This window comes from Ovis canadensis, chromosome 17 (assembly GCF_042477335.2).
Source record: "Ovis canadensis isolate MfBH-ARS-UI-01 breed Bighorn chromosome 17, ARS-UI_OviCan_v2, whole genome shotgun sequence".
NCBI classification, from domain to species: Eukaryota; Metazoa; Chordata; class Mammalia; order Artiodactyla; family Bovidae; genus Ovis; species Ovis canadensis.
In genome coordinates, this window is record NC_091261.1 from 56,375,791 (window position 1) to 56,664,148 (window position 288,358).

Sequence of the window (288,358 nt, forward strand, 5' to 3'; positions counted from 1 at the left end):
AGAATATTTGGTACAGTGTGACCCAACTTCTTTCAAAATATATGAATGACATTAATATATGAAACTTTGGGGGTGTGTGTTTTAATTTAAATTTATTTATTTTAATTGGAGGCTAATTACTTTACAATATTGTATTGGTTTTGCCATACATCAACATGAATTTGCCACATGGAAAAATATCAACAGTGTGCTTACTGTGTGGGAGCTAAAGGGATGCTTTGACTTCCTCCTCCATGTGCTTCCTATTTCATTCAACGTACTTTTCCATTGTTTCATTTATTTTTTTTTCCTCAACAAATCTCTTTGACAAGCAGCAAAGTGATGCATCAGTTCCAAGTGGGGAAGGAGCCCCACCCCCCGTCCCCCCCCCAACTCCTTCTGGACCACAGGCCCTTCTCTTAGCTGAGAACAAGGCTGCTGGAGCCGCCTGGGGACAAGAACGTGCCTGGGAGGTACCCACCAGCTCACCATCCCCCAGCCGGGGGACACATGGCCCCTGCGGAGCCAGGAGAAGCCCGTGCTTTTGCCGGCATGAATGAGAGCCACAAGTGGCAGCTGGCCGGCCCATGGGTTGGGAAAGACATCCCACCAAATGGCTGCTTCTTCCCAGCTCCGAGGTTCACAGCCAGGCTTGGAGCTCCCCATTCACGGAACAGGCTGCCCCTGCTGGAGCCTCCATCCTTTGGAGAACAGACGTCCTTTCTCGACACGGATTCTCTGCTGACCCGCTGATCTCTCTACACTGTTTCGAGGACCCACCTGTCCCAGGAATTCCTGCCCCAGACTCCCCAGCCCTCCCCTCTGCACCTCTCCTGCCTTCAGCCTGCCCACCGCCAGCCAGCCTGCAGGAAGGGCCGGGCTTGAGGGCCGTGTTGTGGCTGCAGTGGATTGAGAGGTGGGCAGTGTCTGATCTTGTGCTCTGGTCCCAAACGTTAATCCAAGGGCAAAGTCAGACACAGACATGGAGATTGTTTGCTTGTTCTAATTAAGGGGAGGTTGATGTTTTGTCAAATGAGGGAGGGGATCAAACACTTGTATTTTCTTGTTGTTTATTAATAATTCAAGGCTCTGTCAGCCTGAGTCCTGGCAGGAAGAGAATTCCTCTCAAGCGTGGATGAGGAAATACAAAAGCAGGGACTCTGTACAGAGAAACAAACTGAGAAGCTGGGACACTCAGAAGAACAACAGTGGGAGGTTGTGTCCACCCCCTCCCGAAGGGCAGGAGGGGACGATGTGGGGGGGAGATGGTCACAGGGAGAGGGGCTGCGGGCTGAGGATCACAGGTCCTGCCAGCAGCGCAGCCCCAAGCAGAGAGGCTTGCCAAACGCCCCACCCTCTCTCTCCACACACCCTCGGATCTCCCGGGAGCCTCCCGCTGCGGGGGCCAGAACAGAAGGCAGGAGGCAAGGCAGCCTGGGTGACCCGGCCCCCAGGTCATCTCCTGGGGGTGCAGTGGGTGAAAGAGGGTGGAGTGTGGCTCTGGAGGACAGAGGGGGTCACAACGGGTGCACGCACTCCAGTTCCCGGAGCCCCCACCAGGGGCCCTCATGGTTGTCCCCTGAAAGCCCTCCACCAACCGAGTCTGGACTTGGAACCAGACTCTGCTATGAGCACAGTGTTGATGAGCCGCATGGCAGAGCTGGAAAGTCAGACTCTCTCTCCCCTCAAGAAAACCAAACATAAACCTGCCAGCAGAAAACTAATAAAGAAATGAGATTTGGTGCCTTTGGCAAAAAGAGCTCAGAAATGCAATATTTTCTTTTAACATCATAGACTCTTGTGAAGGAAATACCTGATCAGATCCCAAAATGAGCAATTATGAGACTGCTATTTGAGTGAGACACCTCTGGCAGAGGAAGCTAATTTTGGAAAGTGCTCTATCTCCTGACTTGGGACATGGTTGCTTTCCAGGGGTGGGAGGCTGGTCCACCAGGGAGAGACAGCCTCATGGGAGGGGGCCCTGCTGCGGCATTGACCCCCTGGTGCAGACGTGAGGTCCAGAGAGCACCGCAGGCTTGCCCCATCAAGGTTCAGGGGCATTTGGTGATGGGGTGTCCCTAGAGGCTGGAGTGATGTTGGGGGAGACGTTGGGGGTTTTGCCATTGGCTCTTATGAATTGTCTTGCCTTGAACATTGAGTTTATATCCAATTCCTAGGAACAGAGTTACTGAATCATATGGTAATTCTTTTTTGTTTTTTTTTTTAATTTTTAATTGGAGGATAATTGTTTTACAGAATTTTGTGGTTTTCTGTCACACATCAACAAGAATTAGCCATAGGTACACCCATGTCCCCTCCCTCCCAGACCTCCCTCCCATATCCCTTCCCATCCCACCCTTCAGCCTGTCACAGAACCCCTGTTTGAGTTCCCTGAGTCATACGGAAAATTCCCATTGCCTATCTATTTTACATGCGGTATTGTAAATTTCTGTTATTCTCTCCATACATCTCCCCTTCTCCCTCCTCTCCTCCCCCAATGTCCATAGGTCTGTTCATATCTGTTTCTCCAGTACTGCCCTGAAAATTCTTTAATTCTTTCAGTAACTTCCATACTGCTTCAGCAGTGGATACACCATTGTACAATCCATCAGCAATGCACACGGGTTCCAGTTTCTCTATCTCCTTGCCAACAATTGATATTTTTCATTTTTTTTATAGTAGCAGACCTAATGTCTGTGAACTGTTTGGTATATTGTAATATTCATATACATTTACCTGATGATTTGTGATGTCAAATATCTTTTTATGTGCTTGTTGGCCATTTGTGTATCTTCTTTGAAGACATGTCTACTCAAGCCCTTTGTCCATTTATTTGAAAGTAGGAAGAAAATTCCTTCTATTGTCCTTGGGCATCTCAAGCAAGAGGTTATTTTACAGGGCCTTGATACATGTATTAGTCAGGGTTTCCAGAGAAGCAGAACAAACAGGGGATGTGGGGAGGGGTGTATATTTGTATGCATGTATATGTTTATTTTTATTTTTCATTGAGGTGCACTTGTTTGCAATGTTGTATTGGTTTCTGCTATACAACAAAGTGAATCCGCCATATATATACATACATATGGTCTTCCCTGGTGGCTCAGATGGTAAAGCATCTGCCTGCAATGTGGGAGACCTGGGTTCGATCCCTGGGTTGGGAAGATCCCCTGGAGAAGGAAAAGGCAACCCACTCCAGTACTCTTGCCTGGAAAATTCCATGGACAGAGGAGCCTGGTAGGCTACAGTTCATGGGGTTACAAAGAGTTGGACACGACTGAGCAACTTCACTTCTTTATACATATATATGCTCCATCTTGGACCCCCCTCCCATCCTGCTATCCCACCCATCTGGGTCATCACAGAACACTGAACTGAGCTCCCTGTTCTATACAGTATGTTCCCACTAGCTATCTATTTTATACATGGTAAAATAGATAGTATATTTACGTCAATCACATTCTCCCAATCTATCTCACAGCCACCGTCTCCCCCCATGCCCAAACATCTGCTTTCTACATCTGAGTCTGTAACTGGGTTCTTTTTTGTTGTTGTTGAATTGTAAGAATTCTTTATATACTCTGGATATCATTTTCTCATCAGATATAGGACACAAAGATATCTCTCCCAGTCTGTGGGTTGTTTTTTACTTCCTTAAGAGAATCCTTTGATGCCCAAAGGTTTTTGATTTGTTGAAGTCCAACTTTCTTTTTCCAGCTCCCTCTGCTTTAGCTGTTGCATCCAATAAATCACTGATAAATGCAATATCATGAACCTTCTCCTAAGTTTTCTTCTAAGAGTTATACCGTCTTACTTGTTACATTTAGATACTTGATCCAGTTTTGGTTAGTTTTTGAATATTGTGAAATATAAGGGTTCAACTTCGTTCTTTTGCATATGTATATCCAGTTTTCCCAACACCATTTGTTGAAAAGACTGTCTTTCCCCCATTGAATGGTCTTGCCACTCTCGTCAAAAATCATTTGACCATGTATGTGTGGGTGTATTAATGAGTCTCTTCTATGCTATTGGTCTGTACTTCTGTCTTTATGCCAGAACCATGCAATTTTGATTATTGTGTCTTTTCAGTAAGTTTCAAAATAAAGAAGTGTGAGTCCTCCAAATTTGTTTCTTTTCAACATTGTTTTGGCTATTCTGGAAGCCTTTTAAGTGTGCATGAAATATAGGACTTTTTTTTTTCTACAAAAAACATCTTTGGGATTTGATAGTGATTGTATTGAATTTGCAGGTAACTTTGAATAATATTGACATCTAAGCAACAATGCTATCCAGACCATGAACACAGACATCTTTCCATTTATTAATGCTTTATTTTCTTTCAGCAACATTTTGTAGTTTTCAGTGTACAGGTCTTTTGACTCCTTGGTTAAGTTTATTCCTAAATATTTTATTCTTTTGATGCCATTTTAAATGTAACTGTTTTCTTAATTTCCTTGTTGGATTGCTTACTGTTAGTGTATTGAAACACAAGTGATTTTTGCATTTTGATTTTATATTCTGCAACTTTCCTGAGTTTGTTTATTTGTTGTAATAGTTGTTTTTGGTTTTGGAGACTTTAGAGTTTTCTATATGTTAGATCATGTTGCCTGTGAATAGAGGCAACATTACTTCCTCCTTTCCAACTACAATGCCTGTTATTTCTTCTCTAATTTCTCTGGCTATACCCTGAAATATTATATTTAATAGAAATAGCTAAAGCAAGTGATTTATCTTGTTCCTGATCTTAGAGGAAAGCTTTCACTCTTTCACCATTGAGTTTGATGTTAGCTGTGGATTTTCATGTATAGTCTATATTACCTTGAGGAAGTTTTCTTTTGTTCCAAGTTCCTTAAGTGTTTTTGTTATGAAAGTGTGTCATATTTTGTCAAATGCTTTTTCTGCACCAGTTGAGATTATCATGTATTACTTCACCCTTTTGTTATGTTAATGTGATATGTTACACTGATTTTTGTATATTGAATTCTCCTTGCATCCTGGGATAAATCCCACTTAATCATGGTGTGTGATCCTTTTAATGTGTTCCTGAATTTCATTTGCTGATTTTAAGGTTTTTGTGTCTATGTTTATCAAGGATATTGGCTTGTGATTTTCCTTTTTTGTGGTATCTTTGTCTGGCTTTGATATCAGGGTGATGCTGGCTTCACAGAAAGTTTGAAAGTATTCCTTCCTCTTCACTTTGTTAGTTTGGGGTAGGTCATTTTGTAGTTCCTTTTTGTTCTTTTCTGATTTTTATCCCCTCTGTTTCCCTGGGAATTCATGACTACCTTAGTTTTATGTTTGGACTCCTTTTTTTATGTGTATCTATTATTGATTTTTGGTTTGTGGTTACCACAAGGTTTACTTATAACAACCTATGTATGTTTGTGATTATTTTAAGTTGATGATCTCTTCAGTTCAAATGCATTCTAACAAACCTGCATTTTTACTGCCCCCTTCATGGTTAACATTTTTTACTTTATATTTTACATATTTTTCTTTTGTGTATTATTAAGTGGATATGGGTGATTTTACTACTTCTGTCTTTTAATCTTTATGATAGCTTAATAATTTGTTGATCTACTATTTTTGCTACATATCTGCCTTTACCAATGAGAGTTTTCCTTTTACCATTTTCATATTTCTTATTGTGGACCTTTACAGTTAAAGAAGCCCCTTTAACATTTCTTGTAAAGCTGAGTCCATAATACTGAACTCTTAGTTTGCTTATCTGTAAAACTCTTTCTCTCTCCTTCAAATTTGATGATAGCCTTGCTGGTAGAATATTCTTACTAGCAGGGTTTTTTCCTTCTTTTCATCACTTTATATATATCATGCGACTCTCTTCCGGTCTGCAACATTTCTGCAGCCTTATGGAAGTTTCCTTGCATAGTTACTTTCTCTTGCTGCTTCTAAGATTCTCCCTTTATCCTTAATTTTTACCATTTTAGTTATAGTGTGTCTTGGTATGGATCTTGTTGGGTTGATCTTGTTTGAGACTCTCTCTACTTCCTGAATTGGAAGTAATTTTCCTTTCCTATGTTAGGAAAGTTTTCAGCTATTATTTCTTCAAACTAGATCTCTGTCCCTTCCTCTTTTTCTTCACCTTTTGGGACCCCTATAATGAAAATGTCACAGAGGTGTCTTAAGCTATCCTTCTTTTTAAATATTCTTTTTTCTGTTCAGCTTAGGTAGTTTTCATTACTCTCCCTTCCAGTTTACTGATCTTGTCCTTCATATTATTTAATCTACTGTTGATTGCCTCTGGTGTACTTTTAATTTCAGTTATTATATTCTTTGGTTCTGGTTTGTTCTTCTTTATGTTTTTTAACTCTTTGTTAAACTTTTCACAGTGTCCATGCTTTCTTCTCCTGAGTTGATTGAGCATCTTTATGATTATTACCTTGAGCTCTTTATCAGGTAAATTGCTTATCTACACTTTACTTAGTTCTTCTCTTAGAGTCTTATGTTCCTTCCTTTGAAACACATTCTTCTCTCACCTCATCTTGTCGAATTCTCTGTTTTCATTTCTGTGTATTAGGTAGGTTGGGTGCACTTCCCAATCCTGGAGAAATGGCCTTATGTGGGAGGTATCCTACGAGAACCAACAGCATACTCCTCTCTAGAACTAGAACTGTGCGCTCTAGGAGAGCCCTTTATGTGGGCTGTGTGAGCCCTTCTGTTTGGCAGAGCTGACTACTGTGGGCACACTGATAGGTGGGACTGGTCCTGACTCAGTTGACTGCCAGGCTCTGCCTTGGTGGAATCTGACAGCCCATTGGTGGGCAGGGTCATGTCCTTGCATGGCTGTCTGTCTAGCACTGGGAGTCCTTGGGATGACTCAGTGACCCACTGATGGTCAGGGCTGAATCCCAGAGTGTCTGGCTGTGGTATGCAGTGATTTCTGAGTCTGGGGCTGGCTCACCAGTGTCCGAGGATGGTGCCTGGGCTGGCAGGCTGCATGGGCTGAGGGGAAGTCCCAGGACTGGCCTACTGAAGACAGGGCTGTGTCTAGGGAGGCTTGGAAGATCCCTGAGCTGGTGCTACTCCACTAGGAAGTGGGGCTGGGTCCCCACAGGTTCAGAGTCCCCTATTAATTGTGCCAACTGACTGGTGGGCTAGCAGACTAGAGAGAGGACCCCAAAATGTCTCTTGCCGGCACCAGTGTCCTTCTGGTGAAACAAACTCCCCCAAATAGCTGACACCAGCAACTGTGTCTCCAGTGGGAGTTCCAGTTGCTTCTTGCCTCTCCGGGAGGTTCTTCAAGATCAGCAGGTGGGTCTGATCCAGGCTCCTTTCAAATTACTGCCTCTGTTCTGAAATTCAGGACATGTAAGCCTTTGTGTGAGCTCTTTAAGAGTGGAGTTTCTGTTTCCTATAGCCCTGATGGCCTTCAAAAGCGAGATGTTGTGGTGTCTCATGGTCCCAGTGCAGGACCTCTGGGCTGGAAAGCACCCAGGTCAGACTCCTCACTTCACAAAGAGAATGTTTGCAGTTGTGACTATCTTCCTACTTGTTGGTTGCCCACCTGGGGGTATGGGTCTTTACTATGCTGTGGTTCGCCCTCCTACCCGTATTGTGGTGGTCCCTTCTTTATGCCTTCATTTGAAAATACTTTCTTCTAGTCCTCAGGTTGTTCTCATCAATAATTACTCTGCAAAGAGTTGTAATTTTGGTGCTTATGGGAAGAGGTGACCTCAGGGTCTCCCTGCTCTATTGTCTTGACCACCTGGCAATCATTTTTAATGCAGAAGGGTTTGGGTTGGAATCTACACCATCTAACCCCAAGCTCACAGCTCCGTCCCTTTAAAGGAGCTCTCACATGTGTAAAATCATGTCTCCGTGTCTCCACTTCCTTACCTGAGACTCTTTGAATACAGGCCCTATGCCTGGTACCAGTGCCCTCACTAGCTGAGCTGGGGTCACCTTCCCAGTTGCCACTAACATAAAGGTCAATATAATGAAAATACAAAAAAGCCTCACAGAAGTCATTTTATCACAGATAAAATGAGCGTGGGAGGTACCTGAGTCATCTCTGTTCTTATAATGTGCCCAGATGGTTCCTCTGGGGCTGGTTTCAGCACGTCTTCCTTCCAGAACCCAACGATGAAAACTCAAGTTGGAGGCTGGACTGGATGATCTTTCCTATGACCCACCTTGGCCACAGTGTGGGAATAGATTCAATCACAGGTCAAATGTTAACATAAAAGGTAGTTTTAAGAAACTTTTACATAGATGCCTGGGGATCAGCTCCTGAGAATGTCCATACAGAGACACGGTAGATGAGAGGGTGGGCAGGGATCCCCAGGATGAGACAGGAGAGAGACCATTGGGAACTATCCTGGGTTCAGACGCCTTCTTAGCTGTGAGCAGTGGGAGAACTGGGGATGCAGAGCTGAGGCAGATGTGGGCACAGGGTCCAGGATGCCTCTGGGAGGGTGTGACTCATCTAACAGGAACAGAGCTGTGAGCATGGGGCACACACCTCCAGGGGCAGCTGAGTGGGCCAACCCAGGGTCCCAGAGGTAGATGCAGGAAGAGGGATCCTGTCTAAGGGAGCTGCTTCCTAGAAAATGACCTCCACTGAGACTTAGAATCCAATAACCTTTCACTCTTAATCCTCTGGGGAGAAGTCTCTATTTTGACAGGCTAAGGTGACCAGCTGGTTTGATCACATTTAAATCAATAACCTGGAATTCTGCTCCTATTAGCAGATGCGTAGTGGTCAAGTCACAGATTCTGGAGACAGAGGCTGGGTTCTACACTCGCTCTGTCATCTGTAAGCTAGGAGGCAGCAAGGAAGTTGCTTAATCTCTCTGTATGCCTGTGTCCTTATCTGCAGAGCAGGCTTCTGTGTGGATTTAATTTGAACAGTGCTGGCCCATAGTAAATGCTCTGTGTTAGTTAGTTGCCATTTCATCCTCAAACATGGAGCTAACAGAAGTCTCCTTTACAAATGTGTCAACCATTTCTGCCGAGATGTTCTTCCTGTTCCTAATCACTTGGCCTGAGGCTCCAGTTCTGACCCTAGAATTATAGAGGGTTCCCTCAGGCAGCTGGTCCCTTTAGAAAAACTTCACATTTTTTTAATGGAATAGCTGAGTCATATCTTTTTCAGAAGTTAAGTTCTAAAGTCAGTACATGGAATATAATCATGAATAATCAAAGTTGCCCTTGACATTATACCTTAGGGAGCCACTGCACTGCAATATGAGGACCGAGCACCTCTCATGCACCTACCATGGACAGTCTTCCTGCAGTGATGGACCAGAGCCATGTTTCTCCAGCTGGGCAACAAGTAAGGGAGACAGCTTGTGTTTAAGAGCCATGTTGTATGAAAGACATGGGCCTCTATATGCTATAAGCATACTCAGAAGAGCCACATAACCACACTGAGTGACTCATAGAACTGGACACTGATGACCAAGGCAGAGCAGCTTCATGTCTGTATCTCACACAATTTGCTACCAGTCACCCAGAGCTTCCCAGTGACAGACCCATGGTCTGAATCTCTCATAATCACAGATGTCACTGTAACCAGCTCCTTCCCTGGGGTGAACTGTACTGCCACCAAGACCCCACAGCTAGCTAGCCCCCTGTTTTCAGAGATTCTACTGAGTACTGCCTCACTCCTGATAGTTTCTACTTTTTGAGGCAACAGGGGTATTATCTAATTATCTAATTGTATCACTTGGCTGAAAAGTGGAGTTGATGGTTTGGATTTTTCTTTCCAATCTCTGATCATAAGCTGTCTGAGCTCAACACTGTCCATTGGAATTCAGGTCTGTTCTTGCTGGTTGAATGAGGACTGAGACAGATGCTGAATTCCCCTGGAGGCAGGCCATTGAAAAGTCTGTTTCTATTTACTGTAAAGATACAAAACCATACATCAGAAGGAACCTTGGGACACATTGTTCTGTTCCCCAAAGATACAGCGCAGATGCCCCTAAAGCAAAACTTCTGTTTCCCTACCACAGAACTTGCTTAAAATGATGCTGCATTAGACACTGCATGCCATACATCAGAGACAAACCTTACTGAAGCAGTACTCAGATGTTAGTGGAAGTATCCAGAGCTGGGCATAAAAGTACGTAAACCATGAACAGTGCTGCTTTTAGCGTAAATGTTGCATGTTTCCATAGAAACAACACAAAATATGACCAAGGAAATGAACACTGAATGTAAAGTATTTGTTTAATTTTAATGTGAGTAGGTTTTAAGCTGCTTGTTCCCAATGCTATAGAAATGTTCACATGGTAACAGTAAATGCCTTTAATCTCTTTTAGTTTTTAATTGGTTTTTCTGGTGGATTGATTCCTTATGAATAAAGGGGGGACATGAAGCAATGAAAACAGAGCCAGAACCATAGATATTGAAAGGCCAAATGAAAACAGAGTCCAGTGGGATTTGTAATTAGAACCAACACATCTCAGGCACAGATCAAGAAGACCCTTCTATTCCAGAGCCACAGTTCTATCAACACAGGCCCTTCCATATTTCTAATTTGTTGCTTTTAATTATATTTTCCAGACACACTGAACAGTGGTTTCTCTGATTAGAGTTGCCATCTGCTGGATTCCACTGCCACTACCACTAAGTCACTTCAGTCATGCCCGACTGTGCGCGACCCCATAGACAGCAGCCCACCAGGCCCTTCTGTCCATGAGATTCCCCAGGCAAGAATACTGGAGTGGGTTGCCATTTCCTTCTTCAATGCATGTGTGCATGCTAAGTCGCTTCAGTCGTGTCCGACTCTGTGCGACCCTATGGACAGCAGCCCACCAGGCCCTTCTGTCCATGGGATTCTCTAGGCAAGAATACTGGAGTGGGTTGCCAGATTCCAGAGCAAAGCAAATCCTGAGTAGGAGGGGACAGGAGGGGTCTCCCACTCAAGATTGTTTTCTGAGCTGAGTGCAGGTCACCCAGGTGTGCTCACCCAGGTGGAAATCTACTGGGCTGTGCACTTGTGATTTGTAATTGAATTTCAATAAAAATTCAAAAACTAAGCCATTCCCTGAGGTAATCAAGGACACTCTATTTTAAGAAACAGACACCACTGTTTTTATTAGCTTCTCATACCTGGGAAAGGATCACGCATTCCCTGCTTAACTCAGAAGTGCTCAAGCATCACCTTGCTTCAGCCAAATAAATGTGAAGGGAATGTAGTGTCACTTCCGTCCAAAGGCTTTGAGTCCCTCTCTCCCCCTGCATTTCTATCCCTTCTCCCCTCCCTTCGTCTCTATCACCCTTCCTTCTCTCTCTCCCCCATCCCCACTTGCCAGTCCTTTGGTTCATGGTGCCTTTGACTTGTTGCCAATAAATATCATCCTATGGGAAAGGCAAAGGGGGAAAACCTTTGTGGGGAAAGACAGTAGCAATGGGACCTGTTAAAGAGAGTCTGGGGTAGCAGGGAAAAGGAGAAAGGAGAAGGGAGGAGAGAAGAAAGGAGGAGAATGAGGAGGAGGAGGGCACCAGGGAGACGGAGGAAGGGAGGGGGTAGGGAGCCAGAGCCCACACAGTGGAGTTGTGGCTTCTGCTGGGAGGAAGAGTCTGGGAGTGAGATAGTCAAGAGGAAGGGCAGGTTTGTGTGGTGATGAAATAATTAGGGGTGTTGACCATGTGGATGTGTCTAGCACATTTGACAATTGGCTGGGGTCTGGGCTCTTGAGAAATCTGTATGCAGGCCAGGAAGCAACAGTTAGAAATGGACATGGAACAACAGACTGGTTCCAAATAGGAAAAGGAGTACATCAAGGCTGTATTTTGTCACCCTGCTTATTTAACTTCTATGCAGAGTACATCATGAGAAACGCTGGACTGGAAGAAACACAAGCTGGAATCAAGATTGCCAGGAGAAATATCAATAACCTCAGATATGCAGATGACACCACTGTTATGGCAGAAAGTGAAGAGGAACTAAAAAGCCTCTTGATGAAAGAGAAAGTGCATTTTTTGATTGGGTCATTTATTTTTCTGGAATTGAGCTGCATAAGTTGCTTGTATATTTTTGAGATTCGTTGTTTGTCAGTTGTTTCATTTGCTATTATTTTCTCCCATTCAGAAGGCTGTCTTTTCACCTTGCTTATATTTTCTTTTGTTGTGCAGAAGCTTTTAATTTTAATTAGATCCCATTTGTTTATTTTTGCTTTTATTTCCAGAATTCTGGGAGGTGAATGCAAACTAGTACAGCCACTATGGAGAACAGTGTGGAGATTCCTTAAAAAATTGCAAACAGAACTGCATTATGACCCAGCAATCCCACTGCTGGGCATACACACCAAGGAAACCAGATTTGAAAGAGACACATGTACCCCAATGTTCATCGCAGCACTGTTTATAATAGCCAGGACATGGAAACAACCTAGATGTCCATCAGCAGATGAATGGATAAGAAAGCAGTGGTACATATACACAATGGAGTATTACTCAGCCGTTAAAAAGAATACATTTGAATCAGTTCTGATGAGATGGATGAAACTGGAGCTGATTATACAGAGTGAAGTAAGCCAGAAAGAAAAACACCAATACAGTATACTAACACATATATATGGAATTTAGAAAGACGGCAATGACGACCCTGTATGCAAGACAGCAAAAAAGACACAGATGTGTATAACGGACTTTTGGACTCAGAGGGAGAGGGAGAGGGTGGGATGATTTGGGAGAATGGCATTGAAACATATATACTATCATGTAAGAATCAAATCGCCAGTCTATGTCCAATGCAGGATACAGCATGCTTGGGGCTGGTGCACGGTGATGACCCAGAGAGATGTTATGGGGAGGGAGGTGGGAGGGGGGTTCATGTTTGGGAACACATGTACACCCATGGTGGATTCATGTCAATGTATGGCAAAACCAATACAGTATTGTAAAGTAAAATAAAGTAAAAATAAAAATTTAAAAAAAAAGAAAGAGAAAGTGGAGAGTGAAAAAGTTAGCTTAAAGCTCAACATTTAGAAAATGAAGATCATGGCATCCGGTCCCATCACTTCATGGGAAATAGATGGGGAAACAGTGGAAACAGTGTCAGACTTTATTTTGGGGGGCTCCAAAATCACTGCAGATGGTGACTGCAGCCATGAAACTAAAAGACGCTTACTCCTTGGAAGGAAAGTTATGACCAACCTAGATAGCATATTCAAAAGCAGAGACATTACTTTGCTGACTAAGGTCCATCTAGTCAAGGCTTATGGTTTTTCCAGTAGTCATGTATGGATGTGAGAGTTGGACTGTGAAGAAGGCTGAGCGTTGAAGAATTGATGCTTTTGACCTGTGGTGTTGGAGAAGACTCTTGAGAGTCCCTTGGACTGCAAGGAGATCCAACCAATCCATTCTGAAGGAGATCAGCCCTGGGATTTCTTTGGAAGGAATGATGCTAACGCTGTAACTCCAGTACTTTGGCCACCTCATGCGAAGGGTTGACTCATTGGAAAAGACTCTGATGCTGGGAGGGATTGGGGGCAGGAGAAGAAGGGGGCAACGGAGGATGAGATGGCTGGATGGCATCACAGACTCAATGGACGTGAGTCTGAGTGAACTCCAGGAGTTGGTGATGGACAGGGAGGCCTGGTGTGCAGCGATTCATGGGGTCACAAAGAGTTGGACACAACTGAGTGACCGAAATGAACTGAACTGAACTGAACTGGGATAAGAAGATCACATTTCCATCTTCCTCAAAGTTAGACCAAACCTCACTTTCTGCATACCATATCTATATGATTGCCTTTGCTAATACTTTTTTACTTTTCATAAAATGACCCACTTTTAACAAGTGGAATTTGATACACAATACCATTTACTTTGCTGCTGCTGCTGCTAAGTCACTTCAGTCGTGTCCGACTCTGTGCAACCCCATAGACGGCAGCCCACCAGGCTCCCCCGTCCCTGGGATTCTCAAGGCAAGAAGCATGCCCCAAATTGAGCACTTAGGTATAAATCTAACAAAACATAACAAGATATACATGAGCAAAGCTAAAAATCTCTGATGAATATCAGAGAACTAAATAAATGGAAAGATATTCATTCCATCTTCATAAAGAGGGAGTTTCAATATTTTCCAGATGTTAGTTCTTTTTTACAAATTGATCTGTAGATTAAATTCAATCTCATGGAAAATTCAAGCAAATTATTTTATCATTATTGACAAACTGATTCTAAGATTTATATGGAGAAGCAAAAGAACCCACATGATATTGAAGAACAGAGTTACAGGATTGATGTTACCCAATTTCAAGACTTAATATAAACTAGAGTAAGTCCCATACATATGAACAAATTCCATTTCAATAGCACATTCATAAGTCCAATGTGTTCATGAGTTCAACAAAGATAGCCTAGGTACCCAGCTAACACAATCGGCTATATAGTACTTTACTGTAATAGGTTTACACTCAATAATACCTAAAAAGATAAAAAGCACAAAAAAAAAGAAAGCATTTTTAATATTACAGGAAAGTACCTTGAAAAATACAGTAGTACAGTACAGCAAGCAGCTGGCATACAAGCGCTGGCATTGAGTGAATAACAAGAAAAGTTACTGATTGGAGGAGGGGGAGGGGGTGGGAGAAGGTAGAGCTGAAGGATCATCAGCAATAGGAGGTGGAGGGCAACTGCAATTTCACTCACACCTGACATTGATGCCACAGGTTCTGGTTCTTTGCCAGATTCAATTCTATTTACCCTCTTGAAGAATCAATCCAGTGATGTCTGGGTAGTAGCTCTTTTTTCTCATCATAGATGATATGGTAACAGGGTCGCACAGAGTCGGACATGACTGAAGCGACTTAGCATGCATGCATGCGTTGGAGAAGAAAATGGCAACCCACTCCAGTATTCTTGCCTGGAGAATCCCAGGGACAGAGGAGCCTGATGGGCTGCCGTCTATGGGGTTGTACAGAGTTGGACACGACTGAAGCGACTTAGCAGCTGCAACCCTTGTGTGTTGTTCTACATTTGAGTCTTTTGCCTTAGAAATTAATCATATCTCCTCAAATAAAGAAAATCCCCTTGCAGTTTCCTTCATCATGAAGCTCTTTGGTGTGAAAGCACAACAAAAGTTCACAGCTTAAAGGTTTGTATGTAGGGGACTTATTGTACTGTATTAGGACAGTGTGATTTTGGTAAAAGAACAGACAAATGGATCAGTGGAACAAAATAGCCCAGAAACAGATTCACACACAGAGAGTCAACCTACCTTTGACAAGGAGCAAAGCCACTACAATGGAGCAAAGAAAGTCTTCAACAAATGGTACTAGAACAATTGGACATCTATATGAAAGACGAACTGAATTTAGACATAGATCTCACAGATTTCACAAAAGTTTACTCAAAATGGAGCACAAGCCAAAATATAAACTGTAAAGCTACAAAACTCCCAGAAGATAACTTAGGGAAAAACCTAAATAACCTTAAGTATTATGATGACATTTTAGATGTGATATTAAAGACATGATTCACAGATGAAATAACTGACAAAATTTAAAACATCTGCTCTGTAAAAGATGCTATCAAACGACTTTAAAGATAAGCCATATCTGATAGAGGACCGTTATCCAAAATATACAAAGAACTATTAAAACTCAATAAGAAGAAGATAAGAAAATCAATTAAAAATGGTCTAGGGACCCAGACTTGTATGTCCCACCAAAGAAGATATACAGGTGGCAAATCAGCATATAAAAATGCTCCATGTCTTATGTCAGCAGATAAATGGAAACTAAAACAATGAGGTACCACTACATGCCTATTTGGAATTGCCAGAGTGCAGAACAGTGACAATACCAGAGAGGATGTGGAGCAACAGGAATTCTTATACATTGCTGGTGGGAATGCAAAGTAGTACAGCCACTTCGGAAGATAGTTTGGTGTTTTTTTAACAAAACTAAACATATTCTTGTCATATGATCAATCAATGAAACTCCTTAGTATTTACCCAAAGGAGATGAAAACTTATGTCCCCACAAATACCTGCACAAAGATATTTATAGCAGCTTTATTAATAATTGCCAAAACTAGGAAGCAACAAAAATGCTCTTCAGTAGGTGAGCTGATAAGTAAACTGTGGTAAATACATAAAATGGAATGTTATTCAGTGGTAAAGAGAAATGAGCTAAAGGTTGATGTCCACATTGCAATGGCATAAGATGTCCATTTATTTTGTCCTTTTCCAGCAATAAAAATTAACAGAGATAAATAAAATTGACAAAACTAATTGGATTAAGAAAAAGAGAGCGATCTCAAAGAAATAAAATAAGCAGTGAAAGAGGAGACATTACCAAAGATACTAAAGAAATACAAAATATTGTATGAATTATCAAAGACCAATAAATTGGATAACCTAAGAAAAAATAAACAAATTCCTAGAAATACACAACCTACTGAGATTGAATCAGAAAGAATAAGAAAATCTGAATAGACCAATAATGGGTAAGAAGATTCAATCAGTAATCAAGAACCTCCCCAAACACAATAAGTTAGAACCAGATGGATTCACTGGTGAATTCTACAAGCATTTAGATAATAATTAGTGACAATCTTTCTCAAATCCATCCAAAAAATAGAAGAAAGAGAAGCATTCCCGAACTCTTTTTATAAGACGAAGATTACCCTGATATTAAAGCCAAATAAAGACACCACAAGAAAACTCTAGACCAGTATCCCTGATGGATTTAGATGTAAAACTGTCGTAAAAATATTAGTAAATTTAATTCAATAGCACAATTAAAAGGATTGTACATCATGATCAACTGCGATTCATCCCTGGAATGCAAGGATGGTTCAACATAAAAAAATCAGTAAATGTGATACATTGCATTAACAGAATGGAAGATGAAATTCATATGATCATCTCAATATATGCAGAACACACATTCGGCAAAATATAGTATCCTTTACTGATTTTAAAAAAACCTTCAATGAATTGGACATAGATGTGCCTCAACTAATAAAGTTTATATACGGCAAGCCCACAGCTAATATACTTAGTGGTGAAAGGTCAAAAGCTTTTCCTCTAAGATCAGGAACAAGACAAGGGTGCATATTCTCACCACTCTTATTCAATCTATTACTGGAAATCCTAACCAAAGCAATTAGGTAATAAAAAGAAATAAAGACATCCAAATCACAGAAGAAGAAGTAAAATTTCTGTTTGTAAATGATATGATTTTATGTGTAGAAAGTCTGAAAGACTCCAACAAAAACTATTTAGAACTAATCAAAGAATTCACTAAGGTTGCAGTATACAAAATCAACACACAGAAATCATTTGTGTTTCTATACACTAAATATAAAATATCTTAAAAGAAATAAATTATTCCATTCACAATACCATCAAAAATAGTGAAATACTTGGGAATAACTTTAAGCAAGAAGGTGAAAGCACAATAAAAACTACAAGAATTTGGTGAAAGAAATTTAAGAAGACACAAACAGATGGAAAAAATACCTTGTGTTCATGGATTAGAAGATTAATATTGTTAAAATGTCTGTTCTATAGCTAAAATGATCATATATTATCTATAGGTTCAATTCAACCCCTATCAAAATTCCAATGGCATTTTTCATGGAAATAAAAACCCTAAAATTTGTACAGAGCTGCAAAAAACCTCAAATGGCCAAAGTAATACCAAGAAAAGAACAAAGCTGGAGGCAACAGACTTCCTATTTCAAGCTGTAATACAAAGCTACAGTAATCAAAGCTTCATGATGCTGGCATAAAATTAAATACATCATCCAATGAAACAAAATTGAGAGCCCAGAAATAAACCCTTCCATATACAGGTCAACTGATCTTTGACATGGGAGCCAGGATTACTCAACGGGGAGAGGATTGTTATTTAATAAACAGCATTGTGAAAACTGGGTAACTACCTGCAAAAGAGTGAAATTAGAACCCTAGCCTACACTACTCACAAATGTAGCTTGAAACTGATTAGGTGGGATGATTTGAGAGAATAGCATTGGAACATGTATATTGTCATATGCAAAACAGATCGCCAGTCCAGGTTCAATGCATGAGACAGGGTGGTCAGGGCTGGTGCACTGGGATGACCCTGAGAGGTGGGATGGGGAGGCAGGTGGGAGGGGGGTTCAGGATGGGGGACACATGTACACCTGCAGCTGATTCATGTGAATGTATGGCAAAAACCACCACAATATTGTAAAGTAATTAGCCTCTAATTGAAATAAATTTTAAAATAAATAAATAAATTTTTTAAAAAGAAAAAATAAAGACTTAAGCATCAGTTCAGTTCAGTCGCTCAGTCATGTCTGACTCTTTGCAACCCCATGAATCGCAGCACGCCAGGCCTCCCTGTCCATCACCAACTCCTGGAGTTCACTCAGACTCACGTCCATAGAGTCTGTGATGCCATCCAGCCATCTCAACCTCTGTCGTCCCTTTCTCCTCCTGCCCCCAATCCCTCCCAGCATCAGAGTCTTTTCCAATGAGTCAACCCTTCGCATGAGGTGGTCAAAGTACTGGCGTTTCAGCTTTAGCATCATTCCTTCCAAAGAAATCCCAGGGCTGATCTCCTTCAGAATGGACTGGTTGGATCTCCTTGCAGTCCAAGGGACTCTCAAGAGTCTTCTCCAACACCACATGTCAAAAGCATCAATTCTTCAGCGCTCAGCCTTCTTCACAGTCCAACTCTCACATCCATACATGACCACAGGAAAAACCATAGCCTTGACTAGACGGACCTTAGTCAGCAAAGTAATGTCTCTGCTTTTGAATATGCTATCTAGGTTGGTCATAACTTTTCTTCCAAGGAGGAAGCGTCTTTTAATTTCATGGCTGCAATCACCATCTGCAGTGATTTTGGAGCCCCAGAAAATAAAGTCTGACACTGTTTCCACTGTTTCCCCATCTATTTCCCATGAAGTGATGGGACTGGATGCCATGATCTTCGTTTTCTGAATGTTGAGTTTTAAGCCAACTTTTTCACTCTCCTCTTTCACTTTCATCAAGAGGCTTTTTAGTTCCTCTTCACTTTCTGCCAGAAGGGTGGTGTCATCTGCATATCTGAGGTTATTGATATTTCTCCCTGTAATCTTGATTGCAGCTTGTGTTTCTTCCAGTCCAGTGTTTCTCATGATGTACTCTGCATAGAAGTTAAATAAGCAGGGTGACAGTATACAGCCTTGACATACTCCTTTTCCTATTTGGAACCAGTCTGTTGTTCCATGTCCAGTTCTAATTGTTGCTTCCTGACCTGCATACAGGTTTCTCAAGAGGCAGGTCAGGTGGTTTGGTATTCCCTTCTCTCTCAGAATTTTCCACAGTTTCTTGTGATCCACACAGTCAAGGCTTTGGCATAGTCAATAAAGCAGAAATAGATGTTTTTCTGGAACTCTCTTGCTTTTTCCATGATCCAGCAGATGTTGGCAATTTGATCTCTGGTTCCTCTGTCTTTTCTAAAACCAGCTTGAACATCAGGAAGTTCTCAGTTCATGTATTGTTGAAGCCTGGCTTGGAGAATTTTGAGCATTACTTTACTAGCGTGTGAGATGAGTGTAATTGTGCGGTAGTTTGAGCATTCTTTGGCATTGCCTTTCTTTGGGATTGGAATGAAAACTGACCTCTTCCAGTCCTGTGGCCACTGCTGAGTTTTCCAAATTTGCTGGCATAGTGAGTGCAGCAGTTTCACAGCATCATCTTTCAGGATTTGAAATAGCTTAACTGGAATTCCATCGCCTCCACTAGCTTTGTTCATAGTGATGCTTTCTAAGGCCCACTTGACTTCACATTCCAGGATGTCTGGCTCTAGATAAGTGATCACACCATCGTGATTATCATGGTCGTGAAGATCTTTTTTGTACAGTTCTTCCGTGTATTCTTGCCACCTCTTCTTAATATCTTCTGCTTCTGTTAGAGCCATACCATTTCTGTCCTTTATCGAGCCCATCTTTGCATGAAATGTTCCCTTGGTATCTCTAATTTTTTTGAAGAGATCTCTAGTCTTTCCCATTCTGTTGTTTTCCTCTATTTCTTTGCATTGATTGCTGAAGAAGGCTTTCTTATCTAATCATCAGGGAACTGCAAATAAAACTACAATGAGATATCACCTCACAGCAGTTTGGATAGCCATTATCAAAAAGACTAGAGATATCAAGTGTCAGTGAGGACTTGGTGAAAAGGGAGCCATGGTGGCCTATTGGTAGCAATGTAAATTGGTATAGCCATTATGGAAAACAGCTCGGAGTTTCCACAAAAAATTCAAAATAGAAATTTCATGTGATCCAGTAATTCTACTTCTGGGAATAAGTCCAAAGGAAATGAAAACAGGATTTCAGAGTGATATCTGCACTCCTATGTGCTTTGCAGCAGCTTTCACAGTAACCAAGACATGGAAACAATCTTAGGGTCCTTCAGTGAATGAATGGATAAAGAAAATTAGATATATAGATAGGCGTGTGCCAAGTCACTTTAGTTGTGTCTGACTCTTCACGACGCTATGAACCGTAGCCCACCAGGCTCCTCTGTCCATGGGATTCTCCAGGCAAGAACACTGGAGTGGGTTGCCATGCCCTCCTTCAAGGGATCTTCCTGACCCAGGGATCGAACCCGAGTCTCTTATATCTCCTGCACTGGCAGACAGATTTTATTTTTTACCACTAGCACCACCTGGGAAGCCCAAATATTATAGATAGATAAATAGAGATAGACATTATATATATATAATATAATGTATTATGTAGATAGATAGGTATTATATATATAATGTCTATCTATCTATTTATATCTATATATATATACGAATATTCCAAGAAGGAAGTGGCACCCCACTCCAGTACTCTTGCCTGGAATATCCCATGGACGCAGGAGCCTGGTGGGCTGCAGTCCATGGGGTCGCTAAGAGTCGGACACAACTGAGTGACTTCCTTTTCACTTTTCGCTTTCGTGCATTGGAGAAGGAAACGGCAACCTACTCCAGTGTTCTTGCCTGGAGAATCCCAGGGATGGGGGAGCCTGGTGGGCTGCGGTCCATGGGGTCGCACAGAGTCAGACACAACTGAAGCGACTTAGCAGCAGCATATATTATTCAGGCATGAGAAAAGAGGAAATCCTGTCATTTGCAACAACATGAATGGACCTTGAAGGAATTACTCAAAATGAAAAAATTCAGGTAGAGAAAGACGAATATTGTATGATATCACTTATACATGAACTTGAAAAAAACAAAAATCATAAAAGCAGACAGTAGAATGGTGACTACTAGGGGTTCAGGGATGGGGAGATATTGGTGAGAGGATACAAACTGCCCATTATAAGACCAATAATTTCTGGTCTTATGTAAACTAAGCATGTCTTATAGTTAACAACACTGTATTATATACTTGAAATTTGCTAAGAAAGTAAATCTTAAATGTTCTCACCTCAAAAAAGAAATGCTAATTATGTGATGTGATAGAAGTTTTAGCTTTTGCAATATATAGGTGTTTTAAATAAACACGTTGTAAGTACACCTTAGAAAACTTAAAACCCACAACGTTCATGCACACATGCATGCTAAGTCGCTTCAGTCGTGTCTGACTCTTTGCAACCCCATGGACTATATGGACTATAGCCTGTCAGGCTCTTCTGTTCTTGGATTCTCCAGGCAAGATTACTGGAGTGGGTTGCCATTTCCTTCTGCAGGGGATCTTCCCGACCTAGGGATGGAACCTGCGTCTCTTAAGTCTCCTGCACTGGCAGGCAGGTTCTTTACCACTAGCGCCATCTCGGAAGCCCAAGTATATACCATGTGCTGTGTTGTGCTTAGTCACTGAGTTGTGTCCAACTCTTTGCAATCCCATGAACTGTAGCCCACCAAGCTCCTCTGCCATGGGGACTCTCCAGGCAAGAATACCAAGTACACCTTAAACCTGCACAAATTAATATGTTAATTATATCTCATTAAAGCTGGAAAAAATAAATGAGTTATCAAGCCCAGAAGATAGATGGAAGAACCTTAATTGCACTTTCCTAAGTGAAAGAAGCCATCTGCAAATGTTGTCTACTGTATGAGTCCAACTATATGACATTCTGGAAGAGGCAAAACTGTGGCAAGACTAAAAATATCAGTCATTGCCAGGGGTTGAGGTGGGAGGAAGGGATAAACAAGCAAAGTGCAGAGGGTTCCTAGGGTAGAGCTCTGTAAGATGCTCTAATGATGTACACATTTCATTACACTTGCCCAAACCCACAGAATGTACAGTAGCAAGAATGAAATGTAATATAAACTATGGACTCTGGTGGGGGTTTTGCTACTAGGGGCGGCTGTGTATGAGAGGTGGGCAGGGGGTATATGGGAAATCTCTGTACCTTCCCCTCAATTTTACTGTGGACCTAAAACTACACTTAAAAAAATAAAGTACTTTAAAATAATGACTCGTATTTTTCTTAGATAATGCATGGACTTGCTCACAGATAGCCCTTGCGATTAAATAATGCAAGATACAGCAGCTGACCAAGGGCTCTGAGACTCACTATTCCTTGCTTAAAATTTGTTTGAATTGCAAATCAGACCCCCCCTCCACCCGCCCCACCACCAAGGCAGAGGCTGCCATGGGCAACCCCAGGCAGGAAGCAGGTTGGAAACACTCTGCACCCCTGGAGAGGGAATTCCCAGAGCTTCGAGCCCAATATGTCAATACACACTGCATGAGAATCTGCCTGGAGCCAGAGCTGTTCCAAGCACCAGGATGGAGAGCCTGCCTTCCTGGAAAGCTGTCTGCATGAGGCAGGGTCCAAGGCCAGGTCCAGGCCTGGGCTCTCACACCCAAAGAATCAAGACTGTCAGACCTGAGAGGATCTGCAGAGGCAAGGGGGTCCTCAGGCCCCATCCTAAACCCTGAGTCAGACTCTGCAAGGAGGAGCCAAACAGTAAAATACTAAAGCTTCCTAAACTTTCCAAGATTGATCATCAGTGAACCTGATGGAATGCAACCTTGTTAGTCCAACTTCCCCCCAAGGACTGAGCTGCAGATCAGTCCCTCCATCTCTGCTTGTATGCTCCCAATGATGGGGAGCTCACCATCCATGAAACAGTCCCTTCAGGGGATGGTGAGAAACAACTTCCCTGTGGGCCCCGGTCAGCCATTCTCAGCTCTCATCCTAGCCCAGCTCTGCAGGTGGCTCTGCTCCATCCTCTACCCCCAGGTCCTGCCTGTCCTGAATCTTGGCCCCCAGCAGAGCACCTGCACATCACCTCCCAGCTGTCCCCATTGAACAGGGAGGTATTCCAGGACCCCTGCTTCAGCTGCTGCCTCTCCCTGCAGACCTCTCCTACTTCCCTCCTGCACCCTCAGGGGCAAAGTAAACACCCCACCACCCCCTCAAGTCAGGTGTCAGGGTCCCTTTGACAGCTCAGATGGGGATTAGAGGGGAAAGAACATTCTGTGAGATGCTATGTTTGCATTTTGCATGCTCCCAGCCTCCAACTGCTACATCGATATTTACGTTGCAGGAGAGGACTGAATCTTCACCTGCAGTCTGGGCTCTACTGATCCTTGACATGGAGCCCACAAGCACTGGGGTTTAGGGACCCAGTTACCTTGTAGTTCCAACCTCAGGTTGGGCGGAGGCAGGAGGTCTGCTCTGCATTCTGGAAATCTCTGAGCCCCTCTCTACAAAGGAGCTCCATTATTCCTCCCTGGAGTTCAAACTCCCCCTTCTGTAGCTCAAATCTGCAGTGACAGCCACAGAGCAGGAAACTCACCTGCCCTTCATCCCTGGGTGCAGCTCACATGGCACATGGAGTAGGGTTTGAAGGGCCCCTGGGAAGCTCAGACCCACTCTCTGGGCTGCATTTCCTGCAAAGCCACTCACCTGGTGACTCACACAGATGTGAACAGTGGATGAAACCTGCTTCCTGCCCCACAACCGGCCCTGAGTGTACCTGGAGGAACAGAGGACAGGGAGCTGCGGGGACCCAGGGTCTTCTGACTGTGGGTGCAGGAGCAGGTCCAACTTCATTCTCTAGAGACACATCAGTTCCATCCCACAGGCAGAGAAATGCTCTGAGGGAGAGGGATGGGGCCCCGTCCACCTGTCAGCTGGCCCATGGCTCACAGCTGCTGCGCCTGTCAAGCCCTTGGGCTCAAACCCCAAGGACTGCTCTTCTGGGTCTTCACCTGCAGAGTCCTCCACTAGGGGTTCCTTACATGAGAGTCGTCACCTGAGATGGGTGCCCTCGGAAGCCTTGACTGTCAGAAGTTGTCTGAAGCCAAAGGGTGTGTCTTAGACTTGGGCAGGACTTTCACTGTGACCACTGACCCCCACTCACTCCTCTTCAATTAGAGTTTGTTATCTGGAATTCTCATCTGGTTGTGGGCACTGAAGTTTCTACCCAGAGAAAAGGGACTCATTCTTTATATTCTAGGAAGAGGAGCTATGTCTTCTCCCACAGCAACAGAGCCTCCAACATGTAAAAGAAGGTGAAAATGGAGTTGGTGTTGCTGAGAGCTGGGAGGCCATTAAGGAAGTGTGACTTACGTGCATCTCAGCCTGGGTAGGATCTGCTGTTTTGACCACTCCTGTCTTAACGTGCTTGTGCGCTCAGTTGCTCATGTCCAACCATTTGTGACCCCATAGATTGTAGCCCGCCAGGCTCCTCTGTCCATGGAATCTTCCATGGCAAGAATACTGGAGCCGGTTGCCACTTCCTATTCCAGGGTACCTTACCCATCCAGCGATCGAATCCACATCTCTTGTCTTAATGCAGGCATCCAAAACCAATCTTCCAGAAACTCAGGATACTCTCAGACCCTTACTTTAAAATAACTACCTACTTAATTGGATTCTTTCCCTAAAGTAACTTGTGACAACATATTCTTTAAAGACAGTATTTCCTTTATTGCACCAGCTGCTGCTACTGCTGCTGCTGCTAAGTTGCTTCAGCCGTGTCCGACTCTGTGCGACCCCATAGACGGCAGCCCACTAGGCTCCTCTGTCCCTGGGATTCTCCAGGCAAGAACACTGGAGTGGGTTGCCATTTCCTTCTCCAATGCATGAAAGTGAAAAGTGAAAGGGAAGTTGCTCAGTTGTGCCCGACTCTCAATCATAATTCCTGAATAACATTGTGGCTTTTGCCTTTATAAGCCTCTGACTCTTTCTTGTCTCTGGAACACTCTTTCTGTTTATCCAGATTTGTGTCTCCCAAACTGCAAGTCTTATTATTCTTTATAGCTTTGATACCAATTAACTTTCAGCATTACATGGTGTCGCAAGGGGGATCCAGACCTCTACCTCCAACACCACCATGAACAAGAGTAAGGCACCTATGAAAGGTCCTCCTCATCATTCAGTCATCTCCTCAGCAGCCCTGGGTCTTGGGAGTAAGTCCTCTCAGATTTCTAACTTCCCATTTTGGTCAAGATTCTGAGTTACTGGGGTTTATCTGCTGTTGAGTTTATCTGGTGTTGGCTTTATCTGGGAAGGAAATCCTTCCCTTTGTGAGTACTGTTATGAGTTCAGTTTCTAAGGGCTGACGGATAGTCATCGTCCAGAACTCCAGCTCATTTGAAAACTTCCTCTTGTATATTTCTCAGATGTTGTACTAAAATTACCCACAACAACTTGAAACTCTTTTGGTTTACTTGGGGCTCATTTGAGATTTCTAAATTAGTCTATTTGCATGCTCAATTGGGAGAAAAAAAACTTATAGGATAAGACTAGCATGGGAAGCATATTGCAATTGATATTTTGAGGCCCCCAAATGAATTGATTATTGCTTCCCTTAAAGAAACTAACTTACTATTATCTCAAAGGATTTCCCAGTTGGAAAAATCCTGTAAGGTTTCTGAGAATTCTCTCTCTGGCTCCCTCTGCTCCTTCCTGTTCCTCTAACAAAGCTCTCCTTCTTGCAATTCATCTTTCTCTCTGAACTTTCTTGTTTTAACACTGAGGCTGAGCCCTTGCAGAAGACCAGCCATACTGTGCGCCACCCCCCACCCCCCACTGTAAAGATTGTCCCTTTTAAATCAGGTATAATGCAGTCGGATGGGTGGATCAACATATTTATCATTTAGGTTATGCCTTGTAAATCTTTGCAAAACTGGACATGCAGTCCAAGGCAGTTAAAATCCACAGATTCTTTTTCAACAACCCCAAAATCTCCCCTATTTGACTCAAAAGGCTTGTAACCTCTCTGGGAACTCTTATTTAGACCACCTCCAACTCCCAAGGTTGGAAGAAAAAAGAAAAGGAGAAAGGTGTTTTTATATACAAACTGTTAAAAGGACTCTCTTGCTCAAATAGCCTTCTTAAAATTCTTTGTCAAGGACAAATACGGATCTTAAAGTCTTCTCCACACATAATGAAAGACTTCCATCTGGGCAAGTGGACTTACTTATTTCAACTGTTATTTATAAACTAATGAGTTTTGTATTGTACCTGATTCATAACTAAGCTTTTAAAATGAAAACTGTGAGATTTCTGTGTATACCTACCTGTATGTATGTATGTCTATGCATGTATGTTATAAAAATGGTTTTTATACCTCCAAAATAGTATTGCCAAAATTAATTTTTAAAAGAGCTCTATTTAATTAGGTTAAACCAACAAGCACTTATATAAACTTCTCAGAAATATATAAAAAAAAAACCCAAATGAGTTTGTGTTCATGTGATCTGGGAAAATATTCAATATTATAGCTAGTTTAAGTCTGTTGGTTTAATTAATATAAACATTTCTTCAGAGTTAGCAACATTAAGTATAACTCTTTTATTGTATCTAGGTTTACTAAAAGTCAAGTAATATTATATTATCTCCGTTATGAAATTTGTACAGAAAAATACTTTAATAAGTTGTTGTTGTCCAGCTCCTCAGTCATGTCCGACTCTCTGTGACCCCATGGACTGCAGCACACCAGGCTTCCCTGTTGACATCTCACCGTTTCCCAGAATTTGCCCACATTCGTGTCTGTTGAATTAGTGGTGCCATCCAACCATCTCATCCTCTGTTGCCCTCTTCTTCTTCTGCCTCCAATCTTTCCCAGCATCAGGGTCTTCTCCAGTGAGTCAGTTCTTTGCATCACATGGCCAGAGTATTGGAGCTTCAGCCTCAGTCCTTCCAATGAGTATTCATGGTTGATTTCCTTGATTCATGGATTGACTAGTTTGATCTTGTTGCTGTCCAGGGGACTCTCAAGAATCTTCTTCTGCAGCACCACTGTTTGAAAGCATTAATTCTTCAGCACTCTGCCTTCTTCATAGTCCAACTCTCACATCTGTACATGGCTACTGGAAAGACCATAGCCTTGACTACACAGACCTTTATTGGCAACGTGATGTCTTTGTTTTTTAATACACTGTCTAGGTTTGTCATAGCTTTCCTTCCAAGAAGCAATCATCTTGTCATTTTATAGCTGCAGTGGCCACAGGACTATAAAAGGTCGATCTTCATTCTAATTCCCAAGAAGGGCAGTACGAAGGAATGTTCAGACTACCGGACAATTGCACTCACTTCCATGCTAGTAAGGTTATGCTCAAAATCCTTCAAGACAGGCTTCAGCAGTACTTGAGTTGAGAACTTCCAGATGTACAAGCTGGGTTTAGAAAAGGCAGAGGAACCGGAGATCAAATTGCCAACATTCGCTGGATCATAGAGAACGCAAGGGAATTCCAGAAAAACATCTACTTCTGTTTCATAAGAATATAAATTAACATAAATTGAATAAGCATTTTAGGTGAACACTTTACGAATAATTATGTTTGGTGATATATCAACTTAAAATAGCCTCCCAAATCTCTTTGATAACTTCACCCTTAGCATTTTGCTAAATTAAGTTAAATAATGAGTTAAGTTAAAGTCACTCAATATGTAGCTCATTCCTAAATAATATGTGATACCAAAACATTAATTACTGAACACAGGCAGATAAACATAGGCAGTTTTGCAGAGAAACAAAAGGTATTTGGGGCAATTACTATGTTTAGTGCCACAGTGAAATTTTTCTATGAGAAAACATATTTCTAGAAATCATCAAACATATAAACACTTGCCAACCTATAGAATACTAACATAAAAGAAAATTGCTTCCCTTTTAGTTCTCACTGGAAATCAAAATTTTCTTGGGGTTTAAAATGTCTAATGTATGTGATTAAAGTTATATATATAGAGAGAGAGGCAAGGAGAGAAGGAGGGAGGAAAGAAACATGTACATATGCAAGGAAAGTAGAATGTGTGTTTTAGGTAAAAGAAGGTTTATTAAAAAGAAATCTTTGGAAGAGAATTTCATGTGCGGTCAGAACTGGTTGAGACTGGAATGAACTTAATTGAGTAAATGACTCAATATCAAAAGCTAGTATAAAAATACATTTTTTTCCTCTCTGTTAAAAGAACAAAGTGTTTCAGATTATTGGTCTAGTCTTAATGAGAAATTGTGGGCAAAGGTTTTACTTTTGATATAATCTGTATAGAAAAACAAAGATTCTATAACTTTGTAAAGAGACTCTTTGTAAGAGTCTTTACAAAGACTCTTTGTAAAGAGTCTTACTTGTAGGTAAGACTCTTTACAACTATTTAATTTTCTGTATTTGCCTGTGACATCTTTGTCACTTTGAGTAAATGGGATAACTAAATATTGTTTTTCAGGGACCTAAGATCCTATTTGATCAAATGTTTTTAAAACTTTTGATGTTTTTTATAAGCTCTCCACAAATCACATTCTAACTGAAGTCTTATTAACTTGGAAATAACTGAGATTTTCCAGAAGAGTCCCTGGAATACTTCAAAAGATTTATTTTCTCTGTTTATAAAAGAGACATTAAACTAATCAAGCTTATTTGGTAGGCTTAAATTACAAGGAAAGCATTGTCAAATAAAGGATGATAAATCTTCTTAGGTTGTACTGTATGGATAACTGTTATTAACATAAATGTTCTAGAAATTACAGGAAATTCCAAAAATTTGGGTATGTCCTAGTATGTTATCAGTCATAATTCTTTTTATTACATTAAAACTATGTGTGTTACAAAATAATCCATTTTCATTGTCAGTTCCGTTCTAATGAATCAGATCTTTAATGTTAAAATAAATTTTGAATCGCATATATGAATTAACTCAGAAATAGTGACAAAATGGGGAAAGCAATGCTATTGGAGGCCCAAAGAAAGCCTCCTGAGTTTATCAGAGATGTCAAAATCATCCTAACTATAACCTAGGAAAACCTATTTATGCATCTGTCGGACATTTTCCTCTCCTCCCAGGAGACGCAGCAAACAGGCTTGGTCCCTGCAAGGCGGATAGGATGTTGTACCACAGGACTTCCTGGACTGAAGTGCACATTCGCACAACTCTCAACACAACCTCTGAAAATTATTCCTTTTAAAAAGCAGGATGGGCTGGGTTTGCCATTTGGTATCTCTTTTTCTCCCTCACTGGAACTTGAAGATGTCATTACTCACATACAAGCTTTAACCGCATTTTCCCAACGAGCTACAGATCTTTAACATTCTTAAATATCTTTAATAATAAAGACAGTCTTAAAAAACAGAATGGTTCTTGACATTATTACAGCATCTCAAGATGGTTGTCATTTTATTCACTAAATCAGCTCTGACTCTTTGCAATCCCATGGACTTAGCTCACCTCTCTCCGTGAGATTTCCCGGGCAAGGATACTAGAGTGAGTTACCATTTCCTCCTCCAGGGAAGCTTCCTGACTCAGCGACCAAAGCTGCGCCTCATACATCTCCTGCATTGGCAGGTGGGTTCTTCACCACTGGTGCCACCTGGGAAGCCCAGTGAAGATCAATGAACTTCTAGTTTGAATGCCATTTACAGCTCACTTCCTAGATGGATCCCTGTTGCTCATATGTAGCCATAAACTCTCCAAAAGCATAACTCTCACATGACCACCTGTTTCCCTATACCATGGCACGTGACTTTCTAAGAGAGCTCCCTGAAATGGAGCTGGGAGGTCATTAAGGAAGTATGACTTATGTATGTTTCAGCCCAGATGGAATCTGATCTTTTGACCACTTACTGCATTTTTAATCTTTATTCTTTATTTTGTAAGTTATGAAAAATGATCACACGTTTACAGGAGACTTGGAAAATATAGAACAAAGTTACATATAGTTCCACTATATATTACAACTGTTTAAGTAGATAAATTAAGATTTTTTAGTTGACATTTCAATATTGAATTCTCAGAAATTAATAGGATGAATGTACAGAGGAGTAGAAGAATGTAGTAGACTTGAAAAGTATTATGAACCAGTTTGACATAATTAAGGTTTATTTGATCACTTACTGTCTTAATGCAGGCATCCATAATATGTGCCAGAAACTCAAGATATTTATCAGGCCATCACCCTAAAATAACTCATGACAGCCCATCCCTTAGGACACAAATATTTCCTTTCTTGAATCACAGTGAATCACAATTCTTGAGCAACCTCCTGGCTTTGGCTTTTATAAGCTCATGACTCTTTGTCTTCCCTGGAACTCTGTTTGGTTTTACCTGAATCTGTGACTCCCAAATAAAGCTCTTTGCAGCCTCAATACTAATTACTGTTGCACAACCATCAGCAAAGGGAGCCTTGCCCTTAATCAACAAGCTTAATTGAAAACAGAAGAGTCAGCATCAGCCAGGAGAGCTCCATGTAAGAAAGGGCTAGCTTGTTAAGCTTGCTGATGTAAAGAGGACAAATATTTTCCCTCTACCCTCCTGTGTCCTCCTTGACTGAGAATCCTATAATGAAAGACAGGTTAACAAGAGAAAATCAAACAGAACTTTATTAACATATGCACCTCAACATGCACGGTAGACACCCAGGAAAATGAGTAATTTTCCCAAGCTAACTTAGAATAAAGACTAAAAATGATCTTAGTAAGGAAAGGGGAAGGAGATGTAGGCCTCTCAGGGGAGAGTGAAGGGTGCTTTAGGAAAGATGGTGGGGACCTTGGGAGAACAGATGGGAGGTAGGATAGCTTGTGACGAGCTTTGTCTGGATGCAGTGTCTCCTCTCCTGTGACCAACCATCCCCGTTGGTGAACCTTCCAGGAGGGGATCTGTGACAGCTGAGATCCTAGAAGGATCTGACTTTAGGCAGATAAGGGGGTTCAGCAAAAGCCTTGCCTGCATTTGCTGTCTCTTCCATGCAAACAGCTGTAAATAATCAATGCACCAGTGGACACATCCCAGGTGGTATGTGTTACTGTCCTTCAGTGATGTAAGAGATTTTGCCTGATATGGGCTCACAGTTGCAGGAAAGGGTCCTGGACTGACCTGGGAGAACTGCCTTTGACTCTGTCTCTGAAATCTGGGTCTGGGAAGGGGAATACAGGCCCAATGCTTCAGTCACCCAGCGTGGGTTGCCTTTGTCATTTTCACCTGGTGAGTGGATGCTTATCCTGGGACCATCACCTGGAGCAGATGACACCTGTCGACCAGGTTCCTAAGCACGGGCTCAGACAGCAAGACCCAGGCTCCGGCTGAACAGCCATCCCAGCAACTTGGCTTGAATGGGCATCCTGCAGGGATCCTTGCTTCAGGAATAAGAGCCTCAAGTCCCCTGGGGACTGCACCCTATACCCCACAGTCAGCCTGGGGAGCCAGCTTCCCGTTCCACGATGCCCCTTCCCTCACCAGCCCTCTCCTCCTCCTCCAGCATCCACCCACATGAATTTCTATGCCAGGCTTCTGGGGTGACCTCTGTGTCCCCCGAGTTTACAGGAACTAGACTGGAGCCCAAGGTCTCCCACCAGCACGTCTGAGTTTGGTAGTCAGAGCAAGCGCGGCCATGCTGCCAGGCCAGGCGATTCACAACAGAGCATCAGGAGGTCTGGTTCTGCCCTGACTCTGAAGCCTTCTGGTAGGGATTACACTGTCCTCCCTAACGAGAGCTCTGAGTGTGACAAGGCCATGAACACTCCAGCTAATAGGACGCCGTGAGGAAAATGACTGTGATGTCTGCAGTCCCGCCACCTAGAAGTTCCCACCATGAGGTGCTGGTGTGAAAACAGTGGCACATTTGAGACGCAACTTTGCAAAATTCTGTGGAAAACATTTAAGATGGGGTGCTGATGCGACATCCCTTTTAGCAAAAGACGAAAATAACGTAGTAATGAGCTTGTCCTTTATTCAAGGAAACAACTTACGGTTTGGGGGTTAATTGCCTTACAAGCAGCGTAGCACTGTTTCTGAGGGATACGGGGTGAGATGTAGGCCAGGTTAAGCATCTGGGAGTCTCCCAGCCTGTGGTCCTGCACTTGACAATCACTGCCCTGGGAAATTTCCTATTTAACAAACTCGCCAGCACCTCCCTCCCAGGCCTCCAGAGGGACATCTCTAAGATCAGATCTGATGTGGCCCATTCATATCGCACACCTCAGAGGATCCAGTCCTGGGGCGGATAGCTCTCTCCACCTCCTCTCAGTCTGACCTGCTGCCCCATCCCTCTTTTGACTTTCCAGGACCCACAACAGTCTTCACTCAGCCCCTACTATGTCCACACTCCGAGCCCCTGTGTTTCCCAGCAGTAGAATGTCCCCTCCCTGGTCCCTGTGGTGTGCATGTTAGGAGAGAAAAGGTTCACGTTTCCGAGGGAATGCCTTCAGCAGTTGCCGGGAGTGTACAAAGGTCTCGTTGTGAAAAACTGCCTGTGGTTAGATGCACACAACCTGCAACCTCACGAAGCACTGCAGCAAAGCTAACTAAGCTCTGCAATGGAGTCACCGTCAGGCGGAGAGGAGACAGGACATTTTGGAGAGAACTTGATACAGTCACGTGAGGCTGCAAATGAGGCCACTAATGAAATAATTTCTGGGGAGTGTCTGGACCTATTACACAGAAATGAAGAGTGCCCATTGGAAGCTATGTGAATAATCCATCTCTGGTAGATGATAAAAAGAATTCTCTGAAGCTCTCAGGCACACTTGAAAAGACCCACTGGGGATCTGGATCTTGGGGCTATTGAAATTCTAGAAATATTCACAGCCCTTTATCCTGGGGCTGCTGAGGAAGCATCCGACCATGTGGCCATCAGGATTTCGCTGGGATATACCCCTTCCTGGGATGTTTTCTTTCATATGATCCCCATCTCGACAGCAAAGCTGCCTTCGTGTTCAGGGCAGAGGTTTGGGCTTCATCCATGGTTTCCCCATTAGCATCACATCCCACACCCAGAATCTTATAAGTCCTGGAGAGTTGATCCCTAGTATGTGTCTTCGTTGATGTCCCCCCAGTTCCATATGTGACCTTGCCCCGCCCACGTTGTCTCCTGCATTTTGTCCTCTGAGACTTCACCTGCTCCCGCTCAGCTCCTCTCAACTTGCGGTTCCTTCTTCCATCATTTTCCCAAAAACTTCACCTTAACTGTCAATCCTCAGAAAGGCTTTCACTGATCCCTGCTCTACCTTAGAATTAGTGTGTGTAGACATATGCTGTGTGCTAAGTCGCTTCAGTCGTGTCCAGCTCTTTGTGACCCTATGGACTGTAGCCTGCCAGGCTCCTCTGTCCATGGGATTTTCCAGGCAAGAATACTGGAGACGGTTACCATGCCCTCCTCCAAAGGATCTTCTCAACCCAGGAATGGAACCTGGGTCTCTTAATTCTCCTGCATTCCCAGGCATGTTCTTTACCACCAGCACCTCCCGGGAAGCCCAAAACATACTCACACATATAAACACACCTGTATTGTGTTTATACACTTGCCCATATGTGTACACCTTCATACATAGATATATATGCACCCCTGCACACTCATACATACTCACTCATATCCACACATACCCCACTCACTTACAAATCCACACAAACTCTTTACATTTACACACACACACACTCCTACACATCACACACACACAATCCATCGCATTGCCCTGCATCTCGGTCCTCAGAACACACATCACCACCTGGCGTCACCATGTCCATGGTTCAATCGCTTGATCACCATTGGCCTTGTCCACTAGGACCTCATCTCTAACAGGATAGGAGCTTGGTTTGACCTGTTCAGTGTCTCCTCCTCAACTTCTAGGACTTTTCCTACCATGTGGCAGGTACACAATGAACATGTATTGGATGATGAGAGAGGCTTCATCTTCAATAAGGTCCAGAGGCTGTTGCAATGACCCCAGACGCCTGGGCAGGGGCTGCGCCATACCTGCTGATCACTATCCTTCCCCCACCCCCAATTCTGCACCCACCACACTGATCACAGTGCCCTTAGAGGTGTTATCACAGACTGTCCCATCCTCCCTGGGTCTTGGGCTCTGTTTCCTCACAGAGATAAGGGGTGGAGTCCCACCTGCCTCATGCACCAGGGTGAGGATCTGGTGCTCCTGACGCCCAGCCAGCTCTCACCTGGGCTGGGCCTTCCCACACGCCAACCTCCAGCCAGGTCCCATAGGCTGCAGGATGGTTTGTGTGGGTTCTCTCCAGCCAGGGAGTGTGTGTCATCCCTGTGGAAACCAATGGAAACCACTTGTGTGAACTTATAAACCTGGAGACTGACCCATCAGTGGCAGACGTGGAGTGGTTCTGTGTAAAGTTCGAATGTGATTCTGAACTTTTTTTTTTTTTAATTCAGTCTTTCCTAAATGTATCACTGCCGTGTATGTCTTTAAACATGCAAGTCCTCTCTTAGGTTTATATAGTGCCAACAAATGGTTTATTTTTTGAGTATTTAACTTAATCAAATAATGGTGTACTCCTCCTTCCAGTCTTATTGACCTGATTTTAAGTATAACAGTGGTTTGTGGCACCTCTTTGAGCTTCAAGCCTCTGTTTATAAATGGTGAATGCTCCACTCAGAAGTGAGAACACTGAGTAAAAACACTCTTGAACCATGTGTATTGGCTTTGAAAACCATTTGAGAACCCAGAGGTGAAATTAATGGACAAAAAACTACAATAATATTCTAATTCTATGACTTGAGGAGAGAGCATTGAAGCAAAAATAAGATACAAATAAAGCTTTAAATATGATTAAGCACATTAGAACTAATAAAACAGATGTATCAGAGTCAAATAAATAAATCCTAATCCATGCAGAAAGAGTATGCTATATAGGAAACATGGGTTCCAGCTCCGAGCCCTGGAATGCAAGATAACCAGACAACTAAGCCCTCGGAACAGATAAGCTAAATGTAGTTGTGAAGCAACCTTTGCCTGCTGTCTGCGACTCCCAGTCAATTGTAAGAGATGCTTTTGAGGGTTGCACACAAAGGTTTGCAGCTGCCACACGCAACCCCCACCTCTCAGTAACTAAAAATAACAGTCATGCCTCAAGTCAACCAGGGACTGACATGAGTGCTCCACTCACCACAGTCACCCCAAAACCCAGGCAGCCGCTGCCGCCACCAGTCATTGTTCTAAGAAAGGAGCTCGACAAGGGGGTCATGGAAGGCTGAGCCTCAGACGTTTCTGGAGGTGGGTAGAAGTCTGAGCGCTGTGTGGGCTCAGCCATTGTCTTTTGGGCTTCCTGCTCTGTAATTGGTGATGTGGACTCTCCCAGGCAGCACAGAGGGTGGATGCAGGCCGTCAGTCTGGGCACTTTCTCCACCTGAGGACAGACCCGTCACCACAGGAGTACCTAGCCCACCTCATTTGGACGCAATGCCATGGGGGTGTCTGTATCCCCATCTTAGATCTTACTTCTAGGAGTTGTTCCCACCAGGGTCTCTCATCTTTCCCAGGCTGGCTAAGCTGTGGGCAGATGGCTCAGCCCTTCCTGCCACACAGGGTCCCTGGGTCTCTTCTCTCCAAAGCGTGAATGACAAGTTGGTATATGATAGAGGGTGAAAACTTTTGACCCAGGGATCCAGCTTCCAGAATTTATCCACGATAACTGATGTATGCAAAGGTACAGCTACAGAAATTTCACAGCTGCAATTATATCTCATATAGACTTATAATGGCAAAAATATCCTAAGACTCCAACAGCATGTAATTGATTAAATATAAGAACCTGGTTATCCATAAGATAAGACAGCAGGCACCACCACCATCAGAGCCGTCAGGGAGAACCCAGGGGTCCAGTTACTTTTAAAGACTCCTCGGGGGACTCTGTGAGCCAGAGAACAATTCCTGCTGCAGAAGAATGATTTGATGTCATTAAAAAACTACACTCTATTGACACATTTAATTGTTATGGAAAAGAAGGTATGAAAAAGTGTGTGCAATCAGAATCCATTGTCATTGAGATAGATGCACACACAGGTATGTGCTTACACACTCAAGCTCATACACACAATCTGAAAAACCACAGAACATTTATCACTGTTGTCTCACTGGCAGAATCATATTAATAGGTGATTATTTTCCTTCCTTTTGTTCATCAATAATTAACACATTTTTACAATGATTATGCATTTTTATAATAAAATAATAAATGCTTCTTATCATCCAAACAGAGTTGTTAGCTCTTGGGTGATTGGGGATGGATATAAAAGACGACAATTATGATGATATATCAGAACCCCCAAAAAACTCTTTTAGCACTGATTACAGCTATGGAAATTGATGAGAGTTGGAAATTAATTTAAATATATTAGTATACCTGGAGTCTAATATTCACTGGCTAATTTTTTCCCATAATCCCTGATCTTGAAACTTCTGACTCAAGAAAATACTCTTTAAAAATTCATAAATGCAAACAAATAAATAGATGAGGTCCCTAAAGCTTGATTCATTGCTCAAAAAACAACAACAACAAAAAACGTGATATGGAGATTTCACACACAAAGCAGCAGAAATCTTTCAGCTGGCCAGGAACACTGCACAAGTATGAGTGGGAGGTCTGAGGATCCACCACAGGAGCTGGTGAAGCCCAGACCTATTCCCTGTGGAGCAGTGTGGTAATGAGAGAAGGCGCTGAGGACCGTGGGCCCCCAGCGAGAGGTTGTGGTGATAGTCTCTGCAGCCCCGCTCCCTTGTCCAGGCGCTGCACTTTCCCCAGCAGTGTTTACAGTGAGGGTGTGTGCAGAGGCCACAGGGAGGGTGGGAGGGGCTGGAGGAAGAGTGACCTTCTGAGTCCAGGCTGACCAGCAGTTGGGAGGGGACGAGCATCTTTGGATGCGAATGGATGGAATGATAATCAGGGATCCTAGGCTGCAGCCTTCAATTTCTAACCAACCTTTGGAAGGTAGAAAGGAAACCACTCTGAAAACCCAGAAAAGGCTCAGAAAACCTGCTTCAAATGTTAACTCATCCTCTGGACCCATTCTGGGCCTCTCATATCACAATGGCCCAGTTTCTTGCTGTGGAATGAAGCTCGCAGAAGCAGCCAGGTGAGGGGAGGTGATGGGTTTCCTCCAGGACCCACATCACTGCAGATCCCCTGTTCCCCACTGACCCATCACAGGAAATCCTCTCTGTTGATTGCTCTTCTCTAGCAGCTGCTGTTGTGGGCAGAGCCGGGCAGGAGCTATCCTGCGTGGGACGGTGAGAACACCTGGGTTGAGACTTGAGACAGAGGAGTTCTAGGCCCCAGGTGTGGTGAGGGAGTTGCATATACCTGGCATCCCCTGGGAGGTCAGAAATGCAGAATCCCAGGCCCCGGCATCAGTATCTGCAGTGTCAACAACCCCAGGGGACTCGTGAGCATGTTGTTCTCTGAGGAGCTGGACAGCAGCTGCCCTGTCCAGTCAGCACAGCACAGAAGGAAGAAATGCACCCACTGTGGCTGCATCGGGTGGGGCAAGACAGTTGTGAGTAACTACAAACCACAGTCCACAGGAGCTCACACAAGACAGAAGCTACTCTCCCTCACAAAACCCAAGCCTGAGAAGTGTGGCCAGGGCTGGCAATATTATTCATGGTCGTAGGGAAGGAAGCTCCTCCGTCTTGTGTCTAGGAATTCCCCAATAGCTGATTCTTCCTCATGTTCCAAGATGGCTGCTTGAGCTCCAGCCCCCATATCTACATTTTGGCTAAAGCCACTGTCCTTATCTGACTCTACTCTCCCAACCTTCTCAGCCACCTCCAAATTTGGGGACCAGCTTCACACAAAGCCATGGCACCCACAGCCTGGGTCCTGGGATGAGTGCTGGGCAAGTCAGAGTAACTCTTCCAGCAGGGCCAGGTGTGAACATTCATTCCATCCCATGTGGAAAGAACCTGCCCAGTATCCATCTATAGGGCTTCCCTGGTGGGGTAAAGAATCCACCTGCAATGTGGGAGACCTGGGCTTGATCCCTGGGTTGGGAAGATCCCCTGGAGGAGGGCATGGCAACCCACTCCAGTATTCTTGCCTGGAGAACCCTCATGGACAGAGGAGGTTGGTAGGCTACAGTCCATGGGGTCACAAAGAGTCGGACATGACTGAGCGACTAAACACAGCACAGCATCCATCTATAGGACCCAGCAGGGAGAGCAGGGAGAAAGTCAATACACTTAGGAAAGCTCTCTCACCCCAGAGAATCTGTAAAACCAGGAATAGAACGTGGGGCCAGGGGTGCTTGCTCTTTAATCGACAAACACAGCTTGAAGCAGAGGAAGCTCCAGAATATCCAATCAAGTGAACAAGCTACACAGATGCAGCTGTGAGGCCATTAACTCGTTTATCTGGACAGACTCCATTTGGTCCATTACTCTTTGTGATGAAGTCTCCCCCAAGAATGGTTGCCAGGCTGGAGGAATGGGCTTGGGGAGATGACAGGGCAGCCTCTGAGTGGTGTCCCCGCCCCATGGGCAGCAACTCCCCTCAGCCCTCCCTCCCTCAGCCCCAAGCAAGAGGCACACAGGGCCCTTCCTGCTGCTTGGGGACATGGAGGGGAGCCCAGCTGTGAGCAACAGGGAACTCTGCTGGTGTCTTTCCCGGCTGCACCTCCAGGACCATCCACAAAGCCAGTCTGCCTGCAGACAGGACCCCAGTCCTCTCCATCTTCTCCACAGCTATCCTTGGGGGTCAGCTGTGGCCTGGCCACCTGCCCTCTGTCACACCATGGCTCCAGGTTTCCTGGGCAGACACCAGTGTCCCCTCACACATCATCCCATGCCTTTGAGCAAACCGACCCCTGGGAAGGAGAATGGGACCACAAAGGCCATTTTTAAAATATCTTTTTTATTATTTATTTATTGGCAGTACTGCACACATGCAGGATTTTAGTTCCCCTACCAGGGATCGAACCCACAACCCCTGCATTGGAAGCGGGGAGTCTTAACCACTGGACCACCTGGCTATGTGAACCAACGACCCACCAAGGCCATTTAGACCCATCAGGATGATGCCCCTGCATTGGGGCTGGGTTACCCTTCCCTGAGTCACCCAGGAGATTCAGAACTCTCTCAACAAGGAACAAGGGGTTTTGGATGGAGACCCCGTGTCTGCTGCACCTGCTCCAGCTATTCGGAGGATGGGGTTCGAGCTGCTGCAGCTTGAACTCAAAAGTCACACTGACTTGAAGAAACTGACCTGTTTCAGATTCCACTCTGCCTGGGTGGGAACTTAACCGTGGGTGATTTGAGGATTCTGTACCCCCTTTCTGCCTTGTTTCCAGCATTGAGTCCACATCCCAGGGGGATTTATGCAACACCAAAGAATCCAGGAGGGAGGACCAGAGCCCTGGGAACTGCAGTTGAGACCCTGCATGCTGGCTTCTTTGTTCTAAGGTCTCTGAGTCTCCAGGGAGGCGATGAAGAGGTCAGGGAGGAGAGAAAGCATCTTCCCCGCAGCCAATGTGCACTTGGCTAAGTGACAGAAAAAAAAAAATGGCAACCAGAAAACAAGGAGTCATAGCTCACTCCCATCATATTATCAACCACTACCCTACTTTTCGCAGGAAGTGCTTTATCAAAGCCTTTTTCCGTCTGGGGGGAAGGGCATTCCTGACTTCCTAGCCCCCTCTGGGCTTCCTGTCTCCACGGAGAGGGAAGAAACGCTCTTATCACTAGAGAAACAGTTCTGAGGGTCACCTCCCTAGACACAGACCCTCTAAAAGATGGAGATTTATTATAATATTATGGGACATTTCTCCTACCTCACGTATTAACATCACAGCAGAAAAGAGCCCGTATATCAATTAATACATTAGGTCGAAAGTGCTATAAGATGCAGGCTCCGTGACGAGTACAGTCCGTAGCGAGAGTTCAAAGCCAAGAGTAAAGAAGGAATTGAAGCTCAGGCACCTACAGCTATAGTGAACATTCAACACAGCTCGGCTTCTAGTCAGATTAACATAAATCCTTGCACTAAAGACCTATTTACCTCAGTTTCTAATACCCAGTACCAATATGTTTAGCTTCCAATAACAAAAATTGTAAGGCAAGTAAAACAACAAAACAAGGGTCAGAACTAGACCACATATTATTACACAGTCGTTGACAGGAAATGTAAAATAACCATTGTTAATAAGTTAAGAGGGCTTCCCTGGTGGCTCAGATGGTAAAGAATCTACCCACTATGCAGGACACCTGGGTTTGATCCCAGGGTTGGGAATAGCCCCTGGAAAAGGAAATGGCTACTCACTCCAGTATCCTTGTCTGGTGAATTCTATGGACAGAGGAGCCTGGTGGGCTACAGCCTGTGGGGTTGCAAGGAGTCGGACACGACTGAGTGACTGAGCACAGCACACAGAGTAACGATGTATTAGATGATTATCCCGTAAGGAAATGAATGACAACAAAGTCGAGGAATGAAAGGGAGGAATAAGGTTGCAGTGTTAAAGGCGGCTGAAGCATCAGTGGTACACTCTTATTTGAAGATGGATTTAGAGTACTTGAAATCTCTTTTGCAAACTTTAGAGCAATCACTTTTTAAAAAATAGTATAAAAATATTTTGGAACCCAAGAGTCAGTCAGTCTGAATTCTACCAAGCATTTAAAGATGTTATGCCAATTCTAAAGCTCTAAATAAATAAAAAGATACTCCATATTCATGGATTGAAAGATTCAATAATGTTAAGAAATCAACTGTTCAAGACTGATTTATAGACTCATTGCAATCCCCATCAATACCTCAGCAACCTGCTTTAGAGATATTGATAAATTGATTCTAAAAATTATATGAATATAATCCTAGGCAAAATACCAATAGCCAACACAATACTGAAGGAGAAGAACAAAGTTTGGGGACTCACACCACTTCCTGATTTCAAGACTTCCTATAAAGCTGTAAAAAGCTGTAGTAATCAAGACAGTGTGGTATTGGTAGGAAAAAAACAGACACAACGGACAATGGAACAGACAAGAGATCCCAGAATGAAAACCACCCACATACAGTCAACTGATCTTTGACAAAGGAGCAAAGACAATTCAATGGCGAAAGGACAGAGCCTCAAATGAAGGAGACTGGCCCAACTGGATGTCCACAAGCATACTGATGGGCAAAAGAATGAGTTTGACTCAAACTTCAAACCTGATACAAAATTTAATCTTAAAAGAATTGTACACTTAAATTTTAATCTAAAACTATAACATGTCTATTTTCTCCAAAGGAGACATACAAATGGCCAATAGGCACATGAAAAATGCTCAACATCACCAATTTCTAGAGAAATGTAAATCAGTGAGGTATCCATCACCTCATACCAGTCAGAACGACCATCATCAAAAAGTCTACAAATAACAAATGCTGAAGAGGGCATGCAGAAAAGGGAGCTCTCCTACACTGTTGGTGGGAATGTAAATTGGTGCAGCCACTATGGAGAACAGTATGGAGGTTCTTTAAAACACTAAAAACAGAGCTACCATATGATCCACCAATCCCACTTCTGGGTAACTATCCAGATAAAACTGAGTTTCTGAAAAGACTCATAAACCCCTATGTTCATGGCAGCACTATTCACAATAGCCAACACATGGAAGTAACCCAGATGTCCACTGAGAGATGAGTGGATAAAGACTATGTGGTACATATATACAATGGAGTATTACTCAGCCATAAGAAAGAAAAACAATTAAAATGAATAGACTATATTTAATACCCTGTGACAAATCATAATGGAAAAGAATATGTTTATGTATATGTACACATACATATAACTGAGTCACTTTGCTGTACAGAAGAAATCAATACAATACTGTAAATCAAATATATTTCAATAAAATTTAAAAATCTATAGCATGCCTAGAAGAAAATAAAGGAGGAAATCTTTTCAAGCTAAGATTTGTTAAATATTTCTTAGACATAACACCAAAAGTATAATTGACAAAAGATAATACATTTCACTTTATCAAATAAAGCATTTGCTCTGGAATGACATCATCATGGCAGACAAAGAGTTTTCTACCATCTTCCCTCCAAAGATCATCCGTTTAGACAACCATCGACGAAGGAGAAAGCCTTGTGGAAATCCAGAAGTCCAGTGGAGAAGTTCCAAGTACTGTCAGAACAAAACAATCTGAAATTGGACACTCTGAAAATGCAGAAGAGCAGTTTCCCTGCACAACTTGGGGCCGAGAGCTTCCTGGACTCTGATTTCTCCCACAGGGTAAAACGAGAGAGTACGAGTGAGCATCTGGCTTCCCCAACTGTTCACGCTGCCAAAGCCTCACATCTCTTTCGTCCCATGCAAAATGCTAGGATGTGTTGCCTTGCCAGGGGCAGGAAGCAGGCTGGGAGAAGAGCAGCAACGGCTCTTGCATGAAAAAGACACAGACCCCAACACATTATAGTCTCCATCAAGAGGCTGGACCTTAATCCCCAAGCTGGCCCACAGGAACCCTCAGTGCTCCATGAGTCTCTCTCTCACACACACACACAAACACACACACAGACACACACACACACACCATGTGGCAGATCCCTGTGCATACTGCCAACTGCCCCAAGAGTAGGTTTTTGAAAGATGACTGTGAGCATATGCAGAAATTCAGCCTGACTATGTGAGCCTGGGAGAAACCCCACAAATCTGAGCAATCAGCGGCACCCTTGGAACAGCAAAAGGAAGCTCAGTACTCAGCCCGAAGCTTTGCAGGATGGAGAGAAGGCGTGTGAGCTTAAGAATTCTATCACAAGAGGGAATAAGATGTATGGAGTAGGTGTGTCCACAGAACAGGTCTGAGAAAGCCTCAGAACACTTAGAGCTGAGAGACAATTGTCACACACACACACACAAAAAAGATAGAGGATTCAAACAAAACTGGAAATTAAAGAGGGCACATTACAACTAATACCACATAAATACTAGAATTGTAAGAGTATACTGTGAACAATTATATGCCAACAAATTGGAAAACCTAGAAGAATGAATAAATTCCTAGAAAGATACAACCTACCAACACTGAATCATGAAAGTACAAAAAAATCCAACTAATATTAAGTAATGAGGTTGAATCAATAATCAAAAACCTTCCAAAAAAGAGAAAGCCCAAGACCAGATGGTTCACCAGTGAATTCTACCAAGAATGTAAAGAAAAACTAACACCATCCTTCTCAAACTCTTCTAACAAATTGAAAAGGAGGGAACACTTTCAAATTCATTGTACAAGGCCAGTATTGCCAAGATATCGAAGCCAGACAAGGATACTACAAGAAAAGAAAATCACAGGCCAATATCTCTGATAAATACAGATGGAAAAATTTTCAACAAAGTACTAGCAAACTGAATTCAATAGAATCTTAAAAAAATAATAATGATACACCATGATTTGTCCCTGGGATACAAGGATGGTTCAACATATTCAATCAATAATGGGATAAACCATATTAATAGAATAAAAGATAAAATCATATTACCATCTCAATAGATGCAGAAAACTCTTTGGCAAAATACAATATTCATTCATGGTTAAAAACTCAACATAGTAAAGGCCATACTTGACAAGCCCACAAATAACATACTCAATAATGAAAGGTTGAAAGCCTTCCCTCTAAGATGAGAAACAAGACAAGGATGCCCACTCTTATTCAACACAGGAGTTGAATAACACTGGAAATACTAGCCAGAAAATTAAGACAAGAAAAGGAAATAAAAATCATCCAAATCATAACGCAAAAAATGAAATTAGGATTTTTAGAAAACCCTAAATATTCCACCAAAAACTGTTGGAACTAACAGATGAATTCCATAAAGTTGCAGGATACAGAATCAATGTCAAGGAATGAATGGATAAATAAATGTGGCACATATATATAGATACATGTGAATATATATTACACACAATGAATATCACTCAGCTGCCTAAAGGAGGAAATCAGGCAGTGAGACAACATGAATGTCCCCAAAGGACATTTTTCCATGTGAATTAAGTCAGGCAGAGAAAGATAAGAGCTGTATGATCTCACTTACCGGAAGAATCTGAAAAAGCCAAACTGATTGAAACAGGGACTATATTGATAGTGCCAGAGATAGGGATTGGGGCAGTAGGGTAGGGTGTTGAGGGTAGGTGAGATGGATGAAGGGGATTAAAAAGGTACAAAGTTCCAGTTATAAAATAAGTAAGTCCTGGGGACATAACATATAACATGGTAACTGTAGTCAATAATGTTCTATTTGCATATTTGAAAGTTTTTGAGAATAGATCTCAAAAGTTCTCATCACAAGAAAAGAAATTCTGTAGCAACATATAGGGGTAGATGTTAATCAGACTTGTGATGATCTTGTGATGTATACAAATATCAAGTCATTATGTTGTGCTCCTAACAATATCATAATGCTGTATGTCAACTGCACCTCAGTTAAAAATAATAATAAAGTTAGAAAAAAAGACAGGAAACAGGAAACTAGCCAATAATGAGAATAGAGCACCGCCTCTACCCACCGTGCCCCCGACCCATGCCATACAGGACTCACACCCAAACTCCCCAAACATGGTGCAAAAAGAGTTTGGAGGCCAACTGCAGCCCAGAAAAACAGTCCTCTGTGTCTGGACTCCAGGTTCTGAGGAATCTGCAGGAAAGACGGCCTGAGAACACTGCTGTGAAAGGCAGGTCTGTGGGCTCTGGCGGAAGGGACGCAGGGACCCGGAGGGCATCAGAACCCCTCTAGGACTACGATGGGGCTCTACCTTGAGACATCCTTCCTGGGGGCGCCCTGCCCCATCCACTACACCCAGGCCTCGCGGCTGACGGAGGAGGAAACCTGCGGCAGAAGAGGCAGCCACGGCACCCCACCCGGCCTGCACCCGCCTCCTCCATCACCCCAAGAGAGAGCCGGAATGGCGCCCCGAGCGCTGACCCGTCTCCAAGATGGACCTAAACCGCGAGCAGGAGGCTCCCGCCCATGCTCGCGCAGTACAGCTGGTTTGGGGGCATCATCTGACTCCGACCCTCAACAAGCCCCCTTCACCTCAGCTGTTGGAGCACCTGACTGAGATGCTCTCAGAGCACAGCGAGGAAGTGCCACAAAGAAGGGAAACGTTTCCCCTGTAGAGTCAGAGCGTTCATGCCCCGCTTCCACCGAGAAAGAGGAAAAAGCAAGCCCACATGTGCAAGATAGCTCAGCCCCAGGAGTGAGCAGAGAAATGCAAATCATGACATTTCACATATACTAAGTTGGTGATAAAAACACTGATAATGCTCTTTGCTGGTAAAACAGTTGGAAAATGAGAATATTAATAACATCATTGGCAGTGAGAAATGACTTTCAATATTTTGGCAAAATGTTTCAAGAGTGATGGAATTATTTACTCTTTCTGATGCAAAAATTCAGTTTTGAAATTTTAACCTGGATAGTAATCAATATAAGACAAAAAGTCATAAACAGAAAGACCTCAAAGATACCAATACCCATCAATCTATGTAAAACAGATATAAAATACATTAAATGCATATATAATATGAATATAACTAAATTCTTATTATATATGTTGTATATAATATAGAGGGCTTCCTTGGTGGCTCAGCTGGTAAAGAATCCATCTGCAATGCAGGAGACCTGGGTTTGAGCCCTTGATTGGGAAGATCCCCTGGAGAAGAGAACGGCTACCCACTCCAGTATTTTTGCCTGGAGAATTCCATGGTAGAGGAGCCTGGAAGGCTATGGAAGCATAGCAATCATTGCATTGTAAAATAGTGCAAAGTTTTGGTAAAATATAATATGTAATTAAATGTTTATGTATATACATTCTAATTATGAATAATACCTAGTAATATGGAAAACACTTTAAGAGAGTACATCAGCTTAATTTTTGTTACATTATTTATTTATTTATTTGGCTATGTTTGGTCTTAGCTGCAGCACATGGGATCCTCCGTTGTGGCACATGGACTCTCTAGCTCTGGCACACAGGCTCCAGAGTGCACAGGCTCGGTAGTTGCATCATGAGGGCTTGGCTGTTCCACAGCATGTGATATCTTAGCTCCCCGACCAGGAATCAAACCCACTTCCCCTGCATCGCAAAGTGAATTCCTAAGCACTGGACCACCAGGAAAGTGCCTACAGTACGTCAGTACATCAAGTTTAAAAGCAGATGTCTGCAAAGCATACAGGATGTAGGACCGAGTAGATCACGTGTAAAAAGAACCAAAAGCAACACGACAAAGCAAATGAATAACTATAACTGGGAGGGTCTCTGAACCTCCCATGAAGAAGCACCAGTGTGTGTGTGTGTGTGTGTGTGTGTGTGTGTGTGTGTGTGTGTGTGTGTGTAATCTACAAAAATACAACAAACTGCTGTATGTGCATGCTCAGTTGTGTCCAGTTCTTTGCAATCCCAGGGACTGTGGCCCGCCAGCCTCCTCTGTCCATGGTATTTTCCAGGCAAGAATACTGGAGTGGGTTGCCATGCCCTTCTCCAGGGGATCTTCCCAACCCAGGGACTGAACCCAGTTCTCCTGCATTGCAGGCAGATTTTTTACCGTCTGAGCCACTCAGGGTTCACAACAAACTAGTGACTATAACAAAAAAGAAGCACACTCACAGATGCAGAGAACAAACTAGTGGTCAGCAGTGGCGGTGGGGCAGTATAGGGGTGGGGTGGTGGGAGGTACAAACTATTGGGTGTAAGATAAACTACAAAGCTGTATTGAACAACACGGGGAATATAGCCGATATTTTGTAATAACTGTAAATGGACTATTAACTTTAAAAACTGTACAAAAAAATTTAATAAAAAATAATAAACCATATTTAAAGACTTGGTATATAAAAAGAATATAAAATAGCTTGATAATTCTTTAATATTGTATTGAAATATTTTTGACATATTAGCTAAAATAATGGAGAAGGCAATGGCAACCCATTCCAGTACTCTTGCCTGGAAAATCCCATGGCGGAGGAGCCTGGCAGGCTGCAGTCCATGGGGTCACCAAGAGTCGGACACGACTGAGCTACTTCACTTTCACTTTTCACTTTCATGCATTGGAGAAGGAAATGGCAACCCACTCCAGTGTTCTGGCCTGGAGAATCCCAGGGACAGGGGAGCCTGGTGGGCTGCCGTCTATGGGGTCACACAGAGTCAGACACGACTGAAGTGACTTAGCAGCAGCAGCAGCAGCTAAAATAAAATATGTTGGTAAGTTTAAAAAAGAAAAGAAGCACCGATATTCTGTGCAATACATTAGCCTGAGGAACACAGGGCTGCAAAAATTCTACTGTCATTCTTCCCTACCCAGGGAGGCTTCTGGATAGGGTGGGGCATCGTCCATGGCAGAGTCCCCAGAGCCAGAATGTGCTGAGGACACAGAAAGCACTGAACAGAAGTCTGTCGAGTGAATCCCAGGATAGGATTTTACCCACGTGTCTTTCCCGATAGATTTTTGTCAAGAGACACACAGTCTTGCTTGCCTTCCACCAGCAAAAGACACTAAGGACCACATTTTACTTAAAGGACATTAAGAGTTTATTTCATAAAAGTCACAACATATATTCACTACATAGTGGCATTCGTCACCTTTTCTGTGCTATAAACTACTTTAAACACACAATTCTTTCCAATTGCTTATCTTTGGCCAAATTATGTGTAGATAATAGAGTACCGCAGAAGCCAAAATATATAGCCTATAAATAAAGTGCACTACTCTCCTTCTTTAGAAATAAAAAGTTGTTCATTACTTCTCCTGATATATTAGCTGTGTAGGGTGAATATGCAGAGTTTAAAAAAAAAAAAAAAAAACAAAGAATTCTATTTAAAATAAAGACAGTTTCTTATTTGATTTGCTTCACCAGAAACTGAGTAAGAAAAAGAAAAAATCCAAGTGTAAGTCTTAGGAATACAGTGTTCTCACTTCTAGGTGCTCTAGGGCACAAGGATATAATGCCAAGTTACAGGTGACCTGGCTTCTGGAATCACAAGACACTCAGAGCAGGGGCCAGCCATACTTTTCACCAAACACTGGGGTCTTTGCCTGCATCAGGCAGGGTCACCCCCCCAAGGCACATCTGTGGGACCACACAGGGCACTGTCACAGGTGCCGAGGCTGGTGCATCTGGGGACCCCTCCTCCCTGTGGAGGAACAGAGGTTAACCCCTCCATCAACATGCCACTGTGTCCCACGCTCAACACAGCAGACGATGCTTGAAGATGACTGTTAACACTCATCGTCATCAGGGCAGTTCCTTTATGAAGGTGCAGAGGAAGATGGGAAAAGGTCTACAAAACCACATAGAAACTCACCAGGGGACAAAGCAGAGGTGAGGGGATGGGGCGGGACGGTCGTGGGGGTAAGGGGCTTTAATGCTATTGCCATCACAGTTTTCAAGGAAGATTTTCCAGTATCAAAAACAGGTTGGAATTTCTTACCCACACATTTCACAAGCACTCTTGGTGCTGTCATCACAGTGCAACCTTTCGTAGTCTTGTTTCCCAACAATTCCATGGCGTTTTGGTTCACATCTAGGATCGCAAACCCTAGTGTTCCACGGGATCTCGCCCAAACATGGGGTCGTAAGGATCGTTCCGTTTCCTAGGGGGCTGAGTCCAGATCTAAGTCTATAAATAAACATCAACTCAGAAGACACAGCCAATGCTACCCCCACCTCCCTAGGTCGGTCAGGTCAGGGGTTCTTGATTCTCCCCTGCACTCAAGAGCAGCCTGCCACATGGCTCTATTTATCAAGGCGTCTTTGCAGCAATGTGCAGTCACGTACTGTACTGTGCTACTCCCCACTGTGATCCACTCTTTGGAAAACCGGAAAAGCATTTGCAAGTGATGAGGAAGAAATCCTAGGGATATTATGCCTTGGAAAACGGTGGCTCTTCTGGCCCATCGTGAACACAGAGAAGGCTCAGGTGCCAGGAAAGGAGGAGGGGGTGGATTTTAAGGCTGACTTTGAACCTGAAGAGCTAACACTCACGAGGAAGGGGCTGAGATGCTTTTGGAGCAGAAGACCCCACCCTCTGTGGAGCTCTCTGCCTTGGCGAGATCCCCATGCACAGACAGGGGCTGGGTGGCCAGCGTCTCCACCCCACAGCCCTGGGCATCAGGAGAGGCCCAGCGCAGCCATGCAAGCAGACATGGGGCTGGCCCAGGCTGGCGCCACCCTGCAGAAAGTCACTCTTTGGCAGGTGCCTGGCGCTGGGGACCCCGCTGTTGGGTGGAGTCGGCAGGTGGAAAACATGCTCATGGGCAGCTGCCTCAGCCTGACCCTCCCCTGCAGACACCAGGACTTTGGTCCAAAGTCCCCATCACAAGGCAGAGGTTAAACTTCTCATCCGGCGCTATGGCCCCTGTGCGCCCAGTGTGGAGGGTCCTGTGCTCCGTGTGCACTGGCAGGGATGAAGGGGAAGCGTGTGCCCCAGGGTCCCACCCGCCTCCTCTGTGTATCAGGCTGCAGACAGACTGGCAGACCCCGTCACATGGGCAGGTCACAGGTGATAACAGCTCTCTCAGGGCTGTGACCCCAGGGTCCAGACGGTAACGAGGAGAGGGTCCCAGTGGCAATGGTAGAGCGTTGCTTGTGTTCTGTTTGCAGCAGGTAGAGGGGCTCTGAGCAGCAGGCCGGCCGGGTGTTCAGCCTCTCTGCTCACAAGGCAGACAGGTCCACGCGATGTCCAGAGTGGCTGCTCTTGTCCCAAGGGCTGAGCCTGGTGGAGCCTGTAGCAGGCCGGGTCCCGTTCATCTGCAAACCACAAAGCAGTGAGGAGTGAAGACTCTGCTCCCAGACAAGAAACCCATGGCGCCCAGGGAGTGTGGAGAGCAAAGCCTTGGGCCAGAAAGCTGCCTGAGAATCCTCCCTAGTGGGAGGAAGGGGCACTGCTCCCCAGAAAAATGAGCACTTTTCTCCACCTGGTCAGCAAGCATTTGTCTGCCTCATAGCTCCCAGCTTCTGGGGTGCACTCAACCCTGCAGTCATTCACTCCTCACTCTCTCCTTCCTTCCTTCCTTCATTCATTCGCACATGTATTCATTCATTCGCAAATCTATTCGTCCATCTGCTTATTCAGTCATTCCCTCTGTTATTTATGGAACAGGCCACGCACCAGGGACTGAGCTAGGCTCTGAGGTCGCTCCAGTGAGCCAAGCTGATCAGACTTTTGTTCTCATGGAGCTTACATTCTGATGGGAGAGGTGGACAATGGCCATCAAGCAAATGAATAAACTGAACAATTCCCTGGAGTGGCAGGCAGGTGTATTATGCTGGAATAGGGAGGGAGCACCTTTGTTCAGTGCTGTCCAGGAAAGACTTCCTGAGACGGGATCCCTGAGCAAGGACCTGACTGGTAGGGAGCTGCACTGCGGTGAGAATGCAGGACACCGCTTGCTCCAGGCTGCCTCGGGACCCTGCCCAGGGGTCTGCAGGGCAGAGGACAAGGAACCACACATCCAAGCCCAGCACTGAAAAGTGCATGGCTTGTTCAGACCCCTGATCATTCACGCTCAGTTTTTCAGGCATCTGTAGGGGGAGGAACCCTGATGTAAAGGCCGGGCTGTGCCAGGGGCCTTCTGTGCCTCTGTGGGACACCAGCGTGTCCAGTGTCTGCTTCTTGGTCAACTGACCTTCCGTCCCCCTGAGTCAAAATAAGAAAGTGCAAGAGAGAGGTTCAGGTGATTTCATGAGGATGGGACCTTGTTGGTGTATGACATCAGCTTGTGCCACCTGCCGGCCTATGTCAGGTGTGAAACGGTCAACCAACAAGCACCAGCACCTGAGCCAAGCCTCCATCACCTCGACCTGGGCAGCCACTTGCCCCGACACAGACGGTGCAGATAATGGAGCTTAGGGGAGGAGGAAGCAGAGGGGCCAGGGCTCAGGACTCGAAAGACACAGGCTCAGGACCCCTTGGTCCTCAGCAAGGTGGGAGCTGTGTGCAGCTCAGTGAAGCTGGAGCTAGTCCCCGGCCGGCATGGACTGGCTTTGCAGGCAATGAGGACAAGGCACAAGAGCCCGGGTTCAAGGTGGGTCAAGGATGGAATGCACTCAGAGAAGGATGGGCGGGCGCAGGAGGGGTGTAGACAAGATACCACACGCACTCACAATGTCCGAGCTGAAGGGCTTCACGTTGGCCTGACGGCTGGAGCTGCTCATGAGGGACCAGACCTTGGTTTTATGCTTGAAAGCGGCTCTCACCTTCAAAGGCAGAATGGAAGGCTCAATGGAAGCAATTTCAGAAGTGGAAAAAGCAACAATAAGAGGTCATTCTAAAAGGTCCTGAGGAATTTGTGCTGATGCCAGGCCCAGAACACTGCACACAGGGTGAGACAGGATTCGGAGGTATTAGACCCAAATAGTCAGTGGTTCCAGAGCTGCGTTGTGTTTCACTGATTCGTCTGGCAGATACAGACTGTGCCCCCCACCAACCCCCACCATACCCAGCCCTGTACGGGGAGAAAGCTGGATCTCCTGGTCTTTGCTGACCTCATGGCTCTGAGTGAAGAGACAGGACGTGCTCAACAATGAACAGCATCGGGGCAGGGCGTGTGACGGACACAGACATCACCCAGAGCAGTAAATGAACAAATGCATGCATGGGGCGGGCTGTGTGTGGTTCTGAGGCTGCTCCCCTTCCTGCCTCCTCTGCCACGTGGATCAGTCTCAGCCTGATTATGCAATCATGTGACCTTTGAAATCATGTGACCTCCCTCTTCCATTGGCTGCCATCGTCCTGGGCAACTCACCCTGCATGCCCCACCCCCACATCTCCTTCTTCTCTGCCTGACCTCTCCTGTGCACATGGACAAAATCTCCTGAAAGAGCACAGATGTGGGTGTTCCCACCCTCTTCTCAATCATCATTCTAGAGGCATTTCCCCATAATCCCAGCCTGGGGTGTGTGTGTGTGTGTGTGTGTGTGTGTGTGTGTGTGTGTGCTGAGTCACTTCAATCATGACCAACTCCTTGCAACCCTATGGACTGTAGCCCGCCAGGCTCCTCTGTCCATGGGATTCTCTAAGCAAGAATGCTGGACTGGGTTCCCATACCCTCCTCCAGGGGATCTTCCCGACCCTGGGATCGAACCCACGTCTCATGTCTCCTGCAGTGGCAGGTGGGCTCTTTACCACTCATGCCACCTGGCTCAAATGCTGAGGAACATGGCACCAAACCCACAATGTAAGGGTAAAACTTTTCCTATGGATTACTGGTCCTGAGAGATGGGATCCAGAGCAGCCTGCACCATCTCCACGGCCAAGTACATGGAAGGTGCAATGGCCCAGACTGCACCAGGAGGAATGAGCCCACTCCAGGTGCCCCAGTGCCCTTGGAAGCCACATCACAAAAGCCCCCTCTCCAATCCCTGTAGTCAAGAGTCTTCCTTACACCCCAGGCCAGCTTCCTGTATGCCTTGGGGGAGGGTTTGCTGGGAGCCCATCTGCATCTCACTCTCCCTAATACACCAGATGCCAAGCAAGGTCCTGAGTCTCCAGCTTAGTTATTCCACACTGTCTCCATCTCCCTTGGTCCTCCATGCAACCAGCAGCCCCTGGGTGACATCAGTGAGGGAGGATTTGTGTCTGTTGCTTAGCAACCGGGATGAGGGAGGAGGGACTGATGCAAAGCAGCCGCCTGCACACCACCTGTTACAGACACCAAAGCTCATTCAGGGTTACAGTCCCAGAAACCAGCCAGATGAGGCCACACCTTTCCTGCTCTCTGTGCCCTTGCAGAAATGAAAAACCAGCTTCATGTTGGCAGGAAGTGGAGCAGACATACCTCTGAATTCAGGAGACAGTGAAAGAGGAAGATGAAAAATCCCTGGGAAGGAAAGGGAAGAAAACACAGAATTAGAGCCACTAGCATTTTTGTTACAAACACTTTCTGAGGGTTCTTTCCAATGTCACCCATGGACTCTGAGAGTGGCATCAGCACGGCTTGGTGTTGGAGAGGATGGGAGCAAGCTGTGATGCTTCACCATGAAACCATGAGGATGGAAGAGTGTCCTGTAATCTAACCTAGATTTAGGCAGACACCATGACCAAGGTACAGAGACAGGTACATGCCCAGATCAGCTTAACCTGGAAGAGGAGCAAACTTGCTGGGGAGGACAGGTGGGAGGGCACAAGCCTAGCAGCTAAACAGCCCTTGTGTCCTCACCGGCAGACCAAGGATGATGATGATAATGAAAACAGATGCAAGACGAGGATGTCCTCAAACATCTAGAGACTGCTCCTGTGTCAGCACTAGGCAAACACTTCATCTCACTGAGTGCTAAAAGCAGCCCCATGTCCTATTACTGTTCCATTTTATGGAAGTGGAGACCAGGACACAGAGGATAAATGAGGAACCCAGGACCTGCGGTATGTAAGGGCTGCTGCCACGACAACCCATCCCCTGTCACCATGATAACCAGAAGGAAGCTGTGTATAGCAGCTTATTACAGATTAAAAGTGCAACACAGCTGCTGGTTATGAAGACCCAGAGGCAGTAAGGACATCACGGTGAGGACTGGGCTGGGCCACAGTGACGTTTGCCAGGATTCAGCCTGCAGCTCGGCTGTGTAGGCTATGGATGGCAATGAGCATCCACCTCCATCCTTCCATCAGGGGCTTGTGGGTCTAGGGACTCAGACTCTGAGCATCTCAGATCTCCAGTTTCCAGGCTGTTACCTTTTCTGTCCTTCCATGTAGAGAGCAGATGAGAACTCAGAACCTGAGGTACCTCCCTTTCACCAACCCTCCATGCCCAGCTCCCTTTCGGGAGCCACCCACATGCTGACCATCTTTCATTCAGGCTGGATGTATCTCCCACGGGTACTGCCCTGAAAGATGAGGCAACCCTGTTGTAAATGGGGTCCTCCAGGCCCTGTTTGCTCAGAGACCCAGTGTGTGCCCCGTCCATGCCTCTGTCCTCTGGGATGCTCCCAGCCTATGGGCTCACAAGGTGAACGCGTGTGGAGGGAACAGATCAGAGTGTCTCCCTCCTGCTGCCATGGCAACCTGCACCCACTCATCTATTCACAAAGCTGACAGCTCCCGGGCTGACAATCCCATTGGGCCCTCACCTGTAAGGAGTTGAGTATGGCAAACATGTACTGGAAGACCATGGCCTGGTTGTTGACAGCAAGCACGCCAAAGACCCACGAGGTTCCCAGGATGGGCAGCAGCACGGCCACAGCTTTTGCGGTCAACCTGCCAAAGAAACAGGGATGGGCACTCCGGTGATGGGCAGGCAGGGAGGGTCCAGATGCAAGGCTTCCGGATGGGAGCAGACAAAGCCGCTGCTAGGAGTGAGACCTGGCTCCTCCCTTCAGGAGACCCTAGGTGAGGAGCCGACCTCCCCAGATGTATAAGACAACGTCGCCGCCAGACCAGCCCTGGGCCAAGCTGACCCAGAGCTTGTTCTGTTCCAGTTGGACTGCAGCCCGTTCTGGGCATCTGGGAGCCAGCACGTCCACTGGGCAAATTCGGGATGGCCACCCTGACTCAGCCGGTGGTGATGCTGACAGAAATGCTGATTCCAGGTGTCACAGAGGGAAGCAGAGCTGTGGGGCTGGGTAGGGTGGGAGACACACCCAGTGCTGGGGCACCTGCAGCATCAGCCCAGAGGCTCCCCCTCGGAATATGAGTTCCTCGAGAAGGATCTCGGTCTCCCAGTGTCTGGAAAGCCCAGACAGAGCTGGTGTTCAGGCAGTGCCCATGAGGTTGTCCGAATCCTGGTTGTTTCTGATATGCCCTGCAAATCACATGCTAACTGAAGCCCAGGCTACCTGACTCCTGAAACAGCTCAGCTTTCCATGGGGATGGGGGTGGAGGGAGGCTCTGCATGCGAGTTTTAGAGAAAAGTGTGGAGGCTGATGGGAGCCGTGCTGCCCAGCTCAGCACGTGGCACAACCCTTGTCCTTCAGCGCAGTGGCTGACACAGTCTCGCTCACTGGAGGGTGAGTTGTCTCGAGGCTGGACTTTGTCTGCATCTCCGCAGCACCAAAGCGCAGCAAGACGCCAGGACCTGTGGAAGTGGTCACTGAACGGATGAAGGAAGAGCACATGGATGAGCCCGCGGATGTGGCGCGCATGGATCCAACCCTTTCCGGACGGTGGTATAACAGCCCCAAGGCACTTCCGGGTCAGAAAGCCAAGCTCCCGGCACTGACAGCACCTGGCGGCAAACTCCTGAGAAAGCAAGGACTGTTCCCGCATGTCAGCTCTCAGGGAAGCTGCCGCCATGTGTTGTCATGTTAACACCGTTAAAACACCTGAGTCTGGGAAATAAAATATCATGAATGATTTAGGTTCAATCTTTAGATCCTGGAAAAACCTGTAATTGAAAGGAGCAGCCGCCGACAAATCGTATCAAATGTGCTACTTTAAAGGGATGGTTCATTTTTACTTTGAAAAATAGAGCAATAAATGATAAGAATCTTGGGAGAAACTCCTCTAGTTGAGGCTCTCTGAGGGCTTGTTAACCAAGCTGCCAGGTCTTGTCAAAGGTGGAGGGAGCAGGGTCCCTGCAGAGTCGAAAGCCTGGGCAAGGGGACACTGTGCATACGCACACATGCACGACACACGTACGCACCACGCACGCATGCAAGCAAGCACACGACGATGCCCCACCCCAACCCGCTCCCCCAACCAGGGGCAGGGCCTGCGTGGGGCTCCACCTCCTGCATCCCCTAACCACCCAAGGCTCCACGTGGTTCACACCTCCCCCCCATCCCCAGTCCCTGATCTCACTGGGAAACCTGAATGTTCTCTGTTGCTTTCTGGGGAATCTGAAATCATGACCAATCAATAAGAGATGAGAACGCAGGTGGAAGGCAGCCCATTAAGGCTCCCGAGGAAGCATCTGATCCCATTAGTCACTGAGCATTGAGCTGATGGGCAGGAAGGAGAGGCCTAAATTGAATCCAAGAGACGAGGAGCCGGAAGTGTCCCAAGGAGGCTGCGTTGCATCTTCCAGCCCAGCTTCCGGGGCTCCTGCTTCACCAGCCCAGGGAGGGGATGGTCACTCTAATGACACTAAGAAGGGAGTTAGAGAGCTACTCAGGGTCCAGCTGCACCACGTGAAGAGGAGGAGTCAGTGCTGGGTGACATCATAGTCAGGGGTCTGTCCAGAGAGACCAGCTGGACTCTCTCCAGGTGGTCGGCCCAGGGCCATTGTGTCACCTGAAGGACATAGGACACGGGAGGGCACAGAGGCATTGCCCCAGTCATGGTTCCTCAGAGAGGTAGAAATACCCTCCAGATCACAGCCCCATCTCCCATGTGTCAGCCTCTACTCGAGACCAGGTCCCCATGGAGAGCAGGCAGGTCATGGGCTCAGCCGCCTCCTGGGCCATGATGCATAAAGAGGGGCCAGGGGCCAGAGAGGAGGGGTGGGTGTGAGCTGAGATCTAGGCTGCTCTGGGCACAGCCAGGCCAGTGGTTCCCTGGCTGCCAGGTCAGAGGGAGAGCAAGAGCCTGTGCTGGAGACAGATCGGGGCCCTGTCCATGGAGGGGCGGGTCTAGGGACTGAGGCTGGGGTGAGGGAGGGTCGGGCTCCTCCTTGGCCAGGCCCCTTGGCTGGGGACAGGCCGCCTCATGGAGCAGCGCTGCCTGGTCTCGCTGATGAAAGAAGAAAGCAAGTGACCCTGACCCAGGAGCATCTCCCAAGGTTTCCAGGGGCTGAAAAGGTCCGAGAAGCCAAAGCCACCTGTCAGGTTAATTTACAGTGTTTGGAATTCATTACAGAATAATTGTCTTATCGATTTGCTGCAGATATATTTACTCTTTACCCTCTCAGATCAGAAGAGATGGAGTGTAGCTAAAGTAACTTAGAGAATGCCAGCTGCTTAGTAACTGTGCCGTGTTTATAAGTCACTTCAGTCATGTCTGACTCTTTATGACCCCATGGACTGTAGCCTGCCAGGCTCTTTTGTCCATGGGATACTTAGGCAAGAACACTGGAGTGAGTTGCCTTTTCCTTCTCCAGAGGATCTTCCTGACCAAGGGATCAAAGTTGCATCTGTTACTTCTCCTGCATTGACAGACCAGTTCTTTACCACTAGCACCACCTGGGAATCCCGCCCTATTTGTGTAACAGCCCCTAAATTCCCTGCAAGGAGCCACCTCTCCCACTTCCTGGCCCTGTGATTTAGAGGTGCTGCCTGCACCCCAGAGCCAGGATGGACCGTGTGACTCAGGCCTGGCTTAACTGCCGACGTCCCTCCACTGTAACTGATTCATGGGTGGGCATATGGCCTGGTCTGAGTCTGCTTGCAGGCTCAGGACCTCTGTCTGATTTTGAGGGAAAGAGACACACTTTCACATGGACTTGAACCTTCTTTGGCAGCCATTTTGTCAGCAGGAGGCACAGTTCATCTCAGGGTGAAGCCGGCAGATGATGTGGGGCAGAGAAATGCAGGCGAGCTGGGTCCTGGACTAAGCCATCCTAGACTCGCTCCTGGACTCATGGATGCCTGTGCTGATAGGTATGCCTTTTACTTGAGTCAGCTTGCGTTGGGTTTTCTGACACTTGCAAGCAGCAGATCCCCAATAATGGGGTGAGGAAACCCCAGAAGGCAGCAAATGTGAGTGTGGAGACACCTGCTCCTTCTGTGGATGGATCAGCCCCAGCACAGGTCAGAACAACCTTTAAGATGGCCGCTATCACCCCCACCACACAGATCAGCAAAGCAGGGTGCTATGGGGTTGAACCACCCACGAAGCCTCAGCAGATGGTAAGGGCTGAGCCACGACCGCCGCGGCAGGACAGTCAGGTTTGAGAACCTTCCTCTGTACCCCACCACAAGCTCCTCTAACTCTAGGGGTGAAGCTGTCTCTGGAGGATCATCTAATAAACCCCCTCTTTCACAGATCGGGCAGCGAGCTGGGAAAGGGGGCTGCTCCTGGTTGAGACAAATGAGGGTGTGAACTCTGTGCTCCTTGTGATGTCAAGTGGACACAGAGCGAGTCCAAGAGTGTGGCCCACCCTCCTGCCACCCTGGAGCATCAGTGGGGGTGGGGGGCATGGCTGACAGCCCTGGGTCCAGCTTACTTGAAGGCACTGGGATCTCCATGTATCTTGTAGTTCTCGGCACTGATCTGTGAAATGACCCTGGTCACCGCGATGAGGATGCCAACGTTGACCTGCACAAGGAGCACAGGAGACAAGGTAAGCGCTGGAGCGCACCTGCAGGACATCTGAGTCCACCTGGCGGCACCCACTCCCCAGCCAGGCTTCTCAAGCAAACAGGTGGCATCTCTGGGAGAAATCTAACAGTGTCCTTGAACTTTCACCTACACAGATCCCCTGCAAGACTGCTTCCAGGAGCACACATCTATGCTTGAGAAAAGACAGCCCAACATCCCAGGGCTAGTCCCCAGAAGTACATCAAAGAAAGCACCTCTCAGGCGTCCCTGGTGATCCAGTAGTTGGGAATCCACCTTGCAATGCAGGGGACACGAGTTTGATCCCTGGTCCAGGAGGATCCCACATACCACGGGGCAATGAAGCCCGTGGACCGCAACTAATGAGACTATGCTCTGGAGCCTGCGAGCCACACTACTGAGCCCACGCACCAGTAAAGCCTGCACACCCTGGAGCCTATGCTCCACAACAGGAGAGGCCACTGCAGTGAGAAGACCACACATCTCAACAAAGAGTAGCCACCTGCTTGCTGCAACCGGAGAAAGCCTGTGTGCAGTGATGAAGACCCAGTGCAGCCAAAAATTAATAAATAAATATTAAAAGAAAGAAAGAAAGCTCCACTTCACTCAGCACTGAAGTAAGGAGGTTGTGAACTTCAGAATCAGAAGAACTGGTTCCAATTTCCTTTCACCATGTACTCCCTGAGTGTGACACTGAAGTCCTCTGAACCTCAGTTTTTCCACATAATAACACCCACAGTGCAGTCTGAGTGTTGGAAAGATAGGAAATCACATCTCCAAAGCCCCAGTACAGCCTGACTCTCACCTCCTGCCCCCACTCCAGGCTCCCAGCTGTGGGATCCACAGAGGCCATGGTAAAGGATTCTTCATCTTCTGCCCAGTGCTCCCTCCTTGCTAGGGAAGGTCCCCTTGGGATCTGAGGGCTAGGGGCGGGGGTCTGCAAGGGTCGGTGGCAGTGGCTCCAACACAACCTGTCCTCTCCCATGGGCAGCTCTCCAGGGTTCTGAACAGGAGTCTGACCAGGCAGGTGACAGCAGAAATGTCCCCTCCCTCTAGATTTCTTTCCGCTACAGGATCCACGCCAGCTAGAATCCAGGGTCATGCTGTAGCCAGGGACTTCTTTGTATTTGAAAAGTTCAGAGGTCATTTACAGAATCACTGAGGAGTCTGGCTGCTGGCCATGTGTGAACTCCAAGCCTGACCACAGGTAAGAACAAAGACTTTCCCTGGCAAGCCTCCTAGGGAAAGTGGCCCTCCCCATCCCAGACCTGGGGCACAGCAGAGCATCCTAAGGTCTTAAGGAAGTTGCAGGCAGGGACTCAGGCCCCTCCCACCCTGACGGGTCATGCCACACATATACCTGCATTCAGTGTCTTCTTAGGGGGTCCTAGGGCCTTTCCAAAGCACCTCTGCTGATACCCCTTATCTCAGAAGTCTTACAGACATGTCTCCCCACTCTGCCTCAGTGACCCACACCTTCTCCACTCCCAGCCCTCCTCCTACCTCCTCCTCCCTGGCTCCCTGGTCCAAGACTCAGCAGCAGCCTCTCCATCAGTGAGCATCCCTGCCTGCACTGTTCTTTGGGATGGAGCACCAGGAAGCTGGCCCTTCTGCCCATTCAGCCCCTTGCTCACATGATCACAGTAAGTGAATAAGGATTTATTGGCCTTTATACATGTGTGTGTGTCTATCGTACATTTGTGTCTGACTCTTTGCGACCCCAGGGACTGTAGCCTGCCAGGCTCCTCCGTCCATGGGAGTCTCCAGGCAAGAATACTGGAGTGGATTGTCATTTCCTCCTCCAGGGGATCTTCCCCACCCAGGGATCAAACCCACATCTCCTGTGTCTCCTGCATTGGCAGGTGGATTCTTTACCACTGAACCACCTGAGAAGCCCCATTAGCCTTTATAGCAAATACAAACAGATGCTGTCAGTGGGACCCCTGTCTTCAGTGACCACCTCCACACTTGGCAGCTTGGCTCCAGATAGTCAGGCCCCCTCATTCACTGCCATTCTCTCACCTATAAAGTGAGGTTAAAGGTGGACATCTCCCAAGGTCAGGGAAGATGGAAGAAGCTGGCAAACATGAATATCCAGTAACGCCAGTGCCCTCCGCACTCCACACTGGGCAACACCCACAGGAAAGCCACACTCAGCAGATGAGAGAGAGGTGGGCCAGCACGGATGTGAAAAACGTGGGGGCAGCCCATTCAAGTGGGACAGTGACCAGAGAGTGAGGGAACTAACTGGTAGCCACTTTAAGAATGGGAATTTTAGGGACTTCCCTGGTGGGCCAGTGCTTAAGAATCTACTTTCCAAGGCAGGGGGCATGAATTTGATCCCTGGTTGGGAACTAAGGTCCCATATCACAGGCAACGGAGCAACTAACCTGCGCACCTCAACTAGAGAGAAGCCCACGTGCAGCAACAAAGACCCGATGCAGCCAAAAATAACCATTAAAAACAGAAGAGAATGTGAATTTTAATTCCAGACACTGAGGTTCAGGGAGGTCTGCAAAAAGCCTCTTCTGAGGGCAGGTGGACACTGCACAGTCGTCTCCGGAGGCAACAAGCTGTGTCATGGAGTTGAGACTATCAGCCGGAGTGGTGAATCGAAAGCACAGACCCTGCTTCTCTCACCAAGACTCATGATTTTCGTGATTACACGCTTTTCAGTTTCTATGCCCTTGGTTGATTTCTAGAGTTCTGATACATCTGGGTTTCTCCCCCGTATACTTCCTCCAGTAAATTCCTTGCATTCCGGGGGAAGAATGCTTAGCATGGTCCTCCATCTGCTATCCAGCAAGTCCTGCCTTTCTCACTTTGGGAATTTACATCCTGGGTTCCTCACACACTGGCCAAAGCTGAAGCCTTGTTTGTAACAAGAAAAGACTGGAAGCAACCTGAATTGTTTCTGACAAGGAGCAGGTAGGGGGACTACCATGGGCAGCCTGCTCCCTGGATGCATTATGGATCAAGGCAGCACTTTCCATGCAGAAAATGCAGACAACAAGGTGAATGTATATTTATATTCAGCTATATCTGCACAGCACTCCTAGGATACACAAGAAGTTAACACCAGGGGCATCTGTTTGGGGAGGTGGGTGGAAACCAGAGTGCTGAGAGAGAGACATGGGCAGAGACTATTCATATATATTATTAAGCTTTGCTTTCAAAATTTTTAGCCGTGTGTGTTAATGTTCAAAAGTCAAATTACTTAAATTATGAAAGGGGACTAACATAAATCCCTTTTCCTGTGACTGTCTCAGTGATGTCCTTGGTCTCAGGAGGAAAACAGGCTTAACCGTGAAGTGTCCCAATAATTTGGGGGAGAGGATGGAGAAGCCACAAAGCCCAGAACCTGGGAGAGGGACGCCAGGGTTGGAGCCTGAACACCCCATGTGGCCCCAGAGGTCATAACACAACCGCCCCCTCCCTCTGTTGGCTTGGAGGCTGAACTGGGACCCTGCCCCAGACTTCTCAGGTGTGAAGCTAGACGATTCAGGCTACAGTTCACAGATTCCGTGATGTGGTGGCTAAATGGATGATCAGATTACTGCAAATCATTTCACAGACATAGAAATGCTACAAGTGACTGATCTAATTTCAGATCTTGTGTTATTTCCTGGTCTCTGTATTTAAGACCCAGAAGGAAGCGTTTCAATAATGGTTAAGCTGCCACATGATTGGCTGTTATAATTCATCATCATGCCCATCTCTCCAAAGCTTCTGCTGGGGTTTATTTATTTCCCCCCTCTCTCTTTCAGCATGGGCCTGTCTGATTTCATCTGGCGTGCATGCTTCCTCTGAGTTGGTAAGACAGTCACGTCCGCCACGGCAATACGAGAGAAGGCGCGGAGAACCTGTGATCCCGCATCAATGCACAGTTAAGTGGGAGACGGTAGCTGTGGGCGAAACAAATCTTTGTATTTTCATGAAAATACAAAGCAGAAGTGGACCCGGTTCCCCACTGCACTTCACTCGCCCTGGCTTGTGCCTGGCTGCAAACTGGGAAAGGCCCTGCAGGAAGGCGTCTATAATGTAAATATCATGTATCTCATCAACTGAGTGTCTCTGCATTAGAACAGCCAACAAGCTACTGATGACAGAACGTCAAACCAATAATTCACAAGCTGCATTTCAGCAGAAAAAAAAGGCGGGGGGAGGATATACACTCAAGACCATGGGGACCTCTGCTGGGCGGAGGGAACGATGTGGCAGGGCTTCTGGGGTTCAGACCATGCTGTTTCTTGACCTGACTCCAGGCTACTAAGGTATTCATGAAAAATCAGTGGGATGTGGCCACGATTTCCCAATGAAAGTATAGAGACACATATAGACATGGTAAATGCTGCAGTTTGTATCTGTACTTGTTTCTATGTCCCTATAGGCATGTATGACTCTGTATTTATATGCCTGTAACTGTAATTGTACCCATTTCTGTATCTGTATTAGGAATTGGTAACTGTATCCATGGGGCTTCCCTGGTGGCTCAGTGGTATAGAATCCGCCTGCCAGTGCAGGAGATGAGGGTTCAATCCCTGGGTTGGGAAGATCCCTTGGAGAAGGAAATGGCAACTCACTCCAGTATTCTTGCCTGGAAATCCAATGGACAGAGAACCCTGGCGGGCTAGAGTCCACAGGGTCACAAAGAGTTGGATATGACTTAGTGACTAAGCAACAACTATATCTGTATCTATGTATCTTCACGCACTTGTATTTGTAGAGTCACACAACCGCTCTGGCTTCTTCCGAGGTGAGAAGTGGTTGTTGTTCAGTTGCTCAGTTGTGTCCAACTCTTTTCAACCCCATGGGCTGCAGCACACCAGGCTTCCCTGTCCTTTTCCCAGAGTTTCCTCAAACTCATGTCCATTGAGTCAGTGATGCCATCCAAGCATCTCATTCTCTATCACCCTCTTCTCCTGCCCTCAATCTTTCCCAGCATCAGGGTCTTTTCCAATGAGTCAGTTCTTCACATCAGGTGCCCAAAGTACTGGAACTTCAGCATCAGCATCAGTCCTTCTAATGAATATTCAGTGTTGATTTCTTTTAGGATTGACTGGTTTGATCTGCAGTCCAGGGGACTCTCAAGAGTCCTCTTCAGCACCACAGTTTGAAGGCATTTATTCTTTGGCACTCAGCCTTCTTTATGGTCCAACTCTCACATCCATACATGACTACTGGCAAAACCACAGCTTTGACTATACAAAACTTTGTCAGCAAAGTGATGTCTGCTTTTTAATACATGGTCTAGGTTTGTCATAGCTTTTCTTCCAAGGAGCAAGCGTCTTTTAATTTCATGGCTGCAGTCACCGTCCACAGTGATTTTTGGAGCCCAAGAAGTTATTATCTGCCACCGTTTCCATTTTTTCCCCATCTATTTGCCATGAAGTGATGGGACCAGATGCCATGACCTTAGTTTTTTGAATGTTGAGTTTTAAGCTAGCTTTTTCACTCTCTTCTTTCACTTTCATCAAGAGGCTTTTTAGTTCTTCTTCACTTTCTGCCATAAGGATGGTATCATCTGTATATATGAGGTTATTGATTCCAGCTTGTGCCTCATGCAGCCTGACATTTCACCTAATGTCCTCTGCATATAAGTTAAATAAGCAGGGTTAGCCTTTCCCAGTTTTGAACCAGTCCATTGTTTCATGTGAGAGGACTTTAAAGCTCCAGACTTTTCTTTTCCCTGGCTTGGAGGCTCTCTCCCCAGGGGGGCTGGCATGGAACAAGCCCTTTAGGGGGCTCAGGTTGTGTCCCTGCTTCTGTAAGACCTGCTGGCCCCATAGGTACATCTGCACTCAGGCTCACTGAAGTCACCCAGGGAATGGCATCCATGTTCCTTCATAATCAGGTAGGATGGTTTGTGAAGGGACAGTTGGGAGTGGGATCAGTATCTGACAGAGGAGTGAAGGGTGAGCTGTTCCCAGAAGGGGCTTGAATCTGCCCTTCCCAGCCCTTGCCATGGGCCCAGCAGGCATCACTGTGACAATCTCTGTCCCTCCTGCCCCTCTAAGACCAACCTCACCAGGACACACAGAAACCACATGCCCCAACATGAACCTGCACCTTGCCAAAGTGTTTTAGTTTAAAATTGCTGGGTGTTTTTTATATACATGGGATATGCCAACAGGTAGCCCCCAGACACGAATCCCTCTGGAGGGAACCCTATCTCATTGCATCCGTCATGTGAACCTGCACCCAGACAGCTGTGCACACTGTACACAATGGGGCCAGGCCCTACCTGTGATCCTGAAAACTGCTGTCTTCAGGGGGCCCCTGGGAACAATGGGGAACAACTCAACACGCACAACCCAGGGTCCTCAGAGGAGACAAGGAACATGAAACACACCCAACCCCAGCCAGCATGAGCCCTAAGGGTGAGAGAGGCTGGGTCTCTGGACCCCTCCACTGCGTCCCCCAGCCCAGGGTCTGCATGATTTTTCTCTCAAGGCCCAAGTAGCAAGTACTTTTGGCTTTCTAGGCCTCACAGTCTCTACTGAAACAACTTAATTCAATGGCTGCAGCGTGACAGCTGCTGCAGACGGCTTGTAAGCAATCACCTGAGCTGCGGCATAGGATTTACCACGTGGGCCACAGCCCACTGACCCTGCACTCGATTGTGAAGTCGCTGAGCAGTTCTAGGCCTACACCTCCCCCCTCATCACCCAGGGCTCCCTGACTTCCCCTGGCCCTCTTCAGACCTCAAGCTGGCTCCACGGTGGAATCCCCTGGAGCTCTGAAAGGTCCTGGAGCCCACATCCAGTAAATCCAGAACCTCTAAGGTGGGAACGGCTCCCAAGCTCCCCAGTAATTCCCTTACTAACAAGTTTGAGAACTGCAGTCCTCAGGTGTTGATGGCTGATGTCGAGGAGTGGGGCTGGGGTGGGGCTGGAGGTAATGCCCCCCAGGAAGGACAGTGGGGCTCCAGTGATCCTGGAGGACTCAAGGTGAGGGGACACTGCTGCAGCCGGACCCCACGCTGCATGGGTGGGGAGTAAGGATCCAGGCAGGGCAGCCTTGGATCCCCCGCTGTCACTGACTGAAGTCAGATGAAACACTCAGATCACCCAGGGAGTCCGGGAGGGGCAACTGCTGAGCCCTCCAGACCTAGTGGGTTAGGTCAGCACACAGACAGAACAGGGATAGGGGACTTACACATTCAACTACTTCCCTTCCAGCCCCGCCCACCATCCATGCTCTGACCAGGAGGGTTTAATTGTCGGGGGGAATGGAGTCAGTCTGAGCCTGTGTCTCCATTTGGGTGACACAGTGAAGGGTGTTCCCTGACCCCAGGAGCAGGAGGCGAGAGTGCCCACCGGGTCGCTCACGGGGGCTTCTGTCATCCTGTGAAAGCCCTGGTGTAACATGACTGTAGGCAGTCTTCACACAGCCCTGGGACAGGGGACAGCCTGGACTGAAAGCTCAGGGACACGTCACCACAGTAACGTGCCACCTCCCCCAGCTGAAAGCAATTAACTGAAGAACCAGGGTCTGTGCTCGGAGCTCGGAGTTCATGCAGAGGATGGATACCTGAGCTGACCGTCCCACCCCTTCCTCAACCTGGCAGCCCTTCCTAGAAGGAGCCCTCCTTCACAGAGCAGGTGTGCGTCGCCCTGGCCTTGCAGAGACAGCTGTGCCCCCTTCCCTCATGGTGGTGACCCAGCTACATGATTCTGACCACCCGTGACAGACAAAGAAAACACCCAAGCACCACAAGGGAGCCAGCAATCAGAGATGGGGGGCCTTGGACATTGGCTCCTGTGAGATAGAGGAGCTGAAAGCAGAGGGACAGTGTTGGGTCCCAGGGAGTCTGTGGCCAAGGCTGCACTGGCGCTGCAGACAGGAGTGTGGCCTATAGGGGACGGAGCAGCCCCTGCCACCCACTGTCCTGCTTGAGGGAGTTGGGGATGCACTCCTGGGCCCCCCTCTTCTGAGTCTCATCCACATCCATACAGGTCACCCCTCCACCCCGGGCAGAAGAGGCACAGTGTCAGGAGGGGCACTTGGTTGATGCCCACCCCTCCCACCAGGGCTCCACGTGGATCCTACAGAGAGCCCAGGGGCCCTGAAGCCCCACAGAGCTGGGAGTGCAGCCCCGTCTCACCTCTGGCACAGACGCTTGAGCGCTGGGACCACTGGGGATCCAGGAGGCTTGCAGCACCCCGCCCCCACTCCCCATCTCCTGCTTGTACCTGTGGACACCCCAGAGCCCACATCACCTGGAAGGAGATGGGCATGGAGGGCAGCGAGTCAGTGCAGCCAGAACAAGGGGATCATGTTCCGGGCTGGCACCACCCACCCTCCCTCGGGTCCCAAACAGACAAGGACACCACAATGAGGTCCCTCTCTGCCCTTCAGGAAATCCTTTACCAAGAAGATGCTGCTGCACCTTGTGTGGCATGAGGATGCCTGAGTGGAATTTTAATTAAGAAGCAGGAAGCCACGTCTTCAGGCATCTTCCCTTGGACACATTTCTAATTAACCACCAGGGCCTACGGCTTCAGTCAGTGCCAGTGAATGTGCAACAAAGTCAAAAAGAAGATTTCAAATCAGCAGCTGGGAAAGAGAGCAGGGGGTGAGAGAGAGGAGGGCTGGCTTCACAATATTTAGGAAATATCCCTGTGGGGGAGGGGAGCAGGGTGGTGGCTTCAGTGCCATCTACAGACCCTCTCTAAGTCCATCCTCTCACCGCCATCACTGGTGACATGGGAAGTTGGGTTCGTCATTAGGATTGGGAGGTGATGAATGAGGACACCAAAGGCACAAGTGTCTCCAGCTGGAGTCCCTTCCCATGCCTTCAGTATCAGGGTCACCCAAGCATGCTTCAAAGACAGCACCCTTTGGAGAGGTAATAAACACAGCCTGGATCCCACCCTGGGGGTGTGTGGAGAGCATCCTCTGGAGCCCCAGCCCTCCAGAGTGTGAAGACTGTGTTCTGTGGATGCTCAGGGTGGGCAGGAGGGATGTGGGGGAGGTTCCCTGGTGTCAGACCCCAACACCTGAGAGGAGAGATGTTCAGACTGGGACAGCATGGGGATGCCTCACCCCTGACCAGATCCCAGCTACTGAGCAGGGTGCAAGGACGTTGTTCCCCTCTCCCCAAACACCCCTCTCCACAGGGCTTCCTGAGAACCCCCACCTCCAGACCCTGGAGTTCAGGGGGGGTGACCCCTGGGCAGTCATGTGGTTCAGGCCCAAACAATCATCTGTCTCCATCTCAGCCTCCGTTATTGGCTCTGGGACAGGCACCTGACCCACAGGAGCCAATCAGAATCTGCCCTGGGACTTCTGCTGGGACAGCTGGAAGCAGTGCCTCCCTCCCCACCCTGAGCTGCAGAGCTGGAGGATATTTCAGGGTGCCAGTTCCATCACGTCCTCGCCAGGAAAGCCTGCCTGATCCAGATGGAGCCAGCAAGGAGGCAGCAGGGCCATGAGGTGAGTAGGAGATACCAGCTGACAGCACTGAGTGCCCAGAACCAGCCAAATCTGATTCCCCTGTGCTTCCCAGGACTGAGCCTTTTCTGCTCAAAAGAGCTCAAGCTGGTTTATTAGCACCTGGGGAGAAGGAAGAGGAGAGATACCAAGAGGAAGACGGCAAAGAGAAGGGGAGGAGGGGAGAGGAGCACGCCTAAAGCAATACAGCTGCAATCACCGGCCAGGAGTTTATCATTCAATCTGCTCCTCTATAAAATAGAAATCACCATCTCTTCAAGCAACTATTTTAAGGGCAAGGAAAAGAGACATTTAATGTAAAAACATCCTTTTAAAAAGATCTCTATAAATTTGAGCCTTTATCATTAACGTTAAACTACTTCACCGGAAACCCAAGAATAAGGACCCTGGGTTAGAACCTATGCCTAGTCAATCAGAGCATTTCAGAACTTTGGCCAATCAGAGCATGTCATTCCTCTGGGAGGGCTGACCAATCAGGACAGTCTGTTCCTCTGGCCAATCAGAACATTCTGCTTCCACTGGCCTCAGTGAAGGCTGGCCAATCAGAGCATTTTGCTCCTCTGACCTCAGTGAGGGGGTCCATGGCAGGCAGAGCTCCAAGTCAAGCCCATTAGAAATGATGAGAATCGATCCTAGGATTTTGTGGGACATGCCAGCAGAACAATAACAAGAGCAAAGGAGGTTTTTTCTCCCCCACCAAGACATAATGGAATTTTGTATGGTCTGCATCTGGGGCAGCCTAAAAATGGAGCCAACTTATAGGAAAACAGAGCTGAGATGTGAGAAGCCAGAAACCCGTGGAGATGGCCATGTCTGAACCTTGAACCCAGCAGCCACAGCAAGCATTCCTGACTATGAGTTTATAAATCCCGATTTCTGTCAACCTTTCTGAGTAGGTCCTTCATAATCACAGGAGTTCTGTTACCTGTGGTTCCCAGGGAGCCTTGACTAAAGCTTCCTAACGCAGCCTTGGACCCTGCATCTCCTTGACCATGGAGATGTGCATGTGAGGAAATTAAGACAGAACAGTGAGAAGGAAAAGAGCCAGCTGGGTCTGCACTGCCCCTCCTGGGTGCACACCCATACCAGTTGCTTTAGCGGGAAAAGCACCAAGGGCCTTAATCCAGTCTGCATTAAATCTGAAAACATGGCCTTGCCAAGTATTTCTTGGGGTAATGAGGCTCTGGGTCACAGGCCACAAGAAGCGGCTGTAACAGGACTGATGCTGCCACAGCCTCGGACATTACTCCCAGGGACCCCAGCCCCATCTCCACACAGCCCAGTGCTCCCTCTACTCCACTACCCCCAGCCCCGCCCAGCTCCGTGCCCACAGGACAGAACATACCACGATGATGAACAGGGCAGGGGCCACGAAGGCCCAGATGGCGCCAGTCCCGAGTGATAGCCAGCAACTGCGGAGGGAGACAGAAGGTTACTTCAGTGCCTCACCCCACCCACTCTAGCGCAGGGGCCCTGCATCCAGAACAGGACAGGGACAATGTGGGCATGGTGACAATAATGCCGTTAATCCCTACAGACATTCCTGTAACCTGCTCACAATTTCAAGAGCATTCCATTCTTGGGAAGAATGTTCTGGGTCTGCAGACTGGTTCAGGGTAAAAAAGGCTTTTACAGGTCACCTAGTTAGTGAAAAACTTCACCATCTCTGAAGAGTCTAGCCAAAATCCAACAGAGGCTTTAATTTTATTATAATAAATAAATAGGCTTTTGTCTATTGGAGGAGTGAGGAGGCATCACGTGACACAGGACTAACCATCTTCATCGGCTCATCAGGTATCTGTCAGCTCCCCTCCTGGCAGTGCCCACTCAGCTGAGAGGAATGGTTCCCCAGTGGATCCCAGCCACAGCTCTGACTTCCAGAGCAGCTTTGTCTGGGATGTAGGGTCCAGTTATAAGGTTGTGAAATTCCTCCTGGATTCCAAGATGTGATTCCAGGGACTCAGACAGGACCACCAGCCATTCTACTACCTCATTTCTCTCCAAAGCCTCAGAATTGCCAAGAGCCTGGGTGTCCCTTAGACACATCCCTCCCTGGATCTGGGTGCAGCCCCAGGGGCCTGGCACACCCGCTGGGATCTGGTCAGGCCCACGACACATCCTCACTGACTCAGGACGTGAATGTCACCTGGTCACTCACTCACACCTACTCAAGGAGCCTGGCCTCTGCCCCCAGCTCTGCAAACCCAGAGACATATCATCCCCTGTAACTCCATAGAGGCCCCCGAGGCAGGCGCTGTGATGATGCTCGCCCTGCGGAGGAGCAGCCTGAGGCCCAGGGAGGTTAGGGGACCCAAGTCTATGCTCCTGCACCTGCCTTTCTGGTCCCAGTCCTCCCCTCCGAGACCTCCTGGATCAGGAGACATGAAGTGCCCCAGACACGTGACAGTGCCTGTAAGAGGCTTGTTCCTGTCTGGAACCCAGACCCTGGAAAGAAGAGCCTCCTGTCTGAGGATGTGGCATCTCCCGTGGAAACACACGGCGAGTACAGTGGTCCCTCTGCAGAGGGGCAGCTCCAACCCAGGCTCCCTGAGAGGGTGATGACTCTGCAGGAGGAAGCCCGGGCTTTCCACCATTGTCATGCAGAGTGTTAAGTGGATGAGCATCCTCAGATCCCCTGTCCCCACCAGACACTCAGTGACCCTCTGGACATTTGCCAAGGCTGCCTCGCTCTCAGGCACGTGAGTGGGTGAGAGGCTTATATCAGACTCAGACCCTGGAGCTGAGCCACACGCTGTGGGCGGCCAGCATCTGCACTCCCAGATGGAAAGAAACTGAACAAATGCCAACGAGATGTGTTTGAGACGAAGTTTCTTCTTTTAATTTGCGCCTTGACTTCGGATACCATGCAGGCTTGCAAGGAATGGGCCAGAACAGTGGTTGTTTAATCATTCTTCTTTCAGTATGCATTCAGACAGCACTTTCTTTAAAAGCCTCATCTCCAGGAAATTGTTGCCCTAAAGTGGAATAAGCCAGATTCCTCCCAGTTTAGTGACTCAGTTGAGAAATTATCTCAGGCTGAAGCTATGACCAAGTTTTACTTCCTCTCTCTTCTTAAACTCTCTCCATGGTGTTTTCTCTCAGTGGCTTGAGGGGGCAGCCTCCTAAAGATGGTTGAGCTAAAGCCTTTTTCTCTTTGGGAGGAAAGGAAATCAACTTTCTAGAACCTGAACAGCTGGCCTGGCTGCACAGCACCAACCCAGCCTCTTCTTGATTCAACTCTGGACCCACCAGCTGCAGTTTCAAAATGGCGGCATGAGGTCTAGAACACACAGGGTCCCATCTGCTGCCACCCCCCACGAGGAGAACCTTGGGGCCCACTGCTGGCGCACACTGGTCTACACACGCACAGTCTTATGTTCACTCGGCTGTAACTGAATGAGACTTCTTATGAACTAGGCACTTGTCTGGTCCACAGGTGACCAGACAGCATGTCTAGGAAAACTGCATGGATGGAAAGTTCCCATTAGAAACCTGTACCAGCCACCCAGTCCTGGAGGCACTAAGAATCCCTCGTTGCTAGTTTCAAGGTGGGAGAAAGCCCCAAACACTTTTTTTTTAAACTGTCAGGGCTGGAAGATGCCAGCCTTGGACAGACCCTTCCCCCAGAAGAACACAGGAGGACAATGAGCCGGGGCCATGGGAACCCTCCCCACGGAAGTCCTGCCAACACAGGAATCACCGTTTTACTTACTTCTTACTTGTTCCATAACTGTCCATGGCAAAGACTATTGAAATGATACAGATCAGAAGAGGAAAACCTGCAGAAAATGAGAGCAGAGAACCATATTAGCGCCAGTCTCTTTTGATGCATTTATTCATTTCATACCTGATGGATACAAAAATCTGTGCTGAGTGCTGAGGGCACAGAACAGCCTCTAGGCTCCAAGGACTTCGAGTCTAAACAAAGAGATAACACACGGGTGCATTTTAGGGCAGATCCGTTATGAATCTATTTTATATCTGAAAACAATCGCTTCTGGCTGCTCAGAAAGCAGCCGTGCATCCTCCAGGCCTCTTAACTGATCAGTGCTCTGAACACAGGGTCTCCCTCTGCTCCCTTGCAAGGAAGGGACGGTGAGGGGGTGCGGAGACAGCAAGGGGTCCCTTCCACCCACTGACCCTCCCCTCCAGAAGAATGCATTCCTGACCAGGAAACTGCACTTGGCAGATTCTGACGGGAAAAGGGTCGGGGGAATACAAGTGGCTCTCTGTCTCCTGCCCCTGAGCTGAGTCTGTCCCGCCCATGGGAGACCTGCTCCAGGACCCAGAGGGAAGCCTGCTCCTCTCCCTCGCCCACCCCCACTCACTCCAGGCCTGGGCACCTCAAGGGCACCACAGCCCTCCTGGGATGTCTGGTGGCTCGGTCAGCAGAGAGCACGCCTGCCCTTCTGAGGATCAATTTTAAATTATCTTGAAAAGGAGTTTCTGGAAAATCATCCCATCTCTGAAACACTTTGTCTTGATGTCAAAATAGTCTGCATCACAGGATGTCTGCCCAAGACAATCACCAGGCTCTCACAGAAGAGCAGCCTCTGCGGAGAGGTGCTGGGGCCAGGAGGAGGTGTGCCTCTTACCGCTGACCCGCTACCACACTGGGTTCCCTACCCGCATGCACGGCCTCATAGGAGCCAGAGCCTTTCCAGGTGTTGGATCCGCTGGCTGCAGGCCTCCTGCCTCGATGGACCCAGAGTCACAGGAGACAAGCAGGGCCCACCCTGCTGCCCACTCACTGAGGGCCTCAGTTTCCTCAGATGTCACAGGGGGCCCCCACTGCCTGTCTCACTTGGGGAAGCCCAAGCCTCGGGCTGCCGGAGAAGTGGGTGCTGCCGGAGCCCTGGGCCCCCAGGACAGCCCGGCAGGTGCACACGGGGCCCTGCAGGGTCCCCAGGGCCCCGTTCGGGTGGGTTCTGAAAGGTGCACGAAGAACTGGAGGTGCCAGAGAGGATGGATTTTCAAACGCAGTGGCTGAGGCTTCACTTGGAGCCGCTGCACCTCTCTCCGCTGATCCTGGCTGTGGCGGGGGCCCAAGTCAGAGGCTGTCATCTCTTTACTGCCCAGAGTTAAATGGAAGAGTCGAAGCTTCTTTTTCTGCCTTCACCACTGCAGTGTGATGTGTTTCTCCCACGATCCCCAAAGCTACACTGACAGGCCTTGGTCACAGCTTCCCCTGCACCATCCTCTGTGTCCTGCAGAGGACAGGCCACGGAAAGGTGACCAGAAGGGTCTGAGAAGAGGGCAAACTCCACTCTCTGCTTTCTCTGAAACATGCCGCAGGAGCCACGGGGATCGGGTGAGCGTGTTAAGAAGGAAAATTCACAGGCAGCAGGAGGAGGAGCGTGGGAGCAGGATGCAGACATCAGCCAGTAGGAAGAGCCTGGGCTTTGGAGCCAAATGACACGTGGCTCTAGCCCCAGGGCCACCCTGGACCAGCTGCAGAGCCTCAAGGGCTCAGCTGAACCTCTCTGGGTCGCCAGGTTCTCACTCTGTAAATGGAGGTGACATCAGGCTACTGTGAGGACCACACGAGCTGAGGTGTGGATGTGATCCAGGAGGCACTGATGTACAAAGCCTATATCTGTACAGTAACCTCCACTATTACTAACAAACTCAGATGTCTTTTCCACTGTTGCTGTCATCTGAAATTCACACCTCAACAACCCATGCAGACACGTGACCTGCTTCCGCAAACAACTTGAAGTCCCTCTGGCCCTGTCCAAGGATGCTGACCATATGGAGCTCAAGAAGTGCTCTCTGTAGGCTTCCCTGGTGGCTCAGTGGTAGAGAACCCACATGCCAATGCAGGAGACATGGGTTCAATCCCTGGTCCGGGAAGAGCCCACATGCCGTGGCACAACTAAGCCCGTCCACCACAACTACTGAGCCTGTGCTCTGGAGCTTGGGAGGCACGACTGCTGAGCCTATATGCCCTGGAGCCCGTGCTCTGAAACAGGAGACGCTGCAGCAATGAGAAGCCCATGCATCGGAACTAGAGAGTAGTCCCCACTCTCTGCAACTAGAGAAAAGCCCACACAGCAGAAAAGACCCAGAACAGCCAAAACTAAGTAAATAAATAAATATTTTAAAGAAAGCAGTGTTCTTTTTGGAATGTGGTGACCTTTCAGAGGAACCACACTGGCTGTTGCCTCCTAAGACCCAGGGAAGTGGGGAGGGGTGATGTAAGGAGTGACCATAAGGAGCATTGCTATGAAATATTAACCTGGACACATGGAGCAACACATGGAGAGGATGGATAATATGAAATCCAACAGAGGGGCAGGGATGTCTCAGCAGAAAGGGGCAGAGAGATAACAACGCCAGGAGACAAGTGGTCTACGGCTGGATGCCTTGCTCTGGACACGTAGGAGGTCTGCACTTTCATATCCAAGGCTTTTGGATGATCAACTCCTAGGCAGTGAGTTGCGAACAGAAGGGACACATGCCTCTATCAATTAAGTGTTTAATTTCCAGGGTGATATCCACCCGGACCATCTTCTCTCTTACAGCACCCAGCTATGGCTCAAGGCAGCAACTTCCCCATCACCCTGAGCTGCTGAGGGACTGCCCTGAGCAGAGCCCCTCTGTGCCCACCAGCCCACTGAGGACACACAGTGTACACAGGAGACAAACATTGCTGTTTTCCACCAATGTTATGGCAGCATGACCCAGCCTGTCCTGACTGATACACCTCCCAAGAGCTTGGTACTATGTCACTTCCCTGGGACACCAGCACAATTTCAGAGAAAGGCAGGGTCCAAAATGAACTACGATGAAGTTTCCAACCCTAGGTGAGTGAGAGTGAAAGTGTTAGTCGCTCAGCCATGTCCGACTCTTTGCCACCCTATGGCCTATAGCCCACCAGGCTCCTCTGTCCATGGGATTCTCCAGGCAAGAATACTGGAGTGGGTTGCCATGCCCTCCTCCAGGTGGTCTTCCCAACCCAGGGATCGAACCTGGGATCTCTTGCATTGCAGGCAGATTCTTTACCATCTGAATCACCAGGGAAGCCTAGATGAGTGGACGCTCACAAAAGAAATGAAGTCATAACAGAGAAAAATGAAGCAAGCTGCATTTCTTTCGCTTCTGAGTTTACGATCATTTCTCTGACCACTTCGGAATTTGTGGTCAGAGATTCACATCTGCTGCACCGACACGTAAACAACACTCAACTGTTTATCACTCACCTCATCTCCCAGTTCCCAGGTGGACTCCTTGAGGACAGAGATTACATTTCACCCACCTTACAAGTTCAAGCATAGCGCCTGACATATAGAAAAACCTTGCGTAGGTTGTTCATGGGACACCCCCAATTCCAAGTCAGCTAAAACCACAATCCTTGAGTTTCAAAAAATGATACCGTTTGAAGGTCGCTGAAAGAGCAGGCTGAAAATCTCTAGGGAAGTGTCCTCTCTCTGGGGGATCCTTCCTATAGTGTGACCTCCCAGGGCCTTGGCTCAGCCTGCAGCTTCCTCCTAGTTAATAACTGCAGGTCGAGAGAGTCCAGCCACCTGCAGACTGTCTGTACTCAGGCCCAGAGCTAAGTCTAACCAATGTGAAGGAAGGATGCAGTTCTGAGCCCTGATGAAATCAGTTAAGGGGACGCAGACTGGAGACAGAGGTGGCAGGCCTGCTGGAACCCATCCCAGCCCTCTGTTTGCAGGGAGTCTCTGATGGAGGGTGTGCAGGCCTAAGAACACCCACAGGGAAGATACTGGGATCAGAAACCACACAGTCACAGCCATTGCTTCAAGCAGGAATGGAAACTCAGGGTTTCCAGATCTCCTCATTTTTCAAAAGAACCCCATAATTTTATGTAAACCTTCTCCATTGTTATATATTGGCAAATATTTCATTGTTTTTCCTCTAATACATTGCAGGCTAAAGAAGCCATCCTTCATGGCTGGATTGGATTGTGACCCCACCTCTACCCTGAACCAGCGTAGATGGCTCCTGTCACTGCAGAGACAAAGTCCACACTTAATTCATTTCAACCGTCCTTGCTGTGGCTAAGGGGTGTGTGTGTGCACGTGCACGTGTGTGCATGCACACGTACACACAAATCTAAACTGTATGGCCATTTCCATAAAGAAACTAGTCATCACAGGTGGTTGATCACACATCATCCTGTAAATGCTTACTAAATGCAGCATTTAGTAAGCTTACTAAATGCTTACTAAATGAAGAAGTCAGGCAGGAGCAACCCGCCTCTTTCAGGGAGTCACTGCAGGATGGAAGGAGACAGTTATGCTTGAGTGGGGCCCGCGAGTCTCCTCTCTCCCCATTCCATTAGCCAGCTCAAAGCACAAAATAAAATGTTTGCTCCCTGCACCACGAGGACTGTGAAAATTAAACCTATTGCAAGAAAACTAGAAAGAAGTAGCAGGTCCCTGATGATGGACTAATGCTTTATAGCAAATGCAAGAATACCAGGTGTCCATTACTCTGGCAGGAAGCAGGGTCTCCTGTGCTCTGCTGCTCCAGCTCAAGATGGGCAAGGAGGAAGTTCACAAAGGAGTCACGTCGATGGGGAGGTAACTCCTCGGATAAAGGACCATCATAACTGATGAAAGTTAGCTTTTAAAAAAAACATAAGCATATAAAGTCTCTGTAAATTTTCCTAAGGGCTTGCTGCAAATTAAGAATTTATTCAAGAAAACCTACTAAAAACAGAGAGGAAAACAGAGAGACTAGGACACCTGGGCTACAATCTGCTCCACTCCAGGCAGGCATGGCTAACAAGACAGACGCCCTCCCCCGGGGCCCAATCCAAAGCCACAATATCTCCCTGGGGCAGACTGCCTGCATATCTCATTCTCCCTAGCGCAACGGTGCAGAAACTATTCCAAGCAAGAGCAACCAAGAGATCGGAATTCCTTTCCGCCGCCAACCACAACCCACAGTCTACAGAGTCCACCCGCCGTGTGACCGGCTGGGAACACAGGGACCCGACTGCCCTCCCCCCAGGGCACCCATATACTGTGGTATTAGAGGCTACCTCCCCCACCCAGCACCCCACACTAAAGCTGGGTGTCGATCCAAGAGAAGCAGGCCACTGTTCCCGCACTGGCTCAGGAGCATGCCTCTGAGATCTTTTGTAGACAGAAGGGAAGCCAACCATTAGAATAGAACACTCCAAAGCACTCCCCATGGGAACTGACTTTTTTGAAAAAGAGTTGTGGGGAAGTTCAAGACTAAGAGTACCTGGCCTCTTCAAGTTGTTTCACATGAAGATGAAATCACAACCCACCTCTGCCCCCGGCCCCATCCCATCCCCACCTCCCAACCCCATCCCCACCTACCCCATCCTATCCCATAGTAGTAGCGGTGCTTGCTATCTTCTGATCCGAAGACCTTGATCACCATGCTGTACAGATGCAACCCTTCTACCAGCATCCACGCAAAGGCGCTCAGGAAGAAGTAGTGCAGGAGCATGGCCAGCACCTGGCACGGGGCCTAGGATCAAAGAAAATAAGCTCTCTCAGGGTGTGAGCAGTGCATGTTTGCCGTTGTCTCAACCTCCCTCCACAGATTTTCTGGGGGTGCCTTATGGTCATGTGGCTTCGTTTCTTTCTGGAGAGTCATGTTTTGCTTTTCCCGGGGGGAGTGATTTGAGTGGAGCACATGACTCAAGCAGTAGCCAATCAGAACCCTGCCTAGGCACAGTGATTGGTTCATGAGAGGGCAGGGAATTGGCCCGGCCAATCAGCAAAAATATCCCCATCCCTGCCACAGGATTGGTTCAGGGGCAGGCATGTGACTGGCCAGGTAGATGGCCTGAGCTCCGGAGTGGGCGGAGCCATCAGCAAGCGGGTTTCCCTCATAGCTCCAGACTTAAGGACCCTAGCCTGGAGCTTATGAAGTAACCTTGGCTCTGCAGCCGGGAGGTGCTGCAGAGCAGAGTGTATGAGGGGAATGGAATTGAGGGGAAGAGAGAAATCAGCATGTGACGTATCTGTTTTACTTCTCTACTTCAAGGTGTTGGTTACCTATCTGGAGCTGAACAGCCTGAGCGACACAGCTGCTTCTCTGGAGTTTACCCTCAATGGTGTGTAATAAACAGAGATGCTCAAACTATCTGTAATGTCTGCTTTTCTCGGTGTTCGGGGCACTGATATCCAGGAGGCCCACCTGCCTTCTCTCCGACTGGGAGCTGTGCTCCTCTCCTCTGTTCAGAGCATCACGGGGCATCTGGTCCCTCTTGCTCCTAGTGTCACGGGCCACAGCTTCAGGCTCAGCCACGTGGCCTCAGATTCTCCCTGGGACCTCGATCAGAAATTTCACACACCGCTCCCCTGCCCTGCCACCCCGCCCCAGCCCCTATGCTCTCTGTAAGTCCACAGCCACCCAACCCTAAGCTCAGATCAAAGCGCCAGGGAACCAGGAGTCAGGGAGGAAAACAAAGATGAAAACCAAGAACAACCATCTCTGTGGGGGCTCTATGTCCTGTCCTCCCAAGGCCCCCTGGACAGTTAATTCTTAGGGGAAGAAAAAGGAACAAGCCGCTAAAAGGCTGTGTTTTTGTCACCAGGCTCTGTCAAAGTTAGACATAAATATGGGACATATCTATTATTTTTGTGGTCCCAGTATTCACGGCTCTGTGTCTTTTAGGACCAGCTTCCCCTTTCATCTGGGGAGCACCTTCATCCCTTATACACACACATAGAGGCTCTGATGAGACCAGCCACCACAGTCACCTTTCCTATCTGTCACAGAAGTCATCCAATGGGTGGATCACTCAAGCAGATCCACCCACTGGAGCCCTGCCTGGGATTTCAGACACATAGGCTCTGAGAAGGAGAATACTCCCGGGTCCCTGGGATCATCATCTGGACAGTGGATGCCTGGGCCACTCCCCCTCCTGCTCCCATCACACCGTGGGAGCTCACTCCTCTCAGTGTGGCTTGGGCCAGCAGCATCAGCATCACCCAGATGCTGGATGGAAACAGGGATGCCAGATCCTGCTGAACCTGAATCTACATTTTAAGAAAATCCCATGTGATGATCCACAGTGGAGTTTGAAAAGCATCCTGTAGGAGAGAATGAGGCTGGTGCAGGTTCATCTGTCCACAGCACAGCCAAGAACTTCTTAGATGCTTGGTTGAACCCCTAAACTTGCGAGCAGAGGAGAGTGGATCTCTCCTTAGGCAGCAGCCCCAGGACAGGCAGGTGGGCTGAGGACCCTCCTGGGCATAAGGATAAGAGGCTCTGCTGACCCTCACTTAGGGGGATAAAGAGTTCATCTTCCTTTAGCCAAATGTGATTGTATCCCAGGACCACTGATTCATACCGCTCAGGTCTCCTTCTGTCCTAGCGTAGAGCAAGCCCATCTCTGCTTCTCCTTCTCATGAACCAGGCTTATAACCCACATCACCCATGCCTGGGTCATTCTGGCCTCAGCATTTGACTTACTGTGAGATCTAAGACTTCCTAGCTCCCCAGAGAATTCCCTGCCTGATTCAAAGGGTACAGAAATGTAGGTCTAGGTCTTCACAGTCCATTTGTGGAGAGCACCTGCCCTGGGTAGGCAGAGGAGGGGTGTGGCTGTGTGCGGTCAGAGCAGAAATGGAGAGCAGTGTCTGCAGCAAGACTGCACGAGGTCAGACTTTGGTCAGCACTTACTTGGGCGAGTCACTGTAACCCTCTGTGCCTCAGTCCTGCCTCTGTGGCATCACTTCCTGGGCTTGATACGAGGATTACCTGAGTGAATCTACGTAAGCCCTCAGCACAGCGCCCAGCATGCAGTCAGGGCCATTCCTGTCTTCACTACCAAGACAGATGTGAGCAGGGCGGCCAGTTCATGCCGGTCATCTTCCCTGTCTCTCCCAGAGGAACCACAGCCTGGCTGTCTAGTGGTCTGAATTCAGAGTTGAAACCAGCAGGTGCCACCCCTGCTGATGCCCCCCTGGTGGTGGGAGGAGGGGATGGGAGGGAGGCCCACTGTGGACACATTAGGACCCAGGGGACCCACTCACTGTGCCTGGCTCGAAGCGGAAGCTGATGAGCAGCAGAACCTGGGCCACCAGGACAGCGCAGGACAGGTTGGCGTGGATGTGGTAACGCTGGTTCCGGATGGTGCTGACTGAGCTGGGGGCAGAGAGGCACTGGATCAGCTGTGGCTGCCCCCTACTGCTCCTCCAAGGACCACCAAAGAGGCCTTGATAAGCCTGCCTGGGTGCCGCCACTTCCAGTTATGAACCCTCAGTGCCTCGCTATTACTCCTGGAAATGACCCAGCTCATTCCACAGGCCCTGCAGGACCTGGCCCTTGCCCATCACTCCAACTCAGCTCTTTCCTTCCTCTGGTCATAGACCCCTTTTTCTGGTTCTCCAAGATCCCCAGCCCACTCTATCCTTGGGGTCTTTGCAACAGCTATTACTCTGCAGTAAGGTCCCTCCCTGGGTCTCCCCTAAGAGAGAACTTCCTGAACCTGAGGGAGCCCCGCTTCCTCTCTGAACTGCCCTCAGGGCTCAGACAGCTGTGGAGATGTGTGTTCAGGCCTTCGCATCCTCACTTGTCATCTGCCTCCCCACCCCCGCCCCCAATCAGGCATGCTTTTACTGTCTTGGGTGCAACTGCATCTTCAGAGGTGACTATAGGCCTGGGTGGGTTGGAGTAGGGGGCGGGAGTGATGGGTTTGGACTTGCTGAGTAAATAGCTGAGAAACAAGGGAATCAAAGCAGGAACATTCTGAGCGTAACACTGAGGCCCCTCCAAACCCGCCTCCATCTCCTCTCACCTGGCTCAGATCCTGCCAGAAGCTCCTGTGTATAGTGGGTACCCCCGCTCCGCCCCTCAGAGTGCCCAGGTCCCTGGTGGGCTGCAGCAGGGGCCCAGGGAAGCTAATAGCCTCCCCTGCCATTGTGGCTGCAGCCCCCGGACCAACCAAACCAGGGACTCCCCTAGACAGAGAGTCACCCAGGTGACTAGTGTCCTCAGGGAACAGGGCAGGTGAGGAGAGGTGCCAACTTCCAGGAGGAACCCCATGAGCACCTGAGCACCCCTTGAGACTGAGGCCCATCCAGGTGTGAGTAACACGCTCTCCTTAGAGGTCCAACAGCTCTGAGGGGAGTGTGCAAACCCATCTTCCCAGCTGACTGCCCAGACTCTCAGCTCTGATCTTGTTTTTCTGTCCCAGTCCTGAAAGAGCCATGGGCAGACTTAGCTGCCAGTATCCACTCCGTGGCAGGGGGTTGGGGGTATCCTCAAGCTCTGACCAGACTGATGTGAAGGGGCCCTCCAGGGATCTTACCCCTGGGGCTTCCAGCAGCCCAGCCCCACAAGGATCTGGCTGCTATAATAACATTTTGGGTGGCGAGGGGGCGGGGTTCTCTGTTCTGGCACTCACCTGGTCAAAGGCCAGAAAGTCCTGTGGGCTGGGGACCTTTTCAGAACTTTCCGGCTTAGCTCAAGCCAGGTGCCCTCCAATTCGACAGCCCCTCCTCTCTCCTCCGTCTTTTCCAGCACCCCACAGGCCCCCCACACCCCAGATCTCAAAACAAAATGTATTTGAGGAACAACCATCCACCTGTCACACACCGTGTGCAGAATCTAAAGGGAGGCCAGCATTTGCTGCCCCACCCCCACCCCCAGCCCAGTACAAGTGCCAGAAGGGAAATCGAGGTGGGCAGGGGTGGCACTGACATTCGCACGAAGCTGCCCAACCTCCTGGGCCCCGGGGGAGAGCAGAAGATGACTCACGAGAGCACGGCGAAGGTGACCAGCGTGACTGCCAGGCAGAGCACGGACAGTGAGCAGCCGATGTAGCTGATGGACGAGAGCGCCACCTGGTGTCCGCGTGTGAGCTGTGCGGGAAGCAGAGCGGAGGTGGTCAGCCATCTGGTCCAGGTCCTACAGGGGAACTGGCCCAGTGGTTAGTGCCGCCCGAGCCGGACTGAGGAGAGGGGGTAGAGTTCAGGTTGGAAAGGGTTCCGGGCTAATGCACAGCTGGCACCAGGTAGTCATCGGGCCGTTTTGAATTGGTGGTGACTGACAGTCCCTGCCTCTGCCAGATATCCTGCTGTTGCCATCAAGAGGGCGAGGCCTTTGATGTTGGCTCTTGGTTCTGTACATTTCAGACGCTCCAAAAGGCTCCACCAGTCACTCAGATTCCTCCACCTACCAGTCTCTGTGAGCCTACTGCCTACCCCTCCCCCACCCATCCCCATGCAGCCTGCCTGCTTTGTGCCTCCCTGTCGAGAATGTGACATCCACAGCTGCCCAGGAGATGCAGTGTTTGCTTAAGAGCCTGACCCATAGGCCCTGGTTCAAGTCGCAACATGCCCTTGTCCTCAGTCAATGACCTAGGAATGAATTTAAACATGTAAGATGCTCAGAGCAACGTAAGAGTTTGCTATTATCCCTGATGTCAAATACAGCATAAACAAACTCAGTGGGTTAAGTGGATGCAAAGTCACAAAGGATGGTGACAGAAACCACGGCTCACTTAAGAGACCAATCCAAGACTCCAGGAGCTAGGATCTCAAGGACACACACATTTGAACCTGGGATCCAAGAAACTCCGTGCTCCCTGAGCCACACAACCGGAAGACCAGCTTCCGGCAGAGGTCGCTGCAGTACACTTCCTGCTGGGGCTCATGGCTCCTCCACCAGCGTCAAAGACCCAGCCTGGAGTTCGTTCTGCATCTGTGTCCAGCCCTGGACATCAAGGACCCTCCAGACTTGTCCAGGACACCCAGAACCTTGACCTCCAGCTAAACTACCTTCTTCCCTGTTCATTGGGACCTGAGCATGCATGCTAAGTCACTTCAGTCACATCTGACTCTTTGTGACCCCATGGACTGTAGCCCGCCAGGCTCCTCTGTCCATGGGGATTCTCCAGGCAAGAATACTGGGCTGGGTTGCCATACCCGCCTCCAGGGGATCTTCCCAACCCAGGGAATGAACCTGCATCTCCTGCATTGGCAGGCAGGTTCTTTACCACTGAGCCACCTGGGACCTAACCAGGAACAGAAGGAGGAAACACTGAGATCTGTAAAATGGCTGTTGGCCAGGATGCGGGAAATGCTACAGGCACAGGAGGCCCCACCAGGAAACGTAAGTGGGTCGCAAGGAACAATTTGGGAGCCAGCAGGTCTGTGCCTGAGGACTCATCACTCAATGGGGTCTACTTCCTTCAGATTTGAGTCACTCAGCTCATCCCCAGGGGTCAGGAAACATTTCCGATCTCTGGCTGAAGGGAGGCGGGGGAGGCTGAAGCCTGGACCCAGCAGCCCTAGACGTCAAGGCAGGGCCCTTGTGAGCAACTCCTATCTTTGCAGCACGGCAAGCTTCCTAGGCGGGTGGGGCCACTCCAGCAGCCTTCCTTCTCAGTAACATCACAAGATCTTGAATCCTAAACTTCCCCATCTGCAGATGGAACACACGGTGCTCCAAGTCATCAGATCCCCTAGGAAGGCGAACGGAAATATATTCCTGGAGCCACGCTCCCACACGGTATCACTCAACACTCTAATTCCTGTGAGATGTTGTCACTGGTCTTCTGTGAAATGACGTTTCTGGTTTTAGATAAGTTTCAGAAAAGTTGCACTCTCTATCTGCTTTTAAAGATGTTTTGGTGAATATAAGCAATCTAAGGCTTCTGAGAAATCCTACAGGTGAATACACACACACACACACACACACACACACACATATATCTATATATATATAGCAAGAGAGAACTGTGTTAAACTTGGCATTTCTCAAACTCTTTGGGGGAGGGGAAGAGAGTACGTCTTTAGAAGCTCACTTCAAGTGAGCTTTTGAGAAAGGGAAATGAAAACCCAAAGAGGAAACACTAACATTATACTGAATATGTCATCTTTCCTTGCTGTCTCATAAGATAATAGAAGTGTCTTGCCATCGTTACAATGATCCTTGCCTAGAGAAAGTGTGAAGTGTTGGTTACCAGAGTTTATAGACATCAGCAGGCCATCAACTGTTCTTGGAAACTGAGGTCAACCTCAGCAGCGCTCACTAAATTGAAATTAACTTAAATGACCAGTGGAAATGCCAGCAAATGAAATATACCAGCATGTCTGTATCAACAAGGTACGCTGGCTTTGGTGACACGCTCACCCCACTGCCACTCGGAAGTCCCCTCCCTAGTCTGGCCCCGGAGCACAAGTTCTGTGCATGGAGTCCTCTGCACCCTGAGGTCTCAGGTCGTCCCCCTCCCTGTTCATTGCTCTACTGCCCAAACATCTCACATCCCCATAGTGCAAGCATCCCACTCTCTGACACCAGTCACATTTCACAGGGGGAAGTCTTCTCTCTCCCCAGAGAGATGGGAGGCTCTTTGAGGACAGAGATCACGTTCCTGAAACTTCCGCTGCCTGATCACCCACAGCTCTGAGAACAGCAGGTACTACTGAGAATGAGGGTTCATTTGCTGAAGGTTTCAGAGCAGAAAGAGCCCTCGAGTCTATTCCCGACTCCCCCACTGATCCACCATAAAATATGTATTTAATGTACATCATTGTGTGTACACCTCTTAGAAAAATAATGAAACTTTACCTCCTCCATTCACAGAGCCCTGGTGAGCTTCCTGTGGGCTCATGTGAGGTTCACTGCACAGCATAAAAGCTTCCAGATGTGAGGGCTCTACCTGGCCAGCCACACTCACTGAAATCTTTACCTGCTTTCTGCACACAGGCTCTGCCTAGTGCTTCTGATAAATGAGAGTCCAGCCCTAGCCTCATACCCACAGCTGCCCCGTACTCTACCATATGCCCTGCAGCTCCACTGTCAACCAACCTGTGGAAAAACAGGAAGTGTTAGTTGCTCAGTCTGATTATTTGCAACCCGATGCAAAGAATTCTTTGTAACCAGGCTCTTCTGTCCATGGAATTCTCCAGGCAATAATCATGGAGTGGGTAGCCATTCCCTTCTCCAGGGGATCTTCCTGACCCAGGGATCGAACCTGGGTCTCCTGCATTGCAGTAATTTATTTTTACCATCTGAGTTACAACAGAAGCCCTCAACCAACCCTATTATCAACCAAGTCAACCATCAACCCACCCCACCATCAGCCAACTTCACCATCAATCAACCTCACCATCAACAACTTTATTATCAACCAATTCTACACCATCAACCAACCCCACATCATCTGTCAGTCTCACCAGCAACCAACCCCATCATCAACTAATCTCACCATCAACCAACCCCACTGTCAATCTACCCCACCATCAGCCAACTCTATTATCAACCAACTCAACCCATCAACCAACCTTACCATTAATCAAAACTCACCATCAACCAACTCTTCATCACAGCTTTTACCAACCCCACCAAAGCCAGCCTTAAGCCAACCACAATAGGGAACACTTTAAAAATGAGATAAGGCTCCTCCATTGAGCAGAGCTATCATCCTGGTTGCTGCTGCTGCTGCTAAGTCACTTCAAGTTGTGTCCGACTCTGTGCGACCCCATAGACAGCAGCCCATCAGGTTCCCCCATCCCTGGGGTTCTCTAGGCAAGAATACTGGAGCGGGTTGCCATTTCCTTCTCCAATGCATGAAAGTGAAAAGTCAAAGTGAAGTTGCTCAGTTGTGTCTGACTCTTAGCGACCCCATGGACTGCAGCCCACCAGGCTCCTCAGTCCATGGGATTTTCCAGGCAAGAGTACTGGAGTAGGGTGCCATTGCCTTCTTAGCCAGTCTCAAAATGCTCATACAGAGCATAAGGCAAGCTATTAATATATTGGAAGGTCATACTTGAAACGGCACTTGCATGATAAAGCAAGCCTATGAGGGGAAAATGAGAGGTGATTAGAAGGACCTTTGAAAACCTCTCAGGTCCCCTACAAGCCATGGTCTGTGCAGGTAACCTCATACATCATTCTTCAGCACAGTGGTCTGAGTAACACTGAGGCAGACCACAGGAGGAACCTGCCTGCAGAAGTCGGGGTCTTCAGATTTTTCTTGTTTAAAACAGCTGTCAGATCCACAGAGCAGAATGTGTGTGTTGGTGTTGGGATAATCTGAGAGACTCTGCTTGCCTGAAGGGCTTACTCCCCCTCTCTTTTTATATAAGAGCTTGATAACTTTAACGCATGTTCAGCCCACTGGTTTGCCAGTGTGTTAAGTGAACCTGTGTTAAACATGGCTCCACCATAAGCTGCCAACAGCCTGTGCCTTGTGAAGTTGGATAGGAGGGAAATTCACACTGGCCCCAACATGCAACCGGAAGCAGACAGAGAGGACAGGCAAGGACCTCCTGAACCGGAAGCAGGGTGCACTCTAGTGGTGAGGTCCATGGAGACAAGGGTTGTCTGTCTTGCTCCTGTTCAGATCCCCAGCCTCTGACAAGGACTGGCAAACTCTAGATGTTCAAGAGATGAACCAAAGATCAGATTCACCTGGGGTCATGAAGCATTCACAGCAGACTGGATGGTTAAGATGGGGAGAACAGAAGTGCCTTTATTGGGCATCTACTGTATACAGGCACCAAACCAGCAGAGGAGGCTGTGAGTGGCATCCCGGTTCTCATGTTGAAGAAATGTGACTGCCCATCACTGCACAGCTGGCGAGGCAGTACTGGACTCACCCTAGATGGCCTGGACCCCCATCGGCAGCAAGCATGTATTAAGCACCCACTGAGTGCCAAGCCTTGGGCTTAACCTGCAGTAGGGAAAGCAGATAATGAACAAAGGCACAAACAGATACTGATAAATACATGAGTGAATAAATAAGGTCACTAGTTCTGCGCTTGATCAGGCTTAGATGGAAATAATCAGAGGCCTTACTGGAGGTGATTGTCGGGGACGGGAGGGGGTACCTAGACGTGAGAGTCATTCCAGGTCCTCTCTCTCCCCTCAAAGCTCATCCCCACCCAGTCCTGTTGGCTCCTCTGCTAACACTAGGCATACATCTCTCCTTATCCTCAGTTTCCAGAGCCTCTGTCTTAACCTCCTCTACTTCTTGGACTGCCTCGCAGCTCCCCAACTGCACACCATCTTCAGCCAAGTCTCCACTCAGCAGATGTGGGTCTGAGCTCACCCACCTCCTGGGTACCCTTGCGCCCAGAATGAAATCCTCGTTCCTGCCTGGGTCTGCAAGCCCCCCAGTGCTTTGTCCCGCCAGCATCTGCCTCACCGCCTTACTCACTTACTCTTTCAGGAGGGTCCACACAGGAAAGGAAGGCCTTCCCAGGAATTCAGCAGAGGGGACTGAACATAGGAAGTGGGGGACAAAGTATGGGAACCCTCAGAAAAGGAGATGATGGGGACAGTCCCCAGAGAACAGCCACAGCAAGAACATCTGCCCTTGTAGGGTGGGAAGGACAACAGGAGGGGGGTGATGTGAGCAGAGCTAGGACCACTGAAGAGCTGGAAACACAACAGGCCTGTCCCCTGAGCTGGGGTCACGGAGGGAGGGCGGTACTGCAGGAGCAGGGACCACGGAGGGGCCATGGGCGGCATAGGAGCATCTGAGCAGAGAGCAGACGGGTATCACTTCATGCCTGCCTCTCATTGGCTGGGCTCGGCAGGAAGCCAGTTGTCAAGGGAACCTGTGGCCAAGCAGAGTGAAGGACAAGTGGGGACAATCTGAGAGCATGCAGCCCACTCGCTGGGTCAGCCCGGCTGCAGATGCTCTCAGCCCCTCACTGCTCCTGGACCCTGCATTCCGTCAGTTTCCCCTGCCTCCATCACCCCACCTCTGGCTCTTTGCAAGGCCTGCTCTGTCTTGCCTTCTGGTCTACCTTCTGCTGGGACCCAGGCTCTGCTGGAGCCTGCCCCTCTGCTGGTCCCCTCTGACCCTGGCTAAACCATGTGCCTTCCTTCAGCCCTGGACAGGAGGAGCATGTGGCTTGCTGGGCAGCCGAGGTTTGACAACAGTCCCTGGGCTTAATCATCTGTGGGTTTCACTAGCAACACCTTCTGCATGCAGTCCAGCCTGCAGGTGACTTTCACTATGTTCTAGTGATGGAAATGAGACCAGAGCTCCAAGCTTCTTGGCTGCCTGAAGGGTACTATTGTGGGCTACAGGGGTGCACTGGTAGGGGAGAAACCCTACCAGATGCACGAAGACTTGGGTCCATGTCTTTAAAAAGGTGTCATCGACCTGCCTTCCTCAGGCGAGTCACCTCATCAGAAGAGTCAGCCAGGGACTAGGACTAAGCCATTTCACTCCCTTGTTACCCAGACCAGGCCCCTGGGGCTGTCTTAACCATCTCCACTCAGTCATACAGCTGTGTACCAGTCTGAGGGTGACTGGGAAGACAGTAACTACTTTAGCTTTTCCAAAAAAATGAGTAATTTAATTTAGGGCAATGTTTGCAAAGGAGAACAGAGATGCCACAGGATGATGGTGTTACCCAGGTATTAATTAAATCACAGCCAGAAGCCACCTGCCCTGGTCAAAGGTCACCTGGGGAAGCCAAGGCCACGGGCTGGAGGAGCTGCCAGCAGAGGCTGCAGAGACAAGGCTGTTGCCAGGAAAGCTGCCTGAGGCTCAAGGAGAGAGAGGACGGCACTTGGCCTCACCCCTCCCATCTCCTGCCAGGGCCCCAAGGAGTAGTCGGCACTGGTCAGCCCTAGGATGCTGAGTCCAGCAGGGAGAGGGGTGGGTCTGAGAGCAAAGGCCCAGGATCCAGACATGCCTAGGGTCCTGGGGATTGGATCCCTCCTGCATATAGCCCTGGGCAGCTGGGCCGTGGGAGTCAGGGAGTCTGTGCCTCTGCCCCTGAGCCTGCCAGCAGGGCTGGGAGGCTGCCAGCTCCCAAGATGCTAACTGGAAGCTGTGTGATCTCCGGCTTTACATGTGGGGGTGGGGATGGGGTGGGAACTCAAGACTGAGATTGCAAAATACACAGAGCAACTGTTGCGGGAGGCACGTGGACGATGGGATGACACGGAGCCAACACACCAGCCACCCCGATGCTCGCTGCACAGAGGCGAGGCCGGAGCAGACCTCCCCATAAATGGTGGCTTCAGGCACCTACGAGAAGTTCAAACCTTGGGCTGCTCTACCCAGCAAGTCTACTGCGGTGATTTGTCCTACTGACGCACTTGCAGTGCCGGAAAGGGTGTCTGCTCACAGATATTTATTGTTTGCAGCAGCCAAAGACTGTTGTCACCTGACATGGATCCACAGAGGCTTAGAGAAATCCCAGGGTTGAGGGTGGGGGAAGAGGGGGACCCAGTGGTGAAAATGAATGAGGCAGGTCCACATAGACAGAGATGAAGCAGTCGTCAGGATGTGCTGATACGTCTCTCAAAAGCACAGACTGGTTTCTACAGCACACAGCTCTGTGTTTAAGGAACAGAGGGTGACACGGAGACTGTCTCTGAGGTGACAGAGTCGGCCCTGCTCTGGGCAGGGGGCTGGGAGACATGAGAGGGGATGGGGCCCCCGAGCTCACGTCCGTCTTCTGTGCTATTTAGTGCATTTTCCCAAGTAGCATGGCATCTTTACAGCAAACATAGCCTGAGAAATTGGCCCTGGCTTTGTCTCAGTCCTGCAAGGAGTCCTCGGGCTCCTGTAGGGCCCCTCACCCCTGACATGGGTGGAGGGAACTTCTCCAAGAGGATCCCCTTTCCCACCACCACGTGGTGATCCATCATGTTTATGACAAAAAATGCAGAGTGCACCCGATCTGGGTCAGAACGCACTTCAGTCCCCAGCTCAGTCCTCCAGCCCAGAGCTGACCACCTTGAATGGCTATAGAACCCTTGGGCTCTCTGCCCTGCCTTCTGTCTCTCCCTCCTGTTGCCCTCGCTCTGGCAGGTGGGCCGCAAAGCAGTCTTTTTACCTCGAGATGGAGATGCCCCCGGCTCCACCCTGACTCCACCCCTGCATCCTCACTCCTGGCTGCTACCCTCACCACCCCTTCCCCCAAGGGAGTGAGCTCTCCCTCCTGAGGGGGGTTCGGAGACAGGAGCCCTCGGGATCCCACTGTCAGCTCCCCCTGCAGCTCCAGATCAGAGGTTTCTCAGAAGAGTCTAGGATAAATAAAGCAATGGCTGCTTTTCCTCTAAGGTAGTAGCCTGGGTCTGGTTGAAGGACAGGAGAATAATTAAATTTTCCAGGAGGGGCTGCTGAGCCCACAGCGAGGCACTGTCCCCAGGACAGCAGGGTCAGGTTCATGGACAAGCTGAGCTCCCCGAACATCTGATCCCTCCTCCTGCAACTCTTTCCCAGGTTGGCCCAGTGCCTGCATGCCTGGGGTTCTAGGGGGAGAGATGGGTGACAGGCAGTGGCCCAGCCCCAGAGCTCAGCCAATATGCCCACCCCAGAGAGGCAGCGAGGCGAGGACTCAAGGAAAGGGCCCTGGGAGCCCTGGAGGGAGGCAGGAGGGAGAGAAATGGGAGGGGTAGAGAAGAGGGGAGGGAGAGAGATGGGGGGACAGGGGAGGGGGGAGGGAGGAGGGGAAGAGATGGGAGTGAGTAGGGGTGGGGAGGAGGGAGGAGGGAGGCACTCTTCGCAGTCCCCAGTGCCCAGCTCAGCACCATCCCAGGCTCTCAGGCTCCATGGAGGGTGCAGGGTCAGAAGAGGAAGTTCCTAGTCCACACACAGCCTGGAAGGGCTTGGCTGGTGAATCTGCAAAAGGGAGAGAGCAGGCGGGCTTCCCTGGTGGTCCAGATGGTCAAGAATCTGCCTGCAATGCAGGAGACCTGGGCTCGACCCCCGGTTTGGAAGATGCCCTGGAGAAGGGAATGGCGACCCACTCCAGTATTTTTGCCCGGAGAATCCCAAGAACCCAGGAGCCATGGGGTTGCAAAGAGTCGGACACAACTGAGCAAATGACACACAGGCACAGAGGGCAGGTGTGTCAGAGCCCAGAGGATGAGCCAGGACCCAGTGGGGGCCTGTCAGCTCCCCCTTTGGCTACATAACAGACCAGGGACCTGAGGCGTGATGTAGGGAGACTTTCTGGATCCATAAGAGAAAGGCATTTAGGACAGCCCCCTTCTGTGGAAACCCACAGGGTGAGGCCTTACACCCTGGGAGAGAAAAGGGCAAAACAAGAGACTTTTCGGCTCCCTCCTCCTACAGGACTCCCATTAACAGGGAAATAGTAGTCTGGACTCTGTGCTCAGAGCACAGGACCCTGCTGTCCTTTCAAAGAATGAAAGGAGAAGGACGACGCTGGGACATGTGCTCTGACACTGCCATGTAGGGAGGTCTAGGGTCCCCAGGCTCAGGGCACCCCAGTTCCCTGCCTACTCCTCTCTGACATGGCTCCACTGGCCACATCCCAGGCGGGTGCCACTGCTGACATCACTGCAGTCTCAGTCAGCCTGAGTGCCTGGGGGGGGTGCTCAGAGCTCAGTACTCATGACTCAGTGCTTGGAGCTCAGTACTTGGGCTGGGTGCTCAGAACTCAGTACTCACAACTGGGTGCTTAGAGTTCAGTTCTCAGGGCTGAGATGCATCTGACTTCTACTACAACTCCACAAGGAGAGGGTCCCCACTCATGTCACAGGCAGGTAAGCTGAGGTTCAGAGAAGGCACTTGCCCAGAGCCATGCAGAGTGTCGGGGGATGAACCAAGCATTCAACTGACCAAGAGACAGAATGGGGCCGCTGCTTAGGGATAGAGCTGTATACAGTAGGTGCTCATCAGAGTAAGTGATGTGCACACTTGGAGACATCACTTCCTGATGGTGAACTGAGCCCTCTGCTAGCACCAACTAAATCCTGGCCCAGTCTGTCTCTGATACACCCACCAGGACCACAAATACAGCTCAGAGAGGGGGCAGTTCACTAGCCCCAGGCTGCCTTATAATTAGGTTCCACCCCACACCCACCCTGTGCCCTCCCTGGCAGCCAGAGCTGGGGGCACGGCCTCAGGTGGCTGCAGCCCAGGCGATCCTCTAACCATTGGCCAGGGCGGACATGGGCCCTCAGAGATGGGGGAGGAGCTCTGGTGAAAGCAGGTGCCCCCACCCACCACCACTGCAGCTCCAGTGTCAGGAAGGCGTGGTGTGCCCTAGCCATGCCCTTCCTTTCCCACCAGTGGCTAGATTTAGAAATGCCCAGAAAAACCTGGAGTTTGCTTCAGGACATGGACTCCTCTGAGTCAGAGACCGCAAACACCATTGCCCTCAGAGAGGCAGCTTATATAAATTCATGAGGCCATCTGCGAGCTTGCATACATAATAAACAAGCAAGACTATTCTTCCAAAAAGAAACGTCTTTATCTTCATTTCTTTTCCTAAAGTTCCTCTTAGTAGATGTCATTTCTCTTCCCTAGAAAAGAATAAGCAGCGTTTTGCTGCCTCCCTGAAAGCACAATGCGAACATGACGATGAATGGCCCCTAGTGTGAGGCAGGCGATAGGGAGTGCTGGGGGCTCTGGAGAACTGCAGTGCAGACCCCTGCCTGCAGGGGCCATGACTGCTTGCTCAGGAGTGGAAGCTCTCTGTGGTCAGATCTTTTTTCCTTTTTTTTTTTTTTTAAAAAAAAGAAAACTAGAAATCCAAAATTTTAGATAATAACTGAATTTTGAAGTATCGACAAATGACAAAAAGGGCATCATTAAAAAGTCTACAAATAAATGCTGGAGAGGATGTGGAGAAAAAGGAACCCTCCTATAGTGTTGCTGGGAATGTAAATTGGTAGAGCCATTATGGAGAACAGTACGAAGATTCCTCAAAACACTAAAACTAGAGCTACCATACAATCCAGCGATCCCACTCTTGGGCAAGTATCTGGAGAAAACTATAATTCACAAAGGTACATGCACCCCTAAGTTCACCACAGTGCTATTTCCAATAGCCAAGACAAATCAGTTCAGCTCAGTTCAGTTGCTCAGTCCTGTCCGACTCTTTGCGACCCCATGAATCACAGCACGCCAGGCCTGCCTGTCCATCACCAACTCCCAGAGTTCACCCAAACTCATGTCCATTGAGCCATCCAGCCATCTCATCCTCTGCCGTCCCCTCCTCCTCCTGCCCTCAATCTTCCCCAGCATCAGGGTCTTTCAGACAAAGACAAATATCATGAGATATCACTTATATGAGGAACCAAAAATATGATACAAAAGAATTTATCTATGAAACAGAAACAGACTCATAGACATAGAGAATAGATTTGTGGTTGCCAAGGGAGAAGGCAGCTGGAGGAGGGAAGGACTGCGAGTTTGGGGTTAGCAGATAAAACAGTTATATATAGGATGGATAAACAACAAGGTCCACTGTATCACACAGGGAAATAAATTCAATATTCTCTGATTAAACCATAATGAAAACAAATAGGTATATATGCATAACTGAGTCACTTTGCTGTATAGTAGAAATAAATACAATATTGTAAATCAACTATACTTCAATAAAATATTTTTTTAAAGAAATATTGACAAATGGGGGACTTCTCTGATGGCTCAGACAGTAAAGACTCTGCCTGCAATTCAAGAGACCTGGGTTCAATCCCTGAGTTGGGAAGATCCCCTGGAGAAGGGAATGGCAACCCACTCTAGTATTCTTGCTTGGATAACCCCATTGACAGAGGAGCCTGGCGGGCTACATTCCATGGGATCGCAAGAGTTGGCCATGACTGAGCGACTAACACTTTCATTTTCATGGACAAAAGGGCTAACCAGATCAGGTCTACCGGCCAAAGTCAGCCTGCAGACCACGGGCTGTGACCCCGTCTTAGGAAACTGCTCCTTCCCCAGGCTCCCTGGCTGATGGGAAGGTGAGGGGGCCCCTGGGGTCCAGTTCTCCCAGGGGCACCTGTCCAGGCACAGAGCTCCTGCCCCCACCCAGGATAGATGCCCACACTCAGGCTGCTCTGAAAGAGCCCACAAGGGAGCCAGGGGCCAGCGCCCTGGAGAAAGTCTGAGCTGTGCTTCGTGGGCCTCCAGCACTCCCGCCAGTTCTGGGCTGTGCCCACCACCACCTCACCTTGGGCATCACCAGGTTCATCCATTACCATGACTGTTTGTCATAGCACAGCTTTCCCACATTAGACAGCAAGCCTGTGCTCCGAAATGCAAGCCTCGGGTGTGGATCCCAGACACAGGAAGGACTGAATTCCCCCTAAGGCAAGATACCTTCAGCCTTTGTTCCAGTTTCCCTGTTCTCACCTCCTCCAAATCCTGCCTGTTCTGATTTCCCTGCCTATAAATTCCATTCATAAGTCTGACACTGCGGTTACCGTGGTTTCAACAAGAAACCCACCTGCCCCTATCCCCAGACCCTGCCTGGACCAGCCCACCTGAGCAGCCCGACAGTGGGAGCCTCTGTTCCTTGGTCCCCGGCGACCCCTGCTGGTCAATCATTGGAGATGAGGGAGGTTCTAGCATCTGTGTTTGCGCACCTGCAGTCCCTATGCCTGGGAATCGGGGTTACAGGCTAAACCCACATGCACTCAGCATTCCAGCATCCAGGGAGAACACTCTGTGTTTCCCTAAGCTCCTCTCCCGTGTGGAACTGACTCCCTCATCCACGCACTTGTTCAGCCACATGGCACTGGGAGTCAGGAAGGAGCCCTCAATGATATGCTCTCAGTCTTTAGCAACTGCTTCTCCAAGCTGTGAATTGTTACTCACTCATTTGGGATCATTCCACACAAGTGCATCAATGGGAGTGTATCACACAGGCCAGGGTTCAGCCCAGTTTCTCTTGACTCTTATTTGACTCACTCGGGGAGGAAAGGTCTTCCAAGAGCCAACCACCAAGGAGGAAGCTGGGTGGGAGAGGAGCCAGGAGAGACAGACAGAGAGAAGGGCTCACAGGTGGATGTAAGCTTGGAGGAGAGAACCTGTCCAAGAGCCTGAGACCAGGGCTGGGAGGCAGAGCTTAGGAAGATTCAGCCTCAACATCAGGAAAATAAAACCATCTGTGCTGCTTTTACTAATTCTCCAAAAGCACCACGGATCTGGCATCTACTTGTGATAACTGCCTTGTTTTTTTTTTAAATGTTCATGAAAATGTTCATTTTTAGCATGGATAATTTTAAACCATTTTCAAATCGACCTTTCCTGGCAATGAGTAGACATGATTTGCTTCCACGAAGACACCCACAGGCTGTCTAAATCTGGCATCGCTGCTGAGTAGGGATGGATCTGTAATCACAGATGCTGTGTGACCCTGGTTTCTTAGTTTCCTGGACCGAGCTCCTCCCTTCCATCCTCTCCCACCCACAGGCACAAACACAACTTCCTGCTGAGTGTTGGGAGCCCCTGCCCACTCCCACTGCTCTGCAGACCTACCCACATCATACAGGAAATTAGATTTAGTCCTTGGTATTTTAAGGATCGGTGTTTCCCAGGTGGCGCTAGTGGTAAAGAATCTGCCTCCCAATGCAAGAGACACAAGAGATGCGGGTTTGATCCCTGGCTGGGGAAGATCCCATGGAGGAGGGCATGGCAACCCACTCCAGTGTTCTTGCCGGGAGAATCCCATGGACAGAGGAGACTGGTGGGCCACAGTCCATGGGATTGCATGATCTGACATGATTGAAGTGACTTAGCACGCACACACACATGTAACGGATGAGGAGGAAGAAGCTCTGCTTGTGGGCCATCCCTGGGCATGGCCACCAGCCTAAGCTCTGGGGTCGGAGAGCAGAGCTCAGTTTCAGACTCTGTCCCCAGGTGACCTCAGGCAAGTCCCCAAGCCCTCATCTGTGATGGTGATGGTGACAGGCCCCACCCCCCACGGCAAGGTCCGAAGGAGGCAACAGACCCCGAAGCGGTGCCTGTCATCAGCAGGCACCCAGCTCTGTGACCCACCCTTGGACCATAGCTGCCTCCAATGACTCCAGAACTGCCCTTGTCAGGGGAGCACCCTGAAGACCCCCCTGCAGGGCAGAACACTAGCCCTGCTGACTCTGGGTCTGCTCAGCCCGCAGCTCACTGTCTTGTTTGTTTCCTGTGTCCCTGGAACTCCTCTCCCCAAAGGCAGTCTCACTAGCTTCCTCTGCATCTAACTTCGCAGCGGGGATCTGTCCGACCCCCTCCCTTCAGACCCCAATCAAGATCACCCAAGATCACCCATCTCCACCCTCTAGTGAGCACACACTTGGAATCAGACTAACCCCAACCCACCCTTCATATCTGTAATGATCGGCCTGGCCATTTTCACAGGACGTGAACACAAGCTTGACCTGACTTTTACAGAGGAGATGGCTGCACCCAGGGTCTATTCAGAGAGCAGTCTGGAGCCAGTAAAGCCTGAGCTCTACTCAGGTCCCACCTGGACCTGTGGAGCCTAGGTCAGCATCTTCACAAGAGCCAGTGGTCCCTGAGCACGTGCAGTTCAGGCTGCTGGTCTGTGGGCATCGGACTGGGCCAGGCCCACCTCTGACACGTGGCCTGGAAAGGATAATTAACGACACATCTAAACAATCAAGAGTTTTGCACAAAACTAATCTCCAGTTTTTCTCAATCAAAAAAGGGGCAGCAGCATCTGCATCCACAGAGGCTGCCTGGTCAGCTGGGTGAGGGGTCTCAATTCACCTCGCCCCCACCCTCCATGACGCCCCCCACTCACACCACTCTCAGCCCCCTGGACATTCAGGTCTGAAGCCCCTGGCACCTTTCCTGGGAGCTGCACCAGCCCTGGCTACTCCTGCTCCGGCCTTTGCATCTGCTGCTCCTCCACCCGGAGTCCCTTCCTCCCTCAGGGTCTCTGCCCATCACCCCCAGCTCAGGAGGCCACATGGGGCCACCTCTGTCTTCCCACCTTACCCTACCATGACTGCCTTCACATGCTGTGTCTCCATCCCCACTCAAGATCTTGAGCACTGAATTTTCTAGAAAAAGGCAAAGCCTAGGGGTCACCTGGAACTCAGCAATTCACTGATGAATGGATGGATGACAGGCTGGGCCACCCCGGCCTCTGGGCCTCACTTTCTCCACCTGTCAAGGAAGGGGGCTTGACCACCGGACCACATAGGTTCTGCCTGGAGGCAGCACAGTGCCTCTTCCAGGAGCTAAAGAGAGTGGCTGGGTTTTCCCCATGACACCAGAGGGACGCTGAGTGAGCCATGAGGTTCAAGGCGCTGGCAGGAGGGAGAACAAAGGGGCGGTGTGGAGGACAGAAGGAGGGGAGTGAGCCTCTTGGAGGCCGTGCTTCTCACTTTCTGGGGCCTGATATGCTAAGAGACATGAGTGGTAGCAGAACCTGTGGACCAGGACAAGCAAGGGAGGCAGAGAAAGGAACCAAGTGGATGGACCACTAGAATGGGTCCACCTCTTGCAGTCAAAGTAGCTGATGCTTGGGTCCCGCAAATAGGGACTTACCCTCTCCACTTCAAGGCACTCTTGTTGTCTTATTTCATTTTTCTTTAAATCACTAGCAGTTGCCCCCGGCTGGTCTCCCCAGCTACCATTGGTTCCCGACCCAGCATGCTCCCTGATTTAGGATCAAAGAACTGAGGTCAACAAGAGAAAGGGTTTTGACTGAGCAAGTGGGAAGGATGGAAACAGAAAGGGAGGAGCACCAATCAACTCATCCCTAAATGTCACACCTTTAAAAAAACATTCCCACTGGGAGTGTTTGGGGCTCATACCTGATGGACAAAGATTCACCATGATGGGTGCTGGGCGGAGAGGTGGGCTCATGCCCCTCAGGCCTATGATAGAACCACCTGCTCTGAACCTCTAAAAACTCACCACCCAGAGGACCCAGACCCGTCAGACCTGGGCTTCATTTCATCAGGATTCCCAGGCAAAACCCAGAGGCTCTTGGTGACTCTGTCTGATGGGGTTGCTCAAAAGTCTGCTAACCCAACTCTCACCTGATGCTGCATCACAAGAGCAAAGGGGGTCGTCTGTCCAGATAGACAGCATTGGGCATGTACACGCGTGGACTGTGCAGGGGGTGTCAGGCCCCCCCCACGTTCTCCGAGGGATCGCCCGGAAGTCCTCTCCGGAGTCTCCATAAGTAATTCACAGTCTGCTTGGAAAACCCATGATGCGCTTTGCAAACAGAAAACTCCCCATGCTCACTGCCCTCCCTCCATGATACACCAACCTCATCTATTCCTGCCTCCTGTCCTCTGCACTTGCTGGTTCTTAACCTGGAAGATTCCTCTCCCAGGCCTTCTAGAGACGAGCCTCTTCTGGCCATTCAATTGTCACTTCCTCTGAGACACCTGCCTCCTCCCCACAACCTCCCTCCTCCCCATCTGCCATCTCTTCCATCCTTCTCCCCAAAGGTCTTCCTAAACTTACTGCTCTTTGAAATTACCTATTTAGTTGCTAATTTGTTTATGATCTGTCTTTCCCACTAGAATATAAACTACTCCAAAGCAGAAACGCATGGCTTTTCTTGTTTACAAATGAAACTCCAAGCCTGACACCTTAGGTCCCTGATGGGTATTTGTCGAATGATGGTGGATGAGATTTCGATCCTTAGGTAAACACCGCTTGCAGCCTGGATGTTGCTATAGAAATCTCTCCTTCCCTAACAAAACTGGTATAATCGTGGGCTTATCAAATATTTGCTGCCACCCAATATATGCAGCACCTGGACTACAAAACCTCAGGAGAATAGAGTCTGTTCATAAACAGACAGACCCAAGAATGGATGTGCCCCGAGAGAGTGGGTCCCTGTTACTGGAGGTGGATTTACCAGAGCGCCTAGCAGGGCAGGTCATATGGCCAAAGAGACTCACCCTGCGCTGGCATCTCACTTCCCAGCAGCATTCAGCTCTGTTGACGAAGGAGGAAGAAGAGGTCCCTACCCAGCTCTTGCCTCACTATTCTGAGAACTCTGTCCCAGCATCACCCAAAATCTTCAAAAGGAGCCAGGAATTCAGAGTCATAAATAGAATTTTTCAATTTCCAAAACACAGTATGGGATGAAACCAAACTTGTCTCTCGGTGCCTGGCCTGCTCTGCTTCTTAGGAGATCCCAGGAGGCATCCCATCACCTCGCTGCTCTCCCGCCCCCGCCAGGAAAACTCAATTTCCTTTGGGGCCCTAAGAAGCCAAGGAAGCCATCACGCGCAGGGACCCACTGTGGTTCAGAGAACCCCATCCCAGGGCATTTGCAATTTTGTTTTGCCTTTTCAACAGCAGAAATTTATTTCTCACAGTTCTGGAGGCTGGAAGTCTGAGATCAGAGTGCCAACACAGTCAGGTTCTGGTGAGGGCCCACAGACTGTGGACTGCCAAACTCTCTCTGTGTTCTCACATGGTGGAAGGGGGCAAAAGAGCTTTCTTGGGTTTCTTTCATAAGGCTACTAATCCTGTTCATGACCATCACATTAAGTATTAGGATTCCAATGTGTGAATTTTAGGGGGACATAAAGTTCATGCCATGTCATTATCCTTGTTGTAATTATTCCATCTATGACTGTATAAGATTTTATCTGGTATAGAGTTGGTGGACATTTGGATGATTTCCAGATCTGAGTTATAAGTAAAGATGCTGCGAACACTTCTGCACATAACTCTTGTCATTTCTTCATTCCTGTCTGTAGAATTGCTCTGTCACTGGGCAAGATATACTTTTAGTAAGTCTAAGGTCTGGCCCACCTAACATCTGTCTTGTTCTTATATAAACACAAGTGTGGGGGAGAGAAATGGGGGGAGGGGAGGTAGGGAGAGGCAGTTTGAGACAATATTCTTTTTTATTAGTTAATTAACTGTATTACTTTTGGTTGCAGTGGGGCTTTGTCGCTGCCCAAGTGCTTTCTCTAGCTGCGGCAACTGTGTGTCTCATTGTGATGGCTTCCCTTGTTATGGACCATGGGATCCGGAGCACGCCTGCTTTAGTAGTTGCAGCATCCCGGCTCAGTATCTGTGGCTCAGCATCTGTGGCTCCCTGGTGCTAGAGCGCAGGCTCAGTATCTGTGGCTCAGTAGCTGTGGCTCCCTGGCGCTAGAGCGCAGGCTCAGTAGCTGTGGCCCATGGGCTTAGATGCTCTGCAGCGTGCGGCATCTTCCCAGGGATCAGACGTATGGACCAGGGATCAGACGTATGGACCAGGGATCAAACCTGTGCCTCCTGCATCGGCAAGCAGATTCTTATCCACTGTACCACCAGGGAAGTCCTGAGATAACATTTTTTAGTAGATTTTAAGCTCTGACATACTTTAAGGTATCTGGAAGGCCAGGTTGAAGATTCCTGTTTTTGCATAACTATCCATGATTATCAAGGCCTTTTGTTTTTACTTCAAAATCTCTGTATCTTCTTAACAGAGTCTTTCAAAAAGGAGATGTTTTTAATTATGCTGAAGTCTAATTCATCAATTCTTCCTTTTTTTTTTTTTGGTATTAAATCTAAGAACTCTCCACCCAGGTCTAGGTCCTAAAGATTTCTCCAATTTTTTTTTCCTAAAAGTTCTATAGTTTCACATTTTATATTTGTCTGTGATCTCTTTCAAATTAATGTTTGTATAAATTGCGAGGTTTTGGTCGAGGTTCATTCTTTTACGTAGGAACATACAGCCTTTTGTCGATGGATGCTCCCACAACATTTGTTGAAAAGACTATTCTTTCTCAGAGAAGTTGAATTGCTTTTGCCACTTTGTCAATGTAACGTATACAGAAGTAGAAAAATAATGTTGCACATGAAACATATAATGTTATAAACCGTTACCTCAAGAAAAAAAGGGCAAGCAGCAAAAAGGATAGCAACAATAACAAAAAATTAGTTGGGGAGAAAGTATTTGTAAATCACTTATTCAACAAAGGAAGAACCATAAATATTGTGAGAGAAAAAAAACTGTCCACATTAACAGAATTAAGGGGTGAAAAGCCACATGTTTTCAGTCGATGCTGAAAAAGTATTTGACAAAATTTAGTACCCTTTCATGATAAAAAGCAGTCAACAAACTAGGTGAATGGTTAAACAAACTGTGGTACATTTATACCATGGAATACTACTCAGCAATTTTGAAAAATTAACTACTGATACGATTGGAATGGATTCCGAGGATATTATGCAGAGTAAAGAAGTCAATCCGTAGAGGCTATATATTGTCTTATTCCATTTATATAGCATTCTTGAAGTAACAAAATTAGAGACAGAGAATAGATTAGTGGTTGCCCGGGGTTTGGGACAGAAGATGGGGAAATTAGAGGGGTTGCCCAAGGGAGCCTGTATTGATGGGACAATTCTATATTTTGGCTGGACATGTACATGAATCTACACATGATAAAACCGCCATACAGAGAACTAGAGAAGTCTGAATAAACCCTATGGGTTGTACCAATGTCAATCGCCAGTTTTGTTATTGGGCTATACTTAGGGCATCTGCATTTTTAAAGGCCATTTATCTCTCCTCTTAAAAGCTATGCTTGCCTTGAACCAAAGAAATTAATCTCCGGTCCTTAGTGCTGACCAAGCCAAATAGGTAATAAAGATGAAATATTCTGAAGCAGAGAAACCCAGCCAGGAGGGGCCTCTCCCATCCTTAACGCGAGGGTAGACATCTTGGCCCGCTTTGGAGAGAAGGACCCAGGAGTCAGCTGGGAATCCCCTCCCCCACCTCAGGACTCACTCCTGCTGGAGCTGGAAGTCAGGTCCCTTAGACACAGGTCCGAAGCCCAAGGTTTCCTATGTCATGGCAGAAATGCTCAGAGACCATGGTGTGGCCACCCTGGACATACATGCTTCTGCATATCACCACTGGCAACACCTCCTCTGGACATCCAGGCACACTGCTTATAGTCGAGGACCACGCTCTGCTGGATCCCATGGCACAGGAAGCGTTTCAAAGCCCAGTGACCCAAAGGCAGAAAATGCTGCAATGACCACCCCCCAGGCTGCACACGAACCCTCAAGAGGGACCCAGGGTCTGCACAGATGCTGCCCAAGTAAACCTAGAGCAAAGGGGGTTTCACCAAAGCAGTGGAGCTTCGCAGACGTCCACAGCCACTGGGCGTCCCTTCCCATCTGCCCTGCTGCAACCGAAGCCCCTAGGCACTGGCGACGAAGACCTGTACCCGGCCTCCACTGTGGGCTGATGGAGAAAGGGCGCCTCCTCGCAGCCCAGGAGCCCCTCCCTGCCTGGCGCTTACCTCCAGCGGGACCACCTGCATCAGGATAGCAAAGTTGGTGAGGTGTGTGCAGCGGCAGACAGAGTAGCTGAGGTTCCCTTCTGTGAGTGCACAGCCCTGGTTCGACCAGATGCCTTCTCCGGAGCTGAGGACACAGAAGGAAAGGTCAGCGGGAAGCAACCGCCCAGCCTTGCCCCAGGGGCTGAGAAACTGTTCTCTCTCATCAGGCGGATGAGTCTTGCTGATCGGGCCACAAGGGAACAAGCACCTGTTTCCTTCTGGGAGGGGGAAGCTGTGTAGCCATGTTGGCACGATCACTTTGCAAAACACCTGGTCTGATGTCCAATGAACATGAAGTGTCTCTCAGCCGCCTGAAGGTCTTCTTTGGAGAAATGTCTATGCGGATCTGGTACCATTTTTCGATCGAGTGTCTTTGTTTCTGTTACTGAGTTGTATGAACGGTCTGTATATTTTGGAAATTAACCCCTTGTCGGTCACATCATTTGCAAATACTTTCTCCCATTCTGTGGTTGTCTTTTCTTTTTGCTTATGGTTTCCTTTGCTGAGCATGTACTCAAACAAAACTCTAATTTGAAAAGACACATGCACCCCAATATTCACGGCAGCACTATTTACAATAACTATTTCCAATAAGATAGGGAAGCAACCTAAATGTCCACTGACAAATGAATGGATAAAGAAGATACGGTACATGTATACAGTGGAATATTATTCAGCCATTAAAAAGAATGAAATAATGCCATTTGCACCAACACAGATGAGCCTAGAGATGATCACACTAAAAAAGTCAGAAAGAGAAAGACAAATACCATATATCACTATGTGTGGAATCTAAAATATGATACAAATTAACACATCTAAGAGACAAAAAGGACTCACAGACACAAAGCACAGACTTGTGGTTGCCAAGGGGGAGGGGAAGAGGAGAGAAGGGTTGGGAGTTTGGGATTAGCAGATGCAAACTACTATATATGAAATGGATAAACCAGGTCCTACCATGTAGCACAGGGAACTATATTCAATATCCTGTGATGAACCATAATGGAAGAGAATATGAAAAAGAATGTATATGTATATATAACTGAGTCATTTTGCTGTACAGAATAAATTAACACAACATTGTAAATCAATTATATTTCAGTAAAAATTTCATAAAAATGGAGTGTATAGGTCCTGCAACCCAGCAACCCCAACTAGAGAATTCTGAGCTATGTGCACAGGGACACATCTGGGGTATTTACTGAATGACAGGTGATGTTAGAGAACACTTTAAAGTTCTAATGTCCACCTCCCTGGTGGCTCAGACAGAGAATCTGTCTGCGATGCAAGAGACTCGGGTTTGATCCCTGGGTCAGTAAGATCCCCTGGAGAAGGGAATGGCTACCCAATCCAGTAATCTTGCTTGGAGAATCCCATGGACAGAGGAGCCTGGCAGGCTATAGTCCATGGGGTTGCAAAGAGTTGGACACAATTGAGCGACTAACACTTTCACACTAATGTCTACCTCAGGGACCTGGATAAGGCATAAACACTAGCAAAAAGCGACATGTATTCATATGGATAAAACACACAAACATAACATCCAATGTTGAATGCATAATAATGAAGCAAGGGCATGATTCAAAAGAAGATCAGATATTTTCTATGAATATAACTACACACTATACATAAGTTATTCAGAAAACTCCCCACAGAGAGGGCAAAACACTAGGGTAAGATGCAAACGTCTTTCACATGTTTGCTTTTCTTTATAATGTTCTAATTCTTTAAACAATCACATTTTGACATATTACCTGCATCATTTCTTCAAGTACAAACCAAGACAAAAATTACTTGAAGCAACGGTGCTCAAATGCTAACGGGGGTTCATTCTTATGGTGAGAATATTAGCAATTACAATTTTCTTCTCTGTACTGCTCTATATTTTCAAATCAAAAAAAAAAAAAAAAAGATGTTTAAATGGTTCTTGCCAGAAACTGCAACTCTGAATGATCAGCAAAGACAAATCTTTGCTCTGGCCAAAGGCAGGGGCCCTGGGGAAAGGTTTTATAAAGCTGAAGCAGTTTAAAGGCTCTAGTTTCGCTTTGCTTTATGTTTGGTTTTCATGACAACATCAGCCGTGGGTGAGGAATGCGGCCATCCCAGAGGGTGATGTATAAAGACAGTCCTGCCTGCTCCTGCTCACGCCCAGTGAACGAAGCACACACGGGCAGCATCTTTCTTTTCATCCCTGAGGCAGATGGTGTCCCCATGAGGATACTGTGACTGTAACTCCCGGTGAGCCTTGAGCAGGATGCAACCTAAGGGTGGGTGGGGTTGAAAGGGTCATCGGGCAGGGACTCAGGGTGGTGCTGAGCCTGATGACATGGGAACAGGGGCTTTGGAGGCGAGGTTCATGACAAGCGAGGTGGGGGCATTTAGCAGAGACTGGACAGCACAGCCAGGACCACTGGAACCTATCAGTTTAGAGCTGCCACCCCACGATGAGATCAGAATCAAAGGGCCTTAGAGATGGGCAGGCCCTCCCCCACCATACCACCTGTGAGGGCTAACTGGCTCCCATTCCTTGAGGAAAGCCAGAGACCCCCGCTGCTGGGCTGTATGCGACCTTTGTCTACTGAATATATGAGTCCCACGCTTGAATTAGAAGGTGACCGGAAAACTAGCAGGCACAGAATCTGGGCAGCGTGATCACAGGGGTGGAAAGTGCGCCTTGCACTGACACCAAGAGTGACGATGAATTAGAAGCCAACCAAGAAAGTCACATTTTCCCGAACGGAGCCACGAGGGTGTGACGATGTCTTCATTAGCCAGGGGACCTGAGCCCCGGGTAGTGTCACCTCTGCCTGCGTGTAGAGAGCTGCATCCCAGGGAGCCCATGGAAACAAGAAGCCTCGCTCCCCAGTTTGTGCGTCAATAAATCTGCCGTGGAAGCCAGGCCAAGCGATGTCAAACAACAGGAAAATACCTGTTGTGACCGAGGATGTTGGCATCTGAGCAGAAAACCATTCACCCACAGGCATAAATGGAATGTGTATATATAAATATGAAAATGCTACATATTATGTGTATTCTGCAGCTGTGGGCACAATGCACACAAGAAAGGATGGTGGAATGATACAAGAAACACGGAACTAAACAACCATATGTTTCCTGGTAACGTAAATATAAAACACGCATAAGTTACTGAAAAATACACACAAAAATCTCCCCGCCGTGTTACTGCAGGCTCTAGGAAAGGAAATCAGGATAAGATCTAAAGGCCCAAGAGCACATGTGCTTCTCTAAGTAATGTTTTATTTTTAAAAGAATAATGCTTTAATATATTGCCGCTATCATTTGCTAAAGTGTAAGTCTAGGAAAAACATAACCTAGAATTCTAAGCTCAATGAGACCATCTGTCAAAAATAAAAGTGCGTGTTCTCAGAAAAATACGAACAGGACTTGCTACCAGCAGACTCGCCCTACAAGAAGAGTTACAGGAACATACCGGACAGAAAGTGTGTTCTATACAAAGAAATAAAATAGCTGGTGATTGAAAACGTGAAGGGAAATTATTATGTTTCTAATATTTATTTTTATTTATTTATTTGACTGCTCTGGGTCTTAGTTGCGACATTCGGGATCTAGTTCCCTGACCAGGGATTGAACCTGTAGCCCCTGCATTGGGAGCTCAGAGTCTTAGCCCCTAGATCACCAAGGAAGTCCCCACAATTATCACTTTATCAATTTCAATTGCTTTAGAGGACAACTAATTACCTAGAGTAACAATACTCCCAACATACTGTGCATTTATGACATCTGTAAAGATAAAATGTATAATAAGAATAGTACTAATTATGGGCAAGAAGAGTTATGAAATGATTGTTGTATTGTCTCCAAGTACATGTGAGGTGGTATAATATTATTGGCGGGTAGACACAGATGAATTAAAGATATATATTCTAAGCCCTCTAGGGCAACCTTACAAAAAAATTAAAAGGAAGTAGACACCAGGAGTCAATAGCAGAGAAAAAATGGCATAAAAAATAAACAGAAAAATCCAAATGGAGTCAGAAAAGGAGAAGATAAGAAGCAAAAAAAAAAAAAAAAAAAGGTAGATCATAATCTGGTCGGGTGTGTGACTGAGCACGGACATCCTGGCCACCTCCCTCACTCTTCTCCAACTCCCTCTATCCCCTCCTCTGCCCCCTCCTCGCCCAGGGACCCTCCCACGCAGACAGTACCTGAAGTCCAGGAAGGCACAATACAGGAAGATTCGGTTGCTCTCATTGGTGGCCTCAATGTACTGCCTTTGAGTCTGAAATGAGAGAGGATGGACACACCTCATGATACAGCCAAGAAGACAAGTTGCCAACACTGATGTGAAAGCCAAACGCTCGTGACCCCCAAGACCCCAGGTTGTGGACACACAAAGCCTTTGACTTTCCGCTGCAACCCTTGTGGACAGAGAAGGTGGGTCACCCAGCCCCATCTCTCACATGGCGCTCCTTTGCCCACACATATCAGGGCTCCTTTGCACTCAGGTCCTTTGCACTTGCTGGGTCCTTCTGCTAGAAAGCTCTTCCCCCAAGACAACGCTCCCTGCCTTCAGGTCTCTCCTCAGGAGACCCGTCTGCCCATTCAAATCAATTTCAACCTACCCCTTCCTCTTACCAAGTTTTCATAGTACTGATCACACAGCACGTTGCATATTTACTTACTTCCTTGTTTGCTGGCTTCCTCTCTAGAACGTGCACACAGAGAACCTGTGGCTGTCTCGTTTCCTCATATCCCCTGTGCCTACCCTAGTGCCTGGCACACAGCAGGTGCTTACTAAATACTATTGAACCAATGAACAAGTGAACAGATCTGTCAACAACCCTGTTACTAGGACTCTTACTCCCTTAAGAGAGAAAGTCTTGTCCCCAGGCTACTCCTGGATGCCAGCTCGGAGTATCTGGTATCAGCTGCTGTACCCTCAGCAACACACAGAGGCTTCTCCAAGAATCTTGCCAGGGAGCTCAGGAAGCCAGCAGCTCCATAGGAAACCAGAATCAACGGTATCTAACCAATTCCCAGTTGATAAATCAAGAACCAGAGATCAAATAGCCAACATCTGTTGGATCATAGAAAAAAAAAAAAAAACAAGAGAATCCCAGAAGAACACCTACTTCGGCTTCACTGGCTATGCTAAAGGCTTTGACTGTGTGGATCACAACACACTGTGGAAAATTCTTCAAGAGATGGGAATACCAGACCACCTTAACCTGCCTCCTGAGAAACCTGTATGCAGGTCAAGAAGCAACAGTCAGAACCAGACATGAAACAACAGACTGATTCAAAATTTTGAAAAGAGTACATCATGGCTGTATATTGTCACGCTGTTTACTTAACTTATATGCAGAGTACATCATGCAAAATACTGGGCTGGATGAAGCACAAGCTAGAATCAAGATTGCCGGGAGAAATATCAATAACCTCAGATATGCAGATGACACCACTCTTATGGCAGAAAGTGAAGAGGAGCTAAAGAACCTTTTGATTAAAGTGAAAGAGGAGAGTGAAAAAGCTGATTTAAAACTCAATATTCAGTAAATGAAGATCATGACATCTGGTCCCATCACTTCATGGCAAATAGATGGGGAAACAATGGAAACAGTGAGAGGCTTTATTTTCTTGGGCTCCAAAATCACTGCAGATGGTAGCTGCAGCAAGGAAATTAAAAGACACTTGCTTCTTGGAAGAAAAGCTATGACAAACCTAGACAACATATTAAAAAGCAGAGACATTACTTTGCTAACAAAAGTCCATATAATCAAAGCTATGATTTTTCTAGTAGTCATGTATGGATGTGACAGTTGGACCATAAAGAAGGCTGAGCACCAAAGAATTGATGTTTTTGAACCGTGATGTTGGAGAAGACTCTTGAGAGCCCCTTGGACTGAAAGGAGATCAAACCAGTCAATTCTAAAGGAAATCAATCCTGAAAATTCACTGGAAGGACTAATGCTGAAGCTCTAAAGCTTTGGCCACCTGATGCGAAGAGCTGACTCATTAGAAAAGACCCTGATACTGGGAAAGATTGACAGCAAGAGGAGAAGGGGACAAAGAGGACAAGATGGTTGGATGGAATCACCGACCCAATAGACATGGGTTTGAGCAAACTCCAAGAGATGGTAAAGGACAGGGAAGCCTGGAATGCCGCAGTCCATGAGGCTGCAAAGAGTTGGACATGACTGAGTAACTGAATAACAACAAAAAAATGAATATAACAAAAAAGAGACAGACTCACAGATATAGAGAACAAGTTTAGTGGTTACCAGCGGGTAAGGAAAGGGAGGAGGGGCGATTGGCTTAACACTGAACATTCAAAAAACTAAGATCATGGCATCCGGTCCCATCACTTCATCGCAAATAGAAGGGGAAAAAGTGGAAGCAGTGACAGATTTTATTTTCTAGGGCTCCAAAATCAGTGCGGACAATGATGATGACTGCAGCCATGAAATTAAAAGGTGCTTACTCCTTGGAAGGAAAGCTATGACAAGCCTAGACAATATATTAAAAAGCAAAGACAAAACTTCACCAGCAAAGGTTCATATAGTGAAAGTCATAGTTTTTCCGGTAGTCGTGTACAGATGTGAGGGTGGGACTATAAAGAAGGCTGAGCACCAAAGAATAAATGTCTTCAAACTGTGGTGCTGAAGAAGACTCTTGAGAGTCCCTTGGACAACAAGGAGATCAAACCAGGCAGTCTTAAAGGAAATCAACTCTGAATATTCATTGGAAGGACGGATGCTGAAGCTAAGGCTGCAGTACTTTGGCCTCCTGTGGCGAAGAGCCAACTCATTGGAAAAAAGCCCGATGCTGGGAAAGATTGAAGGCAAAAGGAGAAGAGGGCAGCAGAGGATGGGATGGTTAGAGAGGATCACTTACTCAACGGACATGAATTTGAGCAAACTCTGAGAGATAGTAAAGGACAGGGAAGCCTGGCGTGCTGCAGTCCATGAGGTTGCAAAGAGTTGGACACGACTTAATGACTGAACAACTTAACAGGAATAAAATAAGCTACAAGAAGAAAAACTTAAAAAAATAATAACAATAAAATAATAAATAAAAATAAAATAAGCTACAAGGATGGGCTTTCCAGGTGGCACTGGTGGTAAAGAACCTGCCTGCTAATGCAGGAGACACAAGAGATGCAGGTTTGATCCCTGGGTTAGGAAGACCCCTGGAGTAGAAAATGGCAACCCGCTCCAGTATTCTTGCCTGGGAAATTCCATGGTGGGCTACAGTCCATGAGGTCACAAAGAGTCAGACATGACTGAGCGATTAACACATAAACACAATCCACAAGGATAAACTGTACAACACAAGGAATATAGCAAATATTTTATAATAATTGTAAATGGAATATAACCTTTTTTTAAAAAAAAGTATGGTCCCCACAGAAACCTCAGCATCCCAGGGCCCCACCACAGAACCTGAAACTCTGGGAGTGGGAACAGCCTCTGGGTTTTCACAGGTCCTTCAGGTTCTCACAGGAACTTGAGAAACACTAAAAGCTAGCCAGAGGCTTCCTCTTCTGCCCCTCCTCCTGTCTCAGTCTGCTGTGGCCTTTGTGCTCACAGACAGCCCTGTGGCTACAGCCATTCAGAACCACAGAAGGTCATTAGCAGGGAAATGGCAACATGTGAAACCCATAAAGTCAAAAATACAAATAAGAACCTGGAGGTGAGCCCCACCCAGTATCAGCGAGGCTTCCTCGGCCCTAAGTAACACCAGACCTCTCCAGGACACCACTATGTACCCTTTCCCACTGGCAATCGCTAATTTGTTCTCAATATCTGTGAGTCTGCTTCTCTTCTGTTATATTCACTAGTTTGTTGTATTCTTCTAGGTTCCACCTACAAGTGATATCACACAGTATTTGTCTTCCTCTGTCTGACTTATTTCACTTAGCATCATGCCCTCCATCCATGTTGCTGCAAATGGCAAAATTTCATTATTTTTTATGGCTGAGTAAGTATTCCAAAGATCTTCACGACCCAGATAATCACAGTGGTGTGATCACTCACCTACAGCCAGACATCCTGGGAATGTGAAGTCAACTGGGCCTTAGGAAGTATCACTACGAACAAAGCTAGTGGAGGCGATGGAATTCCAGTGGAGCTATTTCAAATCCTAAAAGATGATGCTGTGAAAGTGCTGCACTCAATATGTCAGCAAATTTGGAAAACTCAGCAGTAGCCACAGGACTGGAAAAGGTCAGTTTTCATTCCAATCCCAAAGAAAGGCAATGCCAAAGAATGCTCAAACTACCACACAACTGTGCTCATTTCACAGACTAGTAATGCTCAAAATTCTCCAAGCCAGGCTTCGGCAATATGTGAACTGTGAACTTCCAGATGTTCAAGCTGGATTTAGAAAAGGCAGAGGAACCAGAGATCAAACTGTCAACATTCGCTGGATCATCAAAAAAGCAAGAGAGTTCCAGAAAAACATCTATTTCTGCATTATTATTCCAAAGCCTTTGACTGTGGATCACAATAAACTGTGGAAAAGTCTGAAAGAGATAGGAATACCAGACCACCTGACCTGCCTCTTGAGAAATCTGTATGCAGGTCAGGAAGCAACAGTTAGAACTGGACATGGAACAACAGACTGGTTCCAAATAGGAAAAGGAGTATATCAAGGCTGTATATTGTCACCCTGCTTATTTAACTTCTATGCAGAGTACATCATGAGAAACACTGGGATGGATGAAGCACAAGCTGGAATCAAGATTGCCGGGAGAAATATCAATAACCTCAGATATGCAGATGACACCACCCTTATGGCAGAAAGTGAAGAGGAACTAAAAAGCCTCTTGATGAAAGTGAAAGAGGAGAGTGAAAAAGTTGGCTTAAAGCTCAACATTCAGAAAACGAAGATCATGGCATCTGGTCCCATCACTTCATGGCAAATATATGGGGAAACAGTGGCTGACTTCATTTTTCTGGGCTCCAAAATCACTGCAGATGGTGCCTGCACCCATGAAATTAAAAGACGCTTACTCCTTGGAAGGAAAGTTATGACCAACCTAGACGGCATATTAAAAAGCAGAGATATTACTTTGTCAGCAAAGGTCCATCTAGTCAAGGCTATAGTTTTTCCAGTAGTCAGGTATGGATGTGAGAGTTGGACTGTGAAGAAAGCTGAGCGCAGAAGAATTGATGCTTTTGAACTGTGGTGTTGGAGAAGACTCTTGAGAGTCCCTTGGACTGCAAGGAGATCCAACCAGTCCATCTTAAAGGAAGTCAGTCCTGGGTGTTCATTGGAAGGACTGATGTTGAAGCTGAAACTCCAGTATTTTGGCCACCTGATGCAAAGAGCTGACTCATTTGAAAAGACCCTGATGTTGGGAAAGATTGAAGGCAGGAGAAGGGGACAACAGAGGATGAGACGGTTAGATGGCATCACCAACTCAATGGACAACAGTTTGGGTAAACTCCGGGAGTTGCTGATGGACAGGGAGGCCTGGTGTGCTGTGGTTCATGGGATCACAAAGAGTTGGAAGTGACTGAGCGACTGAACTGAACTGAAGTATTCCATTGTGTATATATACCACATGTCCTTTATCCATTCGTTAATGGACACTTTCATACCCTGGAGATTGTAAATGCTGCTGTGAACATTGGGGTGCATGTATCTTTTCAAATTAGTGCTCTGGGTTTTTTTTTTTTCAGACATCACCCAGGAGTGGAATTGCTGGGTCATATATATGGCAGTTCTTATTTTCAGTTCTTTAAGGAGTCTCTATACTATTTTCTGATTCAACGAACATGAACCTGGGCGAACTCTGGGAGATGGTGAGAGACAGGAAGGCCCACTGGTGTGCTGCAGTCCATGGGGTCGCAAAGAGTCAGACACAACTTAGCAACTGAACAACAACATACTGTTTTCCCCAGTGACTGCACCAATTTCCATTCTCACCAACACTGTATTCCCTTTCCTCCACATCCTCATTTGCTATTTGTGTTATTTTTTGACGATGGCCATTTTCTGATAGGTGTGATATGATAACTCCTCAAGGTTTTGACCTACATTTCTCTGCTGACTTGAGATGTTAAACATCTTTTCACATGCCTGTTGACCATCTGCATTTCCTCTTTGGAAAAACATCTATTCAGTCCTTCTGTCTATTTTTAAATCGGGTTTTTTTTTTAATGTCAAATTGTGTAAGCTGTTTGTATACATTGGATATTAATCCCTTATCAGCCATATCATTTGCAAGTAACTTTTCTCCTTCAGTAGGTTGTCTTTCCATTTTGTCATGGCTTCCTTTCTCTTGCAAAAGCTTTTAAGTTTAATTAGGTCCCATTTGTTTACTATGCACCATTTTTAAACAAGGAATGCATTTGTGTGATGCTTCTGTAATGGAATAAACGTTAGGGCAGCCAGGACTAGAAGGAGCAAGCCAGCAACGTTGTCCGAGGCCCTGAGGGCTTCCCCAGGATGAGGAGCCACCCCTTCTCTCATCGCCAGCTCTGCTCTGAGCACAAGGAAGTATTTCCACATGGGAGTGGCACAGAGACTGGAGCCCTGACCCTCTGACTCTGAACCTAAATCACTCTTCAAGGGGAATTTAAAAATCAGGCACAACCCAGAAGCCAAGTGCCTGTGTGGTCGGTGGGTGGAGAGCAGACGGCGGTCCCCGGGATCTGGGGCCAGGATCACACCCGAAACAGGAAGCCCCGTCTGGGTTCCTCCCGGCTGGGCTCCTGTGATGGGAAAAGCAGATCCCCTCCTTCTGTTTGGAATCTGCAGCCAAAATGGAACAAAGGCTCTCAGCCCGCCTCCAGGAAAGACTAGACAGTTCCCAGGAGCACAGGAGGAAGGAAGGGTGTGTGTGAACTCGCTGGGCGTGGTGCTGCCTGAGAAAGGAGGGCGGGTCCGCCAGGTCATGGCCCACTTTCCTAGAGAGATGTGGGAGATGCCGTCCCCACCAGTCATCCCAGGACCCAGGAAATGGGGGTCCCCATCGGGGAAGGGGGAGAAGCAACAGCCACCTTGACCTCCCTAGGCCCTGAGGCTGAGGACCCTGCAGAGCCCTGTGGTCCACAAGGAAAGTCTGATTCTTCACCAGACATCTCTTTCTAAGCACCTAAGTCCCATGAGGAAAGGCTACATGGGCCCCAGGGAACATCTCCTATGGGATCTGAGACTCCCACAAACAACCATAAGGGTTTCCCATTTGGGGAGAAGCAAGTGGGATTAATCAGGTGTTCACTGCTGCAGGTTCGGCAAGAGGTCTCCATTTGAGACATACCTTAGAAGAAAGAAAATCTATCCCACAGCAGCCTATGAATGTTCCTCATTTAGAAACTTGCTTGCTTTTCATTCAAGGACAATTGTCCCTGGGTATTCATCGGGGACTTGTTCTAGGACCCCCAAAGATACCCAAATCCATGGATACTCAAGTGCCTTATACAAAATGGTGTGGTTTGTGCATATAACCTACACACATCCTCCGATATACTTTTTTTAATCTTAGATTGGCTTTATTGAAAATCATCGAAAATTCTAACCATAGAATAATCAGTATAGAGTCTATTCACTGAGTGCCTATTATGGATTGAACATGGTAGATGAGTACTTACAGCTTTTATTCACAACACACTCTGAAGTAGGAATCATTACTGCCACTTTATATACTAGAAAAGATCATTTGCTTAAAATCTCAGGAGAGCGTCTAAAAATGTCAGTGATTCAGCCAGGGCTTCACGCTATTGACACCTGTCTGTAAGACACGTTATCCCACCAGCACCCTCATGAAATTCTTACTAATTAAGAGATAAACAATAAAACAAGCAATAAAATTCAAAAGCTACATCATATCCATGTCACTTTCTATATCATCTTGGGCTTTTGCTTTGTGCCATTGGGCATCTATTTCTATGGGGGTTGTTTTGTTTTTTTGTTTGTGGTCAGATAGAGGACTTTTTTGTTTGTTTGTGGTCAGAGAGAGGCGTGCTGCAGTCCATGGGATTGCAAAGGGTCAGACACGACTGAGCGACTAACCAACCACAGATGCCCTTTAAATGAGATGAGAGCATCACTTACCAACCTGCCCTCTAACTAGGAGGCAGGATCTGCTCATTCCTACCCCATTTGCTGCGGAACTGAGGAGAGCTTCACAAGCAAGGTCAATGCCTTCCTTTCTCATCTCCTAGGCAGAGAGGACAGCATATTTGGAGGCAGGGGGCGGGACAGGTAGAGTTGCTTTACAATGTTTTGTTAGTTTCTGCTGTACAACAACGTGAGTTGGCTGTATGTATACATATATCCCCTCCCCTCATGGACCTCCCTCCCAATGCCCCATCGCACCCCTCTAGGTCATCGCAGAGCCCCGAGCTGAGCTCCCTGCACTGTGCAGCAGCGGCCCATGAGCTGTCTGTTTCACACACTGCAGTGTATAAATATCAACGCTACTCTCTCTATTTGTCCCACCCTCTCCATCCCCCACTGTGTCCACATGTCAGTTCTCTGTGTCTGCGTCTCTATTTCTGCCCTGCAAATAGGTTCATCGGTACCATTTTTCTAGATTCCATATGTATGTGTTAATATATGAGATTTTCTCTTTCTGATTTATGACAGACTAAGGCAATAGCACCCCACTCCAGTACTCTTGCCTGGAAAATCCCATGGACGGAGGAGCCTAGTAGGCTGCAGTCCATGGGGTCGCTGAGTCAGACACGACTGAGCAACTTCACTTTCACTTTTCACTTTCATGCATTGGAGAAGGAAATGGCAACCCACTCCAGTGTTCTTGCCTGGAGAATCCCAGGGACGGGGGAGCCTGGTGGGCTGCCGTCTATGGGGTCGCACAGAGTCAGACACGACTGAAGCGACTTAGCAGCAGCAGCAGCAGGTTCATTCATCTCTCAACAAATGACCCGATTCTGTTTCTTTTATGGCTGAGTAATATTCCACTGTGAATACGCACTACATCTTCTTTAGTCAGTCATCTGCTGATAGACATTTACATCCTTTCCATGTCTTGGCTTCTGTGAATAGGGCTGCAATGAACACCGGGATGCAAGTGTCTTTTTGAATTATGGGTTCTTTCCGGTGTATGCCCAGTAGTGGGACTGCTGAGTCATACGGTAGTTCTATTATTTTTATTTTTTTAAGGAACCTCCGTAGTGTTCGCCATAGTGGCTGTATCAACTTATATTCCCATTAACTAAACAAGAGGGTTCCCTTTTCTTCATACCCTCGCCAGCATTTATTGTTTGTAGATACTTTTGATGATGACCACTCTGACCAGTGTGAGGTGACACCTCATGGTAGTTTTGACCTGCATTTCTCTAATTAGTGAGAAATGGAGTGTTTCCCACCATATCAATAAACAAGGATGTTACACCTATCAGTAATTCTGGCCTTCCAAATGTGAGTTTCTGAGCCCAGAGAGGGCCCAGGAAGAATGAGGCCTGTGATTTGGCAGCCATCAAGCTGCAGCCACTTCCTACTGTGACACCGAGGAGGCTGGGGACAAGAAAAAACCAGGATGCTGGCCCCAGAGAGCTGAGATGCATATGAAAGGAATGATTCCAGTAAGCCCAGACGCTTACACCTTCCCATACACAGAAAAGTACCAAATTCCTTAACTTGAGATATCTGGTTTTCCTCAATATCTTCTTGTTTAACCTAACTGCTCCTTGTTGCCAGCGTCTGTATAACCTGACTCCTTCCCACCACCTCCTCAGAACAGTTCTCTCGGGGTCACTTGGGATGCTGTCGCGTGACAGCTTCAAGTGTCAGGCTTGACGTCCTAAAAATCCCCAGCAGATAAAACACAAATCTCAGTTTCTAGGTTGTGACTATTTTTTCCAGTCGACATTAGTGATGTTGAGCATCTAATCAAATAGCACATAAAAAAAAAAAGAATGACAACAAAGACGCAACAACCCAAAATCTATGGGGTTCAGCAAAAGCAGTTTTAAGAGAGAAGTTTATAACAATTCAATCCTACCTCAAGAAATAAGAAAAGTCTCAAATAAACAACCTAACTTTATACCTAAAGCCACTAGAGAAAGAAGAACAAACCAAACCCAAAGTTAGTAGAAGGAAAGAAATCATAAAAGTCAGCACAAAAATGAAACAGAAATGAAGAAAACATTGGCAAAAATTAATGAAACTAGGACTTCTCTGGTGGCCTAGTGGTTAAGAATCCACCTTCCATTGCAGGGGACATGAGTCTGGGCCCCAGTCAGAGAGCTAAGATCCCACATGCCTTGGGGCCAAAAAAACAGAAACATGAAACAGAAGCAATACTGTAACAAATTCAATAAAAACTATAAAAATGGTCTATATGAAAAAAAATCTTTAAAAAAAATCAATGAAACTAAAAGCTGATTCTTTGAGAAGATAAACAAAATTGATAAACCTTTAGCCAGACCCATTAAGAAGAGAGTTCAAATCAATAAAGTTAGAGATTAAAAAGGAGAAATTGCAACTGACACCACAGACATACAAAGGATCATAAAAGACTACTATAAGCATGCATAGGCCAATAAAATGGACAACCTGGAAGAAATGGACAAATTCTTGCTGCAGCTAAGTCGCTTCAGTTGTGTCCAACTCTGTGCGACCCCATAGATGGCAGCCCACCAGGCTCCCTCATCCCCGGAATTCTCCAGGCAAGAATACCGGAGTGGGTTGCCATTTCCTTCTCCAATGCATGAAAGTGAAATCTCTCAGTCGTGTCCGACTCCTAGTGACCCCATGGACTGCAGCCCACCAGGCTCCTCCGTCCATGGGATTTTCCAGGCAAGAGTACTGGAGTGGGGTGCCATTGCCTTAGAAAGGTACAAATTTCCAAGACTGAACACTTACTCCTTGGAAGGAAAGTTATGACCAACCTAAAGCAGCATATTAAAAAGCAGAGATATTACTTTGCCAACAAAGGTCTGTTTAGCCAAGGCTATGGTTTTTCCAGTGGTCATGTATGGATGTGAGAGTTGGACTGTAAAGAAAGCTGAGCACTGAATAATTGATGCTTTTGACCTGTGGTGTTGGAAAAGACTCTTGAGAGTCCCTTGGACTGCAAGGAGATCCAACCAGTCCATTCTAAAGGAGATCAGCCCTGGGTATTCTTTGGTGGGAATGATGCTAAAGCTGAAACTCCAATACTTTGGCCACCTCATGCAAACAGTTGACTCATTGGAAAAGACTCTGATGCTGGGAGGGATTGGGGGCAGGAGGAGAAGGGGACGACAGAGGATGAGATGGCATCACCAACTCGATAGACGTGAGTTTGAATGAACTCTGGGAGTTGGTGATGGACAGGGAGGCCTGGCGTGCTGCAATTCATGGGGTCGCAAAGAGTTGGACACGACTGAGCAAATGAACTGAACTGAACTGAACTGAACCAAGAAGAAATAGGAAATACAAACAGGCAAATCACAAGTAATGGAATTGAAACTGTAATTAAAAATCTTCCAACAAAGTCCAGAACCAGTTGACTTCACAGGCAAATTCCATCAAACATTTAAAAAGCTAACACCCACCCTTCTCAAACTCTTCCAAAAACTGCAGAGGAAAGAACACTCTCAAGTTCATTCTATGAGGTCAACATCATCCTGAAACCAAAACCAGACAAAGATTTCACAGAAACAGAAAATTACTGATCATTATCACTGATAAACATAGACACAAAAGTCCTCAAGCAAACACTGGCAAATAGAATCCCACATTAAACAGAACACATTTAAAAGGATCATACACTATGATCAAGTGGGATTTATCCCCTAGATGCATGGATTCTTCAAAATATGCAACTCCCATATACTTTAAATCATCTGTAGATTATGTATAATCCTAATACAATGTAAATGCTATGTAAATAGTTGTCAGTGCATGGCAAATTGATATTCTTTTTTGGAGCTTTCTGAAATTTGTTTCCAATATTTTCCATCTGAGGTTGGTTGTTTCTATGGATGTGGAACCAGCAGATATGGAGGGCCAACTGAATATAGTTTAACTTATGCATTAGTTGGAAGGACGCTTGTCTATCACTGTGCCAAGCAACACACATGGAGCACTATGTCCCTTACTTTGACACTTAGTAAAGCTGGACTGTGAAGAAGGCTGAGCACCAAAGAATTGATGCTTTTGAACTGTGGTGTTGGAGAAGACTCTTGAGAGTCCCTTGGACTGCAAGGAGATCCAACCAGTCATTCTAAAGGAGATCAGCCCTGGGTGTTCTTTGGAGGGAATGATGATAAAGCTGAAACTCCAGTACTCTGGCCACCTCATGTGAAGAGTTAACTCATTGGAAAAGGCTCTGATGCTGGGAGGGATTGGGGGCAGGAGGAAGGGGACAACAGAGGATGAGATGGCTGAATGGCATCACCGACTTGATGGACGTGAGTCTGAGTGAACTCCCGGGAGATGGTGATGGACAGGGAGGCCTGGCGTGCTGCAATTCATGGGGTCGGAAAGAGTCGGACATGACTGAGCGACTGAACTGAACTGAAAGCAATGGCAGACCAGAAAGAAGGCTGAGCACCAAAGTATTTATGCTTTCAAACTGTGGTGCTAGAGAAGACTCTTGAGAGTCCCTCAGACAGCAAGGAGATCAAACCAGTCAATCCTAAAGGAAATCAACCCTGAATACTCATTGTAAGGACTGATGCTGAAGCTGAAGCTCCAAGACTTTGGCCACCTGATGGAAAGAGCTGACTCATTGGGAAAGACCCTGATGCTGGAAAAGATTGAAGGCAAGAGGAGAAGGGGATGACAGAGGATGAATGGTCACCAATTCAATGGATGTGAGCTTAAGCAAATTCAGGTAGACGGTGAAGGACAGGGAAGCCTGGCATGCTTCAGTCCAGGGGGTCTCAAAGAGTTGGACATGACTGAGCGACTGAACAACGGAAGCAATGGCGGGGGTCTTAGCTCACCCCTGCCCCCTACCCAGAGCTGCAGGCATGTGTGCCCGGCTGTTAGTCAGCAGGAGGTCTGGAGCAGCCCCCTCTGCTGTTCACCCTCCTCTCTGATCAGGCTTATCTCATGAGCCACGGGCCAGGCCTCTGCATGGCTGAAATGTATCCCCACTTTATGGAAACAAGAATGACAGAGGTATTGTTGAGTGGGGGATGACAGGGAACACCCTTCATCCAGCCTCAGCCTTCTGGAATTTTCAGGTATTTCTTTCACTCACAGAATCACAGGCAGCATAGCACAGCAGAAGCAGCCCCTCCTGAAGATGGTAAGACAGTTTCCAGCACTGGCAGGATTGGGGCAAGGCAGAGCCCGGCGAAAGAGACCCCTGAGATTCACCTCTGGATGGGGAGACCAAAGCAGCCTGGTGGGTTGAGTTGTACAAATGCTGAGGGTGAAAGTTCAGGTGGGCTGAGAAACTGAGACCTTTGATCTCATGGAGCAGGGGATCAGGGAGGCTCTCTGGCTCCACACCCTCCCCCCAACTCCAGCACCATTTACACTGGGCTTTGCCCTTTCTGGCTCCCAGGAGGAGTGGGCCATGTCTCAGGCACTGAGAACCCACAGGCGCTGCACTCAGACCCTCCCAAGATCCCTCAGTGTGTGATCAGCTCATCAGAGGCCCTTATCCACAGCCCCCAGGCTCTCTCCATTCAAATGCTGCCTGAATCCCCATCTCCACCAACCCTGCAAGGTCCACCAGCCAAGAGAGGCTCCTTAGGGCTTAAGTTTGTCTGTCCTGTCTGTGGACAGACATACACACTTGTTCTCATCCTCAGAGGAAAGCTGGGCCTCAGTCCCAGATGGACCCCAGCCTCCAGACCTGCCTCTTCCCTCCACGTGCAGCTGAGCACAGCCAGAGACAGCGAGAAGGGCCTGGGTGGGACACATCAGCACACCCACAGCCATCAGGAGCATGTCAGAGATGCCCACCAAGGACCTCATCCAGAGGCCTGGGGAAGGCGGAGTCCCTCATTTGCGGGAAACTTGAGTTTTTCCGCCTTCACTGTCCCTGTGGAGTTCTGGGCAGGGGCAGGTCTGGTGACAGAAAGGAATTAAATTCTAAATGTGATCCTCTGTGATCTCCAGACTCAAGTCCTCTCGCCTCTGTTAAATCTCACGGGTCCAGTGTGAGGCCCCCAGCCTCTTGATTCTCACATTCACGGTTTATATTCAGTGTGTAAACCTGCAAGGCAGGTGAGGGAAACATGCAGAGAGAAAATTGCTTTGCTGCTTCCAGCAAAAAAAAAAAAAAAGGAAAACCCCCACAAAGTTACACGGGAATCTGGAATTAGAACAGCCCGCTTCAAATTGAACAGAAAATGTTCTCACATCATCCCTCATCCCCATGGCCCAGGTAACAGGAGTCAGGAAGGTCTCAGTGGACAACGCACTGACATAAGCTATACACATCCCCAGACCTGTTCTTGCATGTAGCATTTACAGCTGCGATGTTTCAGAGCAGAGAGAGGGATCCCAGGGAAGGCAGAGTGAGGGGCAGAAAACAGAAGCAGAAAGAGGCACGAATGTGTGGGGACGAGGGCAGCTATAAGCTCTTGTCAGCCTGGAGGTTGGGGTTCTTTCTAAAAGTCTCCATCCCTATTTCACATGAATGGGCTGCAAAGATTCTTGTTTCTTGTTGTTGCTGGTTGTTTGGTTTTTGTTTGTTTGTTTGTTTGTTTTTTTTTGGGGGGGGCGCTGTGCTGAGTCTTTGTTGCTAGGCCAGCTTTTCTCTAGTTGTGACAAGCAGGGGCCACACTCTAGTCATGGTGCCCAGACTTCCGATTGTGGTGGGTTCTCTTGTTGTGGAGCGTGGGTTCTAGGGCATGCAGGCTCAGTAGTTGAGGCATTTGGGCTTAGGTGCCTTGTGGTATGTGGGATCTTCCCAGACCGGGGATGGAACTCGAGTCCCCTGCATTGGCAGGTGGATTCTTAACCACTGAACCACCAGAGAAGTCCAGATTCTTGCTTTTAAAACACAAGGAAAACCTTGTGTTGAGCCACACACTCAGGACTATTTGATGCTAGACAGCTTGTTTATTTATGGCTCTCAAGAGTCTGGGGTCACTACATAGGTTTGCTTCCAGTTTGATTCAAATATAAAAGAACAAAGGCAACTGTCCTGGTCTCAGATCCCTAATGTTTATTCCCACCTCCCTCCTGACCCGCTTATTCCCCCCTCAGGCTAACCACAGAGACAGCAGGTGTCCCCAGAAAACCCCCAGGGAACGGTGCCTCACAGACCTCAGAGCCAGGCCAGCTATACCCAAAAGGGGCACCTTGACCCTGGAGGGTTTAAATCCCAAAGGAGACCCTCTTTGCCCTCTCTTTCCTAATCCAAGAGGGGAGAGTGGAAGATACCTAAGGAATTGTCTAAATTAGGACAAGTTCACTCAAGTAGCAACAATGTCTTTTCTATGGAAAACATGAAATCCTTGTTTTTCTGGGATCATCTCCTCCCATGAAAAAATATACACCTTAAAAAAAGAAATAAATGCCATGATTTTTCTTACAGTGCCTCAAAATACATTCTGTATGAACCCATGAGCCTGAGCTAATGATATCGCCGTAATATACAGGGTGGATTTTCAGAAAGAAAATGAGTTATAAAGACATATCCTGACAGTCAGCAAGTAGATGAGTGGGACAGAGCAGAGACCCAGAGGCAGCTCCACACAAATCCAGTGAACTGGCATTTGACAAAAGAACAAAAGCAATTTAATGAAGGAAGGCGAGCTATTTCCCTAAATAATGCCAAAGCAACTGGACATCCATAGGACAATTAGTCAATCAATAACCCAACCTAGATCCCAACCTTACACAAAAATTAACAGATCCTACATTAAATGATATTTTAAAGATAATTTTTATTTATCTATTTATTTTTGGCTGTGCTGAGTCTTCACGGTTGTGCAGGCTTTTCTCTAGTTGTGGCAAGGAGGGTTACTCTCAAGTTGTGGTGTGCCAGTCTCTCCATGCAGTGGCCTCCCCTGTTGCAGAGCATGGTTCCTAGGGCAAGTGGGCTTCAGTAGTTGCGGCACAGGGGCTGAGGAGTCGCAGTTCCCTGGCCTCTAGAGTGCCAGCTGAGCAGTTGCGGCACAGGGGCTTAGCTGCCCCATGGCATGTGGGGTCTTCCCCGATCAGGGGTAGAACCCATGTCCCCTGCACTGGCAGGCAGATTCTTTACCACTGAGCCACCGGAAGCCCTTCCTTAAATGTAAAACATAAAGCTAGAAAACATTTAGAAGATAACAGGAGAAAATCTTCAGAACCTAGAGTTCATTGAAGAAGACTGAGCTATGACGCCAAAAATACATTCCATAAAATTGAAAAATTAATAAATCAGGCTTCATAAAAACTAAAACCTTCACACTCTGTGGAAGACCCTGTTAAGAGGATAAAAAGATGAACTACAGCCTAGGAGAAATATTTGCAAACTATACAGCTGACAGAGGAGTCATATCAAGCATACATAAAGGATTCTCAAAGCTCAATTGTGAAAAAAAAAAAGAAAACAAAGAATCCAATTAGAAAAGGGAGAGAAGGCATGAACAGACATTTCACTGAAGAGGATACACAGATGGCAAATAAGCAGAAGACAAGATTTTCAGCATCACTAACCCTCAGGGAAATTCAAATTCAGCCCACAATGAGAACAACTGAAAGAAAAGACTGACTGAACCGAACGCTGGCAAAGACGCAGAGAAACTAAATCGCTCACACATTGCTGGTGGGGACGTGAAACGGCACAGCCACTCTAAAAACGAGTTTGGAAGTTTTAAGAAATATTGAAAAGACTTATCCCATGGTCCTGCAATTGTACTCCTGGGAATCTACCCCAGAGAAATAGAAACTATTTCCACGCAAGAACCCATACATGATTCTTCACAGCAGCTTTACTTGTAATAATCAAAACCGGGTAACAACTAAAACATCCCTCAGTGGGTGACTGGCTAAACACACTGCAGTTTATCTAGACCCCAGATGACTATTCAGCCAAAAGGGTTTAAGCTAGTGATACACGTGACAGTTTGCATGGATCTCACGGGCATTATGTTGAGTGAAGAAAGCCAATTTCAAAAGGCAACATCTGTATGCTTCTATTTAGGCACCCTTTTCAAAATGACAAGACCGTAAAGATGGAAAACAGATAGTTGGTTGCCAGGAGTGAGGGATGGTGAGGGGAAGGGAGTACAACCAAAGGAGATGTTTCGGGTGGTAATTGGTTCTGCACCTTGATTTCAATGATGTTCTGGTGAATTAAGCATTATTCCAAAACAAACAGTTTTAAAAACCTATTTTCAGGGCAGGAATAGAGATGCAGATGTAGAAAACAGATGTGTGGACCCAGTGTTGTGGAGGAAAGCGGGGGCATGAATTGGAAGATTGAGACTGACATATACACACTACCATCTCTATAGGTAGACGTAAATAAATAGTGGGATAGTACCATGCAATCTGCTATATAGCAGGGAGCTCGGCTCCACGGCTCTGTGATGACCCAGATGGGTGGGATGGGGCGGCTGCAGAGAGGGTCAAGAGGGTAGGGTTACATGTATACATACAGCTGGTTCACTTTGTTGTACAGCAGAAACTAACACCACATTGTAAAACAACTCTACCCCAATTAAAAAAAAAAAAAGTTTAGCATCAGATCAGCAATCACCCAGCCAAGCTTTCTAGCTGGAATAAATACAACTCAAGCAGGAGATAAAATGTCCCCAACCATTAAGCCCGGGATTTTAATATTTAAGCCTCATTTTGATTAGCTGAAATCTGCAGAGGAACACAGAAGTTTGTCAGTAAGCCAGCTAAGGGGATCACAGGTGATAGACTGTTACTCTCCTTGTTGGGGACAATACTACCGGATTCGTAATTATTCTTCCTTCCTCCCAGCACCTTGGATCTCAACTATTTGTCACCACGTATGAGTCCCGGGCAAGCCCAGCACAGACAGATGCAGGCAGACCCGGGCGTAGGCTGAGTAGGCTCCCTCACTTCCTCCCTGGGGCCTCCTTCCATCTCCCGGGGCCCTGGTTGCTACATTAACACCCCTCTTTGCATCCTGAGATGTGTGTGTGTTTTGTTCCCACTTTGAAGCACAAGTATCTTGTGTGGTCTGGGCCAGAACAAAGGGAAGTGATGGCCCCACAGAGGGTCAGTCCACAGGCTTCTGCGCCCTGCCCCTCCATGTCAGAGTCCATCCCACATCAACATCAAAGTGGTCAGCTTTTGCCCCCAGGTCTCCTTCTGGAAATTTTTTCTTCCCACATACCTCTTGCTCATAGAATATTTGTGTTAAAAATTTTTTCCCTGGATACCTGCGTTGAATTTTTCAAAGATATTTCACAAACTTTAATGTTATTTGAACTGTGATACAAGAAGGGAAAAAAAGAAGCTAGACTTAAAATACGGCTTCAACACTGATCTGTTTGATCTTCCTCAAATGAACTTCTTGCCCTTCCCTCCCGCCCTGACGACGGTCTCCACGAAGGGAAAAGGAAGGGCGGTGGTCCCTAAATCAATTGACCACATCGGTTCTTGCTCGCACGCAGTGGAATGTTTTCCTATAGTCTGAAAAGCTTCCAGGACAATAAACTCAACTATAACCTCGAATGTATCTCTGAAAAGAGTTTTCAATTAAAAAAGGTAAATGGTGCCTCATGATATGCATCCTCAGATGGGAGGGAAAAATATACTTTTCATATCACAAACTACAAAGCAGCGTAAAAACTTTTAGGATTTGCACATAATCAGGAAATTTCAATTACAGGTATGCCCCTGGGGGTCACACGGGAAGGTCCCAGGGAGTGTAATACTTTAATTTCTATGCAAATAACAAGATGGGTTTAAAGGTTATAAAATTCTGATCTGTTTTACAGCCTGGTTCTGTGGCTGATAATAATAATAAATCAGGTTTGCAGCCTTGAACCCTCTAATAAACCACATTAAAATGATGTTATTCTTCATGAATGAAGAGCAATTTCACTTAGAAAAGAAAGCAGGAGTTTAGAAGCCCACAATTTGCATTCTTGGACAGTCTAAGAACTCTCTTCAGTGTGCGCTGTGAGACACTCCTGTTGATCATCTTTCCTCCCCACTTTTCCTGTCTGCCACTCTGTTCTGTTAGCTCATCTATTATATACGAAAGTGACAGTGAAAGTCGCTCAGTCGTGTCCGACTCTTTGTGACCCCATGGACTATACAGTCCGTGAAATTCTCCAAGCCAGAATACTGGAGTGGGTAGCCTTTCCCTTCTCCAGGGGATCTTCCCAACCCAGGGACTGAACCCAGGTCTCCCGCCTTGTGGGCGGATTCTTTACCAGTTGAACCACAAGGGAAACCCAGGAATACTGGAGTGTGTAGCCTATCCCTTCTCCAGGGAAGCTTCCTGACCCAGGAATCGAACCAGGGTCTCCTGCATTGCAGGCAGATTCTTTACCAACTGAGCTATCAGGGAAGCCATACAGTAGTTTAACCCAAATTTCCCCAGGCCTTAAGCTCACACACACACAAAAATCCTTTTCTTAAAGCAAGAGAGAAAGCATAAAACCTTTCCCTTGAAGTTCTCTTCCCACATATTAAAAGCCTACCTTTGAAAAGGGTAAAACCATGACTCTCAAACAGATAAACTGGGTTGGCCAAAAAGTCCATTTGAGTTTTTCCATATGATGTTGTGGAATTAAAATGAATTACTGTTGTTTAGTGGCTAAGTCATGTCCAACTCTGCAACCCCACGGACTGTAGCCCACCGGGCTCCTCTGTCCATGGGATTTCCTAGGCAAGAATGCTGGGGTGGGTTGCCATTTCCTCCTCAAGGGGATCTTCCAGACCCAAGGATCCAACCCGAGTCTGCTGCACGGTCAGGCATATTCTTTACCATCTGAGCCAGCAGGGAAGCCATATAAAATGAATATCTATAAACTATATTATCTAACTCATTAATGAATGAAGCAATCATTAAATGTTAGTATCACTTCAAAGGAAAATTCAAAGAATCATGCATCTGTGAGACCACCAGGAACACTGAAATAAATCTGCTTAATAGATACAAAACTGGCAAAACGCTGTCGCAATCCACAGGGATATTAATCATCTCGCTGACACTCCGTCTCTGCCAGACAACATTTGCATTTCAACGGGAAGAATGAAAGATTTCAATGTGATCAGTTCACAGAAAATGATTTTGTAAGCCAGATCCCGAAGGTCCTAAAATATGAACATGACCAATTACTTGTGAAATGAACACCTGTTATTCTCATGGTATAAAAGCCATTTGTGATTTTTTTTTTTTCCAAACCACCATGTTTGCTTCTACACAAGGCTCTTGCTTAAAGATAAACATCTTCCTGATCTGGCAGAGTACTTTGCTAGAATTTAGCAGCATTGAATCAAAAAGCATTTCCAAGAAAAGAAAAAAAAAAAAAAAACACTTCTCATTTGTCATGATGTAAACATGACAAAAAGGAAGACGCAAATGTGAGTGCACAGGACAATGAAAGAAAAAGCCAACAGACGGCAGCGAGGAGGGGATCCGGTCTGTGAACACTCTTGGTTCTGCCGTGACAGCGGCGGTACCATGAAGAATGTCAGGAAGGCAAATGCAAGAAAGACTGGAAACGATGCTCTGGGAAACCTACACCCTACGGGGGAGGCCTGAATCTCAGAGAGAACAGGCCCAGGCTCTGTGCATGTGAGGGGACCCTGTGGCTGGTGGAGTATCCCTCAAGTGAGTTCTGCGCTGTGAACAAGGGTGCAGCTCCTGAACGCACCGCGCAGGGAGTGCTCAGTCCACCACAGGATCAGCCGGTCCGGTGGGTGATGTCACAGCTGTCCTTCACCCCTCCAGAGGCTCCTATGATCCCCTAAAGAGTTCATGAAACCGTCTTCCTGACCCGATTCCATAAAGCCACCAAGAAAGGATAGCGCCCTCGATTCCCATTACTTCGGATGCTGGGAATCTGCCCTCACGCCTCTCGGTTTCCCCCGACTTCACTCTAGTGGGTCTCTCCTCACTCTCCCCCTCTCTCGACAGCTCCACGTGACCTGTGTCTAAGCTAATCCGTGTGCCTTCACCTCCTGATCATTCACTGAAAGAGAAGCCAGTCGGCCCCGGGAGGAGGAAAGCCCCGGAAGCGTCGCTGGCTCTTCTGTGATGGTGAGCAGGGGCAGTCACTCTGTCTCCACAAAGACCAAAGCTCTGGCCCCAAGCGGAAGGTGTGCTGGGTCCAGGCGCAGACCAGAGACATGAATGAGGAGTAACCTCAGCGGTCAGTGCAGTGGCAGGAGGCTGGGAAGGAGCACTCCCAGAACAGCTCAGGACCCCAGCCCTTCCAGAGCTGAGCTCAGTGCAGGCTCTCGGGCCCTCCTGCAGCTGCAGCCCCACCTGCGCTTCCTCCAGCCCTTGAGCTGACTTCTGGGATGAGACTCGGCGCAGCCAGAGATGGAATGCGAGCGCCTGGGCAGAGGTGGCCACCTCCAGAGGGCATCACTTACAGGCAAAGCTTTTCCAGCATGTGGTGTGGGCAGTGACCTCCCTCAGCTCTGCTCCTGGGACCCCTCCTCCCCTCCTGACACCTTGTCTTTCTTGGTCTTATCAACAGATCCCAGGAGTCATCTGGAAGTTCTCAGATCAGCACTCACCAGGTCGGGCTATGAAAGATGAGATTTCTGCATAGATGTGAGGAGGAGGAGAATTCAGTGTAAACCATTTAATTAAAAACTGCTGGGTGAGATATGGGTTTGGAAACATCCTTTGAAACAAGCCCGAGTCCCTTCTCAAGTGAGTATCATTTCATTGTCCCAGGCATTCTGGAAAAGAGAAGCCCCTCTCTTCCCTTGGTGATTTGGTGAAGGTGAAGATCGCTCAGTCGTGTCCGACTCTTTGCGACCCCATGGACTGTAGCCTACCAGGCTCCTCTGTCCATGGGATTTTCCAGGCAATAGTACTGGAGTGGATTGCCATTTCCTTCTCCAGGGACCTTCCCGACCCAGGGATCGAACCTAGGTCTCCCACATTGTAGACAGACGCTTAACCGTCTGACTCACTAAGTCATGTCCGACTCTTTTGCGAAGCCCGCCAGGCTTCTCTGTTCATGGGATTTCCCAGGCAAGAATACTGGAGTGGGTTGTCATTTCTTTCTCCAGAGGATCTTCCTGACCCAATGGTCAAACCCGTGTCTCCTGCATTGGCAGGTGGATTCTTTCCCAATGAGCCACCAGGGAGGTGCCTTCCTTTAAATAGCTCCTTATTAGTGAAGAAAGGTTAAGAAGCTTTAGAAATTCAGACATTTACTGCTGTCCCAAAGATCTCACACTCCAGACAAGTCTATGCTGTTACTCAGATTTCCCAGTCTGTTTCAACAGAGGATTCTCGACAGAAATTTATCATTCAAATACAAACACCCAAGTTCTCTGTCAAATCAGATTGTAGAAAAGACAGTGAGGTATGCCAGCAGCCTTTGTTGGAATCTATTGAAAGAGACAATGAATTCTCATTTCCTGGGGTGTATTGGCAGAATCTTCAATGTTACACTGGTACGGCTTCACCAAGAAGACCGCATCCTTGTTCCTCCAGTTAAACACAGATGGTGAACATCAGAAGTGGAGGACCATGGGATGGTTCACGGCCTCCGGAAATCTGGACTAGAAAATCCAAGTCAAACTGTAGCTGGAGCAACCCCAGAACACCTGGCCCACCCAGTTCACAGCACTTCCTGCCACGAATGCAGCCAGTGAGTCTTGAGAACTGCATTGATGATGATGATGTGGTGACGATGGTGATAATTCTTGTGGAAAAGACGAGAGGTCTGCTGTTCTATTGCGTAACGGGCCACCAACAGCCACAAGCGCAGTGCCGTCCCAGACGCTGTTTTCATCGTTTAGTCACTAAGTCTTGTCTGTTTTGTGACTCCAAGGACTGGAGCACACCAGACTCCTCTGTCCATGGGATTTCCCAGGCAAGAGCACTGGAGTGGGTTGCCATTTCCTTCTCCAGGGGATCTTCCTGACTCAGGGATCCAACCCGCATCTCCTACACTGGCAGGCGGATTCCTTACCACTGAGGCAACTGGGACTTGCTAAATTCCCAGCTTTCTGCACAAATTCTTGGAACCTCATGGATCCAATACACGCTCCAAATACCTTGCAAATGAAGCATCTTTGCCTAGTTTCACAGTGACGAGACAGAGCTGAAGCAGTGGGTGGATGCCTTCCTGCACCACCCAGGGTAACCTCATAAGCCCTGACTTACTTCAGGCTTCAAGTGCTGGCTCTGGTCTCCTCCTGGTCTCCTCCACCTCCCACTGCTCAACCTCCCCCCGCTCCACCTCCCCAGACACCTCTCCTCCGGGTGACGGACTTTCGGTCTCACCACCAGCCCCAAGCAAAGATGTAGCCAGTCCTTGGTGAGGGGCTCACATCTTGCTCTTATCCAACAGAGCTGGGTACCAGACTCACCTTCACTCACAGATGTCCTCAGGGGTGACCCTGGTATCACACCCAACCCACAAAGCATGTGTCCTCCACATGTTATGCCATCTGGTCAGCCTCACGGTTATGCCACGTGGTCAGCAGGAAGGGCAAACATCCCTACCCAGCTGCCACCAGAAGCCAGCTCGGTTGACACCTCCAGGAGCACCTGATCATTTTGGAGGCGGTGCGTGGATGAAGGCTATGTCTTGGTTACATTCGCATCTAACATAGAAAAGACTATGATGAGCGTTTCATTCCCAGCATTTTGGACCATGAACAGAGTGAGAGAAGAGCAGACGTGCAGGTTAAAGAAAAGCTTATGAAGGCAGACAAGTGTGTGGGGTGCAGACATGCAAAACCACAAGGGGGGACTGGAAGTGAACGAGTGATGCTGAGAGCAGGCATCAGGGCTGAACCTGGCCGCTGCTCCCTCCCGAGAGCCACTGAGTCACCAGCCAGCCCTGCCACACCTGCTTCACACCTGGGGCTCACGTAGCCCTCACGCCTGTCTGCAGACAGCATCGCAGCTTCCGTTGGACACAGGGGGAGACTGAGAACAGAGACCTCTAGCAACCAGCTCAAGGTCACACAGCAACCTATGACAGAGCTGGGACTTCAACATGGGGGTTAGCTTCAGAGCCTGCACTCAGCCGATGGGGAAAGCAGTGGCCTGGCTTAGCCCCATGGAGGATCTGGAGGAGGACAAGGCAGCCGGCCTCCCCACTGCACTCTGAGCTCCAGGACTCTCGGCAGAATGAAGTGCAGGAGAGGGGGCAAGTGGAAGAGAAGGTCTGGGTCCCTTCACAGTCTCAGGGAGAAGAGAAGGCAGGTTCTGCTGCCCAGGCCCAGGACTACAGACCTAGTTCTGGATGCCCTTGAATCCAGGTTTGTCCCGTGCTGTGCAAAAGAGCCATACCAACATCTGAGAGTGATTTCATCCTGGCCACAAACGAGGACAAGAACCTTTGATGTGAGCTACAAAAAGTTCCTGGATCAGCAACCTATTATCACTGTGGAGTGAGTCACTGATCTGAGCGTCAGCTGGGATGCCTGGAATGCCTCCACCCTACAAGTTCAAGGAGCCCAAAGCATCAGCATCTCTCTCCAGGGCTGCACCCCAAGCACTCTCTCATCCCATCACTTCCTGGAGGTCAGGGGCTCAAACCCAGGAGGGTCGGGTGAGCCCCAGGCACATCTGGGCTGCACCAGAACTACAGCTGGACTCCGAGCCCAGAGGATGGGTGGCCGTGCCTTCCCGGCCAGCTGTAGGACAGTTGAGGGAAACGCCCTCCTCAAGGAGGGGAGACTCCCAGATGACCGGGACTCCCCACCCAGGGTCGTCTCTGCCCCCATGCAGTCTCAGAAAGGTCACTGGTCTTGGACTGACCCTGCGTTCACAGACTCCCTCTCAGCAAACAGGATACACAACCCTGAGCGCCAGGTGAGGAGCAAGACAGAGGTCTGTGTCAGATGAACATCTGTTCTCCATTGTGCAGGGAAAGGCTCTCTGACTGACCACCAACAGTGACCACACGTCCCTCCTGTGAAGCTGGAGTTGCCCCGTGACTAAATGCTGATGGGTGGACACACTGCATCGAGGTGTCAGGAGCCTCCTGCAGAGGAGCTGATGGAGCCCCCAGCCCCACCATCTCCCCCGACGCCGATGTGTGATGTGGGGATGACAAGTGGAGCACCACCCCCTGAGAGAGAAACAGCCCGCTGTTCAAGCCACTATCATGGGAGGCGGTGACGACTGATGAGGATGTCCTGCTGCTGCTGCTGCTGCTGCTGCTGCTGCTGCTGCTGCTGCTGCTAAGTTGCTTCAGTTGTGTCCAACTCTGTGTGACCCCATAGATGGAAGCCAAAACTTCTCACATGGATTCATCGCCTGCCATGAAGCACGGAAGTGGTGCACACATGGCATTACCCGGAACGTGGCGGGAATGCCCCTCCCACTGATGCCAGCCTCTGTCCTCAAAGACGAGAATTCCGGCCCCGACTCAGCAAGACGCAGTTGGTGATGAAGACAGTGCTGGCCATTTCCACATCTCTCAGCTGAAATCCCCTCTGCCTCTGCCCCTTCTCATATCAGGGCTGCTGACCAGACCCCAGTCATCTCAGCTTCCATCCCGGCAGCCGACCAGGGGTGGCAGCACTGGAGAGGGTCCCCAGAAGACCCTTCACCCAACGAACAAGGTGTGGGTATGAGGGCTGGGCAGTGGCGAGGGGCTCATGGGAACCACCAGCGCCTCCTGGCTGTGGGTCCCTTGCCTTTCACCCCCTCCCCACCCAGGGAGCAAATGGGAACAGGTACAGTCACCTCCTGGGCATGAGAGCATGTGGCTGATACCCACATGGGTCTCCTCCAGGAGTGTCACCTGTAACCCTAGTGTTACATGAACACCTGACTGCAGAAAGTGACACGCCCGCCCTGAGGTGGCTGTGCACTGATATACCCATGGCTGTGTTGTGCCCACACAGGCTGTGGGGCAGCACAGGACCAGCACTGGGCTCATTCACCCATCTTTCCTCCAGAGGGTCCAAACACTAGGCCCCTTCCTGTTCTGCCTGCTCTCAGAGACGGATCCTGACCCACCCAGCTCAGCACACCTGCTCCATCATCTCCTTCCCAGAGTCGTGGAAGTGAATGAAAATAGACGGGAGTGGTTTATATAACAGCAAAGAACTCAGATGATAAAGAATCCGCCTGTAGTGCGGGAGATGCAGGTTTGATCCCTGGGTCAGGAAGATCCCCTGGAGGAGGGCATGTCAACCCACTCCAGTATTCTTGCCTGGAGAGTCCCATGGACAGAGGAGCCTGGCGGGCTACAGTCCATGGGGTCTCAAGAATCGGACACGACTTAATAACTGAACAACAATAACAAGGAATTAATACCGTCCTGGCTGCTTCTGGGGAAGCTAAGGCCTCAGTTGACCCCTGTGCGCCTCTGTCCCCACCCCAGGCCTCCCCCAGCTCCACCCTTCGTTTGGCTTTGGGTAGACTCAGGAGACCTGGAGGCCCCCAGCTGAGAGCAAGAATAATAAAACCACCTTCCCAGGGAGACAGGCAGTGACAGGTAAGAGAACTGAAGCGCAGGTAGGCCAATGGGAGGAGACACCTCCACCCCCAACTCTCCCTAACCCACCCCCTCCACGTGAGGAGCCAGAGGCCACTCAGCTCAGACAATTGTCATCAGCAAGGGAGGCACCCCCCACCCTGCCCCAAACTGAGTTTTCCCCAACAGCGTTGGTGACTGGAACTTCCATGAAACTGACCGGTTTCTAAATGTCCCCAACTAAACCAAATTATCCATCTGACTGGAAGCCATCATGTCAAACTGTAGCCTGAAACCTGCCCCCAACTCGCTTGGAAGAAACGCAAACTTCAGAGTTTGTGCTGCAGAACCGAACACGTGCTCAGGACATAGTTCACCCACATTCCGTCCTCCTGCTCACTCAGGTCTTCCCATAAACAAGGAGCTGTTCCCCCAGGGGCCCCTCAGACAGCACAAGGTGGGGGGACATCCCTTATACATGGCAGGTATTTCCTTCAAAAACAAAACGTCTTCAGTTTGGAAAGTGATTAATGGGAACTTCTTTTTTTTTTGGAGAATGGAAAACACATGAAGTCAAAAACTATGATGCATTTTTTTCTTCAACCTACACATCCATCATTCATTCAACAAACACTTATTAGATGTCTGCTATGAGACGAGACACAGCAGTGAGCAAAGGTTATTTCCCACCTCCATGGAATTATTTTTCTAGTGCAGGAAGGCAAGACAAATGCATGAAATACATAATATTTAGACTCTGTTGTGTGCTATGGAGAAAAGTAAAACAGAACATGGCAATTGGAAGGGTAGGAATGCAAGGGTTAGCTGCCAATGTTTGAAAATAAGACGATTCCATAAAAGCCTCTGGGCTTGCAGCCCCTTGCAGCTATGACCTCAGATGGGCCATGTCCTCTGAGTCATCTCCCCATTTGTCATCCCCTGCCTGTTAGGGGTTCTGGCCCCTGACACTGACCTGGAAAGCCTCTGTCTGCTGGGTTGCCCTTTGCTGGGCACACACTCCCACCCCCAGCAGCTTCCTCAGCCTCCCACCCTAGCTGGTGTGTCCTCACCTCCCCTTCCATCCTTGACTTCATCACTCAGTTCATAACCTGGGGCTCAGGACTCCCACCAGCCCCAAAGAGAAGGGCTGTTTCCAGAATCCAGGTTGATGAGCCAAGGGGGCAACCTGTCTGCTTCCTGCCCCGCCCTGGTCTGGTCCCCTCTGAGCAAGACAGAAGTGCGGGAGAAGCCAAGGGCCAGAAAGAGGACTTGTGGGTGACACTTCAGGCTGCCCTGGGGCCTCGGAGGTGGAGTGCAGCATGCACAGCCCGCTCTCTAAGAAGTCCGGGCCCTGGGGGCTCTCACATGAGGAAGAACAGACAGATCCTTAATTCAGCCCAAGGCTGCATTCTTAAACTCACCCCCACAGGGACCAGCGCCTCAGACTTCGTATGCTGCATGAAGTCCCTGCTCCCCACTCCCCCTCTCGGTAACTGAACATGGAACACCCACCCAGAACACAGGAGGGCGGTCCCAGGAATGGCCACCCTGCTGACCGAGGTCATAACTCAGGTGTCCACAGGGGAGGCCAGTGGAACAATGCAGCCACCACTCAGCTATCAAGCAGCCCCACCATCCCGCCAGGCAGCAGGACCTGCTCGGGTTTCTGGAGAGAACCTGGAAGTTAACATGTTAAGGTTAAAAATCCCCTGATTTTGATACTGGCAATGGTTTCAAAACTGTTTGAAACAGGGCCCGGGTCATCTATGGGCTGAAGGTGGTCCGAGGGCCACCACTGTGCAAGCTCAGAGCCAAGTGTGAACACAACTTTGCAGGTTCACGGTGACATTCGCCTCTGATGGGTTCTGCCAACTGCCCCACAAGGCTGGAACAGACATTACTACTGTGGTCCCTGCAGTGCAGACAACAAACTCCCACAGGTGCACGATTTACCCCAAATCACACCATTTGCCCAAAATCCAGGGGTACATTGGGAATTGTCCAGGGCTGTCTGAGCCCCGAGTCAGCCCACAGCTTCCCGAGGGGCCGGCCATCTACCACGGGCACCGCAAGGTGATGTCAGGTCCACACAGGGAAGAGAAATGTCAGCATTTTCTATTTAATAGTAATATATCTCCAGGTATATTTGAAAAATGTTGGCCAAGCACAAGATGTCATGGATGTTAGTGCTTAAGATTTTACCCTCATCTTAAGAAATAATGTAAACCTATTTTACTAAGTAATTGAAATATACATAATCACACATCAAACCCATGATTCACAAGCAGGTTCTTTTTAATGAGTGAGAGTCAGCTCCTTCTGAATGAGGGGGCGAAGCAGAGGAGAAGAAGGGGGAGGAGGGGGAGGGAGGAGGAGGAAGGGGAGGAGGGAGAGGACAGTGGGGAGGGGGAGAGGAGAGACAGGATGGAGGGGGAGAAGGGGGGGAGGGGAAGAAGAGGAGAAGATAAAGGAGGAGGGGGGGGATAAGAGGAAGGGGAGGAGGAGGGAGAGAGGCAGGATGAGGAGGGGAACAGGAAGGGGGGAGGAGGAAAGAAGGGGAGGGTGGGAAGGAAGGAGGGGGAGGGGAGAGCTAGGAGGCAGCAGCAAAGCACTTCTCACGACGACGTGTGCGCTCAGTCGCTCAGTCACGTCCCACCCTTTGCTAGTCCATGGGCTAGGGCCTGCCAGGCTCCTCTGTCCATGGGATTCTCCAGGCGAGAATACTGGAGCGGGTTGCCATGCCCTCCTCCAAGGGATCTTCCCAACCCTGGGATCAAACCAAGGTCTCTCGCATTGCGGGCGGATTCTTTACTGTCTGAGCCATCAGGGAAGACCCATGTCTCATGATCAACACTTCCGAATCCTGTTAGAGGGACAACAAACCCCATCCATCTCTTCCAGAGCCTGGGAAACCCACGGAGCCACAACAGACCCCTCACCCCAGCGGAGAGAGAGTTATTTCAGGGGTCTCACGTGAGTTTCTGCAGGACCAAGGGGGTGATGCCTAGAGCAGTCCAGTCCCTCTGCAGGAGGTGGGCCTCTGCAGGGACCCGAAGCCCAGGGGACAGTGGCTCAGAAGTGAGTTTGGGCCACCATCTCCGATCCTTTACATTCCAAGGGAGAAAACAGACAGAAACCCAGATTTTTCATGAGAAATCTCCCAATCTTAAAGTGTTTGCAACGAATTCACTATTTTAAAGCAAGAAGCCCTCTCCACACCCCAGGTAGAGCTGACCTTCGCCAGGAAGGACGCTCTTCCTCATGTCGCCATCTTGCTGTCAGTGGGGTGTGCTTGGGGACAGCTCCCTCCTGATAAGCCAGCCCCTCAAGTCTGATGTGCCCAGCTGTCCCTCCAGGCATCTCTGCAGGGGTGACACTTGTTTCCCTGTTTCATTGCTTTCCCACTGTCTCTGAGCGGCTTCTGTGGGCCCTGAGCAGCGCTAGTCACGATCCTCCCAGGTGACGCCCATGCAGTCCCAACCAGGGAACCCATGTGTATGCATGGCTCCCACCCCCTCCCCATGTCCCTGGTCCTGGAGACCAGAGCAGTTGTGTTTGCTGTGAGGATCCTTCTGGGATGGGAGCTTAGATGAGGCCCCGGAAGAGCTGAACCCTCCACTGACCACCCCCCGCCTGCGCCCACTGTCCTTGTGAAGGAGAAGGCAGTGGATCCCCGGATCAGCCAGCAGCCTCTCTTTGGGGCTCCCCTAGGGAAACCTGTTCTGTCCAGCCCCAGACATAGGCCTCTCCCTCACATGTGCATCCTTATGAATTTTGTCTCAAAGTCCCTAACAAGAGGTCAGTGGCTCCTCCTCCCCCGCTGAGGACTGGGGTGCTCCCTGCCCCTCCCCCCTATGAGGGCCCAGAGGTGCATCCACCCCCACATGCTCAGCCTGCACCTGTTCTTCTTCTTCTTTGAGTGCTGTACACAGTGGAGGGGAAGATCCCCTGGAGAAGGAAATGGCAACCCACTCCAGCATTCTTGCCTGGAGAATCCCATGGACAGAGGAGCCTGGTGGGCTACAGTCCCTAGGGTTGCAAAGAGTCAAACACGACTGAAGTGACTTAGCATGCATGCATGCACGCAGTGAAAAATCAGGTTTTATGCAAAAGCAGCTTCTCTGGGGAAATCTACAGGGCAAGGAGACAGGATGTGTGCCCCACTGCTGCTGCCCCATCGGTGGGATGGGGGGCTCCTAGCCATGCCCAGTTTTCTCCTGACTCCAAGGTCAAGGGTCAGTCCCAGGCATGGCTGCCGGGGCCACTGCTCTCGCCACAGTTAGAGGAAGGCGGCCCCTCCAGTACCTCTGACTCTAACCAGGCAGGGGCAGGCCTCACAGGTTGGGGGACAGGGGTGAGTGTCCATGTGTCTCGCCGCTGGGCCACTCTGGGGCTGGCCCTGAGGAGCATCAGTTCATCACATTTGCCCAGGATCCCAGTACCAATCCCCTGGCTGTCTGGCCTCAGTAGGGGAGGGGAGGGGGTGTACTTTCAGGAAGACGGTGGGGTGGGCTCATCCCTCTGGGAGGAGCTCCAGCCAGCCCCCAGCGCAGGGGAGGGCTCAGGAGCCACTACTGCTGTTGGCGTCATGATCACAGCGGAGGGTGGTGGGCAGACAGGGGCTACACAGAGGTGATGTCCATGCTCCTGGGACACCAGGCTCACCCCTGGAGGGACCCTGAGCTGACCAGCTCCCCTTCCACCTCCATCTGACTTGGTGTCACCAGAGCATCCTTAATCCCCTCAGGACAGAAAGGACTCACTGCCCCTGCAGAGCCCTACCCCTCCTCGCCTGCTCTGGAATTCCTTATCCATGCCCCACCAAGGTCTGAGCCCACTGAGTCCCTTCCCCTCATCTTCACCAGAGAGCCCCTCTCCTGGTTGTGTTTCCACTGTCCCAGAGCAAACTATCTGTGAGCAACACGCGGGAAGTGCAGTCCTGCAGCTGGCCCATCCCGGCCTCCAGGCGCATTTTACATGGCCTGAACAGTGTTCCAAAATTTTGGAAATTTTCTCATTAAAAATTCCCGATTCGCTTGAAAAACTAGATTTGTCAAGCCTAGTTTGGAAAATACATACAGTCTCCAACAAACACAACTCTCACTCTGAGATACCAAATAAAACAGCAAAGATGCTGCCTGGGCTGAGCTGGGGACCCATTCAGTTGGCAGGGATGTGGGGTCGGCCCAGGTGCTGGGTCACCGAGCCCCTGGCAGCGGTGGGAACATGTGTACGGATGGTGCAAACAAGCACCCACGTGGGCAGGCTGGAGACAGGAGAAGCTTCATGCTTCCCTGACACGGATTTGTTTTCAAAGCTTTGCTTTTTTTTTTTTTTTTTTTAGAGTAGATAAACAAGAAGGAGATTAAGAGCACTTAATAGTGTCATAATTTTTCTATTGGTTTTGATGTGAATGAATCTCCAAGCAATAATCTTGCCTTTTATAAATATAATGGAAATAATTAACTGAGGGCACAGAAACTTCTCTACATTGTAATTCCTGCAATATAAAGTGCATGTGTGTGTGTAAGGCATTAATAGGTCCATATCTAGGAAAATTTTTCTTCCTTTATTTTGACTTCCACTAACATTACTATAATATGAGTTCCTTTAGAAAAAAATAATAACAGTATCACTCCAATTAAGTGATGGACCTATTTTCAGATCTTTAAACAACTAAACATCATGTTTTGGGTCCAGCTATTAACATCACAGCAACAACTTAACGCAGAAAAGCTAAGTCTTGAGTGGAGTGTATTTGTCTTGTTCATGACATAAAACACAGACCAAGTTCAAAGATGTTGACTGAAGTTTACATTTATTCCACAGAGAATCCAGGCTGTGTTTTAAGGCAGCGCTTGGGTGGCTACAGTCCCCGTAGCACTTCCCAGCTGGAGCACCAGGAGCAGGTCATCCCACTTCCCCAGGCTGAGTGTCCTTGTCATCAAGAGATCCTACGAGGGCATCACGTGCTGCACACAGCATGACAAGGAAAAACGCACAAGAATACAATTCAGGGGGAAAGACAAGCACTCACCAAATGATTGCATGATGAGTGTGAGTGCCGCCAGGGAACGGGCAGCAGCAGTGACTCCCACCTGGTCCAGGTGGGTCAGGGGAGGAAGGCTTCTCACAGCATGACAACACAGCTGACCTAAGCTGTGGGCAGATGTAGCACGTGCCGAGGCCCTGTGGCTAAGGCAGAGAGGGGGCAGGAGGCTGGCACAGAATGAGGCTGAGAGAAAAGACAAGAATCTGCAGACTTAGATCTTATTCAAAATGCAAAGAACGTGGGAAAGGGTTTTAAGCACAGAAGTCACATGATGCGATGGACACCTCAAAGACAGTCGTCCCTTAGTATCGGCAGGGGATTGGCTCATGGACGCCCTTCAAACGCCAAAATCTGCTTGAGTCACTTATTTAAAATGGTGTAATATTTGCACATAGGCTATACATGCACTCCAACATACTTCAAATTATCTCTGCTGCTGCTGCTGCTGCCTGCTGCTAAGTCACTTCAGTCATGTCTAACTCTGCAACCCCATAGACGGCAGCCCACCAGGCTCCGCCGTCCCTGGGATTCTCCAGGCAAGAACACTGGAGTGGGTTGCCATTTCCTTCTCCAATGCATGAAAGTGAAAAGTGAAAGTGAAGTCACTCAGTCATGTCTGACTCTCAGCGACCCCATGGACTGCAGCCCACCAGGCTCCTCCGTCCATGGGATTTTCCAGGCAAGAGTACTGGAGTGGGGTGCCATCAAATCATCTCTAGAATACTTAAAACATCTGTTCTTGCTGTCATTTAGTTGCCAAGTCATAACCAACTCTTTTGCAACCCCATGGACTGTAACCTACCAGGCTCCTCTGTCTATGGGATTTCCCAGGCAAGATTACTGGAGTGGGGTGCCACGCCCTCCTCCAGGGGATGTTCCCGACCCAGGGACTGAAGCTGCACCTCCTGCATTGCCAGGTGTGTTCTTTACCACTGAGCCACCAGGGAAGCCCATTAGAACACCTAATACAATGTAAATACTGCATAATTCATTGCAAATTCCATATAAATGCTATGCAAACAGTTGCCAGCACACAATATGCTCAAGTTTTGCTTTTTGGAACTTTCTGGAATTTGCTTTTCTAATACTCTTGATCCAAGATTGGTATGGAGGACTGAGTGTATTCCTCTGGATGCTGTGTGTAGAGGGTACAAGTCTGGCAGTGGGTAGACAGTCATGCAGTTGAAGGGGAGATGGCAATCTTGGGCAAGGACCATGGAGACCGAACACGAATGGATTTGGGACACAAGCTGGGAACCCAGCCAGTAGGCTGGTCCTGTTTGCTCCTGTTCAGAGCCGTCCCTGTGGTAGGGCCAGCAGAGGGCAGGCTCTGTCCTGGCAAGTACACGCTCAGTCCCTCAGTCACGTCTGACTCTTGTGACCCCACGGATCATAGCCCACCAGGCTCCTCTGTCCATGGGATTCTCCAGGCAAGAATAGCAGAGCAGGTTGCCATGTCCTCTTCCAGGGGATCTTCCCAACCCAGGGATTGAACTTGTGTCTCCTGCATCTCCTACACTGCAGGCATGGATGCCCCAGGTCATCAACACACCCAGAACTTTCTTCAGCACTGGGTGACTCCGTGTGTGTCCCCAGCCCTCACCCACTTCACTGAGGCCCCAGCCTGACTCAGCTGTCACCCCCACACACACCCTTGTCCAAGCAGATGCAGCAACCATGGAAATACCACCGGGCATCATGCAGCTGGGCCAGCCCCTGGCTAGGTTCATGTCCCTTTCCCTTCTGTGGTCGCCCCCAACCACAGTCTGTGCTCCCCATGGCAGGCAGAGTGGCAGCCCCAAGCCCCCATCACCCCAACTCCTGTTAGCTAGAGAAAAGGAGTGCTCACTCCCTTTTGCATCAAAGAAGTGCCTGGGGCACACACTTCCAGTTCAGCCTAGCCACACATAAGAATTCCATGTATCCAGGCTAATCTTGAAAGAGAAAAGATCAATAATCCAATACCACACACCCCCACCCCCCACAGTGGGAAAGAGAACACCACAAGCAGGCAAGTCTGTCTTGCTCATCTGTGCCCCCATAGCCCACAGAGGAGCAGAGCACGGACGTGGCTCTAAATCAGTGTTTGTTGAATGAAGGAAGGAGTGTCTGCATGGCCAGCTTGCAGGATTCCCACCCGACACGAAGCCAGCCGAGGACATGGCCAGCTCTGGAAACCTCTGCTTCCTCAGACTCCTCCCCACCACCACCACCCCCAACCCGGGCCACCGCTGCTCCAAACCACATCCCAACCCCATCTTCATGAGCTCAGAGGGGATCCACCCAAACGCCGGCTCTCGAACAAAACAGAAAACAGCATCGCCAGCTCGGCTCCTGCATGGCTGAGTGATAAATTCAGGCAAATCTCACCACGTTTCTCTGCACAAACCACAGGCGGTGGCTTAGTTGCTAAGTCCTGTCTGACTCTTTCAGCCTCATGGACTGTAGCCCACTAGGTTCTTCTGTCCACTGAATTCCCCAAGCAAGAATACTGGAGTGGGTTTGTCATTTCCTTCTCCAGGGGATCTTCCCGACCCAGAGATTGAACCCTCATCTCCAGCATTGCCAGCAGCCTCTTTACCACTGAGCCACCAGGGGAGGAACCACAGACTCATCAAGAATTTCAGAAATGAGTGTTAATGACAGTTTTATTTAATTGGGGAGGAGAGTGATCAGACTACTGAAGTGGCTGTGGGGACAGTCTCGGTATTTCTCCAACAAACATAACTGCCTTGGGACTGGGAGGGGAGGAAGGAGAGAGATCACTGGTGAAAACCCACCAAGCTTTACCAGAGCTGCAGGGTCAGTGCCCTGTGCTGCCTCCCTGGAGGAAAACAGAGGGATTTGTAGTTGGAACTCCCACATATACCTCATAAGCTACCTGGCTGCCATTGGTCATCATAAAATTCGCAGGATGATGGCTGGAAGCTTCAGCTGAGGCATCAGATATAGTTCCAGGAAAACAACTGAGTTGTGAAACCTACCACAAAGCTGAACTTTCAGTGTCAGAACCTGTTAGATGACTCCTCCATGGGGAGGGTCTAAATGGAATTACAAGAGCGATAGTCACTCAGTCGTGTCAAAACATTTGTGACTCCATGACCTGTAGCCTGCCAGGCTCCTCTATCCAAAGTTGAACAATAAAGGGTGGATTTATGAGACTGTCTTTGAAGAGAACTCATGAAATTGATCAGGACCCCAGGCAGGAGGGCAGCTCCAGCCAGCCTGGGAGCAGCAGCCCAGTGGCAGGGGGCAGGAATGGAGCTGATAAGGCCCCTGCAGGTGAGAGCTTGTGAGGTTGTGCTGATTCCTTGGGCTAAGCTCTCGTGGCTGTGTCTGAAGGGCTCAGGGCTGCATGTGGATGGAAACATCACCTCTTCTCTCTGAGGTTCAAGGGGGTATGAATCATGGGGCTTCCCTGGTGATCCCGTGGTTAAGATTCCATCCACACTGCCAATGCACTGGGCACAGGTTTGATCCCTGGTCACGGGACCAAGGTCCCATATGCCATGGCATAGCCCAAAAAGGTCAGTGGCAGGGATGGGGCTGTTAAATCTGCACCAGGAAAGAGGCCAGCTGGGATTATCTCAAAGGCATCCTGCCCACGTGGCCTTTCACAGAGGAGTCACTTGAACGGCAGGTCAACACCCTGGATGTGGGAGGTGGGGGATGACAATATCTTATAGATTTCTGAGCAGCAGCAAAAGCCATGGGACTTCCCAGGTGGCACCACTGGTAAAGAACCCACCTGCCCATGCAGGAGAGATATAAGAGACCTGGGTTCGATCCCTGGGTCTGGAAGATCCCCTGGAAGAAGGCATGGCAACCCACTCCAGTATTCTTGCCTGGAGAATCCCATGGACAGAGGAGCCTGGCGGGCTACAGTCCATGGGGTCTCACAGAGTTGGACACGACTGAAGGGACTTAGCACACATGCACAAAAGCAACCCCACGGTTTGGCACACAGAGCTGGTCCCTGGAGGGAAGGCAGGTCACTTTGCCTAAGGAGCCTGAGGTCTCTGGGGACACAGGGAGTTGGCATCCCCATCGTGAGCGGCAAAGTCTCAGAGCTCTGTGCGGTAGACCTGGGTGCTCCAGTCAAGGTCAACGGCAGAGAAAGGCAATGTGGCCTAGAAGCATCCTTGCCTTGACGGAGGGGATGTCTAGGCTGAAGCCCCTGAAGCCAATGACCTAATGGAAGACAAGGACTGAATTAAGGGTGGAAGGCTGGTGTTTGCTAAGACCTTTTGGGAAACAGCATGAGAATGAATGAGAAATAACAGGAGAATAAATCTGGGCGTTGGGAACACAGACTCGGGTAAACGGGTGATCAATTGAAAAGAACATATGTGTGATGTGACTGCATGGTGTCTTGAGTTGTGAACAAGTCATGTCAATAACGGGCCAATATGTAGGTGCATCCAGCCAAGTCCCAGAATTTCCATCAATCCCACAAAATCCACCAAGACCCATGGACTCAGATCCTGGAAGACAGTAAGCCAGGCCTGAAGGGAGGGAATAAGTTGATAACCCAGGGTTTTAGCTGAGCTGGGCAAACACCTGCCACTCACTCCTCCCCCACCCAAGCTGGCTCTGCTCTCAAAGGCCTCAGCCCAGCGATCTGCAGGGAGGAAAGTGGGCAGGCCCAGGAGAAAGAACTGGAAAGACACGAACCAGCTGGAGGCACTGAATCACAGCAGTTTTCTCAGGAAAAGCCGTAAAACTAAACACAGGGAGTTCAAACAGGCCTTTCCATCCATGTTTAACTAGAACTGCAGGCAGTGAGGACCAAAGCTTTGCCTGGTCCTTGTTCCCAGGGTGTCTGTGTAGTGATTTCAAAAACACAGAATGAGAAGCAGCATCTCCTCTGCCCAGGTGTAGCCATAATGCCCTACAGGCAGATGCTACGTGGTTAAGATTCACTGAGAGATGAGAGGAGCCTGGTACCCATGGTCACTCCAGGACCACACTGTCAGCACACAGCAGATGTTCTGTGTTTCGCAAACTGGCTAGTTTGATGGACTTCTACACAAATGTAAGATTACTGGTCTTCTGTTTCTTTTCAGTGTGATTGGGACACATGGAAGGCGATACACGCTAAATTATCCAGCATTCACATTTGTCTGCAAAAGAAGGGGGAGAGCACTGTTCCATGGAAGTGGGAGGACCACGGTTCCTAGGGGAGCAGGCTGACATCCTGCACCCTAGCCCTGAGGCACAGCTGAGCAGGCTCCTCTGTGGAGGAGGGACAAGGTACATGTATCTGCCTCTGTGATCCATTGCACTAATCAGAATGAAAGGTCTGGGCACAGAAATCTCATGGCTTAGAGAAGTCTGCCTACCCCAGAATGAGGGATGTCAACTCACCAACCTGGTTACCCTCCCTGAGTGTTTCAGTAGCCCTACTGACTCACTAGCTTTGTAAACTACCCTTTGTGGTAGACAAGACAATGTCCCCTCCCCCAAGAGATCATATTCCAATCCCTAGAATCTGGGAATGTTATTTTACAGGGGAAGGGGCCAAGCAGGTGGTATGTACCCAGTCATTCAGTTGTGTCTGACTCTTTGTGACCCCATGGACTGCAGTCCATCCAGTTCCTCTGTCCATGGGACTCTCCAGGCAAGAATACTGGAGTGGGTTGCCATTTCCTCCTCCAGGGGATCTTCCCAACCCAGGGATTGGCCCGGGTCTCCCACATTGCAGGCAGGTTCTTTACCACCTGAGCTATCAGGGAAGTCCTTTGCAAGTGGGGTGAAGTTAAAATTCTTGAGATGGGGAGGTTATCCTAGATGTTCTGCAAGTACCTGGTATGATGCTCGGGGTCCTTATAAGAGGGAAGGCGGAGGGGCAGAGACAGAGGAGTCGTGACGACGGAAGTCGAGGTCAAAGAGAGAGGTTGGGACATGCCACGCTGCTAGTTCTGGAAGCAGAAGGGAGCGATGAGCCAAAGAATGCCAGGGTCTCTAGAAGCTGCAAGGAAACAGAGCTCCCCTGGAGCCTCCAGAAGGAATGCAGACCTGTTGGCATCTTGATTTCAGTCCAAGGGGATCAATATTAGATCTGTAAGATGATAAAGTGTGTGTGTATTTCATTTGTCTATTTTTTAAATTGAAGAATGATTGCTTCACAACGTTGTGTTATTAAACTGTTTCTGCCTTACAACAGAGTGGATCAACTATACGTAGACATATATCCCCTCCCTCTTGGACCTCCCTCCCACCCCTCTATGTCACCCGTCTAGGTCATCACAGAGCACTAAGCTGAGCTCCGTGTGCTACACAGCAGGTTCCCACTAGCTGCCTGTTTCGCACACAGTGGTGTATGCATGTCAACGCTACTCTCTCAGTTTGCCCCACCCTCTCCTCCCCACCTCACTGTGTCCCTACAACTGTGTCTCTATTCTTGCCCTGCAAACAGGTTCATCTGCATAGATAAAGCAGATGTGGTACATAAATACTGTGGAATATTAACTCAGACACAAAAAGAAACAAAACGGAGTCATTCGTAGAGCTGTGGATGGACCTAGCGTCTGTCATACAGAGTGAAGTAAGTCAGAAAGAGAAAAACAAATACTGTATATTAGGTTGTGCAGTTTTAAGCCACGAGTGTTGTGGTGTTTTGTTACATCAGCAGTAGGAAACTAAACACATCCTTCTTCCGGAGAAAACAGTAGGTACATTTGAGGATTTAAAAATGTTTAACTTGCAAAAATAGTCAAAATGGTCAAAATGAAACATAAGAGACAGTGAGTTAACACTGTGAGAGGCAGACAGCCTTTAGAAGTCAATAAGGAAACCAAGGATATAAGCAATAAAAATGCAAATCACTGATTCAATAGGAACAGGTGTCTAGCCTCGCTTGTAATCAAAGAAATGCAAATAAAAATACAAGAAGAGCAGCAGGAGACTTCTTGCCACGAGAATTTGCAATCATGTGGGGAAATAGGTGCCTCTTCTGGACAACACAGATTGTTACAAGCTTTCTGAAGGGCGTTTTGTGTATCAAATGTGTGTGTTAATATGTATCAAATGTTAAAAGGTGTATCTCACCAAAAGTTGTCAAGGCAGCCTTAGAAGAACCAAGCTGGGTGCCCTGAGCCCATCTCAGGATCTCTCAGAAATCTGCAGCAGTTAGGAGAGCGAGATGTTGGCACAGAATACAGAGTGAAGTAGGGCCAGGGTCCGGAAACAGAACTGCATGTAAACAGTGAACTGATTTATGACAAAGGTGACACCGCAGGGTAGAAAGGAGGGGGGGAGCATATCTTTTCAACAACTAGAGCGAGGTAAATTAGATAGCCACCTGGGAAAAGTAAATAAATCTTGACCTCTCCTTCATAGCACACAGAAACCATTCCAGAAGGACTAGATCTAAAGGTGAGAGAGAAAACAATAAAACTTTCATGTAGCTCAGAGAACTATCTTCATGACCTTGGGTGAGGCAACATTCCTCGACGAGGATACAAAAAGCATGAAGCATAAAAGGAGAGCTTGATGAAGTCAACCACACGAAAACTGAAAACTCCAGTTCACCAGGAGACAGCTTAAGAGTAAAAAGGCAAGATCCAGTCAGAAAAGATATTTGCAATTCATATATTCAACGAATATCTCATAGTCAAAATATATAAAGAACGCCTAAAATAATCATAAGGGGAACAAAGCAGACATCCAATAGAAAAGTAGGCCAAAGACTTGCATAATATGGACAAAAAAAAGCATATCACGATGGTCAATAAGCGTATAAAAAGGTGACGGTCTGCATTAGTCAGTGTGCCTGTGCATGTGTGTGCACGCACGCGCGCGCGCACTTGCACACTCAGCCACATGACACTTTGTGACCCCATCGACTGTAGTCTGTCAGGCTCCTCTGTCCATGGGGATTCTCCAGGCAAGAATACTGGAGTGGGTCGCCATTTCCTTCTCCAGGGGATCTTCCCAACCCAGGAATTAGTCGCTTAGTCGTGTCCGACTCTTTGCAACCCCATGGACTGTAGCCTATCAGCTCCTCTGTCCGTGGGATTTTCCAGGCAAGCGTACTGGAATGGGTTGCCGTTTCCTCCTCCAAGGAATTAGTCATTAGGGGACAGCAAATAAAAATCAAAATGAGACACTGTTAACCAACAGAGTAGTTAACCTGGAAACAGCAGACAATGCCAGGTGCTGGCAGCTGGAATTCTCACACTGATGGGAGAGTGGAAACCAGCAATCCACTCTGAGGAACTGGTTTGGCATTTGCCTATCCAAGGAACATATACACACCCTATGACCTAGCGATTCCTCTCCTAAGCTTGTGCCAGGCAGAAATGGCTGTATACAGTCACCAAATGGCGCAGACATGTTCAAGCAGCACTATTTGTAACATCCCAAATGGTCTGATGGGGGAATCCCAGAGGGGTGCTCTGGGATGCTGGTCATGCTCAGTTTTTTGATGGGAGGAGATGATTTCATGAGTGTGTGTGCTCTGCAAAAGTGTCACACTGCACACATCTGTGTGTGCTTTCCTGTAAGTCCGTTATTACTTGAATAAGACATCTGCTTTTCAAACTGGGAGGCGATGAGAAGTTTGCTCTGAATAATCTGAACTCCCAGCTTTCACATTTGGATTCCTTGATTCTATTTGCTCCCTTGGGAACGAAATGGAGATCTAGCTCAAACATCCCAAAAGAAATTTTCAAAGAAGAATAATGAGTAGACACTGAGCAGGGCAATTTTACTTGTTAAGAACTTATCCTAAAGAGATAACCAAACTAAAGCACAGAAGGCCCATTATAGAGTTGTTTACAATCATGAACGCATGCAATGAACTAAACAGACAACAATGGAAGAATGATAAATAAATAGGCTATCATGCAACCATGAAAATGATTGATATATAGCTATCGGCATGAAAACAGACATTAAAAAGTGGACACCACAATGCAAGCACGGCCCCATGACAGGAAGCTGTGTGCAGACCAAAACATTTACCCAGAAACTCCTGCAGGAAGCTCATTCATATTGGTGTTCATACTGGGGGACTTCCGAATGACACTGAGCTATGTGTGGGTGTGTGCATGTATGCGTATGTGTGCGCACATGTCTGTCTACATGTTTTCATGTGTGTGTGTGCACACATGTGTGGGTACATGTGTCTTTTTTAATAGCCATATGTAGGCACCATGGTGTGCAAGGCAGTCTGCACACCAGGAATAACCTAGGTCCCTAGTGCACCAAAGAATGACCCTAGGAAGAAAATAAAACTTCTGTTTCACGCAAAATAAAACCATTTTCTCCTCCACAACAAACCCTAGAGAAGTAGCAGCTGCATGCCATGACCCCAGCCAGGAGAGTTCATTCCTTACAATAATATCAGCCCACTTCTGTGCCTCTCTCTCCAATCTGGCTCTGAATATTACAATTTAAGAAGCATAGAAAAGCGACTATTTTTAATAGTACAAAGTGGGAAATGACCAAATCCATTCATCATGGAGAAATAAACTGGGTGGACTATTACACCGCACTGAGAACAACCTGGCCATTGCTGCTGCTGCGGCAACACAGCAGGGAGTCTCTGGGGGTCTCTGGCACCATCTGGAGATGGATTTGGTTGTCACAGCTTGGGAGAGGCAGCTACCAGCATTGCATGGGTAGAGGCCAGGGAAGCTGCTCAACTGCACGTGATGCCCCACTTCAACAGTTCTGCACACAAGAAGCCCTGTCTGACACACATCTCATCAAAGTGATGCTGACCATCTCAAGTTCCCAAGCGCATCTGAGCCACAGTTCTATGCTGTGGGGACATTAATGCCCGAGCTCCGTGTCACTCAGGACCCACCCGAAGTCCATCCCCGGAGGTTCTCTACTCAAATGCCCTGGCTGATGAGACACATATGCCAACTCAGGGGTCAAGGTGCCCCCAAGACTCTTCAGGGAGGAACTCTGTCCTGCTCAGACGGGAAAGCTTAGTAAAACCGGGGGACACGGGGACAGGCTGAGGTGGCAACTGAGTCCTCTGTCCTCTCACAGTGCCTAGGATCAGAGGCCAAGCTGGGCTCACAAATGCCCCGATCCAACTTGCCCTCTGCAGCCTGACCATTCAGACTAACTGACAGTGCCTGACGAATCTGGAAGTGGACAGAATGGCATGGTTATGTGTCTCAGAAACACAGACCTGGGCCCTCTGGTGGGTCACCCTTTTGCCTGCCTGGGCTTCACTAAGTGTCCTCTACAAGACCCCCAGGACAGGCCTATGGCCACTGTCCCTTGGAGACCCCATGGAGCTCCTGCTCTGTGCCAGGAAAAGATGCCAGCCACATCAGACTTGTCCCCGGTGCTGCGAGAAAGTACAGCAGCTCCAAGCCACGTGTCTCTCGGTGATGATGGGGACAGTCCCCCAGCCCCCATGTTTCCACTGAGCCCCACTCACCCCCACTTTGCCCGCTGGCACGGGCCTCTACAAAAAACATTTCCCATCGGACAAATCATTTTAACTTAAAACAGCATGCCTCCAAAAACATCCTCAGAAATGTAAAAGTATCCTTCAAAAGAAAAACCTCCAAAACCCTGGAGAACGCTTGGCTGAGACAAGCTTCAATTATCGTCCTCGGTTGGTTTGATAAAAATTCCTCTCTGCCTCGCCTCTGGATGACAGTCTTCACTCAGAAAACTTTCTTTTTTAAAAATAACTACAGTAACCCACTATTAAAATGGGGATTGCATTTTAATCCACCCTTTCTTTTTCTCTGGTTTCCAAACTGGCACCTTCCTGATTTCAGAGAAGGAAAAAAATAATGTAAACCTCTACAAAATGTCTAGCAGCTGCAGCAAGTCCAGCAGAAGCTGGAATTCAAGCTCCACCAAGAACGAGAACATGTATTTTTGGAGGACTGAGTCCCCCACCACCTCACTCCTTTAATGCACACCACTTTCTGAACCACTCCAGCGACAAGAAGGTGTCAAGAACCAGGGAGAGACAATGTCACCGGGAGCCCCTGCCCAGAGCCTTCTAGAATAAAGAGATGCTTATCCAAACATCTCTCCTTAGCTGCTGGAGTCTGGAAGGGTGGTATTCTTAAAGAAAGGGGAAAAAAAATGTTTTCAAAACGCACAGCAACACTCAGCTGTATCTGGTGTTGCTTCTCCAGCCACACCTGAAGGCCAGTGGCTTTTTGTTGGTTTTTTAATTAGAGGATAATTACTTTACAATATTGTGATGGATTTGGCCATCATCTACATGACTCGGCATTGGGTACACATACGTTCCCTCCCTCTCAAACCCCGCTCCCACCTCCTTCCCCATCCCACCCCTCTAGGTTGTCACAAAGCCCTGGCTTTGGGTTCCCTGCATCATACAGAGAAGACCCCTTGAAGCCAGCCCCCATCTCCCTCCAGCCAGGCCCCGGGTCACACAGCACAGCTCAGGCAGAGCTGTCTGCACCTGCTTCCCACCCACACCTTCCGGAGCCTCTGTGCTGGAGGCCAGGAAGGCTCTGTCTCTATGGGGCAGCTAGTTCCAGGCTCTGCTGCTCCCCGCACTGCTATCCATCTGGGTCATGTGGGTGATAACCGGAGTGAGATATTTAATCTGTGAGACCTATTCTATATCACCTGTGGTTGACAGCTCATAATGCTGCATTTTCAGAAATTAATTAAACACAGACATGCAGATCACCAGAGCAGCCGGGAAGAAGGAATCTGGCCGGCAGCATCCATTCTCAAAGTGACTTCCTGTGTAGAGACTCAGCTCTTCCCATTGTCTCTGTTATTTATCACTCCACTGCCCCGGAACAGCCAGAGGCCATGACAGGGGAGGAGAGAGCAGCCTGGGGTCTATTTGCAAGTAGACACACACTTTCCCAAGAGCCTAGAATAGAGGCGGTACCTCTCACAACAGGAAGATGCACAAGATCTTTCACTCTAACAAACCGCTTGCAAAACACTGGAAACAACTCAAATGCCCATATGCAAGACAGGAGTTGATAACCACAGGACAGTTGAATAAAGCCACACAACAGAGTACTATGCAGCGGAAAGGATTAAAAAAAGATGTGGACAATCTCCATGAACTGGTTTAGAGTTATTTCCAGGGTAAACTGTGAAGTGAAACAGCAATCCAGTGGTTAAGAATCTGCCTGCCAATGCAGGGAACACAGGTTCGATCCCTGGTCCGGGAACTAAGATTCCACATGCCGCAGAGCAGCTAAGCCCTCGTGTCACAACTACTGAAGCCAGCATGTTCTAGAGCCTGCGCTCTGCAATAAAAGGAGCCACTGCGATGAGCAGCCCAAACACAGCAACGAAGGGCAGCCCCTACTCGCCACAGCTAAACAAAGCACACACACAGCAAGGAAGACCTACGCAGCCGAAAATAAATGAACAGATCTTTTCTAAAAATTGCAAAGTTCGATAGAGTTTTTATATTAGGGGGTTGGGATTAACATATACACACTGTTACATATAAAATAACCAACAAGGACCTACTGTATAGCACAAGAAACTATACCTAATATAAGTATTCTTGCCAGGAAAATTCCATGGACAGAGGAACCTCGTGGGCTACAGTCCATGGGGTCATAAAGAGTCGGACACGACTGAGCAACTAATAGATTAACAGACAGATATGGGGGAAAAAATTGAAAAAGAATATGTGTGTGTGCATATATATAGACACGTATACATATATATATATACACACATTTATTAGTTCAGTCACTCAGTCGTGTCCAACTCTTTGCAACCCCATGGACTGCAGCATGCCAAGCTTCTCAGTCCATGGGGTTGCAAAGAGTTGGACACAACTGAGCGACTGAACTGATATAAGTGTGTATATATATGTCTATATATATGCACACACACATATTCTTTCTCAGATTTTTTTCCCATATCTGTCTGTTAATCTGTTAGTTGCTCAGTCGTGTCCAACTCTTTATGACCGCATGGACTGTAGCCCACAAGGTCTCCTGCCCGAGGCCAGGGGTGGCAGCTGGGAGGAGCTATCCCATGCCCCAGGTCAGGGGCTGTGGCCGAGAGGAGCAACCTCACGTCCAAGGAGCGGTAGCTGCGCCAGTGCAGGAGGGCCTCGAGGAGCTACTCCACGTTCAAAGTCAGGAGGGGCGGCGGTGAGGAGATACCCCTCCTCCAAGGTAAGGAGCAGCGGCTGCACTTTGCTGGAGCAGCTGTGAGGAGATACCCCATGTCCAAGGTAAAAGAAACCCAAGTAAGACAATAGGTGTTGCAGGAGGGCATCAGAGGGCAGACACACTGAAACCATAAACTAGTCAATCTAATCACACTAGGACCACAGCCTTGTCTAACTCAATGAAACTAAGCCATGCCCTGTCGGGCCACCCAAGACAGGCGGGTCATGGTGGAGAGGTCAGACAGAATGTGGTCCACTGGAGAAGGGAATGGCAAACCACTTCAGTATTCTTGCCTTGAGAACCCCATGAACAGTATGAAAAGGCAAAATGATACTGAAAGAGGAACTTCCCAGGTCAGTAGGTGCCCAATATGCTACTAGAGATCAGTGGAGAAATAACTCCAGAAAGAATGAAGGGATGGAGCCAAAGCAAAAACAATACACAGTTGTGGATGCAACTGGTGATCAGTCCATTCTAAAGGAGATCAGCCCTGGGTGTTCTTTGGAAGGAATGAAGCTAAAGCTGAAACTCCAGTACTTTGGCCACCTCATGCGAAGAGGTGACTCATTGGAAAAGACTTTGATGCTGGGAGGGAATGGGGGCAGGAGGAGAAGGGGACAACAGAGGATGAGATGGCTGGATGGCATCACTGACTCGATGGACGTGAGTTTGAGTGAACTCTGGGAGATGGTGATGGACAGGGAGGCCTGGCGTGCTGCGATTCATGGGGTCACAAAGAGTCAGACACGACTGAGTGACTGAACTGAACTGAACTGATATATATATATGTGTCACTTTGCTGCATACCTGAAGCTAACACAGCATTGTAAAACAGTATACTTCAATATAAAATAATTTTTAAAAAAAAAGTTTTTATGGCATGCTATCCTTCATGGAATGAAGAAGGAAATATGAGAAAACACATATGCACCTGTTTGTTCAGCACAAATGGGACACAGGAAGGAGAAACCAGAAACTTAGAGAACTGCTTGCCTAGAGGGCGTGGGTGGGAATGGAGTGGCAGGAGCAAAGGAGGAGTAGGGCAGAGGAGGGTGCCACTCCTCCGAGTGCACCTGCTTGTGGAGACCTAACCCTTAGGACTATGGTAACATTCCACATACTTCCCATATAAACCAATAGCTAAAGTCAGCCAGAACGGGGCACAGCCATCACAGAATATAAACAACCACAGATGAATCTAACTGTATCACAAATGATTAAATCACTTGAAGGGAACAGGCAAGAAAGAAATCTACCTAGGTAACTTTATAAAAGAGAATTTCAACTGTATAGTGTAAGCAAATGACAGAGAGAATAGAAACAAATACCGCCCTCTACTTGGTACATTTGTTTCCCACAGTGGGTGGGTTAACAATCCCAGAACTACTGTGTATGTGTGAGGGGCTTACACAAATCAGTAAAAACACTGAGAATCATGACAGCCAGTTTTGGAGAATGAAGGATGTGAGAAAAGGCTCAATATGGAATCTAGAAAAACATACAGATGGATTAATATAAATATATAATATGATGCATGTGTTTGCTTGGTTAAATACATACATACATTTCCAAATTCTGTTCAGAGGATCAAGAAGCAATAACACTCCAGTAGAAACATATGCAGAGTACATCATGCAAAATACCAAGCTGGATGAATCACAAGCTGGAATCTAGATTGCCAGGAGAAATATCAACAATCTCAGATATGCAGATGATACCACTCTAATGGTAGAAAGTGAAGAGGAACTAAATAGCCTCTTGATGAGGGTGAAAGAGGAGAGTGGAAAAGCTGGCTTAAAATTCAACATTTAAAAACCTAAGATCATAGCATCCAGACCCATCAGTTCATGGCAAATAGATGGATAAAAAGTGGCAACAGTGGCAAATATTATCTTCTTGGGCTCTAAAATCACTTCAGACAGTGACTGCAGCCACAAAATTAAAAGACACTTGCTCCTTGGAAGAAACGCTATGACAGACCCTAGAGAGCATATAAAAAACAAAAACATCACTTTGCTGACAAAGGCTATGGCTTTTCCAGTAGTCATCTACGGATATGAGAGTTGGACCATAAAGAAGGAGCATCGAAGAACTGATGCCTTTGAATTATGGTGTTGGAGAAGATTCTTGAGAGTTCCTTGGACAGAAAGGAGATCAAACCAGTCAGTCAATCCTAAAAGAAATCAACCCTGAATATTCACTGGAAGAAGGACTGATGTTAAAGCTGAAGCTCCAACCTTTCAGCCACCTGATGTGAAGAGCCAACTCACTGGAAAAGACCCTGATGTTGGGAAAGATTGAAGGCAAAAGGAGAAGGGGGTGGCAGAGGATTAAAAGGTTAGATAGTTCACTGACTCAGTGTACAGGAATCTGAGCAAACCCTGGGAGAAAGTGAAGGACAGGAAAGCCTGGTGTGCTGCAGTCCATGAGCTTGCAAAGAGCTGGACATGACTCAGTAACTGAACAACAACAGAAATGAGCACACTGGGCACCCAGATCCTGGTTTCTAAACACTACTCTCCATTAAAATGAACCAGGGCTCCACTGGAGAAATGGTGGGTTCCATGAGCCTAGAAAATCTCTAGTGCTAGAAAGTTAAGAAAGACTCAAAAATGATGAGGACATATCAAAAGGACACAGAAGCCGACTGGAAAAGGCTCCCAAAGGTCAAAGCTGGGACAATGTAAACAACAAAATAAGTAATGATAGTATTGGATTATAGCTTATTGAGCAAAAATAAGTATCTAAAATACATTGATATGAATAAATAATTGAATGAGGTACCCTTGTATTAAAATTCCAATTAATAAATGTAGAAAGAATGACGGACATTTAAAATCAACCTTTGGCAAACACTACAGTAATAACTTTTGCAGGCAGTGACTATCACTGGATGCTAAAATTCATGGAGAAAGTATCATGAGATATAAGACAGCTGTGTAGTATCATGGTACCTCTCTGACAAGAGATTACGATTTTCAAAGGGAAAATGATAACTTCAAAGTGGATAAACTAGGAAAACACCTCCCTCAACCAAGCAATCAAAGTGAGCATCACTGGTGATAATGAATACCATCTTTAATGTCTGTGTTTGAGCTGAATTGTGCCCCCAAAATCCCTGTGTTGGAGACCCAGGCCCGAGGACCACAGGATGTGGCTGTGTGTAGAGATGAGGCCTTAAAGGGGTAATAAAGGTAAATGAGATCATTAGGGTGGGGCTGTAATCCCATATGACTGGTGTCCTTATAAGAAGAGGAGATCAGGATACAGACTGGAACACAGGAGATCACATGAAGACCCAGAGAGCAGATAGCCATCGTCAAGCCAAGATAAGAGGCCTTAGGAGGAACCAACCCTGCTGAGACCCTGATCTCCAACTTCCAGCCTCCAAGACGTGAGACCATAAATGTCTGCTGTCTAACCTAACTGCTCCCTGCCCCACCCCCAAGCTGGGCTATTTTGTTACCGCAGCCACAGGAAACTCACACAGGCTGATGAGATGCAACAAGGAAGGCAAAACTCCACTTGTATGGTGCTCTTGTCCAAGACACCTAAACTCACCCCCATTGTGAGAGAAACATCAGGTAATCCCAAACTGAGGGATGCTCTTCAAAGTGACCATCCTGGACTCTTCAAGTGTCCAGGTGCTGAAAGACCAAGAAACTAAGGAACGAGGACACGCTGCGAGGTGAGGAGACAGGTGAGGTCCTAAGCGGAAAAGCTGACAAGATCCAAAGCACAACTGTAGACTAGCTAATATCACTGCTAATTTCCTGGTTTTAAGAACTGTACTTTAGGACTGCCCTGGTGGTACAGTGGATAGGAATCTGTCTGCCCATGTAGGGGATACAGGTTTGGTTCCTGGTCTGGAAATACTCCACAAGCCCTGGAGCAACTTTCCCTGAACTGCAACTACTGAGCCCATGCTCTAGAACCTTCCAGCTGCAACTACCAAGCCCATGCTCTAGAACCTTCCGGCCACAACTACTGAGCCTGAGTGTTGAAACTACTGAAGCCCGGGTGCCTACAGCCTGTGATCTGGACCAAGAGAAGCCACCACAATAAGAAGCCTTCGCACCTCTCCAGAGAATAGGCCCCACTTGCCACAACTAAAGAAAGCCCGAGTGCAGCTACAAAGACCCAGCCCAGCCAAAAATAAAATCACTATTTTTTTTAAAAAAAGAATTGTACCTTAAAATATTAACATTAGGATGAGCTGGATATATGAGAACTCTGTATTATTTTGCAGTTTTTCCTTTTTTCCTTAAGTCTAAAATCATTTCAAATAAAAATCTAAAGAAAACAATCACAGAAGTTGTCAACTGGTGATCAGCTGACCCAATTCAACCCACAGATGTATGCATTTTGGTTGAAAATATTTAAAGCAAATTTGAATGAGCTGCCAACAATACAAATCCAGAAATGCAATTTTACATCCAGATGTATGGCTTCCTTTCAGAACATCAGAAGTTGTGGCATTACCACCGAGGAAGCCGCATTGCACGCCCCATCCTCAGGATGGCCCCGGTGTCCCAGAGCCGCGTTCACACACTGCACGGCTCAGCCCAGGCAGCCAGATGGCTTGAGAGGGTACGGAATCCCAGGGGCACATGGGTCCCAGCACCCCCCAGGGCGGAGTCCAGGGCTTCCTTCAGAGCCCTAGTCCACAAGCACCTGGGCATCCTGAGAGTCAGACAGAAGTCCAGGTGCTAGAATTCATCAGGGCTTCTGCTCTCGCAGTCCACAGCTTGGGGAGCTGCACTCCATTGTTTAGATGCTACAGCGGTCAAGGTGCACGACCCCCCACAGGTGATCCTGGGGGAACAGCACCCACTTGCCTACCACCCTCTGGCCCAGGACAGGCTCATGGTCCAGGCAGACCAACTTACACACCCTCCCTCCTTCTCTCTCCTGGGGCCTTCCATGGTAACGAGGGGACATGCACAGAGAGGCGACCGTCAGCACCAGCACAGGGTCCCTAACCAGCCCGGACCACCCTTGGGCAGAGCTCCTCCAGTCCTGCGAGCTAAAAGTGCCCTGCTGGAAAACTCTCTCTTCACTAGAGTCAGCCAAAGCTGGAGTCTGCTCCTGTGTTGCAGACTATGAACTGAACGCGTGCTAACTACTTCCTGCTGCTGCTAAGTCGCTCCAGTCGTGTCCGACTCTGTGCGACCCCATAGACTGCAGCCCACCAGGCTCCCCCGTCCCTGGGATTCTCCAGGCAAGTGCACTGGGTCGCCATTTCCTTCTCCAATGCATGAAAGTGAAAAGTGAAAGTGAAATCACTCAGTCATGCCCGACCCTAGTGACCCCATGGACTGCAGCCCACCAGGCTCCTCCGTCCATGGGATTTTCCAGGCAAAAGTACTGGAGTGGGGTGCCATTGCCTTCTCCGAACTACTTCCTAGGTGGGTGTCATTATCCCGGCTTACTAAGGATGAAACAGAGGCAGGGAGGCTAGCACCCCATTGGGGAGCACACAGCTGTATTTGTTGAGTCAGTGTATGAGCCAATGAATAAACATCTTCTCGGAGGACAAATTACACCTGTGATAGTCTTGTGATGCAAATTTTCTTACTACTCCCTAGACTACTCACCTCTCTGACTCCGAAATAACTTCGGGTGGGCAATACCAGCGCCTTGCACATGAGGCTCACACTGTGAACTGCGATGGCAGCCACACTTTCCCCAGTATCTGGGCTGGTCACTGTGGTCCCCATCCTGCCTGGGTCTCCTCCCCCGTGGTGGCTGCAGCAGCCCCTGCTGAGAGGCACACGGCAGCCTCGGGTCAGAGGCAGGCAGACCCAGCACAGTCTGGCTCTGTCCACAACCCCGTCACTGGTCCTCCGGGAGATGGTATCAGATATACAGAGGGACAGACCCTCCATTTTGACCACTTCCCAGAGTCCTGCTACTGGAACATCACCAATATTGGGCTCCATCCCTTCCAAACTTTATGACAAGCCTGGTGGATGGACGGCCTGTCTTTGGGACTGACAGTCAGATGGAGTGAAGGCCAATAGATGGGTGAATTTTAGACAACAGCCACTGAAACTGACAGCACTTAGTGCTTCAAGATACTGACTTTTGGTTTTCTAATTCTCAGAGTTTCCAAAGAATCTGCTTCTCTCAGTCTGCTTCTTTCTGAGGGTAACAAAGGTCTTATCTTCATTGGAGATACAAGAGATGCAGGTTCGATCCCTGAGTTGGGAAGATTCCCTGCAGAAGGAAATGGTAACTCATTCCAGTATTCTTACCTGGGAGATGCCATGGACAGAGGAGCCTGGTGGGCTACAGTCCACAGGGTCACAGAGTTGGACACGACTGAGCGACTGAGCATGCAGGCACACATCTTCATTGACCAAGGAAAGGTGACTGTTCCATCTTGATTCTTAAATAAAGGTTCTGACTAGCGGCTAAGAGCAATTCTAACTGGCCAGAGCTCTGCCATTTCTGAAGCATCTTTTAGGCAGGGGACTCTGGCACTTGCCCCAGAATTGACCACAGCAAGGAGGTGCCCTCAGTAACTTCTCGAGGGTGGTGTACATCTGCTCCCCATTCCCATCCCCCTCAACTGGACTGTCTATCACAACAGTCTGTACCCCACTGCCAGCTGCCTGGCTACATGCTCTGACCTGGGAAGGGTCACAGCCCTGCAGGCTCCCCATGCAAGACAGGACACTCAGAGGAGCCGCAGGAACCCGTAAGCAGAGACCTGCAAATCAGCACAACTGGCATCGGCCAAAGGATGGGTCAGAATCTGGACTGTTTGGTGGTTTGGGGAGCAAGGAATGTGAAGTAAGAAGGCACTGTGATGGTTTGAGCATGGGCTCTGATGATACACACTCTGGGTACCAGGCACGCCCGACACATCGACTCTGAACAAGGTGTGGAGCAGGAGCCCAGGCCACACTGGCCATCATGGTCTACCTGACCCAGGTCCCCACCCACAGGCAACACGGAGCACTTAATGAGCACTGGGGTCTCCAAGCAAAGCCCCTTGATATCAGGGCAGTGGATTCTAGTTTATTTCACTGTACCCATAACTGACTTGAGTTGGTTTCCTAAAAAAAGAAAAAATAGTGAGAACATTGTTTTCATGTAAAGAATCAAGTGGCGTGACATTAAAGAGGGTGAAACAATGCCATTGGTAGCAACACGGATAGACCTAGAGATTGTCATACTGTGTGGAGTAAGTCAGACAGAGAAGGGGAAATATTTCATGAAATCCCTTATATGGGAAAGCTAAAAAGAAACTGTACAAATGAACTCATTCACAAAACAGAAACAGACTCACAGACTTAGAGAATGAACTTATGGTTGCTGGGGGCCGGGGGTGGAGGAGGACGGGAGAAAGGGACAGTTAGGGAGTTTGGGATGGACATGTATACACCGCTATATTTAAAATGGATAACCAACAGGGACCTACTGTATAGCACAGGGGACTCTGCTCAGTGTTATGTGGCAGCCTGGATGGGAGGGGAGTCTGGGGAAGCACTGGGGTGTGTGTGTGCATGTGTGTCTGTACGTGTGCTACATCAGAGTGTGTGCACATATGTGTGCTTCGGTGTGTGTACTGTGTGTGTGAGTCTGTGTCTGTAAGTGTGCTGGATCTGGTTGTGCACATATTATTTGTGTGGCAGTGTGTGTCCTGGGGATGTGTGTGTGTGCACATGGACATCCATGCCCTGCGAACTCACTGGGGGTCTGGACACCAAGAAGCCCTGCATTTAGTCCTCTGTCCCCATCTCCCCTGCCCACTCAGCCTCCTACCTCAGCTTCAGGACCTTGTCCCCAAGCCCCCAACTCCCCAGCACCCGCAGCCCCAGCTCAGCCTGCTCCCTGACATCCACCAAGACTTACAGCCCCCTTTAGGGCCACTTCAACCTCAAACACACATCGCTTCCAGAATCATTCAGAGCAAGCCTTCTCTGCTTTTATGCACTTGGATTACAGACTTGCAATACCTCCACGCCACATCATAAAACCCCCAACACCAGAAGCACTAAAAATGCCTCTGTTTCACACTAGAACCAAATTTCCAACACAGGCGATCCTGCCGAGCTCATTTGCCTCGTTAGCTGCCTCCTCTTGATGGCAACGGGGGAAGAGCCTCTGGCCCAGGTGAGCGTCCTCTCCATAGAAAGAGGAGCCACACAAATCAGGACAGAGCTACTTATATGGTGCTGCTGCCTCTGAGCTCAGCACTCGTTCAACAAATATTTTCTGAGCCAAAGCTCAATGCCAGGCATCAAGAGGAAGGAATCAATGGTTCCAAATGGGGTCCAGGGCAGCTTGCCCGCAAATGCACAGGCTCATTAAAGAGATGGTCAGTTTGAACGCTTATTTTGATTCCCACTCCTCTCTAGCTACCCTGCCCTTTTACATATACTTTCTGTATACCCACAACTGCTGTGAGTTCAGCTACTGAGAGTCCTCAACTGCTAGAATTGCTTTCAGTAGGTAAGAGCTTCCTGTCTGAGGTCACTCCCTTCCTGTACAGCCCTCAGTCATGTACTGGACTAAAGGCGAGAGCCCCTAACTTTCAAGGGGACCATTCTGAAGGGCCATCCCAGCTTCAGAGCTCACCACGGGGTCACCTTCAGTCTTTGCTGAGACTGCATCACAGGCCGCCTTCTTCTACTCAGCCTTCCTTCCTTTCCCATATAAGTCAAGCTTGCAATCCCTCTTGAGTAAACTTCTTGCACACAAATGTCAAAAAAGAAGAGATGATCCGTTTGCATAAATACTAAGATGCGATCCTCGGAGGCGGCACTAGCGCAGAGCAAAGACGTTAAAGAGGGAGACGGGGTTCTTCCATGGGGAGATCAGAGAGGGCTTCGTGGAGGAGGCAGTAATGACTCCAGTGACCTTGACACGGGTGGGACTAGACCCCAGAGATGTGGAAGGCCTTCCAGATAACAGGAGAGGCACACACAAAGGCAGAGGCCCACCAGGCCCAGACTTCACGGGAGAGTGAGTGTTTCTGTTCCTCTGGACAGAAGTTCAAGCAGAAAGTCACACTGGAAAGGTCCACTCAAGACTGACCATGCGGCCCGAAGTTGAAATGCGTCTTCAGGGAAATCTGAATCATTGAAAGATTTTAAATAGCTGAGTAAGACCACCTGGCATGTGTTTCTGGAAGACAAGCTTGGGAACTCGGGAAGAATAAAGCGGGGAGAACAGTCAGGAAGCTTCTAGCTCAGGCAGAACCAAACCAGCAATGAGACTCCGAACCAGGGGTGGGGCAGCTGGAGGGAGAAGGTGAGGGATGCTCAGAAAACAGGGTCACAGCTGGTCCCACCCAGAGACCAGGAGCCAGGAGGGCATCACAGTGCCAGACTCTGAGCAGAGAGAAGACGATACAGTGACGGAGGTCAGACACAGAGGACATGCAGGCTGGGGGGTAACATGCCCACCTGCACACTTCCGGTGGAGAAACCTGCCACGGAACAGGAGTGAGACCATGGGGAAAAGTGGGTTTTGTGTCACCCGGAACAGCAGTCCGGAAGTGGTGGCTGAAATCAAGGCAACCTCATGAATTCAGAGAGGTAAACGCTCCTGCAGACGGAGTTGGAGCAGGTGGCGCAGTGGAGGAGGGGCTGATACCAGAGGAAGGGCACCACCTGCAGGGGGACAGGTCCTGCAGACCCGGAAGTGGGAGCCTCAGGGGCTGCAGGGGGTGGGGTGGGCTTTGACAGAGCGCAGGCGAGCAGAGGACTCTGGAGATGCGCTGCGTGCAGGCTAAGTCGCTTCAGTCGTGTCTGACTCTCTGTTACCCCATGGACGATAGCCCACCAGGTTCCTCTGTCCGTGGGGATTCTCCAGGCAAGAGTGCTGAAGGAATCTTCCCAACCCAGGGATGGAACCCGAGTCTCACATGTCTCCTGTATTGGCAGGTGGGTTCTTTACCACTAGCACCACCTGGGAAGCTCCTCTGAAGACATCTCTGCAGTGTGCAAATGTGTATAGAAAGTGGAGATGGTAAAAATCAACCTAGTTTGAAGAAGAGAAGGGGGAGGGAGGTAGGTATTGAAAAAGATCGCTGAAACATGGGATCCAGCGAAGCCACTTCTGCAAGGACATACCCAAAAGGACTGAAAGTAGGGTCTGGGAGAAATGCTTGCACACACACACACACACACACACACACACACACACATTCATGGCAGCATTGCGCACAATAGCCTAAATGTGGGAACAGCCCAAGTGTTCACTGACGGATGTGTGGATGAACAAAGCGTGCTCCACCCACACCATACACTAGGATTCGGCCTTAAAAAGAAGGACATTCTGGGGCTTCCCTGGCAGTCCAAATGGTTAAATTTCTGCTCTTCTACTGCAGGGGGCGCAGGTTTGATCCCTGGTCTGGGAACTAGGATTCCGAATGCTTCACAGCGAGGCCATAAAAGAAAAAGAAAAAACAAACAAAAAAAGGAGGACATTCTGTTCCTTCTGTTCTGACCTTTGCTATCACACAGATGAACTCGAGGACTTGATGCTCAGTGAAATAAGCCAGACACGAAGGGACAAATCCTCTCTGATGCTACTTACACGAAGGCCCCAGAGTAGTCAAAGCCACAGAGATGGAAAGGAAAAGGGTGTGTGCCGAGCGGGGACTGAGGATGAGGAGGGGGAATTCGTGTTTAATGAGGACAGAGTTTGGGTTGTTTGAAGTCAGGAGAGTTCTGGGGAGGGATGGTGGTGAAGGATGCGCACCAATGTGAAACGTGCTTAACACCACTGAACTGTGCACTTAAAAATGGTCAAGATGGTGAATTTCATGTTATGTGTATTTTACCACATTTTTAAAAATGTTTTGTTATTTTTCAAAAAGAGAGAGGAGAGAGACCAGGTAGGGGAACATTCTCAGGTGAAGACTGTTTGCAGGTGGATGAAGAGGATGAGAGAAGGGGGAAGGAGCAGGCGGCGGGGGTGGGGGGCCGGTGGCCGGGGATGGAGGGAAGGTTCCTGAAGAAGGTTGGCCGTGGAGTAGAAGAGGAAGGAGCGATGAGAGGGGCAGTAAGGAATCAGCAAGACCAGTCAGTTTAGCTCAGTCGCTCAGTGGTGTCTGACTCTTCGAGATGCCACAGACTGTAGCACACCAGGCTTCTTTGTCCTTCACTAGCTTCTGGAATTCGCTCAGACTCACATCCATTGAGTCGGTGACATCATCTAACCATCTCATCCTCTGTCATCCCCTTCTCCTCCTGCCTTCAATCTTTCCCAGCATCACAGGCTTTTCCAATGAGACAGTTCTTCACATCAGGTGGCCAAAGTACTAGAGCCTCATCTTCAGCACCAGTCCTTCCAATGAATATTCAGGACTGATTTCCTTTAGGATGGACTGGTTGGATCTCCTTGCAGTCCAAGAGACTCTCAAGAGTCTTCTCCAAAGCATCAATTCTTCGGTGCTCAGCTTCCTTTATGGTCCAGCTCTCACATCCATACATGACTACTGGAAAAACCATAGCTTTGACTAGACGGACCTTTGTTGGCAAAATAATGTCTCTGCTTTTTAATATGCTGTCTAGCTTTTTTTCAAAGGAGCAAGTGTCTTTTGATTTCATGGCTGCAATCACTATGTGCAGTGATTTTGGAGCCCAGGAAAATAAAGTATGTCACTGTTTCCATTGTTTACCATCTATTTGCCATGAAGTGATGGGACCGGATGCCATGATCTTAGTTTTTTGAATGTTGAGTTTCAAGCCACCTTTTTCACTTTCCTCCTTCACTCTCATCAAGAGACTCTTTAGTTCCTCTTCTCTTTCTGCCATAAGGGTGGTGTCATCTGCATACCTGAGGTTATTGATATTTCTCCCAGAAATCTTGATTCCAAATTGTGCTTCACCCAGTCCGGCATTTCGCATGATGTACTTTGCATATAAATTAAATAAGCACGGTGACAATATACAACCTTGACGTACTCCTTTCGCAATTTGGAAGCAGTCTGTTGTTCCATGTCCAGTTCTAACTATTGCTTCTTGACCTGCATACAGATTTCTCAGGAGACAGGTAAGGTGGTCTGGTATTCCCATCTCTAAGAATTTTCCACAATGTGTTGTGACCCACACAGCCAAAGGCTTTAGCATACTCAATGAAGCAGAAGTAGATGTTTTTCTGGAATTCTCTTGCTTTTTCTATGATCTAACAGATGTTGGCAATTTGGTCTCTGGTTCCTCTGCCTTTTCTAAATCCAATTTGAACATCTGGAAGTTCTTGGTTCATGTACTGCTGAAGCCTAGCTTGGAGAATTTTGAGCATTACTTTGCTAGTGTGTGAGATGAGTGCAATTGTGCAGTAGTTTGAAACATTCTCTGGCAACAAGAGAATGGGAAAGACTAGAGATTGCTTCAAGAAAGTTAGAGATACCAAGGGAACATTTCATGCAAAGATGGGCACAATAAAACACAGTATGGACCTAACAGAAGCAGAAGATATTAAGAAAAGGTGGCAAGAATATACAGACTAACTATTCCAAAAAGATCTTAGTGACCCAGATAACTACGGTGGTGTGATCAGTCACCTAGAGTCAGACACCCTGGGGTGCTCAGTCAAGTGGGCCTTAGGAAGCATCACTATGAACAAAGCTAGTGGAGGCACTAGAATTCCAGCTGAGCTATTTCAAATCCTAAAGATAATGCTGTGAAAGTGCTGAACTCAATATGCCAGCAAATTTGGAAAACTCAGCAGTGGCCACAGGACTGGAAAAGGTCTGTTTCATTCCAATCCCAATCAGCAAGATGGTCAGGATGAAAGAGGGAATGGAGCAACAGCTGTCTGGTGCTGTCTATCTGCCTGGGAAAGCACAAGTGCAGACAGACACTGGCCGGAAAGTGTGGACAAATGGGCAGAGCTGGGTTCTGAGGGAACCAAGAAGGGGCCTGACCTTCGTGGGGAACCATGGCTGGGGGGTGGCAGGGTGAGGCAGGAGCTGCAGTGAGAGCAGCCTGTCCTGACTCATCAGCTTCCCTCAATGCTGTCTCATTGAGGAGGTGATAAAAACACAGGCAGACAGACACAGGGGTCGGCACACCGTAGGTCTTCAGATAATGTTGGCAGAATGGGATGGAACAGTATAAAATGGAACAAAATAGAAGATCCTGGCGGGATCGGTCTTTGTGGGACTTCAAAGGATCAAAAGTGGATTGAGTTCTTATTACACAGAGAGTGGATAAACAAGGTCCTAATGTACAGTTCAACATCTGTTCAACCTCTATCGTAAACCATCATGGAAGAGAATACGGAAAAGAATGCATACTGAATCACTTTGCTATACAGCAGAAATGGATACAACATTATAAATCAACGAAACTTCAATAAAAATTTAACATATATATTGCATTCTTTAATAAATTCCTTGAAAACATCAAGCTTCAACCATAGTGCACGATCCTGGCACAAGGAAAGTCACACTTTTTAAAGGACAGGTGCACATCTGTGTCCCTGATACACCTGTCATTCTTATCACAGACAAAGATAGAGTGAAGGTGGAGATAATCACAGTTACAACGGGGCAAAACAAATAGCTCAAAACTGAAAGTATAGAAACGTCTCTTTGAAATGCTAAAATGTTTCCCAGAAAGAACCAAGCTCTCTGTCTCGCTAACGGCTATCAACAAAGATAAGTGAGAATGAGCCAAGGTATCCCCTCCTCCAAAGACAACATTTATTGTAAAACAGAAATAGCCACAGTTGCTGTGCACACATCTATGAAAGCAACGTCTGATCTCAGAGGCCTTTTTACACAAAATTAATACTGTGCGTCCAACCCCAGAGCTATCCAGGGGACTTTCCACTGCTGTTCAAAAATAATCACAAGAATGGATGCCAAAATCCTAATTCTGGCCAGCACCGATCCATCCAAGATTCTTTCTACAATCATACAGACGATCAAATATTCCTTGCTGCAAAAGGAAATCAAAGAGCAGAAATGAGGACAAATTCACTCTAACTCACCAAATGGTGCCGGAGGTGGACAGTGATAAGAGGGGAGCCCGATAAATTCTGGGAGAGCTTCGGCGTCGGGGAGACCTCCAGGGAGATCAGATAGCTGGTCGCAGAGAGCAAGCAGTTTTTGTAATTTGCTGCCTCGGCAATCCTTGGGAACAAATGAAAAATCATTACAAAACAGAAATTTAAAAAATTAAAAAAAAAAAAACCTTGAGTTTAAAATTTCATGTTAAGCCTGAGACTTTTGAGACTGAAAGCTTTTGGGGGTGGAGTTTTTATTTCTATCAAACAGCACATTCTGCTCTAAGACTTGGTGTTGGTACCAAAAGGTGAGATGGAGCCCTTGACCTCACAGAGTCTATAGTCTAGTAGAAGGAGGGGGTAATCCAGGAAGTGGGGAAGAACAGGAAGATCAAAACAATGAGATTAAATCTCAGCCATACATTCACTTGACCTGGGACAAGTGACTTACCTGTTGGAATTTGCCATGCCCAAATTATAAACCGCTGTGGCAAACAGTAATGTGATGGACACCTGTTGTCTTGTCACCCAGTAGCCCTTCATCCCTCTCCTGATAAAGGCACTTCAGCTTCACTCCAGGTGACCACCCCTTCCTGACTTGTAGCCCATATGCTTTGGAGAGACCTCCATCCTTAACTCAAGAGTAAACCTCGCTATCACAATTTGAGTGAATCAGTGCACTGCATTCCTCAGACCATACTGATTGTTCAGATGCAAGCACATGTTCCATTAAGATCTGAAGAGAAGTAACAAGATTCAGATGGAAATGATGGGTCAGAGATCTCTACTTCTCTCTGCTAGATGTCAGTCTGGAACCATGAGGTTCCAGCTGCTGCCGCTGCTGCTAAGTCGCTTCAGTTGTGTCCAATTCTGCGCAACCCCATAGATGGTAGCCCACCAGGCTCCCCCGTCCCTGGGATTCTCCAGGCAAGAACACTGGAGTGGGTTGCCATTTCCTTCTCCAGAGGTTCCAGCAGCGGCTTATAATCATGAACAGAGAGACTGACTGGGAAGGAGATCCATACCCAGGAAAAGCTGAGAGATGGAGTTGAGTGATAGCAACTGGACGCTGCATCAAGCTGCTCCTGAAGCCAGCTGTCCATGCACCTTTCAGCTGATGTGATCCAACAAACTCCCCTTTTGTTTAAAACAGCTTATGCCTGGGTTTCTGTTGCGTATGCCCAATCAAAAGAATCTTGGCTGATAGACATAGTACTTGTCTCGTGGCGTTATGAAGCTGAAATGACATTCGGGGCCAGGACTAGGATGAGGGAAACAAGGAACTTAGGGTGCAAGATCTAAGAAGGTGTTCACTTTCAGGGTTTGCCACTTGCAGCACATGAATGACCCCAAGAATGAACACCGCTCGGAACATTGTGTTCTTGGTGACTGCTTATCTAGCCCTCACCCTCGCCCTGCCTGGTATACGGTCAGTAATCAGCAAATGTCTGTTGTCTTACTCTGAATTTCAGACATTTCACTAGGATGCCTGCGACATGAAGTCATTCAGCCCCGACTCAGGTCACCCAGTCATCTGCTGGTTTCTTTCCTAATCTGGACTTTTGCATGGAGACTCTGTCCCTTCCCTGTGTTTATACTCACAGAATCATCTTCATAACATCAAGCAGATCCCTGGGAGCTGGGTGTACAATCTACTTCCTCCCTCAACTAGTTTTACCTGTTAACTAGACTCAAAGCTGGTGACCAAGACTAGAGCCAGTGAGACCCACGCATCTCCCCCCAACACCACCATCATCACCATGGGACCCAGCTCTTTAAACAAGCCCCTAACATGAGTCCCTAAAAAAGAGCAGGTCCCCAGCAGCACACAGAACTATTCCTGGAATCGTCAATGTGAGATGTTTTTTAAAAATATTGTTGTAAAGATTTAAAACCCCTGGGACTTCCCTAGTGGTCCAGTGGTTAAGAATCTACAACTGCTGAGCCTGCACACCACAACTAAAGAAGTCCACGTGCCTCCACAAACAGACTGCATGCCACAAAGAAGACCAAGCATAGTCCAAAATTAAAAAAAAAAAAAAAGATTTTATGACCCAGAGAGATGTTGTGGGGAGGGAGGTGGGAGGGGGGGTTCATGTTTGGGAACGCATGTAAGAATTAAAGATTTTAAAATTTTAAAAATAAAAAACTAAAAGAAAAAGAAAGAAAGAAGGAAAGAAAGAAAGAAAGAACAGGTACAATAGCAGTTCATTTCCAAGCCTAGGAAGAAAAAAAAAAACCCTAGCCCTGCCTTCATGGAAATACCCTGCCTAAGGGTATTTCCAACAGAAAATATTCCCTGTAGCAAAACAGAGGCATGGATTCCTCGTATTTGTGAATATCACCAAGGTTGGAAAGCTGAGGAGCTGCTGGAAACTCAGAGAACATGGTTGATTTGCTTTCTGATTATTCTTCTCTGGAAAGGCATCACTGTGCAAGCCCCAAGCTACAAGACACATATGGAATAAGTCACACAGGTTTAAAAAAGTTAAAGACACTGAAAAGCAAGTCTCACTCTAGCTCGTGGTTCTCAGCCATTGTTTTTCATTATGGCCCCCTAAAGAGTCCTCAGAGAAGGCAGTGGCACCCCACTCCAGTACTTTTGCCTGGAAAATCACATGGATGGAGGAGCCTGGTAGGCTGCAGTCCATGGGATCGTGAAGAGTCGGACACGACTGAGGGATTTCACTTTGACTTTTCGCCTTCATGCATTGGAGAAGGAAATGGCAACCCACTCCAGTGTTTTTGCCTGGAGAATCCCAGGGACAGGGGAGCCTGGTGGGCTGCCGTCTATGGGGTTGCACAGAGTCGGACACGACTGAAGCGACTTAGCAGCAGCAGAAAGAGTCCTGTTAGCCCCATTTTTCCAAACACCCCACCCTTACTCCATCAACACCTCCCCATCCCGTGAAATCGTAGTCCCACAGACATAGAGGAAATCTGCTTATGTACTTCAATATGCTTTAGGTAACTTTGCAGACCCACAGCCACTGTAATATCTCAGACTCCTTGCCCTCAAACCAATTTTCACCTTCTGGAGGTGATATTGTCCCCACTAAAAAGTCAGGGAGTTCAGCCACTGCTATGGAAAGTTGAGACTGGCTGGATGTCCCTCACCAGGGACCAGTTCAGACCCAAAGATAGAAAGATGTGGTCCTCGGTGACACAGAGGCCTGCTCTCTTGCAGAACAATGAGGCTGCCCAGATAGACCGCCTCTCCGCTTGTGATTTCAGGGAGCTGAGATGTTTTGAGCTCAGCACAGTATCCACTGAGATACGGTGAAATGCTTGCCAATACTTCACAGTCCGTGCTTCTCTCTGTGAAGTCAGCATGTATGTAATTCCACCAAACATAATAGAAATCATCTGTCTAGCAAAAATTAGGACTATATATTAGCCAACAGTAAAATCACAACCGTGAGCACAAGACCCTACAAACACATCGGTATTTGCCACATGTACCCTCTCCCCATCCACATCCATTTCCTAACAATTCATCAGGCCAGCTGTCATCTCCCACTAGGATGTAAGCTCCATCGGGGGTTGGCTTCTTACCCATTCTGTTCACAGCTCTCTAAGCCCTTAGAACCAAGCCTGCCACACAGTAGGTTCTCAACTAATGTGTTCAGTGAATTAATCTTCTCACAGACAGACCATGATGACTTAGATCAAAATCTTAAGAAAAACATGTAAAAAATGGAAAACCTATGGAGAATCTTCTCTCCACAAACCCAGTGCAAATCCTGAGTGGATTCCTGGATTTGGCCCCAGAACACGTGGATTCAGCCAAATGCAGCCTAGTAGACACTGCCTTTGAGGACAGGAACTGATATCAGACTCAACAGTCTACACTGTGCCCTTAGGAGCATTTTTAATCTGGAGAAGTACGATTTCCCAATACGGATGGGTTTACACTGATGATCTCCAGTGACTCACTTCTCATGCAGCCAGGGAGGCCTTTCCTTCTGGCTGGGTTTGCCCTGCAGAGAGGCCCAGGTCGGGGTCCATGGTGGCTGAACCAGGAGGAGCCCACCATCCCAACACCACCACCCAAGTCGACAATGACAAGACATCAGATGGACTAAGAAATTACTGTTTACTTTTTAGATGGGATAATGGCATGGAGTTTATTCTGTATTTTTAAAAGTCTTTGTCTTTTAAAAATAGAGACTAAATATTTACAGATGAAACTACATGATGTCAGAGATTTGCCTCAAAATAATTGGTGGGGCCAGAGTGAGGGAGCGGGTTGGGCAGAGGAAGCCCAAACGGCCGTGGGTGGTCCTGGTTGTAACCCGGTGATGACTGTCTCTTTTGTTTTTACAGATGTTCGATTTTTTTTCATAATAAAAAGAGGGTTTTTTTATGACTTCATTTAATCTCTCTGGTACCTCCAGTTTTAATAAGGGTTTTCCTATGTCTTCATAAATCTGATCCAGGCTTGATTTTCTTTTATTTTAACCTGTTATCTGGGGAGCAGTAACACTTAGAGACTGGATTATCTGTCACTTTGGAATTGACTGTACCGGGGCTTGGGGGCCTTTCTGGATAAGAAAACAGGCTCATTCTAGATGCCAGGGGAGAAATGGCAAAGAAGACAGTCCCGGGAGTAGGGGCCACATGGTTGCTCCCCCCTGTACAGGCCCTGCCCTCTGCTTTGGGGCATTCAGACAATGGCAGCACCCACAGGAAATCAGAGCCAGTCAGAGAGGAGAGTGAGACCCAGACAGCACTGTTTTTGCGGGGTCACGAAAAGGGCATGGTGCCCATCCCCACACCCCTGCATCTTTGCCCTAGGAGCTGTGTTCTCCAGACCCCATCAGCCCAGGGTGGCAGCATCATGCCCCACTCCCTCCTTCTGAGAACACTTCCTGTTATTCTGTTGGTGTTTAGTCATTACGTCGTGTGGACTCTTTTGTGACCCCATGGACTGTAGCCCGCCAGGCTCTTATGTCCATGGGATTCTCTGGGCAAGAATACTGGAGTGGGTTGCCATGCCCTCCCCGAGAGGATCTTCTCAACCCGAGGATCAAACCTGAGTCTCCTGCATTGGCAGGCAGATTCTTTACCCCCTTTACTGAGCCACCTGGGAAGCCCTCCTGTTATTACTCTATCCTTTATAGTAGGGAGCACACCCTGAGCACAGCCTGGCAAATGGCCTCTCCTTCTAACTTCCCCCAAATTACTCATCTGGTGCCCCTGGGGACCTGATTGACACAGGCCAAAGTCCAGCCCTACACCCTTACATAGTTCAGTACATTTGAGCCATGACCCCTCTGCTGGTCATCTGTGCCTTAGATTACGCATGGAGAGGTCCCATTTGTTTATTTTGTTTTTATTTCCATGACTCTAGGAGGTGGATCAAGGAGGAGTCTTGCACAACAAAAGAAACAATAAACAAGGTTCAGACAACCCTCAGAATGGGAGAAAACAACTGCAAAAGAAACAACTGACAGAGGAGTAATCTCCAGAATATATATAAGCAGCTCACACAGCTCAATATCAGAAAAGCAAAAAGGCCAATCAAAAGATGGGCAGGAGACCTAAATAGACATCCCTCCAAAGAAGACATACAGATGGCAAAAAAAACACATGAAAAGACTGTCAACATCCCTAATTACCAGAGAAATGCAAATTAAAGCTATAATGAGGTATCATCTCACACCAGTCAGAATGGCCATCATCAGAAAATCTACAAGAAGTAAATGTTGGAGAGGATGTGGAGAAAAAGGAACTCTCCTACACTGTTGGTGGGAATGTAAATGGAAACGGCCATTATGGAGAACAGTATGGAGAGTCCTTAAAAAACTAGGAATAAATCTACCACGCAGCCCAGGAATCCCACTGCTGGCATATACCCTGAGGAAACCACAATTCCAAAAGACACACGTACCCCAGTGTTCACTGCATGCCGTTTACAATAGCCAGGACATGGAAGCAACCTAGACGTCCATTAACAGACGAATGGACAAAGAAGGCGTGGTACATATATACAGTGGAATATTAGTCAGCCATAAAAAAAGAATGAATTTGAGTCAGTTCTGGTGAGGTGGATCAAACTAGAGCCTGTTATACAGAGCAAAGTCAGAAAGAGGAAAACAAATATCATGTATTAACACATATATATGGAATCTAGAAAAAGGGTATTGAAGAGCCTGTTTGCAGGAAGGAATGGAGACACAGATGTAGAGAATCGATTTGAGGACATGGACACCATGGGGGAGGGAGAGAGTGGGACGAATGGAGAAAGTAGCGTCAACATATGTACACTGTCCTGTGTAAGATGGATAACTGGTGAGAAGTTGCTGTATAACACAGGGAGCCCAGGCTGGTGCTCTGTGGGATGGGATGTGGGAGGGGAGGGAGACTCAACAGGGAGGGGACATATGTATGACTGACTTGAGCTGTTGTACCACAGAAACCAACGTAACATTGCAAAAATTAAAAAAAAAAAAGAAAGCATAGAGAGGGTGGAAGATTTCAGGATCTCTAGGGCAGATCTGGGAACTCTGAAATCTGCAAGCAGAACACCCAAGCACATGGAGAGCTCAGTTCTGGTCCTCAAGCAAGAGAAATCAGCATGCGTGGAATAAGAAAAAGTGGTCTCATTAAAAGACCACTCCAAGTATGAGGGCCCCACAGGTGAACCAGAAGGCTGAGAGCCAAAGAACTGATGCTTTTGGACTGTGGTGCTGGAGAAGACTCTTGAGAGTCCCATGGACAGCAAGAAAGTCAAAGTCAATCCTAAAGGAAAGCAACCCTGAATATTCATTGGAAGGACTGGGGCTACAGCAGAAGCTCCAATACTTTGGCCACCTGATGCTAAGAGCCAATTCATTGGAAAAGACCTTGATGCTGGGAAAGATCAGGACAGGAGGAGAAGTAGGTGACAGAGGATGAGATGGTTGGATGGCATCACTGAATCAATGGACATGAGTTTGAGCAAACTCCAGGAGATGGCGAAGGACAGGGAAGCTTGGCGTGCTGCAGGTATAGGGTCGCAAAGAGTCCGACACGACTGAGTGACTGAACAACAGCAACAGGTAAACCAGGTTGTACATGGAGATTTAATACAAAGAGTAAAACTGGAAATATCCCCTAGTAAGTGAACTCCTTTTCTAGCAAGTTCCTGCTCAAACATGGTGTCCTGCTCACTCTGGAGTCCATCTCCATCCTTTCTATCAGAGCTGCATTCTCACTGATGCTTGAGGGGGCAGTGAGGGGACAAGAAATGCTAAGCAGAGGAAACTAAAACCTCCTGAAAGACCTGAAAGATGATGCACATGGAGACGTGGGGGAGAGCCTTGGAGAGACTTGGGAGAATTCTCAAGTGGTATGAGGAGCCTCTGACTGACAGACAAAAAAAGAGAGCATCCACCAGGATGGTGGACATGACCTCCGCGGTGCCCAGGTAAGTTCTAAATTCTAAGTCGCTAAGTTCTTGGTATCAAGAAGTAGTTCCCTGGTGTTTCAGTGACAAAGAGTCTACCTGCCAATGCTGGAGACACAGGTTTGATCCCTGATCCAGGAGGACCCCACATGCTGCAAGCGCTCCCATGCCCTTGAGCTCATGCTCCCCAACAAGAGAAGCCATTGCCCCAAGAAGCCTGTGCACTGCAACCAAAGAAAACACCCGGAGAGCAACGAGGACTCAGCACAGCCAAAATATAATGAGGTAGTCCAGTGGGGCCTCTCCAGAGAGGATGGCAAGAGCCAGAAGCTCTGCCCCAGCCAGGACCCTCCTCTCCAAACCTTGCACTGCAAGAGGCATGGCAACGGAAAATGCTAGAAACAGTGCACCCAGACTCCCAGCTCCTACCATTCTGCCATTTTTGCTTTGTCTGGCATCTCTCTCTCTCACAGACATGCCCCTTCTTTTTGCTGAATCATCAGAAAGTACATCATGACACTCCAACTCTAAATACTTTAAGTGCATCTTCTAAAAATAAAGACTGCCTCCTACATAACCACCCTAACCATCACCACGCTCAGAAATCTGACCCAGCTTCAACCCGTGATCTGGTGCCCAGTCTACAGTCCAGTGTCCTCAGTGTCCCCAGGGTGTCTGTCAGAGCTCTGCTTTCCTGTCAAGGAAGGGGCAGCATCCATTTAGTCACCATGTCCCCCCAGTCCCCTCTGACCTGGAACAGGCCCTGCTCCTGTTACCGCTTCCACTGCGTGGACAGGTGACAGTCCAAATCAAGGTTTTACAAAACAGCCCTCGACTGTTTCTTCATGGGGAGCATCAGGCTGAGCATCTGGGGGCAGGATGACTCTTGCCACTGCTTCCCATCAGGGGATGCAGGACGTCAGCCTGCCCCGATGTCCGTGAGACTGAGCATGACCCCTTGACTAAAGTGGTGTCTGCTCTCCAGGACCTTCTCACATAGTGATTAACAGGTATCCTGTGGAGCAACAGGGAAAAACCCTGTCTCCACACAACCCCTCGCCCAGGGGTGTCAGCATTAAGGATGACTGCCCAAATCAGTGGCTACACCATGGGCTGCTACACAGTGATTCTGACCCTGTTATTCCTTTGGCTTTACAAAGACGTGAAGACAGGGGAATTCCCTGGAGGACCAGCAGTTAAGACTCCATGCTTCCCATGCAGGGTGCAAGGGTTCAATTCCTGGCCGGGGAGCTCCCACATGCCTCACAGCATGGCCAAAAAAATAAATGAAAACACGTAGCATTAAAAATAAAAAGAAATGCAGACATTAAAGTTAAATCTACCCCCTGGAACATATCCTTCTGAAGCACAAGTGAGTCCATCACTGAGAGGCTGAAATCCAGAGGCCCGAGTCCCAGCCCTTCAGTCAAGGAGTCCCATCCCTTCTGAGTCCCAGGCCCATCTATGGAGGAGGAGCAGGTGACTCTGCGCCCTGTCCAGCTCGGATCACTGGTTTGAAGGAACAGCTGTCCCAGCTGGCAGATGAGAATCAGTAAGAACTGAACATTTCTCATCACTATGGGGCCAGAGACAGGGACCTCAGAGGATCCCTTGAGTCCAGGCCCACACAGGGACAAAGGACGACCCCATCCAGGACCTGTGGATGGTCAGTCATTGCCCCAGGGCAGACATCAGTGGGGCCCAGAGTGGTCAACAGAGGAAGGGTCGGGGGAAGAGCCCATCCAGCCCTGTCGCCCTCCTATCCCATCAATCTCATGTGCTGACTCCACACCCCAGGGATGTTTAAAGGATGTCACGATTCCACTGCATCCTTTCAATCTCACACCCAAAAAACATAAATGTGTAAGGGTGATAACACACAAAACTGAAGTGGAATGACGTCAGCTGTTCAAGCAAGTGGGAACACCAGAACACTATCAAGGCGGTTGCATTAATCTGCTTCCAATTGTGCGTAGAATTTGATAATCATCTTAAAGGCAGAGATTGGGAGAACAGCCAAGCATCTCATGTGATGACAAAGGAAGAGCTTACATATCATGTTCAAGGGCACCACGCTTTACTTAAACCATTAACTCAGAGCTCACAGAAGTCCTTAGAAATCAGGACAGCCATCCTCTCTTGGAAAGAAGCAAGCAGGCAGACAAACTGCCAGGCTTGTGCCAAGTTCACCAGCTGGGCAGGGTGGCTGATTGGGAGTAAAAAGCCGGGAGCCTGGCTCCGAGTCTGCAGGTGAACCACAGCTGATGTCACCCCTGTGCCACCTCGTGCTACAGGGGCTAAGACAACAAATATAGGGACCACACTTGATGGGCCCAAGGGGTGATTCTTTCTGAGGTTAATGTTGACAACAAGACATCTTTGCATCACGTGTTAACCCTAGAACTGAAGACCCAACACCTGAAAAATAAGTGGTCATCATCACAAAATCATTCTGTTTTGACTTCAGGAAAATAACTGAACGCTTGCATTCACTGCTGCCAGAGTTCAGAGGTCCATGGTATTAATGTTGCAGTGGGTAGAGGGCTGTGAGTTGGGGGGCTCTTTGCCTGTGTGAGTCTCTCAGCCCACAACTTGCAGAGGGTGTGAGAGCAGATCATGGCGCCCTGGGTCCTGAGGCTCCAGGGAGTTCTGCCTGGAGACCCCTGGCAGCGAGAGGAGAGGGATGGGAGGGTTGATCCATTAGGATCAGTGGTCCCCAATATTTTTGGCACCAGGGAACAGTTTTGTGGAAGACCATTTTTCCATGAACAAGGGGTGGGGTTGAGGGACTGTCTTGGAATAATTCAAGTGCATTACATTTATTGTGCACTTTAGATTATTATTACATCAGCTCCACCTCAGATCAGCAGGCATTAGATCCAGGAGCTTGGGGACCCCTGCTTAGGATGGAGGACAATCACACCTGGTGGTCAAGCTTTAAGCACGGACTCCCCACAGCAGGGCAGACTTAGCCTTGTCCCCGTCACTGCCACCAGCACCGATATAACAGTGCCCACTAGGGCTGTGCAAACCATAGGTACTGCCTGGCCTTATAAATAAGATTTACTGGCACTCAGCCACCCCTGTTTATGTATTGTCCAGGGCTGCCTTTACACAGCAGATGTGACAGAAACAGTATAGGAGATAAAGCCAAAAAATATTAACCATCTGGACCTTTATGCAAAACTTTGCCAACACCCAGAGAGAGTGTGTTTCTGGTCACAGTGAATCAAAGCACCCACTGCCATCTGTAACCCTCAGTCCTGCCTTTGTCCTCTTTCCCAAGGATGAGGGGCGCTGCAGATGTGGTATAAACACGGTCCTCCCCACACCCTTACTCCAACCCACAGAAGGCTTTGGCCATCCCCAGAAATACACATTTTTATGGATTTCACTGAAAAGTCTGTTTCAGTCTGAACCTCCAGCCATGAGAGAGGTAAATACATAAATTGGGGCTAAGGCTGGGTCCACTATTCATTCATAATCTTGGGTTTGGAGAGAAATTTCCCCCAAATAGTCTAGAGGGCATATTTCCAAGGAAAGCAGGTTGCTTCCTTTGTGACTTTCCTGAAGAATTCTGGAAAGCACACCCATGGTGCCAGGTTAAAATCTGACAACGTGCAGGCTCTCCCCGGCAATCACACCCAGAACAAGGCTTCACTCCAAGTCAGCTAAACCACGACTGCCTGCTCCCCCCAGGCCTAGCCCAGGGTTTTTGTACCAAGAGCTGCTCCCTGGTATCAGGTGGGAGAAGAGGCTTCCTCTGAGAGAGCCCACGATAACAGGACTTTTTGCATCATTAGAAAGTATGTATCATTTCTCGTTTATCTGTAAGCGGTTAAAAATAGCTGCCTGCTTTCCATCACACAGGACTCCAAATACCCAGCAGCCGCACCAGCGTCTGAAACCCGCCCCCGCAGCGCCTTCCCATCAGCAGAGATAGTGAGCTTGCAGGAACACGCTTTCTCATACTATCGGCTTTCCCAGGCGTGGTCCTGGCAGGGGAGGGAAGCAGGGCCTCGTCAGGGCCAGGGGTGGAGGCACTGTGCGGCTCCCTCTGAGATGCACAGCCCTGTCTCCAGGCGCCTTTTCAGAGCCTCCACTCTGGGCCGGGCGCTGTGCCAGACACCCGGGAAGAGAGATGGACCAGAGCCTGCCTGCTGCCCTCTACAGGGCCCCCGTCTAGGGCAGATCTGCGGCCAACAGAAACGGCTTTGCCTTCCAAACATTAACTGTAGAAATGGGCCCCTTGGGCTCATACCTCACTGGCAATTTCTCTGCCCTGGCCCTAGACTCTACTTCCCTGTCCCCTCCAAGGGACCCCTTGAAAGGGAGGAACAGGCCCCATGCCTAATCTTTTCCTGAGGGAACCAGCCCCTCCCTGTGGTCTGAGTACAGCTGTTCAGTTCAGTTCAATTCAGTTCAGTGGCTCAGTCGTGTCCGACTCTTTGCGACCCCATGAATCGCAGCACGCCAGGCCTCCCTGTCCATCACCAACTCCCGGAGTTCACTCAGATTCATGTTCATCGAGACAGTAAGGCCATCCAGCCATCTCATCCTCTGTCATCCCCTTTTTAGCTGCTCCACCCCCAAATTCTAGAAGGTCATGTGAACAGACATGGCCAATGAGAGAGCAGGATCTTCTCCCACCATGACTGGGATGGGCACGTGACCCAAGTTGGCCAATCACAGTCTTTTCTAGATTTTGAATGAAACTGACTTTTCATTCATAAAAGACAATTACTCTCCTTCTTGAGATCTCAGGACCCAAACCCATATGGGTCTGAATCTACGGGAGCCAGCAATGCCTCTATGAAGGGGCTTGCCAGGAAATGAGTTGACATGGGGGAGAGCAGAGGCAGGGAAAGGAGAGACCAGGTCATAGCAGTATCTTCTGGGTCCATGGATCCACCCATGCTTGAAGCTGACTACTCCTGCCCTTCTTAGTGCCATGACCTCTCCCTTCTGCCTAAGCTGATATATCCAACACAGTCTTGACTGATGTAGGCATGTGCTGCTCATTTCCCATTTTACAGAAGTGGAAACTGAGGCTCAGAGGGGTCAACTGACTTGTCCAAGGTCACACAGTTCCAGGTGGAATGGCCACTCAGCCAGTGCTCCTGACCACTGCACTTATCAGCCCATGCCCCTGAGGCTTGATGAATCCCCGGTGCAGGCATCCCTGCATCTTCTTCCTTTGCTCTAACAGAGAAGCACCAGGCACTGGCACCCCAAGTTCACTGATACAATACTGCATGAGCCTCTGGTGGCAGGGAGGTGGGGGTGTCCCAGTGGTCTGCTACCCAGCAAACAGGCACCCCTCCCCACTCCATGTTACGTGGCCCCCAGAAACTCACTTGGTGTTGGCTGGCTGGATGTTGCTCAAGTAATAGTGCACCGAATGGTAGAGCAGCCCCACGATGGTGGTCCAGGCTGGGGAAAGAGCAGACGACCAGACACCTGTCAGCATCCCCAGTGATAAACAAGAGAAACACAAAGCCCCCACCAAAAGTGCTTGCCCAGCAACACACAGTGTAGATCTCAGACCCGGGAACCCAGCAGCTCCTCAAGGGAAAGGGGAGGGACATTCAGGGGCAGAACTGACCATGAGGACAGAGTTCCAGTAGAGATTCCACTCCACCCTTCAACTGTGAATGCAGCCACGGCAACCACTCCCTGCTCCGCCCCTGAGCCATCTCTGGGCACGTGGATGCTGCAACTCTTGGCGGAGAGTGAGTGGGTGGGTGGGTAGACATTCCAGGAACACCATGCGCCTCTGAAGGCAGAGCCCGGTTGAGCTGTGGTTGGCGGTGCCGGGCAATAGCACTGCAGCCATGAGTGAATGTTATGGGCTATGTGTGTTTGCAGTATTTACAGCGATCTCAGCACTCCAGTGAGGCAGCGGACGCAGGATTTACAAGTCACCCAGACACCTGTTACTCCTTCTGCTGGGTCCCACCTCTCTGTGCTATTCCAGCTTGGAAACAGGAATCATCCATTCTGTTACCTCCTTCCGCTAGCTTAATAGGAGGTTGGGAGGAGCAAGTCCCCCGATGCTTCCTGAGTTCTTCAGGATATCTGTTGAGTGTGTTGAAACTTCAGGAATGTATATTAACAATTCATGTCACATTTACTATGGGCCAGGTACTGGTGTAAGAGCTGTCTCTTCTAATTCTCACCACAAAAGATTGGGGCAGATACTAAGACTGTCCCCTAAGTCACAGATGAGGAAACGGAGGCCGGGCAGGTTCAGTAACTTGCCCAGTTGAGTGGCTGAACTGGGATTCGAGCCCAGGAATTTCAGCCATGGAGTCGGTACTTGTGACCAGTTAGTTCTACTGCCAAGTTTAAGAAGTTTCCATGTGGGCAGACCACATGAGGCTGTGATCTTGCTGATTCTGAAGACCTGGGGATTTCTAACAGTAAAAGCGGCCACATGAGATGAGACCCCACGTGCAGTGGTATGCCTTAGGTCAACCTTGGCATTGCCCCTGGACCTCTCCCTTCTACAGTTCAATCCAAGTGTGGGAGGACAGTCCCCTGAGAGCAGGACACCCCGGCATCCCTGAGCACCCTTCACAGAGCAAACTAGAGGGTACAGGGAGCAGAGTCAGCTCCCAAGGGCTGGGGAGTGAGGGCCCCGAGCTGGAGAGGGGACCACCACCCAGACTGGTCCTCAGTCTTGAAGGTAGAATGGGAAGCGCGTGGCCTCTGGCCAGATGGTCAGGTGCCGAGAATCCGCAACTCCCTTGACTGCCCAAGGTCCCTGGGACAGAGTGACACGCCTGCAGAGACACAGTCATCTTTCAAGGGGCAGGGGGACAGTCACGAGAGCAAAAATGGCCAGAGCCACCCGGGCTCCCCTAGAGAGTAATTGAGATCACCTTGGCTGCTGTCCCATCACTAATCCTGACTTCAACTGCCCAGGAGGAGAACTCCAGGCTCCTGAGCAGACAAAATCCCTCACCCAGCCACCCAGCCTGAGGCCACCCCAGCAGGGAGGGGAGGTGGCCACATCAGCTTATGGTCCACTAAGAATCCTCCAGTGAGCAAGTATAGAATGCAGATTGCCAGCCTGCCTCCTCCGTCCCAGCACTCAAGGCCTGATTGTAGTTGGCATTATGAAGACATCTCAGGAGCGTCAATGACGCACCGTGTTCCCACCATGGAAACCTGGCCCTGTTGGCACAGGGAGGAGGGCTGGGGCAGTCTCTCGGCCCAGTCACAGCTCACAGGCTGAGTCCCTCTGCTAGGTCCCAAGCAGCACTCACCTTGGCTGTGGAAAGCCTCGTGGGGGATCTCAATGTAGTTCTGCCCCAGGGCCGGGAAGCGGTAGTGGGAGGAATTCATGGTCTTGGGGAGCACTTTGGCCACTGAAAAGTCTAAAACAAGCCAGAGAGATGAAGCTGTAGTCAGTCAACTCCAGAGCAGGAAACTGGGCTGTAAAATCCCATCTGCTTTTGCTGTTTTTTTTTTTTTTTGACAGAATGAGCTCTCCTGGGGAGTGTAATTACCTTTAGGAAACAAGAACCTAAAAGTGAGTGTCCAGAGCAGTAACTGCGACCATGTGGCAGACCTGTCTGGCTGCCACCTGCTGCGTGGGGGCGCGGGCGGGGCTCCTGGCCTGAGGTGACCCCTCTGCCCTCAGGGTAGCCCCTCAGCTTAAGAGGCCTCAGCACCGACCGCATCCAATCAGGCAGGGAGACCCCCGTGCTGCGGGGCTCCTCCTCCACACCAGGGACCCCACAAGACACAGGAAAATGAAATGCCCATGACACTCATCTTCTAAGTGAGGCTAAAAGCATCACCGCATGGAGGGACCTGCCTTGGCCGACAAACTCCCATTAAACCAACCCAAGTGAGTGAATGAAGCTTCCTTTCCAGAACTGAGGCTCTGGTGATAAAGTATTAGGGTACCAAGCTTCCCAGGTGGTGCTAGTGGTAAAGAACCCGCCTGCCAACATGGGAGACGCAGGTCAGATCCCTAGGTCAGGAAGATCCCGTGGAGGAGTAAATGGCAACCCACTCCAGTATTCTTGCCTGGAAACTCCCATGGACAGTGGAGTCTGGCGGGCTATAGTCCATGGGGTTGCAGAGAGTCAGACATGATTGAACAACTTAGCATGCACACATGCTTTCTAGACACAGACTCTGAGAATATCAAGAACCATGATGTCCACTTGTAGGAGACCGTGTGACCAATATCTTGGAGAAACCTGCAGCTGACCCTAGGGAACCTGGTACCCCACAGACACTCCGGGGGCTGCTGCTGCTCGTCTCCTGCCCTGCACTGAGACAGTTGTCATTGAGATGAATCTGGCCCTTAAGTCAGTCTCAAAGGCTCTCGTGGTCCTATGTGCACATCCCAGCTGAGCACAGTTGTTCCGACCTAACTCTGTCTTTCTCCAAAATGTCACTGCACATCAGGCAACGTAGTTTAGGACAATGAAGAGGTGCATCTCCACGCACGGCATGTGAGGTTTATGTGTACCTGGGTGCACGCAAGAAAATGCAGGAGTGCAGCAGAATTCAACAAGCAGGTGGCACTGCCTGCACCCCCGCTTCCACCTGCCCTCGCCTGCGGCACAGCCAGCCTCACCCACACCCCCACTGCCGAGCTACCTGCCATGGACGAGGAACCCACGATGGCGACCTGGGGCTTGCTGGCCTGCAGGTTGTAAGTTATATGGCTCATGACGGTGTCGATGGTGTCTATCAAGCCCGGCACCACAGCGCTGTCCTGAAACAACATCACGACAGGAAGGAGACGTGAAGATGGAGCTCACTCAGCACGTGCATGAGTTGGAGGCATCAAACGCACAAACGCACAAGATCAAGCTTCAAGTTCACTGTCAACATTCCTGCAGAGGAGGTCACCCAGCATCGGCTGAGTGATGTTTCCGGCCAAGTTCTGGCCTCACGACGACCAGGTGAGAGGAGAAACAGTCACACCGTTGACCCATTTCACAAGTGTGGAGGGGACCGCTGAGGTCACCCGCCCTAGCAGAGCTCACACAACGTGAATACTGGCTGAGGCTGACCCCAGTCACCAGAGCATCAGCTCCAAGGCTTCCACACTCAGACACAGAGTGACTGGACCTGGTCCTGGGTCCACTCTGAGCTCACTGGGGACCTTGGCATCTCTCTGATCTGCACCCCCTACTCCATCCTCTTCTGCTTCATGAGGAGGGGGCTCATTGCTCCCAACACCCTCCAGGATGAAGACAGCAGTTCTGTCCTAATCTCCACAAAGGGGAGGGTACTTTGAAGGTGCCAGCACCCCAAGTCACCCCTGGCCTCCTTGACAAGCCTGGTGTGTGTCTTCCTTTTTCCAAGGTCCTCTCTACTCTGAGTCCCCAAAGCAGAGGCGATCCTAGTGGGTGCTGCCCCCAAGGAAGCAGGGAGTCCCTCCAGGACACCCTGTATCTCTGCAGCCCGCTCAGACTGGGCTGATTGCCCCTTATCCTCAGACACACGTCTAGCAGGGAGGGGGCATCTCAGTTCCCCTGAGGGTGTGGTGTGTGAATCTCTGCCATCACACCCCTCTCTCCTTCCCACCCTTCTGAAAAAAGCATCCATCTGTTGCTAAGTGTCCCAGGCGTTCTCTCACAAACATATGCTCCATAAGAGTCTAATGAGCTGGAAATAGAACATGGAGGCCAATTTTAGACATTTTCTTTCAGGCCCATGGCCTGACTTCAATCAGCCAAGCACAGTTAAGCACATGAAAATCTGTGTTTCTGGCATGCAGTTCTGTTGGGTAGTGGCTGATTCATACCTTCCCTTTAACGCACAGTAGAGCCTGCCTGAATCTGAATAGTTTCATGATTATTCATATTTTGTGGCAGAGCATTCAGAAAAAGTTCATGTAAAATGATGCTGAAAGTATATTTGCTCAGGTCCTCCTTGGCCATCTCCTGGGGGCTTGCTAGGTGGCAGTTCTGTCCCCCCGGAAATCATCAATTTTGGAGGACTGTGTCTTTTAAAACAGAATTTGTTTCTAGGGAATATTATATTGATCTTAAGCTCATGACTGTTTTTCTCTTCCTTTGCCACTGTGAAGTCCCTTCCCATTCTATTTGAAGCTGTTCAAATAAAAAGTTCAGGTGTAAATCTTGGAGCAATCTCACTCATAATGAGAAGGAGAGGTCATTCTGCCACAAACTGGCAGATACGTTTTAAACACTATAGGAGTTCAGGAGAAGGAGTACTTTAAATAATGGTGTGCTTGTAGCCCTTCCAGGCAAGACAGTCAAGAGTTCTCCTCCTCCCCGCTTCTCCACCCCTGCTGGGCAACCCAGGAAGTCACATGTTGAAACAGTAGCCTCAGAAAATGGGCAGAGCCAGGAATCAGGTCACCGGGCAGAGAAGAGGCTCCCCAGACTCACATCATATTTGGCGTGGGTGAGAACTAAATGTCCACTGCATGGAGCCACTGGGATGTACAGTCTATTTGTAACGGTGACATAGCCTAACCTAGCCTGACTTATACAGCATTGCTGAAGAATACTTATTATCATTAGGAAAGATTCTAATTAAAGAGAAACTAGTAAATTCAGATAGCATATTTACAGAATATATACATATAAGAATTATGTGTAATTATATATAATTCCCTGGCAGTCCAATGGTTAAGACTCTGTGCTCTCACTACTGAGGGTGCAGGTTCAATCTCTGGTCAGGGAACTAAAATCCCACAAACCACATGTTGTGGCCAAAAAAGAGAGAGAGAAATAGAGAGAGAAATTTCTATTATATGCATATAAGAGAACTGAAAACTAGATTGTAAGAAACACACACACACACACACACACATATATATATATATGACTTCCCTGGTAGCTCAGACGGCAAAAGCATCTGCCTACAATGCAGGAGACCTGGGTTCGATCCCTGGGTTGGGAAGATCCCCTGAAGAAGGAAATGGCAATACACTCCTGTACTCTTGCCTGGAAAATCCCATGGATGGAGGAGCCTGGTAGGCTACAGTCCATGGGGTCACAAAGAGTTGGACACGACTGAGCGACTTCACTTTCACATATACATAAGAATATGAACAACCATTATCACTCAGTCTGAGAATTTCAGGTGATTTTTATTTTATATGTATTTATTATCTGCATTTTCTAACTACTCCAAACACATTCACATGTTTTATTTCTTAAATAAGTAAAATCAAGAAAGTTATTTTTAAAAAGAAAAAGCATTTCATTCTCCTAATTTTTAGAGTACAGAGAAAAGGAGAAGCTGCTTTGATTTCTACATATAATCACTCATAATCATGAAGTGTATATTATCACGTTTGACTTTTCTCATTTAATACAGTGATCTTTAATCAAATATGTTTTATTATCATTCAGGGACAATGTGATGGTAAAAAAAAAAAAAACAACCTACTAAAATGATAAACAAGCATATATTCCTCATGAAGAAATTCAACCATTTCCCTGCTCTGTGTTGAGGACAGCACCATGTACTGATGTTTGCAGAGCTCTGATCCATAGAGAAAACAGAGCATTGAAAATTAATCACAGATCCTGTCGAAATGAGCTCTAATATCCCAGATCTCATGACTGAGAGATGCATCATTTCTCTTATAGATGTGAACTGGGCCATATTTATGCCACTTCAAGGAAGACAAAATGGTTCCCAAGGTACTTCTGAAGACCAAAATGTTCTTTTCTCTTACCTCTGATACAGCAGTCCAGCTAGGCAACCGAAGAACCTCTCCCACGGTGTTTAAGAAAGTCTAAAGGCAGACAGGATGACACTGCTTAGCATATATTCTTAAGCCTCAAAATCATAAGACCTTTCATTTTCTCATCTCCATCAACCACAGGCTGGGTTTTGCATATATACAGCAGTAAACGAAAATAGCTCTCATCAGTGCATCAGGTTATATTTACAAAGCACTTTGATAGACAGTATCTTATTTGCTCCAGGTGACACTCATTAGTCAGTGGCAAGTATTGAGGTCGCTGACTCCTGATCTAGAGCAGTTCATTTGAACAGAAATATAATGCAAGCCAAATTTTTGTTTTACATTTTCTAGTGGCCACATTTTTAAACTTAAAAGAAAATAGGTGAAATTACTTTTTAATAATATATTTTACTTAGCCAAATATAGCTAAAATATCACTTCAACATGCAATCAATATAAAAATCACCAGTTTGATATTTTACATTCTTCTATTACACTAAATTTTAGAGCTCCAGGGTGTATTTTACACTTTGAACTGGCCACAGTTCAAGTGTTCAAGAGCCACGTGTGGCTAATGGCCACCTTATTACCCAGCATAAGAAATTCCTTTTCACTTTCTTGTTCAACTATTAGTGATGAGAAGCCAGGACATGGTGGAAAATTGAATAATGGATGCCAAAGATTTTTATTTCTCACCCAATCCAAATTGTTGGGGTTTGGGGTAAACCCACATGATTCCTCTACAGGACACTCAGAGTCAAGTATCCATCCCCACATGGCCCCCACCAGCGGTTTCAAACTGATAACCCACAGGTTGCATCCATTCATAAATGTCTTTTATTTGGTTTGTACACACCTGCTTTTAAATTTGTTAGTTGCCCACTTTTCTCTTTTGTTTTTTTAATGGGTGAGAGTCTATTTTAAAATTCTGGGGTTTTGCTTTGCTTGCAAAATCAGATGAGATAAACATAATGGTTAAAATCAGGAGGCTCTTGAGAAGCTCACTGCTACTCCCCATGAGTGGGTACTTCCTGGTGAGCCACAGTCTCTACTCCTCCTTATTGCCTGTCTGACCTAATATCCATTTACTTTGTTCATCTGGCTCCTGAAAGCATTTTATTTTACTACCTCTGACACTGTCCAATGTATCTGAGGGGAAACAGGGGAGTTGAAAGAGTAAATCACCCAGCTTTAACATAGTTTCCTGTGTAGACTTGCATGAAATTTTATGTTCCCATATAGACATCCCTGTGAGACTACAGAAGGGCCTCGACCCTCCTTCTGGATAGCCTCACTCCCACCCACTGAGCTTAACTGAAGAACCCAGAAGTGCTTCCTGCCGGAAGCCTGAAAGTGCTTATATAGGGCTGTCTTGGCCCCACCAATTTCTCCATATGATTGGCTGAGCCACCGAGCCAGTTCGTTCCCTTGGCCAGTGATTGGTCTAGGCGTGGTCATGTCAGGGGAACTGCAAGGGGAACCACGGGAAAGAATTTCCTGCCCTGTAAAGACAGAAGTGCCCCCTGCCTTTCCTTTTCCTCCTGGTCTTTGTCAGTGAGGTGTAGTGTTTGGAGCCATTTCAGTCACTTGGAAATAGAATAGAATGCCAAGGGAACTGCAGTTCTGCCACCTAGATCCCTGCTGTGAACGAAAGACTGAAGTAATCAAACCTGGAGCGAAGCAATTAAATGCCCCTATTTTAACAATACTTGGTCATCTTACTGCTTACTTGCAACCAAAACCATTCTAACAGAGACAGACTTGGGTCATCGAAGTATTCCTGTGTCACAGACTGGGAAACTGAGGCTTGAAAACAGCATAGATCTAAGGGTTAAACCCAGGCTTGCCTGACTCCAGAGTCACTGAGCGGCTGCAGCTCAGGACACTTTTCAGACTCCATGGTCCATCTTCACCCTCTCAGTCCTGAGCCTCTTGGAAGCAGGAAGTAGTTCTTGGTCATCATGGATCCCTAGAACTTACCACATTCTATGAATGAATAAACAAAATCTGAGAAGGCTTACTCTTGCTTCTCTCACCTGGGCAGGAGAGCTACTGGGACAAATGCCTCCTAGCAAATCAAGACGTCTTGTTTACTGAACACATGCTTTCCCGTGCTTTTTTTGGCTGCTTCGTTGGGTTTGTCTTCAGCAAGGAAACCAGGAAGGACCGAGAACTCTTAAAAAGTGCCAGAGTCATACTATGCACATAGGAACCTTCTAAGAACCCAATAAAGTAAGTACTACTATTATCTCCCCATATCTCAGATGAGCAAAGTGAGGCAGAGATATAAAGTAACTTGACCAAGGGTGCACAGTAAGTAACCAGCAGAGAGATGTTCATCCCAGCAATCAAACCCTATACATCCTGCTCTTAACCCTTATCTACACTTTTGAAGTGTAACAGTCTCACATTCCTTTTCTCTGGATATCAGCAGCCAAGAGCCCTGTGCTGAGATTGAAGTTATCAGGCCCATACAAGCCCAGCATCCTCTTCTACCTTGACCTGGAAAGATCTTAAGGAGAATGTAAAGAGAAAGTACCTTGGTTCTAGTGCCATACACGGTGCATTCACTAAGTGTTTTCAATAACTCTGGAAATTCCCATTGAGATACATCACAGCGTTGGGGTCACACTATGACCCCATGGCTAAATCTGCTAAAGACCCAACTGTGCATTCTAGCTGTTGCCAAGGGAGGTAGCAGAGTTTAGAGCCAGAGCTGCAAATCCAAATGCCTACAGGGGTCAAGTGGGGCTTCCCTGGTGGCTCAAACAGTAAAGAATTTTCCTGCAATGCAAGAGACCCAGGTTCGATCCCTGGGTCAGGAAGATCCCCTGGAGGAGGGCATTGGCAACCCACTCCAGAATTCTTGCTTGGAGAATCCCACAGACAGAGGAACCTGGTGGTTTGCAGTCCATAGGGTCACAGAATTGGACATGACTGAAGTGACTAGGCATGCGAAGGGGCCAGGTAGATGGAGAGACAGGACAGCCTGGCGGACACTGGGAAAAGGAGATGAAGAGTCAAGTCTCATCTGAAGGAAAATCCACCGAGCTGTGTACAGCTGACTACACAGTGTGTAGTCCACGCCATCTGGCTGTTCATGAGAATTCTGAAATCCAGACTTCTATATAAAAGTTTCTGATTTTTTCAGCTCCATGTAGGTCAAACAAGACACACTTGTCAGCCATGGTCTGGCAGTTTGCCATCCCTGATCAACTGGGCACAGAAATCACATAGCCGTTACCTTGGTGAGGTTGAATGCTGTCTCCTCTGAGAGGGATTTATTGGGTAAGCTGAGGGACATATTTTGAAGGTAACTCAGAACAATTCCAGGACTCCGGAAGTTTTTCCTCTCCTCTGTCAAGTTGGTTATGATGGGATGGTAGGCATCAGTGGGCACCTGAAAGAAATCAGTGACGTGAGTTCTGTTAAGGACTAAAGCCAAGATGTCTACAGAAGTTCAGTCTGTCCTTTGGGCCTCATGCTTCTCACACCATAATAATCATGATGATAGCACTTCTTATATGCTCTTGTGACCATTTAACATATATTAACGTTTCATCCTTACAACAACTTCATGAAATACACACGTGATTGATAGATGAAACTAAGCATATTATGCAGAAATAAATGAGAGAACTGGGATTTGAACCCAAACAGGTGGTTCTAGAGTCTATTCCCTCACTATTACATTAAAGTTCTCATGGAAGGAAAGTTGATTGATTACAAATGCTCATATCAGACTTTCTAAAGGAATGGATCCTTTCCTCAAACATCAGAAGAAGATGGTGCAGAGCCAAGCTAAGTGTCCAGGCCACCTCCTTCTCACTCTCCAGTCATGGTGCCACGTGCACCAAGAAACAGCCTCATGTTGGGTGATCCTTGGTAAGTCTTGTTGACTCCATGCGGGCACCTGAGGCTACAGGTCACGGGGAGCCGAGGGTCTTCCCTTCAGTCACATTGAGCATCAAGAATTAGTGCTAAGGCTGGCTACCAAGACAGAGCCAGTTGGTCTAATGGGATTCTCACTCTCCTGGCACATAATCCAAGCAAACAGACCAAGATGGGGGGCAAAACTAAATGCATCTGCTCACCATGGTGTTCACTGTGGGTGTCACGGAGAAGCTGGGTGATGTTGAAGACAGTGAAAGCTGCTCTCCTGGAAAAAAATTTAATAATACTACTTAATTAAGGACTGAAACATGGTCACTTCGTTCACCCTCAGGAAGGCCTGGTGTTTTTTGCTTGTTTGTTTTACAAAAATCTACCAGTTTCAGACACAAACTAAGAAAGCCTGAGAACGCGGTGAGTAGGAATGTTTCTGGAAAGATAAAGGTCTAATAAATCAGCCAAATGGGGAGATTGTATGTATTTTCACAGATCAAATTATTTTTCCATTTATAGTCTAAATTGCTTGGAAACACCCTTCAGGCAAAATATCATATAAAAAGATGATTTCATACAAGCTTGCACCAATTTCAAATAAATAAAGAAGCAAAAGAAATGGATTTCCATCACCCTGTGGACTAGTTAGACATAAAATACAGAGGGTTGTGAATCACTGGGCTGGGACAGACAGGAAACCTGGCCCCTTCCCTTCCAGCGAGATGACACTGGAACCCAGTCAAGTGGTGGGGAGACCATCTTCTTGAGCCCCTCCCATCCAGAGGATTCTATTCAAGAACTCATGTGGTCAGTTATGAATGACCACAATCAGAAAGACATCCAAAACCAAAGATGTAGCCATGGGACTTCTGTGGTGGTCCGGTGGATAAGAATCCACCTTGCAATGCAAGTGATACAGGTTCAACCCCTGGTCTGGGAAGATGCCCCATGCCACAGGGCCACTAAGTGCTCGAGCTGCAACTACTGAAGCCCTCTCGCCTAGAGCCCCTGCTCTGCAACAAGAGAAACCACCACAATGAGAAGCCTGCACGCTGCAAGGAAGAGTAGCTTCCACTCACCACGACCAGAGAGATTCCGTGCACAGCAATGAAGACCCAGCACAGTCAAAAAGAAACAAGATGTGTGCCATGATTTACTGTTTTCTGCCTGTTTGTCATCAGCTAAGGGATTAGGAGAAGGGCCCCCTCCAGACAGGTCACCCAGGGAAATGCTCCCTCTTTGGGCACCTGCAGCCTAGCTCACGGCTTCATGTGCAGACCGATCTTTATGCAAAGAACAGGTTCTACCCTGTCCTGTGGGCACAGCACCACAGCAGCTGGATTTCAGCCTCAGTTGTCTGTCTGAGCACAGCTGCCCTGAACCCAGCTGAGCTGGACTACGTAATGGTCCAGGAGCCCCACACCAGGTCTTCAGGGGTCTTTGAGGGACACGTTTCAACACAGGATTCACATCAGGGCCTCTGCCTTCAGAACCAAATCCCCAAGTGATGTGGGATTAGGAGTCCAGTTCTGGTTCAGTAAAGGTAGGGCCTGAAGCCCCCAGGATACACAAGTATTAAGAGAGTACTTCTCCAGTCTCCCAAAATCGCACAGAGCCCTCCCCAAATGTGAAGAGTGAGGGTGAACACACACACGTGATTCAGCTGCAGGGACTTCCTGACACACTGCACTGTGGCAGCAGGGGGTGGAGAGCTGGGGTGGAGGTGGGGATGGGGAGACTGACAGGCCACATCCCTGAGCCCAGAGATGTCCTGGTGACAGGTTTTGCTGTGACAGCTAAAAGGGCCAGGAACATTAAAGCCTCTTTCCAGTGATGCTAAAACAGTAAGCTCCTGGGGAGGCAGGAGTCGTTTGAGACTCTCAATAACACAAGTACAGATGCTATCTTGGTCTCTAGGTGACAAATCTCAGAATCTTAGGCAATAAACTGCTGTCGATTGATATCCTTTTTCCTCCTAAAGGACGGTGTATTTTGTCTTGTGTCACCTCTGTGAAAGGGAATGAATTCTGTTTTCTCGGTGAAAGATGGAGACATCAGAGGCTGCTGTGGATATAGGCTGGTTTTGCTTGCACAGTGGCTCCGAGATCAGCGCCCTGATTGTGCTCTGGAGGGGGACTGGTGGGGGGAACCCTGACCTCACTGCCATGTCAGTGGGGTGGACTGTGACTCAGGCTTAAGCCAATCAGAATATTCCACATCCCCACCCACAGTAATTGGTTCCTGGTCAGTGTGGGCCAACAACAGTGATGGCCAGCAGGGTGGTAGTAGATGACAGAAAAAAGAAGTTCCTTGTTTCCTGCTAAGGTTTCGTGGGGGGGGGAGGGGAGTGGCGGGGGGGAGGCGGGTAGGAATGTGCTCCTGGAGGGAATGGCAGCCATCCTGGCACCACAAGAAAACAAAAGGCAAAGTCCAAAACAGATTCCCTAGCGACATCACTTGAGCCACGAACTGTCACATATATGATTCCATGTATACGGAATATCCAGGATAGGTAAATCCACAGAGAAAGAAAGAAAGTGAGTGATTGCCAGGGGCAAGGGAGGAGGAAATGGGGCGGACAGCTCATGGGGGCGGGGTTTCTCTGGGGAGGATGGTGGCAGAACGTGTGGACATAGTAAGTGCCACTGAATCGTGTGCTGTAAAATGGTGACACTCACATTCCATGAGTTTTACCTCAATTTCTTAACAAAGTGACTTCCCAAGTCCCACGGCTCATGGTGGTTGAGCGAGACTTTGAAACCAGGTCTGCCGGTCCACCAGGTCCCTGGTCTGAACCACCGCTCTGTGCTGAGCAGGAAGGGAGGTGGGCAGAGGGGCTCTCTGGGGGTCCATGGGTGAGCTTGACACGCGGAAGGCATGTGGCAAACATTTGCGGATCAAATGGACCGGGAACACTTGCTTCCCAAAACTTTCCATAACCATCTATCACAAACTTCAAAAATTCCCTGGTGACCAGCATGAGAATATTCGCCTCAGTGTGTTTCTGGTAAATTATTAATTCCTCCATCTTAGGGAAAAGGAGTTTTAGAAAAAACTGATCAGGACGCAGTCAGCCTGCAGTACCAACAGCCCAGCAGGAGAGAGCAGAGATCTATCTGCTGCTGGTAAAGGGGCGGTAGGTAGGAAGGTCCCCGCCCCCCAGAGCTGACGTCACACCCGGCTCTCAGCCCCTCCCCTCTCACTGACCAATGGCAGCTGTGAAGTACATGGCGATCTCATCCGGTGTCAGAGCCCGTTCCCAGATAATGAACTCATCAAAAGCTCTGTTCTCGTAGCTCTTGGTCTGGTCCTGCTTAGACCCCAGCACGAGGTTGTCATTGGACTCCCCGTAGGCAGGAGACGCTTTTCCACTTGGGTCTGAGGTCCTCAGGGTCCCGTTGACGTAGACTTTCAGGCCCTCCTCAGACTTCCATGTAAACAGGACATGAGTCCAGTAGTGGCCTGGGAAAGAGCAGATACACTGTTCTGAAGACGTGGGTTCTAGCTCAACACTCGGTGGTCATCCCAGTTTTAATCACATTTCTCTCCCTTATAATAGTAGGTCATTGGTTGAGTCCTAAGTCATAATATGGGCTTTCCCAGTAGCTCAAATGGTAAAGAATTTGCCTGCAATTCAGGAGACCTGGATTTGATCCTTGGGTTGGGAAGATCCTCTGAAGAAGGGAATAGCAACCCACTCTAGTATTCTTGCCAGGAGAATTCCACGGACAGAGAAGCATGATGGCCTACAGGCCATGGAGTTACAAAGAGTCGGACACAACTGAGCAACTAACAACACACACACACAGGTCATAATACACATCTGACTTCCCTCAGTCTTAGGAGCTCAGGAAAGAAGTTACTCTCACTCCCCAAAGCCCAGAAGCCTCTTCAAAGATATCCTTTGCCATTTTAAGTTAAACGAAATAATAACTAATGGTCCAGTGTGTACATGTCAAAAAAAAATTTTTAAGTAAACTTTTTAAAAAGGAGAGCTTATTTAAAAAAAATTAACTTGTTCAAAAATATTTTTTAATCCAGCGTAGACCACCCCCAGGCAAGTCAGTGAGACATACCTGAGAGCCTGATTCAGCCCTCAGGCCACCGGTACCCAACTCTGCCCTGACCCTGAGCGTGTGACGGCAGTGTGGGGGAGGACAGACCACTCCTGGCTCTGCCAGACCCTCCATCAGGAGCCTTGGTGGTGACTCATGGCTCTGGCATGAGAACCACATTGACCCACAAGAAGAAATTTCGCCGGACTTTGACAACAGCTGGCACCACAGAGGGCCTCATTTCATTGTGTAGTGGGTGTTCAGATGCACCCAGTGACCTGTGCTGAAAGGGGCCCTTTATAGGATGTGTAAGCAGTTACCCCAGGCTTCTCGCTCAGGATTGGTCAACTTTCTAACCATCAGTCTCCGGAGAGCATGGATCCCAGACAGGTCCAAAGTATCACTGTCAGGACTTCGCTGGTGGTCCAGTGAGTGGTTAAAGAACCTAGCTGCCAATGCAGGGGACATGGGTTCCATCTCTGGTCTGGGAAGATACTACGTGGCATGGGGCAGCTGAGCCCATGCTCCACGACTATTGAGCCTGCATTCTAGAGCTCTTGGGTCAAAACTACTGAACCCCCATGCTGCAACTACTGAAGTCCATGAGCCCTAGAGCCGGTGCTCTGCGACAAGAGAAGCCACCGCAATGAGAAGCTCACACGCTGTAACTAGAGAGTAGCCCCTGTTGCAGTGAAAAGGAAAACAGAGAATGAGTTTTTGTCTTTCCCTTTCTTGAGAACAAAGAAGATAAAGAGAATAGTAAGCAGGCCTGAATATTCCTAGTTGTTTTTTTTTACTTCAGTTGCTCTTAACTCTGCATGTCTGTATCAAAGTTAGCTTTTCTGCCTCCTAACTCTGCAGAAGCTACAATTCACATTTTTTCTTTTGACTCTATGCTAAATCCATCCCATATCTGGTGTTTATCCTTACAACACCCTTCCTCTTGCAGCTACATATCATAAAGAAGGCCACAGAGACACCCAACTGCCAGACTCAATGACTGGGTTACTGAAGCCAGCTTATGACTATCTTTGAAACAATGCAAGAGGAAGAAGTCAAGATCCTATCACCTTGCTCCTCATCACTGACTCCTGACTGTGAGCCCTTGCCTTATATAAACCCCTAGACTCCTCATGGAGGGGGGCCACAATTCTTAAGGTATAAGCCTACTGTGTTACCCTCTCTGCTGGCTGAGAATTAAAGCCACCTTTCTATTTCTTTCAAACTCTGTTTTCATATTGTTTTTTTATTCATCTTTGGTGGGTAGAGAAGTCCCAGATTTTGGCTAGCAACATCCTGCTCACCGTAACTAGAGAAAAGCCCCCACACAGCAACAAAGACCCAGCACAGACAAAAGTAAATAGATACATACATTTTTTTAATAATAAAAAATAAAAATGTTTCTCTTCATTTCATAATTTTTAGAAAAGTATCATTGTCCTTGAGTGTGAAAATACCTTCAAGGAACAAATAAGAGCACAATGTCAGGCAGAAATATGTACAATTCTCCCCATTTCTCTGGGTAGATGGAACAATCAGGGTTCAATAGATTTGACCTTAAAACATACCAAGAAACCTTCTCAGTACCTAATACTGTGTCAGCCCCAAAGGGGCAGGGAGAGCAGACTGTTACATAAGAGACTGATAGCAGTTAGAACATGATAAGAGCTGTGAACAAGGACATGCACATCAGGAAGGAGAGGCGAGGCAGAGACGATTTCTGGCCCTGAGGATCAGAGAGTGCAGACATGCAAAGTTCTCGCAAAGTCTGCATGCACTGAATTTGCCCCTTTTCCAGAGGTACAAGCCTGACCCCAGCTTAAAGTACCAGCAGAAGTTAACTCACTTCACTCTCACAGTCACCCTTTGACCTAATACTGTCACTGTGCTGACAATACAGATGAGGACGCTGAGACACAGGGTGGGTGAGTAAGGCACTTGGGTCCACATAGCTGGCAGAGAGGGTACAGAGCGAGACCTGACCCAGGCTGCTTGGCTCCATGTTTAAAAAAAAAAAAAAAATGGAGACACACAGCCTTCCTTGAAGTGGTCCAAAAAATGAGTTTTCCTTAACTAGGTCAGGAATGTCATCACTTCCTCCTGGAAGAGACCATTCTAGACTCTCAGTTTGCCTTCCACCTGTGAGATTCCCTTCTTAGTCTGCAGTCTGGACTGGATGTCCCCTCCATGCCACCTGAAGATGTTCTGAGCCCCTGGTCACCTCTCTCCATCTTAGTTCACAGACCTCCAGCTTCCCTCAGGTGCCTGCCCCACACTTTTGCCCCCCTGCCTGGTCAGCTAGGATCGCACTGTGCCCCAGAGGAAACAGGAATCTGTGGAACAGAACCATGTGGCCTCCCAACACCCACCTAGGATCTCAGGCACATTTGCACACACCCAGCTCCCGCCCCTCCATCTTCCCTTCCCAGGTCCTGGAGCGTCCTTCCTGAATCCCGGGGCCCCTCCCTGGCTGGTGCCCTCACCTCTCCTCCAGCATCCTTTCTTTCCCTCCATCATCAGCCCCTCTTTTCCAAAGGCGTTTTCATATCAAAGTCTAAACATTTGCAAGTTTGCACCACTAAAAAGAAGGAGGAGGGCCAGAGAAGGAGGAAAGAAAAGGAGTAGAAGAGGAGGAGGAGAAGGCAAAAGGAAGATGCAGGAGAAAGAGGGGGAAGACAGGAAAAGGAGAAACAATAAGCACTGGGCCGACGCTATATTCCAGCCTGTGAGCGAAGTATCCTTAATATCTTCACTGCACAGAAACTGAGGCTCCCGTGCACTGACATGACGCAGTAACACTGCCTGCAGTCAGACGGAATCCAAGCGCCTGGCTGCAGAATCCTGGCCCTTAACTAACCAGGCAGACATCTAAGCAAAGGATGCTATCTCACCCTTTCCAGTAAGTCTTGCCAAGCAGCCCCTTGGACTAGGAAGGGGCTCATGTGCCCCAAGGATAGCGCCCCACAGCTCTACATCCATCGGGTTCATCCACTTCCTATCAGGAGGTGGAGGGAGCTGGGACACCAGGCCTCCTCCCGCCTTCCCCCCTCCCCGACCTCCCAGAGCATCTTTCACGCCAGTGGCACCCTTACCTGGGGGGCTGAAGCTGGCCTCCCAAGTCACGGATTTGTTATGCGTGTATAGCTCCACGGAACCCTTGCCGCCGCTGGAGCAGACTTTGAACCCATTGGAAATAACCTGTCCTCCATAGGCAGAAGGGATTGATGTGGACTGTTCTCCTTGTGTCTTCCAGAAAAAAGAAAAGGAGACCCCTAAGGACAGGAAAGAGGTGCGGTTATTGTTAATGAAAAGTGAATGGGACTTAATCTCACAGAAGCAAGTCGGTCTCCCTGCTTTTTGATTTTCATTCAAAAGGTAATTTTTTTCTCATTCTAGAGACAATATATGTTCAATGCAGAAAATACAGACAATAATAACAGGTAATATTTATTAAGAGCTCACTGGGTACCAGACACTTTTATAAGGGTTTTAAACAAATGCTATCCTCTTAAATATGGAGAAGGAAATGGCAACTCACTCCAGTATTCTTACCTGGAAAATCCCATGGATGGAGGAGCCTGGTGGGCTACAGCCCACCGGTTTGCAAAGAGTCAGACACGACTAAACACTGAGCATATACCTCTTAAAATTGTAATATTACAAAATGAGGTTATCACCCCCATTACGCAGATGAAGAAACTAAGGCCGGTTTGCACAAGGTCCCTAAACTAGAGACTGACTCTGATTAGATTCAAAAAATATGATGCACAGACATCATCTATTAAGGCAGATCCTTCCAAAACCTCTTCCATAAACATTTTACAAAGAAAGGAACCAATTCATACATACTGGTTTATAAGCCACATTTTTTAAACTTGTGGTATCATAGACTCCTTCCAATGTTCATAAATGTGCCTTGACGTCATCTTTGTTTTGTCATGTCACAACATGACATTCTAAACAGTTACTGAAGGGAATTCCCTGGAAACCTAGTGCTTAGGACTCTGCTCTCACTGCAGAGGGCACAGGTTCAATCACTGTTTGGGGAGCTAAGAGCCTGCAAACTGCTTGGTGCACCCAGTGAGTAAAGCAACAAATAAGTAAGCAAGAACTGTAAATTTTTTATATGTTTATTTTATTTTTAGTTGCACTGGGTCTTCACTGCTGTTCGAGGGCTTTCTCTAGTTGCGGCACATGGGGGCTACTCTTTGTTGTGGCGTGCAGACTTCTCATTTCGATGGCTTCTCTTCTTGCAGAGCACAAGCTCTAAGCTTGCAGACTTCAGTAGTTGCAGCACACAGGCTTCGTGGCCCCTCGGCATGTGGAACCTTCCCAGACCAGGGATCGAACCCATGTCCCCTGCATTGACAGGAGGATTCTCATCCACTGTACCACCAGGGAAGTTCTGTAGATTTCTTTTAAACAGCAATCTCCCCATGACTAAGTCTTTTAAGTTTTCTCTAACTTTTAACTTCCCAAACTGAACTGGAAACTAAACGTCTCTGCACACCTCAGATCATATGCCTTTACAATAGATTCCCAGTAGAGCATTTTTAGTCAAAGAGGAAGCCCACTTTGAAAGGTTATGAAACCTATAATTGTTCATTTCCAACAAAGCAGGGCCCATGGAGGCCCTGGCAGCCAGGACAGCCACGTCCAGCTCTTAATGGTGAAGACCTGACCCAGGATCACCTTCCAGACAAGGGAAGAGGGAGGAGAAGGGGAGGGGGGCAGGCTCCCCAGGGAGGGCCGACAAAGGCCAGACCAGCTAGAGGCTCCTGTTATTGCCCTTTGGAGCCCGATCACCCCCACTCTGCTTCTCCAACTCCAGTAACATTTACCCTTTCTTTGCATGTGAGTAAACTGTGTGAGTGTGTGAGAGAGAGAATGCATGCAACGTGCCGGGCACAGCTTGTAATAGCTGGAAATAAATCAGGCAGCCTTGGCCCCCTCAGCCTAGTCCAGGCTTCAGAGATGCTGAGAGCGGAGGTACTCAGGGCTGATCAAAACAGGCCCAAGATTGGAACTCCTTGGTGGTTCAGTGGTTAAGAATCTACCTGCCGATGCAGGGGACACAGGTTTGATCCCTGGTCCAGGAAGACACCACATACCACGGAGCAACTAAGCTCACCCCACAAGTACTAAAGTCCCCTAGAGCGTGAGCTCCACAAGAGAAGCCGCCGCGATGAGAAGCCCGCACACCACAACTAGAGAGTAACTCCACTTTGCCACAACTAGAGAAAGCCCACGTGCGGCAACGAAGACCCAGCACAGCCAAAAATGAATAAATAAATACGTTTTAAAAGCTAATAAAGTAATATGTACATCATAATACCATGTGTCTCTAAAAAATTCATAAAACAATATCATAATTTTTTATTAAAAAAGATGAAATTTGAAATAATGGATGAGGCTCAGAGAGACTGCAGAGCAGAGTTTCAAGTAGCCAGGAGTATGTTCTCAGGGCTATTGAGGAAAGAAAAAAGTCCTCAAAAGTGCCCTGGGACACGGGTCACTGCAACTAAATGACAGGACTTTGGTAGGTTGTCCAGAGAGCATCTGGGCTGTCCCAGACACTGTTCTTCTTTGCCTTTGCAAAGGCACCAGGTGGAGGGGAGTCCCAGGCCCGGGGTCCCCCAGGTCTTCTGTCTGCCATCCACTGCAGGGGCACAGAGTCCGAAAACAAAACCCCAAGCCTCCTTGCTTTGCCTCTCCACTCAGAAACAACCAATTTCACAGGGACACGAACACAGCACATTGTGAAACTTCTGTTATGAAATGATCCCCAGTGGGATTCACAAAAGTCCATTTTTTCCCAAACACTTTGCTGCATTGAAAAATTTCTTTCGCTCAATCCTATCTTGGTGGAATGTCTTTCTGTCCAGGAAGAAAAATTAAACATAAAACATTCAATTTGGCCTTAGATAAGGAAAGATCGAAGCAGATAATGGTTTCTATAAGCCAAGCTTTTCATTTTGGTTCATTCAGCTGACAAAATAATCATTTGTCTCTGAGGAACAGCTTGTATTTAAACATCAATTTACGTCCTCATGGAGTCTTCAAAGATTCGCAATGAGTCCTCTAATATTAGTATTTTCAGGAACTTTGCTTCTTGCACCGGAAATTGTCAATACAAAGAAGAAAAAGTCTAAAGGAAAAAGAAGTGCAGTATTGACAAATTGATTCAACACTTTTCTTCTTCTTATGAGCATTAAATCCTCATCCATCCCAAAAGCAAAGAGAGAAAAGTTCTTTCTTGATAAAACAAACAAACAGAAGAAATTCCAGCTGTCCCAGGAAAAGATGGATACATTTGAGTGCATAAATATTATAAAATTCTGCAAGCCAAAAGACTCAAAGCCATGACAAAGTCAAAAGACAAACGACAGCCCAGGAAAAAAATATTTGTAAAACATTTAACAAGCAAGAAATGAATGTCCTTACTATATAAAGAACACTTTAGAAAGAAAAGTAAGTTCTACTGTTTAAGAACTTGCTTTGTGCAAAATAAAATGTCCTAAGAATTTTACACGAGTTAACTCTTTTAATCCTCCCAACAGCCCTGTGAAGTAGGGGTTAGTATAGTCCCCATTTTACAAGTGAGAAAACTGAAGCCCAGGCGGGTAAAGTAACTTATCTAAGGCCACATAGCGAGTGATGGAGTCAGCATTGGAACCAGGCAGTGGGGCTCTGGAATCTGCGCCTGTCATCTCTCTATCCTCTTTTGGAGATGACGTTCTTTGGGAGAGGGCTCACTTACTGAATTAGACAACAAAGATTCTCAAGAATTCCATAGAGGAGAAAAATGCCTACAGATGTGGAAGTCTTGCTGTGCGTAATCACCTCTGTGTCTGTGGTGAGTGGGGCAGAAGCAGCAGGTAGGAATGGGTAGGGAATCTCCCCAGGTAGAGGACCAGACCTGCAGACTCAGCACCATGTCCTGCGTGTTCATAACTCAAGGTGGACCAGACCAGGGGCCAGCGGGGAGGGCAAGGAGACCCGCAGGTGATGTAGCAGCCTGGATATCCATCCTTCCTCACCCAGCACAGCATTCTTGGGGAGAATCGCCGCCCCCCCCTCACCAACCTCTGTGTCCTCTCGGTCAAGTGGGACTGATTACACAGCCCCAGGCTCACGCGGGCTGGAGCAGTCCGAATCACAGTGACTGGTTCAGGGATGGCCGCGCATCAGCTGATAAAAGGGAATCCTGGAGGCTCTGAGTCGACATTGCTATCACACTTGGAAAGCCCTCCTGAGAACAGAGCCAAAGTGATGGAGACAGGAGCTTCCAGTGACGTCATCTAAGCACCTGGACCCAGTTCGTCGTGGTAGACTGAATCTTCCCAAAGAAGCCACCGAATCTCCCAGCCCATCTGTTTTCATGCCATGTGACCTTCCCATTCTCCACCAAGACTTAGGCCAGTTTCTCCACCTGCCCTCTGGCTGATCTGACCAAGAGGAAACGACAGAAGTGGGCCTGGCCAGGTTCCAGAGACAGCCATTAATTGTCTGGAAACTTCCGCCTTCGGCTTCTTGGAGCACAGAACAAGTCCAGGCTCTGCTGGTAGACAAAGAAACCACATAGAGGAGCCGGAGGTGCCAGAGATGTGAGTGAAGAAAGTGGTCTTGAGAAACCAGCTCAGGGACCCAGTCCTGGCTGCCATGGCTATAGCCATGAGACAGCCCTGCCCAGCCCCAGAACTGTGAGAGGTGATGCTAAATTGCGTTTCACTTGTTAAGTTTGGGAGTGCTTCTTATGCATCAGTCAATAACCAGAACACAGTCTTACTTGGAGCCTATCAATAAATCCCCCGAACCTAGCTGAGTTGAATTCCCATTGCTTACAAACTCTCAGTTGACTATGACTGTCCGCAGAGAATGAGTCCCCTTCCTGACCCTGAAGTCCACCAAGGGCCACCACAAGGACGTGCACATGGCTTCCTCTCTCTTTCCTGACCACCACTTCGGGTGACAGATTTGGGGGCGGGGGGGGGTTTGCTGGGGAAGCTGCTGCAGGGTGAGCAGAGGGAGCAAAGTGAGTGTTAGTCACTCAGTCAGGTCCAACTCTTTGCAACCACATGGACTGTAGCCCACCAAGCTCCTCTGTCCATGGGGATTCTCTACGCAGGAATACTGGAGTGGGTAGTCACACCCTTCTCCAGGGGATCTTCCTGACCCAGGGATTGAACCTGGGTCTCCCACATTGCAGGCAGATTCTTTACCATCTGAGCTACCAGGGAAGAGGGAGCAAGGAGATGCTCTATTCTTTTCTGTTTCCAAGAGGACTTGGTTCTGTTGGGACCTAACAAACGGCATGATAGGCTTCAGGGACTAAGGGAGGACTCACGGGAAAGGCTGAGTCATTGCCCAGTGAGGTCATCCCTGCGGATGCCAGGACTTGTCTAATCAGCATACTCCCCATAACCTGGTTTGAGTTTATCAGGACGTAAAAGACATCCCCCTGCAGCCAATAGCCAATTAGTAAATACCAGGAAACCCCTGCAGCCAATAAAGATTAGCCAATTAGGAAACTCCTGCAGCCAATCAGCCCTTGCCAACTCTCTGTTCTAAAACCTATAAATTCTGCTGTAAATCTGGGCTCGGGGCTCCTTGCTCCACTCCGCTGTGTTGGATGTGGCGGGAGCCCTAGCTTGAGCTAGAAATAACACCCCTTCATGCTTTTGCATTGCTGTGGATGTCTTATTCTCTCAGTTTTGGGGACTCGGACTCTGGGCATAACAGTTCAAGACAGAGGTGGCTCTCATCCTGTGTGAGACACACGTCCACCTACAATGTGATAGCATGAAATGAGCTCATCCACACCTGTCAGCCACCTGAAAGCAGGTTTCCATGAGAACCACCCAGAGCCTGCAGAGCAGGCTCAAGAACGTTCTGGAGTGGGGAGCTGAGGGCATCAAAACCAACGCCATCCCAACAGGCACAAGAAAAGATGCTCAACATTGCTGATTACCAGAGAAATGCAAATCGAAACTTCGATGAGGCACCATCTCACACCAGTCAGAATGGCTACCACTAAAAAGACTACAAATAACAAATGCTGGAGAGGGTGTGAGAAAAGGGAACCCTCCTCCACTGTTGGTGGGAATGTAAACTGGTACAGCCACTATGGAGAACAGTATGGACGTTCCTCAAAAAACTAAAATCGAGTTGCCATGGGATCCAGCAATTCTACCCCTGGGTTTATATCTGGACAAGTCTGTAACTGGAAAGGATACACGCAATAGTTCATTGCAGCACTATTCCCAATAGACAGGACATAGATGGACCTAAAAGTCCATCAACAGATGAATGGGTAAAGAAGATAGCCCCTCCGCCGTCTTTAAACCACCTCCACATCACTGACTCTGCCCCTCTGCCCTCTCTCTTTATAAGGATTCCTGTGATGTCTCTGCCCCACACAGACAATCAGGACAGTCCCCATCTCAAGTTTCTCAACTTAACCACTCAACTTCATCAAAATGGGTAAAGAGTACATGGGATCACTGTGTATTATTTTCTACAACTGCCTGTTCATCTACAATTATCTCAAAATAAAAAGGATCTCATAAAAGAAAATAAAAAAGATTTTACTCGGTCGGGAAGGCCTTTAATCTGATCTGGCTGATTCAAAGTCCAATTTTATTACAGCGTATCTCAGGCATGGGAGTTGGATGTTCTCCCAGTTTTTGGTCAAGAGAGCCTCCAGAACTGGGGCCTTGGTTTCTTTATTTGTAGAAAAAATAGAAGACATCAAGGGAATCTACCAACTGTAGGCTTCTAAGTGCGTTTTCCATGCGGTGTGGCCACTGTGTGTGTTAGGAGGAGAAGAATGTACAGGGTTCTGATAACAGCATCTCTACGGAGTGGCCGCCTGCTGAGTGCTTCTAAAAGAGCACAGGCTGAGAGACACTGATGGGGAGGTTTGGGCTTTCTGGCTAAGCTGGGAAAAGACCCAGACACCTGGCAGTCAACCAGCAAGCTTCTGCCCTCGAATCAGAATCCTAACTCTGATTTTTCTTAAGACCCTAAAGTGTAATCTGTACCTCCCCATTTCAGCTAGTACAGGGTGATATGATGATTTCTCCCTACATCTTTCTAAGAGTTGATAGTTTCAGTCACTCTGGTCTTGGACAGATTCTCCAAGAGAATGTTAGCATATCAGCATGCCTTTATCTGGGCTTCCTGAGTGGCTCAGATGGTAAAGAATCTGCCTGCAAGGCAGGAGACCTGGGTTTGATCCCTGGGTTGGAAAGATCCTCTGGAGAAGGGCATGGCAATCCACTCCAGTATTCTTGCCTGGAGAATTCCATGGGCAGAAGAGCCCAGTGGGCTACAGTCCATGGGGTCACAAAGAATCAGCCACCACTGAGCAACTAACACTTTCATGCCTTTATACAACAGGAATCACAGTATGAGATGCTAATCCCTTCTCAGTCATCTTTCAGTTCTGATTATGATGAGAAGAAAGTCCCTTTGTATGTAAGTAACACTTGCTAATCCCTGTTTTAACAAAGAAATGCCACATGTCGAATTCAGAGCCTCTGGTGGGCAATGGTACCCACATGGAACTCAACAACACAGGAATCTTCTACTTAAGAAAATGATGATTGGGTTTCAGTTCTTGGGGATGATAAGTTTCCTTTTCAATTGAATCTAGTGAGTGAAGGAAAGTCACTCAGTCGTGTCCGACTCTTTGCAACCCCATGGACTATAGAGTCCATGGAATTTTCCATGAATCCACGCTAGAATACTAGAGTGGGTAGCCGTTCCTTTCTCCAGGGAGTCTCCAGGGGATCTTCCAACCCAGGGATCAAACCCAGGTCTCCCACATGGCAGGGAGATTCTTTACCAGCTGAGCCACCAAGGAAGCCCAGGTTTTATAGTTCAGGTGCTACGTGTATACAATTTAAAAAAAAATCATAAAAGCAATTTAAAAGTGAGAAAAATTAAGAATCTTAAAAACTGTCTTAAAAACATTCTAGCCTGACTGGAAATTTAGATAATTGCATCATTCAACCTCAACCAATTAAAGTAAATAACCCACCCTTGGACTTCCTTGGCATAAATACATCCTGCCTTGCTGCCTTCATTGTCTATATTATATAAGCTGAGTTAAGGGGATGACATGCCATTTTTTTTTTTCATCCACATTAGGACTGTAAGGATAGAATTATGTCTGGCTGTGTAAATTTCCTCAGCAAAACTTTCAAGTGATCTATTCTCACCTGTTCTCAAGAGTGCAGAGACCCAGGTGCTAAAAAACACAGAGAATGGCTCCTAAGACTTTCTTATTCCTCCTAAAAATCATAGAACAATTGAGGAGCAAAGTGTGGGGCTATATATACATGGTTAAGTGAATGCAAGAGACCTTACTCTTAAAGTAGAAATGTTACAAGGTATCAACTCTATGGCCCCAAATTCATTGTCTTTCCTAAAAATATCTTGATTCTCACTTGACATAGAGAAGTGGTAAAGATGCTGAAGCTTCCACACTGTATCCTTAAAAGTTTTTCCCCTCAGCTCCATGATTACAAGGAAGTAATAACCAAAATAGGGTGGGAGAAATGATATCATGAAGAGCAAAATTTGGAGAGAAAAAAAGCTAAATGTCATAGTGGTGGAGAACCTGGTTAACAGAAGAGACACTGGGTGAAAGATGAGGAATTGCATCTTGAGTCACAGTTGAGTTTGCAGTGGTAGAAGTGGTCAATGAAATGCAGAGAAAAAGATGATCGAGACCCAGAGGGATAGTGCTTCTCTGACCTTAATATACATGACAGAGGCCATAACTCGAAAGCCTGTCTTTCCAGGCACTGACTCCATAAGAGAGCCAGCGTGTCTCCTGTAGGCAGCTCAGGCCGTATTTTTCAACTTGCAGACACACTCCTTGTCAGATCAAGCCCTGCATATGAAATACTACTCATGCCTACGCTTCCTGCCTCCCCAGAAGGCTCTCTAATTTCTTCTAGAAATATCTGGTGCTCTAGGACTCTCATTCACTCTCACCATTTCTCTCCTCAATACTATTTTAAGAAAACCACAGGTGACTGGCCACTCCCCTTCAGTCTCATCAAGCAGAGCGCTGAGAGTCCAAAGTGAAAGCGAAGGCTGCTCAGTCGTGTCTGACTCTTTGCAACCCCATGGACTATACAGTCCATGGAATTCTCCAGGCCAGAATACCGGAGTGGGTAGCCATTCCCTTCTCTAGGAGATCTTCCAACCCGGGGATTGAACCCAGGTCTCCCGCATTAGAGGTGGATTCTTTACCAGCTGAGCCACCAGGGAAACCCAAGAATACTGGAGTGGGTAGCCTATCCTTTTTCCAGGGAATCTCTTCCTGACCCAGGAATCATGAACCGGGATCTCCTGCATTGCAGGCAGATTCTTTACCAGCTGAGCTACCAGGGAAGCTGTGAGAGTCTAAGGGACTACCAGAGAGCTGAGAGTCCAAGGGACTCAGGAAATCTGGAGAACACTGGGTAGTCACCTTCGCTCTAACCAACTGATGCCAGGTGGGTGGGTAACACTAGGATTTACTGATTTTTTAAGAGAAGACAGAAGTAGAGATTTTTTAATGAAATTTTATCTTTCAGGGGAGTTGAGTATTAATTTAAAAAAGCATTTAAAGCACCATGAGAGAGGCTCTGTTTCTGCAAACAGTTAGGCAGGCTTTTTGAACACACCCATTCTGCCGCAAGCTTCCCAGGTGGTACTAGTAGTAAAGAACTTGCCTGCCAATGCAGGAGATGTTAAGAGATGCAGGTTTGATCCCTGGGTTGGAAAGATTCCCTGAAGGAGGGTGTGACAACCCACTCCAGTATTCCTGCCTGGAGAATCCCATGGACAGAAGAACCTAGCAGGCTACAGTCCATAGAGTTGCAAAGAGTTGGACATGACTAAAACAACTTAGCATGCACATACATTCTGCCAAAAAACAATTCCGAAAACTTGTTAAAATAGAAAATTTGTGAGAACCGACATAATGCCAGCAAACAAAACACATTTGTGGGCTAGAGTCAGCCTTGAGCAGTTCTGAGATTTGGTCCATGAAAATCACCCTGAGTTAAAATTCAGATCTCCAGGCCCTGTCCACAGAGATTTGGATTCAGTGGGTCCTGGCCTGGAGACTGAGAAGTTCCATATTTAGCAGTCTCTGCACTGGACTGGACTCTTCTGCTGATGGTCTAGAAACAATACTTCAAGAAACTCAGCACTAAATCACCCTGTGGCTCTAGGCTATCTTGTGCCTTCTCTGGACCTCAGTCTCCCCATCTGTGAAATGGACGTGATGAATGAATACTTCTCTCTGAAGCTCCATCAGGCTTTCAAACATCCCTAAAACTCCCAATCATCTAAGGAAGACAGAAGTTGGATCTGTGCCCAACAATCAGGCCCTTCTGGAAATTTTTGTCCTGAAACACCATTCAGAATAGCTTACCATTTTGTTGATGGCATTGAAGTTAGTGACTTAATGCAAAGTTGAAGTTAGTAACCTAATGGAAAGGGTCTAAAAAGTCCTGTCGATGCTGAGAAGAGAATGTGGGTGCTGAGATTTTCCAGCTAATGCTATGGAGCTATAGCAGCTTTCTTGGTGTTTATAAGCAGAGGAAGCTCTAATGCACAAGAGGGAAAAAAGAAGGGTACATTTCCAGAGGGGAGGAAAAATTAACAAGTAAAACAGGAAGAAGGTCTTTCTGGCAGGCATCCAAGATGATTGAGAGGTGAAGTGGAATTAGAGGTAATTATTCAAAACGAATTTAGTCCAATATCAGGAAGAAGTATCTAAAAGTCAGAGGGGTACAAAAACAGGACTGGCCCATTCAGGATGGAGAAGGTCTCATCACAGGTGATATGCAAATGATGGCCCATCAGCTATGTGCTGGGGAAGAATTCAAAGGCATTTAAGCATCAGAAAGACAGACTAGACGTATCTGTTCAGTTGATAGGGATCGAGCATCTATCGTGCTGATATTCATCCCTGAAAATATAGCAGTGACCAAGACAGACGAATCCCTGCCCTTGCAGAGCTAAATGTCCAAGAAGGAGGACACATAATGAACAGGTCATCACCAAAGATGCAAGGGACAGAGGGGGACATACAGGGACCTGTGAGAGCAAAGGGGAACGCAACTGGTGTGGGACTCATCTCTGTAAGAGCCACACTGGAGCTGAGCCCTCAAGGTCTATAGGGAGGACTTCCCTGGTGGTCCAGCGGTTAAGAATCCACTTTCCAACTGGTTAAGAATCTACCTTGCAATGCAAGGGATGTGCGTTCAATTCCTGGTCAGGAAACTAAGATCCCACATGCTGAGGGGTAACTAAGCCTGTGCAAAGCAACTGAAGAACGCCCACGTGCCTCAACAAAGACCAAGCAAGGCCAATAAAACAATAAAATTAAAATAAGGTTTACAGGGGAGTGAAACGAGATGCTGCAACACTCCAGGAAGACTCCCTCCTCATGCGGATTTCTGCTGGTCGTGGGAGTTGGAGGAGAGTTGCCTCAGTATTGAAAGAACACAGACTGTGCTTCCTTTGGTTTATGTTCAAATAGACTTTCTCTCTCAGAGGATTCTCCAGAGCCTCTCTCCCATTTGCACCCAACGCCCATGAGAAAATTTCCCAGGAGGCACAATTTGCCAAAAGGCAGGTCACACAGTCAGCTCAGAAACCAGAGAAACTAGCCAAGTGGGTGGAGAAAAGCCCGAAGATAAGCAGGTCATGGGTTCGAAATCTCAGAGTGAGCAGCTGGCAGAGAAGGAAGATCCCACGTTCTAGCTGAGAACTCGGAGAAGGAACAGCTAAATTGCTCAGATGTTTTATCCTTTTTTGAAAAGTTCAAACCTCAACCCTGTCTCCTACAACGTTCTTTAAAAAAAAAAAATGAAATCAACCAAAAATATGAACAGAGACCACAAGAGAATTGGGAAATCACAAATATGAAAATAATTGACCTGCTTGACTGGGTGTGGGAAGTGTTTCTCTCCTTGTTTAAGTGTTGAGGGAATTCCCTGGTGGTCCAGTGGTTACGACTCTGTGCTGTCATTGCCATGGCCTGGGTTCAATCTCTCGTCAGGAAACTAAGATCCCAGAAGTCACACAGCACAGCCAAACATATATATATATATATTGTCCCAGCTCTGCAACTACAGAGTAGCCACTGCCTCTGCAACTAGAGAAAGACTTCAAGCAACCACAAAGACCCAGCAAAGCAAAAAAAAAAAAATTGTTTAATCACTAACAGTGCACTTGAAATCATCTCACTTACTTCAAAATCTATGTGGAGTTTGATTTGAAAAATGTTGGACGGACTTTTCCTGTTTAAATCCTATTCTCCTTAAACCTAGAAACGTAAGCTCATTGAGGCCCCCAGGAAACACCCCAGAGCAAAGGATGTGGTCAATAAAATGGAGCAATGCTTACAGTGATCCTTCGAATGACACCATGTTTGGTGGTCCTGTCTGAACTCCAAACTGAGGGAGGTGGATCAAGAAATACCCAACCTCCCTCAGCATCTGCCACATTAAGACCCCTGCTAGCATGGCCCCAGGGGGCCAAAGGTGACTTGAGGTTTCCTGGCTTCACCACATATCTGGCCACACTCTAGAAAAGTGGCCACCCAAAAAATACCTTCAAAGGTTCCAGTTAACCAGGACACACGAGAAGCTATCAACAGGGTGGGAACATGAAGCCAAAGTTTACAGCTCTCTATACCACGTGAGCTCTTGTCTGTCTCATTTTTTTGAGGATGAAATGAGTTAATACATGTAATGGGATTAGAACACTCCAGTTTAGTTCAGTCACTCAGTCATGTGACCCCATGGACTGCAGCATGCCAGGCTTCCCTGACCATCACCAACTCCCAGAGCTCGCTCAAACTCATGTCCATCGAGTTGGTGATGCCATCCAACCACCTCATCCTCTGTTGTCCCCTTCTCCTCCTGCCTTCAATCTTTCCCAGCATCAGGGTCTTTTCCAATGAGTCAGTTCTTCACATCACATGGCCAAAGTACTGGAGTTTCAGCTTCAGCATCAGTCCTTCCAATGAATATTCAGGACCGATTTCCTTTAGGATGGACTGGTTCTTGCAGTCCAAGGGTACTGACACCAAGTAAACAATGCATGATTGTGGGTGATTATGATGACTGGTCCAACCACGTCAGCCCCTGTCAGGGGGTCACATCTGAGCAGGCGGACGAAGTGAGGACTGAGATCCTGGGGACAGGAAGCACATTGGGAGGCATCCATACAGGACAGGACCCCAAGGGCTTCTCAGTGTTGGACCAGCCACGTGCCAGCCTTCAGAACAGCCCCATGAGCAGGGAACTAAAATCTGGCTTTGATTGACCCGTGTTACAGGTAAGGAATTTGGACTCAGAAGTTAGGTGGTTGCCCAAGGTCACCACAGAAAGGATTAGGACGCCATTGAAACCCAAACCACCTGGCCCTGGAGCCCAAACCATTAACATGCTCTATGTCCAGCAGGTCCAATGATCACAGGGTCAGAAGTCAGTGATGAGCTGAAGGGCAATGTCCAACACAAAAGAAGGCCCCTCCATTCAGCCCCACAAAATCGGAATAAGGGAGGGAGATTTCTCAAGAGAAACCGGGAATTTGTGTTTTTATGTGAAATTGTCCTATTTTTCAACTTTGGCAGCTAATCAAAAATTTTAACTCCATGCCTGCAAAACCAGGCACAGCCACAGGGCAGGGTGAGCTCAGAGGCCTCTAGTTTACGACCTCAGAATTCAGGTTAAGTTTTCCGATAGTTTTGATTTCCAGTAGCTGGTCACTATCATAGTCACCACTGGTCCCATCATAGTCATCATTCAAAGGCTGCTTATCTGTGACAGTGCCCAGTTACTGGAATTCCTGGGACCTTCCCCTCCCACCTGAGTCAATTCCAGTTGGTAGCTGGGGCTGTGGAGACCGTTCTTCCAAAGAGAGACTGTTGCCTCTCAGACGCAGAGACAAACTGGACAGAAACACATCCCTACCCTGCTCCTCCTCCTCTTCGGCCGTCCTGATCAAGGCAGGGAGAGGGTGGGGCAAGCACCGGCTGCCCTCTTGTTTCCCTTAGTCCTTGTAGCTGAGGCGGGGCTGTTTTAAATTTAGAGAAATAAACAACTCTGCTGTGTTTATAGGGCTGTTTGAATTCAGGAACAGCTTGAACTGTGGATTTGTAAACCTGGCTGTGGTTTTAGACCTCAAATCCCTTTCTCAAAACTCTGGGTTCTGCAAAGTCCAAAATGTATCCTCCCACACGTGATCACCTTGTTAAGCTTTGTTTGCTTTACTGGAATGTAACCAATGAATTCATCACAGGGCAGTTTTGATAAGCCCATTGGATGCCCAAAAAGACTTAGGGCTCTCAGACCCGCTTGCATTAAACTCTTTTTTTTTCCTAGAAAGAAAACTTTTCAGTTGCTTAGGATAATGGAACTTGGAGGCTCGAAACTGATTTGGATGGTAGAGAACAGTTTCCCAGAACATTTTGAAATGTGGCTCAAATCTTCATTTTCTGAAGCTCAGATCCTAGAGATCTGGTTACTTTTCATAGAGAAAAAAAAAAAAAAAAGGAAGAAGAAGGAATAGATTCCTAACTTCACTTTTGTACCTGTGTGTTTCACCCATGGTATTATTTTAACCATAGGTCTACAACCTTTCGCTAGGACAGCTCTCACCACTGCCCCCTCCAATCTCCACGGATATAAAAGAAGCGAACCCATGGCACGAGTCTTAAGAGGCATGCCCCGCCCAGACCCATGGCCAACATCCTGGAGCCAGAAATAGCGTCCCGTGAGCCACACCATCAATTTCCTGCCCACAAACGCCATGGCCCCATCCAAGCTCCACTGCGACATCGCCGTGTCTGCTTTTTATGGAGGCGTCTTTTTCGTCTGTTTCTTGGGGGTTTTGGTTGTTGTTGTCTGTTGCTTTTTTGCTTTACAAGATTAAATACTTTGCTCTCATGCCTCTGTGAAATGGTGTGTTAATTCCGTCTCCAGGACCAGTCTCTGCATCCCCATCCCCACCCCTCCCCTCAAGTCCGTACGTGACATGCGCACGCATGGTGCAGCTGAACTTTGTCTCCACATCTGCCACAGCCCAGAGGAACAGATGCCACCTGGCAGTGAAATGAACTTGAAAGAAAGGAAGAAAAGAATGGAGCGCATCACTCACCCTCAGGGCCGCACTGTGCCGGATTACTGATGCAGGAAGTTTTGTTCTTTCTGTAATAGAGAAATGTGACTCCTTTTCCCTCCTTGAGGTAAATGCCTTTGTTGACCTTTCCTTCTACAATATCTAAGTAAGAAGAATGGCAAACATTGTAGATTAATAATTGCAGGAGATGAAAAGTCCAGAGACGTGTCAGGCTTACAGACAACTTTGATTTAAATACGCTGTATTATTTCTATTTATAATTAAATATTTCTATTCAATGACGTTACAGATATTATTTAATATTAATGGCATTTAACATTTCATAATTGCAAACTAGACTATAAGTAATGTATTAGTGTCAATATTAAATAATATTCTATCTTATTAATATTGTATCTAGTAATTAATATCATCCCAGTGTATAATATGCATTGAATATGACCACATTATAAATACTGTATTTGAGTTACCAGGAGCCATATGATTAGCTTTGGAGTCCTTCTCACTGTCTTCTTTACACGAGGCTTTTCAGGTGAAACTCTGAGATTCAATTTCAGATGCAAAACTACACCTGCACTCTCTCTCTTCTGAATTCTCTCACTGAAAGCCCGTGACCCGACACATGGGAACCCATGATTTTAAGAGAATTCCTTTCCAGGCTCTAGGAGGGAAACTCAGCGCCACACTTCAGTCACCCCAGCAGAGCCTGCCAGTGACTGGACCGCAGGGCCAGTAGTCCTGGCGGGGACGCCAGCTCCACCATCATTTGTTTGTCCCATTCTGATAGCAGACCTCTCTGATGGTGTCAGTGTGATGGAAATGGTTTACAGAATAGATAAGGGAAGACTATAAAAGCCAAGGGTGACGAGTCACACACTGTTGACTGGGACCAAAGCCACTCAGATGCCTCCTCTGCCCTGTGGCAGCTGCGTCCTGCCCTCAGAGCTGGTGGTCCAGCTGAAGATGGACAGAAGTGCCAGGGGCCCTCTGACTCGACCACTACCCCAGGTCAGATTCTCTAACAACCGTTGGCATGTAGATACCAACCTGAAGGACTTCAATGTCTTTCCTTACTGTTTTAAATTCATTTTTTAAAAAATCTATCTGATTTATTGCTGGGGATGGGGAATCTATATATTACATAGTTAAAATGGGCAACTTGAAGTTGCAGGATTGAATGAGGCTGTATAAACCCCTAAAGCAGACAATTTGCTTGGCAAAATTAATTTTGGAAGTGAAACACCCCATAGTTGAAAGAACGATCAGGTTATATATTTTTAAAAAGGTCAGGAGCAAGACCTAAATTATCTGAGCCAACTTTCCATACTGACCAGAAAGCTGCCCAATTGCTACTATCTGTCCTGTTCTGTTCTGCCTGAGAAAAATCTGAAACATGTGGGCCTTGGAGGTTATTAAATAAGATAATCATTTAACCATGACTCTTGCGGGTGTCTTTTAGAAAACAGCTTCTAATGATTTAAAAAAAAAAAAATTCCAGCTACAGAAGAAATGCTGATTTTAGTGTTTGCAAGACATCAAATTTTTGATGAGGTATTTTAAAATTGACTTTAATTTTCCATTTCAAGGGCATATTTTTCCTTCCCAAAAGAATATAATCCATTAAAAAAATCCAAACAAGGTTTATTTTTTGGAAACTATCTCATCTTATGTCTGTATTGTTCTGAAAATAAGCAGCCGGTTTGGAAGACCCTGGTTGCTTGAAAGTGCACAGACACACCCTACCCTACTATCCTTCAGTCTGTGATATTTCCTTTAGAATTAAGCCGCGGTCTTAAGTCCTTACCATCAAATACCCTGAATCTTTGGCTCTTGGGAAGATATGCGCTCATTTGCTAGTCAAGATATAGTGAATTCGTATAGAACCAGATCAGATTGGCCTTTCAGTTCACTGTAGATCCAAACTTAACACAGAAGTAACACATGCTCACCTACGGTTGCAGAGAAATTTGAGTAGGCAGAGTCATTGGTATAAACAAAGGTAGAATTATGAGAAGGGAGCACAGTGAGGTTGTGGGTTCGTGATGCTGGGTGAAACAACAAAAGAAAAAAGCACAATGAATGACATAAAAAACAAATGGAACTGACATATCTCTCAACATAATACACGTCCATAAGTGTGCTTTCCTCCCACAAGCAGCTCGGGTTCTCTCTCCCAGCCCCACCTCCCGCTCACTTATTCAGTCAACATTATGGCAACTCCAGCAGCCCCACACTGTCCCAGAGCTAGGGTGCTGTGGCTGTCGTATTTGGTTCCCATGTGCTGGCCCCAACTCCCATCCGGATACTTAGTTGAGAGATATGAAACTGAACTCGGCCACAAAGTAGCCTTAACAAAAAGGATTAACGGTTGTGATGTCACAAGAACTGATGAAACAGAAGCACAGCATGAAAACAACTGCATGTTATTACGACAAATGGACAAAACAACAGAGATTTAATTCAGCAACAAATAACAAAGCAGTGCATCCACGCAATAATTTCCAACACCATTCAACCGTCCCCAGCAGTAAAATGTGCTGATGGATTCTATTCCTTTTTCTTGTTGCCTTAAGAAACCTGTAATCAAATTGAAATATGCCAGCAGAGCACTATAACATAAAGAATAGACCCAGCGGAAAAGGGCAGTGAAACGTTCATTATTCGAGTGTTTCGGGACAAACACCAATATAGTTTGAGTTTTATGGGAAATTAATATTTTGGGTGAACAAAATCCAACCACAATGTAATTGTATCTGATAACCTATGACAATGAGATGAGTTGACAGGGTGAGGAGAGAACTATACGGATCATTATTTGAACTCTTGTCTAAAGTAATTACGGAAATGTTAGCACCCAGGTCCTAAACATGGAGCTATTTTGACAATGCATTTTCCACTTGGAATGATCTCCTTTCAAAGGCTTTAAAATAAAAGCCCTGAGAAGAGAAAATTAGATTATGACAAGGGGAAGCCATTTCTTTTGACCCGAGATAGTCACGAAATGAACTGCCGCAGGAACAGTCCATCCCTATAGCACAGACTATTTGGAGAATATATGAAGCCCCAATGGTTCAGTGTAAGTTTTCATCATGGCCGCCATTGCTGCCCAACATGCAGGCAAGGAAGAGATAACGCCGGATGAAGGCAGGGCTTTGGGTAGCCCTGCACAGGAAGGAGGACAGCATCCTTCTGGAGGGCCCTGCTCTTTGAGTGCCTTTAAGGATGCCAGCAGCAGAGACATCCACTGTAATACTTCCTGATTTGCAAAGTTTAAGAAAGACATTTTAGAATCTGAGGTGACAATTTATGACAGCACATGACATCCTGGGAATAAGGAACAAATCAGTGTGCTGGTGTGAGAATCCTAACAAGCAGCAACGTGGGTTTTCTTTTTTAATCTATTGCAAAGAACCAGTACAGACAATCTGAGCATGTGCTAGCATGGTTGTACATAAACTTCCTGCTGTACAAATCAATCACTGGACATAATCAAGAGGAATAAAAATTAAAATGTCAGAACATCCCAAATTACTCAAAACTTACACTTTAAAAAATCTTATTGGGATGGAAAAAGTACTCAGGGCTGTCTGGGGTTTCTCCTTCCGGTAAAAGTCTGAACTAAGTCAGATAGAAACTTTATTTTCCATGGAATTGCAGACCACTGGAAGCATCTTAGGTGATGTTCAATGACAGGGGGGCTGTCAGTGAAGCATGGAAGAGCTGATGGGTGGGTGGGATTACCTTTGCTAAATGAAATTGTGACCTCACAAACAGGGCATTACTCTTCACTGGCACAACCTTTGGTCCTAGATTCAAATGGGTCCCTGCTTTGGCAGGCGTGTAGATTACGCCATTTGTGTCTACCTAGAAAACATACATCCTGACTTGTACAGAGGTTGACCCATCAGGTTAAAGCTGAAAACAGCTGCTTTTGTTTCAAGGTTGTTGGAGAAAATGCACATCTTAATATTCTGAAACATAAATGTTGTCTTTTAATCATAAAAACATATAAAAGTTCTAGTGAAAATACTTTGCAATAACAATTATTAAGGGGAAGCAACACAAACGTCTATTCATCTCTGTCATCCTGGCTTCACAGCTGATGCTGTTTGTTGTTCCCTGTCTCTCTGGACTGCCCCTAATTCCTAAGAGATGCCCATGGGGCCCCAGTTTCTGTTCCCACCCCTGTCTACCTCCAGTTGTCTCCTGAAGTTCGTGGATCCCATCCACATTTTCCAATGGCCAGTAATGGGAAGCAGAAGCCAGGACCTCAAACCCTTGAGGGAAAAAAGAATAAAAATGTTACATCACTATTAGGAAAGAAAGAGCTGGACATAAGGAGCTACTTACTACCTACATCAGGAATTGGGGGAAGGATTAATTATCAGAGTGACTGTGGAGGTACTCAAAAGGTATTTGAACAGATTCAACACATACTGCCAGGTTTCAAAAACTCAATAAATTAAAAATAAATGAATATTTTTACAGGATAAAACATACTACATAGGAATAGATATCTTTTAGCCAAAAGAAAATAAAAGCCATTCTGCCTAATGGCACAACACATGAAGCATGCCCACACGTGTCAGAGAAAAAGATAAGAATGTCCATTGTCCCTTATCCCACCATTAGTCCCTATGCTTTAAGAGAAATAGCTGATGCAATCAGACAAGAGAGAAAAAATAAGGCTGAAAAAGAGGAGGAAGCCCGCAGCTATACTGTGCAGACAGCGCATGAGATTCTTTACAAATACGTCCTCATTTCAGTCTAACAATAATCTATAAAATAATTGTACTTCTAGCCATCTGTTAAGACAAGGAATACAATACCACCTCAGCAGTCACCCAGCCAACTGGTTTTAGATACAATCCTCCATAGACATCTCTTGAATTGATCTTGATCTTTCTATTATTGCTCTGCTTCCTCCATACTAAAAATCAACCCTTTAAAAGTCTCCTTTAGGGTCCTTGTGCTTTGAGTAGACATAATATTGTGTAGACATGCTCTTTTTTATTCTGCTCTTCTCACTTAATATCATATGAATTATTTCATTTATTTTTTTTTCTAACTCTCATAATGGAGTTTGGGTAATAGTCCCTGGAGAGGCTGCACCATCACACACTCAACTGTTCTCCTAACTTGAATCTCCTCTTGGATTAATTCTCTGTGAACAGTTCCCAGAAATGGAAATAAAGATCCAGATGACTAAATAATAATCAACTGCCTTCAATGTCTGCCAGGTCCCAGAAAAGTTAAAATTACCAAAGTAATCTTTGTGTGGTTCATTGTAAAAAATATTTTTTAAGAAGAGATAATATGATCATTATTTTCAAATGATGTATGCCTGATAATGAAAATGGAAAACTATTACAAATAAGAAAAGAATTTAGTAAGTGAAAAACTGTTACAAATGGTAAAAGAATTTAGTAAGGAGGCTGATACAAATTAAATATGCAAATGTGAATAGCTCTCTTGTATTCATATAATAATGCTAAAAAAATAGAAGAAAGGTTTTAATTTATAAATGCAATCAGTAAAGAGAAGACATTTAAGAACAAAAGAATAAGAGCTACACAACATTCTCATGAAGAAAACAATCACATCATACTGAAGGATGTAAAAGAACCCTTGAATAAATGAAGGGCTTCCCTGGTAACTCAGCTGGTAAAGAATCAGCCTGAAATGCAGGACACACCGGTTGACTTGACCTATTCTTAATAAGGAAAACTCAAAAATCAAAAAATATCTACTAAATGTGCTCAACATCTCTAATTATCAAAAATACAACATTAATTATCAAAAATTAAAAATACAGTGAGGTACCACCTCACACCAACCAGAATAGCCATCATAAAAAAGTCTACACATAATGAATGCTGGAAAGTGTGAAGAAAATGGAACCCTCCCACACTGTTGGTGGGAATATAAATTGGTGCAGTCACTATGGAAAGCAGTATGGAGGTTCCTTAAAAAACTGAAAATAGAACCACAGTATGACCCAGAAATCCCATTCCTGGGCATACATCCAGAGAAAACTCTAATTCAAAAAGATGCATGCACCCCCAGTGTTCATTTCAGCACTATTTAGAACAGTCTAGACATGGAAGCAACTTAGGTGTCCATCACCAGATGAATGGATAAAGAAGCGGTATATATATATACAGTGGAGTACAATTCAGCCATAAAAAACGATGAGATAATGCCATTGGCACCAACATGGATGGACCTTAGAGATTATCTTACTAAGTGATGTAAACAAGGCAGAGAAAGACAAATGCTAAATGATATCACTTATATGTGGAATCTAAAATAAAAAACAATGATACAAATTAATTTATTTACAAAATAGAAATAGATTCACAAACATGGAAAATTAACATATGATTACCAAAGGGGAAAGTAGGGGAAGGGATAAATTACAAATTTGGGATTAAAATATATAACTACTATACACAAAATAGACATAGACAGTTTAAGGAAAAAGAAATACAAATTACTTTTAGAAATATAAGAAGTTCAGCCTTGCTGATAATTTTAAAAAGCATGTTAAAACTACAGCGAGCTAGCCTATTCACTTATCAGACTGGCAAATGAAGTTACATTTATTAGAAGACTTAAGTAGCTCTTGGACTGCAAGGAGATCAAACCATTCAATCCTAAAGGAAATAAACCCTGAATATTCATTAGGAAGGACTGTTACTGAAGCTGAAGCTCCAATACTTTGGCCACTTGATGCAAAGAGCCAACTCATTGGAACAGACCCTGATGCTGGGAAAGACTGAAGGCAAAAGGAGAAGGGGGTGGCAGAGGATGAGTTGGTTAGATAGCATCACTGACTCAATGGACATGAATCTGAGCGAACTCCAGGAGACAGTGGAGGACAGAGGAGCCTGGTATGCTACAGTCCATGAGGTTGCAAAGAGTCAGACAGGACTTACTGACTGAACAACATACTGAAGTGGGCAAGTTCTACCAGCTTTTCTGGTGGGAGTTCACCTTTCTGGAGGGCAATATCTATCAAAATCTTAAGCTCACATGATGTTTGACCTAGCAATTTAATTCCTAGAAATTTATTCTAAAGATCTATCATATTCTCATGCATATGATCAAAGACCTATGTACAAGGGTATTTGTTGCAGAATTTTTAAAATAGTAACAAAAACCTATAAACAGCCTACATGCTCATTTACAAAGGGCTGGCTAAATAAATATGGAACATCTTTATAATGATCTAGGGTGTAGCTAGGATAAATAATGAGGCTGATTTACATGTACTGACATAGAATATTCTTTAGTCATATTGTTAAGTTAAAAAAATCTAAGTGAGAAAAATATGTATATTGTGAACTATTTTGTGTAAAATACAGTGTTTCAGAGGGCAGGGAAAAGAGAAAGAGGGGCTGCTTGGCTGTGTACTCTAGAAACTGAGATTAGTTTGGGGTAACAAAATTAAGAAATGATCCCTTGATTCTATGAGCCTTCCTGCCCCGGATGGACATGGCCATTTCTCAGTGGAGCTGATAGGGAAAGAAATTTATTACCCACAGGCTTCATTTCTGTTTTATTGACTGTTATAGTGAAGTCGCTCAGTCATGTCTGACTCTTTGCGACCCCGTGGACCCCCCTACCAGGCTTGTCCGTCCATGGGATTCTCCAGGCAAGAATACTGGAGTGGGTTACCATTGCCTTCTCCAGGGGATCTTTCCAACTCAGGGATCAAACCCGGGTCTCCCGCATTGGAAGCAGACGCTTTAACCTCTGAGCCACCAGGGAAGCAATTGAATGTTAGGACCTGTATTTTAACAACCATTTAAGTCTTGCTTTCACAATTAAAATGACCATAGATAATGTTCACATGAAATTTTCAGAGGAAACTGAAGCACTCCATCTAACATCTGAATTTCTGCCAGGATGCCAAACATGTGCCCAGGTCCAGATCATTGGGTTCTTTTTACAATTTGCATCTGTGAGGCTGTCCCTTCAGGGTTATGTACATGCATCAAAAATGGAAGCCAAAAACCCAGCTAGTTCTACAATAGGGGCCAAAGAGAGGTAGCTGTGTGCACACCTAACTCTCTTGTACCTGTTAGGGACTTGATGTCCTCTGGGAAATGAATGGTTCTATTCCAGGACCTCAACAGTAAGAATATGAAATGCAAAAATCAAAAATATTCATCTTCCTTTCTACCATGATTGTTTTTTTCTAAAATCTGGGATATTAATTTGGAAGAGGAGAAGACATCATTGACTTGATATTCAACTCATCTGGGGGAAAAAAATAGGAAAAGGAAATAACATCTTTTGAGCAAAGAATAGATGTTATATCTTCAGAATCTTCGTCTTCCTAAAGTGAAGCCTGTGGGTAATAAATTTCTTTCCCTATCAGCTCCACTGAGAAATGGCCATGTCCATCCTGGGCAGGAAGGCTCATAGAATCAAGGGATCATGTCTTGTTCACATAGAAAGATGCCCCCCCGCACCTGCCTGCCAGCCAGTGCCCAGTGATGGGAAGTATCAGTGATTGGGTGAGGGGGTCTGTGATCATGAGAGGGCCTACATGCTACCTACCAAATGGCCCAGATGTAACTATCAACACTGAGTTTGTCCAGTAAGTCATGAAGGAGGTGCAAACTGAAATATCCATGAGGCCCAGGGGTATGAGGAGTTACCTGCAGGGAGGCCAGGGATGATGTTCACCTTGGCTTCCAACTTGGAAGGCACAGGTGATCAAAAAAGGTGCTGGGAACAGACACCTGGACTGCCCCCGAGTTTCTCACTCCCAGGTCTCAGGGTGGTGGAGGCTGGGCGGGGGAGAAAATGAGTGTCCTGTCTAAGGAAAGTGACTTCTCCCCAAGCCAATGATCCCACCTCTGTAGGAGGATATGCCCAGTATTGCCAGGTTTGCCACTTTCAAAAAGAAGTCAGAGGGACTTCCCTGGTGGTCCAGTGGCTAAGATTCCACACTCCAAATGCGGAGGGTCCAGGTTCAATTCCTGGTTGGGGAACTAGATCTCACAGGCCACCACAAAGGGTTTGCATGCCATAGCTAAAGATCCCACACACCACAACTAAGACACAGAACAGCCAAATATATAAATACTATATAAATATTTTTAAGTCAGAAATACATATTTTTTTTAATTTGAAATCTCCCCACATGGTAATGTCAACAATTTAGGTTTTTTTTTCTTAATTAAAACATTATGTGGCATGAATAAGACATATCAAGGAACTGAATTGAACACATAGATTTCCTCTTACAACCTAAAGAGTAAACAATCCATAACCCTAAAAGTGTCAGAAGAAAAGGATCTCATTCTTTTGTGAATTAGACAGTTCAGCTATTTTCCCAAAAAGAAGGTGCTGTGGAATCTTCAGGTTGTACAGTCACCCTGGTTTTCACCAAAGAAACCTAAGCAGACTAACTGTCTACTTAGACAAGACAACAGCTGAGGGGTAACACGGTTCATACAGGGTCTTCAAAACATCCCCCAGCCCTAAAAAATAAACTGAGAGAGACAGACTTCCAGCCTAGGTCACAACTATAAAGCAGTTCTTCAGACATACACAGAGCCAACAGGCAAAGGAAAAGATACTAAACATCAGGGAAATGCAAATCCAAACTGCAAAACTCACACCAGTCAGAATGGCCATCATCAAAATGTCTACAACTAAATAAATGCTGGTGAGGGTGTGGAGAAAAGGGAACCCTCCTACACTGTTGGTGGGAATGTAAGTTGGTGCAGCCACTATGGAGAATAGCATGAGGTTCCTCCAAAAACTAAAAACAGAGTTAACATACCATCCTGAAATACCACTCCTGGATATTTATCCAGAGAAAATTCTAATTCAGAAAGACAAATGCACCCTTATTTCACAGCAGCACTACTTACAATAGCCAAGACATGGAAATAACCTAAATGTCTACTGACAGATGAATGGATAAAGAAGTTGTGGCGTATGTAAACAGTGGAATGTTATTCAGTCATGAAAAAGAGCAAAATAATGGCATTTGCAGCAACATGGATGCAACAAGAGACTCTCATGCTAAATGAAGTAAGTCAGACAGAGAAAGACAAATGCCATATGATATCACTTACATGTGGAATCTAAAATCAGACACACGTGAACTTACCTATGAAACAGAGTCACAGACACAGAGATCAGACTTGTGATTGTCAAGGCGGGGGAGTGAGGGAAGGGATGGATTGGGAGTTGGGGGTTAGCACATGCAACCTATTACATACACAATGGGTAAACAACAAGATCCACAGGAAACTATACTCAATATCCCGTGATAAACCATAATGGAAAAGAGTATGATAAAAATATATATATATAGACACATATACGTATGTATAACTGAATCACTTTCAAGTATGGCAGAAATGAACATGACATGGCAAATCAACTCTACGCCAATAAAATACATTTTTAAAAAATCAGTTCTTCAGGAATAATGTCTCATCCATACTTAATGTTTTGTTGATCCAGTTTGGTGAGAGGGGCAGAGAGGGAGGGGTATCAATATTCAGAAAGAAAGTTAATAAAAGCTTTCATTTTTCCTTTCCAGTTTTTCTTCCAGATTTTTCTATTCCATCCTTTCCCTGTTACTTACTCTCTGTGTCAGGAAAGGGAAGCCCTCACCCCTTGAATGTGTGGAATATGTCTCCAGGGTTCCACTGACTTCACTGGACAGAAATCTACACCACACAGAGGAAAACTGGTCCCTGCCAATCCCGTGCCAACCACGGTCCCCTCCTGTTTGGCCCGTGACACACCGAGTTCATTCCACAGCAGGACGCCCTGCTGTCGCCCCTGCCCAGAAGTCTGCTTGCTTTCTTGCCGTGCATAACCAGCTCTGTCTTTCAAGCCTCGGTCCACGGGGCACACCCTCTGAGAGGCCTGCCCTGATCACCTTTTATCACCCACCATCCACTCTTTCTACCAACCGCCTTGTTTGTCTTCCCATGGCACTCACACTATAATTTGAAAGTTTTTGTTTGTTAGTATATTTGTTGTCTGTCTCCTCTATCAGACTCTTTGTGACTTGAGTGCAAAGACTGTTTTGTTTGTACCATATCCCAGTTATTTAAAACCAGGCCGGGTGTGTGTGTGTGTGTGTGTGTGTGTGTGTGTGTACGTACATGTATGTGTCAGAAATCTGGGTTTTTGAACTTGAACTCTCCCCATCCAGGTTTCATTGGCTATTGCTTCTTTTTAGTAACATGTCTGTGATTGTCAGTATTAGTATGACTTCTCTAAGGTAGTTAGTTGACCAACAGAAAAACATCTTCTACACTAAATTAGGATGTGAGAGGAACAGTCTCTCTATGAAACCAAGGCCAGGTTCAAGCCGCTCCTTGAAGCTGAGAGCCTAGGATGCGAGTGGATGTGGGGAGATGTGGCCAAAGGCACAATGTGGGAACCTCCCTACAGCTCTCTTTCCTCCCTGACGGGGCTGGGGTCTCAGGACCGCTTTGTTCACTCTGCCTGAGTTCCTGGCCAGACCCCTCCCCTCATTTCCCTCCGGGAAATCAGCGTGTGCTATGAGGCATGGGTTAGCAGTAGGGCTCACACAGCCTCCCTCTAGTGCGACGCTAGATGATTTATTTATTCCCAAATCGTTCAGCATTTTGGCCAAGGAAGGGGAGCCGGCGAAAAGTTACCACCTTCACGTCATTTTCAGCAGAAGACTGAACGTGACTGTGCATATAAAAACAAACAGCGGCACAACCTGGAAGGGTCTGGGGAAGGGGCGGCAGGTGCTATGTCGGGCTGCAAAGGTGCCAAGAAGAAGCCCCTGAAGTAGCCCCAGAAGAAGCCCAGGAATGGATGAGGAAGATAAGACATCCAAGCCGAAAAGGAGGAGGGGCAGAAGAAAGCCAAGGAACTAAAAGCGAAGGCTGCCAGGGAAACGCCCCTGGCCACAGGTGGAATAAAGAAATCTGGCGAAAAATCTGCTGGCCCTGGTGCCTGAGGCAATGACGATCCTTAGTCCCATTTCTGCTTAAACATCTGGACTCCCTGCCATAATGTCTGTTGCCACCTATAGCTAGGAGGAAGTGTTGTCTTGGGACCTATTATACATTTAAGGATAAACTTTTGTAAAAAAAAAAAAAAAAAAGAAGAAGAAGAAGAAAAAGAAGAAGCGGCAAGCCCTGTGAGACCTGCAGGTAAAGACAGGGAGATGATAGGATGCCCCAGCGCCCACAGTGAGGGCTGCATCACTCCAACAGGGACAGACCCCCACCCCACGTCCACCTTCACCCAGCACCACGCTGGTGCTCCCACCAGACCGGGGTCCATCTCCTGGGACCTGGATTCACACCGTGGGGATGCTGCGCGCACCATCTCTGGCGGGTTGTGGAGGCAGCAGGGCTGCTCCAGACATAATCACGGCCAAAGGCACACTCACCCCCAGGTCAGTGTTGCTCTCATGGCTCCCAGGCAAAGATTTGGGGATGTTAGTGTGAGGTCCCCTCCACCGTGCGTGTACCAGCCAAGCAGCAAATGGGAACAAGGGCCAGTAAGTGCACTCCCACCATGGTCCCACAGGCCTCCTTCTCTGGGAAGGAGCAAGGAAAAGTTTCTCGCTTCTTCCGTCCTCCCCAAGGAAAGCTTCATGGTGATGCCTCCAGACAGGACTCACGATGGCAAAGGGAAAGCGGGGGTGGGCGAGGGGTTTCATCGGAGGGGCTGGAGCAGTCAAGCTCCCATCGGAGAGATGAGGACAAAAGAGGGCAGGGACAAAAGGATGGGGACAAAAGCTGCTCTAAGGCAGCTCAAGTGAATCTGCGCTGGAGACGCACAACCTGAGTCAAGGACAGAAGATGCTTCACCTGCAAACATCCCATTTTCTGAATCACAAGTGTTCAGATGCCCCCAAAGCGAGAGGATCGGGGCACAGAGAGACCTGCTTCTCTAAGTCAGAGGTGGAGGATGATGAGTGACCCAGGGGACAAGGTGTCAGGACAGCTGGTGGGGCCAGCGGAGCCCAAGAAGGGCTCCTTCCCCAACAGCCTCAGAGACAAGCAAACTGCCTCCAGACCCCGGACTGGGCAGGGAGAACAGGTAGCGAGCAGAAGAGGAGGGAAGCTGCCTTACCTGGATGCACTTGTGACCTGGCATGGGCCCCGTGCACCTGCACACAAAACATCACACTGTAAGACACAAGGAACCTCCCAGCAGAAATCTGTTCGCGTCTTGGCGAGCACCGCCTGGGGACATTACCTGAAAATCACAATAAAATAACAACAGCCAGGAATGCCAGCAGCAAAGAGGCAGCAGCTTCTTCATGGTTTTTTCAGAGGCGAAAATATGATCCAAGTGGAATTCCTGAGGGTCTGTGACAAAGAATTGCCTTTACCTTTCCCTTCTTTGGGAAAGGGACATTGTCACAGTTTCCAGAAAGAAGAACACCATCTGTTTAGCTAGAGTTTGTGAACTGCAGCGTGAAGGCAGAGTCGTGGAGAGTTAATAGGTGTTTCTTGCCTGTCTCCAAACTTGAGAGTCTTTGGTGATCAATAAACACATTGGAGCGACCAACCGGCCCTGGGATGAGGGGAGGAGAAACAGCTTCCGATCCAAACTCCTGAGAAGCGATCCTGGGCTGGGACTGCAGTGGCGAGGCTTAGGGGGCAAGCGGGGGTCCCTCACGGTTTTCTTTTTCTGTCAAGAGCCGTCATTTGTCTCCATTCAGGTCCGGAGTTGGACATTGCCCTTTTTCCTGGAAGTGGGAGGAATTGCGTCTGGAGCTCCCGGGGTTTTCGGGCCAGCGCGTCGCTGCTAAGTTCTGGTGTGACTCAGGCTTACACCTCCGTCTGTCCCCCAGCTCGGCGGCGCGGCGGCGCTCGGGGTGGAGAGAGTGAGTGATGTAAGGCTCTCTCCTCAAACTTTGTTCAGCTCCGCTCCTCTGTTTATATCCCACGGCTGCTGGATCCTTCCTGGGTCCTAACACCGGTCTGTTAAGAAGAAGTGGGAATTATTTTCAGGATCTGCGGTTCTGAAGCAGAGCAGACAGAGCAGGGTGTGGACATGCCTTAGCTGCCTTCCCTTAACACCTTCAAAGTCAGTGTAAATATTAATAAATACAAAACGTACAACAGACAATAAACTCTGTTTACAGCTGAGTCTTCTTTGCCCAAAGAAAAAAGTAAGGTGATCTAGGGATAGGAAAAAAAAAAAAAAGAAACACCCACACCCATTCCCCAGCACATGCCCTCCACAGGATGCTGGCCACTTTTCTCTTTAACCTTTTCAGAGATGAATGAAACTGTTTACAAGGTGCACTGGGCCATTACACCAAACCCCACATCTCCCCCATAGCCACAGCATCCAGGGACCCTTAGCCAGCCTCATCTAACTTTACTAGAAACTAAAATTTTAATCTATGTTGCATACATGTCCCCCCCCCTCCACACACACCGTTAAGTAACACAGTTAACCCACACAAATACCAGCCAGTGTCTCATGCACTGCAGGCAGATTGCTTACTGTCTGAGCCATCAGGGATGCCCCTAACTAACACACACTTGATTAACTAACACACACTTGATTAACTAACACACACTTGATTAACTTACCTCCCTGCACCCTCTCCAACATTTAACTAGCTGTGTGTCCTTAGGCAAGCTACTGAACCTCTCTGTTTCAAATTCCTCATCTGTAAAATGGAGGTAATAGTTTCAACTCCAAAGAGCTGTAACAAGAAATGAGATGATGCATACAAGGCTTTCAAAGCAGTGCTTGGGAAGTACGTAGCACTCCATAAATGCTCGCTGTTTTTTGCAAGCAAAAAAACCAAAACATATCACTCAATAAATGTTAGCTGTGATTATTAATATAAAGTAGAAAATAACACTCATTAAATGTTAACTAATATTATTAGCTCCTTCGTCCTGACTTTAAATGGGAACAGAGTCCAAGTACTTCCTAAAGAGGATAAGAAGATGACCTCCAGTCTCCATGGGGGAGAACCAAAAAAAGTGATGTCAAAACTGTGAAGTGATTTTTTTTAACTTGCGCCTGTAGCCCACAACCTCTCAGATGATCTGACAGCCTGAACTTCCCTGCACAGCGGCAGCAGGCTTCCAGAAAATTCCTGAGCACGTTTCTCCATCTCTTTGCACTTGAAAAAAATGGCAGATTCCACTGTCGTAACTGCACCTTTATCCTGTAGCCTAGGCCAAGGGCCTCAGCGGAAACTTACAGCCTTTCTCTCTCCATTTCATCTGCTTTCTCTCCCTCCCACTGCCTCCCTCTGGAAGAAAGAGAAAGATGCAAGAGGAGGCGGAGCCAATGCAAACTTTCCTTAGTCCACGTCTTACTTTACGAAACATTAGACAGACTGCGGATTAAATGGACCTGTCCCATCACTGAGACTGAACCACGCTGGCTGTGTTCTTTTTTTAACTATAAAAATCACCATCAAAAAAAAAAAATCACCATCAACCCAGAGATTGTGATACTGAGTGAAGAAAGTCAGACATATATCACATGATATTACTTACATGTGGAACCTAAAAAAATGGTACAAATGAACGTATTTACAAAACGGAAATAGAGTGACAGATGTAGACAACAACCTTATGGTTACTGGGTAGAAAGGCGGAGGGATGAATTGGGAGACTGGGACTGACGTATATCCACTACTGTATATAAAACAGATAACCAATAAGGACCTACTGTATAGCACAAGGAACTCTACTCAATACTCTGTGATGACCTACATGGGGAAAGAATCTAAAGAAGAGTGGATATGTGTATATGTACAACTGATTTACTTTACAGTACAGCAGAAATCAACACAACATTGTGAGCCAACTATACTCCAATAAACATTTTTTTTAAATGACCATCAGATAACAGGAGGCATCTCAGTACAACAGCAGCAATAAAGGCTGGGTAGAAATCAAAGTCAGTGGAACCTGCCCTCACTCCCCATGGGCTTGCTTTTCATCTCAATCCCAGATAGCAGGTTTGTGTTCACATCTCTTACCTTTCTTGGCTCCTTTTCAGGTGCTGAGATGAGCCCATCTTCATGTAAAGCGTCCTTTCCCATGGTGGGGGGATTTTGGAAAAGATACTGACGGAGTGTGGGTCTGGAATCCCATCCCTGTGAACCCCTTTACCAGAGGTTGGTAACAGAATGTAAACCTTCAATTATAAGATGAGGATCTAATATATAATATGGTGACTTTAGTGGATAAGACTATATGGTGTAATTAACATTTCTAAGAGAGGAGAATTTATGTTCTCACCCCCCAAAAAAGATAAATATGTGAGACGCGAGGTGACAGGTGTGTTAATTAGCTCTGCTGTGGGAGTCCTTTCACAGTGTACATGTATATCAAATCATCACATCGCACACCTTAAATATATTACAATTTTGTCAATTATACTGTGATAAAGCTGAAACAAATCAAAGGAAGCTTAAATTCCAATTAGGCTCTATTCAATACAGTTTTACAGGGATGAAACAAAGTGTAAAGTCAACTGAAAATAGGGGCTTAACTGGATTATTCACCCACAGCTGGATATGTGTCCTCCTGCTCAGCAGGAGGACAGCGTGGAGCTCATGAAGAGCCCTGTAGAGCCGCCCAGACGCTGGCAGGGTAATGAATTCTCAGTGCCTAGTTCTCCTCTCCCTCAGCTGCACCTCCCCGCCCACACAGCCTTCAACACACCATCACATTTGTAAAGAGCTGCCTGGGCAGTGACCCTGTCCCACTGGGTTCCGTGGAGATGCTGCCCCAGGAAGAACTATGATGCCCCCAGCCAGGGTTAGGGGTACAGGCAACGCACAGACACCATAGAAATCAACAGGGTTAGAGCTTGAAAGATGAATGCACTGCAGAAATGGTGGGAGGGAGTTGGGGAATTCTCTCTCTTAAGGGACAAGGGAAGGAAGAACATTCTGGAAAGACATTCCGGAAGTAGCCTGGGGTATAACAAGGGCCTGTGTTGTTTCTGCCAGCCCAGCCTTCCCCTTCCCCTTCTGTGGCTACAAGTAAGTGGTCTTCCTTTGGAGGGTGCGTCCTCCATCAGCCCACGTGCTTCTGTCGGAAGGGCGAGGGGAGGGTGGGAACCGCCTGCAGCACCTCTGTGCCCCAGGCCTGTGATTGTCATGCATCCTACTGCTAGGCTCTAATCTTCCCCGAGCAGCACCTTGGAAGAGAAGAGGCCCCCCACCCACACTGGAGCTGCTATAACCCAGAAGGATCTTAAATCAAGGCTGCTCATACCCGCTTTTCCATTATACAGAGTTACTATGGTGGAAAGAATGGACAGACTGAACTAAGAGATTCCATGGTGTCTGCCGAGCTCCTGGATCTGCGATGCTAGAGCCAGTTTTCGCCGACAGGCACCAATCAATTCACGTTTCCCTGGAGGAAGTTTGATCTTGACTTCTGTCCCTTGTGATCAAGAGTCCTGGCGAAAGGGATGGATCTGAGAAGCTGCAGTCATTTGTCCTTCAGTGACCTGTAGGCACAGAAAGGAAGGGGCAGAAAGGGAGGGGGGATGGAGAGAGAGGTGGAGCTTGGCTGCTGGCACCCCAGGCCCTCCTGCTCATCACTGCTGGTCCTATCAGCCTCACTCCCTAGTCCCACGCACTGGGATGATCTTCCTGATAGCAGTCCCTGCCAGCCTCACTCCCCACAGTGTGCCTTTGCCCGCCTGGGGCCCCTCCCACTTGACAGATGAGATGTGGGGATGGGGGGTGCCATGTGGCCACATGCATCAGTACCCGGAACTGGGGTGCCCACTGACAGGGAGCAGCCCTGCCCAGTAGGCTCAAGACCCAGCAGATAAACACCTCCTCCTCTTCTACTCCAGGGTTGGCAACCCAATAACAACCCTTGAATTGACTTTCTCACCAGCCTGTTTTATTTCCCTGTAAACACCTTCATGCCTGGAATCAACCTCCAAGAAAACTATACACACACATTGTCAACCCCAGGCTCTGCTTCTGGGCAACCAAGAATAAGATTGACCACCAGAGGCAGATGAACTTAGAGCCTGTCATACAGAGTGAAGTAAGTCTGAAACAGAAAAACAAATACCGTATATTACTGCATATATATGAGTCTAGAAAAATGGTACAGACAAGCCTATTTTCGGGGAAGGAATGGAGAGACAGAGAACAGACTTGTGCAAACAGCAGGGAAAGGGGAGCGTAGAACGAATTGGGAGATTAGCGCTGACATAATAGACTACCATGTGTAAAACAGACGGCAAGTGGGAAGCTGCTGTATAACACAGGGAGGTCAGCTCAGTGCTCTGCGATGACCTAGAGGGGTGAGGTGGGGGGCGGGGTGGGAGGGAAGCTCAAGAGGGAGGAGATCAGTCAGTTCAGTTCAGTTCAGTCACTCAGTCGTGTCCAACTCTTTGCAACCCCATGAATCGCAGCATGTCAGGCCTCCCTGTCCATCACCAACTCCCAGAGTTCACTCAAACTCATGTCCATCAAATCCGTGATGCCATCCAGCCATCTCATCCTCTGTCATCCCCTTCTCCTCCTGCCCCCAATCCCTCCCAGCATCAGGGTCTTTTCCAATGAGCCAACTCTTAGCGTGAAGGAGAAGATATGTATATATAATTACAGTGGATTTGTGTTGAATGGCAGACACCTATGCAATACTGTAAAGCAATTATCCTCCAATTTAAACTTTTTTAAGAAAAAGACTAAGCCTCAGGCGTGACACTCCCGGAGGTCCTGACATGCAGGCAGAGCCTCATAGAGTCACTGAACACCCTGAAGTCACATGCACGATTCTGTTTGAATGCAAACACATGAACTTTTGAGGGGAGAGTGTTCCATAGCTTTCATCCAGTTTCCAAAGAGGAGGGGAGGGTTAGAGCTTAAGAAATTGTTGAGTTTGGGGAGGAGGGTTTTAAGAAGACTGCCTAGAAGGCATGGCTAACTGCCTGCCCCAAATCCAGTCTCTCCCTTCTTCCCAGGCAGAATCCCAAGTGCATGGGGCGGCGGGGCGGGGGGTGGAGGGGTGCTTCACTGGTGGCCCAGAGGTTACAACTCTGTGCTTCTACTGCAGGGACATGGGTTCAATTCCTGGTCAGGAAACTAAGATCCTGCATGGCCAAAAAATAATAATAATAAGTGCATTAGTGTGCCTATAATTCAGTTAAAAACAATCACTTCCCTTTCAGCTGGGGTGACCAGGGGACCACACACAGTGAGATACAGGCAGATGCCTGTGGCACAGCCTTCCAAGAAAACACTCTTGACCTTTGCTCTTCCTGAAGCCTGCTGACCTTTCCCTTTTCTCTGGCCCAAGCACAGAAGTGATGAGAAGAGACGGAACAGCTGTCCTGTGATCATGAGCATGGAAACCCAAACTTTTTCTCCTAGGACATGGAAGGCTGGAAAGAGCATTACCCCCTTCACCACAAGAGCAGCCTCCACATCTACAAAAGTGAGAATTTCTTGAGTCCACTAGCACACAGAGGTCAGGGTGCCCACCAGGCCTGAAATGTGAGGAAGATAGACCCCTCTAAGGAGAGGTGTGCATGAGTCTTGACTCATATGAGAGGGGGCATGAGGAAATGGGGCCCAGACAGGTAAGAAGAATTCAGCAAAAGGACTGCAGTGGATTTGGAAAGGCGGGTGAGAGCTAGATGAGAGTATAAGGCCCCTTGTTGCTGCAGACAGAGGGCAGTTCACACCCCAGCCCAGGCCCTTCTCCATGATCAGCAGGTGCTAAGAAGAAGATGTTGGTGGTGCAAGCCAGGAGGCAGCCTCTCAGCGGGGTTCACAGGAGAAGTGAGTGGACCCCATGGTGCAGGCATGACACCTGCCTAGACCTTCTCCCCCAGGGACCAAAACCCTGACATTGCTGGAGGAGGACAGCTGCCGCTGCACCCCAGGGTACTGGGAAGAACCTCCGTGGCTGGAGGAAGGTGAGACACTACTCTCTGTCCCCACAGAGGGGCAGAAAGTTCCCCTTATACCCAAAGAGGGGCAAAGCCACTGAGGACATCTGCCCACAATGCAGGGACTTGGGCAACCTGAGCCTGAGGCTGACCAGGGAAATGGACTTCCCACCACCACACTTCCAGGCCAGCTGGACTCAGCATCCTCAGAACAGGAGAGGCAAGAGCATGGGGAGCTGTTCTGGCTGAGGAGAAAGGCCTGGAACTGAAAGTGGAGCAGGAACAGTGAGGAACTCCCTCTGCTGAACCAACCCCACCCCAAGTGCAAGGTTATGCCAGAGGAGACTGAAGCCAGTGCAGGGCTGACGGCATCCATGGCTACAGAACCCAAGCCAGCTCCACTCCCCACCAGACTGACTTAACACACACATACATGCAAATGGGCATATGCACATATGCATGTACACACATGTGTGTACACGCACATGCACACATATACATGCATGTGTGTGCATGCACACACAAGCAAACCTGTACTCATGCACGCACACACAGATATACACACATACATGTGAGCATGTGCAGACACATACATATACATGTGCACGTGTGTACATGCATATGTGTGTTCACATGTGTGCAGATATTATGAGCATACACGTGCACACGTGCACAAGCATACATGTGCTTGTGCATGCACACACATAGGCATACACACACATAACATGCATAGATGTGTAGTGCACAGTCACGAGTTAAAACGCATGTTTATGCATGCATGCATAAGCACACGTGTGCACTACTGCACACACACATTAATGCCCAGCAGACAAGCGCCCTTATACTCTTTTCCCAGCAGCAGTACTGTTGGCCTCAGTCCTCACTGTGTTACACCTGATGCCCAGCATTTATTCTAAAAGTATGACACACAAAAAAGCAGGGAAAACCATGTCTAGAGATTTTAAAAAATCAAAACTATATCAGAAAGTTTTAAATAATAGTTGTGACTAATATGTTAAATGCTATAGTGGGAAAGTGTGACAGTATTCATGTACAGAAGGGGAAATTCTACAGAGAGATGAAAATTGTAGGAAGGAATCAATGGAAATGCTGCCACTAAAAATAAAACATATAACAGATCAAACACTCCTTCTGGGAGCTCATAAGCAGATGCAACACAGGCAAAGAAGGAATCAGTGAACCCGGTGATGGGTCGATTAAAATTATCCAAGCTAAACCACAAAATGAAAAAAGGAACTTCTGAAAACCAGAGCATGAAGGAATAGTGTCACAATATTCTCATATGTGTATATGAAATCCCAGACGTAGAACTGAGAAACTGTGACAACAAAATATATTTGAAGAGCAAATAACTAAGAATGTTGGAAAATAATGGGTACATTTAACCACAAATTAAAGAAGTGCAGACAATCCCCAAAAAAGATAAATCCCAAACAGGCCACACAAATGCACACACATGCACACACAACACACACATGTGTGTGCACATTCATCATGCCACACACATGCGCACAACACAGAGATGCCTGTGCATGTATGCACACATGTACACACACACAGAACACACATATGCATGTGCGAATTCTTCATGCCACAGGCACACACACACGCACGCACACCTCACACACCAGATAAATACACCATACACACAAACCACACACCCCTAGACATGTGACATCAGAAGAGAAATAAGAGAAAACTATACATTACATACAGAGGAGCAAAGAGAATAATTACATGAACCTTCTTACCAGAAAGTATGTGAGTCAAAAGACAATAAAGTGAAATATCTGGAGTTTGGGATGGTAGGAAGAGGGAAACTGTGACTCAAAATTCTGTATTTAATAATAATATTTTTCAAAATGAAAGGAGAGACTGAGAATAGGGGAGTGAGGAGTGACTGATCCTGGGTATAGAGTTTCTTTTGAGGGATGATAAAACTGTCCTGAAATTAGAAAGCAGGGATGGTTGCACAAATCATGGTTTGATATTAAAAGTCATTGAATTTCGAAACCAGGTCTCCCACATTGCAGGCAGATTCTTTACCAGCTGAGCCACCAGGGAAGCCCTCAAGATAGCCAGAAATGGTTACAATAGTCTTAAATAGGAAAGACTATTTTATTTTTAATTGCTGTAAAACTTGAATTGTCAAAAAAAGAGTAGAACATGCTGGAGGTTGATAGCATGTGTAAAAGCAGGATGTATGAGAAGTACCACAGAAGAAGGGAGGCAGAAAGTGGGAACATACAGTTGTGAAGGGCCTGCCCTACACACAGTGGTATAATGTGATTGGAAGGTAGTGTCAACTACAAATTGGCACTTGCCATCTATCTCCATAGGATTAAGTCATGTGCTACTGCAGCTGCTGACCTTCAACAGCCCCTGAAAGGAGTTCAGGGTGGAGAGCAGAAATGAGGCACATTGTGCTCTGGGAAATCTGGCAGGACAGGTCTTCAGATAGTTAGATATTTTCAGGAGCAGATTCTATGAGCCCAGTTCTTGTATCTCCTCATATTTAGAAAAGCGTTAAAATCCTTCATGGTGACAATTGTTCCTCATGACAAGCAAAATCTTCATGAGACTAGCAGAAATCTTCTGGAGAAAGATGTGCTTGATTGCATGTATTCCCACTTCACCAAAATCACGTATATACTGGCCTCTTTGGGGCAGGTTCTCAGAGTTATCTGAGGTGCTGTCTCCCAGGCTGCAGTCCTCATTTTGCCCCCAAATGAAACTTGACTCACAACTCTCACATTGTGCATTTTTTTTAAGTTAACAGTAGCATGTAACCTATTAAAGAAATATATCCTTCGATAACCATTGGGAGAAAATGCAGTAAAACTTAGGATAATCACCAGAAAAAAAATTTTACACAAGTACAAATAATAAGCTAATAATCATACATAAGGGCTTTCCTGGTGGCTTAGATGGTAAAGAATCTGCCTGCAAAGCAGGAGACTCAGGTTCATTCCCTGGGTTGGGAACATCCCCTGGAGAAGGGAAGAACAACCCACTCCAGTATTCTCACCTGGAGAATTCCATGGACAGAGGAGCCTGGCGCAGTACAGCCCATGTGATCACAAAGAGTTGGACACAACTGAGTGACTATACACACACTCCAAAAATACACAAAATAGAATCATAGTAAACTCTGAATTCATCCAGAAGCAGACCAAAAATGAGGGATAGAAAGATAAGGAAGGATGAATGAAACAAATAGAAAATAACTAGCAAAATAAAGAAAAGAACTGGCAAGGAGAGTAGATTTTATTCAGTCACCACATTGAATCTAGTTGATCCAAAAACACCAAATAAAAGACAAAGATTCTCAGACTGGATAAAATAGAAAGACCAAAAAATATACTGTCTATAAGAAACACATTTTAAATATAAATACACAAGAAGGTTAAAAATTAGACAGAAAAAATATATCTTGCAAAGCAAACACTAGACAAAAGAACACTGAAGTGGCTATATTATCAGACAAAGTAGATTTCAGAACAGGGGATTTTATCAGGGATAAACAGAGTCATTACATTACAAAGGGATGAATTCAGCAACAACACATAACAACTCTAAATATGCGTTCAACGGACAAAAGAACTACCAAAATACATGATACAAAAACTGGTATAAGTGAAAGAAGAAAGAGGTAAACCTTCAGTTATATCTGGAGAGTCCTCTCTCAGTAATCAATAAAATAAGCAGACAGAAAATCACTAAGGATACAGACCTGACCAACACCAACAGATCTATCAACGTACGTTGCTGGGGTGTATAATGACATTTATAAAACACTCCACTCGACAACAGAGAAATGATAACCCTGTACATGCTCATAAAGCATTAACCAATTGTGACCGCATGGACTGTAGCCTACCAGGCTCCTCCGTCCCTGGGATTTTCCAGGCAATAGTACTGGAGTGGGTTGCCATTTCCTTCTCCAATATTTAAATGCACATAAAACATTAACCAAAGTTGATCATAAAAAGAACCTCAACAAATATAAAATACTGAAATCATATAAAGTATGGTCTCTAATCAATGGAGTTAGACTAGAAATCCAAAGGAAAGAGAGCTACCTGTATTGGAGGTGATGAAAATGTTCTAAAATTAGATTGTGGTGATGGTTACATGACTGTCAATACTCTAAAAATACTGAATTGTACACTTTAAATCGATGAACTTTAGAGTATATAAATTACTAGAAGTAACAAGCGAGCTTACCACAGTCACATGAAACAAGGTCAACATAAAAAATTTATTGTGTTTTGACACGCTAACAAGGAATGATTAGAAATTAAAATATAAACATGTCATTAATAATACAGTGCCCCCAAATGAAATACATATAAATTAACAAAATATGTACAAAGAATACCTAAATAAATGGAAAGATGCACTGTATTCTTGAAGACTATTAAAATGTCTATTCCCTCTCCAAATAATCCACCTCACATTCCAATTCTACAACCCCAATCAAAATCCCACTTTTTAAATATATATAACCAACACTGATTCTAAAATGAATATGGAAAGACAAAGAAACTGGATTAGTCAAGACTATTTTGGAAAATATGTGCAAAATTGGAGAGCTTTAAGACTTACTATAAACCTGCAGTGATCAATAAAGCATAGCATTAGAAAAAAATTATATGTTTAAATAGATGAAATAGACAAGAGGATGCAGAAGCAGACCCAAACTCATTGTTAATTGATTTTCAACAAGGGGAATACAATGGAGAAAGGATAGATTTTTCAACATATGGGACTGGGACTATTGGACATTCACATTAAGGGGAAAAAAAAAAAAGACTCAACTGAAGCCTCTTCATGCAACAAAAACTTAGCTCAAATTGAATCATACTTCCAAACATAAAATCTAAATATATAAAACTTCTAGAAGAAAACATGGGGGAAATATTTGTAACCTTGAGTAAGGCAAAGACTTACTGGAAAAGATACAAAAAGTACAAACCATGAAAGAAAATAATGAGAAACCAGACTTCATCCAACTAATGTGAACGTGAAGTTGCTCAGTCGTGTCCGACTCTTTGTGACCCCATGGACTATAGCCTACCAGGCTCCTCTGTCCATGGGATTTTCCAGGCAATAGTACTGGAGTGGATTGCCATTTCCTTCTCCAAGGGATCTTCCCAACCCAGGGATTGAACCTGGGTCTCCCTCATTGTAGACAGACGCTTTACCATCTGAGCCACGAAGGAAGACCATCTAACTAAACTAAATGTTAAACCTAAACTCTCGGAAAGACAGTGGTAAGAAAATGAAGACAGAAGACTAGATGAAAATATTTGCAAAATGCATGTTTTCATAAAAGACTCTCAAGTCTCAATAAGACAACTCAGTACAAAATGGATAAAGGGTCTTGAGGATACATTTCACCAAGGAAGATATATTTTGATGGAAAATTAGCATCCTTTGCAATGTAGGGTACATGAATTTAATCTTTGGTCAGGGAACTAAGATCCCACATGCTGCAGAGCAACTAATCCCAGGCATCACAGCTACTGAGCCCCACACTCTAGAATCAATGCACAACTCACAACTAGAGAGAGTCTGTGCACCACAACAAGATTCCACAAGGTGCATCAGAGACCCTGCGTGCTGCAACTAAGACCTGACGCAGCCAAACACAAAACAATAATTGCAAAAAGAAGTTTTTAAACAGGAGATACTGTTACACCCGTATAAGATTGGAAAGAAACTACGAGGCCAAGTGATGGTGGGGAGGTAAATCAGCAAGAACTCTCGAACACTACCTCTGAGAATGTTCCAGCCATTTGAAGAACAAGCCTGCAGTTTTGTATAAGCCTAAACACATACCCAAAGCCTCCCTGGTGGTTCAGTCAGTAAAGAGTCTGCCAGCAATGCAGAAGACCAGGGTTCGATCCCTGGGTCGGGGAGATCCCCTGGAGAAGGAAATGGCAGCACACTCCAACATTCTTGCCTGGTGGGCTACAGTTCATGGATTCACAAGAGTCAGACACGACTTAGTGACTAAACCACCACCACCACCATACCCATCATATGACCCAGCAATCCCACTACTAGGTATGTACCCAAGAGAAATGAAACATGGTCACACAAAAACCTGCATGCGGATGTTGATAGCATATCAACAAATACTAGAGACAACCCAAATGTGCTTCAGCTAGTGAATGGATGGACAAACTCTATCCATCAAAGGGATAGCCATAAAAGTACTCCTTCATTTTTCTAAAAAGGAAAAATATTGACACACACAGCAGCGTAAGGCTCTAATTCATTATCCCAAGTGAAAGAATAAGTTCATTTATATGGCATTCTTATAAAGATAAAATAGTAGAGACAGGAAATAGATCATTGGTTGTCAGGGTAGGGGTGAAAGGAGATGCTAGCTCTAAAGAGGCACAAGAGAAAATGTAGGGGATATTCAGCTTGTTCCATATCTTGCTATGGTGATGGATACATGACCCTATGTATTTGTCCAAGCTCATAGAACTATACTCTAAAAGGGGTGATTTTTTTCTACATATAAATTATATACCTGTCCCCAAAGTCCTGTAGACTAATAACAGCAGAGATGAGGGTAAGCAGAAGCTTGGGTCTTTTGATGACATCATGAACTATCATGCCTGTCCCTCTATTTGCCTAAGCCAGTGGAGTCTAGTTTCAGTTAGGTGTACTTGAAAATAATCTCCAACTGATACAAAATGACAAACTAATTTTGACCTCATCATAATTACTCATCTTAAGTGGTTTCTCAGTCCACACTGAGTTTCCCACTTTGTTCTAAACTCAGCCACTTAAACAGTCATGGGTACCTACCTACAAATCCATGTTCATTTTCATCTACCTGAAATTGAGGGATAAACAACTCTAGATATTAACAGATGGGACCAGCACCAATGAGTCACTAAGTAATAATCGTACATCATTATCACCACCATCATCATATGAGCAATTAACATATCCTCCAGCAAACAATATGACTTGCTATTTGGAAGTGAAATCAGTTGCAGAGAAAAGGACAGTCATCGTGCCCCTTTTAGGAAATCATGCTGGACCACTGTAGTGAAGCTGGCAATTAATTAATATTCTACTGTCTGTCAAAGTGAATAACGATGTCAAGATCCATAAAAACCTTCAAAGGTAGAATTGCATTTCATGGGATTTATTCCAGGAGAGACTACAGCAACAAATATTCTAATCCTGATTTTCTTAAACTACAAATGAAATTAAACTAGAAAAAAGGGAGTTTGGCGAGTGCAATCGCCGGGGCTTGTCACCTTTTCCGCCGCTGCTGCTCAGCTTTCTGGGTGGACCGCTGGCGCACCCCGTGAAGCAGACTGTGACTGTCCAGCACCCCCAGAAGTCTTAGCAAAGGAGCCTGCTTGCAGTTAGGTGGCTGCGAGCCGGCGCACTAAGCCTAAGCGAGGCCAAGAGGAGCTCCCATACGTCCAAGGTCAGGGGCAGAGGCCTAGAGTGCCAGGCTGTGACGGTGCAGGAACGACCGAGAGGAGCCACCCCGAGTCCGAGGCCAGGGGCGGCAGCTGGGAGGAGCCACCAACGCCAGGGCTGGCGGGGTGGAGCAACCCGAGGAGCAGTGGCTGCGCGGGCCCAGGAGAGCCTAGAGGAGCTATCCCATGTTGAAGGTCAGGAAAGGCGGCGGTGAGGAGATACCCCTCGTCCAAGAGATGCACGCTAACAGGTGAAAACCTTAATGTCTGAGGGAAGTCAGGAGGAGATGGCGGTGAAGTCACTTCTGAGAGAAGCCCATGAGTTCAGTCTGAACCACCCACTAAGGATGATGTCTCCTTGGTGAAGTTCAGTCCCAAGACCAGCTCCTGCTTGTCTCCTCCCGGGATTCGGCGATGCATCTCTGCGATGTTCTGGTTGTTCGACTCAAGTACCAGCATCCAGAGCTGTCTGGGATGTGTGTTCAATGATCCAAAACACACTTTGAGTGGAGGACTAAACCTTCGACTGAAAATGCATGATTCCAACACTGATCAAGAAAATCTTGTTGGAACGCATGATGCCCCATCAGATGTGGTAAATTCTGTCCAGAAGTGGTGGTGGTCACTGGGCATTGGGATCAGACAGTTAATCCGTGGAACCCCAGAACTTCTTACAGTGCTAGAAACTTCTCTCCGTCTGAAGATGGCAAGGTGGGCTGTAAAGTATTAATGTGGGCTCACAGAACACGGATTCTGTGTGACAGTGCTGGATGTCCAACCCAAAGTACCAGGCTCACTGCTTTGAGCATTTTCAAACAAGCAGAATTATGTATTAAGCTCTTTAGAAGGCCAAGTGACTGTTGAATACTTCCTGCTGAGCTCTGAGGTACAATAGAAGCTTGTTTTCAAGTGTCCAAGGCTGAAAGAAAAGAATACCAAGCGGATTTATCTAGTCAATGCCATTTGACAATGTACAACATTGACAATGTACTTGCCATGAGTGGTTCTGATGGATTTATAAATATATCCGGTCCATAGATACCCCTCCAGCATGACATCAGTTGTCTTCAGTAATGATGAGACTATATTTGCAATCACATCATCACCAATATATAAGATGGATGACATAAGATGTCCTGAAGATGGTTTCTCATTTGCCAAGTGACAGATATAAGAACAAAACCCAAGTCTACCTAATCATCTCCTGAAAGTGGTTTCTCTACAGAAAACTCTTCTGCTTCCTACAGATACATGTATATCTCCTGGGTGTGTTAGAGCCATTGTTTTTGATATGTTATTTAGTATGAATTTCTCTGTTTTCTGTCTAACAAAAAACTTGTCTGTATGTCTTTTCATACTGACTTTGTGTAGAATGAAGAGTCTTTATGTGCTTTGTATGCCAGTGACTCTAAAATACTTTTAACAGAAGAAAACTAAAGAAGCAAATATGGCAAAATTTTAAAATCTAGGCAATGGATATATCAAGGAGTGTTCATGACACAATTTTCTCTACTCATCTATACATTTGATTGTTTCAATAAGAAAAATTTTAAAACATGTTTCTTAACTAAAAAATGTTTTAGCAATTGAGATTTTACTTGTAAATTAACATCTTATTGCCATTTTTTTCCCTAAATTTTCTAATGACTTTTAAAAATAAAATATAAATCAGAATTAAAAAAAAAATAAAAATAAAAAAAAAATAAACTAGAAAAAAAAAATAAAGACATTTGGATTTGAAATCAAGTTGAATTACACCCACAATTTTGTGATTTATTAGCCTGTTACAACTTAAACCGCAACCAAAAAATTATCATAGTACATCCTCCCCAAAACTAAGTATCATAGTACCCTTCCCCAAAACCTTCTCCTGTGTCAACCAGGCTGCTTTCCATTATAAGGGACAGAAAATCAAACTGAAAACAGATTTCAACAAAAGGGAAAAAAAGTTGTGAAAAGTCCAGAGGATAATACAGCCATATTCAGAACTCAGTCAAGGTCATCAGAAATTTAGGTTCTATTTGTCAGTCTCCACCTACTCTCTGTTGGCTCAATTCCCTAGAAATAGAGAAAGAATAACAGGAAAAGTGGATATATGGCTAAATATCATATACTATACTTCCCCTCCCCGAAAGTTCTTTTAAACATGTTAACAGTTGAAAGCAAAATAATAGCAACAACAATATTGACAGATGAAGTCATTAACATATGTGAATGTAATATGTAAGACAATTATGCATAAAGAGAGAAGGGTAGGACTTTTCCTGGCAGTCCAGTGGTTAAAACCGCATGGGACACAGTTTTGATCCCTGATTGAGGGACTAAGATCCTACATGCCATGCAATGTGGCCAAGAAAAAAAACCCAAAAACTTGGGGCTAAAGAAAGTTAGAGGGACAGGACGTCTACATTCAAACTGAATTAGTAATATTCTAAACAGATTGTGAAGAGTTGAGAACACATTTTGTAATCTCTAGAGCAAATAGACACAGTCAAAATGAAAATAATAAATAAAATGAAATGTTAAGATGCAATCCAACAAACCAAAAGAAATCAGGAAAGAAGAAATAGAGAAACAAAAACATTAAACAAACAAAAAATAATAAAATGGTAAATTATACACAACACATCAATTTTGGGCTTCCCAGGCGGTGCTAGTGATAAACAATCTGCCTACAAATGCAGGAGAAGCTAGAAATGCAGTTTCAATCCCTGGATTAGGAAGATCTCCTGGAGTAGGGAATGGCAATCCACTCCAGTATTCTTGCCTGGCAAATTCCATGGACAGAGGAGCCTGATGGGCAACAGTTCATGGGGTCACAAAGAGTCGAACGCAACTGAGCGACTGAGCACACAGCAATTTTAAAGACAACTGTCAGGTTAGATTTTATATGATGACCTAAATATATGCTAACTCTATGATACTTACTCACACATAATGATATAAATAAGTTAAAAGTAAGATAGTAGAAAAAGACCCAAGCAAACACTAACTCCCTTCAAAAAAAAAAAAAATGGGCTGGTTATATTCGTATCAAACAAGATAGACATCAAAACAAAATTACCAAAGATAAAGAGGAATATCACATATATAAAAGAGTCAATTCATCAAGAAGATATAACAATACTAAATGTGTAATCTAACTATAGAGCTTCAAAACACATGAAGAAAAAATTGACGAATTCAAAGGAGAAATAGACAAAGCCAGAGTAAGATGCGAAGACTTCAACACTCTCTCAGTAACAGATATAACTAGGAGGCAGAAAGTTAGAAGGGATTTAGAAGAAATAAGTAACATGATCAACCATCTGGATCTAATTGGCATTAATGGAACACTCCACCCAATAACAGCAAAATACACAAGTGCACATTAAGCATTCACCAAGATGGACCAAATCCTAGGCCATAAAACAAATCTTGACCAATTTTAATAGGTGAAGTCATACAAAGTATGCTCTCTGGACATAATGACATTGAAGCCTTGTCTCTAGCATCGCCTGCATTTGCAGGCAGATTTTTTTATCACTAGAAATCAGGAAGAGAAAAAGGAAGAGAAAACCTTCCAATCACTTGGAAATTAAACAGCAGACTCCCAACTAATCCACAGGCAAAAGAGGGACAGTCAAAGGAAATTAGAAAATATTTTTAACAGATCAAAAAGAAAACCACAACATAAAATGTGGACTACAGCTAACCCAGTGCTTAGAGCGAATTATAGCATGAAATGAGTATATTAAAATGAAGAAAGAAAGATCCCAACTCAATAAACTAAGCTGCCATGTTAAGACTAGAAAAGAAAGTCAAATAAACCCAAATAAAGAGGAAAGAACCCAAATCAAAAGAAATGTTTTGCTAAGACATTGTGCTGTGCTTAGTAGCTCAGTTCTGTCCGACTCTTTGTGACCCTAAAGACTATAGCCTGACAGGTTCCTCTGTCCATGGGGATTCTCCAAGCAAGAATACTGGGGTGGGTTGCCATTCCCTCCTCTAGGGGATCTTCCCAACCCAGGGATCAAACCCAGGTCTCCCACACTGCAGGCGGATTCTTTACCAACTGAGCCACCGGGGAAGCCCTTGCTAAGATATTATAGGTCACCAAAGATTTCTGAGCCAGTAAATTGTTGCAGAAATTTAAGGCATTTCAACAATTCTCTGCTTGGAAATCTTTGGTAATATATAATAACTCACCAAAGAGGGGATGGTTATTACTATGTCCTTTGCTATTATGCTCCCACATCATTTCCCAATATTATCTTCTTCTCCTTCTTGTTTTCCAATCAAATCGAATATTTCAACCGTTGTCATTCACCCCTTCCAGCTCCTTTTGTTCACAGGACTCCACTTGGAATTTCCTTTCCAATCTTCACCTTAAAATTTAAATTGTCCCAACTTTAGGATAAAATGCTCCATCCTCAGGCCTACATATTGAATACTTCTAATATTATGATGCTGTCTTATATGCTCTATTTTGCCTACTAATTCTGATAATTCCGTGAGGTAGGTACTAATTATTTCTATATTTTGTAAGTAAGGAAAGTGTGGCCCAGACCATTAAATAACTTGCCAGAGATCACACAGGTAATAAAATTGGGAACAGGTAATTGAGCTCAGACGGCCTGGCTCCTGAATTAATCCTCCCAACCACTTTAAGGTCTGTCTCTCTTCTCTGAACCCTCAGAGTACTGTGTCTACACCTGTCCTGTGTCAGCAATTAAATCCTGCCTTGAATTTTGAGCGTTTGTGTCCTTAACTCTCTTACTAGATTATTACTTCCGAGAGCACAAAGACCAGGTCATATCTACTCTCTACTAGATAGAATTCAAGCTGAATACAAATTTGTGGGATGGAGGGAGAAAAGGTGTATTGGTCAGTGTTCTCTAGGTAAACCGAGTAAATAAATAGACACACAAGTATATTCTATATACATAAGTATATATATGTATAGATATATAGTAAATCAATCCTGAATTGTCATTGGAAGGACTGGTGCTGAAACTGAAGCTCCAATACTTTGGCCACCTGATGTGAGCAGCCGATTCATTGGAAAAGACCCTGATGCTGGGAAAGATTGAAGGCAGTAGGAGAAGGGGATGACAGAGGATGAGATGGTTGGATGGCATCATCGACTTGATGGACATGAGTTTAAGCAAATTCCAGGAGATGGCAAAGGATAGGGAAGCTTGGCATGCTGTAGTCCCTGGGGCCACAAAGAGTCAAACAAGACTGAGTGACTGAACAATGACAACAAATATGTATTGAGATGGAGAGATATGAGAGAAAGATTCATTTACTTTGAGGAACTAGCTCATGTGATTATGGAAGCTAAAGAAGTCTTGAGATAAGGCTAAGCATCAGCCTTTTTTCTTGCACCCACTAACGCCCTTCCCCCAAAACACTGATTTTTAATGCATCAACACCCTCACAGAAGCTTCAACTGGGAGAAGTGATCTGTGGATAAGCTTCACATATACCCATAAACCCATCATCATAGAAGACCCTGAACAAAACACTTCATCATCTGCAGTCCCTCTGCCACTACCTTTTCAGAGGATTTGTTTATTGTTAAATATTTATTGAGCATCTACTGCACACCAGCTCCTGGAGATGGAACAGTGAACAAGAAAAACAAATGTCTGCCCTCAAGGAACATATATTCCAGTCGGGAGGAGTGGGGGGCAGTGGATAGAAGAAACACATAAGACACAAGTAAAGAAAAAATAAGAAAACTGTGAAAAGTATTCTAAATACAATAAAACACTGTTTGGTATCCTAGACTGGGGAGAGGCAATGGAGATATGACTCTAGGTGATGATCCGGGAGAAGCTTCCTTGCTATACAGGTTATATTTGAGCTGAGTCCTGAATTTGATGGAACCAGGCATGTACAACTCTTGAGGGAAGAGCGTGCCAGATGAAGAGAAGGTCCAATTCCCAAAGGCAAAAGTGACCTGGTGTCCATGAGAATTAGACAAACTGACATGGCTAGAACACAGTAAGAAGGGGTAGAATGGTCCAAAAGGAAGGTGGGAGATGCAGGGGTTAGATCATGAACAGCTCTTGTAGACCATGGAAAGAAGGCTGGACTGGATTCAACAGAGAGTGGGAAACCACTGGAAAGTTTTGAAGAGGAGAAAAGATGAGCTACTTGATATTTTTAAAAGACTGCTCCAGAGGCTGTGTAGATGCTAAACACTTGGAGGGCAGGGCACCGTTGTATGCAGGATACCTAGTTTCCTGAGATCAGACACATCCAGGGTGGTATGGCCATAGACAGGAAATCTAGTTTAGAAGATTTGGGGGACATTGAGCCAGGAGGTAATGGTGGTTTGGGCAGGGTGGTAGAAATGGGAATGAAGATGTATTTTTGAAAATAAAGCTGGTGGGAGTTGATGATGGATTTTGATGGACTGGATAAGGCCAAGAAGAGACTCTGACAAGTCAACACTGACTCCTGGGTTATTGGTTTGAGCAACCAAGTAGGTGGTGAAACCAAGAAGGACCCTGAACAGGAACTGGCTGGTGGCAGCAGGAGATGTGAATCGAGGCTGGGGGGGGGGGGGGGGCAATACTGAACCCACTTTATTTGTTTGTCATTTACTCTCTCAGTCGTGTCCAACTCTTTGCAACCCGAAGGACTGTAGCCCGCCAGGCTCCTCTGTCCATGGGATTTTCCAAGCAAGAATACTGGAGTGGGTTGCCACTCCCTTCTCCAGGGGATCTTCCCTACTAGGGATCGAACCCAGGTCTCCTGCATTGCAGGCAGATTCTTTACCTCTGAGCCACCACAAGCCCACAGGAAATCCAGAACTAGATAGATAACCAGATTCCAAGGGGGCCCCCATTCTGCCAGGGCCCACGTGGGTCTTTGGTGATGACTGATGTGAGCTGTGAGCCCCAGTGTGAAGACAGATTGGCTAGAGCACATCCTCCCCCTTCCACCATGTTGGAGGTCCTCAAGGAGTGGCCTGGACACCAGGAGACTCAGGGGTCTTGTAGGAACATCAGAGAATGTGAAAGCTTCCCAGCTGGGATGCAAGAGCAAACTTCTGCTATGAGGCAGAAGAAGGGACCTGGGGACCCCCCGAGAGCTCCTGGCATCCTCACATCTCAGCGGTGAATCACACATCAGAGCTCCATGGTCTGTTCCACAGCATGGGCTGGTGGAGCTCTGGAGAATTCACACATCGCCCACAAGAACCACTTTAGGAACTATTTGTATAACTAAAAATGTCCTTCTTGACTTTTTGGCTTGTAATTTTAAGGGATGGAAACACCCACTTGCTCAGTTTGCTTTCTGAAGTGTGTTTATCTCCACTTCAGTGGAGTGGTCCCACTGTGTCCGTCCCTGAGCCCCAGCGGCTGGAGTTGTTCATAAAAGAACCTTTCATGGCCCCATAGACCTCTCCCTAGGATCCTCCTAGGGGGCTCACCCATATTTATTTGTTTTCAATGTGGTGTTTTGCTAAGTGTCCGTGGAATGTTCCTCTCTTGCCAACTGAGCTGGAACAGAACAGGAAAGCAGGCAGCTGACACTACAGTCAATTCCTTAAAAGTAACGTTAGAAAAAAACAAGGAGGAAGCACCCTCTCCGCTTCTCTTCCTTTCTCAGCTATCAGAGATCTTCCCAGAATGTAAGATACCTTCCTCCAGTCTTATCTTCTGAGACTCTAGAGCATGATTAGACCCAATATCAACCTCAGAGCCCTCAGACCCCAACCAAACCCTGTTCTTGAATGAAATGACTTGGAATTCAGTAGATTAGATGTGATTTTGGCTACTGGGTATGTCAAAGAGGAGAGGAAAGCAAATTGACTAAAACTCTCCCTTTGTGGGTCAACAGAAATCTCATCAGGGTGTTTTGGTGTTTGCTCACTGGCTTTTTTTGTTTGCTTTTATTTGTTTTTTTGTTTGTTTGTTTTGGTTGGTTGGTTGGGTTTTTTTTTTGTAATCTCACGTTGTCCCAAAGAAGATACTCTATCATTTTATCTTTGAAAAGCAAACAACGACAAATTTACTTGGGATTTAACTGGTAATATATCTAAGAGGGCCTTATGTATTGCTGGTCTTAAAACCTTTCGTAAATTCTGGGAGAAAAGATTTGAACATACTTCCAGCTGTTCCATTTCATTCCTGGTAAACTGCATTTCCCATGAAGACTTACAACCCACTAAAAATTCCAGAGAAGATGGGTTATCTCATTCAGCAGTGTTTCTAAAATAAAGTGATGACTGCCATTGACCGTTTAATGGGTTTGACACTACTCTCATGAGAAAAGTAATAAAATTTAAAAAAAGATGGTGTTACTGGAATGACTTTGCTGATGGGGAGATGGTTTTGAGGACTGAAGGCCACAGTACATTTATAGATTTGGGGTACAGGGGAAATGGGGTGTGGCAAGAAGAGTGTGAGCATGCCAATGCTCAAATTGTACTTTTGAAATAGTGTCCAACCCCTCAGCCTCAGGGGGTCAAGGGAAAATAGAAAACATCTGTCCAGTAATCACTAATGTTAATTACTGGACATTTTCACATGTGCCACAGAGTAGGGTAACCCAGGTCATAGAACTCAGATGTCTAAATAGCTCATGTGTCCCAGTCTGAATGAGTTTTATTTCCTTGACCCTAAATTTTGGATGCCTCTAAACCATATTTAAGAAATTGCCTCAGAACATGAAGAATTTTTGAAATTACAAAGTTTTTATGCCCTGAACTCATCTGTTTGTCTCACATTTAACGGTCGCGAATTGTTCCACATCATTGAAGAAAAATACACTCTTTCTGCAATCATTAAAGATCCAATAACCTGAATCCTGGACCTGATCTCCTACAGGTTGTTTCAAACTAGTCAATTTCTGTTATTAACGTTCCTATGCAGGCTGCGTGGGCATCATTTGTGCACTTCATTTCTTTTCTTTTCATTAAATTATTCCTATAATGGCAGGAATTATCTTTTTCTTTATTTCCCTTGTATGTGTACTCAGATTATCAGACATGTGCTCAGTCGCTCAGTCATGTCTGACTCTTTGCAACCCTATGGACTGTAGCCCACCAGGCTCCTCCGTGCATGGGATTTCCCAGGTAGGAATACTGGAGTGGGTTGCCATTCCCTTCTCCAATCAGACATGACACATAAAAATTGTAAATGTGGAAAATCATATTGTTTCTAATTTATCTAAATTAACCATATTAAACTACTCCATAGTATATTCTTCTGAGAGCAGTTGGTCTAGATTCCAAATTATATCCTGTAGTGAGGAATAGTGGATTGGTCAAAGTCCATTTGAAATTGAGTATAACATAAGGCTAAAATGTCGTGATCTACACACTCCCAATGTCAGGAAAATCCTCTCAAAATTATTTGCAAAAAGTCATTTGAAAGTTCAGAATGAAGGTTACTTCCAAGATGTTAAAGCACCAGGAAGGCTGTTGTGTGGGAAATAATAAACCATTGCTTGTAAGTCAGAAAGACAGATTGACCTGAAGTGTGCAGACTGTCAACACACCTTACTTAGACCTATAGAAACAGTCATTATCAAAGAGGGAGAAAAAAAAATCCTTGCATTTAGCCCCACTCCAAAAGCATGATTGTGTCTATAATCAATCTTGTTTTCCTCAAATCTGTGCAGCTGCTGAACTGGATATCCAGAGGAACCCAGACTCTAAGAGCCGAAGAAGAGGCAGTGGCATGAGGAAGTTTTCATTCATTTTGGAAAATGAGAAAATACATCTGAAACAATGACCTTTTTGAGACTTTTAACAAGCATGTCCTTAGTTTCCTTTGACTTTTTTTTCTCAGCACTCATAAGGAGCTCCTCCATCAAGCTGACTACTAGACAGTGCAAAGTCTTGGCAGAAGTAGATTAGATCATTTCCCTTCTTTGTAGCCATCATCATCATAGACATCCTCCTCCTCATCACCATGGTAGGTCATATCATCTTCTTCATCAGAATCTTCATCCTTATCACCTTCATCCTCCTCTTCAAAGCAGACACTTAGGGAGCAATAACCCTGTACAGACCTCCTTCTATGCGCTTACCTATAATAGTTCATTGACCTCCTACAACAACCCTAATGAAGTATATGCTATTTTTTAAATTGAGGGATAGTTGATACACAATATTGCATTAGTTTCAGGTGTACAGAAATGTGATTCTGTTTCTTTTCAGATTGTTTTCCATTATTACAAGGTTATTATAAGATATTGAATATCATTCCTCTGCTATACAGTAAATTCTTGCCCCTCAACTATTTCAGGGAGAGCAGTTTGTATCTATTAATCCCATACTCCTAATTTATCATTCCTTCCCTCCCTTTCCCCTTTGATAATCACAAGTTTGTTTTCTGTGTCTCTGAGTCTATTTCTGTTTAGTATATAGATTCATTTCTATTATTTTTTAGATTCAACATGTAAGTGACATCACAAAATATTTGTCTTTCTCTGACTTACTTCGCTAAGTGTAATATTCTCTAGGTTCATCCATGTTGCTGCAAATGGCAATATTTCATTCTTTTTATGGCTGAGTAATATTCCATCTTCTTAAACCTATCATCTGTTGATGGGTACTTGGGTTGCTTCCATGTCTTGGCTTTTGTAAATAGTGCTGCAATGGACATTGGGGTGCATGTATCTTTTTTAATTAGAAGTTTTATCTTTTCTGAAAGTATACCAAGGAGAGAGTGCCAGAGATTTATTTTTCATCCATGTTTTGCAGATGAGAAATTGAAGCCCAAAGAGGTGTGGTGAGTTGTCCAAGATCAAGCAGTTTATGTGTAGGGGTATAAAGATTGGAACCCAGGAAGTCTTATTCTGGCACCGACATTCTTAAGCACTACACTGTGCAGCCTCTCTATGTCCAAAATATTCCAAAAGAAAAATGTTTCATAAAAATGTTTCAAGGTTACTCCTACCTGGGTATTCTATTCATTAGTGCACAAATACGTAGTTATCACAACCACACACACAAAACATACGATTGCCTCAGTTTCGTTCTTTCTCAAATATACATTCAGGCTCACATTCACATGCACCACTGAAGGGATTAAAATTTTCACAGTGATTTCATGTGCAGTGATTCAAAGACTTTGGAAACCTTCCCAGTCTCATAGCATCTTCCTCTCAGGAGAATGCTTCTTTCTTTAACCTATTAAAAAAAAAAAGCCTTCATATTCCATCCCTGCTTGAGCCTTTTAACAATTGTCCCTCCCCATTTGCCACAATAATAAAGCATGGAAATAGCTGGTCAATATGCCCAGCAGGACTCTCATTAGAGGAGAAATAGTACCACTCACACTTCGCTCTGCCTGAAATAAAGTCTGAGGCGCCTTACGAAGAATTTTTAAATTGTGAGTCCATGTGGAACAAGAAAACAAAATCAATGTGCAGTGGACGTGTTTATAACAATTTATAAGGCAGGCAATTTTTTTGTTTGATGGGGGGAAATGTGATGTAGCAGTAATTAGATGTGAACTTTTGGAAAGAATTCAAGAATGATAAATACAAGGAAACATAAATGTAATGAGGAGGCGGCAAAACTTCTCCATATGTTATTTTCCCAGTAAAATGTGTTGCCAAATAGGTTACGCTATAGCTGCAGAGAAAAGAATTCTTGCTAGATTTTGAGGGTTTTTTTTTCTTTGGGGCCATATTACCTAAGCCAAATATGAGCTAATATGCAGCACCCATAGTAACCATGGTGCAGTCAAGCAAGTACAGTAAGTGCCCTACATAAGAACCTTTAAGTTTCGAACTTTCAAAGATGGAAAAGTCCATCAACCTCAGGCATGAGTGAAACTGCAACTTGCCCTCCGTCTCCTATTGTTGACGTTTCTTCAGCTCTACCATCTCTCACCTCCTCTCCCTCCTCCAGTCAGTGACTCTTCTTGTCTGTTCACTCCATACCAGCCCCTGTATGCCAGCTGTTTTACAGAGGTTAAAGCATCTGCCTGGAATGCGGGAGACCCGGGTTTGATCCCTGGGTCGGGAAGATTCCCTGGAGAAGGAAAATGGCAACCCACTCCAGTACTCTTGCCTGGAGAATTCCATGGAGGGAGGAGCCTGGTAGGCTATAGACCACGGGATCGCAAAGAGTCGGACACAACTGATAGACTTCGCTTTCACTTTTTCACTATACTTTTCAAGATCCTATACTGTGAGATTTAAAAAAAAAAAAACTTTTATTTGATTCACAGACTTAGATAATGAACTTATGGTTGTTGAGGGTGGGGAGCAAAGAATAGGGGGGAAGGGATAGTTAGTTTAGGATGAGCATGTACACACTACAATATTAAAAATGGATAACCAATAAGGACCTGCTGTATAGCACATGGAACTCTGCTCAATGTTACAGGGCAGGCTGGATGGTAGGAGAGTTTGGGGGAGAATGGTTACATAGATATGTCTGGCTGAGTCCTTTTGCTGTTCACCTGAAACTATCACAACATTGTTTATTGGCTATACACCAATACAAAATAGAAACTTTAAGAAACAAAGCAAAAAGATCACTTTTTAATTTTTGTGGTTTTTTATGCATTATTGGTGTGAAAAGTATTATAAACCTATTATAGTACATTACTTATAGCCAATTGTGTTAGTTGGGTACCTCATCTAACTTTTTTGAACTTATGAAAAAACTGGACTCACAAAGGTGCTCTCAGAATGGAACTCGTTTGTATGTAGGGAATTTACTGTAATGATTAAAAGTGGTATACAGACTGTTGACCTTTCTGGTCTTCTGCGAGGTTGAGAGAAATAGTGAAGAAAGGGCCTCATGGAAGATGCTACAACCAGAAAAAAAAAAAAAAACAACACCAAAATAGGGAGTCTGACATAGAAGCTCTGACATACAAGAAGCTCTGACATACAAGAAGCTCTGCCAGTGAGTTCCATACCTGCTGCCAACCCATTTGATGGAAGCAAAAGGAGAATGTACTATTGGTCCAGGGGAAGAAGTGGCCAGTGGCAGTTTCTGGCTGCAGGCACAGCTGCATCCAGAAACCTGAATGGCATCTTGTTCCGCAGCTTTGTCTCCCTATGTCAGCTGGCCTCAGACCCTGTCCTTGCGGGAAGACCTGTGGGAAGATGCTAGCAGCTCCAGGCCCGAGTTCCCTCTCTAACTCACTGTGACTCTGTCTTCAGACCAGTTTCTGACAAAGACCACAGAGAAGTCATGTCCATTTAAACCTCAGGTATCAAAGAGTTGGAGAGGGCATAGCAACAGTTAATCTAGGCAAGTCAACATGTTAGAGGAACCACCGACTGAAACCACCCACCCTGGCCAGACACCACAGTAACCACTTGCATGAGTTATCTTAAACAGGAGGTCCTGGTAAGGAACACAGTACTAACAAGCTACCACCATCTGAAAGAATTCAGGAAAGGTCAAAAGGAGAGAGGAATTGCCAGTTCATATGTCCAGCCAACCTCCCAGAATCCTCCTCACTGGAATCCATCTTGGCTGAGCAATGCACAGTGCCACCAGGAAGGACCCCGAGTCAGTGATTGGCCGGAGACAAGCTGGAAACCACCCCCATCACCATAAAAGCTGAGACTGCGAGCCACATGACAGAGCAGTCCTCCTGGGTTACCTTACCCAGCTGCTCTCTGTCAGGGCACCCCTTCCCAACAGGCTCTTACTTTGTCAACACATGAATCCTTGGACAGTTCATTTCCAGGTGTTAGGAAAGAGCTTACTCTCGGGACCTGGAAGGGTCCCCTTCCTGAAACAAACATATAGGAGAACAAGGGAGCCTCATGGGGGAGAATGAAGGGGAGCAGGACTCTGCGGGACCCTCCCAGGAACAAATTCTTTCTGTGTTTCCTATTTCTCATTTGTAGGAAATAGGCTTCATTCAGCCTCTTTGACCTTGCTGAGTTTCAAAGGGCAGATTCAAACCAACCATTGCTAATCAGGGGAGGAAAGGGTTGCAGAGAGGAAGAGCAGTCCAGAAGCAACAGGGCAGGGTCCCGGTTCCTCTTCAAGGAAGATATATAACAAAGTCTTTGAGTTCCTCTGCAAGAACTAAGGCCCCCACCCAGGTGGAGGATGATAACTTCAGGCTCAGCGCAAGATTCCTGGAGCCCCACCCTGTTACCTCACCACCCACCAATCAGAAAAAGCCTGCACACAGCAGAAGATAACAGAAACTCTGACCCTGCTTCCCAAATGATTCTCCTTTTAAAAACTTTCCCGTTTGAGCAGAATCTTCGATCTTGGTTTTTAGACACCGGTTTGCCTCCTCCCCAGGTTGCTTCCCAGGTGGCTCAGTGGTAAAGAATCCGCCCACCAATGCAGGAGATGCAGGAGACGTGGGTTCGATCCCTGGGCCGGGAAGATCCCCTGGAGAAGGAAATGGCAACCCATTCCAGTATTCTTGCCTGGGAAATTCCATGGACAGAGGGGCCTGGCGGGCTACAGTCCATGGGGTCACAAAAGAGTCAGACACCACTGAGTGACTAACACAGGTTGCGGGCCTCCTGAATAGAGGAAACTTTCCATTCCAAGCAACGCCTGTCTCTCAAGTATTGGTTTCCAAGCATCCAGCGGTCAAACCTGCGTTAGGTAAAGAGAACTCTACCATTTTTCCCAAAAGGAACCCTGAAATTGCTGCAGATATTTAAGGGGGGAAATTGTCGAAATAATTGGGGATTTTAGGAAGCTTAAAAATATCCAAGATTACTCATTCCCTGATAATGGAACCAAGTCAGATTATATGAATTTTTAGAGGTCCCATCATACCCCTAAATGCTTTAGAAGTATCTGAATAAATGATTTAAGATTTAGATCTTTAGAATGATTAAGATCTACAGGTACCAATCTAGGAAAATGTCCAAGAAATACTGCATGAAAAAAAACAAGTTACAGAACCATTGATGCAGAACCATACACTTGTATGTAAACAGTGAGAGACTTTATTTTTCTGGGCTCCAAAATCACTGCAGATGGTGATTCCAGCCATGAAATTAAGACGCTTGCTCCTTGGAAGGAAAGTTGTGACCAAACTAGACAGCATATTAAAAAGCATAAACATTACTTTGCCAATAAAGGTCTGTCTAGTCAAAGCTATTTTTTTTTCCAGTAGTCACATATGGATGTGAGAGTTGGACTATAAAGAAAGCTAAACACTGAAGAATTGATGCTTTTGAACTGTGGTGTTGGAGAAGACTCTTGAGAGTCCCTTCGACAGCAAGGAGATCCAACCAGTCCATCTTAAAGGGAATCAGTCCTGAATATCCATTGGAAGAACTGATGCTGACTGAAGCTGAAGCTCCAATAGTTTGGCCACCTGATGTGAAGAATTAACTCATTGGAAAAGACCCTGATACCAGGAAAGATTGAAGGCAGGAGTAGAAGGGGATGACAGAGGATGAGATGGTTGGATGGCATCACTGACTTGATGGACATGAGTTTGAGTAAGCTCCAGGAGTTGGTGATAGACAGAGAAGCCTGGTGTGCTACAGTCTATGGGGTTGCAAAGAGTAGGACACAACTGAATGACCGAACTGAACCGACACTATGTATGTAAAGTGGGTTTCCCAGGTAGCACAGTGGTAAAGAATCCATCTATCGATGCAGAAGATGTGGGAGATATGGGTTCAATCCCTGGTCAGGAAGATCCCCCAGAGAAGCAAATGGCAACCTACTCCAGTATTCTTGCCTGGGAAATCCCAGGGACAGAGGAGCCTGGGGGGCTACAGTCCATGAGACCACAAAGAGTAGGACCTGACTGAGCGGCCAAGCCTGCATGCATTTATGTAAAGTACGTGCACACACACATACCATCATTTTTCTCTAGATACTTTTGACTGGAAAAAAATTCACAGCCTTAAAGTTGAGAATTATATTTCACTTGGTGGCCTTACTGAGGACTCTAGCCTGGGATGGTAGCCTTTCAGATCGCTCTGAGGGACAGCTCCAAAGAAGTCAAAGAGGGGGCAGGATACATAGGAGATTTGGTGAGGAAGAAAATGCAGCCAAACATCAAAAGATTCATGCTAGAGGACTTCCCTAGTGGTCCAGTGAGTCACCTTGCAATGCAAGGGACACAAGTTCAATTCCTGGTTGGGGAACTAAGATCTCACATGCCTAGGAGCAACCAAGCCCATAGACCAAACTAGAGACTCCATGTACCACAATGAAGATCCTGTGTGCAACCAAATAAATAAAATTGTTTAAAAAGATTACTGCCAGTCACAAAAAACAGACATCTCAAGCTAATGATTTTAGAATTTTTATATATATGCAAAGATGTAAGAGTCTGGGCTTATTGAAATGATTCTTTTGATATGCACTTTAACAGTGTACACCAGCATCCTGCTTTTCTCCATCCTGAATCCCCTCAGGGCTGCAATGGATGATGGCTTTATTACTGCAAATCCTTTGTTTACTGGTAGTGGCAGGTGACATAATTTGCCACAGAACACATAAGGGTATACAAAGGCATAGAAAATGTTCTGGAAGCATAGGCAGCAAACTCAGAAAAGAATGTACCTCTGGAAATAAAGGGGCCAGAAGTCAAAAAGGTCATCTAGTCTCATATATAACACTTCACATCTTTACAAGAAGAATGACTCCACATATGACTTTACTAAATCCTGTATCATGAAAGTTTAGACCACATAGGGGGATTTCTCATTTGGAGAAACCAGCTTGACTATAGAGAACAGTATAGAGATTTCTAAAAAAAACAAAAAAAACAAAAAAACACTAAACTAAAAATAGAGTTGCCATATCATCCAGCAATTCCGCTCATGGGCATACAGCTGGGCAAAACTATAATTTGGGAAGATACACATGTCCCAATGTTTACAGCATGACTATTTACAATAGCCAAGATATGGAAACAACTTAAATGTCCATTGACAGGTGAATGGATAAAGAAAATGTGGTATACACGCACACACACACACACACACACACACACACAATGAAAATACTACTCAGCCACGAAAAAGAACAAACTAATGCCATTGGCAGCAACATGGGTGGACCTAGAGGTGATCATACTGACTGAAGCAAGTCAGACACAGAAAGACAAACACCATACGGTATCACTTATCTGTGGAATCTAAAATAGAAAACAAATGACCATACCTCTGAAACAGAAACACACGCACAGACCTAGAGAACAGATTTGTGGTTGCCAAGGAGGAGAGGGTTGAGGGAGGGATAGATTGGGAGCTTGGGATTAGCAGATGTAAACTATTATATACAGGATGGATATAAACAACAAGGTCCTACTATATAGCACAGGGAACTATATTCAATATCCTGTGATAAACCATAATGGACAAAAATATGAAAAAGAATGTATATATGTGTATAACTGAATCACTTTGTTGTACAGCAGAAAGGAATACAACATTGTAAATCAACTATACCTTAATAAAAATTTTTTAAAAAAAAAAAACAGCTTGTGGCACTCCTCTTTATTAGATTCAATTCTCCACTCATCTTTTGTTTTCCAAATACATAAAATTCATCCATATGATGTTCAAGAACCTGAGATCCATCAACAGCAGAGAAACAAACCTCCTCCCAAACCACATAAACCAAACGTATCCCTTACTTTCTCTCAGAAGTAGAAAATAAAGAATATTCTTTACCAATTCGAAGACTTTAAAATAGCAGATGAAAGAATGCCATATGTTCTCAAAGCTTCTGACCTCTATTTACTTCTATATTTAGCTCGGGCTTCTTCAGATGAATAACTGTTTGTTTGGGCAACGTCAGCAGCCCTGTTGCAGTGTCTGCCTTCTTTAGTAAGAAACTGGTCCATGTTTGGAAAACCACAGTCCCTACTTTCTACTGCCTGGTTGGACTTGTTGGAATCAGCCATCTGTGGAAAACGAGGCTGGTACACGGCTCACTGTTAAGTGCTAGAAGGAACACGGATTAATACAACAGATGACTCCTGACTCAAAGAATTCACAGTCCTGATGGAAAGACAAAGCGGACCCACGTGAATGAAAGAAAAGACCATGGAAGGTGGCGTGTGATGAGCAGCCAGAGATAAGCAGCCATCAATCTAAGAGCATCTCTACTCATGACACATCCACTGTACAAGGAGGACGGTGTAATGGCACTGGGGGCAGGCAAAGGGGATTTCTTTTTTCTTTTCATTTTTATTGTTTATCTTTTTCTTTTCTTTTTATTTGGAGGATAATCACTTTGCAAGGTTGAATTGGTTTCTGCCATACAACAACATGAATCAGCTATAAGCATACATATGTCTCCTCGCACTTGAACCTTCCTTCCATCCGCCCCCTACCCCATCTCATATATATGGAATCTAGAAAAATGGTACTAATGAACTTAGCTGCAGGGCAGGAATAGAGACAGATATAGAGACCAGGCTTGTGGACACAGAAGGGGAAGCAGAAGGTAGGACAAATGGAGAAAGTAGCATTGAAACATACACATTACCAAACATTAAACAATGGTATTCTTTAACTGCTTTCTAGATGAGAGATCAGCAGAGGATTTCATTGGATAAATGAGCCCCGGTACTAGGTAGGATCCCTGGAGAGGGGCATGGCAATCCGCTCCAGTATTCTTGCCTGGAGAATCCCATGAACAGAGGAGACCAGCAGGCTACAGTCCATGGGGTCACACAGTGTCAGACACGACTGAAGCAACTCAGCAAGGGGGCACACACTGGGTAGGATAACATTTGTATTGTTCATTTGTGGGTTTTCTCCGCTTGCCAATCATACCCCACCCCCATGTACTTGTTCACCTGTGCGATGACATCTCTAAGCCACTCTCTGACCCGAGGCCAGACACAAAGGCTCAAGCCACCTGATGGAAAATCAGGATAAGGCTCCAACTCTCCATGCGCTCTGCATGTAAGGAGGTTGACTCCAAAGATGCTACCATCAAGGGATCAAGGTGTCTGACTTCCATTGGGTCCCCATGGAGCTGAAGTCAGCCCTCCAAGCATGGGAGTTGCCCAGCTGGGGCTGGTATCCCTGAGAGCATGTGACAAGGTACTTCTGGGAGGGCGGGAAACAACTGGAAAGCTTGTGGTAGAAAGCCTGTTCCGGCGGCATCATGACCCTTCAAAACAGAAGCGATGCAGAGGGCAATGAGCCCATGAAGCATTGCTCAACACATTAGTCATTAGGAAGATGCAAATCAAAACCACCGTGACTTCCCACTCCACACACCCAGCGTGGCTAAAATTATAGACTGGCTACCCCCCAGTGTTGGATATGAAGGCGTCTGAACGCCCACACATTGCTGTGAACGTGAGGGAAGGGATGGATGGAGGAAGGTGCAGTGGTTGACCTCTGGGCAGCCAAGAAGGAATCCGCAGACACAAAAAAATCATAAAATTCATAAAAAATAAATAAAACAAATATACGGGGACTACCCTGGTGGTCCAGTGGCCAAGACTCCAAGCTCCCAATGCAGGGGCCAGGGTTCGATCTTTGGTCAGGGAACTAGATCCCACGTGTTGCAACTGAAGATGCAGAGTGCTGCAACTGACTCAGCACAGCCAAATAAATATATTTTTTAAAGTAATCCCCACCTGTTTTGAAGGCTATGCAGCTTTTCCTGGGGCACCTTGAGGATACAGTTCTTTCTGCCAGGCAGAAATGAAGGCTCAAGTTTGCAAGATCTTCTGATTTTTGTGGATTTTTTGGAGAAGCTGGAAATTCTAAATTTTATGTAAAAGTCTTTGATGTTTCAACATTGCCAACTAATTCAAATATTCTGAAAAGATGTGTGCAAGCCAAATAAGGCTCCAGGGCTACCAGTTTGAATTTCTTTAAGAGAGGTTATTGATAAATTAGCAATAGGGATTTGACAAAGAAAAGAATACCACTTGGGACAAAGACCATAATATATGTTTAAAGAAAAGAGAGGCAAGGCAATGTCTCCCCTCTCCCACTCCAGGATCAAGATAGAATGTTTTTTTTATTAGAACTGAGTATTGATGAACAGACCTTGCCCAGTAGGTCAAGTGACCTGCCTCAGGCACTTCTTTCAACCTATCAAGCATCTGAGATTCTAACAGCTTTATAATCTCTGCTCCCGTAATTACCCTAAGTGATACAAAATGGTGCTCCGTGAATGTGAAAACATCCATCCTCACTAGGAAAACAAAACTGTCAACTCTGAAAAAGACCATTTCTACTTTTAGCTTTCTCGATCATTCCGCCTTCCCCCCATGGAGTTAAATGTTCCTGCGATTTATAATAGAAAGCAATTAACAGACAATCCACCATCTTCAGCTAATGCAGCTCCTTCAAATGCAATGTTTCTGAAGAAACAGATAAAAGCTAGTCTGGAGTGATCACATTGTGTGAGGCAATTCCTTTTATATCTTTTGAAAGTGATTTCAGACAAATCTGCTTTGCCAAAAAAGCCAACGCCTAGTATACTTGCACTTTATTTTCTTGGCACCCCCCAGTCCATTTTTTTTGGCAATTAGGGAAATTTTTGATGATAACCGCCCACACTTGAGCCAGGCTCTCCCCTTTCCCTTCTTCATCCCTCCACCCCTGCAGGATTTTCCTGAAATTGTGTCTCCCTGGGGAAATTCAACCTCTGACCCCTGCTGCTTACTTTAACTGCCTATGATTTATCTTAATTCCAATCTAGACTTTCATTCCAAGCCCTCCCAGTAAAGAGGAGGGTATATTCCAGGTTGAAGGCCAGAGCCCAGTGATCCTTATGTTGGGTCACAATGGAAAGGTTTTGCAGTGGTCGACCTGGGTGTGAGTGCCAGCTCTTACTTCCTGCTGGCTGAGAAACACCACAGCAGCCTGTGTAGTGAGTGTTCTTTGTGTAAAGTGCAAGGAATAACATTTACTCCAAAGGATTAATTGAGATTATATTAGCAAAGTGTCTCATGTCTGATAAGCGCCTCAACAAGCATTGGTGCCCACCCCCTCTCTTCAAACTCCCAGGGTACCACATGCTCATGTCAAGCCCCAGGAGCTGATATGTGCTAAGTTGCTCTGACTCTTTGTGGACACTGTAGCCCCTGCAGGCTCCTCTGTCCTTGGGATTCTCTAGGCAAGAATACTGGAGTAGGTTGCTGTTTCCTCCTCCAGGGGATCTTGCTGACCCAGGGATCGAACTGGAGTCTCTTGGTCTCTTAAGTCTCTTGTATTAGCAAGCAGGTTCTTTACCACTAGCACCACCTGGGAATCCAGGAGCTGATACTGGTCATATTTTTTTAATCCTCTCTCTGAGGGCCCCCTCGAGCAGGGCCTAATGGTATTGTGAAATGAAATGTTTTCTGCTTTATGCTCTACCAGTAAACAAGCCTTTTCCAAATGTAAATTTCTGAGCCCAGGTAAAACTGAGCCGGCTATTTGGAAGCCATCAGCTACATCCTCCCTGCTAAGCACTGAGGAGCTGGAGGGGATAGAGAGGCAGCCAACCATTACATTCGCCACCTCTTACAGTAAACAAGGAATTAGTATGTGAACAATAAAGAAAGAAGGATTGGCCCCAAGTAGCTAGATGCACATGAAAGAAATGATTTCAGCAAGCCCAGACGTTTGCATCTTCCCATATATAGAAGATCACTAAATTTCTTCATGTGAGAGATTTCAGTTCAGTTCAGTCACTCAGTCATGTCCGACTCTTTGCAGCCCTATGGACTGCAGTGCACCAGGCTACCCTGTCCTTCACTATCTCCTGGAGCTTGCTCAAACTCATGTCCACTGAGTCGGTGAGGCCATCCAGCCATCTCATCCTCTGTCGCCCCTTCTCCTCTTGCCATTAATCTTTCCCAGCATCAGGGTCTTTTCCAGTGAGTCTGCTCTTCTCATCAGGTGGCCAAAGTATTGGAGCTTCTGCTTCAGCATCAGTCCTTCTGATGAATATTTAGTGTTGATTTCTTTTAGGATTGACTGGTTTGATGTTTTTGCAGTCCCAGGGACTATCAAGAGTCTTCTCCAACACCACAGTTCAAAAGCATTAATTCTTCAGTACTCAGACTTCTTTATGAAGGTCCAACTCTCGCATCCATACATGACTACTGGAAAAACTACAGCTTTGACTATATGGACCTTTGTCGCGAAGTGATATCTGCTTTTTAATATGCTGTCTAGGTTTGTCAGAGCTTTTCTTCCAAAGAGCAAGCATCTTTTAACTTTATGGCTGCAGTCACCATCTGCAGTGACTTTGGAGCCCAAGAAAATAAAGTCTGTCACTGTTTCCTTTGTTTCCCCATCCATTTGTCATGATGTAATGGGACCAGATGGCATGATCTTAGTTTTTTTGTGTCTCCTACATTGCAGGTAGATTCTTTGCCCACTGACCCATTGGGGAAGCCCATGAGAGATTTAATTTTCTCTTAATTAACAATAATCTTTTAGTGTTCAGATAACCTGCTCCTCCCTGCAAACTTGTATATAGTCTGGCTCCTCCCCAGCTTCCTTGAAGTCAGCTCTCTTGGGGTCACCTGAGATACTGTCTCCTGGGCTGAGTCCTAACATTTCCACCAAATAAAACCTAACTCTCAACTTTTAGGTTGCGTATATTTGTTTAATCGACAGTTCACCTGCATCCTTTTGCTTCTGTTTCCTAGCATCTCTTTGAGTGACATCACCAATTCTGTGACTGTGATGATAAGAAGAGACGCGTGTTCTACATTCCCCTGCTCCCATACAGGCCAAGCTTTTCTGGGGTTCCTGTCTGTGCTCTTTGCTTGAAGGCAGAGCATTCTGAGCCTCAAGTTGGAAGGGCCTGCATCCCTGAAACTCCTCATGGAAGAGCATCACCAACCCTTATCTAGGCTTTTCCACGGGAAAGAAAGAAAAAATTTCTTGTGTGAGTTTTTTTTAAACTTTTTATTTCATATTGGAGAGTATAGCAAAGCTGTAATAGATAGATTCAGGTGAACAGCAAAGCCACTCGGCCATATATATACCTGTACCCATTCCCCCCCAGACTCCCTTCCCATCCAGCCTGCCACATCACATCGAGCAGAGTTCCCTGTGCTATACAGCAAGTCCTGGCTGGTTGCGGTGTATGTGTATGTGTGTTCAGTTGTGTCCGATTCTTTGTGATCCCCTGGACTGTAGCCCACCAGGCTCCTCCACCCATGGGATTTTCCAGGTAAGAATACTGGAATAGGTTGCCGTTCCCTCCTTCAGGAGATCTGCCCTATCCAGGGATCAAAACTGCATCTCCTGCACTGGCAGGCATATTCTTTCCCACTGAGCCGCTGGGAAGCCCCTTTGTTGGTTATCTATTTTAGATATAGCCATGTGTACATATCCATCCCAAACACCCTAACTATCCTTTCCCTCCACTCACCCCAGCAACCATAAATTTCTTCTCTAAGTCTGTGAGTCTGTTTCTGTTTCACAAATAAGTTCATTTTATCATTTCTGTTCGATTCTGCATATAACAGATGTCATACGGTATTTCTCAGAAAGAAAATTTCTTAATTGTTTTGGAGGAATTTGTCATTATACATGAATGTGGTAGGCAGTGACATCATACCTACTCTGGAGCCTGAAGAGGACAAATCCTCTACTTCCCCACCACGGCAGGTTCATGGGAAGTCTGTGAGTATGGTCTTCTTCCCTGGCCTCCACATCCTGGGGAACAAAGCCCACTGCAGGTTCACACCCTGGGCTTGCTGCCTTTCCTGCAAGCCAGCCTCCCCAAGCCCCCTTAGTCAGTTCTATTTTCCAAGCCCCACCCTTCATCGCCCCAGTGACTCTGATCCCTCAACATCCTTTTCAAAACTTTCCTTTTTGCACAAGAGAGCCAGGGGCGGTCTCTGGCTTCCCACCAAGACCCCTGACTAATATGCTTGATATCAGCAGGGGAAAAATGTTTACACATACTTTGTCTGTTGTCAGCCAAGCCGGCCACCCCTCCTCCCCGCAACTCGATGGGATGCTGAGGCCAAGCGGCACGCCCTTGGCAGGAACACAGGCTTATAAATTTACAACAGTCCAAACAGCCTGGCCTGGTCATCATTTGGCCACGAAGTGCGTGTTGGCAGAGAAGCGCCAGTGAAGGCGTTGCTGAATTCCATGAGCAGCGTCTGATTTCTGAGTGTCAGTGATAGGACCTGATTCCACTAGGAGAAAGGTCAGGGGAGCTCACACCGCCACTCTGAAGATGGCAGGCATGGAGGTGAGCCTTGGTGACCCCTTGACGGCCAGTTTGGTTCCAGTTTTGTTACATGAATCACCCTGCGATGGTGTTACCGACATGAGTCTGGAGGCAGTGTGGATGACCCCTCGCCCCACCAGCTGGTTCTCCTCCTGCCCCTCAGCCCCTGATCGGAAAGACAGCCTTGCTGTTGTTGCTGTTTACTCTTTGCAACCCCGTGGACTGTAGCCCGCCAGGCTCCTCTGTCCATGGGATTTCCCAGGGGCAAAAATACTGGAGTGGGTTGCCGTTTCCTCCTCCAGCGGATCTTCCCAACCCAGGGATCAAACGTGGATCTCCTGCATTGCAGGTGGATTCTTTACCGCTGAGCCACCCGGAAGCCCAAAAGACAGCCTGGTTCTGTGTCAGATAAGACAATGCCAACTTCAGGAACAAGCAAATCCAGAATCGCCGATGCCCACCCACCACTTCTCGCTCACACAGACCCCAGATTGTGGTCATACTCACACAGATCTCTGTGTGGTGACCAGGACCAGGGCACCTTCAACCAACTGACCTCTCTCAAGCCAGCAGGCGGGCCCTCGAGGAAACGGCTGCTGCTGAGGGGTGATTCCCAGGTCAAGACTGGAAGCATCACGTTCGATCCACTCACTTCCATCAGCCACACCCACATGCGTGGGAAGCCCTGTGGCCGCCGAAGGACAGGAAACCCTGGGCCCCCGAAGAAAGGAGAGACAGGACCAGCAGCACTCCCACTCCATGGACCCCCAGTCACTCCCCGGCCACCCAGCCTAAGCAGCATGTGTCCCACAGGACCAGCAGCACTCCCGCTCCATGGACCCCCAGTCACTCCCCGGCCACCCAGCCTAAGGAGCATGTGTCCGACAGGACCAGCAGCACTCCCGCTCTGCAGACGCCCAGTCACTCCCCGGCCACGCAGCCTAAGCAGCATGTGTCCCACAGGACCAGCACGTTCATGGCCACCTGCCTTACACCCCGGAGCCAAGTCCAGGACAGGATGAGAAATGTATGACCCCAACTGATGGCTCTGATTTCAGCGCAGGGAAATATACAAGCCTTTTTTTTTTTTCTTAGATGCCAGAGGATGAGCCACTGGGATGCTCACACAATGGTGTCCACCTCGATCAACCACACCCTCAGGGAAGCCAGCTGACCCCTCACTGCCCTGAGACTATGGAGAAATTGGAGCCTCCTTCACTGTCTCCACCCAAACAAACAAAGTGTAAGAAAGGAAACTGCTATGCTCGTGCACTGGCTCAAACAGTCCCCTTCGCCACTGTGATGCCGACACTGGCAGGAAGCTGTCTCACCTGAAGACTGCCTTCTTCCTTCTCTCTAGAGGGCTGTTTGCCAGCTGCTTCTTTCCCTGAATTAGAAAGGATGGGCAGCCTCATGCCTCTGAGATCCGGAGGAACCACGGCACATGCTTACTTGGCCACCTGTCTACCAAACCACCCACACCCCTCGAGTGGATGGCTTCTTCTGCTCCCCCTCAGAGCTAATTCAGGATTTAATTACTTTAACCATCTGGTAAAGCTTCTGTGTGTCCGCTGGGACCCGTGCAACGTGTCAGGATGGGAATTAACATCCACGGCGGCACTGGGAGGTGTCCGGCACACGCTCCGGATGAGACAAGAGAGATGGGGGAAGCAGGTGCCCTTCATCCTCTCCATCTGTCATTTTCACCTGGAAATTGACAAGAAGTGAAGTTGGACAGTGGGGATACAGTGCATATGGACTGTCTGTGAGGGTTTCTGCCAAGATGTCTAGAATCTCAGCAGAAGGACTCAATGGCAATGCAGTTTCAGTCCTGGGAGTAGACAAACCCGCTTGTCTGCTGCCCTCATGTGGAGATTCCTTCACGCCTCTCCGTTCCCTGGGCCTCAAGTTCTGAGCTCACATTTTGCAGGGATAAGTCTGTTGGATAGAGACAGGCTGCGCTTACTGTGGAGACAGGACGCTTTGTTATTGTTCAGTGGCTCAGTTGTGTCCAACTCTTTGTGACCCAATGAACGGCACGATGCCAGGCTTCCCTGTCCTTCACTATCTTCTGGAGCCTGCTTCATGTCCATTGAGTTGGTGATACCGGCTCCCACTGCCCTCAATCTTTCCCAGCATCAGGGTCTGTTCCAATGAGTTGGCTCTTCGTATCAGGTGGCCAAAATATTGGAACTTCAGCATTAGTCCTTGCAATGAATATTCAGGACTGATTTCCTTTAGGATTGACTTGTTTGATCTCCTTGCAGTCCAAGGGACTCTAAAGAGTCTTCTCCAGCACCACAATTCAAAAACATCAATTCTCCAACACTCAGCCTTCTTTATGGTCCAATTCTCACATCCGTACATGACTACTGGGAAAAACCATAATATGCAGTAGCCTTTTGTTGATTTTCCTGGGAAGGACCACCCAGTCCAACAGAAAGAGCATCCCACCAAGTCCTGCTGCCTCCTTCAGCCTTGGCTACAGATATTCCCTTCTCACTGTGTCCCAACCACAGGGACCTTCCCTCTCTTTTCAAAGAGACCCCGGTCCCTCCTGCCCAGGGCTTTGCACACACAGCTCCCTCGGCCCACATTACCACCTAAGACACCTTCAGCAGACCACCACTCGGCCTGTAGACATCACCTCTAAGGTTCCATCCTGACTTCTGAAACCAGCTCACGAGCTCACATGTGTCCACAGCCCTCTGCTGCGCTTTTTAGCTTGTGGCCTTGAAAGCCAGCCATCGCCCGTCTCAGTGATTCTGTGTCTCCCAAATGAAAATAATAACCCCAACAACTTGGGGGTCAAGTTCAAGTTTACTCACCATTCCCCTCCAGTCCCTGGGACATGTGGTGGGCACTCAGTATTTTTGAATGAAAGAAGGGGATTAAAAGGGCAGATGGCCAATGGAGTGAGGTTGGCCAACATCCTTTGTGAAATCATCTCCCTAACATGCCCTCCTCGCTGTGCCTCAACACTAAGTGTGGTCCAAGAACCACAGACTCAGAATCACTGGGGGCTGGTGAGAAACGCAGACCCTCGGGCCACCCCAGACCCGCTGAGTCAGAGGCGGAACAGGATCCCAGGTGACACTTGGGCTCCTTAGAAAACACAGGTAAACAAGGAAAAAGCTATGACTTTTGTCTCTGAATCCTTTTGCTAAAACCGTACCCCTTTCTTCTTCCCAAGCATCCAATATCTTCTAAGATCTTAGGAATCCCCAAAGCAGCAGCCTTTGGCAGAGAGAGCTGTGTTGTCCTACAAAGCACCTTGACACCTCAAAGCATTTTCCAGCTTCAAATAGACGCCTGGTGCTTCCCACGTTAACTCCCATGTTAACTCCTCCCATTAACTCGCTTCCTTAAGCCCTCCCCGGGGAACATTGCTGCGAAGTCTAGCTCTCTGGATGGACTTTTTATTTTCAGCTCTTAGTCTGCCAGAGACTCAATCTCATTTAAGCTTAGAACACTAAATTCTGTCTGGATGCGAGTCAAAGGGCATAATCATCTCCCTAAACCACCCCCCACCCCACCCCACCATGACATGATGCGACACTGAGCATCATCAGCTTGACCAAGGTTCCCACCGGTATCACTGCTGGGGCGGCGGGGCGTGGGGGTGGGAGGGTCCCCGGGCTTCACGTCCTCCCTCCCTGGAGGCCATCAGCTCAAGTAGACAAACGTAAAGAGTTTCCAGTCCCCCGTGCCTCTTCCTGGCGTTTCAGAAGACACACCAGCCTGTCCACCACCATCCCGAAGTCCCAGTGCTCTGGAGTGCTTACAGGGCTCCCTGGCAGCAAACAAACATCCCTGGGCAAGAACTAAGGAAACTGATACCAAAGGGAACCAGGTCCTCTGGCCCAGCCCAGGCAGCCAAACCGCACTTGTTCCGCTTGATCACACACCGGGTGGCCTCCTCTTCCTAATGGCTTACAAATCCCTTCTGCGGTCATTCATAAAAGGAGGTTCATTCACATCCCCTTTCCTGATGTAAACTGGAGGTGTCATTACCGTGGATCGTTTTTTTCTATCGCTTGTGTGGCCACAAACGTGGGGCACGAGTGCCCCCTGGTGGCTCTTTTGGAAATTCATCCAACACCTGCCTGAGAACAGGATGGAGCAGGGCCCTACGCCTGCGGGATGGGCAGTGGGGAGGAAGTCGCTGGACGCCTGACCATTCAGACCAGGCCCTCAGGCCTGGCCCTTCCGCTTTACTCGCCGATGGTCCTGAGCTTCTGCAACAGGGCCTGACACGGGTGCTCAATACACAGCGGATACCTGAAAATAAGGAGACAAGGAGGGGCCACGGTGAAAGCCCCCAAGCAGGCAGAGCGCAGAGTGTGACCCGGGCGAGGGCGCCGCAGAGTCGCGGAGGGGCGGCTCTGAGATGCCACGTGGCCTGAGACTGGGATCCGAGGAGCCCAGCGTGAAGCCTTTCGGGGCTGGGAGCTCCTGGGGGAGGTTGGCGGTGCAGTGCAAGCCTTGGAGGCACCCACTTTGCCCGACTGAGTACAGATTCCCAAAGAGGTCCTGCATCCTCATCCTGATTTAGCCTGTGGGATCCACCCTGGAAGGGTGGCGAGACTGTGCAGGCGTGACCGAGCTAGAAGCTCCGGATGTGAGAAGGTCCTGGGCCACCCAGGTGACCCAGGGTCATCACCGGGTCCTTCTGAGAGGGAGTAGGAGTGCCAGAGTCAGAGAGGTGAGGGCAGAAGCAGAGGTCAGGGGGCTTTGAGGGGGTGCCCACAAGCCAAGGGACTGGACAGCCTCTTGAAGCTGAAAAGTCAAGCAAATCTTCTCCCCTGAAGCCTCCAGAAGAATGGAAACCCCTTAACCTTTGACTTCTGACCTCAAGAACCCTAAGAGACTAAATTTATTTTAAGCCACTAAAGAGAGAGAGAGAGAGATTACAGGGAAACACAGACCAGGCAGAGAAAACAGCAGAACAAAGGCGCCGGGTGTCCCGGAGGCTGGCATATGTGGGACCTGGGAGCAGACCAGAGGAGAGAGCGGGGGAGGGAGGCACCAGCCAAGGCAGGAAAGTCAGGATGTGCTTGCAGGGCTGTGGGGAGGCTGGGCCTCACTCTCGGGGCCGGGCGGGGCCGCTTTAAGTAGTGTAGGTACACAGATCATTTAAACTTTACAGAGATCTTTGGCAAGGTTTTCCTTTTATTTAACAGAATTTTTTTTCTCAGCCTCAGGAGACATGGTGGATCTGAATCTGTTTATGAAACAGGCAGAGCCGCAGCCCTGCACAGGTTTATCCCATGAGGACACCACGCCCAGGCCTGATGGTACACACAACCACTGGCTGTCTGATGAAATGAGGACTTCATCATTCTGGATAGAAGAGAACCATCGCAGTGATTTCCCAAACTTGATTGATGGTAAGGAAATTCTGGGGGACTTTTTAAAAGAACAGATTACCAGACCATTCTCTGAAGATTCTAAGTATGGGGTAAAGTCTAGGAATTTCTATATTCAACTATGCATACATTCATGCTAAGTCAATTCAGTCGTGTCCAACTCTTTTGACCCTGTGGACTATAGCCCACCAGGCTCCTCTGTCCAAGAGATTCTCCAGGCAAGAATACTGGAATGGGTTTCCATACCTTCCTCCAGGGGATCTTCTAGACCCAGGGACTGAACCCGGGTCTCCTGCATTGGCAGGCAGGTTTTTCTCCTGCTGAGCCACCTGGGAAGCCCATTCAACTACACCCTGAGTGATTTAGAAACAGAAGATCTGGACATTCCCGGTAGTACAGTGGATGGGAGTCCACCTACCAGTGCAGGGGACACGGGTTCAATCCCCGGTCCAGGAAGATTGCACATGTCACGGAGAAACCAAGCCGGTGTGCCAGAACTACTGCCCCAACACTCTGGAGCCCGTGAGCTGCAAGTACTGGGCTTTTGTGCTGCAGCTGCTGAAGTCCATGTGCCTAGACCCTGTGCTCCGCAACAAGGGAAGCCACAGCATGGAGAGTAGTTCTTGCTCCCTGCAAGTAGAGAAAGCTTCTCTACAGCAGCCAAGACCCAGCACAACCAAAAAAACAAAATAAATAAGTAAATGTATTATTAAAAAAGAAAAGAAATAGAAGATCTGAACACACCAATGATGAGAAAGGTTATTAATTAAAACCAGTAATCGGAAACCTCCCAACATACAGTAGAAACGAACACAACACTGTAAAGCAACTATACTCCAATAAAAAACAATTAAAAAAATAAAACTAGACCTTTCTCTCAATAGAGAAAGATCTAGTACCAGATACCTTCCCCAGTGAATTCTACAAACACTTAAAGAAGAATTAACACCAATTTTTCTCAAACACTTCCAAAAAATAGGAGGAAACACTACCAAACTCATTTTATGAGGTCAGCATTACTCTGATATCAAAGCCAGACAAGGAGGGACTTCCCTGGTGGTCCAGTGGTCCAGACTTCTCCTTCCAATGCAGGGGATGCAGGTTCAATCTCTGGTCAGAGAGCTAAGATCCCACATGCCAACCAAAGAAACCAAACATTCGGCAGAAGCAATATTGTAACAAATTCAACAAAGACTTTGCAAATTATCCACATCAAAAAATCTACAAAAAGAGAAGCCAGACAAGGAAATGACAGGAAAAGAAAATCACGGGTGTAACCCTTGTCAGGCGTGCCAACCCTCCGCCACCCACTACCCCACTATCCCATACAGTTGAAAATCTCAAATACCTTCAGGCTGCTCAAAAACTTAGCTACGAATAGCCTACTGTTGACCAGAAACCTTACCAAAAACACAGGGTTGATCAATGCATAGTGTGAATGTTATGCATATTATATACTGTATTCTTATAATAGAAGAAGCTAGAGAAATGAAAATGTTATTAAGAAAGGCTTAAGGAAGAGAAAATGCATTTATGGTACTGACTGTGTGAACACCTTAAAGTTACATCATCTGTTTATGAAATGAATGGTCCATCTGCCAGTATACCATCAATGCTGCTTTGTTTTGTATAAAACACTCTAGATGTTACATGTGTTACTAACACTTGACATCAAAAAGGAAAAGATAATGTGAAAATGGAATCGCACTTATTTACAGATATAACAATTCAGGCCTTGATAATGAAGAAGCCACAGTATGCTTTACGGTCACCTAGTGTGATCAGTGTGATTGCTTTATGGTAGTTCAGCCTATACACTAATGAATGAATCATTATAGCATTTTTATGGCTCACAGTATTACAGTCCTGTTAATACAGTATTGGAAACATTGTTATATTTTTAAATTAATTTATTGATTTATTGTGGCTGTGCTGGGTCTTGGCTGCTGCTCAGGCTTTTCTCTAGTTGTGGTGAGCAGGGGCTGATCTCTGGTTTTGGCGAGCAGGCTTCTCACTGTGACAGCTTCTCTTGCTGTGGAGCACGGGCTCTAGGCACACGGGCTCCAGTAGTTGCAGCTGCCAGGCTCTAGAGCACCGACTCAACACTTGTGGCTTAGTTACTTAGTTGCTCTAAGGCATGTGGGATCTTCCCAGACCAGGGATCGAACCCGTGTCTCCTGCATTAACGGCTAGATTCTTTATCACTGAGCCACCAGGAAAGCCTGGTTATAATTTTTAAAAACCTTTCACTTGTGATGATAGCTGATAGGCAGTTTCTCAAATTATGAGAGAGAGAGGCATACTGTACAGGAATGTAATTCTTTGAAACCAAAGTTGTAAAACAGTAAGAAAACCAACATGCTATTAATTTTATATGAAATATCACTCAGTTTACGTAAGGATGACTGCTGCTAAGTCACTTCAGTCATGTCCAACTCTGTGCGACCCCACAGATGGCAGCCCACCAGGCTCCCCCATCCCTGGGATTCTCCAAGCAAGAACACTGGAGTGGGCTACCATTTCCTTCTCCAATGTATGAAAGTGAAAAGTGAAAGTGAAGTCACTCAGTCGTGTCCGACTCTTGGCGATCCCATGGACTACAGCCTACCAGGCTCCTCTGTCCATGGGATTTCCCAGGCAAGAGGACTGGAGTGGGGTGCCATTGCCTTCTCCAGTAAGGATGACTAGCATCTACATATGTTTTATGCATTCATAACATACCTAAATTTTTCTTTCTTTTTCTTTGTTATTTCTGCTGCTGCTGCTAAGTTGCTTCAGTCATGCCCGACTCTGTGCTACCCCACAGACTGCAGCCCAACAGGCTCCCCCATCCCTGGGATTCTCCAGGCAAGAACACTGGAGTGGGTTGCCATTTCCTTCTCCAATGCATGAAAGTGAAAAGTGAAAAGTGAATGTGAAGTCACTCAGTCGTGTCCGATTCCCAGCAACCCCATGGACTGCAGCCCACCAGGCTCCTCTGTCCATGGAATTCTCCAGGCAAGAATACTGGAATGGGTTGCCATTTCCTTCTCCAGGGGATCTTCTCGACCCAAGGATCAAACCCTGGTCTCTTGAACTGCAGGCAGAGATTTTTTACCATCTGAGCCCCCAGAGAAGCCCTGCTAAAGTTCCAATATATTTATTGAAAACAAACTGGAGAGGGAATGGCCAGGACAGGAAGTAGGAAGACTTTGAGTTCACCTCCTCCCACAGGCACCAAGATCACAGCAATTCACAGAGCAACTGTTGATGAGGAAGACTGGAATCTAACACAAAAGATCTACCACAACCAAAGACAGAAAAAAGGGACTTCCCTGGTGGCCCCCGTAGTAAAGAATCCCCCTGTCAATGCAGGAGACATGGATTCAATCCCTGGTCCAGGAAGATCCCACATGCCTCAGGGCAACCAAGCCCATGTGCCGCAACCACCAAGCCCACGCCCTAGAGCCTGTGAGCCGCAACCGCGGAGTTCACGTGCTGTAACTACTGAAGCCCGCACATTCTAAAGCCATGCACAGCAATAAGAATAAATAAAAGCACAATCCTATTGCCCATGCACAGCAATAAGAATAAATAAAAGCACAGTCCTATTTAAGGACAAAAAGAAGAAACCACAATGAGATGGCTAGGAGGGCTGGAAACACAGTATAGCTAAGTCCCACGTCCCACACCCCCAGGTGGGTGACCCGCAAACAGGAGAAGAACTACCATCGCAGAAGTTCTCCCCAAGGAGCAAAGGGTTTAAGCCCCACACTGGGTTCCCCAGGACAGGGGTCCTTCACCAAGAAGACAAGCCCCCAGAACATTTGGCCTTAAAGGTCAGCAGGGCTCACTTCTGGGAGACGCACAGGGAAACAGCCTCCACTCTTACAGGGTGCACACAGAACCTCACTCATCCCAGGATCCAGGGCAGAAGCAGGAATGTGGAAGGAGCCTGGGTCGGCCCCACCTGCTGATCTTGGAGGGCCTCCCTGAGAGGCAGGAGGGCCTCCCTGAGAGGCAGGAGGCCCTGGGGACGCAGACACTGGCATGGCCATTTGGGGGGAGCCCATTCTGCCACATCGACACTGGTGCCAGCAGGCGGCATTCCTGTTCATTCTGCTACCCTTTTAGCTCTGAGCTGACCTGCACCAGAATGGGGAACCAGAACGCTCAGGTCAAGCGTCTAACCAGGCCCTAATACAGCCCCACCCAGCAGCAGGCGGGGTGCATGAAGACTCTCTGAGCTCACAGCCACCTGGGACCTGGCCCTGCCCCCGGAGGGCCCATGGCACACCAAGTCAATGGCACCAATCCAGGGAACCACCGGGCCCCACAGCCAGCCGTCCAGGCCCAGCACCACCCACTAGCAGGCTAGCACCAGCTCCAGGAGCTGTCCTCACGCACCGGTGAGTGAACATCAGCCCCACAACCACCACAGCCCAACAGCGGGCCACGCCAAGAGCCAGTCCAACCACGAGAGGCCAGCACCAGACCCAGGAGGCCTTGGGCCCCTTAACCAGCCCCCTTGGGATCCCGCCCCACCCATCAGCTTTGGGAGATGAGGATCCTGCAGCTCCAACTGTGTGAGGAACCGCCCCCCCTTTTCAGCAGGCTGACACCAACTCCGGGACCCCAGGGCCCTGCAGCCAGAGACCCTGGGCCCCACCCCCCAACAGGCCAAGAGCAGCTCCGAGGCACTGGACCCCTCAGCCAGCCACATCAGGAGCCAGCCCTGTGCGCCAGCAGGGTGACACAAGGTCCGGAGCTCCCAGCGCTGCAACCACCCACACCTGAGCCTGGCTCTGCGCACAGCGGGCCAGCAGTAGCCCCAGGACACCCCAGGGCTCCACAGTCAGCGACCTCATGACCCAACCCCATGCACCAGTAGTCAGCAGCCACCACATAAAGCCACCAACCAGACCAGGGGCCAGCCACACTGGCCAAAACACCTCACACCTGTCAGAAGGACTGTTTTCCAAAAGATAAGAAGTGTGTTGGTGAGGATGTAGAAAAAGGAAACTCTCATACACTTGGTGGGAATGTAAACTGGAATATAAACTATGGAAAATAGTAATGGAGATTCATCAAAAAATTAGAACTAAAGCTACCATGTAATCCAGCAAATCCACTGTTGGTTATATATACAAAGAAAACAAAAACATTAATCAAAAAAGATAAATGTACCTCTATATTTATTTGCAGCATTCTTTACAGTAGTCAAAATATGGACGCAACCTAAATGTCCATCAACAGATGAATGGATAAAGACAACATCACACACACACACACACATACATACATATATGTAATGGAATACTCCTCAACCATAAAAAAGAATGAAATCTTGCTATTTGCAACATGGATGGACCTAGAGGATGTATTATGCTAAGTGAAGTAAGTCAGATAGAAAAAGACAAATGCTATATGATTTTACGTATAGGTAGAATCAAAAACAAAACACATGAACCAACCAAATCAAACAGCAGTCCTTCCAGTGAACACCCAGGACTGATTTCCTTTAGGATGGACTGGTTGGATCTCCTTGCAGTCCAAGGGACTCTCAAGAGTCTTCTCCAACACCACAGTTCAAAAGCATCAATTCTTCTGCGCTCAGCTTTCTTTACAGCCCTGGGGTGTCCTGGGGCTACTGCTGGCCCACTGTGCACACAGCCAGGCTCAGGTGTGGGTGGTTGCAGTGCTGGGAGCTCCGGACCTTGTGTCAGCCTGCTGGTGCACAGGGCCGGCTCCTGACGTGGCTGGCTGAGGGGTCCAGAAAACAAAACAGGGTTGCCAGAGGGAGGGGCAAGGGAGATAGAGACTTCCGGTCGCAAAATAAATGAGTCATAGAAGTGAAATGTGCAGTGTGGGGACTGTAGTCAGCAACTAAGGAATATCTCTGCATGGTGACGTATTTGTAACCAGACATCATGGTGATCAGTTTGAAATGTATAGAAATATCAAATTGCTATGTAACAGAAACAAACACAGTATTGTAGGCCAAACACACTTCAAAAACCAACAGACAAATAAACTTATAGAAAAAGAGATCAGTTTTGTGGTTACCAGAGGTGGAGGGTGGAAGGAAGGGGTGTTGGATGAAGGCGACCAAAGGTACGAACTCCCAATCGTAAGATAAATAAGTACTAGTGACATAATGTACAACATGGTAAATATAATTAACACTATTATATGTTATATCAGTTCAGTTCAGTTCATTCACTCAGTCGTGTGCAACTCTTCACGACCCCGTGAACCGCAGCACACCAGGCCTCCCTGTCCATCACCAACTCCCGGAGTTTACTCAAACTCATGTCCATTGAGTCGGTGATGCCATCCAACCATCTCATCCTCTGTCGTCATCCCCTTCTCCTCCTGCCTTCAATCTTTCCCAACATCGGGGTCTTTTCAAATGAGTCAGCTCTTCACATCAGGTGGCCAAATTATTGGAGCTTCAGCTTCAACATCAGTCCTTCCAATGAACACCCAGGACTGATTTCCTTTAGGATGGACTGGTTGGATCTCCTTGCAGTCCAAGGGACTCTCAAGAGTCTTCTCCAACACCACAGTTCAAAAACATCAATTCTTCTGTGCTCAGCTTTCTTTATAGTCCAAATCTCACATCCATACATGACTACTGGAAAAACCATAGCCTTGACTAGACTGACATTTGCTGGCAAAGTAATGTCTCTGCTTTTTAATATGCTGTCTAGGTTGGTCATAACTTTCCTTCCAAGGAGTAAGCATCTTAATTTCATGGCTGGAATCACCATCTGCAGTGATTTTGGAGCCCAAAAAACATCAGCCACTGTTTCCTCATCTATTTTCCATGAAGGATGGGACCAGATGCCATGATCTTAGTTTTCTGAATGTTGAGCTTTAAGCCAACTTTTTCACTCTCCTCTTTCACTTTCATCAGAGGCTCTTTAGTTTTTCTTCACTTTCTGCCATAAGGCAAATTGTTTCGAGTACTTTACCTAATACCCAGAAACTATTCCGTTTTCCTTCTAGTTTCTGAGCCAGGAGTTCTCTTCAGCCTTGTGTGTGCGCTGAGCTTTGCTCCCTCTCATCCCTCTGGGTGGTTCTTTCCCTGCCTCGGATGGTTTCCCCACATGCCCATGTAGGACTCTACCCTCACATTCTAGTTGTTTCTTCTCCCTTGACCCCCAAGTCCACCTCCTCAATTTGAGGTCAGCTGGGCTCCTCCTCCTCATCCTCCCTGGCCACAGCCTGGAAACTCTCTCCAGGCAGTAAACTGGTGTTTGAAGGGCTCATCTCGTATATTCTCTATCCTTCTGAGATCATTGGTTTTCACTGCTTGAAATTCAAAATCTTAAAAACCCACTGTTGTACCTATTTTGTCCAACTTTTCCTTTGTTTCAGGTGTTTGTGTAGAGGGGTGGGGGCAGAAATCCCATCTCTATCACTTTCTTTGAGACTCCTCAGTGCAGGGGATTCCCTGGTGGTCCAGTGGTTCAGACTCTGCCCTTCCATTGCAGGAGGTACAGGCTCAATCCCTGGTTGGGGAGCTCAATGTGGCCAAAACTAAAAAAATAAAATAAGAAATAAAGTCTTCTCATTACACATAAATACATACTCTTTAAGCCACTTTTCAACTTCCTGTCATGTGCAATAGGGAAAAAAATACTCAGACAAATACAGCTACCCATCTTCAACTGTTTCATTCCACTTTGTTAAAATGTCTTCAGTCATGTCAACTGAAGATTCACCCAGGCAACCAAAAATCTGTTTTAAATGTCAATACTTCTAGCAAGAGTGAAGAGCTATCAGCTCTTCCTCATATGAATGTAAATGGTTTCTGACTGCCTCCCACCTGATAGCTGCCGAAGATTAGCCAAACCGAAAACAGAAAGTTGGTGTGTGGGGGTAAGAAAAGAAATGGTCTGAAATTTGGAGAGGGAATAGAGTAAACTTTGGGAGAAAAACACACCTGGGTGGGAAGAAGGAAGAGCTTTGTTCTGTGCAGGAACATTGATGAAAAATATTTAAAAGGAGAGCCCCAACATGCCCAATTATTAGGCTCCATCATATGAACCTGCCATTTTGTAGGTCAGAAGATAAGCTATTGGACTTCCCTGGTAGTCCAATGGTTAAGACTTTGCCCTTCCAATGCAGGGAACACAGGTTTGACCCCTAGTTGGAGAACTAAGATCCCACATGCTACGTGTCACACCCCAAAAAATAATAATAAGATAAGCTATCAGTAATGCTGTATTGTGCAACAAAATACTTATTTCAAAACTTTGCAATGAGCAGACTGGCTAGCTGCTCCCAGGATGGAAAACAAAGGCTGGTACAGTTTAGCCATCCTGTGAGCCACTTTATTTAGTTATTCCCCCATGGTTCTGACATGGGGATAAAGGCATCAGGTGGACAGAAGAACTCCCATGGAGCCTGGGGCAAAGCTGGGAAAGGTGGTCAAGGGGTGCATTTGTGCTGAGACCTGAGTGTCAGAAAGGAGCCAGCCATGCATAAACCTTTCAGGCAAATGGGATGGAAAGAAGGGTATGCGCTGCATGGGACAGAGAACGATGATGTGCCTGGAGCAATGGGGACAGTCAGTGCCGATTAACTGAAGAGCCAAGATAAGACTTCACATTTTATTCTCAGAGACATCAGACATCACCAGGAGTAACTAAGTCCCATGGTTTGCCCTCTTTCAAAAATAACTCCATGACCTGATTAAGTAAGACATTCCCTAACTAGGAAATTAACTCTGTATTCCTCATGCCCCTATTACATATGACCTGATATTTAAGGTTGGGTGAATATGAGACTTCATTTCAGAAACAGAAATATGCTCCCAAGTTGGAAAATAGCTCTCTTAGTTTAAATAAAGCAGAGAGAAAGACCCTCCTCTTCCTAGAATATGTTGCTGTTTAATGATCTATGAGACAGAGGCCAAACTTGACCATGGGCTCTTAAAAGATGAGAGCATGTGGACTTGCCTGGGGGCACAGTGGATAAGAATTCGCCTGCCAATGCAGGGGACATGGGTTTGATCCCTGATCCAGGAAGATTCCCCATGCCTCGGAGCAATTAAGCCCGTGGGCCACAACTACTGAGCCTGCGCTCTGGGAGCCCGCATGCCACAACTCCTGAAGCCCCTGTCCACAGCAAGAGAAGCCACCACAATGAGAAGCCCTCATACTGCCACCAAGAGTAGCCCCCACTCGTCGCAACTAGAGAAAACCCAAGCAACGCAGCAAAGACCCAGGGCAACCAAATATAAATAAATAAAATTTTTTAAAAAAAGATGAGAGAGACAATGTGTGTGTGTCAAACATTCTAGCAGAGAAACAGAATTTCAGAGAGAGTGCAGTCATGCACTGAGCAGATAACACCGCTCCGTTTCTTCTTTCTGTTCATTTCTGAGAAGAGGAAGCTGCCTTATTGCACCACACTCCTAAACTGCAGTATTAAGGGGGGTATTCTATCTGCATCAGAAAGATCAGGTACCACAAGGACCACACTGATGACTTGTCTTCTCTAAAAGCCATTCAGATCTTCCCACATCAGCGCCCTCAACATTTCAAGATCACTTGACATTTCGGGCCTTAAGTACAAGGTCAAAGTCGGTAGACAAAATTCTGGTATAATTCCAGGCTAGAGAAAATAGGAAAGAATTCTCATTTCATTTTAAGAAGACAGCACACACAGGGAGCTGTATTCAATATCCTGTGATAAACCATAATGAAAAAGAATATATATATATCACCAACTCACTTTGCTATAGAACAGAAATTAATTCAACACTGTAAATCAACGATACTTCAATAAAATAAAATTTTTAAATGGTAATTTTGGGAAGCAATGGAGATGTTAACTAACTGCTGTGGTTATTGTTTTACCATATACACAAGGATCAAATCATCACGTTGCAACCTTAAAATTACACCATGCCATGTAATCAATTATATCTCATTAAAGCTGGAAAAAAATGAAAACACTACCATCTGGGAACTGTTTAAAAATACCTCATAAATATTTAGAGTTAACACAAAATAAATTTGCACATTATATAGAAAGTGACAACTTTGAAACAAGAAGCAATGAAAACTAACGAAAGCATTAGACAAAAATATTTAGTCTAACACAGATGTAGAGAACAAATTTATGGGTACCAAGGTGGGGGAGGGGGGCCGAACTGGAAGGTTGGCAATGACATATATATACTATTATGTATAAAATAGATAGCTAATGAGAACCTACTGATTATCACAGGGAACTCTACTCAGTGCTCTAAGATGACCCAAATGGGAAGGAAATCTAAAAAACAGAGGGGATATATGTATATATATAGCTGATTCATTTTGCTATGTAGCAGAAACTAACACAACATTGTACAGTGGTTATATTTCAGTAAAAATTACTTTAAATAAAAAATAGTCTAACATAATTTTTAACTAATGAAAATTAATTTTTAAATGTCTAAGCTGAAGCTGAAGTTAAAGAAATTATAAAAAGCTTTTAAAAATTCAAGGAAAGAAGGAATTAATAAAAAAGAAATAAAACTTTAAGAAACATACAAGTGTGAGAGCTATCTTAAAAATCCAACAACTTATGCCTTTTAAATAATCTAAGAAGAATAAAAAGCCTGCTCAAATGTAAAATAAGAAATGATAAAGGAGAATTAATTGCAGAGAAAGAAAATAAAAGAGAACTGGAGGGAATAATTTGTTTAAATCTATGCAAATAAGCTAGAAGAACTAAATGAAAAATTTATTGTTCAAAGAAAATGTAATCCAACAAAACTGCTTTCATAAGAATTGTTATTTTAGCTTAGAAAATGATGGGAAAATACCCTTAAACAACCTCCATTGAATATAGTTCCAGAGGATAAACCAATGCAACAGGGACTCTCTCATTCATTGCTGGCGGAATGCAAAATGGTTTAGCACTGTAGAACACAGTCTGACCGTTTCTTACAAAATTAATCATCCTTTCATCATGAAATCCACCACTCACACTCCTTGGTATTTACCCAGTTGTGTGTGTGCTCAATTGCTCAGTTGTGTCCAACTCTGCGGCCCCATGGACTATAGCAAGCAAATTTCCTCTGTCTGTGGGATTATCTCAGGCAAGAATCCTGGAGTGGGTTGCCATTGGTTCAATCCCTGGTCAGGGAACTAAAATCCCACAAGCCAAGAGGCACATCCAAAATATGTTTTTGTTAATTAAAAATGATGTCCTATTTGCCTCCTTAGTACAGTAGGCAGCACGTCAGTCTCATAAAAAAAAAACTGTCCTCCAGTAGGTGGATGGATACTCTGTGGTCCATAGACAATGGAGTGTTATTCATGGCAAAAAGCAACGAGTTACCCACTCATGAAAAGACACGGAGGAGCCTTAAATGCTTATTACTAACTGAAAAAGCCAATCTGAAAAGACTGCCTGCTGTAGTTGCATTCTCACTGGTAGTAGGAGAACTGCAAATTAAAACCACGAGGAATCACCTTTTTTCACTGATCATAATGGCAAAATTACAAAAGTTGAATAACACACACAGTGTTACTGAAACTATAGGAGAACAAGAACTCAGTTTTGCCAGGGGGAATGTACTCTGGAAGAACCACTAGAGAAGGCAGGTAAGGAACAGCTATCAAGAGTTAATCTGTGACCACAATTCCACTCCGAGGAATTTACCCTGCAGATATATACACACACACACAAAATAACAAACACACAAGGATATACTTACTGCAGTGTTTGTCATAGTAAAATATCATAAACAACCCAGATTCTTCAACGGGAGACTAGTTAAAGAAATTCTGAGGAGTCTACACAGCTGCAGTGGGATGCAACTATTTAAAGAGACAGAGAGAGAGATCTTGGGATTGCCCTAGATGTCCAGCAGTCAGCACTCCGTGCTTCTCTTACGGGGGGCAAGCATTCAATCCCTGTTCGGGGGACTAAAATCCCACATGTCACACTATGTGGCCAAGAAAGAGAGGGTGAGAGAGAGATATCCATACACAATGTGAAGAGATCTCCTAGTCATATTGGTAGGTGGAAAAAGGGCAGACACATATTGTGTAAGTAACCTAACTTTTGTGTTTTTCAATAGTAGAAAGATAACAGTATATATTATGTGTTTATGCATAAACAAATTATGGGAGGTTAGATAAGACACCAAAGGGCATGGCAACCCACTCCAGTATTCCTGCCTGGAGAATCCCATGGACAGCAAGCCTGGCATGGAGCTGCCTGGCGTGGAGCTTCAAAGAGTCAGACACGACTGATGTGACTTAGCACAAATCTGTTATCCCCTGGGGTGAGGCAGAAAAGGCCAGGATGGGGAGTTTTCACCAGGATGCCTTTTAATGTGGCTTGATTTTTGGACCAAATAAATGCATTATACTTGCCTTGTTCAAATCATTAAAAGTATTAACAGTTCATTAAGTTTGTATACACCCTGTACGGTATATGGAACATTATCCTACCAGTTTGTCACCATTGGTTACTGGGTAGGAGGAGGATGGAAGGAAAAAAATGGTCACCCTGTTTTAAATGCCAGAGAAAATGAACATGTAGTGACATGAACCATGAGGCCAGGAAAAGTGCTTCTCTCAGACCATGTGACTTCAGATGGCATATACGTATATGTACATATATACCGTCTTATTTTTATATAATTAACATCTACTATTGTGTAATCATTTTTCATTTTATAGAAAATGTTCAACAAGTCAAAAATATAATTTCTCAAAAAGAAAAACTAAACAAGATTTTACATCACAGAAAGAAATCTTTAGCCCTTCTTTATAAGAAAAACGTGCATATCAGAAATGTGGATGTTTTCTTTTAAAAAGAGAATTTTTGTTTTCTTATAGAAGACACCTAATCATATTCTAAGGTACAAATAACACACTCCAAATTTAGTTGTATTTATGTCTTATCCTGTACTTTTTTCAGTATCAGTTCAGTTGCTCTTTACGACCCCACGGACTGCAGCATACAAGGCCTCCTCCTCCATCACCAACTCCCGGAGTTTACTCAAACTCATGTCCATTGAGTCGGTGATGCCATCCAACCATCTCATCCTCTGTCATCCCCTTCTCCTCCCGCCTTCAATCGTTCCCAGCATCAGGGTCTTTTCAAATGAGTCAGTTCTTTGCATCAGGTGGCCAAAGTATTGGAGTTTCAGCTTCAATATCAATCCTTCCAATGAATAAACAGGACTGATTTCCTTTAGGATGGACTGGTTGGATCTCCTTGCAGTCCAAGGGACTCTCAAGAGTCTTGTCCAACACCCCAGTTCAAAAGCATCAATTCTTTGGTGCTCAGCCTTCTTTATAGTCCAACTCTCACATCCATACATGACTACTGGTAAAACCATCTAGCCTTGACTAGATGGACATTTATTGGCAAAGTAATGTCTCTGCTTTTCAATATGTTTTCTAGGTTGGTCATAAGTTTTCTTCCAAGGAGTAAGCGTCTTTTAATTTCATGGCTGCAGTCACCATCTGCAGTGATTTTAGAGCCCCCCAAAATAAAGTCTTTCACTGTTTCCACTGTTTCCCCATCCATTTGCCATGAAGTGATGGGACTAGATGCCATGATCTTAGTTTTCTGAATGTTGAGCTTTAAGCCAACTTTTTCACTCTCCTCTTTCACTTTCATCAAGAGGCTCTTTAGCTTTTCTTCGCTTTCTGCCATAAGGGTGGTGTCATCTGCATATCTGATGAGTACTTTTTTACTCTCTTAAAAAGAAATCCTCAGGACTAGTATGCTTGACGTTGTTTCAAGGCTTCAGAAACATTACTGAGATACTTATGTGGTCATGAAATAATGTCTACTGTGAAACAATGGTTTATAAATGCACTCATTGATTCTTAAGACTAGATGATGCTTGATAGGGTTCATTAAATGATTCCCTTAACTTTTTTGTATGTTTGGAAATTTTTCCAAAATAGAAAAAGGTTAAAATTTTACAATATAAAATGAGTTAGAAAAAAAAATGAGTTAGTAGATGTATGGGCTTCTAGGGTGGCTCAGCTGGTAAAGAATCTGCCTGCAATGCGGGAGATCCCAGTTCATGATTCCTGGGTTGGGAAGTTCCCCTGGAGAAGGGACAGGCTACCCTCTCCACTATTCTTGGGCTCCCCTGGTATTCTTGGGCCTCAGACAGTAAAGAACCCCCCCTGCAATGCGAGAAACCTGGGTTCGATCCCTGGGTTGGGAAGATCCCCTGGAGGAGGGCATGGCAACCCACTCCAGTATTCTTGCCTGGAGAATCCCCATGGACAGAGGAGGCTGGCGGGCTACAGTCCATGGGGTCATAAAGAGTCAGACATGACTGAGCAACTAAGCACTGCACAGCACAGTTGATGAAAATGATTCAGGAGTAAAATTGCTGAGATGTATTCCAGCTCTGTGTGATTTGAGAATCACAAGGAAAATTCACTGTGCTCTTCTTACCTCAGCAGTTCTCTTGAAAAGAAAGTAATTTCTCATTTTCCCTGAAGTCTAAGAGACACAATATTTTTGCTGTCTTTCATAAGAATAAAATTTTTAATGGATGACAAATAAGTATATGTCGATTCTTGTCACTGTGGGAACTAAACTGCATTATGAAATGTTCAGGAAAACTCGTACAGTGTGAGGACATGGTGAATTGCAATCTTTCTCTTTGTCAGGCTGGCCGCTCCTACCCTTACAGTAACCATCGCAACCCAGATGATTGGTGAGAATGGAAGAAAGAAATCAATTCTACAGAGGAAAAAATTGGGGTCCATAGTCTTCTTGTGATCTGAGCCTACGTCTCTTTCACTCAAAAGTACTGTTTTCCACTTCCCCAAATCACTTTCTGCGCAAAATGACTTACAGTAAGGGCCTATGAAATCAGTCAATAATATAAATTGGCAAGGAACAGTGGCAAAGTTGAGAATGTTCATTGTGTATTATGACTCAAAATTAAGCAGACATTGCACAGCAAAGGAAATTGTCAACAAACTGAAAAGACAACCTACAGAATGGAAGAACATATTTGCTAACAATGCAACTGACAAAGGATTAATTTCCAAAATATACAAATAGCTCTAAAATTCATATATTAAAAACAATCGAATCAAAAATGGGCAGAAGACCTAAAAAGACATTTCTCCAAAGGAGAGCTACAGATGGCCAACAGGCATATGAGAAAATGCTCACCATCACTAATAATTAGAGAAATGCACATCGAAACTACAAAGAGATATCACCTCACACTGACAGAATGGCCATCATCAAAAGTCTACAAATAGTAAATGTTGGAGAGGGTGTGGAGAAAAGGGAACCCTCCTACACTGTTGGTGGGAGTGTAAATTGGTGAAACCACCTTGGAGAACAGTATGAAGATTCCTTTAAAAACTAAAAGTAGAGTTACCATATGATCCAGCAATCCCACTCCAGGCATACATCCAGAGAAAACTTCCATTTGAAAAAAACACATGCACTGTACCCATACAGTGTTCACAGCGGCACCATTTACAATCGCCAAGACATGTAAGCAACCTAAGTGTCCATCCATAGATGAATGGATAAAGAAAGGCTTTGCAGGTGGCCCAGTGGCAAAGAATCTGCCTGCCAGTGCAGGAGGTGCAAGAAACCTGGGCTCCATCCCTGGGCCGGGAAGATCCCCCAGAAGAGGAAATGGTCACCCACCCCAGTATTCTTGCCTGGAGAATCCCATGGACAGAAGGGGAAGATCCCCCAGAAGAGGAAATGGTCACCCACCCCAATATTCTTGCCTGGAGAATCCCATGGACAGAGGAGCCTGGTGGGCTTACAGTCCACGGGTTCACAAAGATTTGGACACAACTGAATGACTGAGCACACACACACATCCCAGGTGGTTCTGTGGTTAAGAATCCACCTGTCAGTGCAGGAGACGCGGGTTCAGTACCTGATCTGGGAGGATTCCACACGCCAAGGAGCACCTAGGCCTATGCGCTGTAACTACTGAGCCCACATGCAAAACTCTGAAGCCCGAGCACTCTGGAGGCTGTACTCTGCAGGAAGAGAAGCCACTGCAATGAGGAGCCCGTGCACCGCACCTAGAAAGGGGCTCGTACAGCAAGGAAGGCTCAGCACAGCCAAAAATAAATAAATATTTTTATAATTTAGATATAAAAAAAGAATCTGACAGAACTTGACCTGCTAAAATTACAGAAGAGAAATCAACAGGGGTGATAAGTGTTCCAGAAGGGAATGAAAGACTAATCAAGGTCTTGGATATTTTTACAAAAAAAAAAAATTATGACTATGCTGTGAAAATTAGTGTGAATTGAAGTATGGACTATAACTACCATATAGATTGTATTCCTCCTGAATTAACAGTCCATTTTTGGAGAATTTGCACATAATTTCAATTACAAACTCAGTGGCATTAAATAGAAAATCTGTCATAATTTTGAAGTTCATTTTTCAAAATAAAGTCCTAATCATTTTTCACTCTTCACTCTGAAATGTTGATCCTTGTTTTAAATAGATTTATTTCAAGTGATTACTTTTAATACTTATTATCCTCAGACGATGAGGGCATAAATCAGAGCTTTATTAAATTAGAGTATTTTAAGGATTTGATATTACCAAATACTTGGTGATTTAATCATAAAAGGATCACTAACCAGCAAAATCTGCATCTTTCTCCACATCTCAGTGGTAATATTGATAGCCAAATCACCACTCCAAGTCTGTCCCCTTCAAACTCATACGATATCTCAGTTGTCTGACATAAAAAGCCAGATTTGATTTGGATTTCAAGGTCAGGCCAGGCCCCACGTGCTTAACCTACACAAATACCTTCTCCTCTGTGCTGGCTTCTTGTTAAAATAAAAGATGAAGGGACTTCCCTGGCAGTCTAGCGGTTAAGACTCTGCACTGCCAATGCAGGGGGACATGAGTTCAATCCCTGGGTGGGGAACTATGATCCCACATGCCACGCAGTGCAGCCAAAAAGATTTTTAAAAATAAAAGAAAGAGTCCTAAAATAAAGTTGAGAGTCCCACTATTTCAAACTCGTCTCAATTTCTATAAAATGAAAATAGCAAGAAATTTAAAAACCTGAAGATCTACAGATTTCTATGTTGCGTGAAGTGAAGTGAAGTGAAGTCCCTCAGTCGTGTCCGACTCTTTGCGACCCCGTGGACTGTAGCCCGCCAGGCTTCTCTGTCCATGGGATCCTCCAAGCAAGAATACTGGAGTGGGATGCCATTTCCTTCTCCAGGGGATCTTCCCAACCCAGGGATCAAACCTGGGTCGCCTGCATTGCAGGCAGACACTTTATCCTCTGAGCCACCTATGTTGCAGAAACACCGTATAAATTGAGTGAAAAAATACTGAGTCCTCTCCAGACACACATACACACACACTCATACACACAATCACACATACACACAACACACACATTCATATACACTCTCAAATGGAAGTACTGCTAAAGCAGATACATTTCCTGTCTCATTCACAGGTAATGATGATTTAAAACCATGAAGTATGACTTACAATAAGAATTCACAAATGCAAACACCTACAAACCCACTCTGGCGCTAGGTGCAAACAAATACGCATAAATTTGTTGGCAGCAGGAGCTGTGACAACCTGCAGAACCCATCCCATCCATGTGGGAATGGGGTGGCTCCAGATCTTTTCAGATCTGAAAGTGAAAATCTAAATTTGCATGCAAAACTTCACAAGATGTATACCTTTTTAACAATGACTGTGGCCAAAACAGAATATATTGCCAGTAGGAACAAAAATAGATTAAGACCCCTAAGGAGAGAAATTTGGCAGTATCTAGCAGAATTGAATGTGCCTTTTCCCTTTGACCCCCCAAGCCCACTTCTAGTTCCCCGCTGCAAAAGTTCAAGAAATTATATCCTCGAAAGACTTTCTTTCAAAACACTGGAATAACCCACATGTCCATCAAAAGGGTCTGTGAATGCATCTTGCATTACTGTGTAACATAATATATACCTTGTTGTTGTTATAGTCACTAAGTCGTGTCCAGCTGTTTCACGACCCCATGGACCGTAGCCCTCCAGGCTCCTCTGTCTGTGAGATTCTTGCCTCTTCCCAGGCAAGACTTCTGGAATGAGTTGCCTTTTCCTTCTCCGGGTTATCTTCCCAGATCAGGGCTCAAATTTGAATCTCCTGCATTGGCAGGCACATTCTTTACCACTGAGCCATGTGGCAAGCCCAGTATATACCTATGCAGCATAAAAATGAATGTGAACATCTACTGCTGTGGAGTGTGTCCAGGATACATTACTTATTTTATTTAATTTTGGCTGCGCTGGGTCATTGTCACCCCAAGGGCTCTTTGCGGCACATACAGGCTTCTCTATTGCAGCGCAAGGGCTCTAGAGCACATGGGCTCAGTAGTCGCGGTTTGAGGGCATAGCTTCCCTGCAGCAGGTGGGATCTTAGTTCCCGAACCAGGGATCGAACCAGAGTCCCCTGGATTGCAAAGCAGATTTTTAACCACTGGACCATGAGGAAAGTCCCCAGAATATATTACTTCAAGTTCAGAAAAGTATATATAGTATGAAAACTTTTGTGTAAGGAAGGTAAAATATAAATTACATAGAACACACTCAAATACAACCATACACATACATGGGCTTAATTTATATATCTATATATAAATGTGCATTTTTCTTTTCCAAAAGAAACAGTGGAAGGGTAAACCAAAAACAAATAAACTAATTACCTGTGAGGAGGGTGATCAGCAGAAATAAATCTTGACCTCTCCATGTAACTTGGTTTTTGGTTCTAGGTTTAGAACCATAAATGTTTCTTCCTCTTTAAAAAAAAAAAGCTTAAAAATCCTTTTCAAAACCTGAAATAAACAAACCTAACTCTGTACCAAGTTGATGGCATAACCAAGAAAAGAAGCATTATTTCAAGTGATTTTGAAACACTGTATTTTGACCCCATACTGTTAGTGGGAGAGAAAACACATACTCAGAAGGAACTTGTAAACTACATTCAGCGTGATTCTCATAAGTAGTGATACTGGCAGTGGTATAAAGGATTAATTTAACATAGTTAGAAACCAAGATTTCAGCATAATAAGATGTACATTCTAAATGTTTACTTGAAAATGAACTGATTTTTTTCCCTTTCAGAAAAGACTTATTTCCTATCTTTGTCAACTGAAAGGCTAGAAACAATGACAAATTAGTAATCACAAACAGTCCTAGCACCCAGATTCTGGGCTCCAAGAAGCATCTCTCTAGGACTTCCTGGAGAAATCTCTGAGGTCTGAAGCAGGAAATGAATGGGAGAACCCTGAGATAGCTTGTTTCATTCTCAAGCAAAACTGCTGTTAAAAGAGAGAAGGGGGACTTCCCTCGTGGTCCAGTGGTTACGATTCCGCGCTCCCACTGCAGGGGGCAAGGGTTCGACCCCTGTCTGAGAACTAAGGTCCCACATGCCATGCGGTGCAGCCACCCCCTCCAAAATAAATGTTTCTAATTCTTAAAAATTAAAATTTTAAAAAAGAGAGAAAAAGGTCCTATCAAAATGACACAGGGACTAACTTGATGGGGTCCCCACTGGACAAAGAGAGTACAGTTTGACCAACAAAAACGAAAATAAGGGGCACTTCCCTGGCAGTCCAGTAGTTAGGATTCCACACTTTCACTGCAGGGGGCACAGGTTTGATCCCTGATCGGGGAACTAAGATCCTGCTTGCTCTGCAGTCTAAATAAATAAATAAATTGCAAATCAATAAATTCTTTATGGAACTTCTCTGTGGTCCAGTGGTTAAGACTTCTCCTTGCAAGGCAAGGAATGGATGTTCAATACCTGGTCAGGGAACTAAGGTTCCTCATGCCATTAGGTAAGGCAAAAAAGAAAAAAGAAAGTTCTACAATCTATTGAAGCACACAATATGTATTAAAATATATATGTAGCTAAAAATACTGCAAAGAAAAGAAAATCTCATTGGTTACTTGTGTGGGTTGCTAGTGTCAGTCAAATCATTAGTTAGAAAATCGACAGAAGGCAGGACTCAGGTATTTATTCTGTTTGTCCAACATGGGCCATGTTTTAGGACAACCAAACAGCAGATGGAGAAGGCAATGGCACCCCACTCCAGTACTCTTGCCTGGAAAATCCCATGGACAGAGGAGCCTGGTGGGCTGCAGTCCATGGGGTCGAGAAGAGTCAGACACGACTGAGCGACTTCACTTTCACTTTTCACTTTCATGCATTGGAGAAAGAAATGGCAACCCCACTCCAGTGTTCTTGCCTGGAGAATCCCAGGGACAGGGGAGCCTGGTGGGCTGCCGTCTATGGGGTCGCACAGAGTCGGACGTGACTGAAGCGACTTAGCAGCAGCAGCAGCAGTAGCAGGAAACAGTAGATGAAGAAAAGATATTCCAGATAAAGAGTCAGCCAACAGACGCAGAAGTGATAGAAAAATAGGAGACTGCCATTTTGCCATCCGAATGAACCAATGAACCCAGAACTCATCAATGACTGCTAAAGCCATCAGATGAGAGACTGAGGCAGAACCCTTATCAATTAGATTTTCATCACAGAAGTTTTCATACCTGTGCCAAGGCAGACTTCCAAAACCGTATCACAGCAAAAAAAAATAACCGTAATTCCTTCTGTTCATCAAATATATAATCAATGATAGAATTTTTTGGATTGTCTACCAAATACATGTTTTTTTAAGAGTTCGTCAAAATCCAGATCCAAACACGGACAACAGATCACTTCCTATTCATGTTGATCTTGAGTGTCTATCAAGCTACAATTTCTCCCCTCTTTTTTTCTAGAAGGAAGTTCTGTTCAGTTTTCCATATTCTGGATTTTGCAGACTTGTTCTGAATAGTGTGATTTTTAAATATTTAGTTAGTTAGTTATTTGGCTGTGCCAGGTCTTAGTTGCAGCATGCAGGATCTAGTTCCCTGACCATGGATCAAACCTGGGCCCCCTGCCTGGAGCGTGGAGTTTTAGCCACTAGACCACCAGAGAAGTCCCTGAAGAGTTTGATTTGACATATTTCTCTGATTCCATATTTCTATAAATTGGTGGTTACACTTAAG

General features: G+C 46.6%; 1 protein-coding gene, 1 non-coding gene and 2 pseudogenes across 3 annotated transcripts; 3 read left to right on the forward strand and 1 right to left on the reverse strand.

Moving 5' to 3' along the window:
* Positions 1 to 47,604: 47,604 nt before the first annotated feature.
* Positions 47,605 to 224,394, reverse strand: ADGRD1 (adhesion G protein-coupled receptor D1). 2 transcript variants are annotated; one of them, XM_069558652.1, is made up of 26 exons: positions 223,714 to 224,394; positions 223,588 to 223,624; positions 214,674 to 214,757; positions 212,430 to 212,525; positions 210,499 to 210,621; positions 195,411 to 195,590; positions 191,471 to 191,725; positions 188,473 to 188,537; positions 187,623 to 187,778; positions 184,367 to 184,426; positions 181,300 to 181,417; positions 179,949 to 180,059; positions 178,035 to 178,110; positions 165,273 to 165,414; positions 105,873 to 105,946; positions 101,647 to 101,770; positions 81,421 to 81,524; positions 79,695 to 79,806; positions 77,022 to 77,175; positions 71,417 to 71,483; positions 69,050 to 69,116; positions 58,136 to 58,227; positions 54,165 to 54,291; positions 52,877 to 52,918; positions 51,204 to 51,296; positions 47,605 to 49,847 (listed from the first exon to the last, which is right to left on the reverse strand). In XM_069558652.1, exons 1-26 carry the CDS (start codon positions 223,777 to 223,779, stop codon positions 49,752 to 49,754), a joined length of 2,721 nt encoding a protein of 906 aa, XP_069414753.1. In that variant the 5' UTR covers positions 223,780 to 224,394; the 3' UTR covers positions 47,605 to 49,751. The 2 variants fall into 2 exon arrangements, with proteins under 2 accessions (XP_069414753.1, XP_069414754.1); XM_069558653.1 differs by lacking the exon at positions 212,430 to 212,525.
* On the forward strand, positions 219,413 to 219,485 carry TRNAW-CCA (transfer RNA tryptophan (anticodon CCA)). Its single transcript has one exon. It is a non-coding gene; the product is annotated as a tRNA-Trp (tRNA).
* Positions 222,251 to 222,460, forward strand: LOC138422815 (translation machinery-associated protein 7-like; annotated as a pseudogene).
* Positions 224,395 to 238,141: 13,747 nt separating the features above from the next.
* Positions 238,142 to 239,401, forward strand: LOC138422292 (mitotic checkpoint protein BUB3 pseudogene; annotated as a pseudogene).
* The last annotated feature ends 48,957 nt before the right edge of the window (positions 239,402 to 288,358 follow it).

Bases quoted from the DNA above. Each gene is read 5' to 3' on its own strand.
- ADGRD1 (XM_069558652.1), bottom strand. From the start codon at position 223,779: ATGAAGAAGCTGCTGCCTCTTTGCTGCTGGCATTCCTGGCTGTTGTTA. The intron at 187,779-188,472 runs GTGAGCAGATGC...GATTTCTTTCAG, and splicing joins CACCCACAGTGAACACCATG to GTGCCCACTGATGCCTACCA. The intron at 79,807-81,420 runs GTGAGTCATCTT...CTCTGCCCCCAG, and splicing joins GTCACCTTCGCCGTGCTCTC to CTCAGTCAGCACCATCCGGA.